Source organism: Pelecanus crispus, chromosome 10, assembly GCF_030463565.1.
Source record: "Pelecanus crispus isolate bPelCri1 chromosome 10, bPelCri1.pri, whole genome shotgun sequence".
In the NCBI taxonomy this organism is placed as follows: domain Eukaryota; kingdom Metazoa; phylum Chordata; class Aves; order Pelecaniformes; family Pelecanidae; genus Pelecanus; species Pelecanus crispus.
The window spans coordinates 24,467,665-24,756,022 of record NC_134652.1 but is presented as its reverse complement, the minus strand read 5'-3'; the positions used below and the strand labels follow the sequence as shown (position 1 = coordinate 24,756,022).

The 288,358-nt window shown below is 43.8% G+C and overlaps 1 protein-coding gene across 3 annotated transcripts; it reads left to right on the top strand.

The window, feature by feature from the left end:
* Positions 1-64,477: 64,477 nt before the first annotated feature.
* Positions 64,478-185,620, top strand: CAMK2G (calcium/calmodulin dependent protein kinase II gamma). Of its 3 annotated transcripts, XM_075717418.1 has the most exons (22): positions 64,478-64,542; positions 66,364-66,458; positions 118,396-118,455; positions 134,562-134,616; positions 135,188-135,253; positions 138,045-138,117; positions 141,227-141,329; positions 142,237-142,320; positions 143,190-143,284; positions 145,860-145,982; positions 148,301-148,384; positions 149,076-149,118; positions 158,537-158,577; positions 167,208-167,240; positions 171,151-171,213; positions 172,825-172,869; positions 173,534-173,582; positions 175,651-175,764; positions 180,269-180,344; positions 180,844-180,938; positions 182,060-182,305; positions 184,894-185,620. In XM_075717418.1, the coding sequence occupies exons 1-21, from the start codon at positions 64,478-64,480 to the stop codon at positions 182,290-182,292; spliced, it is 1,695 nt and encodes a 564-aa protein (XP_075573533.1). In that variant the 3' UTR covers positions 182,293-182,305; positions 184,894-185,620. The 3 variants fall into 3 exon arrangements, with proteins under 3 accessions (XP_075573533.1, XP_075573534.1, XP_075573535.1); XM_075717419.1 differs by lacking the exons at positions 167,208-167,240; positions 175,651-175,764 and having other exon boundaries at positions 171,145-171,213; XM_075717420.1 differs by lacking the exons at positions 167,208-167,240; positions 171,151-171,213; positions 175,651-175,764.
* The last annotated feature ends 102,738 nt before the right edge of the window (positions 185,621-288,358 follow it).

The window sequence follows — 288,358 nt, the reverse complement described above, 5'->3', positions numbered from 1 at the left end:
CTTGCTTCTTGGGATATGTCTACACAAGTTGCAGTGCCACTAGGTTGCCCTGTAGACAGATTCAAAAGTGTGAACCCCACACAAACCTCTGTTCCACCGGCATGCAAGTTACAGCCATTTCCAAGTTGCTTTTCTGTGAGCTGCACCACTGTCTCAAATCTGTAGAGCATGTCTTGTTGATCTCCAGTTCTCCAGCACATCTCTTATGCCAAGGCTCACAAACAGATCCTCTGAGGAGCACTATCCTGCTGTCTGCTAAGTGCCAACCCAGTGATGCACTGATCCAGCTTCCAGGCATAAAGGTAGCAGGGCAAGTTAAGTTCTCACCTAAAGCATGTGTGTTTCCTTGTCCTATATAATGTTTGTATCTCAGTCCTGAAATTAGTCAAGCTGTACGTGCTTCTGCCATTCTGTTTGCTGAGGTATATGTAACATACTGTGTTGGGGAAGTACGTCATAAAATTGCTTGTTGGCTTTATAGTGCAGGAAGCTCTTCATTAAATCAGTCACCTAGAAGAGGAAAAGCAAGGTAGTATGAATAAAGTAGCTGAGTGATGGAGGACTATGAATTAGTCATATTTACTGTAGGATGTGTTCCTAAGATAGGTGTCTGTGGGTGCTGTTCACTGTGAAATTTATGTGAAAGGTGTTGATGGCTTGTCCATTTTCCTCTTACCTCCTGTCTTATGGACAGCTGTCTGACCATGTTCAACTATTTTCCCCAACTATCTCATTGTGGGCAATCTTCCTGGACAGCCCAGAATATTCTCCCACAAAGATGCCCTTGTACTATCAGAGGTATGGCCAGCAAAGTCCATTAACCCAACTCCCCTTTCGTCAGCTCCCCCCATTTCTCATGGTTTTTGCTTCCCTCCTCTCCTCAGATTGTTTGCTATTTGAGGTAATCATGTAGTTGTTCATATAGATTGTTTTTCTGGTCAGCCTGCTGTGCAGAGCTGTGAATGTCGTGTTGTGTCACTCCACAAGGATGGCAAAAAGGAAGGGTATCCTTTATTTCTTCCCTAGCTCTATGTTAAATGCTGTTGATTTGGGTATGTATGTGAGCTACCAATTTATTCACAATAGAGACTGACTACAAGAGTGAGGGAATCACAACTTGCAAGCCTAGCGGGCACCTTTCAGCCTGTTTTTGTAAGGCCATGTTATCCTCTATCAGATTATGGAAGAATTGCCTATTTTTAAAAAAAAAAAAAAAAGCATGAAAGTTTGGAACAGTTAAGGTTTCCTGTGTGTCTTGGTTTCCATCCATATCTGAGCATTTCTATCTGATGAGAATTCTGTAGACAATAACCAGTGCAGTTCTGTAAAATAGGTATAGTGAGAACTCTTGCTGCTGTTTTGTAACTGCTGAAGTAGAGGTAGAGCTCAGAAATGACAGAAATGGATCACATTACCAGCTGGGCTGAAAATTCAGGAACACCAAAGTTTTTGCCGTAGTACCCACTCCCCAGATAGCATTTCAGTGAGAAACCAGTATTCACAGATGGACTGAAGAACTGTTGCATGTCCACAATCTTAAATTATTTAATAGGCTCAGCCAAAACTTGTGATTAAAAGTATATAAACCGCTTACCTTTTTAACTTTCAGGTGTTTCCAAAACAACACAACTAGTTACATTTGCAAGTTCCTGCTTGTCATTTCCCATGGACAAAGGCATAGCCCAGGGCTGTGCAATCTTGACAGTTGACAGTAATGTTGAAAAGATACTGTGGCATTACCAGATATTGTGCTTGTCACACTATGTTTTAAAAGTAAACTATTCAGGGCATTATAGGAAGAGAGCAGCATTGCATCGTTGTTACTAGTGTATGAATGTTACTTAAGTAATTTGAAAAGTTTCTAGAAAAATGGTAAACATCTTCCACTGTGATGAAGTAGCCCAGTATCAGACTGGTCATTAGACTGATCCTTTACAAACAGTGAGTCAAAATTTGTCCCTAGCTACACCCTCACAGTTCCACTGATGTCACAGTTTGTGACCTTTGAGCAGTTGTATTCATAGCTATCAATGATGCAATTAGGAAATGTAAAGATGGTGGTATTGTATGCTACCTCTACAGAATCATTAGCTGTAACAATAAGAGCGCTGATGGTAAGAATACAATTAGTAGGAGGAAGTAGCACTACCAGTCATAACCACCAAATTGTTTTCTGTGGTGCTTTTGGTCAATAGGAGCTCCGTTTATTTATTTTTTCCACCGTGAAAATGGCTCACTATTTTCAGCCCCTTGAGTTTAACTGGGAAGAAGATCATCCAAGTTTCACCCTGGTTTCCAGTCAACCCATTAAAAATTTCTACCAGTAAATATACAACTAAAAGTAATATTTTATTTGTTTTTCTCATTAAGCAAAAATTAAAGTATTTAAATGCTTCCTAGCTAGTAGGTCAGCTTTTATTTTTGCCCTTTTTAAGAACAAGAGACAAAATGAAACCCATGTCCATAAAACTGGCATACACAGTTTAAACTCAGGGAGAGACCACCTTGTTGCTTTTGCTGCTCCCAAGTATATGTGAGGGATGGAAGGAAAGCCAATGGCAGAGACTGGTATAGTTAAGGGGATGTATTCCCCTCGCTGCCAGCTGGAGCTGTCATCTCCCACACCCTGATCCTTCCCCTAGAGTCAACCACAGGAGCACATCTGATGACTTGCAGCTCTGGTCATTACTCATTTCCAGTTGTGCCCTAGCAATCACCTGCTCTGGGCAACTGCCGGCACTTCACCTGTACCAGAACTGACCCTACTCAGAAATGTGAGAAAAAGTCTCCATACAAAGTCCTAAAGTTCTCCTGAATAGTGTTAAAGTTAAATTTCTGTAACACACGGTCTAGACAAAAAAACCCGATAAACATACTACATTTGTGGGGGATACCAGCTGTAAATTGCATCTGGTATTCTGGGTAGACAATAGTATGAATAAGTGGTTTAGCTGCAGCAGGAGGCACCAAAAGTTTAAATTATATTGCTTATAGGTCAGTGCGAAAACAGGATGTAACTGTAAGTCTTGTGAGTTCCATTCCAGGGCTCTACTTACAGGTCTCTTCAATGAAATTACGTGAACACTGAAGTGCCCTGAGGGCAGTGTGTGTGACTGTGCATGATGTGTTTGGTTTCATTATTTCCATTTTTAATGGCTCCACAGTGATAAATCCCCTCAACTATTATTTCTGTCTTACAGAGAATATTAAGAAGCCTCCTATTCTAGAGACTACAGAGCAGTTTTGGAAAATTGATAAAGAACAACAAATCCCCTTGAAATTAAGGCCTTTTCAGATGCCCATATTTCTCTGACTTCCACAGCTGCCTTTTCTGGGAAACTTGGGGCTTATCACTTAAAGTAAATGATAAATATTTGTATTTTCCTGTTGTTGCATACTCCACATTCTTTCACGGCATTTAATGTGTTCCAGTTTGTAAATACAAGCTGTTACAGGAACCCTTAATACTTGCTAATTTGAACAGATTTGTTTTTTCATGAAGTTTGACATAAAGTGGCCTGTTGGTCAAAAGTATACAGTTCTCCCACAGCATTTGGGACATTGCATTTCCTCGCATGCCTGCTGTCTCTAATGGAGTTGAAGGAGTTCTGGGTCATTCATGGCAAATTAGATTAATTTGGGTGTGGAGTAATTTTTAAGATTACGTAAGGGACCTCAATATGCATGGTCTGTGTTTAGAATGAAAAAGCTAGCGAAACTCATGTGCCATGCTAACAAGTGATTCAAGCCCATAAAGTGTATGGAATTACCTTGAGTACATTACAAGTGCTGAATTTTTTTAAAATGTGGGTGCTTCAGTCCACCCCTTTTAAAGATTCTTGAGTTGGTACTTAAGTTTGACGAAATGTTGACCTAAGTATCTTAAGCTGACCACCCAAAACCATATTATAGCTTTTTTTTCCAGGTAGTTTTTGAAAGCTATTGCAATCTGTATGTATTTTCTGGTTTTGGTCCTCCAAAAGCCTACAGTAGAATAGGATTTTGTTGTTTTAAGCATTTTATAAATGCACAGAAAGTCATGCTTTCAAAAAAAATCACAATTCAACTAATACACCACTATGTGGTAGGACAGCAAATGAGAAACTGGCAATACTAGAAAGATTTCCCAAATAATTTCCATCAGCTGCAAAGTCAATTCCTATATATTTCTGTTCTCTTAAAATGAACATTGCTCGTAGACATCTGCCCACCTAATAGATTTCAGGAGATGTGTATCAGAATATTGACAAATTGAGATCTCCAGTCTTAAAGATGACATGTCTATCAGAAACAGTCTTTGCTATGGTATTGATATGGTGTTAATTTCTGTGGAGATTAGGGGTTTGCGTTTGATTGTCCAGTATATTAACTCAGTTCCTCTGTTTGAGGCATTAGAGTAAATCAGGAGATGTTTACTTTCCACTGATACATGGTACTGGTATTCTAGCTGGAATGTTTACTGGGTGCCAAAAATATATTTATATGCTAGTTGTTTGGAGAGCACAACATTTGAGAAACAAAACTTCAGGCTTTTTTAAAAAATATGTGCATACTTAGCAGTAGCAGTCCCATCTGCTGCTTCCCAGCTTCAGCACTATTATCTGCCATTGTCTGTCAATCCCTATAACTAATATCTCCACCAGATGAAAAGCTGGACTATTGTTCTTTGAACTAGGATCAGTCAGTACTGATAATTTTATATTTTTCCCTGTCAGATATTTTACAGATCCTATGTCTTTCAAGCAAAATGTTGTTCAATTTTAAGTTGAAGTATCCTAAAAAAAGAGCCCTGCTAGGGAAAACAGTTTCCTGTGTGGAAGGCAAAGTTCAGCAGTTGGTATAGGTGACAGTGTATCTCTCTGATCACTGTGACATGACAAATCCATAATTTTAACTATTTGGAATAAGGACTGCCACAGAATACAGATGTTGAGTAACCAAGGCCCATGTTTTAAGAAAATTACAAGTGTCTTCATTTTCTGGTTTATGACGGTAGATGTTGTGACTCAGTAGCAAAAAAAATAAAACTTTTGTTGAATTCCTGCCCCTGAGCTGGAAAGATTAGTAAAGAACTTCTTCCTGCACATAAATCCCTATCATTACACCCTTAAACCTTTACAAAGTTCATTGAACAAACGTGTCTCACTTGCCAAGTGTCCAAAGAGAATGGAAGTATTTCAACAATTCTTCTGCTATCAGTCACTCATTTTCATTTTTATATGCCTTGCAAGGGAAGGAGAAAAGGCCAAGGACCTGCTAGTCTTTCTCTTGCCCTCAAAGTGTAGATGACTGAAGACTGCATATTTAAGGCCTTAAGGGCATAGCTAGTTTGAGTACTAATAGGGACTATTAAATGAACTCCAAGATGCTTTGCTTCAAGAAGAAAAGATAATTTCCCAGGCACCTAACAAGGGTAATACAAGGATAATTAGGAGATATGAATGGAGCAGTTTTCCTCAGCTCTGTATGCACAGATGTCTTCAAAGTCAGTAGGGAGTAAGAGGGGCGTGTTGGAAGAAAGCAAATGTCATGTCCTACTGGGACAAGAGAACGTACAATGGAGATGCTAGTGCCTGCTAGAAAGAGTAAAGAGGGATGTTTGGGGCATGTTGGGAGGAGGAATAGTAGCTGAATTTTGATAAAACCAGCATCATTCTGAAGTCTGGATAAAGATTCAGACCTTTTGGACCATGAAAGTTAAGTATTAACTTTCAGAATCTTTAGGATTTTGTCAGAATGAAGCCAAACATAATTTGAAACCCATTAGCTTTCTTCACTGGTCAAAGTAGCGCTCACTCCCCTTCCACAACAAACTGCTTGCTGCTGGTACCACTCATTAAAGCCCATTTCCCTTTTCTTTCAGTGTTCTGCTGTCCATTATTCTGTGTATTTAATGTAAGCGAGTAATGTAGCTAAAATAAAATAAAATGGGAGTGGGTTTGAATTCCCATCTGTTCCTGTATTTTCTGCAGTAACTGCCACTTAGTGGGAGGGGAGCGGCAACATGAATATATACGGTGCACTGACACACACCACATGCATTGTCCTGCAGTGAAGTACTGCACTCACTCAAGTGGACAACTGCATTCACCCCTAGCAAGATGAAAAGAAGATACATTTCGTATCACCGTTTCCATTTCCTGACTTTTTTAGTCATTAAAAATCTGTAGAAATTCTGAATCAGACTTCCACTTCTCTGGAGGTGTTAATTTTAATGAGGAAGAGAAAATAATAGGATATTGTGTTTGCTGTTTGGTTGATAAAGATACCCCTTCTTCCAATGCTGATAAGCATTTCCTTCCTATGCTTAATATCCCTACCAGGTGAAACGCTGGACTAATGTTCTTTGAACCAGGATTGGTCAATGCTGATAATTCTATATTTCTCCCTGTCCGTTATTTCACAGATCCTACATATTTCACACAAAAGGCTGTTCAACATGTATGCAAATGATACAGTTAAAGTTAGAGGTTTGTAAGATAAAATTGTCACACTTCTTGCATTAATCCTTTATGCTTATTTCAAGTGAGCTCCTGAGTGAGCCGGAGTTCAATGAGATTTATCATACCATTTTCTCGTGTTCTTTAGAAAATTCCTGCCTCAAATTTTTATTTGGGATACTTTGCAGATTGAGCACATAGTAATTTTGTGAGAAACCCAAAATATATTAGTTTCCTTAACCCTCTTCCATTCTAGCATAGTAGTACCTGCACAAAGACTTTTACTAGTATAGAAATACCATAAAACATTCCTACACACTTGTCATTGGTAACACTTTCTAACGCAACCCGAAAATTTCTGTTCAGCTGAAATTTTACAAAGTTGAAATCTGTAAATCTTAGAGAGGTATTCCTAGGTTGCACATAATACTGATCCTCTTGCAACTCTCAGAGAGGAGTAATGAACAGGTGCTCTTAAACTAGTGTATTTCGTTAGCTTTTCTTCACCAAGAAGAAAAGCCTGCTGGTGGCTGATGGAGATCGGCTGTCTCCAAAGGGGAAAAGGATTCTCGCCCATGAGTTGGCAGGACTCATTGAGAGGGCTTTAAACTAGGTTTGAAGGGGGAAGGGGAAGGGGATATAAAAGGGCCCACTAGTGAGGAGCCCAGGGGTGGCATGGCAACATTGGGGGTGAAATCGATAGCCCAGCTCAAGTGCATCTACACCAATGCACATAGCATGGGCAACAAACAGGAGGAGCTGGAAGCCCTTGTGCAGCAGGATGGCTATGACATAGTCGCCATCACAGAAACGTGGTGGGACGACTCTCATGACTGGAGTGCTGCACTGGAGGGCTATCAGCTCTTCAGAAGGGATAGGCAGGGAAGGAGAGGCAGTGGGGTGGCTCTGTATGTTAGGGAGTGTTTTGACTGCATAGAGCTTGACAGTGGTGATGACAAGGTCGAGTGCTTATGGGTAAGGATGAGGGGGAAGGCCAGCAAGGCGGATGTCCTGTTGGGAGTCTGCTATAGACCACCCAACCAGGATGTAGAGGTAGATGAGGCATTCTATAAGCAGCTGGCAGAAGTCTCACAATCGCTAACCCTTGTTCTCGTGGAGGACTTCAACTTGCCGGACATCTGCTGGAAATACCATACAGCAGAGAGGCAGCAGTCTCAAAAGTTCCTAGAGCATGTGAGGGATAACTTTCTGACACAGCTGGTAAGCGAGCCTACCAGGGGAGGTGCCTCGCTTGACCTGCTGTTTACTAATAGAGAAGGGCTTGTGGGAAATGTTGAGGTCAGAGGCCGTCTCGGGCTTAGTGACCACGATATGATAAAGTTCTCGATTCTGGGTGATGCAAAGCGGAGGGGCAGCAAAACTGTTACAATGGACTTCCGGAGGGCAGACTTTGGCCTGTTCAGGACCCTGGTTGGGAAAGTCCCTTGGGAGGCAGTCCTGAAAGGCAAAGGGGTCCAGGAAGGCCGGGCCTTCTTCAAGAAGGAAGTCTTAAGGGCGCAGGAGCGGGCTGTCCCTGTGTGCCGTAAGACCAACCGTCGGGGAAAACAACCGGCCTGGCTGAATAGGGAGCTTTTGCGGGGACTCAGGCAAAAAAGGAGAGTCTACCACCTTTGGAAGAAGGGGTGGGCAACTCAGGAAGAGTACAGGCATCTCGTTAGGCCATGCAGGGAGGAAATTAGCAAAGCAAAAGCCCAGCTAGAACTCAATCTGGCCACTGTTGTAAAAGATAATAAAAAATGCTTTTATAAGTACATTAGCAATAAAAGGAGAGTCAAGGAGGATCTCCATCCTTTGCTGGATGTGGGGGGGAACATTGTCACTAAGGACAAGGAAAAGGCTGAGGTACTTAATGACTTCTTTGCCTCTGTCTTTAATAGCCAGACCGGTCATCCCCAGCGTACTCAGCCCCCTGAGGTGGAAGACAGGGATGGGGACCAGAATGGAGCCCTCATAGTCCAGCAGGAAGCAGTTAATGACCTGCTATGCCACCTGGATGCTCACAAGTCTGTGGGGCCAGATGGGATCCACCCGAGAGTACTGAGGGAGCTGGCAGAGGAGCTTGCCAAGCTACTTTCCATCATCTGTCAGCAGTCCTGGTTAACAGGGGAGGTCCCTGATGGCTGGAGGCTTGCCAATGTGACGCCCATCTACAAGAAAGGCTGGAAGGAGGACCCAGGGAACTACAGGCCTGTCAGCCCGACCTCGGTGCTGGGAAAGATTATGGAGCAGTTCATATTGAGTGTGCTCAACAGGCATGTGCAGCCCAACCAGGGGATCGGGCCCAGCCAGCATGGGTTTATGAAAGGCAGGTCCTGCTTGACCAACCTGATCTCCTTCTATGACCTGGTGACCCGCCTGGTAGATGATGGAAAGGCTGTGGATGTCATTTACCTGGACTTCAGCAAAGCCTTTGACACAGTGTCCCATAGCATTCTCCTTGGGAAGCTGGCAGCTCATGGCTTGGACGGGCATAGTCTTCGCTGGGTAAAAAACTGGCTGGATGGCCGAGCCCAGAGAGTAGTGGTGAACGGAGTTAAGTCCAGTTGGCGGCCGGTCATGAGTGGTGTTCCCCAGGGCTCTGTTTTGGGGCCAGCCTTGTTTAATATCTTTATCGATGATCTGGATGAGGGGATTGAGTGCACCCTCAGTAAGTTTGCAGACGACACCAAACTGGGTGGGAGTGTCGATCTGCTGGAGGGTAGAATGGCCCTGCAGAGGGACCTGGACAGGCTGGACCCATGGGCTGAGGCCAACTGTATGAGGTTTAACAATGCCAAGTGTTGGGTCCTGCACTTCGGGCACAACAACCCCATGCAGTGCTACAGGTTTGGGGAAGAGTGGCTGGAAAGCAGCCTGGCTGAAAAGGACCTGGGGGTGTTGGTAGACAGCTGGCTGAACATGAGCCAGCAGTGTGCCCAGGTGGCCAAGAAGGCCAACAGCATCCTGGCTTGTATGAGGAATAGTGTGGCCAGCAGGAGCAGGGAGGTGATTGTGCCCCTGTACTCGGCACTGGTGAGGCCGCACCTGGAATACTGTGTCCAGTTGTGGGCGCCTCAGTACAAGAAAGACATTGAGGTGCTGGAGTGTGTCCAGAGAAGGGCAACAAAGCTGGTGAAGGGTCTGGAGCACAGGCCTTATGAGGAGCGGCTGAGGGAACTGGGGTTGTTTAGTCTGGAGAAGAGGAGGCTGAGGGGAGACCTTATCGCTCCCTACAACTACCTGAAAGGAGGCTGTAGTGAGGTGGGTGTTGGTCTCTTCTCCCATGTAGTTAGCGACAGGACGAGAGGAAATGGGCTTAAGCTGCGCCAGGGGAGGTTTAGGTTGGAAATTAGGAAAAATTTCTTCACGGAAGGCGTAGTCAAGCATTGGAACAGGCTGTGCAGAGAGGTGGTAGAGTCACCATCCCTGGGAGTGTTCAAAAAACAGGTAGATGTGGCACTTTGGGACATGGTTTAGTCTAGTCTACCCTTGATTGTTTTAGTGTGGACTTGGTAATGTAGGTTAATGGTTGGACTGGATGATCCTAAAGGTCTTTTCCAACCTAAACGATTCTATGATTCTATGATTCTAAGAACACCACAGGGTTTATGTACGTTAAAACTCCTTGCTTTCTGAGGCTCATACATGCTAATTAAACTTACAATACTTATTGGACACCCCAGGAAGGGTCTTACTGACAGAGTTAAGCATCATGAATTCCTGTATTGCTTGGAGCTCTGTGTTCTGCCCATGTACCAGACCTGTCTCTTCTCTTTAACAATATTGAAAGCCTGTATGCTTTATTGTCCTTGTCAGGAGCTAACCTATAGGATTATTTTGTTGTTGCTGATGTGCACAAATAGATTCTGACACCGGCAGTCACGCAGCTGTGTGAGGTGTACCTACCCAAAAACTTTCAGGGGCAGATTTTTGTTCTTAAATACATACATTAAAATCTACATTTGAATTTATTATAAGCAAAAGATGTAGAATTAAGTTCTGAAGTTCAGTAATATGAATTGGGGGAAGAAGAAGAAAAGTATTTAGATGATGTCCTTGGATGACTTTCTTTTTATGTTTCATAGATGTTTAAGCGTATAGTGAGGGTCTGCTGTGCAGTATCTTTTAGTACCAGTGTTTGTATTGATGTCAAGAGATATGTAAATCAGATCTTAAAGTGCAACTATTTTACCAATAGACTTCATTACATGCCAGATCTGGATAAGAAAATTGGATATAATACCATGCAAGTACAGCTTAGTAAGCAACCTTCCCCATGTTTGTGGGCAGAGTGATGATTAAAATCATCAAGGTGTTAAGAGATGTGCCTCTTTTGATAGTACTGGTGCCAGAGTAAGTACTGACTGACTGACAGTTTTCTGTCCAATTATCACAGAATTCAAAATCCAAGTCTTACATGAGTGAAATATAACTGATTTAGTTGTACCAAACTCAGGATCTGAAGAATAAGGTTCGCCTTCATAGTACTTCTTGACATTTCAAATATATGGGAAATAGCACAGCTGTCCTGAAGCGTGTTAGTGTATCCCATTAGAAGGGTATACCATATTTCTTTTCTCAGGTGTCACCTTACCTGAACTTGAATCCAAAGAACAGTATAATCCAGAAGCTTGCAAGCCTATTAGTTGTCTCATTACCCATACGACTCATTCCTCAGATCCCACACAGAACTAAGCTTTGTTTGCATATTCAGTATTTTGATGGCAAGGAACAATTTTGAGACATATCTGTCCCTATGCAAGTTTGCTGATCGCCACAGCAGTGAAATGATTGCAATAGCATGAGCGAGAGGACTGCCTAAGATCAGTCAGGTTTTCAACATATTTTTCACGCCGCTTCCTTTATTTACCCTATTGTAAATAAGTTTACGCAATCATGACTTGACGCTAAGTCTTTCTTGCTTTACATAACTGTGGGTTGCGTTTCCAAACAAAGTAGGATGTGACTTAAGTAGCTTTTAAGACTGAATGTGACTGTCAACCTTGCAGGGTTATCTTTATTCATTTCCTCTGCATAAATACTGCATACCGTACATTGTAGTCTCTCTTCTGTTATTTGCAGTTTGTTAATGACTATTAACCACCAGCCAAATTGCACTTTGTCATTCCTTTGAATTTACACCTCAGATTTTGACTGATATAGCCACATTTCTTTATGAACTTTGTGATTTTGTTTCAGGTTTTTCCCATCTGGCCTGCCTTTTTTAGTAGCCCACTTCTATGGCGTTGAAGCCTGATTTACTGGACACCTGTGCTGTTTCAAAGAGGCATTGCATTGATATGACAGTGTGGTATTTGATCCTGTATCCATGCTTGCTCGATTTCAGTTAATTTAAATTCTTTTAAAAGGAGTTGGAGCAAAATACAGAAGTTTCAAAAACCATTTGCCCCATTCCATTCCAAATAATTATTTTGGCTACCTGGTGAGTTTTGAGAATCCACTAAAGCCGCACAGAAATCTTCGACAAATGAAATCAGTAAACTGGAATTTAGATTATGACAGGCATTAAGAGGGAAGATATCATTACAAATAATTCAGAAAATGGTTAACGTTGTAAAATCAAACAAAAGAATCATGTGCCACCTTAAGTTTATTGGAAAAGGCAAGCCCATGGCCGATTTGTTCAGCCTAGTGGATCACAAGGTGTTAGGAAATACATTTAGGAAATTTTGACAATTGCTGTGATTACAAACCAACTTTCTAGATCTTCTTTATTAATTTTGGAGAGAGACCTGTCTTGGACCTGCTTTCTCCTTCCAATATATATGAAAAATGAGATATCAAAAAGAGAGGTGCCTGATCAGACTAGTAGTTTGGAAAGATGTAGCACTGTTAGGAGGTAAGCAGCATCTGAAACTTCTGAATGAACTTTAATATGAAGTACAGGAATGTTAAAAACAATGCTGCTTCTCAATTAAAATTCCTGCTGCTGAAGAGATCAGAATTAGTAAGTATTGCTCTTGTGTTGAAAAATATTCCAAGGTTAACTCAGACTGTTATATACAGTATGATAAAGTTCTCGATTCTTGGCAATGTAAAGAGGAGGGGCAGCAAAACTGTTACAATGGACTTCCGGAGGGCAGACTTTGGCCTGTTCAGGACCCTGGTTGGGAAAGTCCCTTGGGAGGCAGTCCTGAAAGGCAAAGGGGTCCAGGAAGGCCGGGCCTTCTTCAAGAAGGAAGTCTTAAGGGCGCAGGAGCGGGCTGTCCCTGTGTGCCGTAAGACCAACCGTCGGGGAAAACAACCGGCCTGGCTGAATAGGGAGCTTTTGCGGGGACTCAGGCAAAAAAGGAGAGTCTACCACCTTTGGAAGAAGGGGTGGGCAACTCAGGAAGAGTACAGGCATCTCGTTAGGCCATGCAGGGAGGAAATTAGCAAAGCAAAAGCCCAGCTAGAACTCAATCTGGCCACTGTTGTAAAAGATAATAAAAAATGCTTTTATAAGTACATTAGCAATAAAAGGAGAGTCAAGGAGGATCTCCATCCTTTGCTGGATGTGGGGGGGAACATTGTCACTAAGGACAAGGAAAAGGCTGAGGTACTTAATGACTTCTTTGCCTCTGTCTTTAATAGCCAGACCGGTCATCCCCAGCGTACTCAGCCCCCTGAGGTGGAAGACAGGGATGGGGACCAGAATGGAGCCCTCATAGTCCAGCAGGAAGCAGTTAATGACCTGCTATGCCACCTGGATGCTCACAAGTCTGTGGGGCCAGATGGGATCCACCCGAGAGTACTGAGGGAGCTGGCAGAGGAGCTTGCCAAGCTACTTTCCATCATCTGTCAGCAGTCCTGGTTAACAGGGGAGGTCCCTGATGGCTGGAGGCTTGCCAATGTGACGCCCATCTACAAGAAAGGCTGGAAGGAGGACCCAGGGAACTACAGGCCTGTCAGCCCGACCTCGGTGCTGGGAAAGATTATGGAGCAGTTCATATTGAGTGTGCTCAACAGGCATGTGCAGCCCAACCAGGGGATCGGGCCCAGCCAGCATGGGTTTATGAAAGGCAGGTCCTGCTTGACCAACCTGATCTCCTTCTATGACCTGGTGACCCGCCTGGTAGATGATGGAAAGGCTGTGGATGTCATTTACCTGGACTTCAGCAAAGCCTTTGACACAGTGTCCCATAGCATTCTCCTTGGGAAGCTGGCAGCTCATGGCTTGGACGGGCATAGTCTTCGCTGGGTAAAAAACTGGCTGGATGGCCGAGCCCAGAGAGTAGTGGTGAACGGAGTTAAGTCCAGTTGGCGGCCGGTCACGAGTGGTGTTCCCCAGGGCTCTGTTTTGGGGCCAGCCTTGTTTAATATCTTTATCGATGATCTGGATAGGGCATTGAGTGCACCCTCAGTAAGTTTGCAGACGACACCAAACTGGGTGGGAGTGTCGATCTGCTGGAGGGTAGGATGGCCCTGCAGAGGGACCTGGACAGGCTGGACCGATGGGCTGAGGCCAACTGTATGAGGTTTAACAATGCCAAGTGTCAGGTCCTGCACTTCGGGCACAACAACCCCATGCAGTGCTACAGGTTTGGGGAAGAGTGGCTGGAAAGCAGCCTGGCTGAAAAGGACCTGGGGGTGTTGGTAGACAGCCGGCTGAACATGAGCCAGCAGTGTGCCCAGGTGGCCAAGAAGGCCAACAGCATCCTGGCTTGTATGAGGAATAGTGTGGCCAGCAGGAGCAGGGAGGTGATTGTGCCCCTGTACTCGGCACTGGTGAGGCCGCACCTGGAATACTGTGTCCAGTTGTGGGCGCCTCAGTACAAGAAAGACAATGAGGTGCTGGAGTGTGTCCAGAGAAGGGCAACAAAGCTGGTGAAGGGTCTGGAGCACAGGCCTTATGAGGAGCGGCTGAGGGAACTGGGGTTGTTTAGTCTGGAGAAGAGGAGGCTGAGGGGAGACCTTATCGCTCCCTACAACTACCTGAAAGGAGGTTGTAGTGAGGTGGGTGTTGGTCTCTTCTCCCAAGTAGTTAGTAATAGGACGAGAGGAAATGGGCTTAAGCTGCGCCAGGGGAGGTTTAGGTTGGAAATTAGGAAAAATTTCTTCACGGAAGGCGTAGTCAAGCATTGGAACAGGCTACCCAGAGAGGTGGTAGAGTCACCATCCCTGGAAGAGTTCAAAAAACAGGCAGACGTGGCACTTTTTGATATGGTTTAGTGGGCATGGTGGTGTTGGGTTGATGATTGGAACGATGATCTTAGAGATCCTTTCCAATCTTAATGATTCCTAGTTTTTACTTTCATTAAAAAATAATCCAGCCACCAAGCCAGGAAACATGAAATTACTACTCTCCCCTTAATTGGTTTAGTGGTGGACTTAGTAGTGTTAGGTTAAGGGTTGGACTGGATGATCTTAAAGGTCTTTTCCAACCTAAATGATTCTATGATTCTATACCAAAAACCCCTTTACCTTTATTCCCAACAATTATTTGAGACTGTAGCTAAAACAGAGGGAACACTGGAAGATGATGTTCTCAGAGGATGAAAGAATACAGGTTTTGCAAGGATAAATCTTGCTTCTCTTCTTTGAGAATTCTTTGAACCTGTCAGTAGAATGAGGAATGAATATGAGCCAGATGATGCGGTTTAATGTGTTAAAATTTTAATTTTAGTATCCTAAAGGACTTAAATAATCATGTGGTAAGAACCAAGAAATATTTGGAATGGAAAAAATGTATGGCCTTGTGGACCTTCCGTCTTTCTTCCCCCATACTGGCATGGTTACAGATATTGATGTGGAACTAAACCATGATTATACTAGTTTGTTCTGTCATGGAAATAGTCTTCCTCTCAGATTTGGCTTCAGCTGTTGTTTTTTCTGTTAATTGTTTGCGCAGTTCATGGCAAAGCTGCATACTTTAGGGACGTGTTCAGAGACTTAGCCTAACCCAGGAAAAAAAATAATTCTCCCGTAAATTATGAGTATATGGAGACAGCTGTCAAGCTGTTTCCTTTACTAGTTTTAAAAGCTCAGTAGTGATTATACAAGTCTTTCTCTTTTCTGTATTAAATATAGTGTGATAGTTTGAAGTATCTTGAGTGCAATTCTGGCATTGCTTAATGTAAACATGATTGTAACAATATGAATGCTAGAGAAAAATGTGTTGGAGAGGACAAATGGAGTTTGATGAATCAACATTGCAAATGCTGTAACACACAATTATTTGTGAGATTTTATTCAAATAATTTTCAGGTATTTGTGAAAATGTTATGATATGTTCATATGACCCAATGACTATATCTGAAGAAATCAGAACTGACTCATGACATATTTGCAAACCAAAAAAGACTCCAGTGTAAACGTTGCAACCAAACCTACAGTGCAGTCCCTCTTTTACTGGGCTATAATAGACTTCTTACTGTGTGCGAAAGCATGGGATTTTTGTGGTAGCCATTGTTACAGTTAATATTATAAACCACCTTGTAATGTCCTTTGTTCTCAGATATTGGTAACATACTGAAAAAAAGAGATGTTTCAGGCTAAGACTGTTCAGAAAGACTTTTGCATTGAAAGGGGCATTTGGGAGTATACTCTCAAAAGGTATGCTCTTAAAAGTCTGAGACAAATCTGTATTTTACTATTTGAACTTCTGTAAGGGCAAAGCAACTTTTCCTTGCCTTTGTCAAATGAACTTGGGTTAAAGTGAATCTCAAGAGCCACAAATGGCCTACTGGGCTGAAGCTGGCATGCTTACAAGTTGCCTGCCTTCAGCTTGTTTCAATCAGTTTAGCCAATGGATTCCTGTATTTCCTAAAATCTGTTCAGTTTTTGTCTAGATTGCCCAAGAGTCATTTTAAGGAGTTTCATAAAAGAAGAAGATAAAATCTCAAAGTCTGGCTTTTCTCCAGGATATAATGCAGATGTGCAGTAGGTTACTCGGGAATTTAAACAGTTCTCCATGAGTCAATGTCCCCAGTATTGTTCTTGGCGCTGTTTTCAGAACTGAGGTTGCTGGGTCTGTCCTCTGTAACCATCTCTGGTTTTCTGTGTTTTATTACTTTGGAGGCCTTGTTTAGAAAACCATTCCTGTTTGGCAGTTTGTCTAATAATGTCCTTACATTTAAGAACATAGCATATGCTTGACATTTCTTGTATGTTAACAAACTTTGATTGGTCTGAAGAGGCAAATAGGAAAGTTCACTCAGAGTATTTATTTCAGATGCAGAAAAGTGTGCAAAAGTTGTCATATTACCACACCAGTATTTCGTGCCTTACAACTGTGTTCATCAAATTGAATGAAGAATAACTGTCTTTTCAGAGAGATTTTTCTAGGCAGTAGAAGCTCTGTCCGCACTGGTGGTCTCTCTAGTCCAGCCAAGAACCCGAGAGCTCCATGGCTGCAGGATTACAGTCCATGTTCCCTATCAGAATTCAAATTCTGCTACTACTTGTAGTGCTTGCATTGTGTAAAGCTGGTTGCTTAGCAGGTAATGGTAATGTCTCTGTTTCCCTCTCTTCTGCAGCCTGCTCTTTGCAGGAGCATAATCGGTAAATGAGGTTCAATGCCTTGATCCCAGTATCCTGCACCCTGAGTCTGGATGAGATCTATATATACTTTATTTTTTCTTATTTTAAATCCTCAGTCAGCACAGAAATGCTCCCACAAGGATCTTCATTATAGTAATACTTGCAGCTGTGAAAATGGATCTTTAATTTCAGATGTTCTCATGGGCAAAATGTGTTTATTGAATCTAGCTACCTCTTACCTTATGCAAATCATTGAAGTTCTTTTAGCAATTATAGCAGCCATTTTTACTATATGAAAGAAAGTGAGGAGTGGTCCTTTTCCTGGTTTTCAGATCCTTTTGAGATTTTATGACTACTGGAAGCATCTTCCAAATAAACTCAAAATAAAGCACTGCTAAAGTATTGTTAATTTAAAAAGCTGTGTGTAATAGGAGTAGCTGATATGCATTCCAGCCAACATACTATCTAGCCCATTCCCTATTTTTTGATGTATTGGCAAGGAAAATACTGTTTTAAGTATATTGTGATGCATCTGTCTAGTGACTTTTCTTTGATAGTCATGGTTTTAACCTTGCAGTATTCCCAGGAAATAGGGACTGAGGCATAGGGAAATTGGATAAACCTGCAGTCATAGCAAATTAAAAAGATTAACTAATTCCTGGGTATCTGAAGGCAGTGTGTCTCACAGAGGCTTTGGGCTGTGTAATGGCTTATGTTAGGCAAGGAATTAGTTTCTGGAAGGAGTAATGTTTGTTAGAAAGATTTGCAGTTAGCATGTCAAACACTTCTCCATTTCCATAATAGGCATAAACCAGAGAAATTATTTTTTTTTGTTGGACAGAAGGAACTTGTGTCAAAGATTAAAGAGGAAGAGGATGATTTGCTTGAGGTTCTTTTTGAGGTTCTTTTTTCCCATGTTAGTATTTTTATGTTTCTGTATATCATAACAGGAATTGATAACATTCACATCCGCATGGTCTTGTGAGAAGGAAGTTGTCTGAGAGGCAGAGTTGTACATCACTTTTTCAGATTTGTTTTCTTTTATAGTCTTAAGCGCAGGAATGAGCCATCTACAGTACAATGTCCTGTGTTACTCTTTCTTTCATTAAATTATAAACCAAATCATATTCGAAGGAACCTTAGGTTTATCCCTCTGTCCAAAAGCAGGGTCACTCTTATCTGTGACATTGTTTCGCCTGCTTTAAAAAAACTATGATTTTTGATTTTATGAAAGAAGCTCTTAAAGTTAGCTGGTGAGGTTTTAAGTCCCATTCAGCAAAGATCTGAACACAAATGTGTCTCAGGAATTTATAACTGTTTAGATCTCTTCATAACTAATACTACCTCTGTGCGGCGGTTACATGACCCCTCAAGTTCCCTTTCATTTTCACATTTCTGGGATCATTTTAATCATCTAGGAAAATACAAGCACAGAAGTATGATAACTTCCCTAAGCTGAGACAGACTAGAAAGAGCCAAGAGAGATAACTGAAAAAAACAGACAGTGTATGCTCCTCATCAATTTATTCTAATGAAAACTCGGATTACAGTTTCTGCAGCTGAAATCCATTAGTTCTTGTCCTGTCTGCCATTTAAACATTTTATTTCTACACTTTTTATGTACTTTAAGAATGCTTAAGGCAACCCTTCTCCTGCCTTTTTCTGTGACTGATGTGGTCTGTCTGATCTCTGCTCACAGGCAGTGTTTCCTGAACCTCTGAATATATTAGTTGGTCTCCTTCTGTCTCTTACTGGCCCCTGTCCTTCTTGAGCACCTAGAACTGCACCCTGTGTTTCAGCTGAGGCTTTACAAGTGCCTCAGTGGATAGAAAAGTAGGATTATTTCATGTATTGTACAGGCCATACTCCAATGCAGACACTTCAGTACAATACCTGCATTTTTCACAGCAGCATGATGTTATTGACTCATCTTCAGCCTGTGAATGATTACAACCCTGAGACTGAATCCCACAGAACTGCAGCCACGATAGTAGTAGCCCAGCCAGTGCCATCTTCTCATTGAAGTTCATTTTCTTGTATTTGCCAAAAGAGATTTGTATCCTTTTTTTTTTTTAATTGTTTTTCTAGTTTTCCAAAATTGCCTGAAGTTCTAAACTGAACTTCACCAGTATTTGAGCCCTGCATGTTAAATAATGATAATCTCTATTCCGCCCTTCTTGCTGTTTTGAAAACATTGAACAGTCCCGGGTCAAGGACAAACTAGTTTGTAAAACCCCACCCAATGAAACCCTGACCCATATCAACTCTACGGGCAATTAAAACAAGAACCAAAAAACAGGTTTCTCTGGTTTGCTCTGGAGAACATTTAATGTTCCAGGATAAGAAATCTGCTACTTGTCTATCATGCAGGCCAGCCTGCAGAGGCTGTGCTACTGATGACTGAGAAAAGAAACACGAAGAGCTGCCTCCATGCCTGAGGTGGAATTCAGGTACAGCTCTGGGTTGTCACTGCTGCGATGGCTCTTCTCTTCATGATGGGCAGACTGAGTTATAAATGTTGACATAGAGGACTCATGTATTCTTTCACAGGTCTACAAGTACCACAAGGAATAGGTACTTTTCCAAGTACCTATGGTAGACAAAGGCAGCCTCATGTTCTCTATCCATAATCCCTATAAAAATGTGAGACTGTTTAGAATTACTGCCATAACTGTCCCACAGTTCATCTGATGTTCAGTAACACTGTTACCAGTCTTAAGACTTAACATATAGTGTATAAAAAGGAGGAGGAAGCTGGGAATTTCCCTGAGAGTTTTGGGACTGCATATCAACTTGCTCAGTCCTTAGTGCTGCCTGGGTACGTGGTGGGGAGAAGAGGTATTGCTTACAGCAGAGAATTTGAAGTCTCATGATCTGTGATCTCTCTTGGCCCTTTCTAGTCTGTCTCAGCTTAGGGAAGTTATCATACTTCTGTGCTTGTATTTTCCTAGATGATTAAAATGATCCCAGAAATGTGAAAATGAAAGGGAACTTGAGGGGTCATGTAACCGCCGCACAGAGGTAGTATTAGTTATGAAGAGATCTAAACAGTTATAAATTCCTGAGACACATTTGTGTTCAAATCTCTGCTGAATGGGACTTAAAACCTCACCAGCTAACTTTAAGAGCTTCTTTCATAGTATTGCAGTGTTTGTACTAACCCTCAGCTTCTGCATATTGTACTTACTTTTCCTACTCTAAAGATGGAGAAGAGTTCATCACTATTCTTTTGATAACATCCTTTCATACATGAGAAGCTTTTTAACTTTGTGTTTCCACATGGTCCTTCATAGTTGTCTCTTTTCCAGACTCTATCACCCCAATTTCTTCAACCTTTCCTTTTAGGGCGTGTTTTCTAGTTGATTTATCATGTTGCCCTTCTCTGGACTTTGTCCAGTTTGCCTACATCTTTATTTTGTTTGTCTTTAAAGCAATACCATACTCCTCTTCACCAGCACTCAGAAGCATTGATTTGAGATTTGCCTTTTTTGTAGCCATTGCATTATTGATCCCTATTCAGTGTGTGACATTTTGCCCAAATGCTTCGCTGCTCTTTTGCTAGTACGCAATTACTCTTCATTTTGAATTTGTGTGCTTTCATTCTTCCTTCTCAAGGGTGGTAGCTTGCGCTTCTCTTTCTTGAATTTCGTCTTATTGCATTCAAACTTTCTCTTATCCTAATCAAAATAATTTTGAAATTTTGTCCTGATCTGCAGAGTACTTGCAATTCCCCCCAGTTTTGCACTGTGACAGCTGTTGTAACTGTTCTCCAATATGTCATCCAAATTGTTAATGAAAACATTAGCTAGTACCAGGCCTGTGGGAACTGACTTAAATGGGTTCTCCATTTGCCAGCAAAACACAGATGACTACTGTATGTATGCTTTTTCATATAGTAGGGCTACCACATAGCAGTGTCCATCTAGACTGTATTTCACTAGTTTCCCTATGAGACTATCATATGGGATTGTGCTGGAAATAGATTATTCCCTCTCCTTTGAGAGGTCAGTAGGTCTCCTGCACCAAGAAGGAAGCATGGTTTGACAGGATTTATTCTTGACAAAGCTGTGTTGGCTCTTGTTAGCAGGCTTTAGGCTTATCTGGGAGCAGAATGGATTTCTGCAGTGAACCCAAATGAGATGTACTTAAGAGCAGATGCTACTCCAGTAGCACAGTGTGTTAGCTGAAGCCCCTTGTTGTGCAGTTTATAATCACGTGATGAGGGAGGTACTGCTAAATACCTCGCAGCCACACAGGATGAAACTGAAAATATATGGAGACTGAGAGATTATTAGGGGGAAACTGTCCTGTTTGCTTAGCCCGTTCCCATTCCTGTGAAGATGTAGATTCCTGTTGGAGAGGATAGTGGGGGATATAAATAGCCTGATCTTCACTCTCACAGGGGGAGACCCTTTTGCATTCCCCCCTCTCTGTTAAGATCATCTCATGCTAGAGCTCTGGGGAGCTGCAGGGTGGCACAGAGAGTTGCATTAACCAGCTCTGTGGAGCATGGTGGGATTGGGAGGGGAAGCAGTTGTGTGGGGCTATGGACAGGACTGGGGAAGATCCCCTGTGTATATAGTACAGGGACTGCAGGGGCAGGAGCACTGTAGAGCAGCAAAACAAAGTGAATGTTAATAATTTCTTCTTCATTTTTCATCTTTGATCTTCCAAAATTAAACATCTTCTTAAATTTGAGATTACCTTAAAATCAAGTCAGTATGGTATGAACGGACTGTGTAATTGAAATGCATATTGTCTTGGTTCAAGAAATCATGCCTTTTCAGGCCTGCCTATAAGTCAGATGTGTTGGAAATGAAAAATGTGGTTAAATGCATTTCTGAACCAGGGTTTATGCATTTAAAGTATTCTGAAAAGAAATCTGCAGTGTTTATACTTCGTCATGATACTGTGTGACCCTGGCAGTTTTAGGAATTTCTCCCCAAATTCTTGTTTATCACCTATTGACCGTGGTAGAGTAGAAACAATTTGGTTATTTTTAGCAGCTTGCCTACACAGCCATGCAAATCTAGAAGATAAGGTTGTAAAAACTCCTTAACATAAATACCACAGAGTCAGGCTGCTAATGCTGCAACAGATAGAGAAGTGCCAGCAATGTCACTGACATTAGGACAGCCAGACATTCAGAGTAGAAGTAATTTATTGTGTGAGTGGCTACAATGCCGTGATCAACATATGTAGTGCAGAGGGTTTGTATTTAGGGGAATTTTTGTTGCCTTCTTCCACATTTGCTCTAGCGGCCATGACAGCTAAGCAAAAACAGGAGGTGAGACCCAGCCAGCATGGGTTCGCCCAGCCAGCATGGGTTCATGAAAGGCAGGTCCTGCTTGACCAACCTGATCTCCTTTTACGACCTGGTGACCCACCTGGTAGATGATGGAAAGGCTGTGGATGTCATTTACCTGGACTTTAGCAAAGCTTTTGACACCGTCTCCCACAATATTTAGGACGAGAGGAAATGGGCTTAAGCTGTGCCAGGGGAGGTTTAGGTTGGAAATTAGGAAAAATTTCTTTACGTAAAGGGTGGTCATGCACTGGAACAGGCTGTGCAGAGAGGTGGTGGAGTCCCCATCCCTGGAAGTGTTCAAAAAACGGGTAGATGTGGCACTTTGGGACATGGTTTAGTCCAGTCTACCCTTGATTGGCTTAGAGCAGACTTGGTAGTGTAGGTTAATGGTTGGACTGGATGATCTTAAAGGTCTTTTCCAACCTAAACGATTCTATGATTCTATGATTCTATGAATATTCTCCTTGGGAAGCTGGCAGCTCATGGCTTGGATGGGCATAGTCTTCGCTGGGTAAAAAACTGGCTGGATGGCCGAGCCCAGAGAGTAGTTGTAAATGGAGTTAAGTCCAGTTGGCAGCCAGTCACGAGCGGTGTTCCCCAGGGCTCTGTTTTGGGGCCAGCCTTGTTTAATATCTTTATCGATGATCTGGATGAGGGGATTGAGTGCACCCTCAGTAAGTTTGCAGACGACACCAAACTGGGTGGGAGTGTTGATCTGCTGGAGGGTAGGATGGCCCTGCAGAGGGACCTGGACAGGCTGGACCGATGGGCTGAGGCCAACTGTATGAGGTTTAACAATGCCAAGTGTCGGGTCCTGCACTTCGGGCACAACAACCCCATGCAGTGCTACAGGCTTGGGGAAGAGTGGCTGGAAAGCAGCCTGGCTGAAAAGGACCTGGGGGTGTTGGTAGACAGCCGGCTGAACATGAGCCAGCAGTGTGCCCAGGTGGCCAAGAAGGCCAACAGCATCCTGGCTTGTATGAGGAATAGTGTGGCCAGCAGGAGCAGGGAGGTGATTGTGTCCCTGTACTCGGCACTGGTGAAGCCGCACCTGGAATACTGTGTCCAGTTGTGGGCGCCTCAGTACAAGAAAGACAATGAGGTGCTGGAGTGTGTCCAGAGAAGGGCAACAAAGCTGGTGAAGGGTCTGGAGCACAGGCCTTATGAGGAGCGGCTGAGGGAACTGGGGTTGTTTAGTCTGGAGAAGAGGAGGCTGAGGGGAGACCTTATCGCTCCCTACAACTACCTGAAAGGAGGTTGTAGTGAGGTGGGTGTTGGTCTCTTCTCCCAAGTAGTTAGTAATAGGATGAGAGGAAATGGGCTTAAGCTGCGCCAGGGGAGGTTTAGGTTGGAAATTAGGAAAAATTTCTTCACGGAAAGGGTGGTCAAGCATTGGAACAGGCTGCCCAGAGAGGTGGTGGAGTCACCATCCCTGGGAGTGTTCAAAAAACAGGTAGATGTGGCACTTTGGGACATGGTTTAGTCTAGTCTACCCTTGATTGTTTTAGTGTGGACTTGGTAATGTAGGTTAATGGTTGGACTGGATGATCCTAAAGGTCTTTTCCAACCTAAACAATTCTATGATTCTATAAAACAGCTGAATGAAGGATGGATAAGATTTTTTTTAAGTCTTATGTTCATGTCCATATTCAAGTTTTTTATTCATAGCTCCCATTCAAAAACCCACTTGTCGCTTTCCAGACATCCTTTCTTTCGAGAACAGACATTGGATCATCAGTGACTTATTTCCAAATATTGCCCCAACAGCTTTTCACAGTGGAAATTCTCTATTTCTTGTTATTACCATTGTGTGATTGATCTCCTCAGTCACAGGCTGTCACTTCTTTCCACATAAATGGGGAGGAAGAAGTCAAATCACTACACATTTGAACCCCCTCCCCATCCCCTGAGAACATTTTTTTACAGAAAGAGCTGGCAGCATTACAGAGTTTTTAGAATTTTCCCTTTCCATATGGCTTGCATCAGACCTTGGCCAAGATAACCCAGCCAATAAAAGCAAGCTATTGTAATAGAAGTGCAGCTGTCAGATGTAACATCAGGCCATGAGTGGCATTGTAGGTGGTGCTTCTAATTAATTGCTTTATTATTTCACCGTTAGTATAGAGCTTTGGGCTAAGGCTTAGGGAACACGCCCTTTAGGGACCATATCTTCTCCCATGTACAAGTCTGTTACATTTACCAAGAGAGCGTGCCAAATTTGCTTGACCTAAGTTTTGTCATCCAAACCATTGTCCAGGCACTGTTGGTCATGGGTTGTTCTGACATCAATGTGATACCGAGAAGAATCCACGTTCGCAGACATTGCAACAGACCTGGTGCATAGAAGTGTTAACGATGCAGTAGCCCCTTAGTAACAGTGTAGTAGAGGGGACACTAATAAAGAACCTGTTACTGGCTAATGCAGGCAAGCTCAATGTAGCTCCAAAGGAGCGTTGATATATATGTTGCATTTTAATGGTTTGGAGGGCTTTTTTATTTACCTTTCTGCGAGTGAATGTTACAATGATGGACATACCTTAGTTCTGGTTATTTGCAGTGGGAAGGAGATACAGTGCTCAAACAGAGATGAACCAGCATGGCAGAGTACTAGATTGAAGGGCTCTGAGATCTAAGAGGAAGTGTTCCTTCCTACGGGCTGCCAAAGCTGGTGCTCCAAGCAAAGCACGTGTCTCTTTCAGGGACAGTGTCCTGTTGTTAGTAAGTGGAAGTGGTCTGCAGGGGAAGTGATGTGTCTGTCACGAGTTTGAAAGTCCAAGGATTTGAGAGGCAGAGTTTGAGGACAGCAGTCAAGACTGCAGCTGGCAGATCAGAACTGTTCTGCAGAAGTTGGTTTCTAATCCACCGTGTTGCTCACAAACTGCCTTTTTTTGTTCTTTACCTTCTGAACATGTCACAGTTCTTACTTGCATGGGAAAGTCAGAGGTTCTGCTCCCAAGCCCAGTTACAAGGCACTACGCTCCTGGGAAAGGAGCTGACGCAATTAAATCAGTCACAATCAAGTCGTGTAAGTGACTCCTTTCTCCTGAGGCTGAATACATGGAATTTGAAGAATTCCCCAAATCAGCTGCCCCGCAATGTTGCACCCCCACCTCCACCCCAGCAGCACAGACCCAGGGAACACTAGAAGGGGGAAAAACAGATTTTAATTTCAGAAATTACGGAAGTTACAATAAAGAAAGCAAAAAAACCAAGAATTTTGAGTTCATGCCGGCTCAAAGTCTGGTTGTGTTTAATAAAACCATGGAAACATTTGAGCTGTTACGTAGACACCCTGTTGCAAAGTGGGCCCAAAGGAGTCTGTGTAGTAACTCAGTCTCCTTGCCTGGCTGGATGCTCCTATGAGCTAACTATGAGGGAGCAGCAAGCCACCCTCCGGTTTGTCGGTGTTGCCAAATTTCACAATTTCATGGCAAGACTTTGTGCAGTTGCTATATTACTTCAAGGTTCCTTGGTGTATTGGAGCAATGGAGAATGTCAGTTATATATTTTTACCTTCCTGATTATTGGAGAAAGGCTTGAAGCATGGATTCAGATAGGAAATCATAGGACCCACAAAATATTGTATTTTGAAAATGTCATTAATTTAAGCAAAATCTTTTTTTAAAGGATATGAGGTGAGAATTTGGGTCCCTGTCATCATTAGCAGTCTCCTGACTGATGCAGTGTATGATACACTATATTACAGCAGGGTAATGCCATGTCATGATAAAGTAGTGATGCAAACTTTTGCCAGCTGAAGATTGCACACTGGTGACCTGTCTTCCTCTCTTGGGCATTGGTCAGGAGAGCCAGAGAATGAGTTGACAGGGATGAATCCGCTTTTCTATGGATTTTGGTTGATTTTTTTGTAAATCCCATTTCAAATTCAAAACCACCAATATTCCTGTTAACATGTTTCCTGAAGTCCTGGCCTCTGCAGCAATGTTTCTGAAAAACAGGCATCCACCAAAGTGCTTATAGTCAACAGACACCACAGTGAGTCACCAGTATGATTCACTGACCTAGTTGTACTGCACGGGATTGTAAAAACGGGCCAGATTTTCCTCTGCCATAGGGAGAGGCATGCTGACTGTCAGCTTCACTACACCAAAATGAGGGACATGGCCCTGGATGGTGGGTCCTACTAGTAGGAACACACAGCCTGTCCTCAAAAGTTGCTCCGCAGGCTGAAGTTAAATGAGATGCCCTGTGAATGTAAAAGCAGAGACTGCCACCAGCAGCAACAGAATCTTTACAGTCCTGAGCATACTGACCAGTGCTGTGTCACCACCAACAGTAGCCAGTGTTATCCTTACATTTTCCAAGGTATGGACAGTTATGGACACAGCCAGATGGGGCTGTCAGGCAGGTTGTACAGTTGCAGTTCAATCTGCTAGTCATCTCTAGAGCTTTTCTTCGTGTTACAGTACAGTGACAGAGGGAGCGTCCTAGGCCAGCTATTTAAATGGCAGACCTAGCCAAGAAGATTCTTATCTAGGTCACTCTCCCCCTTACCTATCACTTTCTCTTGTAAATATTTCTAAAACAACAGCCAAACATTTTGTCAGTTGCAGACTTATGTTTGGAGTCAGTAGAAGTTTGATGTAAGCTAGGGGGTTGATATGAAGGGTTGGTTACATTCTGTTTACTCATATCCAAGCTCCACTAGGAATTGGATGACCCGTGTTTCACAAATACTGTGGAAAGACCACAGTATTCCAAACATTGCTCCATGCAACTGTGCAATGAAAAAAAGCAATGTGGAAACATATAGTGAAAATGTGTGCATTGAACAGGCAATGTAGCAGAAGCTGCACAGGACTTGGGTATGAGCGAGACCATGAAAAGAGATGAGGCTGGCCAGTAGAAGGCAGAGGCTCACAGAAGAGAAGAGACAGTGGAAAAACTGCAAAAACAGTCAAAGAGTGAACATTACAGTGTGGTGCCCATTCACAGAGCAGCTGCTTAGAGATTGACCACCAAATTGCTAGACAGTGAACTCAGTGACACAGATTGGAGCAACCAGATGTCATACTAATTAATTCCAACTGTACAGTAATTGAAAACATCATAGAGGCAGCAATTTCTTGTTGACAACATTAATATAACATCTTCTTTAGATGGAAAAGCCTCAGGTTTTATAGTTCTGGGTAATACAAAAAGATTAAATACTTCTAAAGAATAAGATTCTAGATTCTGAGACAGGTTTTGCTATGAGACAAGACCATAGTCTTTGCATATCTCAGAAGGGACTAGCTCAGCATCCATAATTCTAAAATATCCCTTTGTGTCCATGTATAAGGCAGGTCTTCTTCACAGGCATATACCTGTCCATTATGTACCAATAATTTCAAATCCTCTTTAATAAAATATTTTGAAATTTTATAAAGGAATTCCAAGAACTTTGCTGTGGGAATGCTCTGCTTCTTTTATATCAGTTCTAACTTTACTGCTTCATGTAATTATCCTTGAGGTGAATGATTCTTAGGCTGCTTTTTTCTTATTTAAAGGTAATATTTTGATATGCATCTTGGGGATTTAAATGCCCAAATTGCATTGAAATGCCTTAGGGCAGAGGACACAGTTCCTGTAAAAACTGTTCCCTTTATTAGTATCTCCTATGTTCATAAGATCCAAAATGTAGCTTCTTATCTGTATATTCCTATTCTATTTCTCATTTTATTTGGATGTAGCTTCTCATCTGTATACTCCTATTCTATTTCTCATTTTATTTGGATGTAGCTTCCCAAGTAGCTAGCGATAGGACAAGAGGAAATGGCCTCAAGCTGCGCCAGGGGAGGTTTAAATTAGATACTAGGGAAAATTTCTTCACGGAATGGGTAGTCAAGCATTGGAACAGGCTGCCCAGAGAGGTGGTGGAGTCACCATCCCTGGAAGAGTTCAAAAAATGGGTAGATGTGGCACTTTGTGACATAGTTTAGTGGGCATGGTGGTGTTGGGTTGATGATTGGAATGATGATCTTAGAGGTCCTTTCCAATCTTACTGATTCCTAGTTTTTACTTTCATTAAAAAATAATCCAGCCACCAAGCCAGGAAACATGAAATTACTACTCTCCCCTTAATTGGTTTAGTGGTGGACTTAGTAGTGTTAGGTTAAGGGTTGGACTGGATGATCTTAAAGGTCTTTTCCAGCCTAAACGATTCTGTGATCCTATGATTCTCATCTGTATATTTCTATCCTATTTCTCATTTTATTTGGAGGATTTTAAAAATGAGGAAGACAAAGTTTGTGCTTATTGATGTGCATAGCAGTGCACAAAGGGTGCTGGATCTTCCATTTTTTAGGATAAGAGCCTTTTGTAAAGTAATAAGACAGTCATTTGCATCTGATCTATAATTTTCAGCTCTTATAATTGAGTAGCAAATTACGGTTCCTCAGGATACCACCGGAATTTAATTAAGTGGAGCTACTTTGTTTGCACAGTGCAAATGAGAGCAGAATTTACCTGCAGTTGAGAGACAATTGAGAGATATTTTCTTCATCAGAAGAAGAGTACTGTCACTTCTAATATTCTGATATAGTTATTTGTAGATAGGTTAAGAAATTGTTCATTAAAGACTTAACATGTAACTGTTGTAATTCCACTCTTTTATCTTGTCTAGCAGTTTAAATGGAAATGTTATAACTTTGTTTTACAGTTCTTATGTTTGCCACAAGAAAGTGGGGAAATGAAACAGAAAATTAATTAAGGCATTACCTTTAATGGGGATTTGGGGAGTTTGGTTAATTGTTGGGTTTTTTCAGTACAATTGGTACTTGCTACCATGCAAAAAAAACCCCCAAAAACCCCGATAAAAAACCAAGCAACCCTCTAGCACTTAGGATCTTTCGTGTAATAACAAGCACATCTTCTACAGCTCAGCACTTGTAAGCAACCCTAGAATAGCAAACCTGTGCAAACAACTTGGATCTTCTGAGAAACTTTGAAGTAAAAAGCTATTTTGTGCAAAACTCAGCACTTTGTGACCATTCAGACAATGGCAAACCAATGTTCTCAGCTCAGCACTTGCCTGCTCTTCTGCAATAATAAGCCAGTGTGAATGTATGACGGAAGAAAACCACTCAGATAAAGATTTCATTTCCAAGTTCACAAGGAGTGAGTAATACCAGATTTTGTCATTTACAAATAAATACTCTTATATACAGAATAAAGTGCAAAAGGTTATACCTGGGCTTTTGGTATGCTGCAATGGTCGTAGTTAGTACGGGAAGATATGGTTTGGTTTTTTTTTTTTATTATTATTTCCTTGCCAGAATCCTGAGGCCACATTAAGCAAGGAAGGGCGAGGCAGGCTGGGATAACTGACAAACAGTGATTAAGGATTTGCGCCTTTTCACAACAACTTTGGGGGCATAATTCTGCTGTTCACTCAAATGCTTTCAGGGCACCTTTCTGGCTTTTAGCTGTATACTGCAGGAAACCATTTCAACTTGTGCCGCTTGTGTAGCAGTGTGACAGGGAGAGCTGGACCGGCTCAGGTCTACAGAGCTGTGTTCCATCCCCATCCTTTTCCTGGTCTGAAACATGACTCTCCTTTTGCCCTATTCTCTCTCCCTGTTTCTGACTCATTCCCTGTTTCTTTTTATATACAGAAAGGAATGATTCCAGTGCAGGAGAGGTCAGAGCTGCTTCTGCAACTTTGTGTTCCTCACAAAAAGGCAGTATCTAGATACCTCATTCACACAGCGCTATGCCGACTTGGGGGACCAAAGTATCTGGCTCACAGCAGATTGTTTTCCTACAATATTCAGCTCCTCTGTGTGTCTCATCTCCTCCTGGTGGCACTGGGGAGGGGAGGCTGTGCCTGGAGAGAGAACAGAGCAGCTGGATTGGCATCTGTCATGTGGCAACAAAAATAGCAAATCACCATCATGATTTCAGCCACAAAATGATTATATAACCCTGAGTTATACAAGGTTCAAGGATTTTTCCTCATGCTCATGAAAGTGACCTTTAATGACTGTTTTCTGGTCAATAAACACCAAACTTTCGGAAAAGGAAAGTCCAATTACGTACTGAATGTCCTCAGCTGTGACACAGAGCTGGGAATCTATCTAACAACTGGATTAATGATGAACCATCGCAGTCAGAACCTGTTTTACAAGCTGAAGTTAGCCTATGGAGTATTTGTCAGGGATTTAACCAGAAAAAGGCTGGAAATTTATCTGGAACACAAGCAGCCTTTGTTCAGCAAACAGCTGACATGTTCCTTCAGGCAAATTTTTCCTTTGGCTGGATTAGCTAAGGAAATAACTATGCAGAGTGCTTACTCCTGCATTTGCAAATCTGAATGAAATTTATTTCCTTTACAGGTGCACTGTATATATGAGTATGTCAAGGCAAGATCAAAGTCTCAGTCTTTGGGACTGTTTCGATTCAGAAAAGCTCGGGTCCTTTGAAACAGAGGGGAACTCTGGTTGAGTTACCAGCAGGACTACTGGTGGTCATCACCATCGGGTGGTTAAGAAACACTTTCGAAACCTCTGAAGTCCTGTTCATATTTTTGTGCCCTTTAGACAAGGAAACAAAATTTGAAATCAGGGACTCAGAGTATTTTATTTCTAAACTCCTGATGGAAGATGCTAGCAAGCTAGAGGGCACTTGGCTGTACCAATAACTCATGAATACACACCAGTTGTCCCATAACTGTAAGACTATGACCTGTGGAAAATACGGCTTTGGAGAGCCCTGTAATAGTGTAAGCTGTAAATTATGATTTAGAAATCCTTTAATAGTTCATCAGTTCAGACACACAGAACTCTGTGTTTGCAAGTGTCCGGTAGTGAGCTAGCTCCTATACAGTAAAGAGAAAAAAAACTATTTTCTCAGGAAAAATAATGTTATTCTCTCTGTATGCCTTTTAGGAATTTGCAAGAGAATGCTATCACCAGTAGAGCTGCCTCCCCTTTTCTAAAATACCTTAATATGTTGTTAACTCTACCTTAGACATCAGCTTTGTCCAAACGTGCCCAGTGGAGCCTTCGTTTAAGTAAGTCTTAAAGTGCAGTCTGCAAATATTTGGCAAATGGTTAGTACAGGTTTTTCTTTCTTGGCTAAAATCCATATTCTCCGTTGCCCCAAGTTGCTGTGTTAAGCTTTTAATGATTACCACTCTATTATAGAGACTTTTTCAGTGATGTAGCAACTGTATACTCTTTTTCTGAAAGTGTCCTGCATACTTGATTTTTTCGCACAGTAGTTCACAGACTCATTAATTCAATCCCACCTCCTTTGCCATTAGTAAATTTATACAGTTCCCATGTTACAGGTACAGACATTGGTGGGAGGGATGGCACTCCTCAAGGTTGCAGAGGAAATCAGTAGCAGAGCCTGAATGAACCCTTAGTTCTCTGGATGTCTGATCTTGCATTTCAGTCGAGAAGCCAGGACAGCATCTCAGAACACAAGGGGCAAAGGGCCACCTTCCCAGTAGCTGCTCTCACAAGTGCATGCTCCTGCACTAAACTCCTCTGGCATATGAAATAAAATGAAGAACCTGAGTGTCTCAGATGCCTTTGAGAATTGCAACCCAGAAGCCCATCCTTCATCGTAGGGCTGGTTTCTGGCAGCTGGCTAAAACCAGCACAAAACTACAGAAACCCATCCATTGTCTGTTGGTAGGAGAAACTATAGATATTTGGTGGGCTGAATTTTATAGCTAATCTGTGGCTTTGTAGACTCGTTCTGATTTTCTGATTTTTGCTAGTGAGTGAGGCATAGTAAGTTACAGATGGGACACACATTTTTCCCCTACTTTGGAAAAAAAAAAAAGTAGAAAAGTGAGCTTGAAAAGATTTGTTGTTACACTGTGTTATTGACTTAACAAGGCAGCGAAAAGCAGCAAGAACAAGGAGAAACAGAATCGTGCCCTAATCAGCCTGCATCGGCTGTCTTGGTAAGTCGCATGAGCTAGAGATTAATCTGGGATCTCCTGACTCCCCACCATGCAGGTGATTCTGTGACCACTACAGACCTGCCTGCGGCTGCTTTTGGACTTTGGCAACACCTGGTTGCTGTTCACAGGCCTGAGTGATGCTCCGACTTGCCTGGGCCTGTCTTGTTCTGCAACATGTAAGTTGCGCGTGTATTGTGCAGCGCATTGCCCCAGCTTACTTCCCCTGAATTCCCTTCCCCATTGCCTTCGGTGGCTCAGAGTGGCAGAGCTGAAGTCAATGAGACTGTCTAAGGAAGGAACTGGTCATGTCTGCCTTTCCTGTTGAGCTTTTTCCCTTTTACAGTTATACTAGACCTATTAACACTTTAGAGAAGGCTGCGGAGTCACTTGCTCTTACAGAGCCCTTGCGCACACTGCAATTGAGATGTTTCCCAACACCCTCGTCAGGCAGGCAGAACGATTGTGAAAACACGTCTGGGTCTTGCAAGGGGATTTTTGCCTGTTTGAGCATCACAAGTCAAAGTCCCCTTTAAGGTAGACAAGGAACGGTGATGCCAAATCTTTCAGAACCCATTTTGAAAGTTATGAGCAAACCAGGAAAGCAAATAATAAAATAATGAGCACGTGCTAAAGCAGACATGCCCTGCATCCAGGTGAGAGGAATTAACAATTAAATAGGCGGTGTGAACTTTGAGGAGGGATTCCTCAAAGGCTCTGGGTGGGGGCTGAAGAGGTTTGTGAGTCTGGAGACACCACCAGAGTGTGAGCAGAGGAGAGCGCAGATCGTCGTCTCTACTTGTGACTGGAGGGGCTGAGAGCTCTTTGGAAAGTGGGCTGTGATGAAAGAAGAGCTCAGTGATGCATACGTGAAACAGGACAGAAAGCTGCTCATGCTGGCTTTTGCAGAGCTCGGTTTGGATATAGACACACCAGGCAGCTCCCTAAGGAGTACATGGAGAGAAAGGGGTAGCAAGCAGGATTGATCCATCAAGGATGGAAATGGTCTTATACTCTATCTTGCTCCACATACACTTCACTATATTTCTCCAGTCTGCTGTACCCCATGTACCCTGCCTTTCATGAACTCCCACCTCCTTCTTGGTTGTGTGAAAGGATCACTCAAACAGGCAAGGTATGGCTGAAGGGAAAATGACAAATGAGCTGGGATCCACTTCCAGGAGAGAGGTAGTCCACCCTCCTGTATTTCTATGTCATATCTTACTGTTTTACACCTGCTCTTCATGGCTTTGTTTCCTAATGAATGTTAGCTCTTCCCCAGTTGCAGCTGCCTTTTAGCAGATCTCTCATAAATGCCCACGTTGCTCAGTCTATTTGGCCAAGCTGATCTTTGATCCTGGCAACATCCAAACTCTAGTGTCATGGAAGCCAGCACTTCCAAGATAAGTTACTCACTATCTTTACCTGTATCTCTGTGAAGGGAACTGAGATTACAGGTTTGTGGGAAGAGAAGGCAATGGTAACATAATGGAAACTAGAAAGAAATCCTACCTTCTGTCCTGATACATCTTGGCAACCTGTTGGGATTGTAGCTCTTCGTCCAGCTCTGGCTGTCTGTGGAAGGCACCCTAGCAATGAGAAGTTAATTCTGACTTTTAGGCTGTCCATCCTGTGTCCTGAGATCTAGATAAAGAAGGGGCCTTACAATTCACTTTCTCATTGCAGTGTGGAGTATTGCAGCTCTGTGTGAGAACATCTATTCCTTTCCTTTGATTATGGGAGGCTTATTGGCTGTCAGGTTGAGAAAAGCTCAAACAAACAGATGTGTTAAGGTAGATATGGTTGTCTCATCTAATACATAGCCTTTTCTGATCAGAAAAGATTATTGAGGACTAATCTGCTTGTTAGCATGTGAGACAGTAGAAGCTGTCTGGCTTGACTCATGGGTTTGACAGAGGAGTTAGTAAGTTGACCTGAGGACATCATGAGACTTGCAGTAGCTAAATATAAGGCAAGGCACTTGGTGTCACCCTGAGAAACAGAACTAATGGGTGGTGTGGTACAAAGATAGCAGAGCCTGCTGAGAAGAGGCAGACAGACTCTTGCACTGACTTCTTGCAAGGTGTCAAGGCAGTCAGTCTCACCCGCAGTTTTAGAGCTGTGGCTGGAACTAATATCCAGTATCTGTAGGATGTTGGGGAGCCAAGGAGGAATTATAAGAAGATACAAGAATGAATAGGACAAGGAATACAGATAGTTGAAAGCTGAGAGTTTCAAGGGATTCCAGAGTACTTAGGATTTTCCATCTTCAACCTGGGATGATTCTTACTTGAACTCAACACACATCAGAATAGCCAGAAAATAGACTTCTGCTGGTCTCCTTTTGGACTGTATATTGATTTGTCTAGCTAGCCCATAGTAACAAGGCTGTAATAGACATGGGCCCAGATGTTTTCTGATAATAAAACTGTAGCTTGCTAAAGCTTAAGGACAAAAGATGCTGGGTCTTCTCCAGGAAGAGAATGGTTGTGTCCTGCAAGAGAAGTGGCTTAAGGCAGCTGGAGAGAATTAGCCAGCCAGAGTATTTGCTATATAGAATAAGCCAGTCTCAGCACCAAATAGCAACCTCCAAAGCCGGTTACTGTATTAAGCTTCTGTTTGTCACAGGTGCAAGAGATGTGTTCCAATTTTAACCTGCCTCAGATCTGGCCTCCAGTTATGGATGTAGAGGAACTGTATTTTTGAACTTGACCCTACCCGTAGATAACTCTCTTTCACTGACTAGTTCAAGAATTTAACTAGTCTGGCTACCTCTGAAGGTCTTGCTGTGCATGTGTAACCTCTTGAAACTGACCTTTAATGTCTCTTCAAATTGATTCTCATCTATCAAATTGGGCTACTGCTGCTTCCTTTCACCCACTACTTTCTTTACTTTTTCTTTCTTATTTAGAACCTGAACTCTTTGGGGTTTATATAGTCGGCTAGAGCACAGCACTTCAGCTTCTCATAAGCACTTCCAAAGTTTAAGGGAAGAAACAGAAATGTGCAGCGACGCAAGCATGTGTGTGGGTACAATACCGTCATCGGTGAAAGCTCACCTGACAAGTCTTGCTCTTTCAGTGACCCCAGAAAAGGCATGACCATCACAGCTTGCAGGAGCGGCTGTCACCAAAAGAGAATAAGAATTAATTTGTGCCTGATATTTCTGGTGCCTGATCACTGAGCTGCATGAACAAGTCACACAGAAAGCAGCTTCCATAGTGGAAGATAAAGCATATTAATTTCCTAAATCTGAAAAGACAGGTTTTTTATTATCTTTTGGCCCAGACTTGAACTAGGGGAGATATCTTGAAATAGAAGCAAAAAATCTGAGTATCATGAGACATTTATTTTCAGCAAGCTACCAGAGCGTGGGGAGGCTCCCATGTTAGCAATCACATGAAAATGACAATATTCAATGGCAGCACCCACAGAATGTCCATCTCCCTGTAGAAACTGGTTTTGCTGCTACAAGCACATTCATGTTGAGATCATTGTGTACTCAACAGTTCTTGATTCTTTGTACTTAAAAAGGATATGCCGTATCTGTTTTGAAGGTGGATGGCAGAGAATATGAAGACTGACTTTCTATACAGGTAATTTAAAATAATATAGCACATTTATTTTAAACTGGAACACCAATAGTTTTTATATACACTGTCTTACACCAGAATCACTCTATCCACCCCTTCTGGAGTGAGAAGAAGCAATATTACAGACATAGAGAATAAAATGAAATTCTTCTGTATGACAGAAATATATATTTTAGAACAGCTGTTATTCAGGACTAGTATATCTATGGCCTTTTCTTTCAGACCTCTCCAGATCTAGTTGTTTGAATGACCGTCCCCAGGTCTTCTCTTTTTTCTGGGTACAACCCTGTTTCAAAGGTGTTTTCAGCCTATAGTTCGAGCTATCATTGTTCTTCCAGCTTCACTCTGCCTGACTACTTCCAAACAAGTTGTTTGGAAGGGAGCTGTGATTTTTTTATGGTACAAGGACCCAGAAAAACTTACTTGTTACTTATGCATCTAGAGGACAGAAGTCACAGAAGAAGGACAAAACAATAAAAGGCCAGCATGCAAATTATTCTGTTAAGTGCTTAGCATCTTCCTTTGCACTGAAGCAGGCCCCACTTGTCCAAGTGTCACTGCTCACGGGGAAGCAAAATCTCAGCTCTTGCCTCTCCTATTCTGGACAGATCTTCAAAAATTCCATTAACCACTGCATATCCCGTAGCACTGTTCCACTGGAGATGTGTGGGGCTTGATCAGAGGCCTTTGACACCTGTTTTGCTAGCAGTTATCTGAAATCTTTTTTCATGTGGGTATATGAAACTACCATCATTAGATTTAACTTGTAGCACTTTGCAAGCAATGCAGTAGCCATCAAACAGACAAGAGAGTCAGATAATGATCACTGATAGCACCCAGGTGCTTCACAGGGAAGCTGCTTCAAAGTTTATTATTATCTCTTGCATTACCTTTAAGGTTTTGCCTGGAAGCCAGTGCTGAAATCAGGCTTCCAACCTGCCAGGAAATTTACAGCTACTTGCTAAGTCACCCTCCCTGCCCTGAAGACTTTCTACTCTAAAAAGGCACTCTTTTCATTTTATAGACAGAAAGGTGATGCATAAACCCAGTCCAGAGTTAGATTTTGCAGCAGGCTGATGCTGACTTGCCTGTCTTGCAGAGCATCCGTGAGAGAATCAGAAATGTTTTCTGGGAATGCCATGGGTTTCAGCCCCATTGCCTTTCTTACCCAACTTCCTTTATAGGCCAGAAAGACATGGAGTAGTGAGTGACTGATTTTCAAGTCATCCTTGTCAGTGGGGGCATTTATGGTTACGAAAAACACACAAAATTGCAGATACAATGGACATGCAAAATCCCACCCAAAAAACCTTTTAGAAATTGGTGTCTCATTTCAGTTCCCATAAGATGAATATTCTACTAAACATCATGTTTTCAATGGAGATTAGATTGGGTTTTGCTCTGTGTTTTCTTTTTTCTTTTTTTTTTTTTTAAAATCTTCTATTGAGGAAAAAAACTCTCATGGAAAACCATACAGTTTATTTCATCTGTATGAAAAAGGGCAGGATGTTTTGCTGGTTAATTCATCATGTGTGAAAAATAAAATGTTGCTAAAACCTACATTGAACATACTTCCTTAAGAGAAACAGATTAAATTACATTAAGCCTCAAGGGGTTTTAGTCACTGTAGAAAAGTCAGTCTATAGTTTCTACTATACCAGCAGGTTGGAATGCCCATACTTGCCCAGAATATCGCTTCTCTATTATACTGCCTTGTGAGTTTTATTTAACATGCTAGTGTCTGATTACAGAATGTTTTTTTCTTTTTTCCTTTTTCCTTTTTTTTCTGTATGTGGAGGTTTTTTTGAAAACTCATCTAAAATCCTTTTAGACAATATTTTATCTTTCTGTCTACATATATCAAATCTTGACCAGAATTCCTTAAATCTTCTGAAATACTGTACATGAAGGGAGCAGATAGTGATGAACTGGAAAAATGCAGAGGATTGGTAACATCTCAAGTAGTTCTCATATCTTTATGTTGCTGGGACATAAAACATGAAATTGCATCTGAAGGTGACCTGTGTTTGTCACTCAAGTTGTTTAACATTTTTATCAGCTCTCTCTGATGCCTGTTTTACAGATACAGACCCCATCTTGCAGACAATGCATATGGGGCACTTGGTAAATGTACTTACTACTTAGAATAGAAAAATGGTGCTTGCCTCTGCAGACATTCATATGAGTCATCCCCATGATTTCAGTGCAGATTTTCATGAAGCGCCTGCATGACAAAAAGTTGGTGGAATCAGCCGTTAATTCCTGAATGTATTTTAAAATTTCTTTAGGATTTTCCAGGGTGAAAAAGGCTCTAAAAAAGACAGAAATACAAATAAGTTATCAGCAGTGAAATGTGGCAGTTGCAAGTTTTATTATTTGAGTGCTGACAGGTCATTTCCCCTTTGCCTCTTGCATAGGGTGTAATATTATCACCAGTCAGCACCAACCATTTGGCTTGTCAGCAGAAGGGCAGGGAAATCACACACCAGGCAGGGAAAGCTTCTTTGTGTCTTTCCCAGGGAAATCCATGACAGGAAACAAAGGAATAAATTACAAACCATGATCACATAAGATACAATCATCCACTCAGGACGTTCTCTTTTCACTGGGTGATGAGAACAAAAGGCTCAATGTTTAGCTGCTCTGATCTCAGGAGAGCCAAGGCAGTTCTCTAACCGAGCACCGGGGCTTTAATGGGGAATAAAAGCAAAGGCAGAGAATGCTTATGTTCCAAGGGGAGGATAAGTGGAGCAGGTTGGGGATGGACTACACCTCCAGCAGCTGTGAAACACTATTAAAGAATCCACCTTTGCAGATAAAAGTTTGGCTAGAAATCAGGCTTTTTTCTTGGTGTGTGTCGGTCTGACCTATGAAACCAGGTGCAGCACTTCAAATGCACAGATATGTCACTAGGCCTCAACAAAGCCCTTAATTATACAGTGATTAGGGAATTACTGCATTGCTAGGAGCATGAAGTGCTCAGTAACATCCCACAGCTGTCTGAAGAAACCTTTGCGCTGCTGCCAAATAGTTTGTGGGGACATGAAAACAAGCAGGGAATTCTTAGCAAAAAACTAGGCTGAACTGCTTTACTTATAAAGAGTGGCAATGTTTCTGGGCTCCAAATCTGGGCAGTCCTGCCCTGGTGCCCATGCCAGTAAGAGAGAAGGGCTCTTAAATCTTTTCTCTGTTCCACATTTTGAGGGGATGCAGATACCTCTTTGATCCCTGATTTATATTGGTGTGTCTTGGCCATTTGTAGTGTGTCTTGGCCATTTAACTCGTCTCCCTTTCAAATACCATTAGCATGCTTGAGTCCTTATGTAGACAGACGTCAACAGTTGGAATGTGGACTCCAGGGAAGTCATAAGTGTTCAGATGCAAGGGACATATCCTCATTGGATGTGATTTTAAAATTTTGTTCAAAGCATGGAACTAGTGGAGACAGAAACTTGTGATGCAGACAGCTATTTTGAAACATAACAGTTTGATTGTTTTTTTTTTAGTGGCAAGAAGCCTATGATTTCCAGCCCGGCCAGTGTAGAATGGGAAGATCCCACACCTATGGAAGGAAGGGATTTGTTTTCAGAGACAGTTGAAGAGTTCTGCTAGTTAACCTAAAAGAGTAACATCAAGCAAAGTAGGAAAATGTTATCATCTAGATCTGAACTGTTTGTTACTGTCTTGTTTTGTTGCTTTAGGTAAGTCAGAATTTTTCAGTTTCTCACTGTACGTATCCATTTAGTGGACTGTAAAGCTTACTTACCACCTAGACATGCTGTGAAGTTTGACCAATGACTACGTGAAGAGCATGCTGCTGTCCAAGATAGAAGATGTTTAGGTGTGCAAAGCCAAAGGTGTTTCTGACAGAGGAGAGTCTGAACATCCATGCTGCTAAGGCTTGGTTTTGTTCCCTTTGTAAATCTTTTTGACAAACACATGTGCAGATCTTCAGAGTCAGCCATTCTATGAAATAAATAAGAACTAAATTTAGCAATTAAGGGGCCAAATTTTGTGATGAAATAACCTGACGGTTGTGTCAACAGCACTGTCAATCACCAAGCATCAGCCCTGGGAAGGTCAGGTGGTGTTTCCTCAGGGGTCGTGCTGCACACAATAAAAAAATACAATAGAGATCTGCAGGGCAGAACTGTTTTAGCAAAGTAGTCTTTGATTATATGCCTCTATCCCATTTTGGCTCCGTACTGTCTTTTTCAGGGCTGCCACTCCTTGCTGACACATTGCCAGGTCACCTCCGCTTCCGTGCTTTTGCTCTTTTTCCCAGGCAGGCCACCCACCAGGCCTTTTTGGACAAGTGCAATTCAGAGAGTCTAAGGAGGTCTCGTCTGCAAACCAGAACTATTCTTCAGGCCAGATAGAAATCTACTAAAAGTGCTGGAAATGTTTAACTGCTTTAAGGGCCATCAATGCAAGTACTACACATATTCATATCCTTTCGTGGAACAATACATATGGCTGCTTGTGAGTCAGAATGAATTTTCTTGGCAACGAACAACATTCAGGAGGTGAATTTGCCAAACCCTAACTTTTGGTATTATTCAGTGTCCTTCCGTTTCTGGGGCATTTTAACTTCTGCAGCCATGAGGTATTTGGGTCAGGCAGCATTTTTATTAAACAGGAAGATGGCCTTTCCTCGTTCCCAGTGCATTTCCCGCTCAATTCTCTGGCACCACTCACAGAAATAATAGGTAAAGTGGCCATACCTGGCTTGCGTAGATTTCTGTTGTCCATGGCATAAGTACTGCTGGGGAAAAAGCACCTAAATGCAGGTGCATCTTTGGAAACGCACTCCCGACTTATCAAACATTGTTGCCTTCAGTTTGGTTCCTATCAAGTTTTTCCATGAGTTCTACAGAAAACAGTAGGAGTTGATCTCACCTTATAATGTGACTCTGAGCAGCTGCAGCTAAGTAATTGCCCTGGGAATGAATATCATGGTGCGTGTGTGGTTTTAGGAGGAAATGGTTCCATGTTTCCTTTCACATTGCTTTCCAACAGGATGATCTGACTTTCCTTCATTGTATTTATTGCTGATTAAAGGTTTCCTTTATAGGATGGCTTATCTCCTTCCTCCCTTAAGTAGTGTTTAACCTTCGAGGAGCTAGTTTGTTGCAGATGGGAAGACACAGATGTATTGCAAGTACATTCTTCTGTTTGGAGCTTCATGAATATAGAGTAGCAGTATATCATAATATGCTGGTAACGCGCCAGGTATATTTGGAGCTCCCAAACCAGAAGACCAGGTCTACTCCCACATTCTACTCTGCTGGGAAGAAAGTTGGTGGTGCATATAATTTGATCCAAATCTATTCCTGAAAACTGTTAATGGAATTGTAAGGAAATGGGACTCAGCCACATAAACACTCTTTGTGCTTTAGTGTGTCTGAAATTGAAATTTGGGCTTGAATATTATAGGGGAGGGATATCTCTAATGAGGAAAGCAACAAATGATTCTTTTTCTTCCGTGGAAACTGAGAATCTCTGGCTGCAGGCTAGCACCTTTGTACACAACTGTCAGTGTAAAGGTGAACATTTTTGACAGTGCTGATTTACATAGCATTCCAGTTTCATTACTGACAGTGGCTTGAATAAGTGACTCTAGAGAAACCACAATCTCTGTGCTCAACTGATCAGCTACTTACCATTTTATTTATTTATTTAACTAATGTATCCTTACACCTGTTCTCAGGCCTTGTATTTGTTTGTGGTGAGGGTTAGGATGTTCCTATAGAACTAAAGAAAGATTATGGGCTGCTGAAAAAGGAGTTGCATTCAGAAGCTACTGTAGTGTGATTAAGCAATTTTTCATTCCATATCAGCCTTTGAGAAGGAATGCCTACCTATTTGGCCAACCATCTGTGGATCATACTCCTAAAATGAGTGAGTCACTAAAATTCTTTAATGCGTAATGAATTGTGAGGGTATTTTTCAGTTCTTTTTTTCTTTTCCTAAGGCAGAAAGTGCCTTAGGACATGGGTATGCAAAGAGCATATTCACTGTGTTCAATCATTTTACAGTTATGGTGCTTTACTTTATTGTGGGATATCTGTATTGGAAAAGGTCAGTAAGCAGAGAGGTACAGTTAGTTTGGCTGAATGCTGAACCCGTTTAATGAAGCTGCTGCAGCTTGAAGTGTAAACAGATTCAGTCACTTTAAATCTGGTTTATGTGAAGTTAGCTTATACCTAAAAGTGACAATGTAACTTTAGACAAAACAGGGGGACATGGATCCTATGCATATACACACCGTGGACATTAAAAATTACCCTCCTCAGCTTCCTGCTTGAATCTACTCCTCAGTTACTTGGTGCCCGATAATTGGAAAAGCAGGGAAAATGCATACTCTCTAAGAAGCGTTGGAGGAAGGACCGTGTAAACAAAAAGCTACGAGACAGGTATTCTCATTCCTTTCCAAATTAATTAAGCAATGCTGTGCTTTCTGTTGTGCCTGTTTTCCTGCTCTCTCGTGTGTCAGTGTGGGGTTTTCCTTTTCTTCAGGCTAAGACAAGAATGAGGGAAAGCTGAGGACCTAATAAAAAAATTGCTTTTGATCAACTGGGAAATTCACAGATACCTAGATATCAATGATGCACCTACTCAACTTGCCTGGATAAGGAGTGGTCTAGTCTATTACAGAATCTGTTAAGACAGCTATATGTTTCATGTGCTTACAGGAGTGTCATCACAGATGAAAATATTTGATCTATCCAGTTTGGCATCCTGCCTTTTGACCTGGCTGGTAACTGAGAGTTAGGCGATCACCATGGTTTCCCATCTCTTCTCTCACCCTGAAAACATATATAAGCTGCTTTACTGTAGAAGCCAGTTTTACACCTTGGAGGGACCCTTGATTCATAAGTTGCAAAGCTAAGTTTTACTACCAGCTCTGCCACTGACTCACACATTGGCTGTAAGCACCTTCATTACTGTCAGGTTATTTAAAATGTCCAGCCCACTAATTTAAGGTTTGTCTGTCCTTATGATTCTTGCGATGTTTTGTAGAGACATTATTTATTTTCAGTGCCCACCAAATCTATTCAAATTAACTCCCTGAATCATCATCTTAAAACATGATCTTTTAAAGTAGATAACTGCAAATTCTGTTAATAGTCAGAAATGTTAGCAATGACTTCTCTGTCTGTCGGGCTCAACGAGGGTCAGTCTGTTGAGTTGAAGATCTCTTCCCCAGCTGAATAGTGTTCATGTGCCGTGTCATCTGCAGCTTCTCCTCTGTAAGAGGAGGATGAAGGCCTAATGTACAGCTGCAGGCTGGGAGGAGGCTTCCTTCCTTCCTTTGCACATAGCTGGTGAATCTGCTAACACTACATGCAGTGTTTACTTGGGCAAAAAGCTAAAAAATACAGAGACAAGACCAGAGGATCCAAGGAAACAAAAAAGTAGTAAGCAAGGGTATGTATAGGTGAGTTTGTAGGGAGTTGGGCGCCAAATGAGTGGAGGGTATATTACTGTTTGAAGAGATGTGAAGAATTATTTAGGTCACAAAGATGACCGTATGGAAAAGATGTACATGCTCCTTTGGCATTTACATGCCATTAGCTATTCTTGCAAGAAATGTCACTTACGGGAACCCCTGGAACAGACTGTACAGACAGTGGCTGCTGGTTGTGCATACGTTTAGGCTGGAAATTGAAAGGATTTCTCTGATGATTGTAGCTATTGCTCTGGATCGCCTTCCCAAATGATGAAAGAAGGCAAAAAGCCTGTCACTCTTTCACAAAGAAAATTGGTCATTTTAAGAAAGAAGATCTAATGAAGTGGCCTCCTTCAATAACCAGGGACAGGATCTGAGGCTCAGCACATCCCCTTAATCTGATATTCTTGATACTTGTTCTCCCGCAAATTACGGCATTCCTTTTCTAAGGATCCTTATATTGAGGTTCTTGTATGTTTGCTTTTGAGTGTCTGTGTTTGGATAATTTAATCTTTGTTTTCATCTCTGTCACTGGACTTCTTCAAGGAAACCAAAATATTTTGTCATAACGAAAACAGTGCTATTAGGCACAGGCTGAAGACATAATGGAAATACCCCATGCAGCGTAATCCAGTTTTAATCGATCACTTCATTCAGCTATGACTAGTTAGAAAAGACACTGGAAACAAAATGTTTGGCCTCAGAAACACCAAAATGTGTTATAAAAGTATAAATATAGAAAATTGGTAAATCAGAGTAAAACTAATACTATGGAAAATCTCAGCAATCAGTCATCATGCAATGGTTGAGATTATTTCATAGAATCATAGAATCGTTTAGGTTGGAAAAGACCTTTAAGATCATCCAGTCCAACCATTAACCTAACATTACCAAGTCCACACTAAAACAATCAAGGGTAGACTGGACTAAACCATGTCCCAAAGTGCCACATCTACCTGTTTTTTGAACACTTCCAGGGATGGGGACTCCACCACCTCTCTGGGCAGCCTGTTCCAATTCTTGACCACACTTTCCGTAAAGAAATTTTTCCTAATTTCCAACCTAAACCTCCCCCGGAGCAGCTTAAGCCCATTTCCTCTCATCCTATCGCTAACTACATGGGAGAAGAGACCAACACCCACCTCACTACAGCCTCCTTTCAGGTAGTTGTAGGGAGCGATAAGGTCTCCCCTCAGCCTCCTCTTCTCCAGGCTAAACAACCCCAGTTCCCTCAGCCGCTCCTCATAAGGCCTGTGCTCCAGACCCTTCACCAGCCTTGTTGCCCTTCTCTGGACACGCTCCAGCACCTCAATGTCTTTCTTGTATTGAGGGGCCCAAAACTGGACACAGTATTCCAGGTGCGGCCTCAGCAGTGCCGAGCACAGGGACACAATCACCTCCCTGCTCCTGCTGGCCACACTATTCCCGATACGAGCGTGATACAATTTCAGTGTATTACAGGTACGCACAGGCCTGAAATAACATATTTTTTGCTTTGGTTTGCACCATTAATATTGTAAAGTTTTGATTCTTAACTACTGTATTTACCCAAAAGGAAGACTAGCTTTTTTTAAAGTTAAACTACTTGGAAAAACAAAGCTTATTCTAGATTCCATCATTCTTCCTTTAGGTTAATACGGTAATTCATGTCTGTTTTTTAAAACAGAGCAACTATTCAAAAGCTTTCTTTTTTTATTCATATTACACAGGGTGTAGGCACAGCACAAAACTATCCTACCATTGTGCCTCTGCCTTTCTTTCAAAGTTATCATCTCTGTCCTATCCGGTCCTTAGTCTGCCCTGTGACAACCAGTGAGGTTATCTGCCAGTTGCACTGGGCAATTTTCTGGTATCTCTTAAATGCCTCAGCTATTAGATGTAGGAATGTAGTAACATTGGTTATAGATCAAAGCCCTGTTGTGCTAATTACTGCACAAACACAAGACAAACAGATGATCCAATGCCTTCCCTCAAAAAGTACAAGCTAAGTGAAGTAACATTTCTGTGTCTAAGTCTAAATGGTTAGCTGGTAGTAGATCTGTTTTGAATCTTATGTCTATGCAGTACAGTGACAATGAGTCTTCACTGAGCCAGTGAAGAGGATTTTCTGCCTGTCTTTTCTTCTTTAGCTAGTATATAATGCATTACCTACAACAGTGAGTTACAACTTAGCTTTCACTCCTGAGCGTGTTTAACTGAGGTTGGATGACACGAGGTGAATGCTGGCTGGTGTTTATTAGCATTGCTCCATCCGCCTTAGCAAAGGCAGGCCAATACAGCCCAGATGCCAGGGCGGTGTGTTTATTACCCTGAGCCCTACCAGGGTAATGGGCACGGCAGGTTTGTTTCAGACTGACTTGGACTGTCTCGGTGAGTCAGCGGTTGTACACACTACACCTCTACAGACCTCCGCAGCACGCCAGCTAGCGTGTACGTGTGCTGAAAGCACTCGGCAGTCTCCATTTTAGATTACAGGAAGTTTTGTTGTGTATTTCCCAGATATCGTTAGTTCATTTGTGAGGATCAGCTAGGCAGCTGCCTTGTAAGGGCAGAGTTTCTGGGGAAACTTTCCATCTAAACACAAATTTTTGGATCGATTCACAATAAAGTTTAAGCTAGGTCATCATAGGCATAGAAGCATGAAGGGGCTTCTGCTCACCCAAAGCAGTCAAATATATTTGTTTGTCCAAGATAAGAAATGATCAGGAAACCTCTTTCTTGCATCTCTGCTCCCTTTGTGAGATGGGAATAGGGCTGCTCCGAAGCCTGGGGTGCCAGGGAGCAGCAGGGGCAGGCGCTTGCCGGGGGAGGCGAGCTGGCAGCAGGGACTCACCCCAGGGCAGGCAGGGCTGTGCCTGCACCGCACCGGCTGGACCGCAGTCGGCCAGCATGGCGAGCAGGGCAGGCGCAGTGAGGGTGACCAGCCTCAGCCAAGCGCCCAGCTGCCAGGCGAGCCCGTGGCGGCATGGCTGAGGTCAGGCCAGGAGGTCAGCAGGGCAAGGAAGTCCAAGACCAGGGATGTGCCTACCCGCAACACAGCTTGGGCAAGGACTGAGGCTGAGGGTCTCAGCTTCAGCACCACTCCTGAGCAAAAGCAGGGCAGGTGCCAGCTTCCCAGTCTGCACCCAGATGACAGATGAGCACTATCAGCCCAGACCTGGACCACAGGCAGCTAAACCTTGGGGCAAGGGAGGTGCACGTGGGTAAGCGTAGTAGAACTCGCATAGTCCCGTGTTGCACAGGCACCTGGGACTGGGTGGTGAAGGTGGCCGGCACGGACTTGTCTCTGTTTTTTCAGACCTGCATCTAGTTGTTCATGCAAAGAAATCCAAAGCGCCTGTTTATTTGCAGACAATGTTGACGTCAGTAAGGCTATGGCTGTGGCTATAATTTCACCAAGGTATGTAACTACAAGCATTTGGGTTTTTTCAGTACCACCCATTTGTCAAATTAAAACAGTTCAAAAGCCAAAGTCTTCAGAAATGGTGAAATTAATGATTTGCTTATTCCTCATGTGTGAGGAAGACAGCAATTGACCATATCTAGTATTTACCTAGTATTATTCAGCCAAATTACAAGGAGAGATACCGTTACTATTTACCTAATCTAGAGGAGGAAAGCAGGTCTCAGAGAGATCAAACAAGAGGTGACCCAGCATGTGTGAGGTCAGTCTTCCAAGAATGACTATTTGGCACGTGAAAGCAGACGGATTTTTTTTTTTTCTTCCCCCCCACAGAGGTACTGAACATCCACAGCTTGCTTTGAAATTATTGGGAACCCAAACATTTCTGATAATCAGTCTGTATTTGTGACCCACTTGTACTTCTAAATAGGTATGTAACTTGTGGTGCAGCAGTTTGAGCTAAGCAACTTGTGTACAGAGAAGTCACACCTAGCTCTTATGGAGGAATAGAAACTGGGAGCCATGACTGAAAATCCTGTTTACATCCAGTTTTACTGTAAGGCATCCAGTTATCCGGGAGTGGCAGGATAAGAGCAGTAGCTTTGCTCCATTTCTCTATTTGAATCTGCCAGTTTCCACTAGTTGTCTTGCTGATGTTTTTTCTGATTTTAGTGCTAGGCTTGCTCACAGCTGAAAAAAAAAAAAAAAAAAAGCTGTCTGTGGGGGTCTGTGCAGTACAGCTTTGCTAAAGCAAAGCTTCCTCAACCTTCCGACATGTCATTCTCATTTGGCTCATCTCTTGATAGTGAGAAACACACTCCACATTTGGGGCTGAGGCTCCACACAAGCCCCAGGAAGAAGCCTACGCATTTGGATTCCAAGGGGCTGGATGAAGCCAATTGCACCATTTCCCATGGGTCAAGAGCGCCCAGCTGTAATCAGCAGCACCACTGTACCTCCAGCCCACTTCTAGGTGAGTCAAAAATCCCAGGATACCCATTGTCCAGCGGAAGGAAGCAATGAATTTCCTTCATATATCACCAGCTGGGACTGGGGTCTGAAACCTTTTGGGAACTGCTGCCAGATGGACGTTATCCTGGAACTGGAGAGTTCCCAAAGATTTGAGGAACCCCTCTGAGCCCTCAACCAAGGTGCACTGCTGGCTACCCATTTCTAACACAAGTACTAAGCCACTAATTCCCAAGACAGTTCTCAACTGGACCAAATAGCTTTTGCCAAATCTGCTGTTCGGTATTGCTTTTACTCACACTAAGGGTTAATGTAGTAGCTCCATAGGTCTGTATCTGTGGCTAGCTGCTTTTACTGTAGGATCTTATAAGAAAGGACATAGGCCTCTGTTGATGCAGCTCCAAGATAAACAGTTAATCAGGCTCACTTCTTTGGCTGGGTAGGGCATGCCTAAGATCCTTCCTTTCCCTCCCCACTCCCCAGGGTACTGGCAAAATTTTGCAGAGAAACCTGCAGGGCACAGTGTGAACTAGATCTGCTGCAGAACAGAGCTTATGAGTGCAGCTCGCCCGTCTTTTCCAAATATCACAGTTGTCTTTGCATTTTGAAAAGCGATTAAAATCAACAGCACGTAACATATTACAGCTGGAGTAAACATTTCCCTTGGCCGTGGCAAACAGCCCTGGGAACTGTAAACTGCAAACAACAGCCCCTCCTTCTGTTTGCAACTGGGATGCGCATTTAGGTTCAACACAGCAAAAGTGATTTTCTCCCAAGTTTTTATTTGTCCTTTGTAAGCCACCTGAGCAGCCACAACCTCCAGAGTATTGAATTTGGAAACGTTAAGTCCCCTGAGCAAACTGGGGCTTAGTATTCTGGAGTTTATGAAAAGCATGCCTCTAGTTAGAAATGAGTATTAATCATGGGTTGCTGAGAGGGATGCACGCCCTGCATAGCATTCATTTCTTGCTGGCTACAGGTTTGTCTGGTTCATCCCACACACTGATATTCATTAGCTAAATGAGTACACCCGTAGCAAGAACAGAAGGAATTTGCGGGGTTGTTAGTTGGCATAACTTCAGTGACTGTTAGCAAGTCATCATTCTTTATATACCAGTTGCCAATCATAGCCCTGTACGTGATTTATAGGAGAGATAAGTGCTATCATCATCTTGCAAATAAAGAGAGAGAAGCAAGAAGTGTAGGGCTCGTCTGAGGCCTCTGTGGAGCCAGCAACTGAAAATCTGATAGCTCCGGGCCCATATTTACCAATGTAGATTGTCTGATGGCGTTGGACTTACTGGCCACAAGTCTTGCAAGGTGCCTTAGTTCACAAACGGATGCTTTATTGTAAAATAACTTTTCAAGAATGATGAGCTCTCACAGCCTGTGTTACGTTTAAACTGGATGTTGCCACAGAAATGTGCCGTGTGCCATGTTTTATTATCCCTTTGCTCTTTGATCAATTCCTCCTTCTCGTTGAGTTTGCAATTAAGTGTCTTGCAGGAGATTCCCAATTTTGATTGGATTTGTTGATTACTTGCTGGGTCACTGCAGGAATCAGACTGGGAAGAACAGCGATTTGTCTGAGGGAGGCAAGCACCGCACCCCGCCGTTCCGTCCCGCGCCCCAGAGCGGTAGCAAGCCTCGTGCTGCCGGGAGGTGCCGAATTCTCACCGCTGCGCTACGGCCTGCGCCGGGGCTGAGCTGGGGCAGAGCCTGGATTTTAGATTTCCAGGAATCTCGAGCTGCCGTTAGGGCAGCAGAAAATCCAAACCGATGTAATTGACCAGCCGGGGTTAGCTCAGTCGGTTAGAGTGCGGTGCTAATTTGTACAGCCTGCATAAACCCGTTGATCTTATTTTAAATGTTTCTCGCGGTGTAAATTTTTGAACAAGTTGGAACAGGCTCCGGCCTTAGAATCTTTTGAGTAAAATCTCATAGACTGGTACGGACACAAAGCACAGCTCAACAAAACCTCTCTGCCCTCAGATTTTGAATGCCTCACCCAGAAACCCAGCCCCTGCCGCGGCTCTGGGCACCCCTGGGCGGCCCAGACCCCTGGGACCCCCCCCCCCCCCCCCAAACCCCGCCGGGGGCTCAGCGCCCTCCGCGCCGCCGGCGCGAGGCGCTGCCCGGCGCGAGGCGCTGCCCGGCGCGAGGCGCTGCCCGGCGCGAGGCGCTGCCCGGGCGCGCCCCCTGGCGGCCGGCGCGGCGCGGCCCGGCCCCACGCTCCCCCCCCCGCCGCCCCCGGCCCGCCGCGTTGTCCCGCTCTCTGGTACCGAGTGGGTTTGGCACCCGCGTCCGAGGGTTTCCGCCGCTCTTCCAGGCGCGTACGGGCTGTTGGGCTTCGCGGACTGCTCGCTGCCGCCTGCAGCTCGCGTACGGCAGGGAACCCCCCCGGGTCACTGCCCTTCACCGCCCCAGCAGCGCTGCTTGTGCCGGTAGCGAAGAGCGGCTCTGTGGGAGCACCGAGGCCTGCCTGCGGCCAAGTGTCTGCTGGGACCAGAATTCAACATTTTAAGCCCGTTAGGAAACGGCAAAGGGAATTGCATTACGGTAGATCCGTGTGTGTTCTGCAGAGAGGATGGTTGGAAAAGACTTTTAAGCTCTTTCAGGCTTCAGAGGAAAATAATATGTCAATAAATGTAAGCCAAGTGAGAAGATGGTGCGAAAAGCTGCTCTGAAGGTGGGAGCCAGTTTGATACCTTAGGATGGGTTCCCTTGGTTCTCCCAAGGGCTGCACATCTCTGCCGAGGGCTGTGATCAATCTGCGCAGGCCCAGCTGACGGCCGGAGGGAGCGTTCGGAGCCCCGCTCGGGATCACGGGATCGGACCCAGCTGCTTCGGGAAGTACCAGCTCGGTTCTGCCCAGTCCGTGCCGCCTCCGCGCCCCAAGGCGCAGGCTACGGGGCAGGAATGGCGGTGAGTGCTGCCCATGAGTCGGTGGAGCTCGGGGCAGACCCCTCGGGGAGGAGGGCGTTTCTGTAGGTGAGACTGGCCCCCACGCGCTCTTTGGGAGGCCAGGGTGGCAGCGGGGATGCGAGGAACCCTGCAGGGCCGTGTCACCCTGTTGTTCTAAGGCCTATTAGGCTGATACTCACCTGGCAAGTCGAAAGCTACCTGGCTTGGTGAATCCCAGGGGCAAATACCAAGACTAGCTTCTTAATGGAAAGTATATGTTTATGGCATTTATCACAGCTGCTTTCTCTTCTTTCTTCCCCCGAATCCCCTTGTAATTTTATATGCAAGTTTCACGCCACTTTTCATTTGTTTCCCTTCTAATCTGAAGAGTCCCAGTTTACTTAATCTTCTCTTTTAGAGCGGTGTTCCATCTATTTGGCTATCCTTGTTGCCCTTGCTACTTGTGAATAGTAATGGTCAGCTCACAGTCCGTCACACGAAGCCGGGATTTTTTTCCCCACAGGCATCACTTGACATTTATCCACAATAAATGTTAGCGCAGGCAAACGAGAAGCAGCGGAAAAAAGCAACAAGAGTGGAAAAGTGTGGGATGCTGCCTCCTGGGGGCAGTGTGCGCTTGTGTAATTACAGTAACCACCATAAGCTTTATTTCTCAAGTGCAAACTCTGTGTTTGTGTTGCTGGAATATATCCCCATTGGATCTGGTCTGGTTCTTTGCACCTCCCATACTTATTAACAGTGGGGCCATTACTTGAGGTAATTGAGTAAATGCTTTCCCCCACACACCTCCAGTTCCCAGAGTTTTGTCTCTTTTTTCTTTAGATCTCTTTGGAGTCTTTTTGTCCTTTTTGCTCAACACACAGGCATGTTGATTTTTCCCTTATTACCCTCTCCTAGTAGAGAGCTATTTGGAGGGACCCTACAGAGATACCCTTCGTGGAAGTTGGGCTTTCAGCAAAGGTTGTCCAGGCAAACTACTAAAACCAGCGGTTAGAGGTTCTCCTGCCTGTAGTGTGACACATGACAGAAGCAAGTGGCACCTTCAGCCTGGAAAACCTTAATTCACAGTAGAATTCTTCTGGCTGCTGAAAGATATGCTTTTGGGTCTTTGATTTCTCCTCTGCTACAGTGTGTATACAAACAGAGTATAGCATTATCATTTTCTGAAGAACACAAGAAATTAATAATTGAGATAGGTAGGTTGGTTGGTTTGTTGTAGTACATCCTCATGCTTAGAAACGTTTTGCAGCAGGAGCCTTCTGAGATGGACACAAAAGGAATGAGTACCTCATAGCTAGCCCAGCCTGATGTTAAACCTGCAGTAATTTTCAGGAAAAATTACATAATAGAATTATGATGGGATTGTGGGGTATGCTTCCACATTTTCTCTTGTGTTTTTCCTCCTCCTTTTAGAATGTAGTATTAAAGGGCTGTTTTAGATAGATTCTTAGAAATTAAATTTGAAAATATGTAATTTGCTATCTTGTATAAATCAGGTCTTTTCCTCAAATATATTCAGGGACAGCTGTCAATTCTCCTTTAAATAGTTAAAAAATACTGAGCGATAGAGATAATTGCATAAGTGCCAAAAATCTCTTTAAACCTAGTAAACTGAATCTAAATGATGGTTTCCGATTTCTCCATTGAGGTAAATGACACAGAAAAGGGAGAGATAAATTTCTTCTGAGTCCTTTCTCTAAACAGTTTTTTGCCTTGATTAGGAGTTCTTCCTATATAATGATGTCCAGGCATGACTTATTATTGCAACTCTCTTATTATCTCATTTTATTGTTGTACATCACTATGTAAATACTTGCTGACCTGTGCAAATAAGTAGCCCATCTCCAAAGAGCTCTGTTTACCTCCAAGAAGACACAATAACCGTTCAGTGGAGGAAATGATTGATGATGAGAAGGCAGGGTCACCTGCTTCAAGATCCCATTGTAAGGTTAGACTTTAACAAGGGCACACTGGCAAATGAGCACAGGGGGGTTTTACAGGCGCAGAGGACAACAAAAGCAGAAGTTGCAAGGTCAAGAGTAGGACACACAGCTGAAGCTGATTGAAAGGAATATAGCTTTGTAATGTGGGTAATTCATAACCCCTTAAACTGGAAGTTTTTTCTTAGCTAATTAAAAACCAGGATTAAATAGTCTAAAATGATTGTTGCGGATATGGTTTTAATCCTCAGGCAGTCTAGAGGTCTTGGCAGCTGGCGTCTTTACACCTGGGAGATATTTATGTGTTCGGTTACCCAGCCTTAGCCAGGGTTGCAGGTGAGTTACCTTTGCAGTGAGCGTTCACCGCCGCGTTCGCGCTCAGGTTTGGCAGTGGCTCCGCAGGGCGAGGGCAGCTGCTGCCGCTAGGTGCCTCTCGGTGATGCTTCCTTGAGGACATCTGAGCATCTCAAATATCTGACTGGTGATCAAAACTCTTCCACTGCAGCATGCAGCTCAGCTGAGGCTCTCCTCCTTTCTACTAACATTTTTTGACTGTTAAGGAAGCCATTTGAAGCCATTTGGTTTGGACTGTCTTTCATGGGTTTGTGTACTGTGATCTCCTGAAGACGTTCCCTTTTCACTGCCATCTGTAGGACTTGAGATCTTGCCATATTGATGCTTGTTTTATGAATGCTAAATTGCATTGGCAATGGATTGCTATTTCTCCCCCAGTGACCTCTTCTTTTTGAGTCAGTAGTAGCAGGACTGTTCCTGTGGTCACTGAAACTTTTTCTCTTCCTCACTTTCCACCCAGATGTCTCATGCCTGTTTTAACTGTATGTAGCTTGCATATTTTTTCTTGCTGCTTCTTAAATCTTTACTGCTACAAAACTTCCTGCATACGCTATGGGCTGGCCTTCATGGACTAAGTACTCAGCAGTGCTTCTCCTCCCTCTCACTTGTGCTGGATGGACTCACATAGGGATGGGTGCCCACAAGTATCATTCCCAAAGGGCACGTGCACTTCCAAGGCAGTGCTGAAAGCTAGGGCAAGTCCCAAATGTTGCTTGTCCTCTGCTCCTGTCCCTAAAACAGTTCCAGAAGCAACTCACGTGGACAGGGTTGCACACACATCCAGTGTGTGCAGGACATTGTTGACTGTTGGCCTGTGCTGGCATTCAGAGGAGTTATGCTGGAAACTTGAATTCCGGATGTCGTTGTTGCTGGGCCTTGCATTTGTACTGGCCTAAGGCTAGAGGAACCATGTGTTGTGTGCTTGAGTAAAACATTGTGCTGAAATGGTGGGATGGTAGACTTCTGGCAACCGGTAACCATTGAGAGTAACTATCCTTTTCATTTAATACAACACTTGCTATTGTACTGGCTCTAAATTTTGTAACTGACAAAATTTTAGCTGGGCGAAAGGCATTGCAAACACAAGAGGCCAGATTCCAGTCTCTGGCAATTAGATAAATTTCTGTGACGTTTGACCTGTTTGCAGGTGGACAAACAAGTATGTACAAATTAAGGTGTGCATGGTACCTGTAAGAAGGCTGCATCTCTAAATCAGCTGTGCGGGACTCATAGCTCAAAAGTGTGTCTATTACAACGTTTTATATACAGAAAAGAACAAACATTACTCATAGTAAAGCAGGTCTGTTGTCAGTGGTACTGGACAGTCACATGTGCCCCAAAAACTAGGCAGCTACCTTTGTGATCTCTTGGTAAGTATGCTTTAGAAAATGCTGAAGAGACTGTTTCAGTTACCAAGAAGTGCAGACCATCCCAAGAGAACAAGAGGATTATACCCTCTAGACAAAAGCATGAAGATACAGATTGAAATAAACAGGCAATATTTAGGTTTAGAGAGCATCTAAGTTGTTGACAAAAAAACACGGGCATGATATGGAGCTATCCTCAAAGCAACCTGTTGTACCAAGAGAAATGGTATCATATGGGAGCTCCAAAAGTTTTGTGTGTGCCTGTAAAACTTCTGATTTTCACCCTGTAATGATATTTCTAGTGACATGCAATACAAGCAAGTTTTTAACTCCTCTGTTCCCCCTGCTGAAGGGAAGTGTGAGCTAGGAATAGGATCTTCGAGTCTTCAGCTGGCATCATTCATTTTTCAAATAAATTAGCCCAGCTCCTGGGCCGACACCATCCCAGCCCTGGCTTGGGGGCCATCCAGTGGAGTCAGGGACAGTTTCACCTACCTCCATGCCTGCCTAGGAGCAGAGACAGATGCCAAAGCTGAGACAGATGTTAGTTTTGCAGATTTTATTTACAGCCAGCAGGTGTGATTTCCACGGGGAGCTTGCTCTTCCCTTGGGAATGACAGCCCAGTGCTACAGCTGCGTGGGAGCACAGAGTGCACGTCCTCCTCTTCTAAATGCACTCAGAGCCAAAAGATAAATGAAGTTTGGCCCATAATTGTAACCACAGCATTTATTTTCTCATATAAACATAAAATGCTTTGTCACTCTTTCTCTGACCCACCCACTAGTCTATCCTTCCTTGCTGTAGGGAGCTCACTTTAAGTTAGTTGTCTCTGGATCCTTGGCCTTTACATATTCTGACTTTTTTTGTCCTGGAATATGTATGTAAAAATGCCTTTCATCTATCCTTGCAGTTTATGGTATCTCTCTACTTTTGTTCCCATTTATGGGACTGTAGTACATGCATACACATAGGCTACACACCATCCAGTTGCAGGTACACACGCACACCTCAGCATGAGTCACCTTATCCACACCTTTGTGACTAGAAACACCGTTCCGCTTCGTGCATTCGCACGTACTTTGGTGATTTGCAAGTATTCAAGAAACAAACAGCCACAAGCTAGCATCTTATTCTGCTGCTGTGATGTATTTTTTGCTAGTACTTTTCAAATGTAACATAAGGACATTAAACATGGAAATAATACCTTCCTCTGCAGTACAGAAATTGCTTTAGATATTTTGATGACTTCTGAATGTGCAAATATTTCTGTTTCCGCACAGTCAGGTGTATTTGCCTCCTGCCCTTCAAAAGCAGGAAGTCTCTGTCACTGCAGACTCAGAGTGGTGGATTCTTAATGGGGATCCCAACCCAAACGGACAGATCTTGGGTGTAATCTTTTTAACCTGTCAAGAACCATCTTTTTTTCTTTTGCATTTTATTTTTATTAACAAGGAACAAAGTACACTCAGAAGGAGGCATAGAAAGCAGTAATGTTCACAGCCACTCCACAGAATATCGTTGCAGGAGCCTAACAAAGGTTTAGTGAGTTTTTAACTGTGAATGGCACTTCATGCTGAAGGCACGGTTTTGGGGAGCAATCTGGTGAGAGCTGCACATTGACTTCAGTGGCACCACTGCATTACCTTCACCCAAAATCAAGATCAATAGGAAGCGTCTGTATCTGTTCCTGTTGGAGAAGCAACCTGAATTCTGCCTTTCTGTGGCAGCTGCACTCTGTGAGGTCGTGAGAGAGTCACTGTCCCGCTCTCCGCCTCATTTCTCTCATTGTAAAACATGATTTACTTGACTTATTCCCACAGGTTTTGTGGCTGTTAATGGGGAGTGTAAATCACTGGTTTACTATTGCTCTGGCTGGGAAATCAGGCCCATCTTTCTCACTGCGTGTTCTCTGTTCATCACATGCAGGGAGAACTGAACGCAGGAGGAACTGGAGAGTCCAGCTACTGGGTGGAGGCTTTGCTGTGGTTCCCAAATACCCTCTTGCTGCGCTTGTTGGCTCAGGCTGTGTTTGTAAACACTCACAGGCCCTCTCCTTTGGATTGTTCTTTGGAGCCAGATTTTCTTTTGATGTTAAACAGGATGTGTGTGTTAATTAATTTATTTTACTCAGGGTAGGATATTGCTGCCAATGTTCTTTGAAGAGTCCTGTGAGCCATCTCTCCCCTCACATAAACATTCAGGCAATTTTGGTTAAGGTGTTTATTTTTTTTAACTATGCATAAATGTTAATCTGGCTGTTCTACAGCAGAGAGGTTTTACAGGCTCCTTTAAAAATGTCAAGGTCATGTTTAAACAGTTACTGTTTAAACTGAGGAGATGAAGCACTGGACTGAGAGGATTCGGAGGTGAAAAAATGAAAAACAGTATTTTCTGCTAACAGATGTTTTTTGAGAGTTTAGTGCTGGTGAAAATGATGGTGAAATACTTTGGAGACTGCTTCTGCATCTACTCCTTTGTACTTGTACCATGGACATTGTTAGTGAAAATACACCCTTCCTGCCTTAGTCCTAAATTGAAAGGACTTCTGGCTGGTGATGACAGGAAAGTGCAGGCTCTGTAAACGTTGACTTCCTGAGACCGCCGGGGCCAGTTCATGCCAATTTCAGCAGTGACATTTGTGATGTGGAGGTACTACTTCATGGTTCGTAATGGTCCAGGAGGCTGTGATGATTAAATGTTGCTCGTGAAGTCTCCCAGATTCAGAGTAATCTCTTGGGAGAAAAAGGATTGAGAATCCCAGCGCTGGATGATTCTGTCATTTTGCGTATTATAATGCTGCACTCCCACTTGGGTAAGGAGCACAGGGTGCTTCTTTTCAAAAGCCAAAACTTTCAAACTGCAAGTTTGACAAAAATAATCAAGCTTTGTGGAATGCTCTTAAGTTATATTTAAGTTGGAAGAAAGCAAAACCCTGTATTTTTTTTAATAACTTTCTTTTTTCGTGATAGCATTAAATAACTCCGGTCTTGGTTTGATGTTTAATTGGTAGGGTGTTACGATTTGAGAGCTGATGCAGTTCAAATTGATCAGTCTATCACATGCTACCAGATGTGCACAGTATTTTACCAAACAAGACCAGACAGATGCCTTGTTCTGAAGAGACTGCAGTTTGAGACTGATCTTTCAAGATACTGTACGATGGCAGATGCCCCAAGGGAATGGTTTGGTCTCTTTGTAATCTCACGTGTCTGCATACACTTCAGCATAGGCTTGGTGTCTAGCACTCTTACTCTAGGACAACAATCCACAGCCATTTAAATGAAGACCTGAGAACTTAATGGAAAAAGTTGAGTATCTCCCCAAGGACTGTGCCATAAATTCAACTGAGATGACAAGAGGAAGGAATTACAGGATGGATAGTGTGAGATAGATGAAGTTTATCTTTAATTTGAGTTGAACTCAATCAGAGCTAGTAATGGCCAAATGTTACGATGACTTTGGTGGTGAGAGTTAAACTGGAGATTTTCCCAGTGATGTGTGCTCCATTTTAAAAAGCGAGGAAACAAGATTTGTTGTAGCTGGCACTAAATGGAAGTCTTTTTTTTAGCAGTAGCAATAGATGGCAATGACTGATCCACAGAAACCAAACTGCTCATTTCTCATTCCTTTTGGTTATGGGTGACCCGCAGCAATGAGGGAGTTGCTTGTGCAGATTCTTCTCAACACTGTGAAAGACAGCATTCAGCTCATGAGGACTGTCCATCTGTCATCTTTTTTGCAGGATTAGCCTTCTAGCCTTCCCCTGGACAGAGACTTTATTTAAAAACTGAGGGAGACCCCACCCCAGGATCTGGCATTAGTTTTCAGTATTCATTCAATGATCAGTAATGTATAATACCATACAAAAATTTACGTTGGTGGAGATATGTGGCATATAAAGAGAAATCTGTGTTCATGCTTTACGTAACAGCCATTGAGCCACACAGTCTTGTTTAAACAAACAGTGTGAATCTTAAAATAGCCCCTGGACATTCCACCAAGACGGCCATATTTCAATGAATGTTCAAGGTGTTTCCCCAGTATCGTATACCTACACAGTAACCCTTCAGTGACAGCAGAGCCATCCAGAGACAGTAGTAAGCTACACTTGGTACTGGACACACAGATCTGTTCACTTGCTCTGGTGAAGCAGGAAAATCTGCTTCTTTGTTGTCCACCCACCAAGGAAGGCAATAGACATGAAACATTTTGAGGCTAAGCTCATTTGAGGGTGATTTTAACATACCAGTTACTGTTACTGGATAATTATTAGAGGAATTCATGGAACGTGACCTTGTTGCCATATAAATGGTGGGAAACCCTGCTCTTCACCTGGTTAAGAATTCACATTGGCCAGTTTCAAGAAGATAGGAATGAAAACTTGAAATTCTTTGAATGCAATATTTTTAATATTACTATAGATACAGAACTAGAGGAAATCGTTCTTACGGCTCAGAACATTTGTCTGATTTCCTTAATCCTCACTGGTGGTTTCTATAGAGTCCTATTGATACATTTCAAACAATAGTTTAGACATGATAAAAGCAATTTTGTGGAACTGATCAGTTAAGAGAGCAGCCAGTAGACACTGCAGCTCAGCATTCAGAAATTGTTTAGCGGTGTCTCTATAGCAAAGAGAGGAGGCTGGAAAGACTGCTCTTCTGGAGCTCACTCAGTTTCTAACCTAGAGCACAGGCTAGTATTGGATGGACTTGGTTTTTCATGAGACGAGAAACATAAAAACAGGCTGCTGCAGCACCTTCTGTATGGGTCTGTGGGGGAAGTACTCAGCTCTTCAAGACTGTCCATGTGTTCTCTTCCACCAGGCTTTGCCTATATCATGTGTCCTTGTGCAGGAACCCTGGATAGACTGTGAAATTGGTCAATAAACCTAGTATTGATCCTTCAGTAAAGGTAGGATAAGGCTCCAAAGAAAAGACTGTGCGGAGTGACCCTATGGCAGCTGAATGAGCTGAACGTGTACAGAATGCTTCCCTTGCCTAGCTGGGGACCTGACGTGTGCTTCTGAAACCCAAAGTCTCAAGCACTTCAAGCTGAGAGGAAAATACCTCATGTCTAGGTGGCTTGCAAAAGTCCCAGCGAAAGGCATGTGTCCCCACGAGCCACTGTGGGAGCTGGGGAACCAGGCAGGTGACCAGTGGGTACACAGGGCCTGTCTGGGGGCCCCCAGGCACTGAGCCCCTGCTAGACCACAGCCACCCCCTCCTTTGTCTGAACTCCCCTGGGGGCAGTGACCCGCAGCACTGAAGAGCAGAGATGTATAGAACAGGGCTGGCCGTTTGGACATACCTACTGACCCTGTCTCGTAACAGGAGAGAGCACTCGGTGACATTAAAATAGAACAAATTTGCTATGATATCAGGTTATATGTTTTATGAGCCATATAATTAACGTGTGACACTCAGTGCCATGGGATATTATTGACTTAAATAGCTTAGTAAGTATCAAAAAGGATTAGGCATCGACATGAAACCGAATAGCATATGCACTAACACAAGCTAGGATCAAAATTACCAGGGCTACCAATCCTTGTGCTTCAGGGCATATTTGGATCATCAGCTTGGGGTCAGGAGGAAAGCCACTCTCTAATAAAGTAGCATGCAGTATGCACGTGGGTTATAGTTATACAGATCTCTCTATTGGACTGTTTTGATTCCTTTCCCTTCTCTTTATCTGTCTTCTTTTCATCCCCTCCTGGTCCCCCTCCCTCACATTTATCATCTGGAATAGGTCACTACTGAAGACAAGACACGAAATCAGATGGATGGCTGAATGGTCCGTACTAATAGGGTAATTTAATGTTTGCTTCTCCCCAGAACTCTGATGTTTATTTCAAATACAAATTTTATATTCACTCGCTAAGAAGTTCCTCTCCTTCCAATCTTCATTCTGTGCATGCTACTTTTTATTTTTATCAGCTACACCTACAAATCCACTTAGACTCATCTGAATCATGATTTTTCAGAGGTAACAAATGAACCTTAATTTGGGAGAAGGAAGAGAACAACCAGGCACATATTAAAGGAACCTCATTTTTCTGGCAGATACTCAACAATTGCTTAAGACAAAAATTTTTTGAGAGAACTTGTATTGTGTAGCCAACATGAATAATCACTTATGAAAATAAGGGGAGGGGGTTGTGTACATGACAGTGAGTCTGTGGACAGTCATGATAAAATGATACTCGATTTAGGTAATTCTTTGCATTTTTCTTTGTAGAGTCTGAAGCAAAATAATTGTTAAGAAATTTAACACTTTCCTCATTTTAAGGTGATACGGTATTTCACACAATTCTAGGGGTCTGGATGTTTTGTTTTGTATTTTCTTTTGTTACTGTACTGAAGTAGTGCCAGGAAGCCGCACATAAGAGCAGGGTAGGTTGAATTTTATGTCCTGTAAATGTCTTGTGAGTAACTCCTACCCGGAGTTACTCACTCTAAATAGACAGACTGGAGAGACAGAGAACAGCAGAGAAGGAAAATTACTTGATTCTCCATGGGACCCCAAGTTAACAGCAGAAAACCAGAGAATGTCTATTTAAAAAATATGCCTACTCATTCCGTTTGTTGCTTATTTCTTTTTTGCTTCTTGTCTTCACCCTCCCAGACTGATTTCTAAGTCCACCCATTCTTACCCATCCCAGGTCCTTTATTTTTGCTAACGCCCTCTCTTCATGTCTGGCACTAGGCAGTGCTGCTCTGCTCGGCACGCTGATACATGCTGCCCTTTGGCTTATTCAACCTTGCTGGAAAGATACTACCGTGCAGCTTCTCCAGCATCCTTCTCATCCTTTTCCACAGTGGGTTGAATTCCAGTTAGTTTTTGTGAACTCATTTTGTAGTCCTTCACTCTGCTTCCCTAAAGACCAATGCTTTTGTGTTGTTGCCTTCCCACAGACATTCTTGAACATACCAAAGCTGACCTTCGGCTCCATGGACAGATGGGGCCTGATCCAAAGTCCATTAACATCAGAGGAAATGTCCATTTATGCCCATGGGCTTTGCATTAAATCTTTTGCATTTCACATACTTTCTTTAGTGCCTCTTACTCAGCTCCAGTTATTAAAATCAGATTAATCCCTGACAGATCCCTGACAGTTCAGTGTACGGTATAAGCCAACCTGTGCTACTTCAAAAGATAGAGACCAAACCTGCTACTCTGCTGATGTGAAATCTGCAGCTGGCTAATACTAAAAGCAAGGCATTACTTCCACATTTCATTCCTGCATAACTGAGGTCAGAATCTCTTACTGTTCGTTTGCTGAATCTCCCATTAATAGCGCACAGGCTCTCTCAAAACCATTTCTTACTGTTCAGATATCTTCTGGTCCCTACAACATTATTCTGCCGAGGCACCGCTCAAGATTCACCTCTGTTTGCAGTTTTACTCTTGGTCTAAGTAGACTGCTATGTCAGCCAGAACATCAATATTTCTTTCTGTTGACACAATACTCTCTTATCCATATTGCCACCCCTCCTCCTGCTTAATTTTGTCTACATTCCTTTTGAAAACTCTACTCCCATAATTTAGTCTCCCACTCAGTACTTGGTTTAATCAAGTCTGTCACTCAATTTATATCCCACTTCTTGGTTAACACAAGTTTCTCAGTTAGCAATCTGTTTCTATAACACTTTCTATGCATAACACATGGTTAGCTTTTCTTTCCACACTTGCTTCTCTGTTCCCTTTCTAATTTCCAGACCCCACTTTTCCTTGTAACACTTGAAGATGAGAAACTTCCTCTTCTGTCTCCCTGTTTTTATGTTCCTCATGTATTTTTATGAGACCACTGCAGTCAGGACTTCTTAAATATCACGGGGTGCTTTGTATAGGACACGGTCCAGTTAAAACAGTTTTCAATTGCAGAATCTCACTCAGTTTAATACATAGCTTTAGGTAAACCTCTCCTGTTGCTGTATTTCTTTGTACCGGCTTGTACCCCTTTCCATCTTCATCATCTTTCCTCGGTTTGTCAGAACACAGGACAAATGCGCAAAAGTTCCGATTCTCTCCCTCTGGCTGCTCACTGAGCACAGCATGGTAAAATCTGGTCTTAAGCATCCACCCTCAGTTTTTGCGTTGAGGAACAAAGAGCAGAACAGGGTCGTGTTCTGTACATTTTAACATAGGGGACTGGGTTGCATGTACCTTGACTGGATGGCCTAGTGCAGCCACAGCACAAACTTAACAGCTCACCTTTCTTGCACAAAGAACAAGTAATTTCATTTTGGATGGTGGAAGCGCACCGCAGGTTGTGAATTGGCAACATTGCCCACCACTGCATCTCAAATCTCCCACCTGAGTTTTGTGTTATCACCTGATTCCCCCGGTAGGGGACCATGGGTTGTCAGACTGCTTTCCTCCTCATCTGCAGCTCCTCTAGCTATTAGAGAAACTGGTGGGCCACTGAATGAGGCTGTTGGAACAGTTTTAGCTCAGCAGGAGGCAGATTCGCTGATTGGCACCTGTTGGATAGATCATTTGTTGGTTCTCTGAGTTATTCTGCTGGGTCAGCAGGTTTCCAGGTTTAAATGCTGGCATGGTGTAAGACGCAGAATGCTGCTGTTTCATAATCGCCTTCTAGAAGTATTGCTTTGTTGTAATGCTACTGTTATATTGTCCTACTTTTGCTATCTACTTTCTGCATAGGCTGGGCGAATTTTGCCCACTGCATTACTTAGGTGTAGACTTTGCAGCACGGGGCTGGCTGCATTTTACCTGGAGACGGGGAGCGGGAGGGATATGCTGGCGGCTGCTGTCACTGCTTCTCATCTGATTGAGTAACACGACGATTTCCTAGTCAGTCACAGAGCTGTAACGCGTGGTACTTATACAGTACTTTTCATTTTCAGATCAGTTTAATACCGCTCCTGGCTTACGGTACGCTCATCTGTCTCTCTGTATGTTCTCAAGAGTCGCACAGGAGAGGCCAGAGCAGTCCTTCCTCTGGCTGGATCAGTGACTGCCCTATATAAATCTGCATATTAAGCAGATTTGGCAATCGTTCAGAGACAGACTCACTCAAGCAAGAGGTGAAAATAAACTTGCTTGTAAAGGCACCGCAGACAGCACTCTGGCTTGGTATGCTGTCAGAGACGGGACAGAGGCTGGTTTGTTTTCTTTTGCAGCTGGAGGCTGATGATTCCTGTTTGTCTGCTGCGTCCGAGTCCCGTCGCCACAACCCCTGCGTGTGCGCGGGTGCCGGCTCTCATTCTTGAGCAGTCGCAAGAGATTTCGCGTGTTAGCACTTCACCTCTGCAGCAGACGGTTCATGGCCTCGGGGACTCCCACACGCACCCCCCCAAGGTCGGGCACCGCCTGACAGCGCTGCCCGCTCGGGAGCGCGCCGGGCCCAACTTTGGGGGGGGGGGGGGGGGGTCAGGAGGAGGACTCGGGGCTCCGCTTCCCCCTCTCGCGGGGGGCAACGCAGCGCGCCGGGTCCCCCGCGCTGGGCGGTGGCCTCACACCGCGGCCGGGAGCTGCCTCTTCCTCCCCGCGCCGCCTCCTCCTCCTCCTCCTCCGGCGGCGGCGGGAGCACGCACAGGGCGGCAGGGAGAGCGCGGAGCCGCTGCTGCCTGCGGGCCCGGGGCACGCAGGGCCCGGGTCGCCCGGCCCCGCTGACGTGCGCCCGGCGGCGGCCCCCCTTCCCCCCTCCCCTCCCGCTGCACGCAGGAAGTTTATCCGGCCGCGGCCCTCCCCGCCCCGGGCGCTGCGGCCCCGGCCCGGCGCCCCCCCCCCCCGCGGGGGGAAGTAAGAGAAACACCCCGCGGCGCGGCTGGCCGGGGGTCTGCCCGCGGCCCCGCAGCCTCCCAGCCGCTTGCGGAGCGGAGCGGGGCGGGGGGCCGAGCCCGCCGCAGTCTGCCCGCCCTCCGTGCGCGGGGGCGGGGGCGCCGACTGCAGTGCCCGCTCCGGCGGCCGCGGGCGGGGGGAGGCGGCCGCGCCCCGGCTGCAGCCCCCCGGGCGGGCGGGCGGCGGCGGCGCTGGCGCTGCGGGCGCCCCGGGAGCGCCCCCGGCGGCCACACCCCGCGGCGGGCCGGGGCCGGCGGAGGGGCGGAGGGAGGGGGCCGGCGCGGGGTGTCTCCGAGCCAGTTCTCGCGGTGCTGGCCAGGCTCAGCCTCCTTCCCCTCCCCGGCGAGCGGTGACTGTGCACGGCGGAGCGGGGAGCGCCGAGCCGGGCGCGGGGGGAGCCCGCGCCGCCCCGCCGAGCCCGGAGGGAGGCCGCCGAGCAGCGCGCCCGCCCGTCCCGGCCCGTCCCGGCCGCCCTGCCCCATGCCCCAGCGGCGCTGAGCCTCCCGCAGCCCGAACATGGCCACCACGGCAACGTGCACCCGCTTCACCGACGAGTACCAGCTCTACGAGGAGCTCGGCAAGTACGGAGCCCGCTGCGCGCCCCGCGCCGCGCCCCGCCGCCCGCCCCGGCCCCGGGACCCGGGACCCGCCGGGAGCCCCGTGCCGGCGCCGCGGCTCTGCCGGGAGCCGGAGGAGGATTAGCCGCCGCGCCGTAATCCTGCTCTCCGACCCCCCGTCCGCCCTAGCGGCATCGCCGCCGGAGGCAGAGCGGGTTCGGCGCCCCCGGGTCGTCCCCGCCGCTGGATGGGGTGGCCCCGCAGCCCGCCTCGGGCTGCGCGCTCCTGTTGCACCCCGGCACTTCCTCTCTTCCCCCCTTGCCCTTCTCAGGACCACGCTGCCGCCTTCGCCTCCCCGCACCGTCTCCCTGCTGCACGTTGCCGCTCCCTTCAAGTGTTTCTGCGCCGGGACACGGCGCTGTTACCGCCGCTCCGCGATGCCTCGGTCCGCACTTCCTTGTCCCTGTGAAAGGACCAGGTGCTGCTGCACCGCGATTCTCCCTCCTTCCCTCCGCACTTGCCTCTGCATTGGCAGACCTGCCCCTGCACCCTAGGACGGGGCTTTGCAGGGCGAGCCTGTGGGACAGGAAAGCAGCGTAGCAATGGCCAGGGTAGGATTATGGGGCCAGGGCTTTCCCGGGTGCTGCTGCTCTCCCCCTCCCTCCCTTCCTTCCTGCACCAACTGCTGGGCTCTGCTGCATCTCTTCTCTCCAGCCCCGTGTCCCCGTCCCTCCCCATGCTGCTGCAGCCGTGTGTCACCGAGCCCGGGCCCCAGTGCTGGTGCTCACCTTGCTGCTTATTGGTTTATATGTAGAGGTTGAGGAAGGGGAGAAAAAGGCAGGACTCTGCAGTATCGGGAGGATTCGCGCTATTTTAGGCGCTCCGTAGGGCTAACTGTCTTGTGGGGCCCTTGTGCAGCTTCCGTTCCCCTTTCTTACACTTCAAATACGTATATTTGTCCATAGACACGGGTTTGCGTTCCTGGTCTGAAGGACTTGGAATTTTCTGCCAGTTTTCTCTTATTTGTCCTTTTCCCCTTTTCAGATCTTTCATGTAAAGCCAGTTGTTATTCTTTTCCCACCCTGTTTTGTTGGGCTTTTCAGAAAAGAAGGGACTGCTTTCAAGCGCTCGTCTGTCTAGTCCTGTAGATTTTGAGTCCCTATCTTTTCACCTTGGTCTCTGTTGTATTATCTCTTTTTTTCCTCACAGAAATCCTTCTTCCCTCTCTCAGACCTCTTCTCCAAGTGGCTCTTTGGAATAGTTGTAATCATATCCATAGTTCCAGCTTGAGAAAATGTACAAAGCCTCGTAGCTTCCTACTCACTTCATTCATAGGTACATGCTTGTCCCCATTTTGCAGGTGGGCAGAGAGATGTAAGAGAACTAGTAACTTCTGCGAAGTGTTGCAGCGATTTTGTGACTGAGCTGGCACTGGAACGTGGGAGAAATGAGTCCTGGTTGTCTGATGTAACGGCTGGGGATACTGTCTTCGGGAGATGGACTTACCGGCTAGCGTTTGCAGCGTTGTTCTGGGCTGCTTGTCTGCCGTTCATCAGTCCCTTCGTGTCCTGTTTCTGTGCCCGTACGGTCTCTCTCTCCCTGCACAGTGTGCTGCTCTTACTGTGCTGCCTGTGAGGGGGCTTGAGGGGTCTTCAGGAGGCTTGAGTACCCTATAGACCAGGTTTTATTTGCTGATCAGACGGCATGCACTGTTCGTGTGTTGTTTCCGTCTTCTGTATGTCTTCTGCCCTGTCCTTAATCTGGTCCGCTGTGGGGATAGAAATTGCTGCTATTGTATTCTCATTTTCAGTTTCATAGCTCCTACCCTCTTTATTTTTCTTCTAGGGGAGCCTTCTCGGTGGTCCGCAGATGTGTAAAGAAAAGTTCATCACAGGAATATGCTGCAAAAATCATCAACACCAAAAAACTGTCAGCCAGAGGTTAGTGTCTCGATTTACCCTTCTTCCTCTTATTAATAGAAAATACTTCGCTGGAGTTGAAGCTGTAATAAGTTTAAGGGATCTGAAGTTGCTTGTCTCGGTCATTATTTCAGCGTTACAAAATAATTGAGTTGTGTGGCAAAGAGGAGATTGAAAGGAGGTAGGGTAGGATGATAGAAAAATTCCTGTATCTGGAAATGGATGCTTTGTGATGTTGTCTTTTTTTTCTTTTTGAGATCTTTCTTCTGCAGGCTGAGCTAGAGGTATGTTTATAGAAGATTTATCTACGTGTATGTGTACCGATCACTCATAATAAAGAGACGTGTTGCAGACTGATTTTGCTGAATGTCTTTTCTACCTAGGAGATCTGTCTTACTAGAATAGATGTGATTTTTTTTTTTTTTTTTTTTTTTTTTTTTAGGATAGATGCTATATGCCTTGCTTCTTTCATGCTGTAGTTAAACGTGGTGTGTTTGGAAACTTAACAAGTTTGCCTTCAAAGGCAGAAGTGGGTTGGATGGAGAAATCTTGCAAATTTGACCTCTCAACAAATTAGAACAAGTATTTTTTGCTTTTGTTAGTCCTGGAGACTTCCAAAACCTGAAACCAGACTGTAGTCTTATGAAAAGAGGAAAAAATCTCAACTCTTCCCCCAAGCTGTTGGTCTTCTGTTTTCCAGGGACGTATGTATGCACAAAGGGTAGCGTACCTTGTAGTATGTAGGGAATGTGTATCTTTAAAGTATGTAGTGTGTAGGGAATCCCTTACAGGGATTAAAGTTGCTTCACGGGTGGGGTCGATGAGGGGAAGAATGAGAGAAACTGAACTTCAGTAAAAGATTCTGAAAGCAGAGTGCAACAAGTTGACATGCCAGTGGCGACTGTTTCTAGAAGAGGTGAACAAGACAAGATCTAAGTCCTCAGAGGCCTTTCAGATTTGACAAAAGTAATGTATTAGGCCCTTGACTGTCTTGCTAGTTGAATAGATGGCTTAGCAGGGGGGTTGACTGAGAAATAAAAAAAAAAAAGCAGGAGGAGGAGGCAAGTGATCTTGATAAATGATTTATAAGTGAAGAATGTTTTGCCTAATCCCTATAAAAGAGAAAATTACAATATGTATTCTCCTTTTTGCGGGAATTCTAAATGTGATGATAAGAGCAGAAGACAGCTTGAACAATGGTGAAAAATTTCCATTTACTGTAGTTTGTACAGAGAAGTAGTGTCAGAAGTAGAGAATGCTGTGCCGTGAAAGCTGGGGTTTTTTGTGGTTTTTGTTTGGGTTTTTTTTTTTTTTTTTTTTGACTTGTGGAAGTAAGCATATGTGATGATGTGTTGTTTTGGTATTTAGCCTGAGTGAGGTTGTGTTGGGGATCAGCCAGTGGAGCCCTAGATTGTTTAGGAGGTGGCTGCAGATCCTGTGAGAATTGGTGTCCCCTCCACAGCTAGGTGATGGTCCCTGCTGATATAGGTGGGATATCCAATCTCTTGAATTCAAAATTAGTTCAAGTTAATATGGGAGAGGTTTGAAGGATGGCTTTGCTTTGCTGATGGCCATTAATGCTGTGTTTGCTCTGCAGAGTTGCCCATCCATCCTGTAGCAACAACTAAAGCTCAGGAGAGCCATCTTCTCAGATGCTAGTGGACACAAGCCTGATTAGATAGAGAAGGCAGAGGGTAGCTTGACAAACTAATCGCAAATGAGAAACCGTTTTCTTACAAAGGAGGTGGTATTGAAGTTAACTCTGGAGCTAAGAAAAATGGGGAAAACTGCAGGATGAATAGAGTTGAAACAAAATTCAGAAACACATTAGCAGAAGCCCAAAAGTAGCAGAAGAACAGACTGAGTCAGTTTTAAGTGTTTGGGCACCTAATGAGTTACAGAGGGAGCAATATGTAGATTCTAATTGTTTTTCGTATTAAGATGATGACAGTTTCATGACCCAGCAAGCAGGAGAAGTAAGGATGGGTGAATACAGGCCATGTTTTGATCTGCTACTTACTTTCTAGATTTCATACCTTCCTATAAATAAAATACATGGAGGATACTAGCCTGGTCCTCAGCTACATAACTCGAGGCAGCTGGCAATGATTTACTTACAAAGGTATTGGTTAGGTAGAAGGCAAGCGTGGGGAGAGCCAAGAAAGGAAATGGATGTTTCTGCTAGTACAGAAGAATATCAGAAACAAGGGACTGATCAGGTTTCGTTGAAGTCTTATCTGAGGACTAAAGAATCTGCATTTACAGTGAAAAGTGGATGGTGACTTCAGCTGAATATGTAGGTTCCTCGGTTATTTCAGCTGTGTTTGCTGATAGCTCAAGTGGTTAGTACAAAAAGTGACGGAATATTTTTATAGGAACTTAGTGATTTCACCTTGGGATAGGTCTTTAAAGCACTGAAGGAAAAATGCATGCTATTTAGACATTGCAGCTGTAAATCAGTGATTAGGGAAATTTGATTCAGCAACCTGAAAATGAAAGTCTCAGGGAAAGGCATTTTAGAAAGCTGTCTCCCACAGGAGGAGAATTACGGCGTTAATTCTGCAGTATCCTGGATATATGTTGCCTGATGATTTCTTTCCCTGAGCTGGCATTTCTCCCTGGGGAGGCCATGTCTCTGCCCAGCGATCCATACGCGTGGGGCTCTCCTGCGCACCCAACTGCGTGCCTGTGCGGGTTAAGCCACCCTCCTGACCTGCCTCCCATGTTGCTGGTGTTCTTCTAGGCTTGGTCACAGTGCCAGAATATTCCCTCGTGGGGACACCCTGCCCCTCTCCAATTTAAGCATAGCTACATTAAACTTTTTGTACCTTCTCTAGCAGAATTTGAACCTGTATAGATACCTGATGTAGTAACTGCTACTTCAAGAGCCAGTGTCTTGCTGCTGCTGAGAAGTGTGTCTAGCCCATTGCTGCTTCCCAGAAGTTTTGCCTGCTGTAGTGCTTCCCTTGATTATGTCCAGGGAAATGGTAACAAAGCCTTGCTTGCCTTCCACAGTACTTCGTTACCTTTATTTTTCAAGACTCTTGATGAAGAAATACTAGATAGCTGACTGGGAAGTGCTGAATAGCTTGCTGTATGTAGCTGAAAAGGAGGAAGAGGAACACTTCAGGGTGAATTGTATGCGTTTAAAGGGTTCTGTATTATTTGACATGTTTATCAAAGTGTTTTCTTAAAGCAGTAAAGAGTTGAAGAGGCATGGTGCTGTTACAGGGCTTCTCTGTGAAAGCAAGGAGGATGAATGTGGTGCTGGTCTTTGTGAAGGGCGGTCCTAACAACTTCAGTCTAGTAAGCTTCACACTGTAAAATACGAAGTTAGGTGTTGAGAGACGAGTCTCTGTTTCTCTATTGTCTGTGATTTTTGGATGCCTGTTCTCTGTCTTTTTTAATAAATCACGTCAGTAAGAGCTGGTATAGATTAAAATTCATATTTCAGCTTTAATGAAGTATTCACTATTATTCATACTGTGTTGATGCTTAAGACTGCCCAGCGAAGAGTATGCCAAGAACTTGAATGTTAAATAGGGGCTAAATGCTTGTGGAAAGGGAGGGGAAACAGACTTCATCTTAGTCAGCATTCGGCCGCATATAAGAGTGGTGGTTATTACACCTGGGGGAAATACAATGCTTCTGTCATCTGAAATTCCTATGGGATTGAACGCACAGGCTTTTACCAGAGCTACGGGCAGAGGGAAGTAATAACTGTAATTTTTTGGAAGCTGTCTTGTGGGTGTCACCAGAATACTTTTTGAACATGAAAATTCATGGCAAGTAGTGCTTCAGTTCCTGGGCAGCAGTGAAGTTCAAATAAAGTAAAATTGCTTGCAGTGATCAAAAGGATCAAGAGAGAAGCAGTAGCTTTAGTAGCAGTAGGGAAATATCCAGGATTTGACTCTCCAGCGTATACTTTGAGAGAGTCCTGCACTGGAGAGGTAGGCAGAGCTCTGTCCTGTGATAATTTTTAGGATGTTGTTTTTACTAGATAACATATAATGATCCTAGCACAGTGAGTAGGATTTTTGGCCCTTGTTTTTTAGGTGCGGGGGGGAGAAATCTCTGTGCATTACATCTGTTGTTAAATTTTGTTTGCTGCTGAAAATCTGTACCTTTCAACTCTTGCAAGTGACATCTCTTGATGGAAAAAATGAAAAGCAGGTGTCCTGGAAGTTAGACCGCTTCACTGCTTTCTCCTTACTGTGGCTTTGGTCTTGTGTAGGGAATAAAGAGGTGGATTCTCTCTGTACTCTCCGTCTTTCCAAATTTGTAAACCACATCAAAATTTGCAGTCTGCCCAGTTATATTCTTGTTGTTCCCATAGGGGATTATGTGGATTGTGGGAGGAGCAGGGAATTACTTCTGTGTATCAAACCCCATCAGGATAAAAGCTCTCTCTTTACACTTCTAACTCAATTTTGGTTTTTTTTTTTTTTTTTCATACACCTCTCTTGTCCCGGCTCTCAGTTCTGTAGCGGTTGCTAATTTGGGCTTTACAGTATGGAGGTGTCACTAGTAGTTTCCCTGGACGCTGAAACACTGAGCTTGAATGCTGCAGAGGAAGTTTAACAGCATCAGTCCCTAACCTCTACCTTGATCTGTTCTTGGCTGGTGTTCGAGTTAGGACTCTCTTGGACTGCTCTTGTGGCTGCCAGGTTTAAAGTCCCCTGTGGGCTACAGCACACCCGCTTGAATGAGATGCACGCAGCAGTGCTGCACTGCAGCCTGGCGAGTCGGCTCCGCGTGAAAGCGAGGGAAGCCCAGCACGCCGGTCACGGATGGCTGAAGCACGCATCCGAACTCGAGTAGAAATGTCCTGTAATAGGGGTCCTGTGCCTGTGTGCATAGGTTGGGGGCAAATGTCCTTTCTTGCAGAGGATGGCGAATCAAACCATGTCTGCTCAGCTGCACTTGCTGAGCAGCCAAATCAGGTCTGGTCATTTGGTGTGGGAGAGGAGCTGCCCTTCCTGCAGGACGGGCCCTAGGCTGAGCGTGGAGCGCTTCGCTGCGCCCCAGCTCCTCCTGCTCCCCCCCTCTGGCGCCGGCGGGGGGTCTAAGAGATGCTCTGATTAACGGGGGGCTCGACGATCTCCAAGGTCCTTTCCAACCTAAGCCGTTCTGTGACTCGATGATCAGCTGCAGCGACGGCTGGGGATTTTTGTGGAGGTCCTTGCGCACGTGGAGGGACGCGGGGAGCGGGGCAGGGCGCGGTGTGCGCGGCGGGGGGCGGCCCGAGGGGCTGCAGGGGAGGCGTGGGTGCGTGCGTGGGTAGCGAGGGGCCGAACCCTGCGCTTCGCACCGCAGCACACATGCGTGCGGCGGGGGGTGGCGGGGGGGCTGCTCTGCTGATGTCACAAACTGCAGCCCTCCGCCCGCAGCCTGCCTCCCCCCGCCGCCGCCGCCGCCTCCTCCTCCTCCTCGCCTCCGCCTGTAGCCCCGCTGAGGGGAAGAGGGGCTCAAGCGGTACATGTCACTAGGGGAGATCTCACTGGAAGAGGCGTCTGGAGAAGAGGAGGGCTGCGTGAAGGAGAGCCCTTGACCTTGCAGGTGGAGCGGCCGGGGCTGGGAGCTCGGCGGGGGTCAGCCCGCCTGGCTGCGGGCCCCCCGCCGCCAGTGCGGGCAGGAGAGCGCCCTGGCCCGAGAGCCGGCAGAGATTGGCAGCATGGCGAGCGGTGGAAGCCTGGCTTTTGCTGTGGCTCGCTACGGCCAGAAGCTGGCTTCCTCCCACTGTGGATGTCAGTGATGGCTGGGGTTACCCCAGGTTGCCTCTCTCGGTTTACACTGTATATTTTATAAAGGAGCTGGAACAGAGCAGACAGGATTTCAGCTCGTGTCTGCCTTCTCAGTGGTCACGTTGGGTATTAGATTTCCAGCATTAACAATGGGGGGGGGGGGGGGGGGCAGTGGGCACACAGATTGGGCAGAAGTTCCTACAGCCTCCGCGTGAGGTTAGAGAAAGGGGCTTGGCGACGGAGTTGGGCTGCTTCTTTTCCCAGTATAAACGGGATTTGCGTACAAGCAGAGATGTGATTAGAGTAACTCTCGCACATGTCCCAAAGGCCTTAGCTCTAGAGCATTTACCCTGATCAACAAGCCACGACTGAAACATTGCCAGGTGTCCCTTCAATGAAGAGCGGGATGTTGAGCACGCTGTAGATATTGGGGGCCAGGAGAGCTACTTGAATTTCTTGTAAGAAGGGTCCAGTGCAAAAGCTCTGGGGTTTATTTGTTGGTTTTGGGGTGTAGCATAGAAATTTCACTGCCTCCAAATTTAATCCTTCTCTGGACAGTGCCAAAGCTGTAACTGCCAGAGAGGGCTCATCTGTGGATCAGAAAGAAATTTCTGAAGAGTGCTTCCCCCTCCCTGCCCCCACATCCCCCCCCCCCCCCCAAAAAAAAAGGTGGGTTAACACCACTGTTTTAAGAGAGGACTATGACAATCTTTTTGTTCCCTTCCATGCCCTGGAAGTATTTTAGTTTTTCTGGCCCTGCAAATTGGGTGAAGACAATTTTTAAAGAGGAAGTGCACCAATATAAAAATCTCTCTCCACTGTGCCACCTATGAACACTGTCTATCTGCTTCACAACCCTGACAACCAGGGCATCACCCCTTTTTTCATTAATTCTGGCCTGTCACCTGTTGGTGTTTCAGGTGGTTTTTTTTTTTTTTTTTCTTTCCTCTGTTCTTGAAACCTCCTGATTTTCACCAAGATAATAGACTTTAAAAAAAAAATGTTAATTTGCCAGTGTTTGACTACAGAGCGAGCTATTGCTGTTGGCTGGGCTGGGCGGAGAGGGCAATATCAGCTGGCACCAGGATCACCAGCACAGGAAAGCAGCCTTGACTGTTGTAAAAAGAAATGTGGAGTATGTCACCTCGTTGTGTGTTTGCCTGCAACAGAAGTGATGTCAGTGCTCAGAGCAGTCATCTTGGGGGAAGCAGAGGTGCATTGGTTTCTGATGGGTGAATGTGTACTTAAAATTTTGAGGTGCTCACTGGATTATTTTTTTTAGTGTATAGAGGAAGTGTCAAGCTGTAACTTAAATAGCTGTAGTTCCTGCTGGCCCTTATGACAATAAGCTTAATGCTTCAAAATATGGGGTCTTGTGAGTTAGGCTGACCTCAGGTTTCTTTTTGTACCTTCTTAAATCTACTGTCTATTTAAATATCACTGTATACTTCTGAAGAAATGGTCCGGCAGTATCTTAGTGATTGGCTTTTTGAGCAATGAGGCTAGCCAAAGATCAGTGGGGCATGGATTTAGCTTTCTGGAGAAATTGAGTCTATAGTTGTAAGATTTTTGATTCCTCATAGCTTTTTCCACCTGTTACTCCCTGGCTCTCTTTCTTTCTGTTTTAATTTTGAATTTGTTTTGAATGTTCAGTTATCTCTCGTGGATCAGTTACTTTAACCAGTAATTGTATTAATCTATAAATCTTTGATTGAAAATATCCCCTTAGTAATGCTGCTTTACCCTCCTCCTTTCCTTCCAGCGAATATTGCAGAATTCCTGTTGCTCCCACCTGTTAGATGAACAGACTGGGGAAGATGGTGCTTGGTGCAAGCGGCTAATTCCTGACAACCCTGAGAATAATTCGGGAGTGCAAGGAGAGCTGGTTAATGTTGTATCTTGCCTTTTTATGGAGGGGTCAGGAAAGGAGGAGATAACTGTGGCTTTACTCCTGGTGTCGGGATCTGCCTCGCTCTGCTCCTGGCAGAGTCAGAAGGAGAATTCCCCGTCTCTGAGATGTGAGTTGAGTACGTGTGATGACCTTTCAGAGAATGCGTGTGTGCGTGTGCATATAGATGTGATACTGTACTCTCAGCACTTCTGCGTTATGTTCCTGAGGGCATGAGTTGCATAGCTGTCCAAGCGGTGACCCGCTGTCCTGCTGCTTTGGTCCAAAGTTCCCATCTTGAGTTAGCTGTCATCCAAGCACCCGCAGCTCTGGGCTGTCTTGTCTTTCCCGTGGCTGGAGTCTGCTTAGCAGTGACACTGGGACAAGTCCAGGTTAGTGTCCTGCTTCTGAGAAGGGTGCTAGCTAACCTCTTCCCTTTGCTAGAAGGCACAGGTGATTTGGCTGTTAAACACAAGACCCTTTTTCGCCAGGGCAGCAACGGTAGCGTCTCTCTTTGCAGTGCTGTTGTTAGTGTGATTCTGTCAGCGTCCCAAAAATTGAGCTGAGAGCTGTCTTGGAGAAAAAAGTAGGCATTGTGGGAATGAGGACATAGTTAATTTAAAAGGAAAACCAAACCCATGCAAACACGTCTATGGGGAAGGAAGGTGGCCTGGGAGTGGGCATAGCTCTTTGTAGGCCTACCGAGCCAAACACTAAACGGCAGAGAAGATGGGGAGCGACAGCAGAGCTGCTGGGTTATCTCCGAGGGCTGTTGCCATGATGACAGTGGCAAGCAGGGACTGAAAAATTTACCAGATGCGTGTGAGTCAAAGGATTAAACTTTCTCATAGGAGGGAAAGGAGGGGAGGAGGGCGGGTAATGATATATTAGCGAAGGACAGCATCCTAGTGAGAAATACCAGGCTGGCTCTCCTATAGCCACTGGGATGGCAGGGGGGAATGCAGACTGGCATTCCTCTTCCAGTCTAAACACTGGGCAACACTGCCCTGACAGATTCCCTCTTTGAAGAGGGAGTTGAGTGCACCCTGCTTTCACTGGGTAAATTGGCAGGTTTGCATTGTATTGGCGGGTGAAACATAAGAAGTGGGAAAAGATGGTATCTCTTCTTTTTTCAGCCTTTTTTTCTATTCCTTATACCCACAAATAACTGTAGTTCTGTACCTTGTGCTTAGAGCTTTTCTGCATCAGAGTTGGTGCAAATAATCTAGTTTCAGTGTTGTCTGCAAGTTTCAGACTATCAAACATGAAGCTAACCAGCCCGCAGTAGTGTTACTGGTAACGCAAGGCTGTTGTCATTGAAAATTTCTGATGCAAAACCATGTCAGCGCTATTAGGGCTAGGATAGGTCTTGCCCCTGCATACTGCTTTTGTCCCTGCTGGTTTCCATTTCCAGAGCTGGAGTGGTGTCCCTGCGTATCAGAGCTGATAGCATGGTGGAGAAGGCCGGGTGGTGGGCAGGTAGTGCGTGAGAGAGGCGAGGCTGGGGCAGTTTCCCCTCCACTGGAGTCTGAGGGAAGTCCTAGCACTACCCTGTGCTTCAGCCTCCTTTGTAGAGGTTGACCATTATAAGGACTGGTCCTAGAAGAATTAGTGATTTGTAGTTGGCTGGGGAGTGAGGAGCTGGTAAGGGGGTCTCTGCCCTCAGTGCCCAAAATCTCAGTGCCCCATAGCTCAAAAGGTTGGTACCACTTGGTTGTTTGAAGTACTACGAGTTATCGTGGTACCTTTTTGCAGGCTGCTTCAGGAAAGACTTAGCTGGTCATGCCCAGCAAACCTGTGAGCAGCAATCCACATGCTAGCATAAAACATTTGTCTGCAGACTTAGTGAGATAGAATTGTGGTAATTAAAACTAGTTTCTTCATAGAAGGGCTTCTTCAACTTAAAACATTTATTCATTAAATGAGACATTAATATTTATGGAAATTAATGGTATAGGTCTTTCCCACTAGTCCAAATCCCAGTGGGCTTTTCAAGCCCCTGTGAGGACAGGCCCTGAGTGAGAACAAGGATGTTAAGGCTCCAAAGCCAGCTCCTGAAAGCTTGTGGAAAGGATTCTTAACTTTCCCTTCCCTCACTTCCGCTCCTGTTTTAGGCTGAGTTAGCTGGTGTAGGCTGCAGCTTGTCTAGTGGAATAACTCAGTATTTGGATGTGCTTTATCTTCTGCTGTTACTGTGTCATCTCTGGTAGGTCAGTTAGTGTAGACTACGGTAAATGCTAGCCGTGAAGAGAGAGATGTCATTTCTTGATGTTGAAGATAACTCTCCTTTGAAGGAGGAGGTTTTCTCAATCCCAGAGGAGCAGTAGGAAAAGGAGAAGCAGAAGCAGTCTGACACGGCCTGCAGTCTGAGGTGAAAAAAGGAGGGAGAAGAGCTAGAAATCTTTAAACTTAAGTGCACCAGTTTTTTTCCTTCCTCCTGAGCCCTCTTCTTTTACAGGTGGGACAGAGCATAAGGTGACTCAAGAAAGTGAGTTTTACCACAACTTCTCTCGTGAAGGAGATGATTTCCTGAACCTGTTTCTTTGTTCCAAATCTGCTGTACGTTCTGCAGAGGGGTCTGCAGTTGTTGGTCTTGCTTCTGAGTGAGGGGTCTCCTTGTCTGTGCAGCAGAATATAGTCAGTGTGTAAAGTCTCCTGCAGCTCTGGAGATGTGCATGTTGATCCTGCTGCTGTGCTTGCTGCTAGAGACCTGATGTCATACACCTAACTTGAAACGTGACTTCAGAGGGGATAGTCCAGTGTTTTCTCTGGGACGCACTTACTAGATGCTCATTTCAAATAGCATGGGTGCCCTGGAAGCTTTTGCAGGGAAAACAGCTCGTTAAACCTTTTCTTGTATTGGTCTCCAGTGCCTGCCAAATATACTTAGCATTTCTACTGTAGTGGAGCAGCTGCCATTCTGAAAATGTCCATGTGTATCTTGGGGGGGTGTGTGTGTGATTCCCCCCCCCCCCCCCCACCCGCTTGTGTCAAAGCATGTAACATTTCATGGGTGGTGGGGCAAGAAATCACCTAGGGTGGCTGGAGGAAAAAATAGATGTGGAGGAAGGAAGTTGTCTTTAGTGTCCCCTGTAACCCACAGGGACTTGCTGGAAGGTTGTTCTTGGAGGCTAATAGAGAGTATAGCCTGGTGATGCCAAGCAGGAGTTCTTTCTGTTGTTTGCCCAAAGAGTTGGTATGCTGTTAAGTTTAATTTTGCCTGCCTCGGGGCCTCTCCATGTAAGCTTTGGGTATCAAATGTCCTCTGTTGAGGTTGTGTCGGAGAGATTAGACGAGTTGAAGCTGCGCAGCTTTATTTTGTAACTGGTGCCAGTGCAGAGACAAAGCTCAATCGTGGTGGATGTGCTTCTTCAGTGCAAGTTAAAGTAGTGATTCATAGCTCTTGTGTTACTTTAAATATTCCTGATTTTTGGACTGCAGCATTGAAAAGTGACTTCTAGCTCTGCCCATTTTTGTTTGACTTGTATGTCATCTGGCCTAGAATCTGCCAGCTCTGCAGATTAGGATATTGTGTTGCGTCTACTGCTTGTTACGAAGTTGCCCGGATTAAAATTTTCAGTGTTGCCTGATCGGTGCAGAGCAATGATCCACAGCCTTCTCTGTCTGAATTGCTCTTGCACTTAATAAGGATGATGTAGAGGAGTGAAGTGTTGGTCAGCTCGTCCTTTGTGTGGAAGCACTTCTACAGCAGCAGACTGGGAGTCGAGCTCTCATAATGCACTTGTTTGTCTTCTCCAGACAGCCAAGTTCAGCATCAGAGATGTGAAAAGAAAGGAACAAGGTAGTTTGCTTTTTTGATAACCATTATCAAATATTGCTGACATGTCCAGGTGACTCTGGCTGCAGCTAGCAGTTTATGTTGTTGCAGAGCTGGTTACCCAGCTTTAAGGAAGCGCATTATGCCATTAACCCTTTGTGGCAGCGTACACTTGGTTTTTGTCAGTAGTCCTGAAGCTGAGCTTAAAAAGCTTTCCCTCCCGCCACCTCACGAACAGTCAAGAAGTTTCTTGGCTTTCCTAGGCTTTTCAGCCTGCTCATCTCCCTGATGAAATATGAAATGTTAACTGCTGAAGTTTATTGTCATTTGAAAAACACAGCTAAAATTCCTTCCCTGTCTTGGAAACAAAACTCAGGTCTCACTGAAGCAGTTAGCTTATCTGAAGGGGTGTGGGGGGGCAGCTTGGGAACAAGGAAACATGCAGCTCAACTGAGCCAGAGGAATTTATGTTCTTCCTTCTGCATCTCTGAATTCCTGGATCCTGCATTGCAGTGACTTGGCACTGCTGAGACCTGCCTCCCTGCCACACTGTTACCTGGTCTGCTAACCAGCTGTAGTCTGGTGTGTTTATTTAGCTGGTTCATCCAAACCCACTGGCACCTGATGTGATCAGCTGATGGGGAGAAGAAAGGAACTCGTGTCCAGAAATGAGCTCACTTGGTGGGATTTCTCTGTTAAACTGTGCACTTCAGGACCCTCTGTGCGTAGTGGGATCGAGACAGAGTCACTGGAGTTCTTGCACAGGTCGAGGTTGCTGTGTGTGCGGTGGAGAGGTCGCCGGTATGGCTGCGTTGCTTTTGGAGCAGCTCTGTGCCCTACTGTCTCGCTTCCTGCATGTCCACTTTAAGAGGGTTCATCTGCAATGCAGCTGTTAGCGGGGAAGTTCTGTAAATCAAGAGGGAGTGAGTGCAGGCTAGCCCACTGGGTCCTCCCCACAGCACAGGGAGACTTGTTCAGAAACAGTTTTTGCAGGAGGAGGAGGAGGAGAAAGGGATGGCAGCACAGTGCTGATGCTAGGAGCCCCTCCTTTCTGTGCCTGTGTCTGCACCAGCTGCTCAGGAGCTGGAAAACGTGTGGAAAAGCACAACAGGCAGCAATCCTTGAACTGGAAAATCCTGTCATACTTTTCCCCTCCTCACTCTGCCACAGAGTCTAACCAGGTGTTTGCTTAGGGCCGATCCTGTCAGGATGTCTTTATTGCACACTCCCTTCTCACACAGGATGTCCTGTTACGATTCGGAGTTCGTGAGCTTCTGCACGCGACTCAGAAGCACACAGAGGCCTCACGAGTCACAAGTTCATTACCATGCCCTCCTCTGTTGCACAGGCTGTCAGAACGACGGCTTGCTGCTGCAAGAGGATGATGCTGGTGACCTGTGGGGATGCTGTGATGCCAGGGAGGAAGCCCACAGGTGGAGTCAGCTGGAGTGCTGTGGCCGTGCAGGTGTTGTACCTGGCAGGCTGGGGACTGCTGCTGAGTGACTTGGTACGAGGCGAGGAGGAGGAGAGGGGCTGTGTGCTGCGGTAGACCTGCTGCAAGTGGGGCAGATGTGCTGTCTGAGGGGGAACTCTGCAAGGGTTGCAGCCTCTCAAGCGCATGTCAGGGAGGCTGTCCAGGGAGCGTGTGGCTTTGAGCATGTGGCCGAGGAGTGGACGGCTTGCTGTTCTGCTCTTCCCCTGCCCCTCTGCTTCTCCAGTGTGCAGAAGCCCTTTGAAAGACTGCTGGGGTATCAGCCACGCCTGGGAGCACTTGTAGGATTCCCCAACCACAAGTTTCTGAGGATATTCTGGTGAAGTAAGTCCTCTGTGGCTTCTACGGTTAAGTAGCTGGGGAGTGTAATGCCTTCCCACAGGGATCTGCAAGGATACCTGGAAATCCATGGGCCGGAGCTGGAGAGGATCCCATAGGACCTTCCTTAAAGGTGGCTGCAGCTGGGGAGAGTGCACGCTCCTTTTCACTCTCATGCTTAGTAGGCAAGGCTCCCTCCTTCACTGCATTTAAAAGTATTCTGGGCAGCCTTGGTTCTGGGTTTCTGCTTCAGTTTCTTTATTTCCACTTGGGAAAGCGTCTCCTGTTGACAGTCATTGGTGATGCAGGAGAAATTGGTGTATGATTCACCACCTGCTTTTCCTCCTCTGTTTCCTCTCTGCCTCTCCTGTTTGCCTGGGCATTCGTTGTCCCTCTCGTAATAACCAAATTGTGCTAGCCGTGCATAAGCAATGTTCCCTCCCCTTTTGCCGGGGGACTGGCTGACTTGTTGTAAGAAGTTATTTTTAGGGTTTGCTTCCTGGGATATTCTACCCGTGGCCTGTTATGGTGATGAAAATGTCACTGAGATGCAGAAAGGACTCCCAACTCATTGCCAGCATGCCTGATCTTTCTGTTGTAAGGGTGTTCATGGGGGACACGAGTCCCTTACCACTGCATCACCTGTGATTAGGGAGGCAGCCACAATGACTGTGCAGCGTGACTCCCTGTGAAAAGCACACTGAGCTTCCAGGGTGATAGATTACGTTGCAACTGAATTGGCCCAGGGAGAAAAATTAAGAGAAAGGAAAGGAAAAAAAAAAAAAACAGACACCTTTCTTTGCTTGCACTGGAGTTTGTTTCTGCCCTTTTTCTTTTTTGTATGTAGGGATGTCAGTGCTGCAGAGCTGTGTGTCAGTGTACAGGACTGTCCCTAACAGGCAATTTGCTCCTTGTACTGGGTGTATTAGGTTGCACTGGGTTGCTGCCAAATGCCTGGTCTAGACTAGAGGAAAAGGTGTGTGCTTATTCTTTTTAAACACCTCTCCCACCCCAGATCTGCGGCTTGCGACACCTGAAAAAGTTGATCTTTATGGCAGCTATAGCTAGCAAAACGTGAATGTAATATGGGCAAACTGCAGAGGCCAGCTGAACGAGGCCGTGGGTTGACAATATGCAGTCTCTGGTGGCAGTGTTGGTTTAAGGAGCACCTGCCTCTTTCTCTGGAGATGTCTGTTCCCTTCTCTATATTGCAGCAGGTCTCTTTCCTTTTCTGTCTCATCCCTTGGATCAGGAAACCAAGCTCAGAAGAACCCTTCAGTAAGGAATTACTAAAGTGATGGGGATGGGAAGGCATTTGATTTCCAGATGGGTTTCTCTGAGAGGCCATGGAAGTGGCTGCTTGGTTGTAGCTCTGGAAACCAGGATCTCCTGCAGCTGAGACTGAGAAATGCGCGTGGAGTGGTGTGTTAGTGCACCAGACCGGCGGCGTGGAGATCACTCTTGCGTGCCTCAATTGTATTCCTGGAAGAGGGCATGGGGAGCAGAGACACCTGAGTGGCTTTGGATCGAGGTAGTGGGGAATATTAACTTGGTTTTCAGGCCTGATGCTGTTGGGACCGGGAAGCTGGGTGGCTGCGGTGCACGGGTGGTGGCAGCTGTCTCGAGGGGGTGGGCGCTGTGCCCATGCAGTGAGCCTTGCCAGCTGCCCGAAGGGGAGCCTGGTTACAGAAGGATTGGGAGACACTCCGCCCTGACTAGATGGCATCTTCAAAGTTATCAGTGCTTAGAAACAGTTTTGTGTATGTTTTTAAGTAATCTTTACATTTAAAGTTGCTTTAGTGAGCAGTAGTTTTTCCTCTTAAAATATCTTCTCGCTGTCTCGCTTCTATGCGATACCTAGAAGCGCCTGAGCACTTTGCTTCCACAGGATCAAGTTTTTGGACTCTTCAGGAGCTGGAGGCAGTCACGCTGTCTCTCCTGCCTCCCCCCGGCCTCGTGTTCCTAACTGCTGTGTGGACTTACTGATACACAGAGCGTTTTGCCCTTTCATATAGAAATGTTTCAGTGGCTCTGCTATAGGTGATATCTGGTGTGGCGCATATGGGCATTTTAAGTCTTCTCACGCTGAAACTTCTTGGTAGCCTGCTCTGTATTTACAGCTTGCTCTGCTTAATTTAAAGTGATCCTGGTATTGCTAGGGGAACTTAGTCTTAAAATAGATGGTTTGGCTTTTTTTTTTTTAATTATTCTAATCCTCTGAGATTTAGTGTTTCTTCTTGTCAGAAGAGCGTATTTCAACAGAGGTATTACCTCCTTTTGGAGAGGAGTCATTCAGCACTTGGGTGCGGAATGATTCATCTGTGCCCTCAAGAAGATTTTTCATTTAGTTTACTCCTGTCATTCATGTCCCTCAAATGCCAAACCAAGGGAGCACTTCCAGCATCCTTCCCTCTCTCAGCTGGTTGGAATAGCTAAAAAATAAGCAACGAATATAGGCTTGCTGTTGCATGGACACAGGCCCCCCCCAGTGTGTCTCGTACAGTGAAAAATGACATTCTGCTCAATACTAGTGTTAGGAGCATGCAGAAATTCTGTGGTTTTGTTTCCCTCCTGAGCTTCCATCATTTGGGTTCAAACATCGATTTCCTTGGTTCATTCAAAAGAAATCCAACTGTTTGATGACCAGTGGCTGCATTATCGTATAGCATTTTATTCAAGGGCCACATTGGACAGATGTTGTTGGAAAACTGGGGGCTGGGTGCAGTAGGGCTGGAGGCCTGGACAGCCCTGGCAGTGGCGGCTGAATTGAAGAGTGTCAGGGTTGTATGAGAAGGAGCCTGTGTAGCCCCCCTGCACAGGAGAGCCTTACGGTTTCTGTTCATATGTTGGTAAAGGTGGAGTCAATGCCAGGAACTTCGTCTTCCAAGTAGGGTTTTTCCCAAGTGTTTTTTTAGGGATTTGCTCTGTCCTATGGAAAGGGATGGGCGTTTAGTCTTGTTCTCCAGGAGTTTGATTTCCACCACCCCTTGTCCTCCCAAAATTTGTTTTCCCCTACCTGAAAGAAGGGCCTTCCACTGCGCTGTGCTCCTCTGTGCCACCAGAGAAGTGTTCCTGCAGCCTTTTTTTAAGCCATGTACCCTCAGTCTTGCTTTGCTGTTCTCCCCCATCAACTACATAATGCGTCAATAGCTTTCATTAAGCATCCTTTATCCTCCCAGTACCACTGCTGGCCAGGGAAGTATTAGCCCTGTTTTATGCTTGGAAATACTGAGAGAGGTGCAAATTTTAAAGTGCTTTCCAGAATACTTGGCAGTAAGCCATGATGAGTTAGGAAAAGAGTCCAAGTCATATTCTTTGCTGTAACAGTGATAAGAAGAGTGTAGGTAGAAAAAAAAACTGTGGGCATTTGGCAGGAAAATAACGTGGGCTAAAGCATGCAGTATTAAGAGGAGTTGTAGTCTAGTTTGCTGGTTATAGGAATAAGATTTTGGCGTGTTCCTTGTACTACTTTTCCCTTTGATTTGCTTATTGTTTATGGAATATGGCTCTGAAATACGTTATGTCGGGCATGCCTTTGGACTCTACCTTTCTGTTATTTTTCTGGGTGATAAGAGACAGTTTGAAAAATAGAGGTAATTGCTGTGGATACAGAAAGCTCTTATACAGATGACAATAAACAGCGCGTGATTTTTTTGTGTGTTTGTGAAGACTAATCAGAAAAAGTAAAGGAGATCACTTAGATATAAAATTGTTTCCCTGTATCAGTCATAACTACAGGAATGGGGACAGCAACATCTGCAATGGATTGCTTTCTGAAGTGAGTAAAAGTAAGGTGGCAAAAATGAAAACTTACATCTCTAAGATCAGCAACCATACCCAAGAGTGAAAATAAGAGCAATCTTACGAGAAAAATTTAGGTAAATTCTAAAATTGGCTGCATTTCAGGATCCGAGTGAGTCAGTTGTGAAAATTTAGGTTATGAGATGCTGTCAGGAAACCATTCCTGCTCCCCACTCACGGTCTCTCTGGCTAACTAATCAGTCTGTTTGTGCAAAGGTTTCCTACCTCCTGGAGAATTTGTAAACATTCACGTTAATGTATGGTTGAGGCATTTGAAGTCTTTCCAAAGGAAACAGCTGCAGATGCACAAAGGTATACTGCTGCAAGCCCTCTTCATCATATGATAATGTCAAACTAATATGAAGTCTTCAAGAGTAGAACATCCTTTGCCACCCAGGGAGGAATAAAATCTTGGATGTGTTTAAGAAGATTACTGTTAGCTTGTCAGAAGGAATAATGAGAAGTTATGGGACAGAGCTGAAGACCTGTCATTAACTGAAAGCTGGTTCAGGGGAGGGAGTAAAAAATGGCAGGGAATGACCAGAAAGCTATTCCGCACTTAACAGCGTGTATGCTGGGGATACTGCTGTCATTTCAAATAGCGTGATTCAGGTTTTGTTTAGAAGGCGGGTAGAAACCATGCTGTGGAGGTGTTGGAAGGAGTATCCATATGAGGGGGGGAGAGGAGGGAAGAGGAAAGTACTAGGGAGAGGTAGAATGTGATTAAGGTTAATTAAAGTGTGCTGTGAAAACTAGTTAGATGTTCTTGTGTGCCCTTTCTGTAGTAAGAGACAAATGTGGTTATGCAACGAATTGAAAATTTATCGTTTCAATAATTCATTTCAAATTTGCTGCCTTGAGACAAATATCATAGATTGGAAAAAAAGATGAGAAACGTGTGTGTAATTAAAGTCGGCATATTTGGAGAGGAATTTTTTTTTTTTTAGAAAGTAAAGGGCTTACAGACTTATTTCTTCCGGTTATTTGTGTTTGGCACAGAGAGATTAATCCCTTCTCTTCTTTGTACAGGGTGACTGGGACACTCCTGAAACATAGATCCGTGTCTGTTTTTTTTTTTTTTTTTTTGACAGTTGTTTTCGCCATAACTTCAGAGAAGTATACAAGCTTCCCTTTGGCGTCACACCTTTTCCTAGCACCACAGCAGGAGAATGGAAGATGGGGAAAGGGTAGAGGTTTGACTCCAGCATTGGGAGCAATCCATCCTATAGCTTGATTTAAAAAAAAAAAAAAAAAAAAAACGCAAAAAAACCCCACACCACCCACACAACCGAACTAACAAAAAACCAAAAAAGGCTATCCAGCCACTGTCCTTTTTCAGTCTGTCTTTTCTGCCATCTGGCTGTCCTAATGTTCCAGCATGTTGGAAGTTGAATTGTTGCTATTCTACCTGAATTAGCAGGTTTCAGCCAGCATTGGTTACAGAATGTGAGACAAAATGAATGAGTGGTCTGGCAATGAGTGTATATTAAATTTAGGAGCTGACAGTACTGCCCATCATGGCTTGACTTTCTCTGCTTTTGGAAATTGTGTTTGTCTTTGCACTTGAATTTTCTTTTCTTAATCTTTAGCATGTTAGAATAATGTGTAATGCTGCTGAGGACTAACGCTGGTGCATGGACCTATGCTAGCACTATTGCACATAACTTTTTGGCCTCCAGGTTGCAAAGAATTTTTCTGCTAGTTTGTTGAGGTTTTTTTGGTGGAGGGCAGGGGAGAAGACAGCAAAGGGAAAGCCTCAAGAACCAGTAAGGTAGCATCTCATGATGCTGTTTTTAGAAGTTCTGTGTGGTGCACGTCTACATAAAAGACACTTTTAGCATTTGTTTTTTACCTCCTACAAAAAGGAATGTTAATACTGTGAAGGAGGATGTGAAGCACAGTCCTCCCAGGCTCAGTCCTGTGAACTGCCTGGATGTGGCATGTGGTTGGAAATAACTTTTTACATTGGAGCTATAAGCATTGTTCTGCTTCTCTCTGTGGATGATATGCTGGTTGCCTCCAAAGAAACAGGGTGTCTATTCATGACTAGAAATTCAGGTTGATTTAAGCAATATTTGAATCGCAGGCATGAAGAGTGTGATGTCAAACCTCTGTGGAAAATGATATTACCAGTTACTAGCCAATTCAATGCACAAGTCATAGGGCTATCAACTGTATTACTAACTAAAGCCCTGGTGATTCTGCAGGTTTTGCGGAGCACTGAAACACTGCAACAAATTGGGTGGGTACTTCTCTGACCCTTGAGAGTGGGTTTTAACTATTGCCTGGGCTGACTCTTCTAGCAAGAAGCATGCCAGCTTCCCCTGTGCTCAGCAGCTCTGTAGCTTCATAAAAGTGAAATTCTTGTACAGCCTTCTCTTTTAGGCTTCCAAGAACACACATTGTTTCAGACTTTGAGCTGAAGTGAGAGTTCACTATCCAGAGTCTGGCTGTTTGAGGGGAAAAAAAAAATATAGATTTGTTCCTTTAAGTTGCATATGTGCCTGAAATTTAAGGATGTGGTCGCGTATCTTTATAAATCCATGATGTGATCGCTAACCCTAAAAAGCTCTGAAAATTTTTCTTAAGTAAAAAAGACGAGGTGTGGGTGGTTTGGTGTTTTTCTTTTTTCTTCCCTCCACATTGTTGTGTTTTAAAATGAAGTATTCTTCATTTTTAAGTCATGAGGTATACCTTAATTGCAGACTGGAGATCTTTAAAGCCATCCTTCTCTTACCTGTCAATTCATTTGGAATAACTGGGAACCCAAAAGGAACAGCAAAAAGTACTTGGTTTTGAATTATCTGTTTATGGAAAGGCAAACTGTTTCCTTCCCTCCTGCCCTTGCCACAATAAGGGCATTGCTTTTGTGCAATGTAAACTGCATTTAGTAATGGTCTTGTTCTTAAGAGCTTCTAGTTAATGAGACCTATTAACAATAATGAAAAATGGCATCCTTAAAGTGCAGACCTAGTCAGAAAAATGATTCTCCAAGAATGACTGGATGGCTGCGTACTCTTTCTTGGCTTATTTAATTTAGGGGGTGGGGGAGGAGCACAGTCTTGGCTCTGAAACTAATTATTCTCCTGCAAACGTGCCCATGATCTGCAGTTCCCGCTGGGGATTTGCAGGGCTGGGGCTTGTAGAGCTAAAGAGCTTCCCAGACTGAGCCTAGCAGAGACTGGCATAGGCTTGACTTTGCTTTCCCAAGCCTCAGCGGGAGTAGCGGTAGTAAAACCCAGCTTTTTGTTTGCTGGAGTGAACACATCTGAGTCAGCAACGTGGAGCAGTTGCATGGAGTAGGAAAGTGATGTTTTTACACAATTATTCATCTGGCTATGTTTGTGTTTTAGTGTGTTGCCACCTCCGCATCATGTGCTGTTTTAGTTGGGAAGGATATGCATTGCTTTTCAATATGGGAATAATTCTGCTTAAGGAAAGGGGAGGAGTGGCAACGACTATATTGGATTTGAAATACAAAACAAACCCCATGTTCCTGCTTAGGAGCTGACACGAGAAGACCGCATGGATGATGTCTGTTCATATGAATAAATGGTAAGGCATTACAGGGAAAGTCTAGAGAAGTGGAAGCTCCCTTTATCTCTGCCTTAGTGTCTTCCCACTCGGTACTGTACCCACATGTCCATTTTAATAATTTCCATGACAGCCTGTCATGCCACTCTGCAGGCTTGGAATAGCTTCCCCTAATATGGGACCAGCTTGTCCATCCTCATTGAAAAGGATTTCTCTGGTTGTTCTCTTACTCCTCTGTCGTGCTGAGTTCTTCTTAAGAATTATGACTTTCTGTGGCTATAAGTGTTCTGTATATTGGGGAGAACTTCCATGCTGTGGGACAAAGAGGGCAGGTTTTAGGACAGGGGAGATTTTCACATAAAGGGGATGTTTCTTCTCCCATTTTGAGGGCAGCACTGACTGCTAGAGACAGCAGGACTTGATTTCTTGGTTCTATACCCTGGCTGCCAACTCGAGCTAATGGTACCAGACCCTTTAGGGTTTTAATTGGACTTCATCTTCTAATAAGGCACCCTCCTATCAACTGCCATCTGTGGCAGGATCATATGCTTGAAGCTTAGTGGTCCTGGATGGATAGCTAGTGGCTAGCTCAGTGGCAATTCCTCTGTCTCTTCTTCTGGTGCTGAGCAGAAGGGTGGCAGTGGCTGCTCTCAAAGGAACCGTTTCTGTGCTATAATGAAAGCATTTCAAACCACCTTGCCCTTGTGCTAGCAGTTCCATCTTCCATGTGGAGGTAGAGGGCTTTGGTGGGGTTCATGTAGTTTTTCAGGATGTGTTATGTACTTACACAGCTGCCCTTCGTGGAAGAGGGGGGGTTGGAGTGTTTGCCACTGAGCGCTCAAACCCTACCACAGGGACTGTTGAGCCATCTGTGGGAGAGACTCAACTGCTTGAAAAGAAAACAGACTTCTGAAGCTGTTTACATACAGAAATGGGAAACTGGTGGGTGCCTAGAGTGTGCAGGAGCATTGGCTAGCAGCTTCAGTTAAAATGGAGCTGAGAAAGGTGCCATGCGGCGAGCTGCTGCATCCCCGGTGGAGCTGCGAGCTTGTTGAACAGGAAGCGGGCTAGTGCGTGGAGGAGGAAGTGGCTAGCAGCGTGACGGGGAGCAGACCACTAATGGGGCTGTCCAGAGTGCTGCTGTGTAGGTGAGAGGAGAAATTAGCACTTGGTGCAAAACGTTTTGTGGCCTGACAGACAAAAACACTCAACACTGCCAGGTTTGCATGCATGCGGTTTGGCCAGATTTTCTTTTCCAGGTCTTGCTCTCCTGTTGTTCGTTGCCACAAGGCCAAGATTTGTGAGTTTGCCCCAGAATTGCAAGGATATGCCTGTGCTCTGTTTTCTTAGACTGTTGTGTTTGAAAAGATTGGGATTTCTTTACTGAAAAATCAAAACTGAGAAGTTTCCCCTAGGCTTTAATATGTTCTAATATGGTGTTAACAAAGGGAGGGGGGAAAAGCGATCGCAAAGCTGAACACCATGATGTGAGCCTGTGCTAAAACTTGGACCTTATAATTGCCACTTGCTCTCCTTAGCTTGTCTGTTTTAGAGATGGAAGCACTGAGCACCCATGCTTCTGCTGGGCGTAATTTATCTTGGCATGCCAAGTATTGCTGAAAATCAAATTTTTGGGTATTGCTTGGAATCGGACATTTAATCACGTGTTCTGTAATCGCATCTATAATGTGGCATCACTACCAATTTGCAGAGACAATATGAATTCTGCTATTTTTTAAACTTCCAGGTATTTTGTAAAACATTTTTTTTTGGAACATAAGTGTTAAGTATTGGGGCTTTTTTAAAATGTGTTATGCCTCCTGGGTCTAGGTAAGTATTTTTCCTCTGTCTCTTCATTGGCTTGGTCATTCAGTGCTGCAGCCCAGAGTTTTATTACTCACGCTACTGGGTTAACTGTTGGCTGGTAGAGGAGGAAAGCTTTTACATCTATGAATCCTTCACTAATAGGTAATGTCTTTTGCAGTAGCTGCCACTTCATCTCCTTCTCCTCTCTTCCTATGGCTTTTGAAAAGTGTGCAGAAGAGCATGGGGAGGACAAGACAGAGTTTGTCATAACCTGCCAGCTCTTTCAAGATGTCTGGAACATCTTTTGACTAGAGCGGATCAGTATAAATGGCTGGGTGCCACTTCAAGATGCATTTCAAGTTTGGATATCAGAGCCTAGTTTGTACGTAGCTGGTGTTGAAGAGGAGGTGCCATTTATGGGACAAAGAAATGCCCTTTATTAGAAGTGCCTATAGCAAATGGGTATCTGTAAGGCCATATTGCTCTTTTCCTTAAAAAGAGGGTAAAAGATGGTGAGCTATCTGTTGTCTGATCTTGCCTTACTCATAGCTTGTGTGGTGATAAGCAAGTCATTGCATTTAGGTGTTTGTTCAGTTTTGGTATTAAATTCAGACAGAAAACCCAATACCCCTCTTCTTCCTCCCCGCCCCCCTTGTCTGTCTCCATTCTTTCAGGACAAGCTGAAGTCTAATCAAAGCAAATCCAGTTGTTGTGCAGGCAGCATCTGTGGACAAGCAGAGAGTCATATTGGGCCTCAACCTTTTAAAATGCAGACTACTTTGAGTCTCAAATCGTGTTTCTGCAAAATGGTATATTCTCCTTTTATTGCTGGTGCTATTAGGCTAAATTAATTGCTGTTTAAAGCACCTGAAAATCCAGTGCTATAGGGTGTCATAGGAAATGCTGGGTGTTCTTTTTGCAGCCAGTATGAACAATCTAGGTATGTATTTTATTTGAAGGGCATTTCAAATTGTTCTTCTTGATGCTTAGTCATGACCTGTCTATATGTTAATGTGTATTTTCAACATGATAAATGGAGACTTTAACAATTTATGTGCTGAGCAGAAAGATCTTTCCTATAACGTACATGTGAAATACTTGCTAAGAAGCTGTCATGTTTTAAGTCACTCCAGCCTCTACTGAGGTAGATGATTAGAGATGGTCTAATGATTCCCTCGGAGCTTTACTAGGCCAAATCTTATGAACTAAACCAGAAGCAAATATTTTATCTTTGTAATAAGATTTCATATTCTGAAGGATCTCAAAGTACATCCCAAGCTGACTGTGCTAATGTGACCACTGAATTGCAGTCATGGGCTGGGGAATCGCAGAACAAGGCTGTATCTCAAATTAGAGCTGAACCCGAATGATCCTATTGAGTAACTCAGACATGATGAAGACAGTTAACATGTTGGGAATATGATGCTTCGGCATAAAATCAGAAGAAATAATAAAACTGTCTCTTATGCGGGGGTGGTTGTTGCTCTTTTAAAGGTGTGAGGAACAAAGGGAAGCAGCCAGGTTTAACTTGTAGCGATGAACACAAGAAGATGCAAAATAAATATCTGTGGTCTATACTGTATTTCTGCCCAAATATGATTCATTGTTTCTCTTGTCCAAATTATATTCCTGGGAGCATCTGATCACCACAGAGCCTACAAACTGACACTTGAAGATGCATCTTGGTATCATGAAGGCAACCAGAAGTCCCTAAGGACAGCCTCTTGTCAGAATAGCTGCCTTGGATGGGGCAAAATGTTTTTAAACTTGGCAGGCAGCAGAGAATACTGGAGAAGGACCTTAGAGCTGCAGACTCTGGTTTTCTGAGATATGCTGCCCTCTTCTTCCTCTGACTTTCAAGAACGAGCTGTTCCAGGTCCTTTTACATGGGGAACCTGCTTGTTTGAAAAATGAAACAAACTCCTCAAAATCTTCTCTTTTCCTGGTAATCTGGGTGTTTTCCCTCTCTGGATTGAATGCTTGTCTTGTCTTCCCTGTGCTGCTGATCAGAGAGGCCAAGCTGGGTTTATCTTAGCCCCCGAAGTGCAGGCTGCCATCGGCGTGAGGCTGGCGCAGCACTTCCTGCCGGCCCCGGCTCTTGGTGGTGTCGCCTGGCTCTTCCTTCTGAAACTCCTTCCTCCCATACCTGCCATGGCAAGTTGGTAACTGCTTTCCCCAGGCCTGTCTTCACTTTCTTTCTCTGGTGCCATCGTTGTGATTTTTCTCTTGGAGTGTGGAGTTATGTATAGGCTGTAATAAATAAAAGTTTCTCCCGTAAGCAATCAGTGATGTGCTTTTCTAGATATATTGCTGTCTAAGTTATTTTCCCCTTAAAGCTTCCATTTGTTTTAGTCACTAAGTCAAGTGTCCTATCATTCGAATACTTGAATGGTTCTTGATGTGTGGTCTCCGTTCTGTCCTTGTAGGGCAAACTGGGAGCTTTAACAGTCTCCAGTTTTAACTTCACATCATGTATATCCTTCAGTGCTCTGGGCTGCCGGTTTCCTGACCAGCTAGAGCTAGAGAGAGGATTGCTCTGTACGCTCGTAGACACAGGAGGAGATGGTGCTCACTGCAAGTTCTCCAGTGTATTGAAGGGATGGGAGCTACGTGTAGATTTGGGAGTCGATACACTCTGGTTCTGGCTGTCCCTGTTAAAAAGCAGTAGACAACCTGACATGTATCAGACACTGTCTGTTGTTCTCCTTGGCGAGGTCCTTGGTTCTGACTGTAAGCAGCCAACTGCATAATTGCTTCTTGGGAAATCAGCATGTTTCACTAGCTGCTGAACATCCCATCTCTAAAGCAGTGCTGTCTCAATAGCAATGTCATATTTGCCTTGCTATAATCCAGATCTCACACAATATCCTGGTATTGCATGACTGGGGTTTTTCTTCTTTCTTTAGGCAGAAGATCCTCAGCAAGTCCTGGCTGTACTGCTGACTCCTTGTGATTTTCAAATAAATTGCTTTATTCTCTCTACTTTTTTTAATCTGCAAAACTGGATATTTTTCTTCAATATGTGATATGGGGATGGTAAAGATTGATCTGCATTCTGTACTTATAAAAATGATGACCTCTTACATGAATGCCAGGAGTTATAAAGGGAGAATATTGGGGGAGCTCTGATGGAACAGCTGTGTCTCATGATGGATCGGAAATTAGGGGCAGACTAATTCAGTCAGAAGACTAGAACATCATACAGTCTGACATAAAGCACTTGTGGGCACTAATTCTTGGAGTATCGTAGCAAAGGATAGTAGAATTGTACCCCATAGCTTCATGAGCAGTCGCAGCCAGTGTGAGCTGTGTGCTGTTGCTGAGAGAGGCAGCCTTTCTTCCAACCGTTTGTTCCCTCCTTGCACCAGCACAAATTCTTTATATAGTTACATGGTGAATCAGGTTAATGATGGATCAGTTCAGCTATCCAGTTCAGTGAGCTGCTGCACAAATGGTTGCACCAGCATCAGAAGCAAAGAGGATGCAGGGCCATTAGGAGACAGGCAGGGGAAGGATGGGACTGCAGTGAGTGCCAGTGTGAAAACAAAGGGACCTCCTGTACCTGCTGTTGGACAAATCTGCACCACACGCAGTGCTGGGAGAGTGATCTCTTTCTTTCTGGAGATACTCAAGAAAATTTGGCTTTATCTTACCTGTAGCTTTTTGGGGAAAAAGGTGAGGGGAATCAGTGCTATGGTGGGACCTTTTAGTTTAGTTTAGTGGGACCCAAATCCTCAATTCCAGTAGCTTAGCTAAGGAATTGGAGATGCCACTGCATGTCTGTACAGCTGAATTGCTAAAATACTATCTGAAGGGTAGACGGGCTTTTTGGAGGGAGCAGGAAGTTCTTCAGTCTAAATGGCATTTTGCTGTGGTGCCAGCTTTGCTGGTGTGCGCTTGCCCTTGCTGTAGGAACTCTTCTAATGCAACGGGAAGGAATTGCTATGCCTGTGAAATGTGTTTACTGGTAGACATGATCCAGACAGAAATGAAGACCAGCAGTGGCTAGCATTGCCTCTGGCATGGAATGTTAATGTTCTGAAAGTGTGGACTTGATCTGATGACATTGTTTGCCCCCTCTCATACAAGCCTTAGTTCCACTTTCTGAGGCACAGGTACTGAATGCAAAATTTGGGTCTGAGACTTCTCTGATTATCTATTTAAAGCCACTGCACAGTTGAAAACAATGTCACACAGTCTTAAGGTTGCTTGAATGAAGAGATCTCTATGTTGCGTCTCCCTCGTCTCTTTGGGAAGTAATTTCCTACGATTCAAGGAGTGGGAGCAGGTTTCTCTGATCCCTCACAGTGTCATTGCCCACACGGTGAGTCACTGGTAATGCGCGAGTTCTTATTTTTAGTCCTATTGCTGCCATCGGGCTGAAACCATTGGCTGGTAAGAGACTTAAGCGAGGAGATAAACACGTTAATCTCCCTAGGCCTTCCCTCTCAGCTGCTGCCTCTGTGCCTCTCAAGATGTAGCTTTTCCTGGACTGTCAGACAGAACGACGTCCCATCTGCACCCTGGTGGGATGTCATTCAAACCTTTTCACTATTAAGCGCTGGAGCTGAGAGGAATGCCCTCCATACATGTTGGTTTGCATGCACAGGTGGGGCAGTGTGCTTTGTCTGCGATGGAGGCGAGCTGGGCAGGCTGTTACTTTCCACCCTGGCACCTTTGCCATCAGGGCTTTTCAGTCTGTTCTTTTCTCAGGTCCTATCACCACACTGCCTTTCCCTCGGTTCCCTCAGGAAGAGTCCTGAAACAAACTAACAGGATTATTTTGTATAAGCTTTCTGTAGCAACTGAGAAAGCCTGTCCCCTTTGGTGAGCTTTTAAAGTATCCTGCTGAATGCTTGAGTGAGGTCGCTGGTCTCTCTCTCGGTTATATTGGAGGACTCTATTAACAGTTTGTGCATTCATTCTTAGGCTTCCTTTTTTACTGGCTTTCCTGACATGGCAAGGTAGTGAATATGGGAGTACTGGGGAGTGCTTCTTTGACCAGTGGTGGGCTTGGTGGCAGTGCAGACTGAATAGTGTGTTTTCTTCTGCCCTTTCCTTCTCATGCCCTCTTTCCCAGCTACCTCTGATCCTGCAGAATGAACTAGTTTGCAGATCCTAGGGTTCCAGCTCTGTTTTCTGTGCTTCTTCTGTTAGCATTTGCGTCTCCAGCTTCAGGGAGTCTTTTGCACAGATTTACACCATGTTAATTTTAAGGGAAGAAAGGAGTGTGTTCAGCTTACTTTTGTTAACAGGGTAGATTATTTTTTTAAATTATGTATTTTGAGGGTTTTGCTTGTGGAAGAGAAATGACGGAAAGGCAATCAACTGGTGGGGACTTGCTCCTCTTCCAGCAACGGTACACCTGAACCCTCGTGGACGACATTGTTCCAGAAGCCCCAAAACACACATCCAAAGCTGGTAGTAGCGTGTGATTATGGCTGATCTGCTTCTCGGTTTCCTTGGCTCAGTGGCCTCAGGTAGCCAGCCATAGCTTGTAATTCAAGTAAGGCTCAGACTCGGGAGCTCCTGGCAGTGCTGGTGATACAACAAACGCATGCTTAACTCGGATGGAGTTCAGTCCTGTTGATCGTGGCTCAGTTAGTGTCATTCTTCTGACCTTCCCAGTCCAAAGCCTTTTTCAGTTCCATGCCCTCATTTTTGTTCCCACGCATGTGTCTTTAAGGGTGGCCCAACCTTTACAAAATTCAGAAACAGATTTTTGAAAACGTCTTTTCTTTCTGATACCTGCCATTTGGAGGAGAAAGGATGAAGTCCTGGTGTTTGAGGCCTCCTGTTTTTTCTTAGCAATCTCTTCTCTGGTACAATTTGAAAGCACTTGTGACTGTCAGATCTGGGAGAACATTAACTCAACCTAGGGATGGCATGCTCAGGTGGAGAGTTGAGGCATAAGTTGAACAAAGTAACTACCAGTATTGTCCCATCTGCTGGGTGATGTGATGAAAAAAGGCAGCTGAAAAGGGGTGATCACAGTTTTGAATGTGGAGGTAGTGCTGCCAGCATGCTGAGGTGGGGGACCAACCCTGTGGGAACAAGTTAGTCCTGTGTGTGATGGAGCTTACCTGGATCTTCTCTGGAGGCTCTAAAACTTAAGCAAAGCTGGCTCCTGTTTGTTTCCTCCCTTGTAGTGCTAGTTTTGAAATGCAGAGCTAGTGTGGGAGAGCAGGGCACCTGTGGATGCCAGTAGCTTGTGCTCAGAGACCACTGTAATGGGAACCACTGTGTGCGTAGCTGTAAATCTCTGCACCCATTGTGCTGGAGATTGGTACTTGATGCTGCTTGCTCGTTGCACTGAAAATGGAATTGGCTGTGGGCAGTGGAGTTGTGAGATATGAGGTGTAATCACTTCACCCACATGTGCTGTGAGTTCCTGGAGATGCTTGTCATGTGTCTCTCCCTTTTGATATATCTTTCTATTATTATTTTATTATTGTTGTTGTTGTTATTATCATTATTACTGTAGAACTTGTCTCTGGATGTGTTCACTGTTTGAGTGGGAAAATGTGCAGGACTGGACAAACAAAGCGTAATTAGGAATCTCTCACTGTATGTATGTACTTTTTTCCCCCTCTTTCTCTCCATTCCTCTTATCCCACTTCTCCTAGTCTATATACAAGTACTGAGTATCTGAAGCTGATGAAGAGAGCTTGGTATCTCTGCTGGCAGTGTAGCAAAAGGTGTGATTGCAGCATGAAGGGCATACTTCACTAACTTTATTCTCAGTAGTGTAGAGATAATAGCATTGAAGTCACAGTGATGTGGATTGCAGCGTGGGCTAGCAACTTAGGCACATATGTAGGTCCCCAGCAGGCCTGTACAATTTGTGTTGAAGTCCATGAATTCTGCTATTACTACTCCTACTAGTGAGTATAGTGCTACCGTGGATATGTCTATTCATGCTGCAATTAAACCTTTGATTGCAGAGTAGACATCTCCATGAAGCTTTGAGGCTCTTTTGCAAGGACAGAAGGTGCCCAGCAGGAATAGTATCAGAAGCTGGGTGCCTGTCTCCTGCTTGTGAGCGCAAGCTCCAGAGGAAATTGTTATGCAGTTTACTTATCACTTCAATTTTACTCCAGCTCTCAGTTTGCTGCTGCACTTTTAAAGTGAAGGTCTTGGCTTCCCAGAGAACAGCTGCTTATGGTATCCCCTTGCACAGGGTCTTGTTCACTAAAGCCCAGCCTCCTGGAACTTTTCCAGCCCCTAACCCTATGGAGAAAAAAACCTGTGTGACCACTTGAATCCTTATAGGCAACAGCTTGTCTCCAGTGCTGGATGCGTCATCATCAGATCCTAGGGAAGGGAGATTTCTTAGTCAAGGTGAGGAGGCAGGTGGATGGAAGATGCTGGTGAGAGCCACCCATCTGTCCCTTCAGGTTAGAGAGGCAAAGAGAGGGCAGTGGAAAGCCTGGGGTTTTGATAGCCTACGTCTGTGCTAACTGTGGTGTGTTAGGGATGCTGGTGTGTTTAATGCCTCACAGGCCAAGAAAGTTAATACTGTGGCTGTGGTGGGCGTGCATGGGCAATTGCTGTGACTTTCATGGCTTCTGAAAAGTGAAAAAGGGATCTGAAACTAGGAAAGTGACCAAAAGCATGTGTACGGCAGCATTCTTTGCTTTGCTTCTTCACACACCTCTCCTGCCAAAGGAATGGAAATGCAGCTGTGGCAGATGTCTTCCTAACCACAGTTACACACCCTGGAAAACTCTGGGAGCTGTTAGCTATGTTGGTTTGTAAGTCCCAGCAGCTGAGTTGTGGTTTGTCTGAGGGATTTTGGTTTGAAGAGGCCTTGAATTTTTGTTTGTTTGTTTTTACCCCCAAAGCTCCAGAGATAATTGTTCTTGGGAAGGTGACTATATGCTGCCCTGTGGATGTGTCAGCCCTGCGGGTCCCCAGGGCAGATGCCTGGAGTGCTGCAGAAAATAGAGGAGAACTGTGGGGACAGCAGGACTGAGCCCAAGACCACCTTTGATCTGATTCTTGGAATCAAAATAACAGATACCTGCTGCTTCCCTGTGTGTTTTGGGTGATAGTGGACAGGTGTTGACAGCTGCGTTTTGCTGGTGCTTGGGTCTTGACACAAGGCTCACCAACGATGCTGGCTGTGATCATTGCAGTGATGGCCATGCAGAAGTTATCCTTTCATTCCTGCCAGAGACCTTTCCCTGCCACCTGGTCCTGTGTCTGCTATACGCTTCCTCCAGTTTGCTGAGCAAGTTTGAGTCCTTCCTCCTGTTTACCTGGAACCTCCCCAGCTGTAGATCTATCAAGCTGTTGTTCTGAATCATAGGGGTGTTTGTTCCCTTGCTGTGGACATCACCATGGATTTATTCTAGGCTGCCCTTAGCATCTCTTCTCAGGCTCTCTGAAGCTGGGTGTTGGACAGTGAAGGTAGTTTATCCTCGCTGGATGGGATGCAGCTTTCCTGTGTTCATAGTGTGGTCAAATGATGACTGTGAAAATCCTTGCCCACCTGTTCTACAGGGCTTGTGCAGCCTCTCTTTCTGGATTAGACAGAGACTTTCACCCAGCAGTAGAAAACAGCTTACATGCAAAATGATGGCTCAGCCACCTTCTGTGGTTCCTTTGCAGTAGCCTCAGGTCCATTTGAACTGCTGCTTCTGTGGGATGCTAGAATGAAATCCTGACCCTTGTGGTGCAGTTCCCTCTCCCTCTTATTCTTCCCCAGGTGCGCATCCACAGATGCTCTAGACTCTCCCCGCTGTGGACCTGCTCTCTGAGCATTCAATTTTCCAGTGTTCCTGCTGCCCCCCCAGTCAGATACAACTCTGGGTGTGCTGCCTGTGTTGTCCTTCTCCTTTTCAGCTGTGGCTTACAACTAGCGTCTTGTGCTCTGGGCCTTGCTTCCCACTCGTGCAGCGAGGGTGGTGGTTCCCGTATCTGCTCCTGTGAAGCTGTGTAGCGGGAGATGAGAATTACCACCCAGCTTCTGAATGAGACTGCAGCCAGAAGGGAGTTAGCCTCTGACGTATGGATGATGGGACGGTGAACGCACAGCATCACTGATGGCACATGGGTATAGGTTAAGAAGGTCAGGATAGCAAAGCAACATCTGCGTAATCCCTTTGCTATTTTGTGTGAAGATGAATGAGTGGCTGGGCAGGGGGAGGAGGCAGCAAAATCACTGTTAGCAGGGCAGACGTGAGTACGGTTACAGGTTTGATTTTGTTGGGTTTTTTTTAACAGGAATGAATAGATTTGTAGGACAGTAGCAGTAAAACATGCACTGAGCCAGCAGCCGTCTTCTCAGGGGTTTGAGAACTTCCCAGAATTTCTCAGACGAACTAGAGGCAGATTCCCCGCAGTTCAGAAGCTCTCGAAGAGTTGATAACAACTCAGCATTTGAAGGGACAGAATATTCTGTGACAAGTCTTGCATTCCCCAGCCTGTGTGACCCTCCAGTTCCCTAGCATGTGAACCTCTCTGCAGGTGCTGGTTGAAACACAGCCACTGCCTTTTCTCGGTGCTCCCTCCATACCGAGGGGCAGGTAGGTCCTGCTTGCCACAGCCATTCCCGATGGCTGCAGGCAGCACATAAGGAGCAGATGCGTGGGAAGAGATAATTCCTGTCTGACCGCTGGGGATGAGGTGCGCTAGGAGAGCTGGGGCGCACGCAGAAGCTGTGCAGAAGTACGTTGTCGTCCAGACACTTCAAACTGCCCTGGCTAGGGTAGAGTCTCTGTGTATTTTAGGCTTTCTGCAGCATGCTGCGACTTTAGGGAGGAAAAGAGGAGTGGCTGTCTTTGCCATACCTCTGAATTGCTTGCCTTGCACTCTTATCTTTCTTTGTGGATGAGCTTTCATGTGAGCAGTGACAGCTACTAGAGAAGCTGCAGCCTCAGTATTTTCCTCTGTCTTCCTCCCACCAGAGCTGGAGGTGCTGTTTTGATGTGTATTTAATAGACCCCAAGCCCTGAGAGGCGGTGTAGGCCAATACTAATCGGAAGGATCTGTTTTCCACCTGCATCTTCCTAGTCGGTGTCTGTCAGAGAGCAGAAGGCAGTGCCTGGGTGGAGGGATGTGGGGACCTCGTGCTGTCCTGAGCGCTTTCTGGAATGAAGTGTGCAGCGGCTGCACTTTTGGGCATGGAGGCCTTGCCTCTTGTGGAAGCTGGGAAGACAGAGCCCTACTCTGCTCCCTCTGGAACAAAACCAGTGGATGACTAATGCACTCTTTGTAAATACAACTTATCCTATCAGTGACTAATGAAGGCTTTTTTTTTTCCCCCCTTCCCCTCCTGTCTCACTAAAATAAAAGCAGTTGCTCAGAGCAAGGCTGCTGATGGGATCTCTTTCCTCTTGTTTTATTTCACTCTTATCAGTGGTGTAACAGGGGGTGCAGGGTTTTAACAAAAGTCAGCTTATTGCCCCTTTTCCTTATGTGAAACTTAATTCCAGATGGTAATTTGCGTTTTCATTTTTGTTAGGGTCACAGCACGCTCCTAAAGCAATCTTCTGTTCCATATGCTGATCTTTGCTTCTCATACTGGAACCTGTGTCATGGCCACAATGCAGGAGAATTAAACCTTGCTTTAACTTTTTTTGATAAAACCTTTGACAGCGTGCCGTTAGTCCTGTACATTTGGACTGTCCTCAGATGTTTGCTCTTTATTGTGCATCTGGCCCTTGCAAAGGGGCATCCCATTTTTCTCTTGGCACTCTACCAACAGCTTCCAGCCTGCAGATTAGGAAGCTTGGGGGCTTGCTCTTGGAGAAAGCTTCTTGTTCTAGTGCCGTGCTGTCTGGCCCTCTCAGATACACACAGTATGCTAACAAGCCACCCAAAAGAACCAGAAACAATATTCACCAAGATGTGTATGGAGACACTACGTACTGCTTGTAAGTTTGGTCAGTTTGGTTTGCACCTCAAATATTTTGCTATTTTCAAGGCAGCAAGGACAGAAAACGGTGTCTTAGTGCCATCAAATGCTGTCCTGCCAGCTCTGCCTTGTGAACCTCCTGGAGGGAGCAAAGGAGAGCAGTACTCGGTGAGACCATGTGTCCTCTTCGGAGGATGCCATCAAGTGCATCTTCCTCCTTCCCTCTCTGTGCAAACCAGCCTGTGTTGCATTCATCTGGCATTTCTGTGGCTGCTAGAGCAGTAGTTTACATGTCACTGCGACGTTACAAAAGAATTTTCAAGGAATCGTCCTTTTTACTTTTTTCAAATTTTGGTTTTTTTTAGTCCTTTGTCTGGCAGGAGGGTGCCTCGTTTTCTCTCTCTTTTGCTCTCTCTTTTGCTCTGCAGCTCCCATCCTGCCCTTCCCCCCCAGCCAGATCAGGACCTGTCCTCTTCCGTCGCTCTCCCTGCCTGTCCTGGTATGACACCAGGTCTTCACTGCAGCCTTTCCCCACCCCCTCTTTATACCCAGCTTATAGCTGGCCTTAGTTGCTACTGCTGTGGCAGGGCGGCTGCTTGCTTTTGCCTGCACTTGCACTCACAGGTCTCCTGGGTGCTTGCAGAAGTGGAGATAGCCAAGTGCCATGTGTCTGCCTGACTTCCGCAGGCCATCAGCAGTGACCCCCAGCTGTCTTTCAGGTACTTTCTGAATCAACGTTTATGTGAAGTTACTTGCTGACTTTACTGTGAAGAGCCAAAGTATGCATTTTTTTCTATAGGCCTTTTCAGTTTCTTGTTTGTGTTTCAAAAAGAAAAATTGTTTTATTCAAAAGCACAAATCTATTAGTTAAAATGTGAAGTAAGGAAGAAGTCCACAAGCATGGTGAGATGGGAGGAGTGTAAGAGGGAAACTTGGACTTCAAAAGCAAGAAATCTGTGCTGGAATCGGACATTAAATCAAACCGGTCACTAAAAGGAAACATATTTGCTGTTTAAAACCTGGCATAATTGCTGGTAGCAGAACAGCATCAAGCTGTTCCTCCTAAAAATGTTTCTTTCCCTGAAGAACATAGACCCTTGCTCTGTTCTGCACAGGCTCAACAATCCTAGTGATTTTCTCCTCCCAGAGACCTTTTATCTCTGAGTTCTTGGGCTCTCTGACAGCTCGGTGAGGAATCTCTTGCCCCGGGTCTCAGAGTTTGGCTAAAGAAATGGGACTCTCAAATATGATAAAGGGTGATCGATCGCACAAGCAGGACCTGAGCCAGTTGATATAAATCTGCCTCTAGCGCAGATGTATAAACACTGTGGCACATGACGTATGTTCTGTGCTCAGGAGCCAGATGCTCAGGGAAGTTAAGCAGAGATTACACTAGAGTGGTATTGGATGGACCAAGTCGACTGATAGGAAATAAAGAAGTCTTCCCAGGTATCCAAGTCCCCTGGCTGATTTGTCCATCGCTGTGTTTCTGCATGATATTTTGGAGCATAGTAGAATGGGAAGCTGCTTTCCTCTGGCTCTCCACAGTTTGTTTAGACCCTGGACCACTTTCTTTTACAGCAGGGATTTGCTGTGTTTTAGGATACCTTTCCTAGAGGTGGGTGGGAGACAGGCCTTTTTAAGGTGGGACATCTTTGCATTTTCAGGAGACTTTAGAGGCCACACGAAGATACCACATCTTGGGTTGGCCGGATTTTTGGCACGTGGACATTGGGTAGGCAGCGCTTCATGTCTTGACCACTCTGTTTCATTCATTCTCTTGCTCTGTTTCTCAGTGTGAGCTGTGTTGGCCTGAAGGCTGCAGAAGTGATCATCTCTTTCCTCTTCACTTGTTGGTATTGCAGTAAATAAGTTCAGATACCCTTGTTTTGGCTGCAGTTTCCTTTGGGAAACCTGGCATCAAAGAATTCAAGCAGTCCTGCCTGTCTAGGGGGCTGTAGAAAGACTGCATGAGTAGTTTAAACTGTTGACCTTTCCTTGATATTTAGTTGTATCAGTGACCCTTTACAAAGCTATAGCATGTACATATACTTGGTAGGATTTGCTGTTACCATACTCTTGGTTGAGACAGGTGCCCTATGCAGCATCTTACTTTCTGCCTTGTGCTGCTCTGTCTTCTGTGCATATTGATAGAATCATAGAATTGTTTAGGTTGGAAAAGACCTTTACGATCATAAAGTCCAACCATTAACCTAACATTACCAAGTCCACCACTAAACTGTATCTCTAAGCACCACATCTACGTGTCTTTTAAATATCTCCAGGGATGGGGACTCAACCAGTTCCCTGGGCAGCCTGTTCCAATGCTTGACAACCCTTTTGGTGAAGAAATTTTTCCTAATATTCAATCTAAACCTCCCCTGGTGCAACTTGAGGCCATTTCCTCTTGTCATACCACTTGTTACTTGGGAGAAGAGACCGACACTCACCTCACTGCAACCTCCTTTCAGGTAGTTGTAGAGAGCAATGAGGTCTCCCCTCAGCTTCCTTTTCTCCAGGCTGAACAACCCTAGCTCCCTCAGCCGCTCCTCATAAGGCCTGTGCTCCAGACCCTTCACCAGCTTTGTTGCCCTTCTTTGGACACGCTCCAGCACCTCAATGTCTTTCTTGTAGTGAGGGGCCCAAAACTGAACACAGTATTTGAGGTATTCCTTGCTTTTAACCATGTGTGACAACACTGATCATTCCATCTCATGTCTTAAAAGTTACAGACGAGGAAGCTTTGCAGGTGCATCTTAAATGATGGGTGTTGTAGGGAGTGGGAAAACCACCGTAAGGTACGTCTTCAGGCCAGAGGAGCAGATGGATTAGGCAAAGGAGAAGCTGTTCTTTTATTTCTTTGCATTCGCTGAACTACTTACAATAACGGTTTGGAGGAGAAGCCAGTGCTATCTCAGGCAACTGTAACTGTGAGAACAACCATGTTTTACCCAGGGTCCTGTGTGTTTTGTCATTTCACAATCAAGAGTTGTGGGGGAAGTTTTCAGAGCTGTGTGATGTAGGAGATGAAATTTACAAATTGCAAAATTTAACATCATTAGCCTGAAAGTTAGAGTTTGTGGCCTGACCCTTTCTTCTTGGTGTATCAGCTAGCCAGCTTCTGTTTCTGAAATCCTCAGCATCCAGTGTGTATGCTAGCATTGCAGATGCAGAAAATGGAGACGCGCTCTGTTTCTTCAAGGTTCTTTTCCTTTTCTCTCACCATTCCTTCTGGTGTGTTTGTATGCTTATGAAACTTGGGGGAAAGAAATCTGTCACATACTCAATGGCTGAGGATAGTTAAAACTTTAATAGTTCTCCCATAGGGATTGCATTAGGCACTACAGAACTTACTTAAAACCTGCCATTCTTAAAACACTGAATGACTTTACTGCAGGATTTGCAGCTGTGGTGCCTCAGTATTACAGCACTTGAGGCTTTCTCTTGTGTTGTAGACATCTTACTAGCTGTAGTGTCTGTTTTAAACTAGTTCCTTTTCCTTCATGCATCTGTAGAGGAGACGTTACACACATGATTTAGACTTGATATGACTTGCTCTTAATTCTGATGCGTTTTGTGCTTTGGGTGGTTAGCAGGCTTACTGCTGCCTTCTTCCAGAACTTCATTCAGCACTGAGGTAAGGCAGTCCTGATGTGATCCATCAGAACTTGTTGCTCGGGACGGTACGAGTGAGCAGCCAGCACTGTAAACAAATTAATGCCAGTGCAGGGATGAGGAGCAACTTTCTACACAGTGTCTTCATCGCTATTTTTATTTTATTATCTATTGGCTTTCACATTTTTTTTCAGTCTTTTCCTCGGCTAAAAGGGGGAGCTTTCTATTGCATCCTTACCTGCCTGAGATCCCACCCCTTGAAGGGAGACTTCTGAAAGCAGGAGCAAGGACAAGAAGAGACGTAAAAGTCTATCGGAGCTGTACGGGAACCTCAGAGACCTAATGGCCGTTGCGACTACCTCTCCTGCTTGCACACTTGCGCAGAGATTGTGGTGTTCAGTGTGGGCTCTGTGCCTGCCAGGAGATGAGCAGCAGGGATGCTGTGGGCTTAAGAGTCGGTCTGCAGCACCCATCATGGACTGGCAGCAGCATTTATCTAGGCCAGCAGGGATGCAGGGAGCGAGTGACTCACTCAAGGATTCATGCGCGCTCTCCCCCTCTCCTCCCCCCGTCGCAGCTGTGGCTTGGTCATCAGCCATTTGGGAACTAGCAGCTTTATTTGGTTGCTGTTTGCAGTGGGCAGTTTCTGTTAAGGTTGTTAATTTTATCAACTGCCTTGGAAGCTCAACTGACTTCAGAGAGGACTCAAAATTGCCTTTTCTGCCTCTCTTCTCCTTCCCTGCTCACAAGGCTGTCACCCAAACAGCTGATCTGGCACTGGACTGAGCTGAGGAGGTGAGAACAAGCAGATGGGCTGGAGGCAGAAACTTCCTAAGCTGATCAGCCAACAGCATGGTCGCTGTTTTGGATGGTGGCTGATGCTGTTAGGCTGAATGCCCTCTCCAGGCGCCACCTTGGCTGTGGTGACTTGGAGGGTCTGGTGGCTTTGCTCCAGCTGAACAGAGAAATGTGTTTCACGGAGTGGTGGAAGACTGAATGTGGGGACAGTGTGAAGTACAGGAAGTTCTTTATATAATTGTAAAATGGAAGACTGATTAATTGGTGATCACAACAGTTGGTAAATTTGTCAGAGGTTACCAGGCTTACTTTCTGTTCAGCTGTGAGTGGCACGGTCAGTAATGCTTCAGGCTGCTGCTGAGGGCTATGGCCTGTGAAGAGCGGCCTGCCCTGGGCATCCACCGTGCTGTCCTCTGCTCCCTTTCGCTAGGGCCAACAAGTCTCATCTCTGAGCTGGGTTTTTCTTCTCACGTGATACCATCTTCCTTGCGCTGCTCTTTTTGGTGGGTGCTTTGTCCTTCCCATGCTCCATACTTTTTCTTGTGGCTTTGACTTCCCTCTGGACACTTCTTCAGTCATTTTTGTCTCCTGTCTGTGTTCCTGGCTACAAGCGCTGTTAATGTTTTTCTTTTAGAAGCACATTTTATGCTTGCATTTACTAGGGCCTGGAGGACATGTTTTCTAGACCTTCCTGCCCACTGGCTGCTGTTGCTTCAGACCCTGGCTGTGTTGGATATAAGCAGCTTGGGAGACTGCTGTCCCTAAGCCCTGAACAGTGCCGCCTGCCCTGCCACTGCCCCCCTCCCCTGCTGGGGAACGGGAACTGGGAACCTCTTTTTGCTGCAGAGACCAGTCCTACAGCACAGATAATTTTTTTTGGGGGGGGGGAGCGGTGGTGAAGGGCTGTACTTCGTTTTCCCATGTTCCTCAGCTTTCAGGCGAGCTGTGTGAGCTATGTATTTCTATGCTGGGGCTGCAGCAATATCTTCACAATATACTGTATTAAGACATCTGTAGTTGTCTTCTGCCTGCTGTGCTGAAGGACTGCAGTATTTGCACACACTGCTTGGCAGAAGAACTGAAGAAGAGGAGAGAGGCTGAGGAAGGGACAGGGATCAATTTTGCTAGCATTAACCTTGGAATGGAGATAGCAGTTTTGGTGGTAGGATGAGCAAGGTCCCAAGTCTCAACTGGCTGGACCAGCTGTCCAGGTAGAGATGGCAAAAAAGGAAGCATAAGGAGACGACTTTTTTTTTTTTTTTTTTTTTTTACCAAGATATCTGCTGGGAATGGTGGCTGTTGGGGAGCCTCTTTTAGCAGGGGGTGCTGCAGTCTGGATCCCACCTTTGTGCTCTGTGGAGCTTGTCTGGGACTGCAGAGGCTTCTCAGGTGCTGGCCATAGGAGACCATGCTCCGCTGTCTTTTTTTGGTTTGAAATTCAACTTGTGTGGGTCAAATTAATGTTCGTAGGGCAGAAGTGCTCCTTTTAGGTCAGAGCTGAGGCTGTCTGGTGGATAGCGTGGGAGAAGCTTTCTCTGCCACTATTCCTCATTTGTGTGTTCTGTAGAAAAAGGATGGTTTAATATTAAGACATGCTGGCTCGATTCCTTAACCACCACCACCCCATTAAAACCCAATCTCAACAGAGAAAGTTGCTTTGTAGATAATCAGTGTTAGTGCTTTAATAACTGTTTCACTGCATTTTCTTTCTCTTTCTGACACACCTCCCTTTCCCCTCTCATTTTTTTGCCTGGGATAGGCAGCAATTTACAGATCTGCATGCTTTGAGATAACATGAGAGCTACAGTTTCAACCCTTCATCCTCAGTCTTTGTTTTGTCAATCAGTATATGGGGTGGACTTAATCAGTGAGGATTGCTGTTCCCGGTATGTTGTCTGTTAATCAGTGAATCTGGCCATCTCTTGAGATTCGGTAAGTGTCTGTCATCTTGATATGGTGCTGTGGAATTCGGTGCCAAAATGCACCACATAATTTAAATCCAAACAATAGCAAAAGGGGTGTGTGTGTGTGTGTGTGTGTGTGAAGCTGTAGATGGCCTTAAAATTAGTATTACGGTAATGTAGCAGCATTAAATGCCCCCAGGCAAACAAGATCTAAACTGATCTAGCCAGGAGCATGAAACATTCATCGAAACAAGAAAGAAACTTAGCCGGAGAATAAATCAGAACTGTAGCATAACAGCTGCTTTTTTGGAGAAGATGCAAGTCAAGTGCCTCTTTCCCTGGAAATCTGAAAGCGGGCATGGTGATGGGGCAGGGCAACTACTTTCAAGCTGTTGTGCTCACCAGACAGGCCAGATCTGGAGCTTCTACGTGAAGAAAGCTGTTTTCAGGCTGTGCTCTTGTCAAGCACAACGCAGGCTTTGTTGGGTGGCAGTTCCACCCAAACAGGCTAAATGTTGTTTTTTAAAATTTTTTAATTTTTTTTTTCCACTTCTGAACACTGGACCTTACAAGAAAAATCCATTACGTCCTAGTATGGCGTTGAGGTAGGATTTCATGCTTCCCAGAGTGAGATATGATGGGGTATCACAGCAGTGCTAATGCTGCCCCTATCAGTTCTTGCTTTGAGAGACTACTCAAAATCCATTAGATTTGAACTGCATTGTTTCTGTCTTCATTTCTGGTTCTGCAGAAGATGAAAAACGTGCTAGTGAGAGGCTCAAATGCCAAAGATCTGAGTTTGTTCACGGATTTGTCACTGACCTGGTCTCTGGTTTCAGTACCTCTGCTTTTCTCCTCCATCTCTTTAAAGATAGGGAAAAAAACCTTGCGCTTCAGGGGTTTTCAGGCTGCATAATAAATGTTTGTTACACACCTAGAGATTCTCCAGCAAAAGATGCTATGGAAGTAGTTGTTATTCTAGGGGGATTTTTTGCTTTTTTTCCTAACATCATTTTTTTCCCCCATTTAAGTATGTCTTCTAGAAATTTGCCAGAATTTCTATTTTTTCCAAAATATCTGCTTGTGGTCTGTAGGTCTAGGGACAATTAGAGAGCTCTGCAAAGGGCACCTAAGAAAAACATTATTGCAGAGCTGTGTGTAAGCTAAGAGACACCGCTGTGCATATTGTCCTGCCCATCTCATTGCAGAAAGTGTGTAGAACCCCGCTAAAATTTAGACTGTATTTTTATTTCAAAAAATCACTTTTCCCTTCTTAATCTCTGTGAAAGCATGTTGGGATGCTGTTTATTTAAACAGACATTCTACAGCCAGTCTCTTAGATCTGAAACACTACCCCCCACCCCCACCACATCCCCCCAGCTTTCTAACCAAAAAAATGTAGTTGTCTGTGTGTGGAAGTTAGCATTGTAACTGCAGCCTCCTGCCTCTTAATCCCCTAACCCACAACTTCTACCTTTCTGTGTGCGGGAGACCACAGCATGCTGTCTGTCCCACTGCCCCAGCCCTCGTGCTCGGGCGTGCGGCTGGACTCTCGAGTTGCCCTGTCAGGACACCAGACATCGTTTGCACTCCAGCATTTCTTGGGGCTCTGACACTTCCAGTAGGGTAGGAGGAACCACCCCAGCACCTGTGGAGCAGCACAGCGTGCTCCTCCCCTCTGCCCTACCCTTTAATACTGTATTTTAACATTTTTCCTGCCACCAGTTTTCCACAACCCTTCGCTGTTGCATAGGAAAGATGAGCTCCTTGCACGTAAGCCTGCAGATGATCAGCTGGGGTGCGAAGCTGGTGTCTCACCTCTTCTCTCACTTCAAGGTTGGCTGCAGTCACATGAGATGCCGGACTCTCCTGTCGTGCCTTTGCTCTGCGTCTCTGCTGTGAGAGCATCTGCGGGGGGAAGGGGTTGGTGGTGAAGGAGGGGTGTGTGGGGAGATTCTGCTCTTGGTCTCAGTGAAGTTGCTGGTAAGCTGGTCACATGAAACAAAAAATACATCAGCTCCCCTCCCCCATGCACTGGAGTGTTTCTTGGCTCTGCACCCAAACTAGCAGCTGAGCACGTGATTTACTTGTAAAATGCAGTTTAAAAAAAAAATGGTGCCATTGCAGATGGGAACCCAGGGATGGGAGGGCTGGAGTGGGCTGCCCTGTGTGCAGGCAGGGGCTGCTGGGGAAGGGAGGGGGTACGTCTCCCTGCTGAGTTGCAGGAAGCTGGGGGGACGTGGTGCTGTGGGTCACAGGCTTGGGGGAACGCGTGCTGCAGGATGTGGGGCCGCAGAGGAAAGTGCGAGCTGCAGGAGGCAAAATGGAGGGGAACACGCTGAACCGCAGCCCTACCGGGGGAAGGAGGTGGGGGGTGCTGCACGTGGGGCAGGGGGAAGGAAGGGGGAGGGCTCTGGTGCAGGGGTGGGGTGCAGGTGGTATGGGGGGCTGTGTTTTGAGAGCTAGGCTAGACAAGTACTCTGAACTGAAGGTCTTGTTACAGGGTATGAGGTCTGAAGTGACCATGACAGAAGGTTGTACTAATTTTTGTTCTGTTTGGTGCAATAAGGGGGAAGTTACTTGACCATTCAAAGCCGTGGAGCTCAGCATCTTCTGGTTTGAAAACTCCATTCCTTTTGCTGGTTGTGTCTCTATCCCACAGTTCTTCCTTTCTGAGGGATGTAGGCTCCCTTAAGCTTTTGAAATTACACTAACCCAATATGCCCAAGGAGAGCTAAAATACGCCATTACGCTCATCACAAACCTGGTGGGGACCTTCAAGCAAATGCCCGCCACGCTGGACAGCACGGCAGTTGCACCATTCTTAGGGGGAGTAGAATTACACCACACTTTTTCCTGTGTCAGGACCGTGGCGGGTGCAGTTAACGCCTCCTGGCCACAGCAGATAAAACGAGATAAAATAATTCCTGCCCTTTTCTGTGCTTATATCTGCCTGTCAGTGTTAGTGGTTGGTGATCTCCATTGCTTCAGGTCAGGTGGAAAGTGGCTGTGTTATTGCTGCAGTCAACTGGAGGATGTATTGCTTCAGAGGGGAGCTACAGTGGGCTGCTGCAGGAATGCTTCCCAGTACCTCCCACTGCAGTGCCGACCCTCCTTGTGTTTCATCCCACCCTGAGCAAGGCAGAAGTCTTGTAGAAGAAAGAAATGGCACTCTTTGCAGTAGCCAATGGAGCAGGTGGAGTTGGTGAATTGGTGGGTAGTTTTAATGGTCAGTTGGTAGAATTCTTGGTTATTGCAGCAGTCTGTAGGTACCAACTGCTGTGGTTATAGATGTTAACCTAGCACACAGTTTGGAAGGTAGCCTCAGTGGTGAAATGTTTCCTTCCCACCTGTACACCACCGAACCTGGAAGGGATGTTCCCTCTATGACTTGCCCCCATTGCGGTGTCATGAAATAAGCTGATGGCTAGCAGGAGAAAAGAGGGAATGAAATTCAGATCAGAGGCTCTTGGAAATTCTTCACTGGTTTTTAGTAACTAAAGTAACTAGTTGATGGGAGAAGCAAACGCAAAATAAAGCAGAGTTGGCACAAGCCTTGTGTATCCCACTGGTAACACGGGAAGGGTGACCAGGGAGATGGAGACATGTATCTTGTCAGCAAGAGGAACTGGCATGCCCTGAGAGATGTGGACCAGAAGCAGGGCTTGTATGTGAGGGATGGCATGTGTGCCATCTCAGAGCTTACTGAAGACTTTGACTGGGGCCTGAGCAGTGCTTTGGCCTGTTCGCTGTTCTGTAAGCAGGTATCCTCCACCCTCCTAATGCAGTCATGGTGCTGGCTCATTTTTCAGTAGCTGCGCTGACACTGAGACTTCAGGCTGAATCCACTGGGCTCTACTTGGCCCGTTGCTTTTGGCTGAATGAGACTGGGAACAGCTTTCGAAACAGCCTGAAGAGCAGGGGCTCTGGGCACCTGTGGCTTGTGGGGAAGGATGGGTCAGGTGGGGAGGGGGCAGCGGATGCTGCGGAGGGATGTCTCATCAAGGGGTTTACAAAATCCTGCTCCAAGTGCTGTAGCAAACTTGGAAGGAGGTCCCTTGCCCAGATTCTGAGCTGGTCTCGAATGTGAAGCGGAGGATTATGCCCATAGTGGATGGCTGGGGTGCTTTCTCCTTCCCTTTCTATATACTGGTGCATGCACACGCATTCAGAATTCATGTTGCTTTGTAGTGCTAGCTTTGGTCAAACTGGGATCTGCTGTAGGCAAGAACCTAAGCTGAATGGTGGGAGTTCTCTCTGAGAGAGAGAGAAAACACCCAATCCGGCTTTATCTGTGCCTTTGCAGGCAAGTAATGGCATGTCAGGCTTGAGCAGGCTTAACCCCCATGTGTTCACATTGTTAATTGTGACTGAGATGACTCTCACCTATAGCTCTGAGCCTGCGAGGATTCAGTAATTTGACCTCTTCGACTCTTGAAGTTCCTGGAAAGTTGCTGGTGTCTTGTGAGAGCCCAAGCTCCCCCCTTCCTCTTAACGTGCCCATCAGGTTGCTTTTCTTTTGCTTTATAATGTGTACAATAGGTAATAGTCAAGGTATGCATTCCTGCTGAAAGAAGAGGACAAGAATTCTCCTTCCCTTACCAGGTCCACCTGCTGGATAACCCAAAGAAAAACATTAGACAAGTTGTTTGCTAATAAACTGAAAAATATGCATATGAAAAGGCAGCTCTGAATGACACTGAGCGTAGAAACTGCAATGGCAAAGGTGCACACCATGACTTTTTTTAAATGATCCATCTCTTTTAGGTATTTTTAGTACCTTCTTTCCTTTTTCCACTGTTGTACACGTGTTTGTATCTGCCTTCAGTTAGATTATCTTTGCAAAGTAAGTACAAGGTAATGAAATACCGGAAAAGAGAATAGATTTCCCTGGCCCAGTCTTCGGGGTGCTCGTTGGAGATACAAATATAATGACTTAAACCATCTTGACTTATACTCTGTGGTGTTGATAGTCTAATTTCAGCATTACTTAAACAAAAAAGTGGAAACTCTGTTCTAATTTTATGTAGTTGGTTCCTTTTTTGTTTGTTTGTTTTTTCCAGTACAGTAATACCAAGGTGTTCATAGATACTAGCGTGTGGAAACACAGATTGTTACTGTGTGAGCTTTTTGGCTGTCTTTAAGATCCATGTGTGTATGTACTTTTAGGGGTAGTATTACACTTTTACGCGTGGAGCTGTTTGTTTCTGGGAGGTTGGGAGAGCGTGGGAAAAGGCTGTTACAAGGTAATAATATTAGTGGTTTTGCTAGAGGAAGAGCTTTGTCAGAAAGTACGTCTGCTGGCATTTCTTGAAAGAAGTCTTGTATTTGTTTATTGTGCCCTATTGGCACTTGAACCTCCTCCTTTGTCAGTAGCTGAAGGCAAGTGATGAGGATTTGACCACCGTCTTGTTTCTTTAGCTTTCACTGGGTGAGAAAAGTGGAGCTTCACCATTTCATCTTCACTTGCTCGCTCCAGCCGTGTCTTCCCCTTGGTGACTTTACGACTCTTGCACAGTTACTGCAGCAGAGATGCTGGTGGTGGTGGTCGGGGATGGATGCTCCTTTGCCCTCACGCTTGGGACATCTTGCTACTGGGGTCATTCTGTACAGGGAGGCTGGAAAACAGACTTTGGCTTTCAGAAATGTCGCCTGCAATGGGGGTAGTATGCTGTTACGGAGTCATTAATTTTGGCTGGTCTTTGAAATGGCAGTGTAGAAACACTGAAATGGAAATGTCAAAGTCCTGAGCTGCAAATAGCTGGAGGGAGGGAGGGAGGGAGAGCGTTTGGGAAGTGTTTTTACATGCTTAGTTTCTTTATATTTTTCTTTAGGCATCTGCTGCTAGCTTTTGTCAGAAAGGACATACAGAATCTACAGGGGCCTCTGGTCATTCTTAAGGCCTAGGATGATTTTTTGTTTCTACTAACTTCTGCAGAAGGGGAAATGGTGGTGATCTGAGACTTGCTGGTATTCGTGTTTAAAGTGGTGGTGTGACATGGCATACTGTCCTGTGCTACCCTGTTGCAAATGCTGAGATCTCAGCTGTTCTGTAGCACAGGCTTGTTAGAAAAATAAGCGAATATGGGGGAAAGTCTGTGGCTTGAAGTGCAAGATGAGGGAGCTAGCTCTCTTTTACTGGGAATGTCTCAGAGAGGAAGTTTAAATTTAAACAAGCAAAGAAAAGCATGAAGGAACCTAAAGGCTCAGACTAGTCTCACACTACAAAATATATTTGATGCAAATTCAATTTCTGTCTTGAAGCAACCTAAATGATATCTTAGCAGCTGGCACCAATTGACTATCTCCCGGAATTGGCATGATGACAGCAATCAAACTGAATTTATTGCTTTGGGTTTGATTCCTCTTCCGGACTCTTCCCATTCTCAGAAATGTAATCTAGAATGTGTTCCCACAGGAATGACAGCTTCAAGCCTCCTTTAACAGCAACGATAGAGCATGGTCCTAGTGCAGGATGAAGACAGGTGGACTGTAGTATTGAGCAGCCGGGTTGCATGTTCCAGTTGAGAGCAGGAAGACTATGAACTGGTAAAGGGAGGAGCAAAGGTTCTTTTCTTCATGATGCAGTTTCTCATCAGAGATGATTCACAGCTAAGTGTTAGTTTTGTTGTTCCTTCTTTTTACTGCATTTAGGAAAGGAATCTGCCTTCCCATTGGGTTGGCTGAACTTTTTGGCTGCTAAAAGTCATCCCCATGTCCCCCCCTGCCCCTTTTTTTCCTTAAGGCAGGTGTACTAAGTAGCGAGCGAGCTTTAGCCACACGACCTCAGTATAGCTGCAGTTTGGTAGAGCCAGCCAGTAAATAAGGCAGTGGGTGTGTTCCTTTGCATGTGGAACCGTTTTGAAATGGTGCTGTGTTTCTAATACTTGTTGAAGAAAGTATGGTAGAATTAACTTTTGCCACCTCGCTTTCTGGTAGGTGTGAAATTAATCACTTTCACTGATAAATCTTGGTTTGATGTATTTCAATAGCTGTTTTGTCCACTCTTTCAATTAGTTTTTAATGCTGTCTTCTGCTTGCCAGGAGAAGGAACTACCTGAAATAGGTGTGGTTTTGCTGAACTTTGTTCCTAGAGCAATAAATGTTAGTGTTCCCTGGGCAGGTGGAGGGCATGGGGCGCAAAGGGCACGTCTCTTTCAACCTCCCCGGTCACTGGTCCTTTGAGGAGCTTGTGGCAAGACTCTGGCTGGAAGGCATGTTTGTGTGGCAGCTGCCTGCAGCTGAAACAAAACCCCTCTCCGTATCTCTTGGGAGCGGGAGTCAGTCAGGGCATCGTAGCTATGTCCGAAGCCATGAGGGTTTCGTGCTGCGCTGCCTGTGCAGGGTGGCAGTGCCGGCACCTGACACCTAACCATCTTCTCCAGCTCCATGGCTCAAGTTTGGCCCTCAGTCCGCTTGCTTGGGACTGATCTCCTTTTTGGGTTTGTTGCAGGTGTCTTCTCCAGACTCTGCCTTTTGCAGGCGTACCTCAGCTCCACGCAGACAGGTCTCCCTGTGCTTGCCTGGCAGCCCCTTCTCCTTGGCACAGCTTCCTAACAGGCTGATAGGCACAGTGACCTTTTTCTTCATCTTTTGTTGTTGTTGTTATGTAAATGTTCTCACTTGACAGCTCTAGGCTACTGGGATTTGTAGATGTCCTGTGCCCTGTCTTCGTGTCTGAAAATGTTCTCCTTCAGGCCTCGGGTACCCTTGGAGGAGAAAGACCTGGTGAGGAAAAACCTCCCGTGAAGCAGCTGTGCATGTAGTGGCTAGAGTAGAAAACCGGGAAGTGATTCCCTGGAGAAGAATGGAGCCCAAAAGTTGTGTCTCATGTTATTCATCCATCTCTGCCACCGCATCTCTGGGGTAACAGACTGAAGTGGTGAGACAATGAAAGGATTTTCTTACCAAAGAGTAAGAAATGCACATCAATATAAAACTAGTCATATGCCCCACCCTGCTAGAGATTGCCAGCTTTTCGTGAAGTAAAGCTGTCTGCATTTTGTGTTTTTTTTTTTTTTTCTGTTGGGTCCACCTTTCTTTTACATCACGTTATCCTGTTTGTCTGCTGAAGTTCGATGCATTTGGGTCATACAGGCCGAACTATCATGGTTTTGGTCTGCTGTCTTCTGTACTCAGGCAGGGTTGTTTTTGTTTTAACCTGCTCAGTTAAAGATTCTTACAGCTGTGATGTTATTAACTGTGCATGGCCACTTCTGTCCATCCACTGTGCACGAGCAGTCCTGTCCCAGTGAATGGACTGCATGTTCGTATAAAATTAAGCAGTTTAATTTTTGCAGGTCCTTAACTCTCACAAATGATGCTAACACAATCATTCTTGTTTTCTATTAAAGTGAATCCCTAGACAAATCAAAACCCAACCCAAAGAAATCCCAGTTCTCTGAACAGACAGTTTCTTATCGGGTATATTCTGAAGAAACCTGTTGTTAACGTTACTGGAATGACACTTAGCACAGTATTTGCAGAGCAATAATGTTAAAGGTACGTGGGTTAAATGTAGTCTCGCATGCTGAACCAAGATGCAGAAATCATATCATATAAAGGACTAATAAAGAGAAATAGATATTCACACCTTAGTTTGTGTGTCAACCATGAGAAAGTTTTCTCCTGCTGTTTTTAAGCACCATCTCCTTAAGCATTTACGTTTTAATTTTTTCTACGGAAGAGCTATGTAGATTGTGCTTTTCTGTCCATGTAGATACTCATTGCTTCAGACTGTAGACAGAAGAATTGTCCAAATAGCAAGGTTCTCTTTTTTTGGCTGGAAAACAGTAAATGAATATTAGATGAGTGTCTGTAATATCCTGTACTTAAGTTTTAAGCATCAGCTATTGTTCAGGGCTAGGCAGCTCTGTAACATAGCAGAAAAAGAGCTTAATGAAACCCAATATTTGGAAGCAGGAGGTAGATGAATTCAGACTTGGAACAGCGGTGCTAAATTTTAACAGGAAGGATAACTAACATTTGGAGTAACTTCTGTGGGTGTATGACTTTATTTATCGCTTGAAGTCTTGAATGTGAACCCTTATGTTTTCTAAAGGATATACTGTGTTTTAGGCAAGTTATGGAGATTGCTGGTTGAATTTCATAGTTTGTGGAAGATGGGAAATAGGCCTAGTGTCCCAGGCCTGGGATCCTGTAAGGCAGGTCAGATGTGTTGCTGTGTTTCCATTAGCTCTGAGGTGTGCTTCCAGTGTGCTTTAAGAATAAACACCTTCACTCCACAAGTGGCTTGCAGAAATAAGTTTGATCTTTTGGGCAGAGGGAGGAGAAATTATTTGCTTTGCAAGCTCTTGGTAATGCAAGGATCTGAACCCCTGTCGTCTTTTCATCATTATTCTAATACTTTGCATTTTTAAGGTTTGGTGGGACCCTATATAAGAGGTGTATTGAAGCCCGGCCTTTGACTGCTCTGCTGGACTCACAGAATTTTGTTTTTTCTGTATCCTACTGGGAATAACCGTTGTTAGACCAGAGAAGGGTAGAAAAATTGCAGCTCTGTGTTTATTCCTTATGCATTTAGGTACTGGGTTGTACCCCACAAGTACCAAGTCAGCTCTGCCACTGATCCCTGGAACGAGAGTCAAATGCCTACTCTGTGCCAAAGACCACCAGGCGATAAAGAAAGATTTAAAAAGGGGCTCTTTTGGGGGATGGGGGGGTCACAGACTCTTTTCAGGTCACAGGCTGGGCTGTGTTCTGGTGCCGCCTGCAACAAGATGGGTGATCCTGCAGGAACGGGATCCGTGATCTTCCTGGACCTGCAGCAGGAAACCCACCCAGCCTGACCCTCCGCTGCCCTCAGTTGTGGCGGCTGGCTGCTGCGGGCTGGTGCTCCCAGGGCTGGAGCATGCTTTCTCTCTGCGAGTTGTGCTTGAGTTTGCCTGTTTTGTTGCCCTGGAGACAGAAGAGTGTGGTATGCTTTCCCCCTGACCAGAAATAGTTTCCTGTACCTTGTGACCGGAGCGCTGTACTCCTTCTCTGGTCTCCGGCCAGGCTGTGTGGTGCTGGAGGGATGGGGTGTGGGGTGATGACCTCTTGTCACAAGTTCTGGTGTGGCTGCTGCCCATGATCGCTAGCTGCCCTGCCCGCTCCCCTCCCTCTGCACGATGGTGTAGGATTTCAGGGGAGCAATTGCTCTTGATTTACATCTCCCATGGCATTTTGATGGTTATGTCATTTTGTTTGAGCTTTGCTCCTGTCAGCTGTCTGTCCTGGCTGTCAGGACTCGGTGGCTGAGTAGCACGTGGTGAGCTCTTACCTCTTCTTCCCCCTTTGCTCAGCTGTTTTTGCTGTCTGCTTCCCTGTGTCCTTGGACTTGGGAACAGATTCTCAGCAAGTGTAACTGCGCACGAGGGCAATGTGATCCGGGTAGATGAAGGATCCCCTTCTGTAGGAGTTCCAAGTAGAGCTGGGAGGGTAAGCAGGGAATTTGCAAGACCTAGGCGTGCAGCAGGCTATGGATAGTTTATCTTAAACTGTTGTCGTGCTGTGAGAATCTGGCCCGAGTGCAGAGTATGCAACACAGTCTGTTACCTTGCAACTGTGTTTTGCAAAACTTTTTGTGAGAGATGCTGCTAAAAGGGAAGCCAAGGCACCCCCACCCCTCCCCAGCAATGCAGGTGAGAAAGCGCTTGCACTGCACCAAGGCCTCGGGAGCGTGGAAGCTCTCCAGGCTTTCTTGCTGCCTGCTACTTTATTGGAGAGTGGTTCTGGCATAGAACTGTAAAACAGATGCAACAGCAACAGTAATTTCCAGGATTTGAGAAGGAAGGAGAGATGAAAGGAGTAATTTACCTTCCCCCATCCCTGAACAGTAGCAGATGAGGATGTAAGCACATCTCAGCCCTATAAAATATTAATTGGGACATTTTCTACAGTTCAGCAGTGGGAAAGAAGACAGAAATCCTGCAATGCCCTGAGCTGCTTTTCCCAGCCTGGGAGAGAAAAGTGTTCTGAGCTGAGATCTGGCTCGGTGTCCGTCTTCTGCTCATGGGGAAGAGAACAGTTGCCCAAAGCCTTCCTTTACAAAGGCAAGGGAAGACCATGCAGAGACCATGGAGCTGTACAGGCTGTTTTCAGGCAGAGCAATGCCGTGTGGCTTTGTTGAGGTGGGTCTCTAGCGGGTTTCCTAGAAATTGGAGAATGCTGCATTCCTACGAGTGATCTGCTGAGTAGCCCAACCAGCCAAGGGTCCTGCTTACTCCTGCAGAGAAGACTTGTGTGTCACAGGGGATGCAGAGAAGGTCTGTTTTCAGGCCTGTGTGCTGAAGATCTACTACAGAAGAAATGTCAAGAGCAAGCAGGGACTGCTGCTTCCCCTTGCTATGTTCTTTTGATGGCTGGACTGGGGAGGAAGGGCAGTCCTTGCTTCTTGCCTCTTTGTAGGCATCCGCGTCCCCAAAAGTCTAGAGTGTGGCAGTTGCCAGCACTGCCTAAAAGATTTGTTTCCCTCAGATCGTTTCAGTGAATCTGTGCTTGTCCAGTGTGAGCATTTCACTTGGGAGCATGGGGGCTTTGCAGTCAAAGTTCAGGACTCAGTCATTGCTGTAGTGAAAAATCTCCTGTCTGAGCATCAGTGGCTAAAAGGCCCCCTGCTTCTTGGCTGAGATGGGCAGTTGCCCTAGCTCCCTCTCCTTTCCTTGTGCTCACACATTACGTTTCTAGGGAGGAGAAACCATTTTTTACTCTCCTTGATATTTTTTTCTTTAATCCAGATGACAGTCGTGCTCGAACTGATGTTTCCTTTGGGCTGAAATAAACGTACTTAGCATTTGGGCAAAACTTCTTGCCTGGCGATCTCGAAGTGCTTGATCAGCATTTCACCAGCAAGTCCATCCGTGGGTGATGAAGTATGGTTACCTTTACGGTTCAGTGGAGCTGGCAGAGTTCCCTACTTCATGTGATAACTGTGCACTAGCAGGAGATCTGTATTTCTTCCTCCTACTCTGCCCTTCTCCCCCAGGGTTTCTCTGGAGTGGAGGCAGGTCCTTTTCCCATTTCATGTTGGCTATTTCTTCAGAGACTTCTCCTCTTCCTTCTCTCCAGCCTTGGAGAAGGAGGTAAGTCTCAGAAGAGATGCCACTGGAAGTGGCTTTGCATATCTGTGAGGCTGACAGAAGAGCAGTGTCTTTGACTCTGCTGCTACTTGCTTTGAATCCAAGGAGGGAATATCAGTTTAGTGCTAGCTCTGTAGCGGGAGCAGAGGTCCTCCTGCAGCCTTGGCTGCATAGCCATTGCCTGAAACAGCTGTGAGGTTTTGGGAGACAGTTGTGTTCCAGCAACTCCCAGCCCTCTGGATGCCTGCTGGGTCACCATGTTCCTTTCTCCGTTGAATATGAATAAGAGCTTAGTTCGGAGTTTTGCTGCTTAACACCTTGTTTCTTATTCTCTTTCAGATCACCAGAAACTGGAACGTGAAGCTCGAATCTGCCGACTTCTAAAGCATCCAAATATTGGTAAACCTCCTTGGGCTCAGAGGGATGGGGGTGAGAGAGGAGTAACGTGTTTCATCTAGCATGCTGTAAGAGAGCAGATGTATTCTGAACATTCACAACAACTCATCAAACTTGCCTGTTGAAATTATTGCAGTTTCTCTCTTTGACAAATTCTGCGTATGATCCTGTCCCATTCCTTAGCGTCCTGGCCCAGACATTCACCAAAGTGTGCTGTGTTCCCACCCGCTCGCCCATGCAGAGCTGTCCCTGCTCCTTGGGTGATGCACGGCTCTTGTCTCCTCATCTGACATTCTGCAATAAGAGTGAGCTGTTGTGTTTGTTTTCCCCACACCTGTCTTCTGTTTCTTCTTCTTGGCGCTTTTTGATGTATCTGTTTAAATGCTGTATTCAGTGACATGCCCAAAGTTAAAGGAGGGTGGGCTAATATGTCAGCTCCTCTCATTACAGTAGCCACTTAGTCTGAAAACAAGAGACCAAAAACTAATTGCCCATTTTGGCAGTGGTCAAAAAAAAAAAAAAAAAAGGAGTAACGGAGTAAAGGGAATACTTTGTCTAGAAATACAGGAAGAGGCAAAATAAGGCACAACTTCAAAGCAAAACTACATTATTTACTGAACTGTAGAGAGAGGGCATGGATTTTTATCTAGTTCCAAAGCACCACAGAAGTTTGTCTCAAGTTTTCTTTTACAGAAATTTCACATTGCTGGAAGTTGCTTTGAGCAAAAAATTTGGACCATTAATAATCCCCTTTTTTGGATCTTTAAATAAATAAAGCCATTAGGATCCTAGCTAAGGTCTAATTTGAGTTAATTTATTTAAGAAATACCAAACTACCACCTTCAATCAAACTACTGTTAAATATCCCTGCCTGGGAAACCTGTGATGCATTTCATTGTCGTTCTTTTGCATCACCCTATCTGTCAGTATAGATAACATGTTAAGGGCATCTGTCTGGTCTGCTGACTTTCAGCTTTGTAATCATTTCATAGAATTGTTTAGGCTGGAAAAGACCTTTAAGATCATCCAGTCCAACCATTAACCTAACACTACCAAGTCCACCACTAAACCAGTTAAGGGTAGAGTAGTAATTTCATGTTTCCAGGCTTGGTGGCTGGATTATTTTTTAATGAAAGTAAAAACTAGGAATCATTAAGATTGGAAAGGATCTCCAAGATCACCAGTCCAACCATCAACCCAACACCACCATGCCCACTAAACCATGTCCCAAAGTGCCACGCCTACCCGTTTTTTGAACTCTTCCAGGGATGGTGACTCCACCACCTCTCTGGGTAGCCTGTTCCAATGCTTGACTACGCCTTCCGTGAAGAAATTTTCCCTAGTATCCAATCTAAACCTCCCCTGACTCAGCTTGAGGTTTAGATTTTTTTTTTAGACTCATTTGCTCCTATCCTCTGAAGACCTGGGAGAGGAAAGGTGCCTTACAGCACACCCCATGGACTAGCATCTGTAGCCTATTCCATATGTGATGAAGAAGCAATTTTCACAAGCTTGGGACCTCACAAAATGCGAAGCACCTTAGTAGCAGCTTTTCAGCAGAAAGAGCTTTGTTGCCTCTGAGTGTAGTTGTGGAGGTATGAGCAGTGACCACCTTCTACAGTAACTTGCACTGATGAATATATTGGCCGCTAAATTTACTGCTTGGCAATATTCAGAATGACTAAAACTCGTATTAACTAGTTGGTGAGCTTCATTTGCCCCATAAGACTTGTTGCACTTAGTTTAGTAGGTGATGTAACTTTTTATTTTGGCCTTAACTTCACTTTAATCATCTCGCCTTTTTATCATTTGTTACATCTTTTCTTGCCAGGCCTCTCTCAGAGTAAATCTCATACACAAGAGGAAAACCACTTTTATAAATAAACCGCACCAAAACCAGAAACATATCACATTCCTGGTTCAATTCTGCAGCTTGTTCCTCATCTGTAATGAGTGGCAATGCTTGTCTCCTGTTGTATTGTGGTTTGGAAAAGACAGTTTGGGGGAATGTCAGTGGTTCTTGCATTTTCTACAGAGCATTTCTTGTCTTCCTAGAAAGAACATTTTTCCTTTTAAGATAAAGAGACTAGTCATTCTAAACTCAATGGGTGGTCACAAATAGCAATAAAGGAGTTAAGTTTTATGCCGGCAACACAGAATCAAAGTGTGTTGAATAAGATCTCGGGAAGTCATATGGTCCATTCAGCAGACCTGTGAAAACTTTTTGTACCTGGCTGGTTCCAGGCATGTTTGTTCTTAAAAACCTTTAATGCTTCCACAGCCCCTAGTGGCAATCTTTCAAATGTTTAATTTTTTCTGTCAGACATTAGAAAAAACATACTTTGTTGCTATCTTAGCTTGTTGTTTCTAGTTCTATCAGGAGTATATGTAGAAAGTAGTTTTTCTTTCTTGTAACAATCTTTTACATATTTGAAGGCTGTTATCATGTCTCTTTTTAGTCCTCTTTTTCTTCAGACTAAACAAACCCAGTTCTTTCAATCTTTTCTCATACATCATATTTTCTAGACCTCCAGTCTTCCCCCCCGCCGCCTTTCCTGGACTCTCTCCAGTTGCTTCATATCTTTCTAGAAATGTGATGCCCAAAACTGGACATACGATTCTAAGTAAGGCCATGTCAGTGCTGACTAGAGGGGGAAGAATTGCTTTACCTGTCCTACCAAAGATACTCTTGTTTTGTACATCAGCCTGTGAAACTCGCCATTTAAATATACTGTTGATGCATATTTGTTTTCTGACACATTATTATTCTGATGCTCCAGACTACTTTCTGCGGAACTTCTGGCAAGTAAATAATTTTTCCTTCTTGTATAGATGAGGATTCCTATCAAAGCCTACATTACATTTGTCTTCATTAAAACAAATAGGAAGAAATCCACCCTGTGCGTTCCCCCACAGATTTGTCAAGACCATTTTGATTTATCTTCTGATGCTATAATAGGGTTGCAACTCCCCCCACAGTAACATGATCTTTAATAACAATGCCATATATTGCATCATGTAGATAATTAATAACACTCTTGAATACTGTTGGGCTCTGGACAAGCTCAGATACATTGTTTCAGTTTGACAGTGATCAGTTTTGTGTATGTTTTTTCAATGAGTTGTATACACCATTGTAAGCTAGTTCTGAATACACATTTTTTCTAAATTGCTTATGGAGATAGCACATAAGATGCTGTCAGAAGCCTTGCTGAAGTCCAGATGCTACATGCATTGCTGCTTCCATATTCCTTGGACTTGTTGCATTGTCATAGAATGGAAACATGTTGTTCTGACATAGTGGTAGGTTTTTTCCTTGAAATGTATATTAGCAGTTAGTAATCACCTAGTTACTGCCATTCTGTGTTGTAAACTTTTCTGGATGAATACTTGGTGTGTTGCCTCAGCGTGAGCCATGATAGTAACACTGCACCAATCCTGAAGAATTCTGCAGATTTTGCGCTTGCTTTAATTTCCCCATTAAGTTTTCTTGTTACTGTTTTTGTTGCAAACTGCATTGTAGCGTGTCCTGCTCTTCTACAGTGACCTGAGCCTCTAGTGAGTCTGGGCAGAGGATTGAAAGTTAGGACTCGGCGAGGTGGGCTGCTTTTCTCTCCTGCCTGTACACAGGATGTAAAGCAAACCTATTGCTGAATTTGTGTTTCTTACCCATTTGCTGCAAGACAGTTGATTCTGCTATGGAGATTCTGGACTGCAACACACTGACCATAACACTGCTACTCCAATAAAACAGAGGTTACTCTAGGTACAAAGTAGTGGTGATACTTCCATTTGCTGTTGCTCTTTGTGAAATGACCGCTTTCTGAGCTATCCTAACATGCCTTCATTGAATCGCAGCCCTAATTATAGGCTATTGCTCTGTAACTACGTGTTTTGCTTGTCTTTAGATGCACATTATGGCTAAGATAATCACAGTGGAGTAATCCTTCTAAGAGCTTAGTGTTGCAGTAAGGTTTTTTTGTCTGGACAGAAGAAAGTTGACTTGAGGCAATTTTCTGATTTCCGACTCATGGTATGTACCATGTTCTCATTGCGAACCATCCATTTGAATGTGCCATTATAGCTAATCACCTTGGACTTTAGTTCAGTAGAGCAAGGACTTCTTTCCCTAACTTTCAACTTGCTTTTTTTTCCTCCTGACTACTTTCTAGAGTATTTTGCATTCTGGTCCAGAGAAACCATTTGCCAGCCACGCCTACCAAAGACAGCAAAATTGGATGGAGATCAATGAGTGATCTGTTCACTCTGTCCTCTTTTAAAGGAAAAAAAAAAAAGATGCACCCATTACTGAGGATATGGGAGTGTTAGAGAGGCAATATCATTAAAACCCCACTGTCCATAAGCAGATAAAATGCCTGTGGAAGTTGTCAAGAGTCACAGCTCTATGGGGAATTCCACTTCTTGAACAACTTAGTGTTCCAGTGATTCGCTTATCTATAAATCTTGTGGGCATTTAGCATGGATGTATTTGGGAACACGTAGAAGAGAATGATAACGACTCTCTTCTCCCTTGGTCCCTGCTTTGCAGGAAAGAGGCAGGTTTCTGCAAGCATGCTCATAGCCCTGACCCTTCATTTGCAGATGCTTTCCTGATTTTGCCACTGAAGCTTTTGCAATGGCTACAATAAAATAAATTTCACCATTGCCTTCTGTTTGTTGTAGAGCTAAACTTAAAATATGTTGAATATCGATTCTTGCTTACTGGAACATCTCTTTTGGTCTTCTACGTAATTTTAAACTCAATTTCAGTCAGTGATTTTTAAGTCCTGTAATTAATTCACTACATAGGGATTCTCTTGTGGAAAATTCAGTTTTTTCCCATGCTTTCTGCTACCCATCAAATACTAGAGCAGTGGCAGAGTTGGGAACCCCAGTATCTTCCTGCAGGCTTGTTCAGTGCAGATGTGAAGTTCAGCACAGTGCTGAACACGACCTTTCCTGTCTTAGGACTCCCAAAGCAATAACGATGCAAAATCTGATAAAAATCCTCATTCATAGTTTCGAAAACTCTTCTGTAGCATTCCTGCATTCTTCTACAAGAGTAGGACTGTGGCTTGTTCAGTGCACCATGAAGTCTGCTCTGTGCATGGATTTTGGCCACCGTGTTGTTAGGCGTTGCCCTTCTAAATTTTCTTTGTTACGCCAGTCTAAATATGTGCCTCCTCTTCAGATCTGTCACCAGATGATCTGTACTCTTTCTCAGATATTTTTAACCCAACTGTACAGAAGTAGTTCTTAAATATTGTTCATGCATAGTTCAAACTAAGCACTTCTGGCCGGTTATTGTGTCCCAGCTCATGGCAGCCTTTTCTGTGAAGAACTGCATGCACTTAAGTCTAGAATAATAAAAATACATATTTTCCCAGTTCATGGCAGCCTTTGCTGTGAAGAACTGTATGCACTCAGGTCTAGAATAATAAAAATACCTATTTTAAGAGAGGCTGGTAGTAGCCCAAGAGCCAGAGCCAAATTCTGTTTCTGATTTCTGCCTTCATAGCCTTTGCTGAACTGCTTCAGAGTTAATTTCTTTGAGAGAATTTATAGCAGTAGTGAAATGCTGTCCTCAGCATCTGTTAGAATTATTGCTTTTTCAGGTTTTTCCTACCTCTGACTTTTTCTCCAAAATATACTTGCACTTGAATTCTTCTTATTTTAACTTCTATCTGTTGGCCTCTCTCAACATAAACCACAATTTTGGACGCATCCTTATCTAAAATGGTGAGAAAATGGTATAGAAATCTCCTGTGAATTAGAAGAATTTCTTTTGACCCAGTTCAGTTTTATTTCCTTTGACAAGTGGTCTGTCCTCCTACTAACTCTTGTCTGGTGGGAGTGATTTTGATGGATGTGTATAAGAAAAGGCCTCCAGTTTGTGTACCCTTGAATGACGGTTATGGTCAAGGTATGAATTGCTGCGAAGACCAAGAAGTATGCTCTGCTTCTGTGTGCAGCCCAGCTGGAGAATCCCACAATGCTCATAACTAACCTGGGCGGGAAACAGGGTGCGTTGATCATGTCTGCAGGCCTAATACTTGTTTTGTTGTCTTAGTGGTATCAGCTACAACTTAAGGTTCACTCAGTCCTCATTTTGAGATACTACTCTTGATAAGCAGGCCCTCACTTTTTCCTCCCTGCTGCCACTTGGAATGTTTTCCTATCACCTTTTCCTTAACAAGAGACTTGAATTGCTTCCTTAGTGAAGAAGAAAAAACCGTAGGCTGTGTTTTGCTGTAAACAGCAGATTTCCTTGTTTTCATTTGGCTGCAGAAATCCAGATTGCCTTTGCAATTGGGACAGAAAGGATGTTATGTGCAAAGAATAGTTAAAATGCTGGGGATTCTCCAGTGGTTTGGTCACGCTTGCTGCGCTATGGAAGCTCAGTGATTTCCAAGTGGGATGCTCCTGCGCCCGGCCCGCTCTTTAAAGCTGCTGCCCTGTGATTTCTGTTGCTGGGTGACTGCTCCTTTTCTTGGGTGAAACTGGTGCAGAGGGGATGGTGTGGGGCAGCTGGGGGATGGGGGGAGAAGAGACCTTGTAGGAAGAGTTTATGCTTTATGGCTTTCTCAGTTACTGAGCAGCTTTTCCTTGGAAGTGTCATGGGGCTGTCTGAGAAGACAGCAAGTTGCTGTGCTTCCTAAGAGGTCAAACAATGATGTTCTTGGCCTTATGCCTTTAACCTGCTCTCCTCTTCCTCCCCCACCCCACCAAATAAAAGAAAAAAAAAAAAAACCAAACCAGAAAAGAACCCCAACCACCAAACATGCAGGAAAAAAACAAACAGAATATCAGCTAGAGTGCATTCCTGCTGGAAAGTTTGAGCCTTTGACCTGCAAATTACCATTTATTATTTCCAGTCCCTGAACTGTTAAGGATTTAGATGAGTGTCCATGCATGTCTGGCTGAGAGAAGGCTCCCCAAAACCCCAGGGAGTCCAGCTTTTTATTTCTCATTCTGATTCTCCCAGCTACTTTTTTCACTAACTATTGTTTATTTACCTCTTCTTGTTTTCTCTTTTTTCTGCCTCCTCTTCCTATAGCTTTTCCTGTAGTTTTAAGAAAAACGTTTCTCCATAATCCCCTGTAATTTGGGAATGGAGTAAGAATTGCATTTTCTTCCTTGCCAGGGGATATATTTATTCTGTATGTCTTTGTGGTCTGTACTAGAGAGGTATTCGGATTCCATTACTCATCTGTTTAGTGGGGAGACTTATCTGTATGCAAGCAATCCCTTAAAAAAAAAAGCAGGATGATAGCCAGACTCAGTGTACTCAAACACAAAGGTACTGCAAAAGTCAGAGGGGAAAAAAGCCCTACTTCCCCCACCCCCCCCCAGTTAGAATAGCATTGAGGAAATGGCAGGAGCCTCCTTTGGGGTTCCCCCTGCCTGAGCACCGAACAGAAGAGAAAGACAGCTGAGCTCTGATCAAATTGTGCAAGCGATAACCTGCCTTTTGAACAGAGCTTGCCTCTGTGGCAAGGTTTCATGACCGTCCTGGGCAATGCACAAAAGGAATTGTGAAAATCAGGTTAATACAGCAAGGCTGGGGGGGTATTGAGCAGAACGCTTGCCTGCATAGGCAGGAGCGCTGCTTTGCAGCACCAAAGGCTGATTTCCTCCCTGATGGCAGAAATGTGTGTTGCAAAGTTGTGGAGCTTGTATGAGAGACCTCAAATTTGTCACGGCCTCTATCTTTATTTTATTAATTCTAATAGTCTTCTCTCTGTGTATTTTCTTTGAGATGCCAATAAAATTGGCTTGTTATTATTTTGGGGATGTTTAGAAAAAGCTCTTGTATAATACTAGTGCTTATCAAAAGTTCTTTGTTTACCTGGTATGTGGATAATCGGAAACTATTAATAACAATTCTGCATGGTCGTGATTGCACAGTTATCGGGAGAGTAGGAAGTATTCCTGCTAATGCACTTTTGGCTCATGTAATGTTTAAGTAGGGCATACTAAATGTTATGTATCATGTGCTGAACTTCAGCCTTTCAATACAGACGTTGCAAAATAAAGGAAAAATAACATTTAGTTGGCACTGAAATGTTTTTAAAAAAATACTTTGTTTTCTTTTTTTACTTTTGCTTTTTACCTCTGCAGAAGGACCAGCTTCTTAACACAAAAGATACTGTTCTCCCTACAACTTCTTTCTAGGCTGTGAATTTCTGAGCATAAGGGAATTTCCCCTGACTTGGCACCATGTATGGCAGAAAGGGCACTGCTTTAACCTAATTTTTTAGGGCCGGAGTGTTAAAAAGGTTACAGCGAGAACAATGGTGGGGGGGGAAAAACCCACCTCTGTGTGCGTGTGTGCTTTTTCATACTCCCTTAGGACTGTTCCTTGTCTGTCTTTGCAGAGCTTGCAGCAGCTTGGTTCTGCCTGAACCGGAGCAGCGTTAACAAGCCCTTCTTCTCTTCCATTTTCCAAAGCTTTAAAACTGCAATTGGTGTGAAATGCTGTGGGCTTGGGGAGTTTACAGCAAGCTGGTATATATCCAGCACACTGTAACCTCTCTGTGTCAGGTTTGGCGGGAGGAGGAGGGAGAGTCCACCTTCCTAAGGGACTGGCTAACAGCAGCATGCTGTGTCCTGTTAGCTAACTGTCCCGCTGCTGTTAGTTACTGCTCTAACAAAGCTGGGCAGTAGCTGCTGGAACAGATGATTTCTAGAGGATTATTTGCATTACACAATTTAATGCTTTTTAATAGCAAATTTTTAATTAAAAGGAGAGGCCTTTTGGAAGCAGCCTGAGCAGCTGCAGCTGAATTCTGCGTGTTTAATGTAATTAGAGAAACAGCTGGGGTGGGAGCAGAGCACCCAGCTCACAGGCAGTCACAGGTTGGTGGTGGCTCCTCACGGGACAGGCATCCTGAGTGGCGAGAACTGCGCGGGAAGTGTCCTGGTGCTCAGCCAGCCTCGGAGGTGGTGGGACAATTCCCATCTTAGCTGCCCAGGCTGGTGAGCAGCTGGGGAAGTGGCGAGTGGGTGGTAGCCATCTGTGTCAGTTCACTTGTCACTTGTGCTGCCACGGACAATAGAGCTCAGTTTGCAGTCAGTCGGGCCATGTGTATTTGTATCTATAGTTTCAGCATCTCCTGACATGTTGGAGAATATCTTTGGAAGAGGGCATCAGGCAGGTTTTAGCCTCTGATTTTATTCTGGTTCTCCTGGCATGCACTGTCTCTTGAAATATGCCCCTTGTGGTATCTCTTACCTCCTTCCTTTCTCTATGATACAGGCAAACGTCTGATGTCTGGTTGGAAACTGCTGAGAAGTGAAGCTGCGGCTGTTTCTAACGAGTGTCTGACCTTTAAATAACACTGTTCAGTCCAGAAGATCCCAGAGCACTTTTGAGTTTGCACTACTAAGGCTGTGTGAAAGAGTTACTGCGTTGCAATTACCGTGACCCAGGAGACAACCAGAAATCTCTGTTGCCTTGTATCAGCTCTGCTGCAGGTACTGCAACACAGGCAACTTAATTTGAGAGCCCCGAATATTATATAACCACAGCACGTGGTGTGTGTTGGTGCAGAGGTAGCTGGCTAATAGTGTCCTTTACGTTCCCATAATATGGAAATGCTTTCACTTAGGAACACCAGTGAACCTAGATTTGGCAGACAAGATTACCCTACTCTGTAGCTTGACCACTGTCCCTAAAGGCAGGCACGGACCGTTGGTATGTAGGAGCAAGCATATTTCAGCACATGTTACCTTTTCATAAGCAGAGATGAGTATTTGCAAAGTAAAGATACTGGGAATTGTCCCGTGAAATTCTTCTTCTGCTTGCATACTTACCTTTTCCTGTGACTTTGTTGACTACTTTGCTTGCAGAGATTTACATGCAGCAGGTTGCCAGAAACCATCCTGTGTTACAAGAGCCTGCCTGCCACAGCTGTGGGCTGAGACCCCAGGCAGGCCTGCTCCACTGTTTGCTGTGGACATGGGATACATGGGTACACTCATCCTGGGTCTTATGTGGCAGGCATAAATGCTCCTGGCCTGTTATACTTGACATAAGAGTAAAAAGATGATAATATTCAGCACACCGGGCAGAGTGAAGGGAAGATGTGGGTTAAATCTAGGCTAGGCATAATCTGTGTTTGTGACCCCAATATCAATTGCCCTTTTACATGTGACCCTTCAAAAGTGAGATGCCGGTTGCTTTTCAGTGTCTTTTTATGTTCCTATAGTTCGGGTGGACTTTTATAAAAATGTAAAGCTCTTTTCTGACTTCTTCCTGATTCACTTCAACTTTTGCATTCACAGAGTCTTGCTTTGCGTGACTCAGCAGCAATTTGCATCGGTTGGTAGGCTGGTACAGTTTGTTATGAGGGAGATTTTCCTCTTACGTTTAGTTGTTTCGCATCATACTCAGGCATCAGAGAGCTGTGGCTGCCTGTACAGGGTCCCTTTATTCAGGCAGGGAGTGCAAACCACATGGCATGACTGTTACTATATTGTTGTTTCTCACTAAAATGCTTAATTTTCTGTAGTTAATATCATAGCTTATTATTTCTTTCTAAAATAAAAACTGTACATGCATGAGGATTTTGAAACACTTTGAAGTATCAGCTTGGAGTTTTATTCTTGAGGCAAGATTTCCAGTGAGACTACTTCACAGCAAGCAGTGAAAAGTAATCTTTGCAGCAGATGTTCTTAGAAAGTGCTTGAACTCCTAACTACCCAGCTGCTGTTAGGTTCAGTAACCGCATCACGTCCCCTTGAGCCACTCACTGTGGTATCAGGGTCTTTGCAAATGCTCTGGATTGCATTAGGGCCTCAGACCCGACACACACACCCATGCAAGACAGAAAATAATTTCCGTAACTTGCATCAGGCAGTGTTGAAGATCTGAGTTTTTGGGGAAAGGGAGTGGTTTGGTCTCACCATTTTTCTGTTGTTAATTGTTTTTCCAAAAGGCCAGCTTTGTGGGAGATGCTTCCCGTACAGGTAAGACCAGTTTACATAGGATGAGGCTGGAGAGGAGACTGAGGAAAGAAGAGGATGCTTAAACAAGTTAGCAAGGTTGTGCCTTCTGTGTAGTAGTGCATCGCGGATCTTTAACTGTGCAGAGTTACAGGTGTGCATTTAAAACTGGAGAGACAGTTTTAGGTAGCAGTCTCTCATTACCCTCGGTGGAGTACCACTACAGTACCAGATTCAGGACTGTATGTGAAGGAAGTTAGGCTTTTTTGGTGTCCTGCTGAAAACATTGTTTCATCAAGATGCTGTACTGAAACCACTGTTTATCTCTCTCAGAATCTATGTGCTTCTTGGAGATATCGTCCAAGTGGTGATGCACGCTTTGTGCTGGTATTGTTGCAGAAGATGTTTTTACGTAACAGTCTGTGACTGATTCTGCTCCTTTGGATAGCATTTGTTCTGGCGTTGCTTACTAGCACGGTGGTTTTTTATTTATTATTTCTGAAGTTATCTGTAAGACTTGACAGTCTTACAAAATCAGATGTGCTTGTGAACTCTACGAGCCCTCTGTTCTTTGTGTGGATGGGACCTTTTCCTGTACTCTGACTAAAACCTTGGGTGAAGTCTTTCGCCATATCCTGTAACTGATTTAGTGCCTCCTTGTCCGACTTGCTTCTGTTTTCTTTCTTACTCCCCTCTCCTCATCTGTTCTTGCAAACCATTGTAGTAAGTGCTCTTCCATCCATCAGAAACCTTTGACATGGGAACAGTCATCAGGTGACCCTGGCTGTGTGTGGTGTTGGCAGGGCCTGATTTCCTACATATGTAAGAATCCCTGTGTTAAGAGTGGCTAGGAAGGAAATACGGTTTGAATGGCTGCTTCTGAGCGACAGAATCGGTTAATAGAAATCATCTACCTCATCTTCTGGTGAATAGAGTGAGATCAGGTTCCTTGGCAAGTACTGGACTCTTTTGTAGTTTGGTCATCTTTTGGAAGACCCTGTGTTGCTGTTGTGCAACTTCCCTGTTGCTGTGACTTGAGACTCCTTCTGTGATGTGTGCGTTTGTCTAGCCTGCTGCACTAGACATAGACGTCACTGCTCCCCTGACGAGAGAAAGAAAAAAAAAAAGGGGGGGGGGGGTCTGTAATATTTTTGAAGAAAAGGTTAACTGGATGAATACTTTCATTTTTAATTCTCCATTGTTCTTATCATGGGTAGTCAATTTTGGGGAATCCTTTACCCTCCAACATCTATATGTGATTGTATTTTTCACCCTCTTGTGTCAACAGGTTACAGAGGTATGAGCAGCCTACATGGCCTCTGCTCATCTGCTTGGTTGAAGCTGAACTTGTGGTAGCAATGGACATGTTAGATGTGTTAGATGGTGTGTCAGGACCAGCAGCCTGTGGAACAAATGAGATGGGGAAAATGTCTGAAAGAGAGGACAGCCTCAGAGGACTCGGGTTCCTGTTACCCACTCTTGGAACTGGCCATTCGGGAACTTGTGTCCTGCCTTCAGGTGGAGGGCGCTCTCATGGGATGTCTTTAAAGCAAAGAGAGCTCTATACTGTCTGGAAGGTGGAGGTATCAGATGGTATCTGATGTTCATGTGCCTTTATGATGAACGTTAACACAATGTGGTTCATATTTATGAACCAAAGCAGAGAGGAGGCCGGGAAACTTTTGAAATGTTTTTATTCTTGACATGAGCTAAAGGTGGTGGTGTTACTTCTGAATACACGCGATTTCATGGGCTGGCTGAATCGTTTTGGAAAAGGCAGATCATGTTTTTAAGCTGACAGTCCCTGGTAGTCAGCACTGTATTAGAAAGCAGAGCATTTTAACTTGTGTGTCAGCAGAGTGAACCATGGCATCAGAGCTGCCAAATGCAGTACCCTTGCTGGTCAGGAAGGCTCTTTTGGCTCTGCGGGAGGGTAGGTAAGTTAGGGTGAAAGTGCGCTGGGTGCTCTTGCTGTTCTGCTACTGGGTATTGCTTTTGTTTCTTCCTGTCAGCATTGGGATGAAGTTAGATGTGGGCTGGAATTGAAAGTCACAAGAGTTTTGCTATCTTCAGACTTTTCATAATCCTTTTTGACTCCCCTCATTGCTGCCCCCCTCCACACTTTAAGCCTAATGTTTTGAACTGTTGCTAATTATTCCTGTGCAGGGTGGTGGAGCCCACTGTCATCTTTCCTATAGCTTTTCTGGGTTTTGCTGTTCTACCGTTAGTCCCTGAGCTTTGTTACCTCAGCAGATTAAATCCTGGGCAGATTTTGTTCCAGCATCGCTCTGGGCTGTCATGAGGAAGCAGCTCCCCTGTTAAGTTAATGACCTGCGTCCTGCCTCCAAGGCCTTCTTTTGCTGTGCAGCCCTAGGGTGATGTACAGCGTCAGTATTTATGAACTGTCTCTGTCCTCCTGTCATGGTTCCTCACCTAAGGACGCAAATAGTGTTTTACTGTCCTTGAAGGCACTTTCTGCTGCCTCTGCCGGTCTCTGCCAGCTGAATTGCTACTTCCTTCCCTTTTCATAATGTATCTGACAAAATTCCTTTCCTCCGGACAAAGAAATAGCACCAATCAGCTCATTTATGTTTTATTTTCTGATGTAATTTGCTGCCCACATCTTTGCGTCAAAGTTTATCGTTTGCTATTTCTCACTTCTACCTGCAGATGTGTTTGCTGTTCCCTTTTCGTGGCCACTGCTCTCACCCTGCTGGTGGCTGTGCTCCTCCTCTGTCAGGATTTCATTCGTTCTACTCTCCTCTCTGCTTGGTGTTTCTTGCAGCGCTTCGATGACCTTTCAGGTGTCAGAGGAAGGAGAACACTTTTTCGTGCACACCAAGCACCACCAGACATGACCTTATTAGCACATTCAGCTTTCCTTGAAGTTTCTCCATCTGTTCCCCCTTCACAAGGTCCCTTTACAGACTTTTGCTCAAGTCCTGGGCCTCAGCTCTTGTTCGTGTGCCTGTCCCCTGCATTCACCTCAAATAGTCTTACGCAGTGGAGTGAAAACTGCCTTGCACTAGGAATCCAAGTGTCTGTTTAAGCCACTTCCTATCTTGTTTCCAGTCTTGAATGGAAATCTTTTCTCCTAGGAAATATCCTTCTCCTTGCTTGCGTTTTTGTAATGCCGCCTCTGCTTGTTTCTGCCAAGTGCTCAGGAGGCAAGTTTCCTTGTAAACACAAAGTCGTATTGCATTGAACTTATTACAAAGCCAACTAAAACTGCTTATTTGAAAAGAATTTTTTTTTTTTTTTTTCAGCAAATGATTTGAGGAACGTAGTTCTTAAAGATGATGTGTCTCTGTTTTCATACTGTAGGGACAGCATGTTGTACCTGAAACACCTGCTGTACTGGTACTCTAACTGTACTTGCTTGTTTGCAGCATTATGCCGTGTTGAGTGCTCTTCCCAAAGCCCTGTGGTTAGATGCAATAGAAATGCTAAGGAAAGGAAATTGGTTGAGGGACCAGCCCAGAGAGCTTGTAAATAAAGGCAGGAAAAATATAGGAAAGTACAGGCAGAAAGAATAAGGAAAGAATGAAATCCTTTTAGGAAAGGTACTGGCAGTGGTCTCTGCAGATCTGTGCTACTCTCAATTTTGAGTTTGAGTGTGTTTGCGTGCATGTGGAAGAATGCCTTAGCGAAGGAGAGTTGCAAGGAGGATTAGAGGAGAGCATTGAGAACATTTGCAAAAGCTGTTCCATATGAGGTAGGAGCATGTGCCAAGTGCTAGTTTGAAATATTCCCAAGACGGTGATGGTAGTTGATGTCATGTGCCAATAAGAGGTGCAAACTGACCTCTTGATACTGGCAGAGAGAAAATCATGATGTTGGAAAAAGTCAAAAACAGGTCAACTGCATTTTATGTGGAAGAGGGTGGAAGACAGGGAAGGTAGGCAAAGGTACCATTGAAATGACAGAGCAGGATAACAAGCTTTTTCTTGCAGGGATGAGAATGGTAATGTTACTTCGGTCAATACTCAATTACATGGTGTTGCAGTGACTGAGACCCAGTCTAGTCTCAGCTAGTTGCTTTAGTTGGGTGAATCAATAGGGAAGGACTGTAGACGGTCACGTGAAGAAGACGGCTTGTCCTAGTCAGGGTGTGAAGGTTTAGGAATTGAGTCAAATAGGATTATTAGCTTGTGACTCTGGCAGGGGAAATAGTGAAGTTTTCCAGCAGGGGAGAAAAGCAAAAAGTAGGGGGTAGGTAGCAATATGAAATAAAGAGCTGAGTTTCTCCTCTTGGGATAGAATTAGTGCCTAGGTATCGAAAAATCATCAAAGAAACTGAGATTTTGATTCAGACAGGAGGAAATGTCACTGTGCTGGCCTCACTGATACAACAGTTATCGCTCACGTGTAACATGGGGGACGGAGTACAGAGCCCCAGAGACTCCAGAATACCAGGGGATAGTGGCCCATCAAGGGGACAGCCCCAGTCCTGCAGAGGACAAGGAAAGGAAAAAGATGACAGTTATTTTAGGCAATAGGAGCAGAACTAGGGTAGGTAGGTAAGGAAGCTGAAGGAGGAAATTTTGAGAAGGGGAATGTGATCAGATATGTCAGTGGTAACAAAGATGTCAGGAAAAACGAGACAAGAAAGTGGCTCTGAATTTTGGGTAAGGATTTGGGGTGTAAGAATGAAAAGAGGAAAAGGAAGTAAAGGGAGGGAACTTCATGGAGGTTTACAGTTGAAAGGCAGAAGGGACATCAATGGCACTGACCTGCAGGTGGGGTCGGAAGTAAATTTTTGGGTTGGGGGCTTGTTTGGAGAGTCTGAAAAGAGTTTGTTTTGGGAAATAAGAATGGGTGGGGAGAGATCGCAAAACGTGAGCATGGAGGAAAGAGTAGGCAGATGTGAAAGGAGGGTGTACTGAAGCGTTAGAGAAGAACAACGAACAGGAGGTCAAAAGATATTTAGAGTTTGTTTTGACGCTGGGGAGGGGTGGGTGTATGTGAAGGACACCCATCTGTTCCTTTGAGATAACGGAAGGAAATAGGTCACTAAGTGAGCACACAAAGTGAAGGGCATGGGGAATTAATAGACTGATCGGGTTGAGGGAGAACTTGGCTGTGTGTATGTGTTTGATTTGTGAAGTGTCATATTTGCTACATGCTCTGTAAATCTCCATTTCTTGATTATGTTTTTGCAGTGCGTCTCCATGACAGTATTTCAGAAGAAGGTTTCCATTACCTCGTCTTTGATCTGTGAGTGTCTTTCTTTGGCTTTGATGCTTCGCCAGTGATACAGGCACGTGGATGGTTGACTAAGAGTGGAATAAAAAGCACCTGCATTAATATAATTCTTCCTTTCTCTTTTGAGACCTGTAGATACCTCTGGCCTATTTCACAAAAATCCATTGACTGTGTGGTAGGGGATGAACCAGGAAGGCTCCTGGCAGCAGGTGTAAGCGTGGGATGGCAAAGGACAGCTATCCTGTATAGGGGGGAGGTTTGACTTTTGTCTCTGCGGCAGCCTGGAGGGGGTCAGAGGAGGGATGTTCTGCCCAAGCTTCGCATCCACTGAGCTCTGTAGAGCAGCATGGGCAATCTGTGCCCAGTGTGTCAACAGTGTCCTGTACACTGCTGGTGAAGTGGCAGTCCAAGGGGTCAGTCACATGGATGCACCAGTGCTGGAGCTCTGCCCTGGCTCCCCTGTGCTGCAGGGCCCCACACAGGCTGCAGGAAAGAGCCCAGATGGGCAGCCACCTACATCCCATGCAGCCTTGAGCTGGACGTGCACAGACTCTGTAACCTCCCTTGTTTTTTTGCACTTCAGGGTTACTGGTGGGGAGCTCTTTGAGGATATTGTTGCCAGAGAATACTACAGTGAAGCAGATGCCAGGTAAGACTGTTTCCAGACCCTTCTGTGTATGTGCCACATGTGTTGGCAAGTGGAATGGGTTTCCTGACTGCTGCTCTGTGCACAGCTTTGTTCTGACATTCTTACTCCCCATCTGGAAAAAACAATTCCTCTTTCCGCTATTAGCATGAACTATTGTCACTGGTCAGCCTGACTCACCGCAGCTCTAGCCCTTGCCGCTTGCAGACGCTGTCTGGTGGGTGGTGACAGGGTGTCCTTAGTGAGCAAACGTAGGGGAGAGCTGTCCTGTGTCTGTAAGAGCACGGACTGCTGGGCATCGCCTTCTCCTAGTAGGGGTTCCAGTGATGTGCCATCGCTCTTGGGCAGACCCATTCAATGTGCCTGTGTCTAGGTAATGGTTTACGGGGCAGGGAGGAGAGGGGGCTTTGAAGACCGCGTTTCTGTGGAAGTCCTCTCTGACTCTGAGCTGGGTGGCGCAGTGAGAAAAGGCACAATATGTGAGAGCAACCTTTGTATCTTAATATTAAAAAGATTTAAAGTTATGCCTTTTTCTGAGTGTGTCCCCTCTCCCCCATGCGTGAGATTCCTGAAATGGCCTGTGCTTGTCCCTTTGTGGTTTATGCAGGGTGGGTGTTTTGTGCAGCAGTAGCTGAGGGTGGTCTCTGACCCGTCCGTCTGCTGGAGATGCAGCATTTGGAATCAAAGCTGGGATTAGGCAGCTCCTGTTCTGCTTTATCAGGGCCTGGGAGTGGCCTGATGGTGACATTTCACCCCTGCTTATTCTGCACCCGTGTTCTTATCCCTTATCCTGACCCTTGCTGGAGCAGGAATTAGGGGAGCTGTGAGAGGAGAGGGGTAAGAAGGGAGCAGTGGGTGCTGCCGCAGGGTGAGCTTGGTAGGCAGTACTGTGAGGAAGATTGTACTGAGCTCAGGGAAGGCAAGAGTATGACCTGGTGTGTTAGTTTAGGTACTGTTGTGGAGTCAGTGGGTGCTTATTTGCTTTCCCTGTGGTACGCTTACAGCTTCTGTCTTCTGGGCATTGCACAATGCTTTCAAATGAGGCATTGCACCGCGCGCTCCGCTGCGAGCTGTCTGCTGATGGGGAAGGCCAGTGGGCTCATCATCTCTGATGATGCTCCTGGCAGAGAGGTCTGAGAGCCCTGTAGATGTTTTCAGTGGGATGTACCGACGTTGCAGGCACAGTATTTTGGGCAGATACACAGTCACTCAAGCTGTTCTGCTTGAAGTTGGGAAGTTTTGAGGTTCTCGATGATAATCCTTCCCCCTGTCCCTCTTGCCAGTGCCTGTTCCCTGAAATGGTCAAGAGCTGGCACTGACCAGCATTGCTTAGGAGAATTATGGCAGGGTTCGGGGAAAAGGAGAACTGTCTGTTGCTCTGTGAGCCTTCCCTGGGGTGCTCAGCCCTCTGACTGTCAGCCGGCCAGGTCTCGCAGTGCCCACAAGATGACAGAGTGAAACTCCTCCCTTTCTCTCCCCATGCCGAGCTGAATTCCAGAGCAGGCTGGGAGAACGCGGGAGCGAGGTCCGTGCCAATCCGCTGCGCTTGGCTCGCCTGGGACACCTCACACTTTTGCCATTTTTGGCCAGAAAATCTCTCTTGCTCAGACTCGGCTCTGTTCTAATTATACATTTTTGTTTTGGGAGCGGGGAGATATTCATGGACTCCGACCCTGAGGATTGTACTGCCAGCTCTGGAGCGGCGGGGGTAACAAACACACAGTGCTTTACCTCCTCTCCTCTTCCTCCCCTCACCCTCTTCCCATCTTTTCTAGTAGCCAATTTCCCTTCCCTCAAATATTTCACTCATTTCAAATTCGTTCCCCCAAGATTTGTAGAATTCAGTGAGCGGACTGACTGATCCTGCAGTGAGGACACAGACCCAGCTGAGTTGCCCACATCTGGGTGCTTGCTGCCCAGCCATAGTTGTCAAAATCCCTACTCCGTTCCACATTCATCCTTGGGAGCTGAGTGAATCTTTAGCAGAAGAAATGTTTTCAACCAGAAATCTCACCCACGGGTGTGTTGTGCTGCCCTTATGCAACAGGTGTAAATAACATCTTGCTTTTGCCTCTGTGATTACAGCGGTGAGAGTGGCAGAGACATGGTTTTCTGTGAGCTGGGGGAGTGCAGCACACTGCACTTAACAGGGAATGAGTCTGCTTTTCAGATCACTAACCCCTTAAGTGGGATCTGTACTTAAAAGGCACCCAGCAAGCGGGTGTGTGCATGCATTGTGTATGTGAAGTGCTTGAGATGCTGCTCTGAAAGCTTTGCAAACTGGCAGGCACCCAGGAGTCGTCATGCTGAATTTGTTGGGGGAGGCTGCTGCTCTCTAAAAGTTTATGCTTTGCTCAGGACTAGCCCAGCTGAATGTTTCCTGGAGCGACTGGGCCTTGCTTGCCCAATCCTGGCTGCCGTTTGCAGATACTCGGGGGCCTCGGTTCTCCTGTGTGGGGTGGGCACTGCTGGCTGAGGGAACAAGAGAGATGCTTAGTGTGATGGGGAGAAAAGGCAGGAGCTGGTGGGAGGTAGGAGAGAGGCTTTGTGGTCCTGCTATAGATAGGATGTTTAGCATCCTGTTGCTGAGGGGGTTGGGGGTGTCCAGCGGTACTGACTACTGACAGTACTGAGCTGTGGCATCCAGTGGGCATGATGAAGGGATTCAGCCTGGGGTCTTGAACTCTCCCTGGTAGAAATATAAAAGTTAGGGAAATAGTCCTGGGGTGAGATGAGATGCCAAGTGTATGTGTGCGTGTGCATAACTCTGTGTGTCTCTCCCTTTATCTTGCAGCCACTGTATTCATCAGATACTGGAGAGTGTGAATCACATTCACCAGCATGATATCGTGCACAGGGACTTGAAGGTAATATTTCCTCCGTGCCACAGAGGCTGAGGAGAGCAGCCAGGGGATCATTTGAAGAGGCAAGACAGGAGTACTGTGTTGCCAGCTGGCAGGGTTTTTTTTTTTTTTTTTTTTTGCTTGAATTGGACTCAGGGGTTCCTGAAGCACAAATTTGTTCCTTCAGAGTTTTCTAGAGGGTGTGCTGAACTCCCAAGGAAGTTTTCAGTCTTTGTGAACCTTGCCAGCTCTCAGCCTCTCTGAGGCAGCTCCAGGATGGACTGGTTGTGAACCTTGGAGTGCAGCAGGCTTTCAGAGAAACTTGGGTAGGATTCATTATAATGAAGGACACTTTCTAGTCTGCCATTGAAGAGATCTCTAGAGACCTGGGGCAATCTCTGTTCAATCTGCCAGGATGAGTTTGTCTGCACAGAGCATGTATATTTTTATTCTGCACTATTGCTAAACACATGCCATTGGGCTAGAGCAGAGATGCACAACAAGAATTTGTCCTGTCGTGTCTTTCTTCTCTCATCAGTAGAAGCACTTTTAATCTAAACACAAAACTGCTGGCTAGTTAAACACTGGGTGAATCAACCGTTTGCCACATTATAACACATTTATAGGCCCAGAGGCCCTGCAGTGTAGTTACTTAAACTCCCTTCCCACACGGTGCCAGCTGTACTGGGAGCTAGGCAGGCTCCAGAATGAAGAGGTTTGTGCAGGAAGGTCTGCTGCCCTGCAGCCCTCTCTGTCTAAAGTGGGAATGGTGATGGCCACCAGTGGTCCAGTTAAATTAATGCAGGATGACACCTGCTACTAGTGTTGGGTTTGGTTTGTTACACAATGCATAAGGTGAAAAGTATAAAAATATTTTGCAGAGAGCAAGGTAAAAGCATGTTGCAAGTTCAGTGGCAGTGTTTCCCTGGTGTTTCGATCTAGTGGACAGCTGTTAACCCTTAGTGTTTCTGGCAAACTCCCATGCAACACTTTTGGCCTTCTGATTCAGAGCACTGTGAAAAAATGCAAGTGATCTACTGTGGAATGGTTGCTCTGGACTACAGCTGACACCTGCTATTGAGAAAGCAGCCTCCAAGAGGCGCTACTGCCCAAAATTAGGGCCTCTCTGAAAATCAGTAATGTTTTCCAGTACAGGATGGTTTAAGTTTTCCTTCGCATCCTGTGTTCAGATACAATCTGTTTTGCTTCCCAAGTTTGGTTTGTGTGAAAGTTGTGAACTTGCTTAGAACTTACCAGCTGCTAGACACTCCCCACCATAGTTAATGCGTTTCTTCTGTTGCTTGCTCTGATTCACTGAAACAATCCAGCTATTCCTTTCAGCAATAAAAGATACTGTGCTCTTTATTTAATATTTAGCTCCTTGCCAAAAGCTTGGCCTTCAGGATCAGTGCGTAATAACTGCAGAGCTTGCTTTAAGTGAAGTTTTGTCTTTTGCACCTCCCTCTCAAAAGCCTGTCTTTTGGCTGACATGCTCCTAAAGAGCTTCAAATGTTGAGCTGCCCATGGGGACTGTAAGAAATTAGGGAATGCATTCACATCCTTACCAAAAAGTATGTGAAACCTGAGACAACCCATATGTTGGCAAACATACACATGGATAAGCACCATTAGCCTTAAGGTGATTGTAGCTGTATTTTAGAAGCAAATAGTGCTTAGCTAGCAGAAGCCTGGCCTAAATTTCACTGTTTCTTAGTCAAGCCAAGTCCAGGTGTGAACTGAAGTTGGGAGGGATTTTCAGAAGACTTCTCTGGTCTTCTGCTTTAGGGATTTGTTTACACTGGTGAATTTTCATCAGTGTAGCTTGATTAACACAATCTTTTCCACTTCCCATATAGTGAAAAGCCAGTGGCATCCAAATGTATTGAGACCCAGTTCCCCTTCCTTCCATGCTGCTTATGGGAGGGGCTGTGATGGGCAAGGCTGTTCTCCCTCCGTTCAAAGCAGAAGCAAGGCACATGCCCAGTACTTTAAGGCAGATGAATGAGCAAGGCATCTTGTTCCTGTCAGGCAGAACAGGGATAGAGGGTTGCTGTGGGTTGAAACTGGTGAGTAGGCTGCAAAAAAGATTTGTGAAACTGAGACAAGCTCCTGTTTCTGGATTTCCAGGTTTCCATCCCATTTAGTTAAAAACTCAAGTTGATATGAATTGCATAAATGATCAGAAGGGGGTAGGATGAGAAATCACGTTTGTCCTGCCTGTGTACAAGTTGGATTTCCTGCAGAGCTGTAATAGCCATCACCTTAAAGGCTTTGGGGTTTCAAAGGGTCCCAGGTAACTAGCTGTTCTGGTGCTTCAGAGGAAGCTGCTGACTCTCAGTACAGTTTTTTGGAGTTGCATTAAGCCCTCTGCTGAAGTCCTCTGCTGGAACACAACAGAATTATGATGGGAGTGAGATTCATGTGAGGTGGAAATGTGAGGGGCAAAAGTCTGACTCCCTTTCCTGGCACAGGGGGGAAGTGGTATGGCTGCTTGTCATATAGGTAATAGCGGCAGTAGCAAGACAGCATATTTTACGCTGCTGTAAATATGTAGCATGAAAACAGCTTACAAGAATACTCACTGCTGTGCTGCTTATGCCAATTTGAGGCTGAGGCTTTTTTCCGTAAGGGATAAAAGCTACTGCCTCTCCAGATGATGCCTTTCCACATTATGGTGCTGTATTTGGCAGCCCTTATTAGCATCATATTTACTTTTCCAGTGCCCTGGGGACTGTGTAATGTTCATGGGGAGAAACATCACTGCAGATTGCATCTACTGCATCTTCCCCCTCCCTTTTTCTTCCCCCCAATTAGTCTCTGCAGGGATGACAGAAACAAATTTTGGGTTCTGTGCTGCAGGAACTGTACTGCCAGTGCCCTCTGGTGTCAGCCTGTAACGTATGGGCTGGGTTGGGAGAGGCTCTGGCTCCCACAGGATTTGTGTTAGACTTGAGGATTTTCTGCCACTCTAGGTCACAGCCATTTATTGCTGTTGCTCTGCCTTCACCTAAACAGCTTTAGTACATGCCTGCTAAATTCAGATTCAATTTAATGATGCGAATACTGAGGTAGGAGGCTTTAACGAGGATGTCAGTCTTTCATTCTTACCCCTTTTTTTCTTTCTTCTCCCCAGCCTGAGAATTTACTACTGGCAAGTAAATGTAAGGGTGCTGCTGTCAAACTGGCTGACTTCGGACTGGCTATAGAAGTCCAGGGAGAACAGCAGGCCTGGTTTGGTAAGAGTGTTTGAGATTTCCCACTTTTGCTCCCCCCTTTCCTGGTGGCTGGTTGAGTTGCACCCTCCCCGAGTACTTTCTTTCAGCTCTTCCAGCACACTTATGTGTATTTGGTATTGCTGCTTCCTTTGCAAGCGTCTCAGCATTGGGTCCTTGGGCACGAGCCTAGGTGCAACAGAGGAAAGAATATGATAAATAAAGACAGAAAAAATGGCTACGTATTTCTCTGTTTTTCGTCTTGGTTTACAGTAGATGCTAGTGTCAGAGATGAATGCAGCTGCTAAGTTTAGACCCTGATCTGAACTTTCCTACTGCTTAGGAGTGTAGACATCTGGAATTTTGTTCGGTCATTTTACAGAAATGCATTTGACCTGGCCTTCCTCAGGCACATTTGGGTCTGGCCTTATCTTTGTTTAGCTAAAACATAATTAGAAATGAGACCTTCTCAGGCTAAACATCAGCTCTGAGACTCTGCAGTGCTGGAGAGATTCTGAAGAGATGGCCACTTCTCCTGGTCTTCCCACCCCACTTGGCAATCAGATGTGTCCCATCTGTGTCTTGTGTTTTCAAACTCCAAGCCATTATATGTAACTATGATTTAAGGCCTAGCATACGAGTTTCTGCCCAGCTGGTTGACACGGTCCATCTTTCTTTTCTGTTTTTCCTGCAATACATAGACACTCGATCCCACCTGATTTTTTTTTTTTTTTTTTTTATTCCCCACCACTGCCCCGCCTTTTTCCCCCTCTTTCTGGTCATTTACCAAGAGGTAGCTCTAGGAAATATGAGATGAAGCATGGGAAATGGGTTTTGGAATTTCTTGGTTACCACTAGTGGATTTTGTGATGTGGCAAGATCTCTTCTACTTGGGTACTGTAAGTACTTCATGTCATCTATTTCCTGGCAGGGTTTGCTGGCACTCCAGGCTACCTCTCCCCCGAAGTCTTAAGGAAAGATCCTTATGGAAAACCAGTGGATATATGGGCATGTGGTAAGATTCTGTCAAAGCCTTTTATGCTTAAACACCACCATTTCTTGTAGAAGAGCAATTCCTTATAACCTATTGCTGGGAGGGTGTGCAGTGCTCCTTCTTATTGGGTGGAGAGATGAAGGCACACTTGAGGATAAGCACCTTGTGTAGATGGAGTTAATATTGGAGCCTGAACTCATTTGATTCTGGCTTCTAATCCTTTCCTCAGGCCATCTGTCAGATGTTTGAGACTCAAGAGATAGGACCTGTCTATGCTTTGCAGAGTCAGTTGTTTAGATAACTGTAGCAATTTCCTATTCCACGATGTAGAATATGAAATACTGAAGAGACCTGATTTTTTTAAAAGGAAAAAATGAAGTGTAAATGTATCTGGGACCAGAAAGTTTAAAGATATGTGATATCAGTGTTGCCTGACATGGGCTAAATGGTTCTCTGCAGGCCAGGAGTGTTAGTTTTGTCTGGTATTTTTGTCCCAAGACCATGCACAGTAAGCATCTAAGAACCTAGTCTTTCCTAAAAAGTCTCTTGCTGCCCAGCAACCCCAGGGGATGTGGCTTCATTTTATTCTGAGAGCAGCTGGGAGTTGTGGCTCACCAGCCATGATAGCCAGAGGAGGGTAGAAGGACATCATGCACCTTGTTCTAGCTCCTGGCAGCTGGTGTTAAGAGCTGAACATGAAATGTCAGGATGAGGTTCAGCAGAGGAGAGGTTTGTACTGTCTTTTTCTATCTTGGAAGGCTAAGTATGATGGCAAATGAAGATATAGAGCGATCATTGCCTTGGGGACTGTCAAGAGGGAAGGAAGAGGGGCTGAAGGAATAATTGGCATATTAGCCTAACCATAGTGTATCTGTGTCTCTCCCTCCCAGGAGTGATTCTGTACATATTACTAGTGGGGTACCCTCCCTTTTGGGATGAAGATCAGCACAAACTCTATCAGCAGATCAAAGCCGGAGCCTATGACGTAAGGGCACTTTCTTGCTGAGTACCTGCATGGGTGTAGAAGCCATCCAAAACATGGCACTATCTTACTTGGTGTCCAGCAGCAGGCCCCAAGCTACTGTGCAAAGTGATGTTTGGCGTGTTCATACACCTCGTTGTCTTCACTGCCTGGGATGCAGTCCTGTTTGGGGCTACTGAAGGGATATGTGGAAAACATCGCAGTGGGCACCAAGACGTTGCTGGTCATTAGGGAAATACAGAGCTGGAAATGCAGATGATGGGAAATGGTGTCTTCTAGTGCATTTACCACAAGGTGCTGCAGATGTAGCCAATGCTAACTCTTTCGGGGGAGCAGAGGAAAGGTAGAATGAAGGAGCCTGTCTTTATCAAGACCTAACTAGAAGTATGGGGAGCTGTTCTGTAGAATAATAGCTTAAAGTATGGCCTCTGGTCTCCTCAGTGCCGTAGTGGAATTTCTTCCAGCCATGGAAAGTGTGGAGCCCAGTGAGAAGGCTGAATGGTAGGGGCCTTTGAGGGGTGGCTTTGTGGTGGGGATCAGCGTGGTGGGTTGGAGGCTCTGGTAAAAAGCCAAGCAGTTCATGGAACAGTTCGCAGAATGTTGCAAAACTGAGGTGTAAAAAGCTGTCTGAAAGAGAGGAATAGCAAGGAGGTTAGTACTGGGGAGCAAAGGTGGTGTAAAATGCGGTTTGGGTACCACAGCTTGAATGTTTGACATAATTATTCCATGTACGGAGAGGCTCAAAATCATAGCTCAAAGCCTATGGGCATGAGTATCAAGAGGAAGTGGGGGAGTTCATTTTGTAGGCCGTCTTGTGGTTTGTATTTTTAAAAAAAAAAAAAAAAAAGGTGAGGGTTCTGCTGGACCCCAGTTATCTCCCAGCTTCTGTGCCTGAAACCATAAGGTCTGCCTAACCCCGTGTCCTGGCTCAGTGGCTTCCTGAGTGAAAGGAAAGTGATGTCTCTGTACTTGCTAGCCTTAAATGGACTTGTGTTCTTCTCTTGCCTTCCTGCCCCTATTGTTTCTGTCTTGCTTGTTCTCACTTGAAGTGTTTTTGCACCAATTATATCGATGGGGATTTTCAAAGCACTTCAGGGGTTAAACATCTAACTCTTTCTGTAAGTCATGAGGAGTGAAGTGTCTGATGCCTCCTATCTACCTGCTGGTTTTGAATCCTTATCTATCCTGAACAAGTTCAGTAGATTCTTCCCCTGTTTTTTTGTCTGGTAGAAAACAGCTCCCGTTTTACTGGCGTACCTGCCTCTGGTGTCCTTACCCCAGCACCGAGTATCCACTGGACTGGTCTGTTGTTACCTGTTGACCATAGAGGAAGCGACAACTGTGAATTGGACTTTGTGCTGTTGGGTAGGGGGTTTGCAAGGCATTACCGTGAATACTTCAGAGTTTGGGTGGGGGGAAAGTGTCCTGGCTAAAAGCTCAGTATCATAATTTTTGAGTAGTCTCTTGCAACGTTTGCAGAACGAATTGTATAATGCCTTGCTGATGCCTGAGAGTGCAGAAATAAGATTATATGCAAATCAAATATGGTGGGTGTATTTTTATGACCCAACTGAGCACAGCACAAAATGCAGGAGAAAAGAGGTGGGATCAACTTTTTCTAAATGTTGTAGTGCTGTAAGGAAACATTCTCAGGATAGATCAATCTCCTCACCGCTTAAAGACAGGGGACTTTTATCCCGACAGCACATTTATCTGTGTTCTCAAGTTCGCCTGTGTATGTACAGTAGATTCATAGGAGTGAGACATACTGCATTTAATATCAGCATGCTGTCATCTATACCACATGCAAGCATCTGGAGGATGGCATAAATATCTCATCTTTAACATTACTGGAATTATAGGAGGGAGCAGTTACCTCTCATGGGTGTTCAGCAACTGAAATACTTGAGATTCTTTTCTTTGTTTCTATGCCTCTCTATTCCCATCCACTATTACATCTCTCTTGCTCCCCAAGTAACGATTTCTGGATTCGTAGATGCTTGCTAACAAGCTGCTGGTGGGTTGCTACACCTAAGTGACGGGTATTGTTCCAGGATATTGTGCTTTATGGTGGGGAAAGTATACTTGACGGGATGTTCTCTGTTAGTGTTTTTTCATGAGGTTTTGCTGTAGTTAAGTGTTTGTGATTTTGCATAAGCTGCTAGAGCTTTTTAGCATGCTGGAGAAAGAGCAAGGTGGGGTAAAAAAGATAGTGCTTGTGTTTTTCATGTCAGAACTCAGTTAAAAAGATCTGTGACTTTACTTTTTTGACTGTTGAGTGTAAAAGAAATTCAAAGGTCTGAGTGATTCCTAAAAGGCTTTTAAACTGTTAAACTGTCTTCCTGCCTGTGTCTGGTGAATGGTACAGGTGTGTCCTGCTTTCTGGTACCATTCATTTGCTGGATTCTGTACGATTTTCGTTCAGTGTGGATTTTCACAAAAATTGATGTTTTTTACAAATATGTTAGCCCTGGTATCAAGAGGGCAAAAGCTGGAATTCAGCTGTGTAAGAGGGAGAATCTCTTCTGCTAGTAGAAGATATTTTCAGTTCATCATCTGTTCCTTCTTCCTCTTTCAGTTCCCATCACCTGAGTGGGACACTGTGACTCCTGAAGCAAAGAATTTGATCAACCAGATGCTGACGATAAACCCAGCAAAGCGCATCACAGCTGACCAGGCTCTCAAACATCCATGGGTCTGCGTAAGTGTTTTCTTCTATTACAGATTGATTTGTGGTTTACCCTGAACTGACATGTCAAGAAGACTTAGCTGCAGAGGAGCCCAGAATATTTTAAATATTTCAAAATGTTATTTTTTTGGAGGCTGACCTTCAACAAGCCAACTTTGTCATGCTGTGGTGCTTTTATTGGCACTGTAGGAAAAATAAATCCCTTATTCTTTCAGAGGTTTTGTGAATGTCCATAGTTTCTGGTTTTCCCCACATCTTCTCTTGCAATCCATATAATCCTAAAATGTCTGATGGAGTTTGGCATCAGACAAAATATTGTAGGATTATTTTGTTGTTCATCTCTATTTCAGTTTATTGTGTTGCATCTTTGCAATGTTGGAACATTTCTGCTCTCTGTAGCTTAGCTGGCTGTAAACCTGAAATCAGCGAAAAATCTTTTGGTGTTCTGTGTATGTAGTTTCTGCCTTGCCAGACCCCACGCATGAGTATTTTTTTGTCTTTTGCAAAGTTGGCAAGGAAATCCCAGAGTGCAGCTGGGAGTGGGCGTAGGGGAGGGCAGCAGTGGTGCAATTCTATCTCTGCAGGATGAAATGGTTCCACCTAAGTCTAACCAGATGCTCTTGTAATACCATAGCATACTTCTGCTTTCTAGGATGTGTCTAGTGTGGTCCTTCACTCATTTTTTGTTGAGAAACTGTGGTGTTTTTTTCCTTCCGTCACAAAACAACAAACTAGCAATTCAAACTTATGTGAACATCTGTGTAACAGGAGTGTAGTGTGGGCTGTAAAGTGATGCTAGTTTCTTGGAAGTCAAAACTTCATACTAGCTGAGACTTTGCATCTCTTTTTTTTTTTTTTTTCCCTTCTCCTTGCGTGCTTGTAATCAATAGCAGTTCCTGTACATTTAACTTTTGTCCCAGTGCCTGTAACCAAAGCTATATGTATTACGATAGCTCACTCCCTGTGGCAACACAATATAGAATGGTTCAAAGAGGCTTTCCTTCTCTGAGTTATGGGGAGTTTGATTTAACTTCACAGCCATTTCAGCCTCTCACCCAAACTGCCTCCTGTTGAGTCTGTTGTTTCCATTTGCTCTGCAGTCTCTGTGTGTGCAACATACGCTTTCTTTCTGGAGATGTATTGCTCCTCTGAAGTACACGTGGTAGGAAATCTTAAGTTTATCTGAGACACTGAGTTTCTTAGCATCACTGAACTTCTGAAGTATGTGTCCTGACTCTTTTAAGCCCACATTGAACAACTGGACATCACTGTCACTCCTAAGGAGGCTGAATGAACAATGACAATCAAAGTTGTTAGAGAGAACATTTAGCTACATTCTCCCTCTACACTGCCGTGTGTACTGCAGCAGGTGACTAGCTTTGCTGACACAACCAAAGCAGTGACTTCCCATGAAACTAGCTGAAACGAGCATGGTTTACACTTCTTTTGGGTATTGCAGAATTTTTTCCAAGCAGGAAAAAGGTAGTGGAGGGTTTGTACACACCGATCTGCCAAGTTAGTCATTCACCCACTGTCCTTGTAAAGGGAATGCAGGCTTGTGGCTCTATGCAAGAGCAACAACTGCTTTGGCATTAGTCTCTGGTTTCCTCATGCGCTCTAAATGCCCGGCAGCATCAGTCTCTGGTTTCCTCATGTGCTCTCACCAATGGGCAGCACTTCTGGGAAGTTCTCTTTTTGCAGCCGATGGGATCCCAGTCTACTGTGGGTGACAGGTGGGCATCGCTGACTTAGAGGTTATGCTCAGATTTTTGCATTGGTACAGTAGAGCTTTATGATCTTTCCTCTTACACACTGAAAATCTATGTCTGCAAAACTGATGCAAAGATGCCGAGGCCTCTGCTAGTCAAGTACTTACATTCAGGGAGTTGCCACATCCAAGAAGGCTACTGTTCACTAGTATTCACTTACTGCTTGGAATTTTCCTTTAGAGCTGTAACTAATGCAACCCAGATCTTTTCTGTAGTGCCTCTAACTCAGTCCCCCATGGGTATGCTTCTTCATTTGACTTTGTCTTCTTACTGTCTTGATCCATTTGTGTGCCTGAGAGACAGGGAGCATTGATTCTCACCTGCACCTCAGTCACAGAGTTCCTTGGGCGCAGCCCTGTAATAGCCAACCTTGACTTAATATGTCTTGCTTTATTGGGAAGTTCTTAAGTTATGAACTGGTTGCAGTGTTTTGCAGCCATGCAGTGGTGAGAGTCTTGGCAATGTCAGCTTGCATGTCATGGTTGTGCGCAAGTGGAGAGAACGCCACTGGCTGATTTGGTTAGGGTATGTTCTTGATCTTTTGCTGTTCCTGTTTTTCAGCAACGATCCACTGTTGCTTCGATGATGCACAGGCAGGAGACTGTGGAATGCTTGAGAAAGTTCAATGCTAGAAGGAAGCTAAAGGTAAGTATATATTCGTTTGCCTGAAGTTTATTTTTAATCCTCTGAATTTGAGGTTAATGCCTTCCTAGCGACCTTTTTTTTTTTTAAAAAAAAAAAAAAATTATTTTATTATGATTAGCTCACTGATGTTAGCAAAGTACCTTTTATGGTCCTCCAGTACAGGGTACTAAAGAAGTGTATTGAGGAGCTGGGTAGTTTCTTTCTCCAAAGCTGTAAGTTTCCCATGCCTCTTCTGCTACGTAATCACCCCTTCTACTTCCTGCAAGAGAGTTGAAGTAGAGCAACCGGTTCTTAAATTCTGGGGCTTTTAGTTCTGATCGCTCTCTGCCTCCCAGTAATAGTGTATCAGTTGCCTGTAGCTAGGGCAAAGCCTCTGGCCTGTGCAGGTAGCAGCCATCTGCTCTTTGAAAGTTAGGAAGCAACTATGTGTCTCAACGTAACTCGTAGTGCTATTGCAGATTTCCTAGGCTATCCTGCCTTTAGCTGCCGCTCTAGAAAGGCAGGACTCCGAGTGGTCCTGTGTCAGGTCCAACAGTCACATCTGAGAATCCTGGATGCACTAGGACTTTACAGGGTAGCACTGGGATACCTCTGCTTTGGCACGTGATGCGCTGTGTTCTCCATGGGTCAGCCCAGCCCCTTTCTGAAGTGAGTGACGCTGTTTGTTATCCCTGCTTTCTCTTCCCCACAGGGTGCAATCCTCACGACAATGCTTGTGTCTCGGAATTTTTCAGGTAAGTTCTCACTGTTTCCATCCCTTCCTTGCTTTTGTTTTGTGTGAGTGAGTTGGGATATTTTAACCATTTGGGGTTGAGTAGGTGGGTAGGAAACATACTCATAATTCATCGTGGTGTAATGGTGGTTGCTTTGTCTTGGCTGGTGACCAGTGTGAAATAGGAAGTGATTTGTCTTGGGGGGAGCACATGGCACTGTAGCCTGGTACGAAACAGAAGTAGTCAGTTTGCCACAATCCTCTCATGGTATTTTGTTATCTGATTATTTTTGGGAAATTCTAGCTGGCATTTGTTAGCTTCCCCGTCTGACACCAGGAGTCAAGAACTCTTATTAGGTAGCAGTGATTCCTTTAGACCTGAGGCAGGGACACAGAGCAAGTAATAATATTGGTAGGAATAGAGACAGGAGCTATTTGGGTATTATATTACTTTGACTCATCAAAAATGGGTCTGAAGCATATAGCTATTAGAGTTTTCCTTCTTGGAGTCTCAGAATTGGTTTTCATCCTTTTAAGCTTAATAACTGGTAGTCTGGCTTCCACCCAACTGCATTACGTAGTGCACTTACTGAAAATGCAAAGCTCGACATGCAAATCAGTGCTTTTTGGAAGATGATTGTCTTAGCTCAGCACATCTAGGTGATGCAGTCTTATCTGTCTTCATTTCCATTTGGGTGGAAAACCTCTATTTGCAAGTGCTTTTGGTTTATGGGATTGTTTGCTTTCTTTGCCCTCTTTGCCATTTTTTTTTCCTCTTCTAGAAAGGGCAATCATTGGATGCATGAGTCAGAGTTTTATTGCCTGACTACAGTTACTTTCAAGTGAAGGTTTGACCTATGGATTATAAGTGATGATGGATGAAATGGAAGTGTATTAATTTCATCTGGCCATTTACTAATGGTGGATACCAATACTTCTATTCTGGGTGATGTTATAATAAACTTCTAAACAAAATGAAAACCTCTGTGAAATTATCATCCCAGCATTCAAAGTACACATTCACGCATACATTCTTTTGTGAAATCAAGGCTGCATTTTTAACCTCCTGTATGGTGATTTAAAAAAAACCTTCAAGCGTGTGAAATCAAGCTACAATTAAGGGACAACCTTCAGCAACTTCAGAATGTTTTTCCTTGGTTCTTGCTTTTAGGTGAACCTGTGCCAATATGCTGGAACTAATTGTGGGTGCAGCAATTTCTCTTTACTGCATTTGTGATAGTTTGGCCTTAAAGGGACAGAATAATTTTCTCCATTCACCTGTCCCAGGATTGTGCTATTACAGGACTTAAAAATTATACATTGTTTTCTGAGAGTGATTTGGAAATAACTGAGGAGCTGTGGCACAACAACAGGGCTTCCGCAGGACTGTATGAAACTTAATGTTTTCTTGGGCTTTCTGCTGATGTGAATGTTTTTTTTATCTATTCACACAGGTAATTTTTATTTCACCTAATTGATCATTCTGAAATAGTCAGGGTTTTTTTTTTTTTTTAACCAGCAGTTTTAGATTAATTTTTAATCTGCAAATGTTGTCACTTCTAATGAAGCTGCAGAAGTGCTTGGGTAAGAAAATCTCCTGTGGCCCAGATTTTGAGTACATGAAATGCCTGAGAGAAGGGTTCTCCTTAATGGTGTGTAACCTGTATGTCCACTTATCCCCTGAGCTAGTATCGAGGAGGAAGAGGCTTGCTCTGCTCATTCTTCTCTGTCTCAAGGGCTGAAGCTGCTGGATCTGCTTCAGTTAACAGCTGAAGAAAAGGAAATCCTAGGTGGCCTGTAGTGAGCACAGGGTTCTCAGTATCACTGTGTTCTGCTTTGACTATAAGCTGTAATCCCAGGTAATGAGACACTCTGAAAAACTGTCCAGAAAGAAATGTTGTGAATTTAGATGCAAAACATTTATAGCCTCTGCAAATAGTAGCTATTCCTAATATTTTGATGTGTTTTGAAAGTAGGGAGATCAGCTATTCTTGTTTTCTTTGCAGGACTGTGTGTAATATGAGCTTGACTTTTTTTATGACTGTTACTTTTTAATTTACTTGGCTTTTTTAATTGCTGCAGTTGAAATCCATAAATCTGCTGGAATTGAAGAATAAGCCATGGTAACTGAAAGTAAAAAGTTAGAGAGTCCATGTGGGAACTTTGGGTAGAGCTCAGACTTTTCCTATCATGACAGGTCATCTAACTGTGCTTGAAAAGTTCTGAAATAGTACTTGTTTCTTTCCCTAAAGACCTTAAGGGGTTTTTATTTTCTCTAATTGGGTGACGCTGTTTTGTGGGCCTCTAAAAGCCCCATTCCCAGAAGGCAGGGAACTAGATTTATGAAGAGGGAAGCTTCTTCCTGTCTGGGGATGAGGTCTGCTAAAAGCTTCTTCACAGATGTTTTGAACCAAGAGGAAAACGAAGGCTCACGTGACCCTGGTGTCAATTAATTAGGCGTGATAGTACTATCTGCAGGAAATATGAGAAGATTTCTTTATTCCTGTTGTCATTACTATCTCCTCTGTCACACATTTTGTAATGTGGAGTTCCTTCATCTGGCAGTGTGGTTTTAGCTTGTGACAAATTGTACGCTTAGAGTCTGTAGCAGTACTCCTTCTCTTTTTTCCCCATCAAAAAATCTTACTTTGTAAAAAGAAAAAAAAAAGTTCCTGTTCTTTTGTGAGTAATCTGTTGCTTGCTAGGTGCCTTTTGCCCCAGGTCTGTTCCTAAAGATAAAGGAATGTGTTCTGCCTCCTTTCCCCAGTAATGTTATATTCAACAATTTAATATTGGCTGTTTGTGGTTCTTTTTAAAAGATTCTATCTCAGGTCATCTGTAGGCTATTTGTTAAAAGCAGATACAGTTGCGCTCCTTTCAGTATGTCAGGAAATTGAGACCTGTTTATAGTAAGGGGTTTGCAGCTTCTGTCCACAGTCTGGTAGGTATTCACTTAGCTGCAGGAGAGAACATTGCAATCTAAACTTCGCTGTGGGATCTTTAGAGTCACACCAGGGTCTACACAGGATGATTTGGGTGCTCACTTGTGGCTTTTGATGTTCAGATGATCCAAGCAAACACTGAATCTGATCTGCATTCATTTATAGAATACAGAAGTACAGTCAGGTAAATCAATTGATTAGATCATATGCAAGAAACTCCTAAATCACCTTCTGAGAAGTAAATGTAAATTTATTACTAGGAAAAAATTGGCAACGTTTTCAGAGATTCTTCATAGCTGCAGTATTTAAAGGTATCTGGACTCATTTATGTAGATAAAAGTCTGTAAGTAAGCCTGCTGTAAACTGAGTGAAAGCATGGACAGAATTGGTTTTCATCACAGAAACAGCCATCTTCACAAAGTGCTGAGAAGTGGCTTTTCTCCATGAGTTAATTTTTATGCAAGACGTACAAGTGGACTACATGAAATTCTTAGCACCATTTTCCTAACTGGATTGCAAGTGTGAATTTGGCGAGTTGTTTTTCAACAAGCTTTCACACTCTATGAGACACTTCTCTCAAGTTGTTCAGCACAAGTCCTGTGTGCTGCCCTGTGTTCAAAAAATATCCTAATGCAGACATTGCAGGTAATTAAGCCTTATGCCTGAAACCTCTGTCTTTAACTGAAGCTGAGCTTTTTTTCTTGGGAATTGTCACTGCTTGCTCAAGTCAGTTCTGTGAGGGAGCTATTATGGCAGGTTGTGACAATAGCAGGAATTCATTACATGTCTCTACAGATCCTTATTAACTCTCCGATGTGAAGTCTGGGGTTTAACTAGATAGGTGAGGTTGCGGGAGGCTGGAGGCAGATCCAGGGAGCAAACTGCTTTCTGACTAAGTAAAGGGCTGAATATGCCTGTGCATGTTTGGTGTAACCTGTACAGAGACTTTTCTTCAGCTGACTAAAGAGCAAGAAGGAGGAAATAATACAAATACTGAAGTGGTACTGAAATATTTCACTGTCCTCTTATACCTGCCTTCCAGAAGTACTTGTGAAATTGAATTTTTGCGATTTTGTGTATATGCATATATATATTTATACTCGGACTGGAATTTGGGTTCCTTCCTTTAACCGAAGTAAAGTTAAAATTGTGCGAGTAATATATTTGAAGTTTCTGCTGTGTTGTATTAGTTATGTAGATATCCATTCAGGACGAGAAATTTGTATCACCTGACTTATGTGAACACTAACCTCCTGGTATGAATTCAAAGGGTGAAAATATGGAGGGGAAATTTTATCAAGATGTTTCCAGAGAGCTTTGAGTAGATGCGTATGAGATCACTGGGAACCACATTTCCCAAGCAGAAGATGAGGTCACATTTAATGAAAAACTAGGTTGTTTTTAAGTGATTTCTCTGTATATACTAAGTTGCTTAAGAAACAGTCAGGGGGTTCAGAGAATGGTGCTCAACTACTACAGTGTGGACCTGCTGAAGTAGTGTACTTCAGTAAGTAAACTTCCATTTTGCAGCTTTCCCGAATCACATGGATTTCATTGCTGCATTTAAATGTTTATCACTATGGCCTGAAAGTCTAATTTATTATCAAAAGCGGATTGAAGTTACTATAATTCCCTTTACTTTTATCTTCCTCTCCCTAAAGTTCAGGAGAACTCTGTGAATGTCTTTTCTTGTGGTGTTTGCCCTTCACCTCTTAATTTCTTGATTTGTCAGGAAGTGGAGTTTTTGTAATACTGCAAGTGAGGTGCTGTCGTATTTTTATCAACTCTTGAATTTGGGACAGCCTGGGGCATTCGGGCTCAAAAGTCTAGGACGGTGTTCAGACTGTTTTGACCCTTTAAGGTTCTGCTCCTGTTTGTGTGTGTACATATGCCTACCTGGAAAGAGAGGGTCTTTCAGTTTGTGAAATTTCAGCATTGGGGGGAAGGTGTTTGAAAACATTAATTGAAACGTCACAAACTATCAGGCTGGCTCCTGGTTTTTGGCTTTTTGTGCATAGTCTTGCTGGAGAATGTTTTGGTTTTTGGAGGCTGGCAGAGGTGGAAAAAAGCACAAGGAAATGGCTCCTACACAATTTCTCCATTATTCACTAGTGGGAGAACAGGGAGCTCTGTGCCTCATGCCGAGAGCGTGCCACTGGGTTGTGTATTTCAGGCTTTCTTTTTAATGAATGCTTCCTCTTTTAATCTTTCTCTGAAAACCATTGGGGCATGTCTGGGAGATGGGTGTGCATCTTCAAACATGATCTACCTTTGAGATTTCCCCAAAGCACTGGAAGTATGTACACAGTGTTAGGCATTGGCTGTGCCTGATGAGATGAATTGGATAGGAGAGGTGTCTGCTATGTCCTATGGGTCCAGATCACATAAAGGCTTGCATTGCCTAATGGTTTGGGGTTTTTACCTGCCTTTGCACCTGGTTCTATCCTCCTCTCTCTGCTTGTTTTAAAAAGAGTGCTTTCAAGTGTCTGACTGCTTTTCATGACCCTTTGTGTATCCTGTAGCAGTTCTTTGAACAGAATCACTCCAGTCTTGGTGAGGAATAGAAACCCTCATGGAAGGCTTTTCATTGACGGGGGAAATGTTGCTGCTTGTCTATTGTTCAGGGACATTTCTAGAACAGTGGTGTTGTTTAGGGGGCAGAGGGAGTTAATAGCAAAGCAGGATTGAAAAAAAAACAAAAAAACCTTTTCAGCAAGAGAAAGAGTCCATGTTGTAAATTCTGCCAGACAGTTATCCCATGCAAATAGGTTGTCTTTGTCTTGGTCTCTCTAAGTGCATAGCGTTCCTGTGCAATTGCTATTGCAGCAAGTTCCCATAGCAAGTCACTGGAGAATCTAAGAGAAAGGGGACTGCTGAGACAGAAACCAAAGTGAGGGTAGAGAACAAAAGACAACTCCCCTCTCTCTTGTGAAATCACTCTGCTGTGCTTAAACGGCCACTGCTAGGGTGACTTGTGCCTAAATAGCCATCGTGGCAGAGAGTTAAGCATCAGTTTTTGCTCTGTCTTGTCCTTAATAAATAGATGTTCTTGAAGTTACACTGCATTCATGGGCATTGTTTGTAATGGTAGACAGAGGTGCCTCTTCATGGCCGTATGCTGACTCTCAGTTGGTTGGCAGTAAGTTCCAGAAGTGACATCAAGTTGAGAATTAGTTAATCTGACTTTCTTTGAACTGAGAATATGAGGATTACAAGCTGCATCTCTGTGTCACTGGGAATTCTGTGTTGGTATGATGCGATTTTTATTTTAATAATCAAGTCTCAGCAAAGTCCAAAATTCTTCATGGTCTAAGTGCTTGTATTTAGAAGCTGGGTTGTCTGTTAGACTACCGTCATGAGTTAGTCAGGCTTAATAAAACCAACCTCAGTGTTATTCCTGCATCCCAAAAAATAGTCTCTGGAAGCTTAACCAAGATGAGAAATGTAGCTGAGATTTGACAGCTGGGGACAGGGCAAACTCAGAGCAGGCTGGGCGAAGGGCTGCTCTCTCTGGAAGGAGAAGTGGGGCTGGCAGCCGGGGAGGCACTATCCATGGCTGTGTTTGGAGTGGGTATTTCAGTCCCTCTTGGAAATTCCCTCCTCCACCGCCGCCCTTGGCTCTGGTACATCCAGAGTGTCTAGGGTTTATTGCTGATGAGTTCAGCATTAGGGATTTGTGTTTCTGCCAGGAGCGTGGTCCAGAGCCCAGGCTGTTTCCTGTGGACGCCAAAACTGAGAAATGTGGGAAGAGGGAGGGGTATATGGGGTGTGTGCAGGAGAGGCCTTTTGTGCTTCTCTTTGGAGATTAACTGGAGGGTGTCCTGTTAAACCAGGGATAGAACTGTGCTTTTAAGCTGCTGGATTAGCAGTGTGTGCCTTTGTATGGCTTCATTATAGAGGAACTGTTAACTCCACTGAGAAGAGGGAATTTAATCCCTTTAATGTTTAGAGGAAGTGGGAAGGATGGTGAAAATAAATATTAGTGTCTCATGCCTGGAAAACTGCAGAGCATGGGTACAAGCCCATTTCCTGAACAGTAAAGAATCTACCTTCACTTGTCCTTGGATTTGCCCCCTCCTGTTGTCTCTTTGCTAAGCTGCATGTTGGGTGGTGCTGCCTGTCTTCTAAAATGACTCTTGTTACAGGAAGTCTTGGCTGTTGCTTGCTGCAGAAATTCCACTTGCATCCCCTTTAATTTTTGTCTCGTAACATGTACAGGTCGACCCGTGGGTAAATCTGTGTGCCTCCCTTTTGTTTGAGGTGTCTGCAGCCGTCCGTGCATGCGAACGCATTTCATGGGCTGTCCGGTTGTCCTTACAAACCACAGTATGATTCATGAACTAAATACACCGCAGAGCGAGTTTCCTTCTGCAGTGCTGACAGGCCTGTGGGAGAACAGTGTGTGCTGTGCGGAGGTGCAAGCAGGGGAGGGGGCTAGGCGGGCAGGCTGGGCTGGCGAGCAGGGAGCAGCATTACAGGGCGCTGGGCCACACAGAAGGGCTCTCAGCTGAATTTGCTTTAAAGCCATAGAACGTGATTTTAGCTGTCTTTTGTCCACAAAGACAAACACGTGCTGCTGGGGAAACTGCAGAAAGTGTGAAAAAGGTTGCTTCCCAGTTTGTGTACAGGTCATTCTCAGGACATATGGTGGTGCTCTTTCCCTTCTCTGATGTTTTTTTTCCCTTCAGGGATGTCCAGTTTTTGTTATTTGTTATGTTGCAGAATCCTTTACTCCTTCTGAAGTGGTGTAAGGCCATAACAGTTTCTTGTTTTCAACAGTTGTTGTGAGATGCCTTCGTGTATGTGTGGTATAAACGGTGGACCCCTTTTGACCCCACGGTCACCTTGGTTCTCCTTCTCGCTTGCGTGTGGAATCAAGCTGCTCTCTTTCATCATACCTTGACGGTGGCAAGAACTTACCTGTTAGGTTCAGTTTTGCAATGCTTTAGTATGTGTACACTCGGTAAAGAAACTGTTGCAGGGCAGGTGAGTGGCTTGGGAGAATTTGTCTGCCCACCTTTATGTGTGCACATTGCAGCACTGTGTTTCGACACATCACATTCTGGAAACCTCTGCACGAGGTTCTTCCAATGTTCTTTGGTGGCTTATGAGAGCAGGAATGAAGACAAATTCCTGATCTAGCTTTATATTTGCATTAGGGAGTAGAATTAGGAAGACCAATTCAGAAATTGTAATAAACTTACAGAGGATGCCACCTCTGTATTGTGAGGAGACATTGTAGTCATTTGCACCAGCTCAGCTGATATTGTCTAGTTAATCCGTATCTGTAGGGTCATGTGGTAGGGAAGACAGGGTGGAAAATGCTTGTGACATAAAACTTGAACAGTTGCTTGGATACTGCAGAAACATTTTTGCCTAACGTTGCTGCTTCTAGAGAGAGACTGAACGCTCTGTGCGCAGGTTGGTCAGTGTGTCTTCAGGAGTGAAGTATTTCAACAGCCATGCGAGCGCTGTCTTAGGACTTGCCTTTTCCCTAGGCCTTATCTTTGCGGCAGCTATAATCTACGTCAAGTACCCAGACCCGTACGCTTCCCAGCAGCTGCTGAGGAGAGGCCTATCGGTGTGTTGGTCCAGTAGGTCTCTGGCGTGCTGTTCGCAGAAGCTGAAACAACTGAATACATTCTTCATGAGCAAGCAAGCTGTGTTTTAGATCTGTTGAGGTTGTATGTGGGGTCTTACTGTTGACAGTCGTTGTCAACATACCACTTTCCTGTAATAGATGGGGCAGCTCCTTTGTCAGTTCCAAGTGTGCCTTCTGCCAGGCATTTGTTGTGGGCTCCCTGTGTGTGCTTATCACGCTCTCGCTTTCATTGCTAGTGCCAGTTGTTCGGGTTGAGCACAGCAGAGCATCTTTATCTTCCAGTGAAGAAATTCAGCCTAGTTCCTATCTCTTTACTCATTCTCTTTTTTTTTTTTGTTTTTTAAAGTTATCAGACGCTGCCTTTTGCACTTCTCCAGTCTCTTCCTTTCAGCTATCCAGATGTTTCCCCAGAGTAACTGTGAATAGCAGTAATTAGGAGGCCTCTGTCTTATCAGTGCTCCCTTTATAAGCAAAATCTGTTACGTGAATGGCTGCACTTGAGGGTAAAGTCTGTATCCTGTTGCAAAGATCTGGCAGATTTCTTTAGCTTTTACCCTTGTAACTGCTGGCACTTCTGGATGGGGTCACTGTGTGAGTGGAGGATTGAAATAGAGGAGCTCTAAAGTCTCATTTCAGACTTGTTCTCCCTGAGATGGTGAAAGTGGGAACATTTTTGCCTAATTAGGTGAACAATAGATAGGATGGGTGACCCTCTGCTATCAGGATGGATTTGATGAGTGACTTGGCTTTGTTTTCCAGGTCTCTTGCTGTTAGGGAGGAATCAGCAGGATGGTTGTCCTTCTTGAAGTCTGGTGCAGTTTTGAGAGAAGTGGGGGGAGAGAGGGAGAATAGTCTTGAAACCAAAATCTGATCTACTTGCCTGCTTCTCTCCACAGCTGCCAAAAGCCTGCTGAACAAGAAATCAGATGGAGTGAAGGTAAGTTCTTGCTTTCCCATTTCACTGTCTCTCCCACTACCTGAACAGAAGGCAGACGCTTTCTCTGGTGCCCACCCCCTTCCAGGGTAAAACCACAGCCCTGCCTTGTGGCTGGGATTGTTGTGTTCAGCGTATCATCATGGTGCCCCCAGTGCATGTAACATTCCTTACATGCACCTTACACATCACACAACTAGCTAAGTGCACTATTGTACCACCAAGATTTCTTTTTCCCCTTTCTCTGAAGTGTGGAGAACTGGTCAATGCAGTGTATTAGAAAGACCAAGGACTTGCTCAAGTGTGACACATGCCCCTGACTAGTCTGTTCTGTTCAGTGCATAATGCTTCTGGGTAGTGAAATTGCACAGAGCAATTGTCAGTGACTGATGATACCCAGCAGACCCCATGGAAATTTGTTTGTCTCCCCCCTTGAACAGATGCTGAGGGTTGAGCTGGGAAGAGGGGTGGGGAAGGAGGAGCCTCCAGATGTTCATGTTTGGATGGAATGGAAACTGGGTCTTGTGTTAGAGTTCAGTCCACGTGCCTGAGGGCCGGGCACTCTTCTGTTCCCTTCTGAGGGGAATTATTTTTTCCCCATTTCAGTTTCACTCTTTGTGTGCATGGTCATCCTTTACTTCTGGAGGTCGAACGGGCCATTCCCAAGGCTGCATGTTGTTGCAGGCAGTAGCTCTTTACCATCTGGTACTGGAGTAGAGACAGTTATGGGCTAAGAGCACTGTCTTCCCCTAACTGTTCCAAAGGATAACTGTCTTCCACACGGAAGGGTAGAGCTTGGTTTATTTGCTTGCATTTCCATTTGAAGTCCAAACCTTTCTCCACAGCTGTTAGGCAGAATAGTTCATCTTCTGGTTTTGCACTGTGGACAGTCTTCATTCTCCCCATGCTGGGGGCTGACATGCACACTGCAGGACCAGTAGGTTTGTTCTGTCCTGCTTCTTAGCCCTTTTCCATTTTAATAAAGCTTTGTTTCTAGAGGGCTCACAATACAAGCAGACTGTTGGAAAAAGAGGTGTTTTCAGAGGAGTTGTGTTTATTTTGGGGACTGCTCTACTAAAACCTGCATTCTTGCAGTCCTGCTGTGTTCTTCCCTAATGACACCCAAGTCTTCAGGATTTTTTGACCAAAATGCTGCGTGGAACTGCTGTTCTTGCCCTAGGATATTTATCTTTGAAATGTGCCTGTAAGAGTGAGCTTATGTGCCTTTGCACGTGCCTGCCTCTTGTACAGACATGCATTGAATGCTAATACGGCAAGTGTGTTTGAGTTGTCGCATCAGTTGATATGGAAAACATTACAGTAAAATCCCAGTGGAATAAGAATGGATGATCCCAAATGTTGTGAACTGAGAACCAGCAGATATATGCTTCAAAATCCCAACATGGCAGGGGAGAAGCAACTGGAAAAGCAGCAGATAACAACACATCTACATAGTTTTTTGTCACTTGCCTAGAAAAAAAAGTCTTTCATCTCAGGATTCTTGATTTCCAACAGGCTCTTGGGCAGTGTTACAACTTAGGTCAAAATCTTGCAGAAACGGATGGATGATGTGCACACGGGTTTTGAGGCACAGCTTCCTGGTTAGTTACAAGGAGACCTATGTGTTAGAGACTTCGAGCTCCATAGAAAGCTTGTGGTGTTTGGTTCATTGAGAACGCTGTGTCTTCCTCTGTGAAAAGAGTAAAGCTGGATTTGCTTTCTAGCATTTGAAGTATTCTTCAACTCTTCACAGTATATGTTGTTCCTGATATACATATAATTGAATACTTGTGATAAAGTGGAAGGTAGATTAGAGAGCATTGCGTTCTCTGGACATGGTGAATGGGGTTGCCCTCTGGGAACCTCTTCTCTACTTCTACGTGACACTGGAGACCTGCGATCAAGAGTCTGCATGCAACTTCCTTGCTCCTAAGCATTAGAGCAGTCTTGCGCTGCAGTATGAACCTGGGTGGTGTCCATGAGGGGCATCGCATGCTTTCAACCTGGGCTGAGAGCCCTCAGAAGAGTTGTTTAAGCCTCCCATTTTCCCCAAACAGCATCTATCTTCAGGTGTGGCTTTTCAATCCTCATTTCTGTAAGCTTTAAAATTCAGAAAGAAATTATATATTTCTTAAAACTGGTGTTTTGAGTAACCCTCTTGCTCAATAAGGCAGACTTTTAAAAGTACAGGTCGCTTCCCGCAGTGCTAAGTTTGGACAAGGTAGAGAGCAGGTAGTGGTCTGTGTGTGTTTGTAGTATGTCCTTAGCCCTTCTGATTTAGAATTTCTGTGGCTACATGCTTATGTCCTTCCTTGCACCTACTGTCTACATGTATGGTGCTGCTTCCCTTTACTCATCCCATGGAAATGTAGCCTTTTACTGCTTCCATTTGTTTATTGGAGCAGTGCTGGCACACTTGGCTGCTGTGCAGCAGTCTGTGTGCTGCTCGCTGTCTGGTTGGTGGCCTCGCTGTTGTGACCAGCCTGTTTTTCATGCATTGCTCCTTATGTAGAAAACTTGTAATTTTAGCCCCACTGATTTTCTCATCCTAGATAGTTCTGATGAACAACTTGTGCCAGGGACTGGTGGAATTAAGAGCATCTGGTCTTGCATTACTTGTAGCAAACTATGATTTTCTGCCCATTGCAGCAGTGCAGAGCACAGATACCGTAACTTGAACACCAGACAGATTTTCAGCTTTGTGGTATCCTTTTCACTTCCACTTCCTATATAATAATTTTTATTTTTAACTGTATTTTTAACTGTAGTCTGCTGCTGACCACACACCATGTGGTTAGGCTGTCTCTTGTGTTCCCTCCAGATATGGAGACTCCTGGTTTGTTTGATGGTTGGGGTTTTTTGTTTGTTTTGTTTGTTTGTTTCTTAAAACCTTCTTGGAAATTAATTCCTTAATTTGAGAGAAAATATGTTTCAGTTTCTTCACTGGCTTTCTCTAGTCCATGGTGACTGTGCTCCATGAGAGTGTTGCCACAGATATCCACACATCAGATGAGAATGGAAAGAGTAGTTCTTCCGCAAACTGATGATTACAGTAGTGTAAAAATTAATGGCCTTAAGCTCATTGAGGAAAAAAAAACATGACCAGTTTGTCTTAATTTACTTTCTATTCAAGGTAACTTTCCCATCCTTTTGGTGGTATTCAGAGATATCCTGCATTATTTGACAAATACAGTAGGAATTTCTGTTACATAGTATTAGGCAAGTTTGAGAGGCGCCTATATGTCTTATGCTTTATTCCCAAGAACTCCATGAAAATGTGTGTTGGTGAATATCTGATGCAAGATGCAGCATGTTGTTGCTGATTTAGCATAAATGAGAGAGGAATGATATATTAGTCATATGTGGTTATATGAGCATCTAGTGTGAGTTGTGTTAGGCTGATATGTAAGAAAAAGCCCACAGTTTTTGTTTCTATAGGAATTGGCTTTAATCCTTTGCTGAAGCAAGCCTAACACACTAAAGCAATGGGGATGCATGCATTTTACTTGCATCAGACCATTTTGGAAGTGGGGGGGGGGGGGGGGGGGGGGGCGGGCGAAGCTTAAATCAGGAGGGGAGGATTGGAAGGAAACATGAGGGTTTTTATTCCAATATAGGTTTGTCCACACTGGAGTTATTTTGATAAATGTCCATGATATGACCCTCTCCTCTAGCAAATTCCATTCCAAAATCTATTTGAAGCATTTCTGGTTTTCATTTTGCACTGCTGCTTCTATTCCAAGTACTAATTCTGCTAATTGGTAGATATTTCATCAGCTTGGCACTTGAGAACTTTTCCATTATCTTAAATAATGAATGATTTAAACTGCCTTGAATCGTAAATTGTCCCTGCTCACCAAACCTTTGGTAGTGCTGCACTCACTTTCTTCAGGCAGAATTTGGATCCAGGCTGATGGAGTAGCAACAAGGAAGGCCCAGGTTTTATCCCCAAGGAACATGATGGTTTTCTGCTTTCAAATCCAGAAAGTGAGGCTAGAAGATACTGGGTGACGAATTGCAGAGCCACGTAACATACCACATATCTTGTGGCCACCACTGTAGGTCCCAGGTATTTTTTTTTTTTAAGATTCTAAATTTATGAGCAACGTTGTGCAGCTGCCATTTTAAAATTTACTTTAGATAGTTTCATGTCATATCGACTTGCTTTCTTCCCCCTTTCTGCCCGTAATCTGGAATTGCCATCCACTGCAAGGTGAGGGAGGGGTTAAGGAATGGGCTGGGGCAGACACCTGGGTGAGGACTAAGGCCACTTTATGCTGAATGTCCTTTCTCTGACCTTGCCAGGGTCTGGTCTCCCTGTAGTTAGTGTTACAGACCTACCCTTGGGTTTTGGGGTTTTCTTGGTTTTTTTTTTTGTTGTTGCTGGGCAGCACTTCAAACTGTGTGTTCCCTTTTTTCCAAAAGGGGAATTTCCCTTCCTACTGGTGTGAGAGGATGCATGTGTTTCCAGTTCTAGCAGGGCCTGTCAGATTCTTCTTTATAATCAGAATTTGTTAATGCGCAAAGTGCTATTTATAGTTAAGTATGTAACTGTAAGTATTTTAAAATTAGTTCTTCTCTAAGCTCTTTGTTATTCTTTTTTTTTTTTTTTCTGAGCACTTCAGTTTGTGATTAGGGGATACAAAATTACAATGTTTTTTAGGCCCAGTGTAACATTGTATATAAATAGTAACTTGTGGAGAACTTATGGGATGCAGGAGATTTTAGCAACATTCACTTGCAATGCTCTGCAATATTTGTTAATTTTCTACCTTGTCTCTCTGCTGCATGCACACTGTTTTCTTTCCCAGTAAAGCTGAATAGCATAGCTGAAAGGAGAACTCAGCTGAAAGAGTAAAGATCCAGATTTTTGGTGTGACAAGGTTAATGTTGTAAAACCTGCCCTTCATCTTACGTAACTGCAAACAGGCACCAAATACCATTTGTTCTGCTGTTTGTAAGGAATATTGCGGTAAGTGTACATTTTATGCCTGGTGGGTACCAGCTTTCCCTGCCCTTTGCCCAGTAAAGAGTGTGTAGGAAGGCAGGATGCTCTGTAAGCTGGCATGGCTGCTGTGAAAGCAGTTAGTGAAAGCATGTCTTAGAGAAAGCACAGTAGCAAAGTGAACCAACGGGGAATCCTCAGAAAATCTGCAAGGGTCTGGAAATTTAAAAGGATCAAGTAACATCCATGCAGTGACCAACAGGAGTTAATGCTCCTATTTCTGTATCTGGACTATTTATGATCTTAAAGCCATACTGTTTAAAGATTGTTACGGTGAAGCTAAATGAGGAGAACCCAAGTTCACCTGAACAGCACGGTTTTATGCTGAACTGTTTTATGCAAGATGCTTGTGGAGCACTTAGATCTGTTCAAGTGCTGACATCCAGTAACACATTCTACCCACCTTTGATGGATTCACTTTTTTCACGGCATTGTTGTAATGCCTAGAAACTCCAACTGAGATCAAGGGTCCAGTGTGCTTAGCACTGTAGCGATGCCTAAGCAGAAAATCCCTGCCTCTTAGCTTACAATTTAAATAGACAAGCTGACAAAGGGCAACAGAGAAGATGGACTGACAAAGATGAAATTATTTGCTCAGCATCACACAAAAGGACTAAAGCAGAAGTAGAAATAGGACCTCAAATCTGCTAGTTCAGGCTGCCTCTCACTGGTCTGCTTTAAGTTCAATATTTTTTTTCCTGCCTTACGTCCTGAAATGACTATACTCTCTATAAGAATATGAGTTGCAGCAAGCGTGATATTTTAACATACTGATACTGTCAGTATCAAACTGGGGGAAGAACTGCATGTGGAAGACAGAAATGCAAAAAGCTGTTGTAAAAAGATATCCATGTTAAGTGCCCAGAACTGCAAATGGGACCTTGCCTGGAATCACTGTACTCCCTATAGCATCTTCTGGTTTGTGTTGTATTTTCTGTAGGTGCTTGGAATGATTTACACTTGCCATTTCTAGTATTGCTGCAATGCTGAAGGGACAGTGATTCTTCAGGTTGCCTTCTGTCACCTGCTGACTTCTGTTTATTGTTACCTAAAGCAAGAGTCTTCCTTAAGTTTTGTTGTAGAGAATCTGCTCCTCTTTTGAGAAGAATACCTGAATTTCACACAAATACAGAAATAGAACCTTAAATTCATCCCTGGGTTTGAAAGGAAAATGTTGTCTGTACTGCTTTGGGAGATTTTTGTTGCTTAGATGTAGGGAAATCCTTAAAGTAATCAGTGTGGTACTTTACCATAGGCTATCCCTCTGCCTTTAACAATTTTTTGCATTCCCTGGCATGTCTCTGCACTGCTTAGAAATACTTGGAGATGTAGCTGTGTTATGGAAGGGAAAGACAACTCTGTCTGTAACTAAACTTCTGTTATCTTATTTAGTTTGCTAAGTTGCAGTCACATTACAAGAGGATCAAAAAGTTTTGCTCACCCAGGTAGTCACCTTGGGAGGGTGATGTAGATGGCTCTGATGCAGCTGTTAGAGGGGATTGGGAGACAGGTCTGGTTTTAGTAATTTCCTTGTGTATGTTTTGACTTAAGTTTTGATGCTTAGCACTTACTACTGGTGCCTCATGTTGGCGTTATCCAACCTGTCTTGAGTTGTAATAGTACTTTCATGCTCTGGTCTTAACAGACCTCACTCCCTACCCTTTTCATACTGCCTAGCTAGCTTTTCTCCCCCCTGTTATTATAGTAGCCGGTAATAATGTGCTTTCTGGGATTTCTACAATACATCGTGTCATGTTAATAGACCAGTACTGTTTTAAATGTAGATTGTACTCTAATTAAATTCTGATCTGTAGAGGCTTCTGTTTCCTCCTGTGTCAGTGTTACTTGTGCCTCTAATATAGGAGGGTGATTGTTTTCTATATGGCTTGGTTGACTCTCCTTTCATATTGAACCTTTTCCTTGTCTCTTAACACTTTCTGCCCCTTTTTTTGTTTCTGTAACTCATTGGAAATCTATATACACTTCAAATGAGACTGTCTTCCTTAGAGAGAGGTTTTCCTGCAGTATCAATATAGCCTCTGTTTGTCTGCTGCAACTTATAGCATACATTAAAAATAGAAACTGAAGTTTTGGAGCAGTTTCTCAGCTGCTGTGAATTTCCACTTCTCCCAGTTAAAAATTCCTTGTTGTGACTGGGTACAAGGATTCCTCTGGGTTGGTGGTGGTCTAAGCATTTCATTCATGCACTGGTAGTACATCCTATTTCAGCTCTAGCTTGAGGAAAAGCCTGTGGAGAAGCTAAATTGTACTAAAAGAAGATGAGAGGCATCACAAGTTTGTAAAACAGGTAATGGCAAGCTTTGTGTTATGCTTACATGAAATGGAAGATTGGTGAGCCAAATGCTGAACTGATCAGTGTTCAGAGTCTGTCCGTACTGGAATTAAAGATCAGATGAGGCAGAAGCTTTGCTAGTTTGAGTCTGTTCGTGCAGTGGCTGTGTGATTCTGGGCTGTATGGTGTGATTAGGAATATGGCTCTGGGTATGAGGTGAACACAGGCACTTCTGCTCTCAAAGACGTGCCAGTCTGTAATGTGTGCTTGAGCTCTGATGTGAGGATAGCAGGGACGAAGACAGTATTCAAGGTGAAAGCTGTGAAGGCTCAGTAAGTGTGTGAAATGGGGAGGCACAACTCCACAGCCTGTAGTGAGTGGAAAGGCTGGTCCAGAGGTGGGCTGTGGTAGCATGCAGGAGTCCAGAGCTACGTAGGTGAGCCCCATGACATTGTGGGTTTTGGCTGGGACATGCTGTCCTACAGTACTGCATAAGCTCGACTCGGTAGTACCTCCACATGAGTAGTAAGCAGCAGAGAAGTAGTCTAGACAGTACCAAAGGAGAAGGGCAGATGGAAAATGTATGTGGAGACAGCAGGAGAAAGGGGTAGCATTGTAATGCTGAAAGACCTGCCAGGCTCTGCTTGGATAGGATGACAGTAAGAGTGTGGTGAAAGAGCAGAAAAATGCATGCTGAGCCTAGCTCACTGGGGAGTGCAGTTCAGTGTGAAGTTGTCTGAAGATGACTGAAGATACCTTTGAACAAGAGTAGAGTCCAAGAAGGCTGGATAGTGTTTTGAGCAGTGCTCCCTGTTTGTTTTTCTCCCAGTATCTGAGAGCGCAAGGTGTTCTTGCTGTTGAGTGCCTCTTTGACTTCTTTGCGTTTCCTCTATGTCTGAACATGGGTGCACCTTGCCTTTCAAATCAGCCCCAATTTCTGTGTGAGGGAGCTTTTCTTCTCCCCATGCTATGCACGGAAGAAGGTGGGAGAGCACATAGAGGCACCCCCTTGCATCCCACATCTTGTCCATATGTACTCCTCCCTCTTCTCTCCTTATATCAGTGTGTTGGCACCTATGCTCTGACCTCAATGTTTGAGTGGATGGGGGTCTTCAACCTTGCTCTTTCCCCTGGTGTGTAGTCGTGTTCTTTAATGGTGACCTCTCTGCGCCTTCTCGCGAGTCCGTGCATTTCTGCTGCTGCTTATACCTGCCCCTAGGGGAGCATTATTGGCAGGGGGGCCCTTGCTGGCACACTAATGTGTGAATAGTTTCTGTGCTTTTCTTCTCATCTCCTCTCTTCCCTTCTCTTTCCCTCTCTCAATGGTGTGTCCAGAAAAGGAAGTCGAGCTCCAGTGTGCATTTGATGGTGAGCACCTCCCGTAAGCTGCCTGCGATTCGTGCGTCCGCCATTCTCATGCCATGCACGCTCGGCTTGTGCTCATCACCCTACATAGCATGTCTGTGCAGGGGGGCGGTGGCGGGGGGGATCATTGTGCACTGAAAGGTCCATGTCCTCACTAAAAGGGCCCTGTGACCGTCTGGCCTCCGGCCAGTTGTACACTTCCCATTTTGTGCAGAAAATCAACTGCTGGCAATGCAGTTTGATCTTGCCTGCTCTGAGTGTGAAACGAAAAAAGGCAGTGGTTCTCCTGGGCTCAGCAGAGCAGGTGCGTGCCTTGCCTGGACATGGGGCTTTGTCATTCTGTTGCAGAGGTGCCAAAAAGAGGAGCAGGTGCTTTGCCTGGTGTTGGTGCCGTCATCCTTGGTGGGAGCCCTGCAGTGTAGAACAAACTGGGAGTCGCTCCAAATGTGGCAGAGACTGATGGGGCTCCACTGTTCAGATGAAATGTGTGGGCACAGCACCGCCGGGCAGCTCAGAGCTGCCGGTCACTTCTTTTTTTAGCATACTTACTGAAAAGGTTTGTCAGAGCCTTTATAATCCAAAACTTCCTTTTGTCCTGATCTCGTTTATGTGTCCCAGCATGACCAAATACCCAGTAACTGCCTCCCCTGTCCTGTTCATTTCCTTTTTTCATCCATCCAGATGTTTGACATCCATAGAATTTGTCAGAAAAGTAGTCAAATCCACTCTCAAGGGAGCAAAAGGAAAATTGGCCAGTGCCATATTGTAAGGAGTCATACACAGACCATTAGATGATGCCTTCGTCTCTGATACTGAGGTATGAACAATAACTAAAGTATAAAAATTAGTTATTGCATTATCTCCTTTACACAGGAGAAGGACAGAAAATATTTCTCCCCTATTGCAGGTAGGAACAGGAATGTGATAGTACTGAGAAAGCAGAATAATTTGTTTCTATGTTACTATCTGGAAGATATTTCTCCTTTTCCTCCTTCAATGACAGCTTAAAACTATGTAAACACAAAAAAGTAATCCCAAAGTAGTGCTTGGAAAATCTGATGCAAGGGACTGACTTTTCACCAGCCCTGCCTTTATGAAACTCCAGGGCAGGAGTTTGTTGTGCCTTTCTTGCCCTTCCTTTCTGCCCACTGCCAGCAATACTTAAATTCCCTCTGCATGTTGTTTTAAAGCAGCTGGGATATGTAAACTGTGTTAAGTGTCGGCCTCAGAAAACATGGAAGCAGCGAAGGTGGCTAAATAACCAGAGACGGCCCATGTGTTGGTACTTATTTTCTTTTAGTTGGCTAGAAATACGTGTCCCTAGCGATATGATCACTGGTCTGTTTTCTTTCTCTTTGCACCCTCTGTGTTGTTTGTGCCTGTCTGTCTGTCTCTTGTCTAGCTCAGGAAGCGCTGCCAACTGCTGTGCCAAAACTAATTGTGTTACACAGATCTTAAGAAGGGCCTGGCACCTTTTTAGGTGAATTGGCCTCTTTTTAACTTGATGTGTACCGCTGTGAATTACCCAGGATCGTAGCCTGCCCAGTGACTGTGATGTTGGCTGGCAGAAGGAGGGGTAAGAGTTGGCTGTGGTACCTGGGGCTCTGGGAAGGGCAGGCCAGTCTTTTCCAGGGAAGGGCAGTTGGTTAGGTGGCCATAAGACATGAGTGCGTGTAAGAAGCTCCGTATGTGAGATACTTCTGTCTGAGAAAGAGCTGTGAAAACTGCTTAGGCTAAGTCTTCTGCCTCTTATTTCCTTGGGACTCTGTCCTGGAGCAAAATGCTAAGTGATTCTGGACTAGCAAAGATGATACTTGGTCTTCGTCAGCCCACTGGATGGGGAAGAGTATGATGGATGAACTGGGTGTTAGTGCAGCCAGGAGGGTAGGCTATGTGCTTTGGGTGGGCGTGGGTGACATCCCACACCTAACAAGCTACTGTCAGCTTTTTTTCAGAACGCTGGCTTACTGGATGGTTTGGGGGTTTTCTTCCCATTTGGCCTCAGTTATAAAGCCTTCCAAAAAATCAGAAGTATTTTTGTATAGCTTCTTTCATGCTAACTTTATCTTCTTATCCCAGTGGACTAAGAAAAATGGGCTGTGCTCCTCTCACTGGAAGAGGTTTGGAAGATAGATCTCTGCATTAGGATCGCAGTTTCTGAAGAAATACAGGAACCTCAGTGCTGTGTGGAGGGGTGGACGCAGGCATTGCCAGAAGTTTGGTTGGTTTTATGCCACAAAATAGCTTGGGATTCATTTTTTCAGGTTGATCTGCTCCTTTCTTACATCCACAGTGGCTGTCATCTCTTCTGCCATCAGGCTGGAAATACATGCAGGAAGCAAAGCTCTTGGAAAGGCAAAGTCTTAAGACAATGCAGGGATATATAGGAAGAGGCAGTAAACAGTAATTTGTGAAGTGTTTCTCCTTGCTTAGCTTGGGGGATGAGTGTGTCATGCTCTTTTTCCCCCCGTGGGCTTTTAAAGAATGCACTCTTGCCTCTCTCTCCTACTTCCTCCCCTCTCCACCTGCCCCATCTTCCTCTTCTGTTTCTCCTCTCTCCCTCTCCAAAAGGGATAGCTAAGCCAAGGCATGCTGCTTGTGAAGAAAAACTGAAGTATTAGTAGGTGTGTGTGTGAAGTCTCAACCTCATAGGATCTGTCTCTGGTTGACGTAATTAAACCTTTGGCAGATGTTTTTCAGCTCAGCGTTTGACTTCTGCATTCTTTGTAGCGGTTACTGGGTGATGAGGGCCTGGTGTTTTGCAGTATGAGTCTGCACTCCCCAGGAACAGTGGCATGGAGGGCAGCTGCAATGAAGTCACGTGGCTGTGAGCTGCCATCCAGTACCCCTCGTCTGTAAACCAAGGAGTCCGAGTGAAGCTCCTGCAGTGCTGATTTTGACATTGCTGCTGGTGTCTGGCAGCAAGAGAGCTATATACCTGGTGTGGGCGTTACACGGCAGTGTAACTGGGGGCCTAATTCTCCAACAACTGACTGGATTTGTGGGCTAGGAACTATATACTAGTGGACACAGGTTTGTCTTCCTACGAACATAGACTTTGCTCATTCCTGACATAACTGACATAACATGACTCAATGGGATGTTTCTTTGCAGCAAGCTGGTGACTGTCTCACTGTTGTGCTATGTGAACGCAGGAAATGGAGATTTTATTCTTCTACCACAGCTACGAGAGAGACTGAAGAGGGGAAAGATGAAAAACTACTGGGCACCATCCAGAGGACTTGCTACTTGGGGAACTACGTGGCCTTTTCCTTGCATCCCACCCTCATTCCTTTCCATATTTTGGTCCTAAAGTCTCTTTATTCAGGTCACAGCGGGGACACAGCACACCATACCTTACCTCTTCTCGACCTTTGCTAGGGCTGACCACGCTTTTTGTTGCATCAGTAGATTTCCTGGGACCCTCAGCATCATCACACATCTAGGACCGTTTCTGCACACTTTGGGACTCCTCAGACACGACTCCCATTTGTCCCCTGTTTGAGACTGCACCGTGACTACTGTGTGTCTCTCGCTTCTGTAGTCTCTTTCTCTTGGGACTGCTGCCATCTCTCATTCTTCTTCACCAAATACTTTTGTTGGTGCTCATTGCAGGATTCTCCCCATCCCTTTGGGCTGCTGCCTTTTTCCCTTCTGTTTTCCTTCCTTATAGCTCTAGCAGTCCATGCGCATTTGGGTTTTGGTACATCCTTACAATATCTTGCTTCTGAGGGAAGGATGATGTCCATCGACCTGGGCAGCACTCCTTCTTCCTCCCTCTTCTTGGTGATCGAGCCTGTGGGGAGGGGAGGGTCTGAGGAGATGGTTGGGATTGGAGCAAAACTGTCATTTTCTTGCTGCCTCTGCTGCCCAGCAGGGGAACTAAAACCATGTTTTTCTGTCTCAGCCACAGAGCAACAACAAAACCAGTATAGTAAGCACTGCAAAAGAAACACCCCCAGTGCAGACGTCCATGGTATCTTCCCCAACCGCTATTTTTTCTCCTGTTTGGTTTAATTTTGATTCTGTCCTCTCCCCTTCTCTCCTTCCCCCCCATCCCGAGTGCTGCTTGTGCTGCTCTGTTTCAGCTTGTGTTTTGGCTTTGTTCTGTCTGTGTCCCTGTGCTGCTGTGGGGCCTGATCACAGCCTCACAGGCTTCGGGGTGGGGGTGCTGAGCAGAGCTGTGGTTGGATGTGGGGATCGCAGCTTGCCTGGACTTCCCCTTGTGCCATCCCTGTATAGTTCTGTGTGTCCCGTTAACTGTTCCTGCTGGCTTTGGGGAGGCTGGTTTGGAAGAAGAGAGTGGCAAGCTCCATCCACTCTCCAACACCCAGGAAATGGAGGATGGACTTCAGGACACCACAGAAGAAAGGGCAGGCAAAGGGGTTTTAGAGGAATCCTTTGATGGCCCATTTGGCCTGCTTGGTTGTCCGGTTGATCCTCTGCAGCTTGCTGACTTGCTGGGCTAGCATTTTCTGTTTGGGCTGTGTGCAGCGGGCTTCATAGGGTGCCCTGTGCCTAGTACGTTTAACGGCACAGCTTGGTGTGGTCTGCCTCAGTGTGCTTGGAAGATCAGGCGGCAGCGCAGTGGGTGACAGAGGCGGATGGGTGAGTGTATATCACTGCACCATCACAGGCCCCGGTGCCCTCCCTGAGCCACCCTGCAAGAGCGACAGCAGCGGGAGGAGATGGTGCAGGAACCCGAAGTCTTGTCCCGGTAATGAAGGGATGAGCGCAGGAGCTAGTTAGCACCCGTAGGCCTGGTAGCTGCTCTTTGTTGTGTGTCTCTGGAGAGTTGGATTTGGCATTTTTGGGGGGGGTGGGAGGGTGGGATTTGATGTTTTTGTTGTTTGCTGTAGGGCAAAGGGTTTTGGGGACACTTCATAATTTCCTGCTTTCCCTTCACTGGCTTTGTTCATTATGGTTTTGGTACTGAGGGAGCCTTTCTAAATTATTAATTATTGTTGTTACTATCGAAATTGGATCTCATTTTAGAGACTTCTAGAAAAACGTGCCTTTTTTCACAGCCCAGTTCCCTAAGCATCTCCTCTTTGAGAGGCATTGAGGTGGTCTGGCTTACCCCCTTCTTATGGAAATTATGAATGTCCCTTTTTTAGGGTAAAATACCTGGCAAACTTTCAAAAAAAAATGGGAGACAAAGGCCCCAGCCCAGTATTACCCTTTCCTCCCCCTCTTCCCTCTTCTGAAGCTTTTACCAGTGAGGATGCTGCTGAGGGGCCATTACTTCATGAATGGCTGCAGAGGGTGCAGCCTCGCTGCTCAGTTGCCATCTGGCATTTGTGCCAGCCTGGTTCACTGGAGGCAAGTTGGGAATCGGGGGCAATTGCAGGGAAGCTGGGGGCTTTGTCTCCTTGCAACTGTAGCTTTTAGTGCAGCCTCTCTTTTCAGGAAACCTTCTGTGCAGGAAGTGTGTGCGCGCGCACGCAAGCACACGTGTGCTGTTTGGAGTTTGTGGTTTGGTTTTGGTTTTTTTCAATGTCAGTCACCTTTTCTCCACTTGCTGGGGAGTGAAAAATGGGAGAATTCTTTGGAACTGGAGTTTAATGATTCTTCCATCCTTTCCTAGGAGCCTCAAACTACTGTTGTCCATAATGCTACAGATGGCATAAAGGTAAGGGATTGGGAGTGTTGCCAGAGAAACCTCCACTTCTCTCTTGTCGTTCTTGTCTTCGTGTGTCTTAGGTTTCTACCTTTCCAACATCTGGATTGTAGCATGCTCCTGAATACTGCTGGCAGTAGACTGGGAGGGTTGTGTTGTATGGCTGTGGATCTCTGGAAGAGGCTGAGTAGGGACAACTGTTCAAGTATTATGATCTCTTTCCTACTGCGGTGTGTGGTCACCACTCTCTTTCGTATGTGGGGTGGAAGAGAAGATACAGGCACTTACACACTTTTTTTTTTTTTCTTCTGGAAGTGGAGACCTGTTCCTCTGAGAAAGCCTAGGAGCCCTTCTTTAGCTTCTTGTGGCTGTTCTTCTTCCAAACAGAAGCAACTCCCATTTGATCTCATTTGACAGAGTTTGGTAACTTCTGTCCATGTAAAAGTTCTGGGTGGATGGCTTGAACGGCTTAAACACATAAAAGCTGAGCAGAGGTGCTGTTAAGTTTTGCTTAATATTTGGCCTGCTTCCATCCAAGTCTTCCTTGTGTCATCCTGTCCCTGCCATCCCTGCCAATGTTTTTGTGGTTTTCCCCATCTTCCTTCACAAACAAATCAAGCTATTTACTTATGCTCCTGACTGCTGATGCCTGGTAATGCTCTGTTCTGCCATGCAGGGTTCCACAGAGAGCTGTAACACCACGACCGAAGATGAGGATCTGAAAGGTAGGTGTTTTGTCTGTAATTTCTAATACAGTTAAGTGCAGGCGGGGGATCCTGGAGATTCAATCATTGCCTTGAACTAGCTTCCCAGATTTCTGTGTCTGCCTCGGTTCATAAATTCACCATGATGCTGTCATTCCTGTCACAGTGGGACCATGCGCTGGGGAACCTGCTGACTTGGCCTCTGTGGTATATAAGCAGTTTGCCCTGAGCTAATTTGTTTTTGCCTCAGAGTTGAAATTTTTTTTCTTGCAAATATCATAATCTGTTCATCTCCAGTCCATTTCTAGGCTTGGAAACTCCCTACCAGTCCCTTGAGGTTTGGAGTCTGGTTGTGTTTTCATGTAGGTTACAGGGAGTTTAAACCTCTCTGTTACTGCTGAGTCTCCCTTCTCACCCCTTTCTGGGCATCTCTTTAGTGACATTCACACACTTCCCCATTTATTTTTTTTCTCTTTGGCTCTATTTTTGTTTCTAAGATGAAGATCATTCTCAGCCTGTCGTCTCTGAATGGAAATGATTTTTTCATGTCCTTGACTGAGATATCAGTAGAGGGAGAGGCTGAGGAGAGACTTCACACCTTTCAGTGACCGTATCATAAATATTCTGTGCTTGTAAAACTCTTTAGCTGAAGGAGCTCTGAGCTGCTCATGTTGTTTGAGCAGCTGTCCTTTTCCTGACCTCCCTAAAGAAGGACAAGCAGACATTTTCCTGAATGAGCAGGTTCAGGATGGGTGAATGCAGTTTGCATTCTAAGGCGAATGTGTTAATAGTTTGCATTTTGAGGTAGAGGTATTCTCATTCTCCCGGTAGTCAATCCGAGTTACATACCTAGGGAAAAATCAATGCTGACTCTGTGGTGTAGCAGCAATGTCACCTCTGCCAGCTGGGCTAGTTCCTGATGCTTTTCCTGTGGCTTATCATGAGCTGCTGGCTCCTCTTCTGAGGAGTCACAGGGAGCAGAAACGCATGCCAGTGAGTGAATGAGCTCTGCAATACAGATTGTTTCAGATAAGACGTGACCTCATTACAGGACAGTGTTCTAGCTCCCACCTCTTTGCCAAAGAGTAATCCGTGGTTTAAGAACCTAGCTTTAAGGGAAGGGAACTGGATGGTTTTGGTAGCATGGTAATGAGGTTGATTTGTCTAATCTCCACTGGATATCCGTCCAGAACAGGTACTTGTCCAGAATCCTGTCTCCTTTGGCAGCTTTTGTTCAGGAGAGGTCCTAGACTTGAGCCAGTTGAGCCAGCGGGTCCTGTTAAGTCAGGAATACGAATGCTATGAGGAGAGGAAGGCTAGGACTGGAACAGAAGGTGGGGGGGAAGGAGGGCAGCTGGCCAGGGCTAAATCTATGAAGAATTGTATAGGGCTACATTGCTGCAGATCAAAACTGAGGGGTTTGAGGTTGTGGGTTTTGTTTTTTTTTTTGGCAGAGGTTAGAATATTTTGTTACGATTCTAATAGAAGGGAGCATTTGAATGGTGGTTGGGTGGGAAGGAGCTTGCACAGTAATGGTTTGTGCTATCTCCAGCTCTGGTCATTTTAGTGCTTCAGTTTTAAGTGTAGCAGTGTTCACCAGTGTTCCTTTTCAACTCCTGCCCCTCCATGTTTTAAGCTAAGCAGGCACTCAAGCAAAACTAAATAGACCAAAAGGTTTGGGGACGTTGGAGTTCTCAGCATTCTGCGTAGCCACGACTGGGAAAAGGGAAGTGCTTGTGCAATTCCTCTGCCAACTTTTTATTTTCAGTGGACAACAGGTTACACAGATCTGTTCTGCTGTGGTGTAGGAGACATTGTCTTGATCCATCCGTGACAGTTGCCTCAGGGATATGTTGTTTCCACTGTGGTGGGACTAAAGGCAGTGCCCCCCGCCTCTGTGTCATTCTAAATTGCACAGCAAGTCCATGTTGTAGAGCTGTCTACTTGGCTTTGCCCTGGAGGATACTCCTGCATGTTTTGTGCCCAGCATTGTGGTTTCTTTAATGTTCTCCTGTTTCCTTTCTCTTTTTTTATTTACTGAACTTGCGTGTTTTGTTTGTGTTTGTGTTTTAATTCCCTGCCATGCTAGCTCCCCCTCTCTCCACCGGGGACGGCAGCTCAGTGCTTGAAGGACGGAGGCACAGTGAGAGCAAAACACAGACTGAGTCCATGCAGTCCCAGCTTTCTCTCTGTTTCTCAGCCAGTAAGTCCAGGGGTGCAGTGCTTCACAGCATCTTTTTCCCACCCCTCCCTCCACCTTTCCCATTTCTCCTTCCCCAAGATTTTTCCTTTCCTCAACTTCCTTCCAGAATGTTGATTTTTCATTTCCAGTACTCCAGAACAAAAAGAAATCATCTCCCTTCCTGCAAAATACCCTCCTTTGCACACTGAAAATTTCCAAACCTTTCCTCCCTTTTTGGAAAAAAACCCCAGAACCTCATTCTAGCTAATTGCATTCCCTTGCTTTCATCTGGGTGAGACGTGGAGTTCTCTGCAGAGACGCTGCCTTTCGGGGTTTCCTCGGGCAAGTCACTGCATCTCTTAGTTTTCCTTGTGGTAAATGGGGTCAGTGGTGCAGGTCTGCTTATGGAGGGGCTGCGTGAGGCTGAATTCAGTCTTGCTGGTCAAGAACTTCTGAGCACCCCAGACATGGATGGTGCTCGGGAAGTACAAAAGGAACGAAAACCAGGTTTTTACAGACTGCTTCAAGGATGCTTTGGAAGGGAGGCTGTGGCTGCTGGAAGACCCCTCAGCATTTCTGAATCCGTTGTCAGGTGCTCTGAGTGAAAATCCTTGGGTAGTGTTGGCTCTGAGGGGCATCTCTCTGTTGTGAGCTTTACCTTGCATGTCTGTCTTGCTAGCTCAGCGAGCTGGTACCGTGGTCTGCCAGTTACGGTACCATCTGCCTGATCTCTCCTGAACTGACTGCCTCCGTAGAGGAGCCTGTGGCTGAAAAACTCTGACAATGGATATGAAAAAAGCGAGTAGGTTGGAGAATATCTAGGTGGGTTTCCCAGCCTTTCCCCTGCACAGACATACCATACTAGCTGCCTGATGGTTTAAAGCTATAATGGAAGGATCCTTAATGTGAGTTGGGAACGCCTGGAGTATTTGATTCTGTTGAGGTCAGCCTGGGAAGGAAGGAACAGGCATGCCCTCTTCTTGTCTCCTCCTGTCTTCCTTCCCTGGTTTCCTGCACACAGCACCAGTATCTCATACGATGCAGCAGTCGGAGCCTCTCTGTTGCTTATTTTTGAAGTAGCTCTAAGTATGTCAAACTGCTGGTTCAGGAGGTGCAGTAGGAAAGGTGTTTTGCCCAGCCAGAACGGAAGGGAAATGATCTCTTCTGAAGTCCTTTTTGCTGTGAACTGTCCATCACTGCTTGCTTAACTCCTTCCTCTTGCTCATAGCAAGACCCTGCCTGGTACACTGAGGAGAGCCAAATCCCTTCTCTGCCAAGCGGGATAGCGTTCTCCTACCCTGTGCCCCTCAGAGTTGAGATTTGCAGTGATTTGGATGCCCTACTTTCTTTCCCTTTCATTCGCATCTCATACTTGCCCTCGCGCTGCTCTGTCACGACCCTGACCAGCGTTTTAGGTCACCGTCAAACCACCTCCAGCAGCATTAGTGCGGTTCCTGCTGTGCTCTGAGGGGTCTTCTGCACCGGTGCCAGGGTGGTCCCCTCTGAGCCGCGTCCAGCCCGGCTGACGTGTGCGTGACAGCGGCAGGGGAGCGGGTAGAGGTTGCTGGGACGTGGATGTCTTCGTGTGCTGACCGGGGTTGGGGCTGTGTGTGTCTGTACTTCTTTGTTGGTTTTTATTTTGCTTTCTGGTTTCTGTTTGTTTATTATTTTAATGCTTACATTTGTTTTGCAGCTACACAGTCTTGTGAAGAGAAGCTTCTTGCCTGGGACAGCCCAGGGCAGACATTGGAGTTAGAGCGCGCTCGGTCGGAGCCTTTGCTAACTCCAGTAGTTCCCTTTGTACTTAACCGCGCACCGTGTAAGTTAGCAGCCGGGCAGCAGTAGCGGAGTAGTGCGACTAGCGCTAGTCACCCTAGACGCGCAGCTCCCCGCCGCCTTCTCTCCACCTCCGAGCCCCTCCCGCCGCCTCCGTCCGGAGCGCCCGGGAGCTCGCCGCCGCCGCCAGCTGGTCCCGGCGGCCGCAGGGCCGCGGGCAGCCAGGCGCAGGCACGGCGGGGCCGGCGGCTCCCGCCCGGGGCGGCTCCCGGGGCGGCTGCAGGGAGCGGCGGCGGCCGCCGGGGGGCGCCGCGGGGCCGGCGGGCGGGCGGGGCCGTGGGAGGCGGGGGCGGCCCGGGGCTGCCCCACACCGCCGGCTCCCCGCGGCCGGCGGGGAGAGCCCGCCGTGAGCTCTGCCCGCCGTGAGCTGAGCCCGCCGCGCAGCCTGAGCTCCGCCGAAGGCGCTGCCGTGGCCGCCGCCGCGCCCGCGGTGTGCCCACCTGCGGTCTCCCGCCGGCGGTGCCGCTGCAGCGGTGCTGGCAGGCGGCTGCAGCGGGGCCGCCTCTTCGGTTACTCAAAAAAAGACAGCAGGGTAGCCGTGAGTTGCACTTTTATACCTGTGCTGGTGTGTGCTTGCCTCCCGTTTGTGCCCCTCTTGCGGTGGAAGTCGGGAGGCCCCGTGGATTCATCAGGAGCGGCAGGCACAAATGCCTTCCCCCGTGACATCCCGAGGCTCTCTGTCCTTCAGAGGGCATGGATCATGTCCTTCACAGGACAAAATGGATCACCTCCTGTGTGCTGGTTGTGGCTTGGGACATGTAGTAAAAGCCAGAAGACGAGCACAGTCTGATGGAGTGGACTGGTGTTGAAAGGTAGGGTTGATGCTGCCGCATAGTGACCCTTGGGAAAGGGGTGCAGCTCTCCTTGGGATGGGTCAGCGCAGGGTGGCTGTGGTCTGCAGATTGCCTCGCTCATCCCAAATAGAGCCTTTCCCATGAACTCCATCTTCCAGACATTGCACGCATTTGTGTGTGCTATGCGTGGGAGGGAGGTCCTATAAGTAGCCTTGCTTCATGCGGAAGCAATTCCAGATGACTTGCTTGTAAAGACATTTTTCACAATATACATAGCCCACTCTGTCTTTTTGATTCATTCCCTGTATACATCTTTTCCACATTTTGTGGAAAAGATGTATACAGCCTGAGTGGCAAAACCAGCTCCCTTAATATTATAAGCCAGTTGTCCCCTGTCTGAGATGTTTCTGTGGCTGGCCAGGTAGTATAATTCTCTTAATTGATTTCCATAGTTGCTGCAGACATCTTTCATACCCAGTGAGATTATCATTGTGTTGCTCTTCAGCTGCACTTATCAATGGTGGGATGAGATGCACACGTGGATGGAAGTTTACAGGGGAGGGCAGTTCAGACTAGCATCTCCTGGCATTTAGGGTGGCATTCAGCTTCCCTGACTTGGACATCTGAAGATGGTAGGTTGGATTTAAACACCATCCCCCTAATGATAGGCATCCAAGATGCCTGAGGGGAGACTTCCAGAAGCACCTGCTTCCTTCGGGCCTAAAGGAGGCACAGTCAGGTGACTGGTTCCATTTCAGACACCTACATTTTAGATGTCTAAGGGCACATAAATTCCACTTCTGATGGCAGGAATTGTAAATTATTTGGTAATATTGAAGATAATGCTAGAGCACCTCCTAAATGCTTGTACAATGTGCAGGATATTCTACCTACAGGGGAAGTGTGGAGAAGGCTGAAGAGATGTGAGGGTGTGCATACAGGCTTATGCATATAGATGGTGCACGTAAAGTCATAGAACTAGAATTGTGTTAGTTAACAGAGCCGACCCAAACCTTGCGAGCATTTAGGACTCTTGAAATCAGCATGGGAGATGGAACACCTCAGAGAGGATGTGACCTGGGCAATCAGCTGTGGGAAACCAAGAAAAGAGAGCGCAGAGGTGCTGGCCAGAGAGGGGCCAAATAACAGCAGCCAGGTAGCCCCTCTCTTCATTTGTCTTGAAGTCCAGTGTGCTGGGTTGGGCTAGTGTCAATGCTGTCAGAGTGCTAAAAAGAATTGTGCCATAGGGATTGGCGGAAGCTAGCTGCCTGAGGAACGGAGTGTGTACTAGTATATATAGCTAGGACCTGTTCATCCAACCCATCCATCCTGCTGCGGTTGTCTTTCTAGCTTGCGGAAGTCATCCCTACATGTCCCAGTTGCTTGTTTGCAGCATTCGTAATAGCTGAGATATTGGTGATGGTGATAGGCAAGTTGCTGGGAGACTGTTTCTAATTGGCTTGATCTGTGTGCTGGCAGCCATTTGTATATGACTACTGTGGTGAAGGGTTTCCACATCTTAAACTGCCAGACAAGTGCTTCACGTTGGCAGATTTACTGACATTCATTGGTGAGACTCCCCAGAAGCACCTCAGGCTGTCATTCAGGAGACACCTCTGGTGCCTTAGACCTTTCTAGAAGAAAAAAAATTGAATATGACATCTTTATTTCCTTTCTCCCTGCATTATGGGATCACCATTCCCCTTTCATACCACTGCCCCCCTATTCTCATGTGGATGGCTGTCATTACTGCATATCTCCAGAATGCAGGGAGCAGCATCCTATGAGATCTAGACTAACGGTGCTCTGCAAGTTGCTTGTAGGAAGCACCCGTAGCCCCATATTCCCACTGAAGTCTTATGCACTGTTAAATTGCTTTTTCTTCTTGTTCACAGTGCGTAAGCAAGAGATCATTAAGATAACAGAGCAGCTGATAGAAGCCATCAACAATGGAGACTTTGAGGCTTATACGTAAGTATGGATGTTTTCTGACAGGCTGTTTATCAGTTTGTGTGCAAGTGATGTTCTGGCTCCTGGGTATGAGGAGTTGTCATGCAGTCAGGGATGGTAAAAAGTTTTATGCTTTTTAGCCTCCATCAATTAGGAGTAGGGATACGGTAGAGCTCTCTAAATGAACATCAAGTAGAAGTCAGTTATCAAACAGTAACAGGAGCAACAAAAGGAAAATGCCCTGGCCTTGTAAGAAAAGTAGCGGGGAGGGCAGTGTGATGGGCAGAAAGAGAATAAAAGAAGAGCCAGGAACCTACAGGCTTGTTTTATGTGAAACGCCAACTAGCACCAACTCTGTGTTGTTGCAGTAGGACCGAGTCCTCCAGGAACTTAGCCCTTGGAGTAGGGAAATAGTTAGGTTGGCACAGGGTGTGAGTCAAATGCCACACCAGCGTTTCATTGTGTAAATAGCCCTTGGGCTCAAAGGCAGATTGTAAGCCTGTGGTGCTTCTCTTTGCAGAAAAATCTGTGATCCTGGCTTGACCTCATTTGAACCTGAAGCACTGGGGAACCTGGTTGAAGGAATGGATTTCCATAAGTTTTACTTTGAGAACTGTGAGTGGGTAGATTTGGTAACATGAACAGCTTTCTCTCTAATCTTCCTTTATGCCATATTTTGGGGGGGAAAACTGTCGTTGTTTTTACTGGTTATCAGAACCAGGAAGAACTTGATTGTGCATGGGTTATGATGCATTCATAAGAGCCAGCATGCTTTCTCTCAAAAGCCTTTTTCAGCAACAATTTCAATTTGAAACCCCAGATACCTTCATCGTAGGCATACAGTTTGCCTGGTGCAAATATTTTGTAAGCATGGGCTGCAGGAGCTTTAAAAGTTTGAGGTACCGGATTTCCTGCTGATATGGCAATGGAAAAAATGAGCATATTTTGATGGAAACAACATGTATGTTTGGGGTAGACATACTGAATGGTCAGACCTAAAGACAGTCATGCACATCAGTCATGCCTTTGCTTTGAGTTTTCCCTGGACAGTTTCAAAATTCTTAACACCTAATTGAACCCGTTATGTGGATAAAAGGGTCACCTTGTCAGCCTGGGGCAGGAAAAAGAGTTGGGAGAAATGCTATCATTTATACTAGTGAATTTGACTCCCTTCCTGGATGTCTCCACAGGATGAGATAATTGCAATTTAAATCTTGAGCTGTAGAATTTGTTGTATTTTGGGGGTTAGGTCCAGGTCCTTAGTATAGGCAATTCCGAGTGCTCCAAGTATGCAGAGACTTCGTCTCTCTCAAAAGTCTGTTCTGGAGTGGTTTTTGCACTTCTCTGAGGCTTGTTCATATTTAATGCAGGCCTAGCTTAAAGATCTCCTGATTATTGACTCCTTTGCAACGATATTCTGTAATTAAAAGATCTTTTTCCCGTAACTGAAGAAACAGCAGCACTGATGTTGAAAAAGTGGCGAGTATGCTTTGCAGAGGAAGTGGGAGCAAAGGGGCCGGGGGATTCTAGCAATGATAAGCGTGCAGTTCCTAAGGAGAAGAACAGGTGATGGGGGAAAGAATTGCTCTGATTTTGCGTGGAAAATTGCAGGAACAATTTTTATTGTGTCCCAGAATCCAGTGGAAGGTGAGTAGAATACGAAAGAGGTTGGAGGATATGGGGGCTGTTCCTTCGTACTAGTAAAATGAAGCTGATGGTTTTGCATGTTCTGCCAGTATTGTCGAAGAACAGCAAGCCAATACACACCACCATCCTGAACCCCCACGTCCATGTCATTGGTGAAGATGCTGCCTGCATCGCATACATCCGCCTGACACAGTACATCGATGGCCAAGGCCGGCCCCGCACCACGCAGTCTGAAGAGACCCGCGTCTGGCACCGCCGAGATGGCAAGTGGCTGAATGTCCACTACCACTGCTCTGGAGCTCCTGCAGCACCTCTCCAGTGAAGATCAAATACGGGTATGGACTGTCGGGGAAGGAGTATATCATACATGCAGTTAAGGCTGCTGTTTGTGGGAATTCAGTATTCAAGGCTGTTTAGCTGGCTGTAAGAGAACCATTTTTAGCTGTGGGTAGGCTAAAAGCTTCTGCTGATCAGTTGGTGTTCCTTTCTCTAAGCCCTGCCCTCTGGACTCAGTAGGATTATCTGCCACTCCTGACAAACTGGAGTCATGTGCCAGACGGTTGTTCCTGAGCATAGCTACCCTTGTAGCAGCAGTGCTTCCTCCCAGGTACTCAGCTCTGTGCTCGGACAGAGCAGAGGGGAAGAGTAGCTCATGCTGTGCACAGGTTTGCTGTTTCCCAGCTGTCAGGGATCTACCTGTACATGCTGGTGATTTCAGAGGACTTTTTTGATGAGAATGTCATATTCTAGACAGAATATTGTAAAATCTATATGGAACAATTTCAATGCCATAAGCGTAAAGATTTATTCATATAAATTTTACTACTGGTTTTCTGATTAGCAGAAGCTATTTACTGTACAATGTTAAGAAAACTCAGAGGGAAAAATAAATCTAAACAAAGAATACTCTTAGAGGATTTAAAATATCCCCCAATTAGCTTGCCAGAATTCAGCACTGGAGGAAACTTTGATTATAAAATTTGACATGAAGAAACTATTGTTGCTTGCTCCTGAAGGACAGCAGATCCATTTACTTCTGCAGCATTTAGGCATTCTTGTTTATTGCCTTACTGTTTCTTTTAGATGTAAAAATTCTTTCTGCCTCCTTTCATTTTATGCTGAAGTATGTCACATTCATTTTAAAGATCTAAGTTTTCTAATCTTAGGACCTTTTTACTAAATATTTTCTATTTAAGAGCAAACACAAAAACCATCTACACCTGGGAGATAAGCTTTTTTTTTTTTTAATGTGGTCATCTGAGGATGAACCACTCAAATATAGTTACTACTTGAGTCCTAGTCTTGTCTACTACTTGGGACTAAGCCCAAAGTAGTTTTCATTCTTAGGTGTTGTGAGGGATTCAACCCTACTGAAGGCAATGGAAAGGAATGTGAACTATCACAAGCAAACTGCAGAGGTCACAGATGGAATTTGAAAAGCAAAAGCCGGTTGGGGGCACCAGAAACAGGGAAGCTTTCAAGAGAGCCGGACAATCAGCTAAATTTCCAGGTAGTAAGGCAGTGAGAAGGAAAAAGCCTTTGCAGGGAAACAAAAAATAACTTACTTCAATCAGTTTTCATCACAGAGATGTTAGGGAGACTTCTGTCCTGGATTTAGTCCAAAAAAAGATGCAGAAGAAATCATTAAATTAAAGATTGGTAAGGCTCAGTGGCTATGCCTAGGAGTTCTGAGGAAGCTTAGGAATGCAGAGTCTTAGCTGCTACAGAAGAGGCATGTTTCCTTGACTTGGCTGCTGAAATGTTGCACCTCCTCCAAAAATATGTGCTGGAGGGTTTCTGAAAACTGGAGGGCAGAAGCCATTTCCAAACCACAAAATGTTGGTTAAAACAATATTTTAAAAAACCTATAAACTAAATGAAGTTGAAATATTTGCATGCATTTCTGGGTTCTGAAGGAGGTGTAATCACGTGCACTTATGAGTGGGGTCAGTGTGGGCAGCCCCCATCTGAACACATTGCATCATTTTGGAGCAGCACTGGCCCGTGTACAGCAAAGGGTAAGGGTGAAGAAGGAATGAGGTGAATAAGAATGCTTAAATAGAACTCAGTGGTTTGTTCTCACCTGGAAGGCAGAGTTCAGTTTGGGGTAATTCATCGTAAAAGGGAACTGCAGCCATAAAAGAAGCTTGAGGTTAATCAGAGGTCTTCCATGTGAGGAGAGAGTAGGAACCAAGAAGGCAGAAGACTAGTAAGAGAGTTTGCAACAAAGATTTGCAAACTAAGAAATGGTAGAAAGAAGATTTTGACTACACTTTCATGGCAGGACAATGCTAAACAAACATGAAAAAAACCCAAACTTAAAACTGATCAAAATAAATCTGGTAGCTTGACACAAGAAGATTAGCAAGGAGGAGCCTTTGCTAAAAGCAGTCACTAGGGCTACAACTTTGCAAAACTGCAGAAAAGCTCATACATTTGTTTAATTATTAAGAACATTCAGAGACAAAATTACTAAAGAAAAAAGAAACAAACAAACAAAAAAAAAGAATGATCCTTCAGTTCAAGGCAAAAGCTAATGGGAAGTAAGGCAGAAACTGTTCCTTAGGACCAGAGCTTTTGATCACCCCTTGGGAAACTTCTTCAACTTCTGGGACATGTCACCATTAGATAGTGGTCCCAGGTCTGCTCCAATCAAGCAAGTAATTCATTTTAGCAAGTAGTTCGTTTTCATTGGCACACTCAGCCACCTGGAAGGGAAAGCGTGTGCCTCTTGTCTTCAGGGCTCTCCCCACGAGCCCCAGTCTGTGTTGTGTTAGGAAGGGTTTCTGCCTGCACCAAATAATTAGCCTGTAGAAAACGTGTTTTATTAATTGTGTATAGCTAATGTTTGGCTTTATTTCCTTCCATCTTCCATCCGGTTCTCTCTCCTTTCTGGGTGGACACTACCTCTTCCTGACTGCAGCAACTTGTGGAGATACTCAGCTGGAGGGCAATATCTTCTTAGCAAGCAGCTCTGGAGTGCCTGAGTGACAGCAACGGTCATGTCTGTTTTGACGTTAAAAAAAAAAAAAAATACAATTTACAAACAGGCAGCAGCCAAATGCACGAAACCCTGCATGCATCTGATGCTCCAGGCGCTGCCTTTCTGTTGTTTTCCATGGATCCATCGTGTCTGTTTCTGCTGTACGAAGGTGTTTTTAAATCAAAAAAAAGAAAAAAAAAAAAAAGACATGTTGTTTGTATAAAATAATAAAAAACAGGAGTAATGCTAAATAAATGACAGATTATCCAACATGCCCCCTCCCCCAGGGCTAAGAAAATGGCAGCAGCTGGAACATCTTTCAGGAATGAAGTGAGGGGGGAAGCAAAAGTGAAGGAGAGCGAAAGAGAGAGGGAGAGCAAAAAAGGAGGCGGCTTGAGCAGCGGATGGCTGAACTGTGCTCCGCAAAGCCATGGTGGAAGCTAACATCGCATTCAGGCTGTGCTGCGACTTCAATCGGTGCGAGGTGGCGAGGAGACCCCAGAGGAGCCAGTGTGAAGACTGGGGTTCAAGAGAGAGGAGGCGTTTCTCTTCCTGTTGCCTGGCAGACTGACTTCAGCCTGAGTTTCTTCTTCGATTTCTGCACAGCAAGAACGCTATGGAAAGCTGTTTGCTCGGCTGCTGGATCCCAAAACAGACTTTTTTTTTTTTTTTTAAAGAAAAAAAAACCAAAATGGGATGTTGACTTAAAACTAAAGGTGGAAGTAGGGATTAAAAAATGGGTTTAAGTGAGTATAACTTAAATAGAAGCTTGCTCTTCAGAGATACTGATTTTAGAAACAGCCACTACCTGGCCAAACATGGAGGTTTGAAGCCAGATTATTTAATTTAACAAAACAAAACAAAAAAAGCATTGCATTAAGAGCAGAGATGAAGAGGGTAACATGTATGGGATTTTCTTTTTTTTTTTTTTTTTCTTTCTAGTAGCGTAGTTGGGATCCACAGTGCTGCAGAACACGTGTTCCTTTAGGAAGCAGACAAAAAACTTAGTGTTATGTTCTTCATGAAGACTTGCACATACACTCCTATACGAGGCATAAATAGCGTGTGTTTTTTATACTGAAATATATGCACCCATAGAATTAAAGGGGTTACCTGGCCTCCTGTTTGATTCGTTTGGTCTCCGAGTAAAATAGCAATGGGAGCCAGCAGCCCCAGCCAGGTGCTTCTCCCCACCACTAACCCATCCGATGTTTGTAGGTGTCATGTTTCCTAGTGTTTATTTGGGTAATTTTTCTATTTTTTACAGTGATGTTGTAACACAGAAGACTATCAGAATAGAACCTCAAAACCCGTAGCCAAAGGACTCCAGGCCACCTCCCTGTGTTGCCTCTGGGCATTAGAGGATACCTCATGAAGCAGAGGGGAAAGGGAATTAGCACATGTGATCTGATGTTTGTCCTTTGGGCCAATTCATCATCCTTTTTCTTTGCTGCAAAAGGAGTCCATTTCCTTTATTCATTGGGTGGGGAACGTAGAAGTGTTTTGTTGACCTTACCAAGGAGGGAGCCTAGCCCCAAGAAGAACATGGCCTTTCTGGCAGACCCGATAGGATTTGTCTTGACCAAGGGAAGGCATCACTTGGAGAAATTGGGATGGGCTTTCACCTGAATTTCTGTCTACCCCTAATCATCTTTCGGACCTTTTGAGGGAGTTAAAGTTATTGCATTGACAGCATACTAAGTGTGAGGCAACCTTTTTACAGACTTACAGAAGAGAAGGAAGCCAATTTGGAATTTTAATCCTTATTTAACAGAATGCAGAAAATAAAAGCTGTTGCACAAAGTGGAGCTATCACTTCGCAACAGACAGCTCTCTGCTCCCTTTGTTAGGGAGGTGCTACCCCACGCTAGGATTAGATCAGCTAACCCCTGATGAAGGAAAAGACCATCTACACTTCCCAGGTTTGTCTGAGCAAATACCCTTTTCTTCCTCCCTCCACCACCCCAGGGAGGAGTGTGGGGACTGAACCCATGGGGGGCAAACACTAGATTTTATTATTTTGAAACATTTTTAAGACAGCACTAAGCCAGTGAGTGAAGTGGAAAAGTGAAAAGCCTTGATATTTTATTCAGATTTTTTTTAAAAACCACAAAGAGAGAGCAAACAGGAGATTACAATTATGCCATTTAAAAAAGATAAATACAAAACATTATGCATGCCTTCTTTAGGTCTGATCTTCCTTGTCTCTTTACCTGATGATTATTAAGAAAACCCTCTGTATTAAGTATCTGCATCCTTCAGAGAAAATTTAAAAAGAACAGAACTGTTGGGTTTTTTGGTTTTGCACAGTCTTGGAGACAAACTCTCTTTTGGGTTTTTTTGTTTGTTTTGTTTCCTTTTAAGTTAATGAGAACCTTAGCTTGGTATGGCCATTATCAAACACAGCTGTACACCTTTAGCATTCTTAATGTTCTCTTATGGGGCTAATATAAGCATCTATATAATATATATTATAAATATCACATTTTAAACAGGAAATGGAAGGCATTTGATGCAGAATTTTTGCATGATATAGAAATAATTAAAGTTAGCTAGTGTTTGTTTGTTTGGTCTGAATGTTGGTAGAACCTTCATAGCTTTGTTACAATGAAACCTTGAACTGAAGATATTTAATAAAATAACATTTAAACAGTGTGAAGTTTGGAGTGTCACGTTTTTCTCTTAAACCATGGGACAATGTGGAATTGGCGCTTCTGGGATAAGAATCGGTCCGCAAAGCTTTTTTTTGTGCGTGTGTCAGTAAATCATGTGATTTAAAAACGTCATGTTTAAAAAGGAAAAAAGGTAAGTGGTACCATACTTAAAGCAAAAAAATGCTAGCGTTAATAAAGGGACAACAGAAACTGTTATGAACTTTATGGCGTTTCCCTGACAGGCCATGGGACTGTAGGGGAATGTTACTTGTGTTCCTGATAGCTAACCCTTGGCAAGCCTGTACGGTTACTTCCTTTCTGGGTCTTTGTTTTCCTTCACCAATATTTCGGCCTCTGTGGGAGCAGCCATCTTGCCGTCAGGTTTGCCGATGCAAACACGCCGCACTCAAGGCGGGAGGTGGCTCTGTGCGAGCTAGCGTAGTTTGTGTCCTAGATGGGCTGCTCCTGGGGAGGCACGGAGCAGCCACTCACCTGTCCAAGTTGGCCTGCTCTAGCAGCGTAAGCCTGATTTCCTAACAGAGGGCCGAAGTTAGTTGGATTTAGCCTGTTTAGGTCCTATGCTGCCTCGTTATTAGCATTTGGGCAGGCTTCCACTGAGGCCTTGGCTCGCCGCTTTGGCATTTTTCTTCCATCTCCCGCCTCGCCCTGTTCCTGCCGCTCTCTCCAGGGCAGGCGCGCAGGGTGGGGGGCCCGGGCCTGCGGCTCCGGCCTTCCCCAGAGACCCCCACCCCGCTGGGTGCCCGGGCGCTTTTCGGAGCCTGCTGCTGCCCGCGGCCTTGCGGCAGCTGAGGTGCGTGGGGCCTGGCACGGTTACCGCTGTGACTGCACTGGGGATGCCCATCTCATTTTGGTACTGGCTGCAGCGAAGCCCGAGGGCCAGGCTGGCATCTGTGCCCCCCCCCCCCCAGCTCCTCTCAGGTGCATCTGGGAGCCTGCGGACGGGAGGGGTGGCTTTGCCTCAGCGCAGAAGGAGAGGTCGGTGTGCTTAATCCCCTTAACTGCAGCAATTACCTAGTAAATAGGTGTCACTTGCTGCTGCTTAAAGAGCTGATTGCTTTTGCTGCCTGATGAAACAGGAAGAAAATTGTCCTTAGTGTTTAAAGGGAGAAGGTAAGAGTTTTACAGCCCACTTCACCGGCACTGCCATTACAGTAGCCAAGAGAGGTTCTGCTGTCATTTCTGACATCCAAGGCAGCGTCGCTCATCAGGTGAGGTCTCTCCTGAAGCAGCTAATTGTATCTTAATGATCTTTAAAGAACTGTTGTGGTATGATCCAATATGCACTAGGAAGATACCCATAAAGTTAGTGATGATTTCCCATGTTCTAAGTATCTCTTTTAACCAGGACAAGAGTCATTTTAACGCTTACTGAGCTTATGCCAAGAATATTTATGTAGCATATATATGGGGCTTTTCAGAGGGTTCCTGTGTATGTGTGTGATTTAAGAACATTTTAAAAAGGTGATGGTGTTCCATTTAAGCTGAACTGTGTATGTTTTTACCACTTGCAAGTGCTCTATTAGTCAGTCTTGGGCAGCGGCACTGACAAAAATGTGCCCGTGGGATAGAATCTGCTCCAGAAAGGGTTCCTGTCTTATGTTTTCCTATGTTTTAGCTGACAGCAGGGATTGGAAATGGTACTTATCTGCAGTGTTGCAGCTCCAGTATTGAGCTATCAAGCAGAGATATTCTCAGAAACTTACTTTCTAGTATGCCATGTCTGGTTAAAATCTGCTCATCACATTGGATGGTGTTTTGCCATCTTCCTATGTTAAGAGAAGTATCTGAGCATGGTTTTCGAAGGTCCCTCCCTCTGTCCCAATATATGCACATGCATGCTTGTACACATAGGTTGATTACTTTTGGGGAGACCTATGATCGATGGTAGCTTTTATTTGTGCCCAGATCAGATTTCTCTTTAAACTAAGATTGGTCTGCTCTCGCTTGCTGGGCTAGTGGCACAAAGTCTGGCAGGATGCTTTTATGCCATAGTATGTATGAGAGGTGGGGAGAAGCACGAGCAGAATTAGACCTCAAGTGTCGATATCCTTTCCATTTTATTACGAAATCTGTTACCTTTTACTTATGTGTAACTGTTAATGTAGACAAATGGACAGAGCGTTTGACTAGCAATCAGGAGATTTGCGATCTGTGTCTGGTCTTGCTATGGCTCTGCGGGGTGACTGCAGCCAAGCCGCTTGTGTGCTCTGTGCTTCAGCTTCCCCATTTGTCCATGCAGATAATGACTGACCTCTGTGGAAACTGCTGGAAGAGACTGATGAACAGTGATGCAGAGCAGCTGGGTGGTATTGCTGCTACACATCACAGATGGCTTTTTTTTTTTTTTTTCCTGAGAATTTGAAAGGTTTGGGACTGCAGACTAATGCACCTGGAATGTTTGTTTATTTGGGTTTGGTATCAATTTATTTTAGAGTTGGGACAGGTGGTCCTTGGGGGCACTTAAAGTAGCTTGAGTGCAGGGTTATGAATTTTTCCCTTGAGATCCTTAGCGCCTGAGAACTCCTCACCTGCAGGAATGCCCTGCCTGCCAGTAAGGAATAGGAATTAACCAGTTGGTGTGTAGTATTATGAAGAATGGTAAGCAAGCAATTTCTTTTATACTTAACAATTATTAGAAAACAAAAATGCATAGCCTCGTGGTTTTTAAGACAACCTGGCCACAGTGAAAGGATGCAAATAATTAAGTCAATAAAATCACAGTCTGAAAGTTCCTTATGCCACAGTGGGGTCCTCTAAAGCACAGGTGGATGGGGAGAGAGGGAAAGGTTGTTGTCCCTAATCTGTGACAATTTACATAATTTTACTATAATTACCTATGAATGGATGCACAGGATGACATTTATTCACAGCAAACCTTTTTGTTAATGCATCCTACAACTGCAGAGTTGGGATTTGGCCAGTTCTTGTTGGGATGAAATACTGTTTCATCATGATTTATTTCTCCTTCTTGTTTCTGTGGAAAAGCGTAGCGTTCATACCAGCAGAGGATAGCCTGCAAAAATGGCATCAGGGCTGTGCTTCAGAGGCCTTGGTTACCTTGGAACATCCTACAGGTTGTATCAGTAGTTATAGTAGTGCTACTGCTGTGTGGTTGTTCCTGTTCCAAAAAGCAATTATTTATTTGCTACTACACGTTTAGAAGTTCAAAATAAACTGGAAAAAGTCCTTGCACAAGAAGGACATGTTCTACTCATGTGTCGCTTGAAACTCATTGCTTTGGATTTACCATATTTTTCTTGTATAAAAAAAAGCCCAAACTTCGAGGTAGATTGTCTTAATTATTTTTCAGAATTGTAAACAGATTTTAACCTTGTTCATTCCAAAACAGTATTAATGCTGAAAATATTTTAAATATCATAAGCCAGCAAATTGTGAACATCTTCCATCTTTTACAATCTAATCAGTTCAGGTAGATGTGGCACTTTGGGACATGGTTTAGTCTAGTCTACCCTTAATTGGTTTAGTGGTGGACTTGGTAATGTTAGGTTAATGGTTGGACTGGATGATCTTAAAGGTCTTTTCCAACCTAAACTATTCTATGATTCTAAGTAAAAAATCTTCCATACATATTAGAAATAATTCATTGAGCTTCCACATAAATGGTTAACACATTCAATCTTTTATACAGTATTATTCTTTGATCTTCTCTTTTGAAAGAAATGGGCTTCCTGACCCATTAAGACTTCAATAGAAGTGGGCAAATAGAAATACTCATTATAACTCACTTTTTTTCACTGAATATCCAGGGAAGGAGTGTGTGTGTGTTTATGTCACCTTAAGAAGGAGAAAAAGTTGCTTCAGAGAAGTGCAGTGTTAGCAGGGATAGCATGTACTAAGTGAGCTCTGCACAGAGCAATAGGATAGCCTGGAAGGTGGAAAGGGAGTAACAAAGCCAACCACTCGGTGTGGTTTGGAGTGTGAGGAGGCTGGTGTGGGGAAGAGAGCGGAGATGCAAGATGGATTTAAGGGTGTCTTGCAAGTGAGCAGAGGAAGCTACATATAAGGTAGCTAGAAAGACAAAGATGACGGAGGGATTGAGAGTTCTGATGTGGTGAAAGGAGAAGGAAGGCGGGTGAATTCTGCTCTGGTGGTTTGAGGAGGGAGGAGGAGTTTGGAGAGATGGGGCATATTTGGGGTGGTTTCTTCCACTGCAGTTTTAAATGGAATTTTAAGCCAGTATTGTTGCACCTGTATAGTGTACTATAGTGTACAACATACACTCCTGTCAATGATTCCCCTCCCTCAGTGCAACTGAGATTGGTTGGTCTGGGGGAGAACTACCAAAAAAACCCTATTTTTATACCGGAATATCAACCTGTGGTTTGAAACGGTAAATCCAGTTTCACAGAATGTAGTACTGGATCATAAATGCTACAGGCACATGACACACGGTGCTGAACTGCCGCAGATTCCCTCTGTTGGCTCAGATTTACTCAGCTGTTTTGGAAAGTGCAAGGTCTGTGGTAGATCGGGTATCACCTGCTGCTGCCACGCTAGCTGCTTCGGGATGGCTGCAGGCAGTGGGACGGTATTTAATCTGATGTAAGCACTGTGGTACGTGTTTGGGTTAATTCAACAGAAATGCAATCATGTGTTCACATATGTGCTGCTGGTTATTTTGGCAGTGTGCGGTCCCGGTTTGATGGGACCGCGGCCTGGGTGCAGGTGGTGGGAGCCGCTGCCTCGTCAGCCTTTGCTGAGGTGGGGCTGCTGTCGGCCAGGAGCAGAACAGGCTTTGGAACCGCGCTACGGTAGGATTGCTCGTAGGTTTGCCTGCCTTACTTTGGTTGATTCACCTGCCAACTCAGGCTTAAGAGGCTTGCAGAAGCACGGTCAGTGCTTCAGGTACAACCTGATTAGCTGAAGATGAAAAGCCCTGTATAAACGTGTCCGAAAGCAGTGACTTTCAAGCTTTTTCAATAGAGGAGCAGGTCCCTGCGCAACAAATGTACATCTTGTGTTGCTTTTTTGAGGGTTTCTTGGGAGTGATCCACAGGGCCCTGGCAGTTCTCGGTCTGAGGAATGGGAAGCAGTGCTTTGCCAGGATGAGGCCTCCTTCCCCGAGCACCTGTGTTCCCCTTGCTTGCTCCTCGCCCGCCGCCAGCCAGTTCTGCTGCTTTTGGCTGCTCCAGGTCCTACTCGTGCTAAGGTAATTTTCACTCCTCCGCAGCACGGTGGGTGCTTTCTGCACAGCAGATTCAAAAGCAGGACCGTGGTGACAGCGTTCCCAAACTGCTCCGTCCTCTGCTGAGAGTAAATGTTCCTGTGATGTGGCTCCACATCCCATTCTGGCTTCCTACTACAATTTTCTGTGTCTTTCTAAGTAGGAAATTGCACCGTGCCTCTGTGTTTTTCTCGGGAGGGTGCTGTTACAGCGGTGTCAATCCCTACCTACTGCTTTTCTGTCCATCCCACGCCTTCCGCGCCGCCGGGAGCCCTGTAATCCAGGGCTGCGGCGGTGCCGCCGTCCCTGCTCTCCTCCCGCAGCCCCGCCGCCGCGCCTGCCGTCCCTCCCTGCTGCAGAACCGCAGCGAGCGGCCGCGCTTGCGGGCGGGGTGGGGTGGGGGGGGGGGGTGTGTGTGGCAAACCCGCCGCAACGTGTTTCGGTAAGGGCGTGCGGCGGCGCGGCTCCCCTGGACAGGAGCAGCCCGGCCCGAAGCCGACCCCTCCCGCCTGCTCCCCCCAAAACCACCGACCACCGGCCCCCGGCGCCGCTGCTCCCCGCGGGGTCCCGCTCCCGCCGCACCGGGGGGACCCGGCCCGGCCCGGCGGCGGCGGCCCCCGGCGCGAGGCGGCCGGAGGGCGGGGCCTGGCGCCCCTCCCCCGCGCGGAAGATGGCGGCCGAGCGGAGCGGCGGCGGCGGCGGCTCCCCCAGCGGCCGGAGGGACGCCCAGCGGCCGGGAGCCGGCGGGCCGCGGCCGGCCTGAGAGCTCCCCGCGGCGCCGGGGGACGCCCGCCCGCTCGCCCGCCCTCCGGGAGCCGTGCCCTGCCCACGCCAGCCCGCCCGGCGGGGCCCTCCCTGCGGCAGGTGAGGTGGAGGCGGAGGGCGGCGGGGCGGCGGCGGCCCGGCCCGGCTCGGGGGGCGGCGGGGGCGGGCGAGCGGCGCTGGCGGGGCCGGGGGAAGTTGTGTGGCGGCCGGGGAGCGGCGGCCCCGGGCGGGGGGGACGGACGGGGGTGACACTGCGAGGGGCGGCGCGGCGCCGCGCCGGGCCGCGGGAGGAGGGCGGCTGCGGCCGCCGCCGGGGGCCGAGCTGGGGCAGGCGGCGGGGGGGGCGCTGGCCCCCGCCTGAGGCGCAGCGCCCCCCGCCCGCCCCGCAGCCACCTGTGCGGCGGGGGCCCGGCCTCGCCGGAACCGACCCCGGCGGGCACCCGGGCCCCGCCACGCCGGCCCCGTCTCCCGGCGGCGGCCAGGGCCGGCGGTTGCACAGCCCTGCCCGGCTGCTCTTCGCGGGCGCCGAGCCGCCGACACGCGGTCCGGAGCAGCGGCTCCCTCCCCGCGCAGCTGCGCCGGCCGCCGGCCCCCCGAGCCCCCGCTGCCCTGGCCGCCGCCGGGGCACGCGGTCCCGCGCCGGGGCTGCGCTCCGGCCTGGCTCCGGCTTTGTTTACCGCGCGGCGTCGCGACCGGCCGGGGTGCTCGGCGCGGCGTCGCGACCGGCCGGGGTGCTCGGCGCGGCGTCGACCGCCGCCGAACGAGGCAGCGCGCAGCGGGGCAAAGGATGCTGGCGTCCCCGCCGCACGGCCGCAGCGGGAGTGCCGGTGCGACGCGGGCTTCTGTTCGGGGGCTGCGTTCAACGGAGGCCAGCAGCGGGTCCGGCTGTGGGGGCGTGGAGGCGCAACGAAAATGATGTTACTGAAGAGCTGATGGAACGTGGGGAATCGTTCCTATAGTATTTCCCATCCTTCAGTCGTTAAAACATATTTGCAGTGGTAAAGTGATAAATAAAGCACGAGACACCGCTGTTTGCTTATGCAAGAGTGAATAAACTCTGTGTTGCCCGAATTAGAAGCGGGCGAATGTCATATATCTGAATTTAACCACAAGTTACGCTACTCCACACTGGGATTCTTTGTGACTAATCTTGCCAAAGAAGCATTCAGAGTTGTTAATTGTACGTGCGTTTCTCATTAGCAAATGTGACCTTGCCCTTTGTGGCAAAGAGGTAAACTAGAAACTTCTGATGAATTCTTCAGGTTATGCGCAGTCAATTGTCTGCGATACTGGGCTGGGAGGTTTTGGGTGATGGAAGAATCTAGGTATCGCCAGTACGGTGGGACACTTTGCGTACAAAACCATCTGAGAGCCAGAAATAATTACAAGCTCAGCCCCAAGAGTGTATCGGGCTGGGTGCCCGCCCATGCTCATGTGAGCTGGCTATGCACCCGCACCAGTAAGCGGTCCCGGAGCCGAGCCCTGTAGGACTGCTGCGCAGAGACACCGGAGGCACTCCATCTGCGATGGGCTTGGGTGGTGTTTCTGCACTGGGCTTCTCAGTGCAGCTGTTTTCATGGCACTGAGATTCCTGATCCAACTCCTGGTAGATTGGACCTAGAAAGACTTTTTAGTTTGTAGTTCACACCGCACAAAAGCGATTGTGCTGTGTTAAGAGCTAGGCTGGTTCCAAAAGCAGCCGGACTCCGCTAGACCAGATCTGAGCCAGTGGAAAAACTCTGTGCTCAAATCTGGCAACACGCATAAAATGTTCTAAAACTTTTCCACTGTCAGCAACTGTGAACAAGTACATATCTTTTAGGGTTATTGTCTTGTACGCTTGCTGCTTTCGTATTAAAATCTTCCTTATTCCAAATTCCTCTTTTTCTTTCTTCCCTTTCTCTAAGTCCACAATACTATTTTCCTTGCTGCTGCTTCTTGAACGTGGTTTCCCAACGTGTCTTTTCTTCCTCTGTTTCAATGTTTTTTTCAGCCCTTGTAAAACTGCTTTTTTGTATATATATATATATGATTTTCAACTGGGAAGTACTGGAAACTTCAACAAGTGGTGAAAATGAGCTGCAGAGCAAGGACACAGAGCAGAAGTTGTGGTACATCTGTCTGTCCATGTCAAATTTTTCACTCTAGTTGCAGAAATGACTTTTGCTCTTGGGTACAAGTTCTCAAACCTGGTGTCAGAGTGGAGAGCAGGGGCCAATCCGGCCCTCCAGTATTGCTGACCGTGGGGAGAGAGGAGTTCTGGGGCATCTGGCATCAAAATGGGATTGTGATACAGAAAAATGGAGAAGCGCTGTTTTAAGGTATGGAATAATACCTGCGAGTGTTTATCAGGACATGAGCGTGTGCACTGGCAAGCTGCGTGTTTTTCAGCAGTATCTAGTAGTGAAGCAATGGTGCTATCTGCTGCGTGGTTTTTCTGTAAGACATGTTTTACTGTTGTGATGCCTAACGTTCGGTCTGATCTGCATCAGAATTCGCGTAGGTGACCTGGTAGAAAAGCCTGAGACTAGTTTTATATTAGCATTTATAATTTTATGATTTCTTAAAAAAAAAAAAAAAAAGAAGCGGGGGAGATACACAAATACAGATGAGGCCTTGATGTGTCCTGAACCACAGCATATCTCCATCACTGAGCCTTGTTTCAGGGGTTGAAATACCTATCTCGGATCTCTGTGCGGTCTATCTGGAATATGCAGTGATTCTCTGAGCAGGGCTGCATAGATAAGATAATCTGTTTCAGTTTAATTGGCAGAGTTGTTTACACATGATCTCTCGCTCATTTTCCTCTTTTAAAGGAATGGGTATCCATCCCTGATTACAGCTCAGGTTAAAATCCCTCAGCACTTGTAGCAAATCTCTTTTAATTGGTCTCATTTAGCTCTCATAAGGTTGTGTTTTAATTCTCTCTCTTCCGAATCCTTTTCCCTAGTCTGTAATGTAATTTATTACACGATATTTTATAGACAAGGGAACAGCCTCTGGCTGTCAGCAACCTTTGCAGTGTATCAGATTTCCAGCTCAACAGGCAGCTGCAATGGAGTTTGTGGGTGTAAGGCAGCAGTGCTGCAGCAGCAGCAGCACGCAAGCAGTCTGTGGTGGTGGCGCTGGGCACGAGTGCCGGGTCTGTCCTGGATTCTGGAAATAATTGGGGTGAATGCTCCCGTTTGCTGTCTCTGTTTTTCTAGCGTTCTTGTAGCCGTTGCTGATGCAAGGGTCTTTGAGTTCAATTTTTCCCTTTCTAGCTGTCTTTCCAGTCTTTGCGATTGAATGCAAATACATCTAAGTTGCTTGTTGTTGTCTGATGACAGGCTTTGAGCAGCACAGTACTGGTAGAAGGCTAATGCTGGGAGCATATTTTTAGAAGGCCCAGAGCAACATTAGCTGTCTTTGTAAAATTCACTGTGACTTCCCTGAGTGCAGTTGCTTTGGTTAATTGAATGTAATGCAGAGAGGTGAAGCTTTGTGTTTCATTATGCCTGCACTGAGGCGCTTTGCCTCTGGCCTGTGACAGCACAATCTGCAGGCACGGCACGCTGGTGCAGCTTACGCCTGATCTCCAGGTGCTCTGACATCAGCTCTGGAAGTCTCAAAGGCTGGGGTTTGGGGGTTTTTTTTGAGCTGTGCCCCCTGCCCTTACACTGGCGGTTTTCCCACTATCGCAAAATCCGAAGGGAGTATGTGCCTCTGCTTCAGCTGCTGGAGTTGAGAACCCCAGCTGTGTGGTGCAGCAGCGAAGGTACAGGCAGACTTTCTGCTTTGCTGATCCTGCTCCAGAGGCAGGAATCTCCAGCAGAGCTGTGGAGCACAGTTATATCTTAAATCGCCACTGAAAGATTTATTGGAGCACATACATCAGAGCCCTAACTGTTCTTTCTGCGTAGCGATATTCGAAGGTCTCGGGCCTCTGGCAATTGCTGTTTGGGGACTGTTTTTCAATATAGACCCATATCCAGAAAGGAAATTATATAGATCACTAGATTCAATCCATATGTGCCCTATTAAAAACACAGTAGAAGTTTCTAGATGTGAATGATGAATTAATCTTCTGCACCAGGAAGATATCCTCCATCACATTCTTGCCTGCTCTGATATTTTTAATAAGCTAAGTGATCTAGCAGCGAATGTGAGGGGGTTGATAAGATTGTAAAATGCAGTTTGGACTTTCTCAAAATATTTGTGGCTTGTGCTGGGCAATGTCACAAGATCTGTTTTCACAGAACTGGGAATTGGTGTTTGCTTGTTTTCCAAAGCTGCCCAAACTCTCCAAACAAGGAGAGGGATCATCACAGTCTATCTCTGTATATAGGCTCAGCCTGCTTTTGAATTTGTTGAGTAAAATGAATAATGCAAAATAAGTAAGGACAGCTTCACGCAGCACTTGCTTACGTACTGACAACACCAAGAAGATGTTCAGAAATACCTGTCTCTCCCAAGTGTGTTTGTAGCTGTGTGTAACTGAAGCTGTTCTTCCTGCTGAGGTTGCAGGCATTGAGTATCAACAGTGTTTGCAGCTGCTCTCAGGCTGAAATGTTAACACCTTAACTTAGCCTAAATACTGCACACTTTCTTTCCATGAAGTGAATTTAATATTTGTCATTAAATACAAATTATGAAATTAAGCATTAAAGCTAACAGCTATTAGATACCAATGTTCATGGGTTTTTTTTCCAGACTCAAAGGAGGGTGAAAAGGAGAGACATGTTTTTTCCTCTGCTCAGTGTACAGGGCTTGTGCAGATCCTAATGCTGGTCTCTGTGCTCTGCGTGTGTGTATCACGCCGTAGTTACCATCTTCAGCACTTTGAGACATGTTTTGAGTATGGGGTGGAATGAGGGAATGTGATCTAGGGTTTTGGTGGGATCTGAATACAGCTGTACTGCACTAGTCTGATCTGTTTTCTCCCTGCACTGCAGTGCATTATCCTGAATTCTTTTCTTTCCCCTTTGGAAGTGTCTGCATTAGTGGAAAAGATTGGCTTGGGCATTCCCTGTAAAGCAAGAGACAGCTGAGTCTGCCTCCTCCTCTCCTACCTTCCCGTCCCAGTACTGGAGCTCATGTGAGGAGACAAGGGCTCGCAGGTAGCTCCTCAGGGAGGAGGGGTTTCCACAACGGGAGAGAGAGTAGGACATGAAACTGCATGTGTTAAATGACCTGCCAACAAGTCGTAGCCCCCTCCAGGGCTAGGGATCACTGCTTTTATTTATTGAGGTATGTTTTTCCTCCGTATTCAGCAGTTCCCTTGGGAGCTGGGTTGGCATAGCTGATGCAAAAAGGAAGAAGGAAAGAGGGACAGCAAAATGACAATTTTATCCCTTCTTAATCTCTTTTTGCAGTTCTGGTCTGCCATCTGGTCAGTCTCTTTGAAAGCATACAACCCCAGCACCCTGCCGTTTCTCCTCTGTTTGTTTCTCCAGTCTCCTACATCCTTCATTTCTGCATCAGAAACTTTCCAAGAATATGGCGCTCCTCTGAGTGGTTCACGTTGAGAGGCTTCCGTGTCAGGACCGTTAGCTTATGTGACGGAGCAACTTGTTTTTCTTTGATCATGTTTAGTCTTACGGTTCCAGATGATTCCATTAGCCTAATATTTTACTGGTCTTTCAGCTTGCCTCTAATTAATGCTAATTTGCTTGGCAGTACTTCTGAAGTAAAACCAGAGCTTGCATGTGGATTTTTAGGGCTCTTCAACAGATCTTAACTCTTAAATTTTCAATCACTTTGGTATGAATTCCTCAAAGGAAACAGTGAGATGACAGGCCTTAGCTGTGATAGACTCCAAGTAGTAGAAATCAATTTAGAAAAGAAGGGAAACTTGAGATTTACTTCAGAAAGGTTAGAAGAACCCCAGAACATTTTATAAATGTCTATTTTTGTTTTAAGAGGCTCTTACTGAACGGCTTTGCATTAGCTCTCTAGCACTATCTGGTACTTTTAAAGTGCATGGGAAATTTCATGTCAGAAAGGACTTTTAAAACAGTCAGGTCTGCATCTCTTGGATGATGAGAGTCGGACTCATCTGACTGCGCATGAAGATCTACAACTGAAGTGTCCACATCCGGGCTAGGCACTGCAAGTTCCCTTTATATTAAAGGTATGTTAGGGTGCAATTCATTTCACCCTGAAGCAGATGTCCACGTTTGGTGAGGTGAATCACATTCTGGAAGTTCTTTTTTTGTTTTACCACTGAATATAATGAAAACTGAGGATGTTAGTCCAGATGTAGAAAATGTCAGCAGGACAGGTGTCTGAGCAGAAGGTAAGTTGAACACTTCCCAGAGTGACACGAACTTGCTCCTAATCCTGGACTGCTTTCAGTGTAGCATTTTTAATACCTTCGCAGATAATCGATTTACATAAATTTGTCTCTTTTGATCTTAACTACGTTTCCCATCTTTAGAGCACTTTTTCTCTAGGCAGATTCATTTCAGCATTGAAGCCTGCCATAAATTGCTAGTCTCCATGTCTGATTATTGTCCAGAACACCTCTGAAACATCAAGCTTCCCCCTGCCCCCCCATTTCAGTTACAAGGAATGTATTTCAATTTAATACCTGTAATTTCATTATTTTTATTAATTTTTAATTAAATGTTCTGGATTCAGTCAGTGATACTTCAGCTCAAACTGCACGTCCTTTACTTGCGGCTGAGTCATAATCATCTTTCTCATAAGCACAGATCTGTCACTGTCTCCTGATTTAGTTTTGTCTGCAGGCTTTCATCCATATCCTTCCTTTATGTTCCTGTTTCAGATCTGGCCACTTGTATCAAAGCACGATGTGAATAAGCCTACTTCCCCGAGTCAAGGCTGCCATGAAAATGTGCTGTTATCATGTGTTAGTGTCTATAGTTTAGTATCGTGTAACCGTGCATGGAATAGGGTATGTTTCCATGGCCCAAGTCCACATAAACATACAAACACAGAGCTTTCTGCAGGAAAACTTGCTTTGCCTCAAACAAAATATTGATGTTTGCCTTTCCCAGCATTACTTTTAAATACAAATTCCTCACTAACCACACGTAGACGGTACAGTGCCTGTGGTAGCAGGCAGAGCTCGGAAGTCCCGTTTGGTCTTGCGTTGCGTATGCAGGCAGGTTAAGAACAAGCTAGCGTTCAGGGTTGTCATAATTGCAGTTGGTGTTGATTAATGTTTAATGTTTCTCTGAGGTTGTTATAGTTAATTCTTTTGCATGTTGTAGAGCTATTGTATAATTATCTTATTTATATGTCAGTCCTATCTTTTTCCCATTGGTAAATGAAAACAGGGTGAAGATGCGCTTTGAACATACTACTCTTGGTTTGCATTTAAGCTGATGCTGACTTTCCACTGAGGAAAGCGATCCAGTCCTATACTCACCCTTCTCAATATTGGCACAACCACTCAGCAAGCAGGATCAGGAAACTGATGTGGAAATTAAACAGAACAAACCAAACCTCCTTTTTGCTATGTTATCATTCTCCAGGAGAGAAGTTGTTACTTTTCAGTTGATCAGTAAGAAACCCAGTCAGGCTCAAATGCTTTTGTATTGGCACACCACAGAGTGCTTTGGGGATAGGATGAGTTGATGAGGTGCCAGGACTGCTCTCTCTGGAGAAGAAGTGTGACCACCTAAACACATGCCAGATGATCACCTTAAAAGTACAATTTCACATGGTGTAAGCTGAAGAGGAATCTTATGCTACTTCTCTTTGCGTCAGTCCTGCAAAATTTTTAAATGTCAAATTTATCTAGGTTAGACTTAACTAGCAGTGGTCATGACAAACTGCAAAAGGATACTGGAAACAGGCATCATGGCAAGAGCTGAGCTGCGTGCCCAGCAGACTGAGAGCCAGTAACTGCAGCCATTCATTGCTGCCTGTTCTTTTCCACTTTTAATTGGACACTGGATTTTTATATCGGTGGTTTCCTCTGAGGGGAAAGATTGAAGAAATCATAGCAATAGTTGTTGCTAAAGGAGATGCATGCAGGGGAAGAGGAAAGCAGTTGCTTTGACCAAGGTGCAGACCAGACCTGGGGTCACAGATTCTGCACTGTATTTTTTTGCGTCCTACTGCAGGACCTGCCAGCTTCTCTGATGAGCAGTGCTGCCTTATCTGTATGTTCCTGTGCAGTTTACAGAAAGACATGACACATTATGTCAGAAAACTAGTTATGTTTCTATAGAATGGTTCTTGGTTTGGTTTTTTTCCCATACCTTGTTAAAAAAAAAAAAAAAAAAGAGATGTTTCTGTGTTTTCCTCGACATCTTTTCCTAGCACCCTGCCACTGACAGTCTGACCCATGATACTGTTCTGGACAGATCTTTGGGGACTGAAACTGTTGTGAGTGCTCAGGCCCCCTCCCCTTCCTGCAATTATATCTTCCTGAAATGCATCCTGTGCAAGGGTGAAGATCAGCGAGAGGCAATGCTGAAAGACAAAGCAGTGGAAATTGATACAGTGTCTGCACTGGAAGCAAGGCTGTTCTTGAGGGATATGTCTATAAACTGTTTGGTCTTAGAGTCTACATCGAGTAGTTTTGAAAATGAGCAAACTTTTAAAAATAAATACAGACAAACACTTCTTCATACAGGTGTAGGGTGTAAACCACAAATGCAAGTTTCTTTTTTTCCCCCTGTGATTAGGCTTCACCTGGAGTAAGCATTAGGTAGGGATGCAGAGGTTGTTGGTCTTCATGGGCTAGTGATTTAGAAACCTCAGGCTTGTTGTACCAGGATGGGACCGATGGCACCAAACTGGAAAACAAGTGTTGAGAGCTCTACAGGTTTTGTCCTGTCTTCACAACCCTTTGGCACTGGTGTTACACAGCCTCTGCTACCGGCTCTCTGTTGGGTTATCTGCAAGTTTCCCAGGGCTGTATGGAGTTGCGTCTTCCTTTGCAGTCATGACCTTTTACCATAGCTGTCTGCCAGTGTAGCTATGAAACTGCTGACAAAGCTGGGGAAGTGGTTGCAAGGCTTGTGAGCACACATGCCAGGACTTCCGTGATGGCCAGAATAAGATGAGGGAACTCTCGGCCAAACTAAATGGGAATGACCTTGTATGCACAGACATTAGGATATAATCTAACACACTCTAACACTCAAACCTTAAATTTAGATTTCCTATAATGAATTAGCCTTAGGTAATATTTTTTAGGAAAATCTTGCCATCTAGCTTGATTCTACCTGTCTTGAAGGAGAAGCAGAAAGAAATGTTGTGTTTCATGTAAAGTTATGGGAACAGACTGGCTGCTGCAGTGAAATCCATGCTGTGAATCTGAGGAGACTTCTCATCCCTTCCTTCCGCCTGTAAGGCTGGCCTCGCTGAGACTACAGAAATAAGAGATTAGTGGGGAATATGAGAACAAAGTGCAAATGACTTCTGACTAGTACTGATCTGAATCTAGCTTTGAGTTGGTAATACTGGTGTGAAAGACTCTTTGTCCTATCACTGTCACCCAAGAGCATCTTAAACAGGGATTAGGAAATGCCACATCAAAAATTTGTAGAAATGTTTGTAATTTTTATTGGTTTTGGAAATGGCAAATTCTGGGAAACAGTACATGAGAGCAACGAGTGGAGTAGTTCTTCCCCTGTCGCAGTTGCTCGGATATGGTGTCTCTCTTCTGGGGAGCAAGTCGTACAGTGCGGTTTTTTTGGCTTGGCAAACTTCCTGCACAAGGTCAGCATTGCCATTACACTGGTAGCGCAGCATCATCATGCTTTAAATGTACTAGCTGCAGAGGTTATGAATGACTACTGATTTTTTTTGAATGCTGCAATATTTAAGTATTCAGCTTGAGGCATTTTATTAAAGGGGCCTCATTACCAGAGCAAGTGCCAAGTGCTTTAAAAATTCTGTGCCTATTTAATGTAGCTTGTATTGGGCATAACTAATCACTGCTAAGGCTTAAAACCTTTGCTGTATAGTGCATCTGGGAGCAGGTAGCTATGAGACTGGGCAGAGGAATCCCCTTTCTCTTCCCTCTTCAGTAAAAGCTCTTTCTCGACACAAAGGTCCAATTGCGGCTTTTACTGGTATAGTGCGCAGAGCATAGCAATATGTGGGCAGCAAACTAATGCGAAGTGCTCTCCTATCTAGTGTTTCATTGTTCTTTCTGCCTGAGGCTTTGCAACCTTGGTCTTTTTTAGTTAAAATCTTTAAACAATGGATTATCTGTTTTCACAGGCTTTAGAGGATTTGAAATAGCAGTCACCCTTAGGCATTTGGCTCAAGATTACAGCAATAAATACATTCATCAGAGCCCCCTGGCCCTTCCAAGAGCCAGGCAGTCATAAGATTACCTCTACCATATTCTTCTGCTTCTAACTCCAGTGAAGTGTGTCAACCTCTTAACCATTCAAGGTAAGCCCTGTTCTTTCTGACCATTTGCACTCAGATGGTTTGTGAGAAAGGGAGGATGTGTGTGATGAGGTTGAGAGCACCTACAATAGGGGACCTTCATTCTTGCTGGGATGTTGGCTTTTACTACATTACCAATCTGGATTTTCCAGGAGATCAGAAACCTGTTTTGAAAGCCAGCATTGCTTTTTATCCCCCCCGAAGCCCAGCAGTCTGAAAATTTCATATGGCTTTGAAGTTTTCAAATTGGAATGTAAGTTTAATCAATATTGACGTTTCTGATCTTTGTGTGCCAGCTGCTATTTTTCTGAAAGATGGTGCTGGGACTGGAAGGCCCCATACCGGGGATTACGAACAAGTTGCCACTCAGTTATGATATCTGACGTGGCAATTTCTGTAAGAGCACTTCCTGATTGCGCTGTTTAAACAGTGAATGTAATGTTTTTCTTCTGTTACTGTGAGATCTAAAGTAGTTTACAGATACCGGACATTCTGCTGTGTTGCTTTGGAGAAAGATGTCAGCTGTTAGGAGGAGACCCAAAAGTCAGTTCCAGTAAAAAGCTACATTTTCTAAAGCAGTTTATTTCTGGTTAGAAGAGCTGTTCATCGTATGACTTTGCATGGGCTGTGCTTTGCACAATGGGACTTACTTTCTTCTAAAGAGCAGCTTTATCTCAGGAAAGTTCATTCCATAGAGAGATCTCTGATGTCCATACATCTGAGGTCCTGTGAAGATTTCCACCCCAACAGATTCTATTGATTTTCAGCAAGTGCTGTTTCCCGGCTTTCTGAGTTGTTCTTACCACGCCACATCATGCTGCTCATCACAATGAAATAGTATGTGCTGGTTGGCCACTGGCTTTATCAAAAGACCCTCCCAACACAGGTACACAAATGGGAAAAGGAGCAAATTCGATTCTTTTTGGAAGGTTTTTGTACTTTGCTTCATTTGTTTTTTTTCTTCCTTCCACTTAGTAAGTAATGATAAACATTTGCTAAACCACACTGTATGTTTTCAAAGTATATAATACACATTACTTTTGCTTTGGAAAACTTTGAGCTTACTTTTCAGCAAAAGATACAAATATTCAAAGCATTTGTAAATAGAGCTGAGTCAGCTTCAGCACTTTGCCACATAAATTTTCATCAGAAGATGGTGGAAGCATGGAGTCTTTTTTTGGGCTAGTACTTACAATGATTGCAGCATTTTCTACTTTTCTACTGCAGTTTTAGTCTTTACCACCACACCTCAATTCCCCTTCCAGGGGAAAAGTAGTCTTGCTTGTTGGTTGTTTTTGGTTTTTTTTTTAAGTAGGTGAATAAGAATTATGAGAATTGGTAACTTAACGGGTTTGTGTCAGCACTCTAGAGATGGATATTGAGGCTGGTGTCTTTTTCACTAATGTGGGTAGGTGGGACAGGGAAATGAGTGTGAACTGTCGTGAGCATGAATATCTGTTACTGTGTTTTTGACTATCAAAAAGAATACACGTGTATATACAAAATAGATATAATATGTGGTTATTGATATTGCATTACAGCCAGAATACTCTTTATGTTCCCACGAGAATTAGCTGAGAGATACAATGTCAAGGGAATATTCTATGATTCTATAAATGAATGTACCTTAAGCATGCTTAAGACTTCGTAGGGCTGGTTAGAAATTCTGAAGATGCCTCCCCAACTGAGCATGCATGAGCCTGGGGCTGACCCTGGTTTCTCCCCTGAATTGCAGGTCCCTCCCCATCAGCACTGGAGTTGCACCAGAGCTGAGAGCTGTGCTGTAGCCTGGACTCCGCAGTCTCTGTATAGAGGGGATAGGAAGGAGCTCCTGTACTGGGGCATCGGGGAATTGTGAGCTGGAGCAGGCCAGCATACAGACTGATCCTTAAAGGAGATGGAAGCTGAAACTGTAAGTTGTGGGAAATGAAGACTATGACTGTTGAAAAAAGATGTCTGATTCTAGGAAATGTATGGGGTTCATAGAAATGGTGGACATGCTGGGGTGCTAGTAGGTTTGTGGGTGCTAATGAAATGGAAAATACTGCATCGGGAGGGTACTGCATCTGTCAGCTTGTGTTGCCAAAGGGAAAATGTTAGACGGGGAACTGACAGGTGACCAGCAAGGAGGGGCAAGTATAGCACGAGGAACACATGGTTAGATTATAACAGGTTAGGTAGGAGAGATGGGCTTTGGAGGAGAAAAGAAGATGAAATAGCTAAGATGCAGATAGCAATAAGTAGATACAAGGGTTTGTAGCACCTTCTTGTGCCTTGGTTGGAATCCAGGTCTCTGGATCTGAAGACCTGGCTGTCAAAGAATACCTAAAACCTTCTGGCAATGCTGCTTCTATTTTATATTTCTTCCACACTGAGAACAACCACCTATAGTTGCTATAACTTAAGGTTAGCTCAAGGTGCCCCTGTGGCAGATCCGGTGATAGCTCTGCCCATGTGATATCAGTGGGATGATTATGTAGTGGAATTCATCATTTAGGATTTTGTTTTAACATGGAAACTGGAGACAGGAGGAGAGATACACACGGAGGCATGCATATGGATGTACACTACCACATTCAGATACTCTGAAGGTTGTGAGGACAAACACTCATAAGATAGCACATACCAGAATTAATTTTACTCATGCAACCTTAATGCACCCCCCTTAAATAAAACAATTTCTGACTTACATGGATCATGAAAATAGAGGGGAAAAATTTAATTTTCCCAAATGCATTCTTTTAATTCTACCATCTATACATGTTTTATTGTAATTACTATGAGGAAGAAAGCATGCTACAGATAGAAGGTTTTTTTGTATCTGTTGGTATTAATTGAACTTTTGGAACCCAACAGTGTGAGTTAAGCAAGCATTGTTTTATGTATTAATTCTTCTCACTGGTGTTACAGAGTGGTATGTACAATTTGCAGCCTTGAAGTACTAGATCTTGAGAGCTGAACTTGCTGTGTTCACTAGGACTTTTTTCCCTGTCTTTGGGGAATAATGACTTGCAAACAAAGTCATACCTTGAATTACTTCCTGTATTTTGTCCTTTGGTCTTCTCTTCTGTGACAATAGCATTAGTGTTCTGGCCTACGATACGATAGTGAAGCTTTGCTAGCATACAGGGAAAAAAACCCATAAATCTAAGCACTTTTAGGGAAAAAGGAAGTGGAGAGGTTGAGGGTGGGAGGTCCTGTGAAACAGCTTAATATAGAGCTTATGAGTCAGTAATTTCCTTCCCTTTTGCAGTCATCTTGTCCAGATGGGATATTTTCTTTTTCCTTATCAAGCCAGCCTCTTTTTCTACCCGGTTTCTTTAGGGAAAAAACTGCCAGAATAGTATGCAGTGGCACAGGTGTTTTTCAGGCCATGAAACTTAGAGCAAGGAAATGGGCTGGAATCCGCTGTGGAGCAGCAGATCCCACAGACAGTAGGAGAAGTGATGATCAGATCCCTCTCCTAATCCATCTACTGCATGTCCTAGCAACCCAGATCACTGACTACCTTGATTTTGTCTTGCCTGTAAAGAAGTGTGCAGCTTCAGAATATATTCTAACGTAATAGCTAACATGCAAAGTCTTTAGACAAAGCAAGTTATTGTGAGTGATTGTGAGGAAATCCTTTTAGACTCAAGACTGAAGCAATAGTTGGGAGAGGTATGGCTCCCTTTTCATCTCAGTGGCATATTACCACAGAGTCGTTTCAGTAGCTACACTTCTTCAGGTTTCCTTTTGAGGGGGGAAAAAAAATACCACTTTTTGTTACTGTTTTCTGCATCAAGAATTCCATGTTATTTTTTCCAGGAGGATTGCTCCTTTTGTAGTTTATATCTGTAGGGATTTGAATTTGGGGGCTCTTAGTGGAGTTGCTGTGTTTTCTGTAGACTTGACTATCTTTTGTTACATTAGTCCTGTTTGTGTTGCACTTGGTGATGTAGCTGAGCAGTCCTGAGATCTGGTACTTCATTCTCAAGCAGTCCTGAACAAAAATCTCTGTGTGATCAGTGGTTTATCAGGCACTATAATTAAAGCAGACCCATTTTTCAATATTACCTAGTTCAAATCCATGTCTTCACACTGAAGAGACTGATGACATTAACAGTCAGTTGATGTCTGTGTTAAAACAAAACAAAACAAAAAAATGCTTCACCTCTGCTCTGTTACAAGGCCACCTTATTGTAATACTGCTGCTGGCAACCTGCGTGCAAACTTTGAGGCGTCTGCCTCTTTTGTAACTTTGTGGAAATTTGTTAGTTCTCAGAGTTGTGATTGGTATTAAATGATATTTTTAGTTATTTAGCCCTAGGAAATTTCCACTACAGAAGGGAAGAAGCAGTCCTTGCATGCAGAAGCTTACTACTTGGAATAGTAAGCGTCCAGATTTAATGAGAAGTATGGGATGCAGCAAACATGGGTGTTACTGTGCTGACCCGTGGCTTGTGGGGTCTCTTCATTTCTGAGGGCTGCACGGGGCTGGTTGTGAGCCACCTGCCCTTTATGGGGGGAAGGAGGGCTGGTGGTGGGAGTGGGCATCAGATCTTCCGGAGCAAAAAGTCGGGTAGGAGACGGCCACAGGCTTCGCTGATGGATTTAAAAAAAACAAACAGGAAGCGAGTCATGTTCTTCTACCTCTGTCAGCAACACCCACAGGAAAAAGTCACTGGATACATGTTTTCCATATTAAAGAACAAACTTACTGTGCAAGGTGTTGAGGCTTGGAAGAGAAACTTAGGCAGAAGAGGGAAAATCAATGTGGAGAAGTCCTTTTTTAAATGTTTTTAAAAGGAACTTAAAGGAGATCTTGATTTGAAATCGACCTTTTCATTTTGTGCCCGACATCGAATTCAGCTGTTCTGAAGCTCTAGGTAGTTTGTGCTAGAAGTTATGTTTTGGGATCAAATGGAAAAGGGTATTTACTTGAGGCCTTTTTGTAAAGTGCTCTTGCCTTTTATCTCATCTGCATAACATGCGTTGGTGGAAGGTGCCTGCTGTGTCTGCTGTTCCCCCCCACCCCTTGACTCCTTAATTAGCAAGTAAGTAGTTATTTGTCAGTACTATTTCAGGGAAAGGTAAAAACAGGTGAATTGAGTAGAACACAGATTACTCTTTGGAGAGAGTTAAACTGAATTCTCAGTGATGAAAGGAGAGAAGCAGGAAAACAGTAGCTTATACACAGGGCAGGTCTTTGTCCTGTCTTAGTGTTTGTGGGTAGATCATGTACTATTATTTTGGTTTTTCACATGACCTGCTAAAATGATGGTTTTCCAAGTAGGTGTCACTGGATTGTGTTGCAGATTCACTGGAAGCGTGTGTACAGTGGAAGGGGTAGCAGTAGCTGCAGTACCTCTGCTGCTTCGGAAAGGGAATAGAGTCAAGCAAGTGGGACCGTCTTCACTTACAGCCTGCGTTAACAGGGAAGAACTCAGCAAATATCCATCATATTTAACTTCTTAGCATTAGATAAACATGACAAAACTAATGAAAAATGCTGTTTCACTGATGTTTTGGTATATGACCAGTTTGAATGTCTCTGGCTTATCCAGGTTGAGCATTCTTTGTCATAACCCCTCTCTAAAGTGCCAAAAGACCTTTTTTCATATGTCCTAAAAACACAATGTCATTGATACTTGGTCATTGCCAGCATCAGATGACTCAAAGCCATTGCATAAGCTTCTGTCATTTCAGAATTAGTGGTGATCTCATCGTTAGGCCTATCAGAGACATCCTTTAATTTAATATTTTAAAAACTGTTGAATCATCTGGAATTTTTCTTCTAATAAATGGAGACATTATTTGACCTAAAGTGAAGCTCTGATGGTTAACAACAGGGAGATAATACCAGATCTCCTTAACAGTATTTAGGTATCCATCCATGTTTTCTAGTTGTCAATACAAGAAAAACTGAAATCAAGTAAGAGTACCTCTGAAGATGGATAGCAAGATATTTTATCTATTTCAGGGCCACCTGTAATTGCAAGAGATGAATTACTGGCTATGCGAGGCTTCTTAATTGGGGAGAGGCTTACACACTTCCTATTGAGGTTTTCAGATGATGGAGGGGAAGCTAGCCAGCACACTGCCAGGGGTTTGGCTCCAGCTTCTTTCAGTAGTTCTGGCCAGATCAGGACAGAAGATCTACTTCATGGCAGTGAAAAGTACAAGGAAATGTCTTACTCGGCCCACTCTTAACAATTTGGGGTGGATGAAGAGGATAAATTACTGTCTCAGAATCTCTGAGTGGGTTGTTCAGTGTATTTCTTCCTTTCTGTCAGTTAGCTAAGTAACCTCTTCCAGTAATTTTTAGGTATCGTTTGGCTGGTTTTTATATATGCCACTTTCTTAATTCTGTAAAACAGCATCATGAAGGCACTGACTGCTGCAAACCTCACATCCTGCAGGTAGGAATTATGTCTGATGGCAAGTTCAGATGAACAATACTCCAGTGAATAACTAATTCGTACAGCAGTTACGCTTGTTCCCACCATCAAGGGAGGAGTGTCTCTTTCTAGTATACTACAGTTGTGCTAATGTTCTCGGAAAACCCAGCAGCCCTTTAAAAACTGCATTTACCATCATTCTTCACAGTTACAGTACTGCTGGTAATTTCATGATGGGACTTTAGTCCTGTTGTTCATAGGCCCGGGTGTTGAGCTGTGAGGGAGGTGCTCTGAGCTCTGCTCTTTAAGCCCTAGTGCAGGGGCACAGAAAGGGTAGTACTTCTCCTAAGAAACATCATCTCAGATGTGGAAGGTGCAGCGTATGTGTAGTTGGTAGCTTTCGTACCGACTACACCATCTCTACGAATTATGGTCATTGCCGATTACTTTCCATTTATGAAATAGTTTCTCTGTAAAAGAGATCTTGACGATTTCTTGTTTTGAGTAGTGGTTTAGGAATAGATAGCTTGCCATCATCAGAAAGGGAGACTGTCAATGATACTGGAAAGTAACAAGTTCAGTTCTGGCCAAAAGAAAAATATTTCATTCAGTGCACAAATTAGTCTGTGGAACTGGTTGCTGCAATACATCACTGAGGCTAAAACTTTGTGGGGTCAAAAGTAATCTGATACTTATGTGTCAGGAGAGTAATAATTGTTGTATATATAGACAAATTCTGCAAATCAAAACAAACGTTTAAGGCCTTTTGGAAGGGACAGACAGCTTCCTTGAGCTTAAGGTATCCCTAAGTGTAAAGGATAGTAAGAAGGGCTACTTTTCCTGATGATTGTTTTCCAAATTTGTCTTCAAAGCTTTCTTCTGCTAGTCTTTGAAATATCTGGAACTGGACAGTACAGATGGTAGGATACTGATGGGAATGAGTTTTAGACCAGATTCAGAATGACATTTTTATGTCCCGTATAATTTTGAAGTGTTTTAAATAACTGTGATTCTTACCAGACCACAAAACAATTATGAATATCCCACTAAAAACAAGGTGTTATATTCAGATTATTATACTGGTGATAAAATATTAGGTAGAAACGTATTCTGCAATGCAGGCAGGCAGACTATTTAAAATAAATGCAGGCTTTTGACAAGATTGAGGAGTAATGTAGATTTTTTTTTTTTTTTTTTTTTGAGGTATCTTCAAGAACTGTAACAGAGAGTAGACCTAGTTGTTATTTGGATGGATCAGGCAGACAGGGGCACATCTTTAACCTGTTCTTAAATCATGTTCGATTTAAAGAAAGTCCAGCGTTATCTCATTTTGGACTGAAGTCTGTCTGCTGTTGTGTTTGTCTAAACCTTTCTCCTTGTTGAGAAACTGAAGAGAGGTTAGAGGCCTCTGCCAGTGCCAGTGCTCAACCCTTGCTCCACAGGAGCGTGACTTCTAAGTGGGCTGCTCTGCTTCTGTGCTGCTGATACAGGTTGGATACGGGTGGATTGAGAGGTGCTCTGGCAGCCTGTTGATTTTGCTTTGTCATTTACACATAAAAAGGACGTGTGTTACCCAGTCCTACTCTCCACACCTGAAGTGGTGGGCCACGCTGGTACAAAGCAGCCCTGATTTGGTTTGTTGTTTGTAGCTTTGATGCTCCCTTGAGGCATCAGGGCACAGCCGGGACTCGGCAGGGCTACCTGCACCTTTTCTGGCCAGATTGCTTCTGAATAAGAGTGCAATGCCACAGGATAGAATGAGAGAAATTGAGTTGGTGGCTTATGGTCACAAACATTTTCAAAACAGTTGCTACCTCTCCTAGATGAGGTTTCTCTTTGGATTTTGTGCAAAGAGGTAATATTTAGGTCCTTATTGTTTCTGTTAGTCCCAGTTTTTTAAAAATTCGTTTGCTTCATGTATTCGGAATCTACAGTTCATGAGCAAAAAGACGCATCAACAAATGTGTGCAGTTGATGGACAAAATACTGACACTGGATTAGGGAGTTATTGTTCGCTGTCCATTCAACCATCAAACACCAGTAAATTAAGTAATGATATCAGTGTATTGCTGTGATAACCTGTTATCTTTTGATTGTATGAAAACAGGGGAAGACTTATCAGCAATAGAAGATCTGAAAAGAAACTGTTTAAAACAATCCAAGCATCATAACTTTGGGCATCTTTTTGCATTTATGCATTTGGCTTATGCATTTTCAACTATGCGCTGGAGTTTCTTTGGTCTGAGCTCCACACCCTTTTTTACTGCAGTGTCAGATACTGGCCTCTGAGAGAGGCATGACTGACCTGATGCGGTATCACAGTTCATAAATACCTCTAGAAAATTAGGGTGTACTCCCAGTTACGGCTGAGCTCTGTGTGTGTTGGAATTGCATTGGTGGACCAGGACTGGCACGCTAGGGGATGCTGCTGCCAGGAGCTGAGGTGCGTTGGGAGTGGTTCATGATCTCAGGATTGGAATAGTAGAGGAGGGAATAGGGAAGAATAAAAAGAGAGGAGTGCATTTTAGCCGGTGCCTTCTATTTTCTTGTTTTCCTCATTAGCAAATTCACTCAGTGTGTGTTAATTAGTTTAGATTTTTTTGCTACCTCCTTGACTTGTATTATCTCAAAGTCCCAGTGATATGACATGAGACATGTTAGATAAAGTTTTTTGCATGCAGGCCAATGGAAGAATACACTGCAAACAGAGAGAAGGGAAGCCTTTTCATAAAAGTGTCCGAATAGAATACATTTAGATGCCAAAGGCACCTTTGTGTAACAGCTGTTACTTAAGAAATGGTGATTTATTTTCTAATGTACTGGAGAGAAATTAATGTTATTGAAAAGTTACTTTTTCTGTATAGATATGTAATATTCTTACATCTGTCCTCTTTTAGCATATGGTCGTTGTGCACAGTGCTTTATTGCCATCTATCTCCTTGTCCCACCATTTTCCTTCATATCCTGTCCTTTGTCCTCAATGCTGAAATTAAAATTTATTTAATACTGCTAAAGCTAGGGATTCTGGTTTTGGTATATTAGAAAATAACTTTGTGGTTGGAATTGCTGTCATCCAAGCTGAAATTTTGTCTTCTTTCCTGCAACTTCTTATGTGCTACAGTTGAAAGGACATTGGCCATGTATTACTGCATATGTGGCTGGAAAGGATATGTGGAAGTGAGATGCAGAAGCTAGTATTTTCTTTCCCTGTGTTTTTTAAGACAGAAACTAAATATAGTGAGTGTTAAACAGATGGCTATATTGTTGCATAATAAATATTTGAAGAAAATTAAATTATGTCCTGCCTGTTTGCTGACGACAGTTCCAGCCCCCATAGTAACAGCAGTAATAATAGGAGGATTTACAGTGTATTTATTTTTTAATTCTCAAAGTGAGGTACCTAAGAAGGTCGTGTAAGGAGATTTTTTTTTTTTTTTTTTTTTTTAACATGGGAAAGATCAAGTGATGGGCTTGAGGTCATCCAGCACATCAGTGAGTCTCTTGAAGGAGCATGCAGGTCCCCCTGACTTCCAGACAATACGTTTCCATTTTAAACGATGCTGACTTGCAAATACTTACTCGAGCATTTCCTTCAGAACTTCAATGTTTGATTTTTTTTTTTCCTTAATTCCAACCTAATTGTTCGTAAATGTTAACTTGCCAAGAGGAGATAATAAAACCAGACTTGCATTCCTGTCCAGTGTACTTGAGCAACAGGCTTGCTATGAAAACCTACACTGAAGGCCCTCCTGAGAGTTTTGTTGTGAAGAGGAGAAGGTGGTGGATGCCAGAGAGATGATGAAGACTTAGCCGAAATGAGAGGTTTTATTTATACAGCTGAACTTCATCTTGTGATATTAATAGTGTACAGGCATTTCTTTTGGATAGAGGGGATGGATTCTGTTTTTAGCTGAGGTCAGCGCGCTACTCTTCCTGGCATGAGCCAGAAAATCTCATTGCCATTTAGCTGTTCGCATACATTACCTTGTCTTTACTGGGAGGACTCTTTTATTTTCTTCTGTAAATCATTCTTATGTTGCTAGATTGAAAGCTGTGTGAGAGAGATACAGGATGAGAGCAAGAACTGTAATATCTCACTCAAAGGTGAGAAGGTTGAACAGCAGATCAGATCCACAGCAGCAGAAAAGTTAATCTGGCCCATGGTCTACCCCCTCTTCTCAGGACTCTGCAGAAGTGCTAGAGAGCAAGTTGAGTTTATGAATTGTCTCAATTACCCATTTCCTGCCAATTTTACTGATATTTTTCTGTCCTCTGACTGGAAGTAATTGTATTATATAATAGAAGTGGAGTAAGCGCTTATCATGTGATAATTTGTGTGATGGGAGTAATTTGCTGCTGTATTGCAGCACAGCATATAATCTGGAGTGTAAGTGGGATTTTTTTTTTTTCCCCCACTTGGTGGGAAGAGAATAAGGCCTGGGACTCTTCACTGCCTCCATAAAAAATTGTCATCTGCCCCAGCTTAAAGATATATTAATAGCATCCTGATCTCTTACATGCATGGTTGGTCCTGTTGCCTGGATACAAACATAAAGTGATTAGAAAGCTATCATTAATATAAAATGAACAAAATAGGTCATAAAAGTACCCAGTTAGATGTTTTTCCTGTGTGCCTACCGTGCATGTTGGTACTTGGCTCTTTTGCTTGCTTGTTGTAGATTGTGCTTTGCTGTAATGCTGCGTTAGGCTTTTCACTAAACTGCAAGTACAACCTCTGTGATATTTTCTGCCAGCTCTCTCTGTGGTTTCTTCCCTGTTCTTTGAAATAAACCCATATCAGTTTTTCTCACATCATTTGTACCCTTCTGTAATCTGTTACCTTTTGTGTGTCTTTGATCAAACGCTGTCTTGTCTTAACTTCTTTCAGTACACAATTGTATTTTTAGTTTCAGTGTGCTGCGTTACTCTTCTTGGTAAATATATGCACTGTGTCGCATAAAGGAGTGTTAAACATCGCTACAAAAGCCCCTTGTTTTTTAACATCTCCCTAGGGTCTTGTAATGGATTTGTTAGGGCTCTGGGGAGATGTCCCTCTCTAACCTAGTTTCTGGTTCAGCTGTCCTCTTTTTCATCGTTTCCCGCAGCGTTTCTGATTTTCTTTGTGAAAATACATGCTCGCTTCTGATGCCACTCTTACCTCTTTTTGCATGCTTTCTTCAAGTGTAGATGAAAATGTCTGTGACAGGTTTGGTACTGTTTCTTCAGTTCATCCTCTATTTCTTAAAGTCTGTTCGCATATAGAAGCGCTGTACTTAAGGTGCGATTTTTCTCTTTCCAGCTGTTCTAGTAGCACTCTCTGATACTTTTGGTTTCAGGGTGAAGTAACTAAAGCAATTTTTTAGTTCTCATGACAACAACTGACTGCTAGAGTTGGACTGCAGTGACCGAGTTCTTAGTTTCCTTCAGTTGTGAAATAAATTGTTCGCTTAACCCCTGACTGTGTAGGCCTTTGGTATGAACTGGCAGAGGAGGAGGAGGAGGAATGAAAACAGTGATGCTGGCTTCCTAAATTTGGGATGGTAAAGAATGAAAGTGTTTCTTGCTTTCTCTTGGAGAATTGTTACATGTTGTTTAGCCACCAGTATAACTGTGAATGAGTGTTAGGTGCAGGCATCTTACATCTGTGTTATTTGGTGATTAGCGAAAGGAATGCAGGAGGATTGTTTTCGTGGTTAATATGCTGTAACTGGGATTAGCAAATTTGACCTGGGTCCCTCGCTCTGCTTTTCATGTGAACTTTGGTAGTTTACTTCATTGCTGCCTCAGTTCTGTTTTTGTCAAATTGGGATAATACTTTTGTTCTAATACTGTCTCTGTGCTATCTCTGTTTCTTTTGCAAAGTATGTGGGACAGGGACTGTGTTTCGTTAGGCATACAGAAATCTGATTATGTATACAGATACAGTTGTGTGCTGGCGTATGTGTTGGGATAGATAAATATAATATATAGCAATCCTAATCTTGGCTGAAGCCTTTCGGTGTGTGCTGTAATGTAAATAGCAATGAGAATATAGTTGAAACAAATGATATGATGCTTTCTCAACAATTTGGTCACAAAATACAGCTTCCTGGTTTTAGCTGTAGGTGATGTTTTTAGGTCTTGCCATATATACTGTATGGTAGCTTTCAGAACTCATACATCCATGCACAAATACATAAAAGAAAAATTTCTAGCCGTCATTTCATGACTTTATTTCTTTGATATCATGATTCATTTTATTATAAAACCCAGTCTCCTTTTTGGCTTACTTTGCATCATAAAATGCACTTATGAGAAATAAAAAAAGGAGAAGATGAGAATGTCATATCCAGTCAGAGAAATGATACGTGTAATAAGGTGTTCTGTTTTCAGTAGTGCCTGATGATGAGTTGTTTTGGAGGAAGTGATAAAATCTCCCTGATGGACAATTATGTAATTATGAGTGAGAGTTTCAGAAATGTTTAAGAGATTTAAGCACACACATGATCTTGCTGAAAGGCAAGGAGGTTAAAAAAGCCCCAAACTGTATAAATACCTTTGTGTTTGTAGAAACTAAAGATGTTTCTATTGTCATATTTATTGCTAGCTTTTACTAAAATACTGCTCTTGATAATGGGTTACGTGGGTATGCATGGCTTCTTCTCCCTTAATTCCTCCCTTCCATTTAAATAACTTCTAATTTTACTGTGTCTTTTGTTATTGCTTAAGGTAAACATCTTGTTTAGGTAAGATTTATCAGCTGCACAAGCATTGAACAGTGAAGGCTAGCTAAGTAGTAGGCTTGTGGAAAAGAAGCAGGTGTTGTAGTGGATCATACCTGGTACATGAGTCAACAATGCAAATAATGTACATGAAGGAGCCCAGCATCTGAGACACGTAGTCTTTCTCTCTGCTGTGCACTGGAACGATAGACTGCTGCAGCTGGTTTTGCACACCATCCTTGAGGAAAGATGAGGACCAACTGGAAGCAGCTTGGGAGAAAGCAACAACAATGAAAATGTGACCTACAGGGAAAGAATGAAACAATCAGGACTGTTCAGGCTGGAGAAGTTAGAATAATTTAAAAATTTTAAAGCATGCTGCAAAGAGAAAAAGAACAATTTCTCCTTCATGCTCAGGGTAAGACCAGAAGTAAAGGGCTTAAATTGCAGAATTAGAGTAGACGTCAGGAAAAACTTTGCAACAGTACAAGCAGTTAAGCAGTAGACTGGATTGCCTAGGGACCTTCTGGATGCTCCGTCCTGGAAGATGTTAGCAGAGAGAACAGGCAAATGTATCGGCAATGCTTTAGATATCACTGATCCCACCTGAAAGACTTTCCTTCCAAGCCTGTTGTCTGTGATTTCAAGGGTACCAAAATTGTTTCTGTATAGTTTCCCTTCAGTTTTAAGCATATGTGCCCTGATAATTTTCATTGCATTTTTTGAGGATTTTTCTTTCTGCTAAATACAGTTTCAGTCAAGGTGAACTTAGACACATTAACGGTGAAGATATGTGTTAGGAAAGTGTAGGTTAAAGAATGTTAATATATATAATGTCAATACTGTTTTTTTCTAAATGTCTTGTTTACTTTTTTTACCGTGCTGATCAAATTACTGTTTTCACTGACATACAACATAAATTCTTACAGAGTAACTACAGGTAATTTATAGCTCATAATTAAAGACCTCCCTCTCTTTTTCTGTTTTTTAATTTCTTTCTCATTTTCTTTGGTGCTGTGGCCCCAAACTGCCCAACAGTGCGCTCTCTCTTAGAATTTCCTAAACTAATCCACATTATTCTGTGTATTCAGCCAACCTTACTGAAAGTTGTGTCCAGTTGAAATTTTATTTCGGTTTTTGCTTTCTTTTGCAACTATTTAATAACAACCTGAAAGAAAATAGATGCTAATCTTTGAGAGCTCCACAAATACCCTTTTTCCATGCTCAAAACTGATCAGGGATTCTTGTTTCTTTTTGCCAGTTTCCCGCTTGTGACAGTACTTTGTTCTTCTTGCCTGCACAGTGACTTGAGTAGCCCTTTGTGAAGGACTTGACCGAATCTTTTGAGAAAGTTCCAATAAACAATGTGTTCTTGTATTCTTTTACTCCATCGGGGTTTTTTTCTAATCCTTGAAAGAATTCAGCTCCTTAACAGATCTACCTTGTGTTCAGTTCATCTTGTCCCCTCAACTATGCAGAAATCTGCAGTGTTCACATGCTCAGAAGGATCCTCCTTCCGTCTGTTCTTGAGAAGTCTTCATGTTTTTGCAGACTTCCCAATTTACAGGATTTCAGGTTTACTTCCCTCTGCTGAGGTGGTGCTTATGACTAGGAATACAGGACCAGTATCCTGTGGACGTTTTTCAGTGGCGTTAAGTTCTCACACAGTCCCACTCTTCTCCAGTCCCTGCATAATCTGGTGCATAGTGCCATTACAAGTATTTGTGCAGATGCACTAAATCTAAAATTGAAAAATACCTGGCTCGCCACAGCGTATGCCGGCACAGGGCAGGGGTGGCACGACAAAGGCAGTGTGCAGCTGGTTAATGTGTGGCAAAGGGAGGGGAAGGAAGGGAGATACCTGCCTTTTTCTGACAGTGCTGTTGGCTTAACTGTGTATCGTACCTGGCTTAAGATATGTCGGATTGTCTGTTTTAGTCTTTTCCTTTTGCGTTAGGTAATTTAGGCTGGGAATAGGAAATTCTCAACAGGAAGTTGCAGAAATGTAACACAGTAGTGCTGAACAACATCATGTTTCGCCATGTGGAGACCTTGTCTCATTGCATCTTACTGAGAAATGTATGTTTTTAACACCTTTATTACAGGCTGGGGTTTTTTTAAACTTTCAAGATGCTGAATGTTGGAGGTGAATCAGATGTAGATGAAGACACTAACAGAGAAGAACTAGAGATAACAGAAATAATGACAGAGTATCAGAATTAGGTATTTCCTATTTGTGGGGATGCACTGGAGAGAATGCAGTGAAAGAAAGTTTAACCTGAAATGTGTTTCTGTGTGCGCCAGGGGAAGAGTGAAACGGGAAAAGCACTGGCGTTTTTCAGAGCATCAGAAGCCTTTGGGATGAGTAGCTGCACAGCAGATAAATCAGTTTGCAGATGCATCATGGCAGCAAAAAACCAAATTAATACGGTTTTGGGTTATTACAGAGAAGTTCCTTCTTGAACAACTATGAGAGTTAACTTGCCAAGTGTGCAGGCCCAAACATCTTGTTTCTAGACAGATGTAAACCAACTGACGAGAGCTGAGGGATGAATGACAAATGAGTACAGACCAAGGGACCAACAGGCAAACATGCCTACCTTGGCTATGTGATAACTGGAAGTGTAGCTGAGAGATGTGATAAGAGTCTACAAATATTTGAGAGGCACATACGTGAAAGATAGAAACTAATTAATTTAGTAAGGTGAGAAGGGGCATAACTAGAAACAAGGGAATGAGATTATGAAATATATTACAGTATGGAATAGTCTGCCCAAAGGAAAGGTTGGAAGAACAAATATATAATATATGGCTGGTAGAAAGATTCAGGAAATAATCTAACGTTGAAGAGTCAGCTTTCTGATGAAAATAGATTGAATAATTTAGTAAGTCTCTTTTACGCATTTAATTTATGTTTGCTTTTGAGGTGTTAAGGCAAGTTGGCAGCCTCTCTTAACTCTTTAATTTTGCCTCCCTAATGCTTCCTGCCGATTCAAGTCTACGTTATTGCGTACCCATCTTAGATGCTGTCTTTCTTTAGAAAAATGTTTAAAAAAGGAACAGTTGGGCAAATGGTGTAAAAAGATATAAGAGGAGAAGAAAGGTGAATAAGCTTTGGGAATGACTTTCAAGAGCATTGCCTTGCTACATTCTGCCTAAAAGCTGCAGCTGCAAATAAATGGGAGCAAATTAATACCACATACAGAGGTTTAGTTGCACTGGTTTATTCCTGTTTGCATCTAGGTGAATGATGGTGAGGGAGCTCCCAGACTGTGAGTTACTATTTGTGTTACGTGTGGCCAACCTGCAATTGATGGGATGGTAAGAACAGGAGCAAAACCTTTTCAGCTTAGAGGAAGGCAGCAGAGCATTTTTCCTTAGTGAAACAAAGTGCATCTTAAATTGAAGCCAGAAAGTCAGTTTGACTGCATCTGAGAGGATGGAGAGCAGCCCTAAGCCTCTCCGTTTGGCTTGTGCGATACGGTAAATAGTAAAAGGTGTTCAGGGTCACCGCTACTCTTGGTGGCTTCTTGTCTGAAGAGATGCCAGGAGCCTGCTAGGCTCTGGTCTGGCAAAGGAAGACGACGAGGAGTTGCACGCAGTCGCTGGCTTGTGAGAAGAAGGACGTGGCTATGCTTTGCATTTGCTGGCTGACTCCTGTTGGCTGGAAGGCAGCCTCGGGATTAAATTAAGGGGATTACTTAAAGAATTTGGAAAGTGTACCAGTTTGGGGGTTTTCCTTTGTAAAACAAAAAACCCCTAAACCTTAATTTTCAAACAGCACTAAGAGAAAGCGAGTTTATGACGCTACATTGCATTTCTGTACGTGGTCTCTACATGCAGTCTGTACAAGGATTTAAGCTGCTGTCTGAGCTCTGGTATCAAGGACTTCATCTGAGGGTGTGTTTTAACCTCTTCATTGTGAAGAAAGGTCTGTCGTGAAATTTAAAGCCAAGTTCTTGGTGCTGTGATGGAAGTTGCAACTCTGAGTGGGGACTGTCAGCTCTTCAAATAAGCCAGGAGGTTCTTAGCATATTCTTCCCCTTCCTGCTTTTCCTTGTGTATAATTGGGCATCAGTTTCAGTGATTAGGAAATACTGTCTTCACTTTCACTTGCCATGTTTTCAAGGCGGCACAATAGTTGAATAATTCGTGTTTAGAACAAAGTGGTGGTTTGCTCAGCCCATGTGCAATGATCTTCATACGTGTATAAAATAAAGTACTCTCTGATCTTTTTTTCCTGTGTATCTCTAACCCAGACCCATTTTGCTCTCCCCCCCGCCCCCGAGCTGGAGGGTGTGCTTGTGAGCCAGGCCTTGTTGGCTTTCCTTCTGTGTGCTGGCTTCTGAACAAAGGTGCTGCCGAAAAGGTGCGTACTTAACTTCCATCCTCTTTGATGCAGATTTACGTTCAGAGGAAGTGATTAAATTTAGACTTGCCGAACCTGTCATCTTAAACCGTACCTAGGTTTACAATGGAGAAAATCTAATCTACCAGCTCATAAAATAGTGAGCGTTGGCCATCAAAGCACTGTTAAATTCTGGTTTAGTGTAAATTGTGTGGCGTTCTGTAGCACTGCAGACCAGAGAAGCAGAAAGGTAGGCATGTTTCATCTCTTGAACAGATCTGAATTTAGAGCTAGAGAAATCTCTGAGACCCTGAAAATAAACAGTAATAAAAATATGATTCCCACCCTATGACCGGCATGGGAAGGGTTGGCTGAGAGGAGTGCTTGACTACCTGTTTCCTACATAGTTCTGTGAATTCTTCATCAAATCTAATGCCTGTCACATCAGCTGTCTTCTGAAAGTAGCTGAGGTACCTGAGCATTAACTGAAAGAAAAAGAAAACAGGTTTTTATCAAATCGAGAAGGCTATTTATGAGATGGGGGATAAGTTTAATGCTATTGCTCTGCTGTGAGTACTTAGTAGGAATTTCTTGAAACCTTTCCCTTCAGTCAGTGAAATGCTGAGTGTGCCAGGCATGCAAAGGTGCAGTGGCAGGGAGGGTGTCATTTTACAAGTGTTTCCAATTGGCAGTGAATAGAGTAAAACAACAGAGGATTAGCACAGAAGGGAACTTTTAAAAACATCTAGAGCACTTTATGGTTGAGAAATAACGTTTGTGTTTTATCTGCACGAAAACAAAACTTTGTTTATAGGAGAGTACTAGTACTTTAAGGAAGGGTAGATGAAAGTAAATATGTGATACTGTAAAGTCTATATTGGTCTGTTTTCCATGAGACTGCATTAACCATTAGAAATGGGGATGTCGTGCATAAGGTTTGAAGATGGGTCTTCAGGAGCATCCGTAAAACTTCATGCTGTCAGATGTTATATGTGTATTTGGTCTTCTGCAGACATCTTCCTTATACATGTTGTGCATTTAAAAATACTGGTGTTATCTACCTCTACCTGTAAAATTACTCTGCATTACAGTCATTAGCTTAATATTTTAGGAACCAAAGAAGGTCATGGGTAAAACATTCTAGAAACTTCCAACTAGTAGCCTAAAAAGGCTTTTTATATACAAGAAAGCACGTAAAGTAACTATCTTGACTTTATGAAGAAAAATATCTTGGAATGTTCAAGATTAAAAGCAAATATTGTATATTCCATTAGAAAGCTGGACTTTTATACTTGGTAAAACTTGAACATACTGAGATACGTAGGTTTAAATTTTGTTAGTTACTGTTATTGTTTGCTTAATTTTTCCTGTAGTAAAGTTTTTAATAGATATCACTGCATCATATTAAGAGAAATGTGATTATTATCTGTCTATTTAGTATTTATTAATTACCTAAAAAATAATGATTTAAGTATTGCCTTGTCTTGTAAGAAGCTGTTAAACACTTTTTAGGAGAGATATGGGTGTTTGTTAAAAGGAAAGAGGTTGGAAGAGCTCCTGTTCTGTAATTTCAATTTGGATTGTTTTTTTTTTTTTTTTTAATTCACTTGTTTTAAAAATCAGAGTGTTTTCACGATACACTTTGCTAGTGGTCTGATCTGGAGCCTCTTCATCTTGTCTCAGAAGATTTGTCTATTGATGTCAGAAGTCCGTATTAATGTGCCACTGTTGTATCATAATCGTGTTTCCAACCTTATAGGAATATTTCATGGAGTTTAGGGTCTAAAAGGTGTTACACTTTTTTATTTCCTCTTGGTTTGGTTTTTTGTTTGTTTGGGTTTTGGGTTATTTTTAGACTTTGGTCATTTCAAAGATGCCTACTAAATTTCAGGGTATATCTTTTGAAATCATGAAAAGCAAAGCAAGATTCTTTTCCTGGTTTTGTGTATAGATAAGTATGCCTGGTAGAGCAAGATCTTATTCTGTGATTCTCTTGCTCTGTGACATCTATGAGAAAAACCTTTTTGACTAAGGACACTTACAATCTCTTAACAGAAGGACTCTAAAATAAGTAGTCTACTGCATACAGCTCAAAAACTAGTTCTGTATGTTAGAAGTGTGTCCCTGACTGACATTTGGCACAACAGTAGGAATTGAATTAGAGTTTCCAGTTGTGTTTGGCATGTTTCTTCTGTCGGGAAGTGGTGAGGAGCAATCATGAGGAATACAATATGCAGAAGGATTTGCAAGCAAGCAAGGAGCAAGCTTAATAGCAAGAGGTGGCAGGTAAATGTAAGGATCTGGCCTGGAAGAAGTTACAGTTATGAAGTTGTAATTTTATTAAATAATCATAAAGAATAATTCTCTGTACCTGGGGGGGTTGTAGAGAGTAATAATTTCCATTAAGGTTTAGTTCAGCAATTACCATGGTACTCTTGAGGCTAAGCGTCTTTGGTCTTTTTACCGTTAGCAGCTAAGTCATGTGAGACTCAGTGGTACAACTGAGTTGGAAATAGCATTTTGGTTTTTTTTTCTCTAAAACTTGCTGTTGTAGACAAGGCCCTAACAGCAAGCAAAGCTTCTGTTGAAAAGTGTTAGGGCGGTTGCTGAGGATACTTGTGTTTTTGTGGTTGTCCTCTAGAAGGCATGGATTCCTGAAAAAGAAAGAAACAAAAAGCCCAAATCCCTCAAACTCCCTTGACTTTATTTCCAAATGTGATACTTTTATAAAAGATGGAGTTTTCGGGATCTGAATCAAGTTGCTTCTTTCCTCTTGTCATTTCTCTCACCCTTTTAAATGAGTTACTGTATGCGTTCCGTCATACCCGTGTAATTGGCTGAGCTGTAGACCTGCAGTAACTTCAGGCAGCTAACAGAAGTGGTATATAATGCACAAGTCAGATTTATTAATCAGACAGCATGATGAGACCAGAGATACAAAATATTTCTTCATTTGGATTCTGTTGGATTTAGCAATGTAATTTTAGGTATCGAAAGAAGCTGGTTGCCCATCCCTGATGTTCTGTGGTATCCGTTTCTTTGTGCTCTGATTCATGATGGAGGAAGGCTTGAACACCTTTGAATACATGTGGAATCTGTAGAGGGATCTTTGGGAGTCCTTACATTAACATACTGCATGCTACTCTTCGCTTTCCATACCCAGAGAACTGTTTTGGAGGTGATTGTAAGCACGTAAGTTTACTGCAGGAAAACCTTCTAAGCCCCCTTTTCAGATCCTCGCTCAAACCAGAAATTGTGGACCTCTCTGTTAGAAACACTGGATCTGAACATGAAGTGCTCTTCTGCTGAGGAGCTCTGGGCACGTGGGGCTGTATTAGCAGCAGCTGCCTGAAGCAGGCTCTTCCTGCTGAGAGATTTTTTTCAAGCAGGCTGGCATCTCCCTCTCCAGTAAGTAATAGCGTCCTTGTGATTCCTTTCAGATGCGCTGGCTTTTGTGGACTAGAGTATACGGGGCGGGGTGGCTATTGCATTGAACTTGGTGTCTCTCCCAAGCTGGCAGGATTGTTCCCAGCTGTCAGTGACTCACAGTAGCCGAGTTGCTGTCTCAGAGGTCAAGTTAATGGAATTTGCAGTTCAGTTTCCCTTGAATTGTCTGGCAGAGATGAAATTTCCCATGAACTAGGAAGAGCAGGAGAGATTCCACAAAGTAGAAGCTTTGAATGTGTGTTGGGTCTGAAAAATTGCTGACAAGTGCGGTCCTTCCTCAGTCCTTCATGGGGATAGCTCCTTGCCAACAATCATGCTTCCAGGTGTTTCATTCTGTTCTGTCTAACTTCTTATGCTGTGCTTATTGCTGAACATCTCCAGTGTCCAGAACTGCATTAAAAATGTGATAAATGTGTGTCACATGATTGTCATCTTATTCTTTCTCTACGTGGATGGCAAACTTCATTTGGATTTAGAGGTTCTGTTCTCTCAGCAGGTTAGCTACTTTGCTTATGCCAAAGAAAAGGGGCACAAATGTCATCAATGCAATTAATTCATAGAATTAATGTATTTACTGAGCAATAAATTACATTTTTTCCTGTCTTTTTTGCTACTTGTGCATTTTTACCAAACAGGTTGTCTTTGCCCCTTATATTAATGGGAAGGGATATTTGAAATAGCTGGGGTATACCATGTAGAATGGGGACCTAGGTTTACATGTTGATTTTGACTGTTGTTCTGGTAGTGTGTGATTCCTCTGGAGAGCCTGCTGGGCTCCAGTATTGCTGCGTTTGGATGTAGGCAGTGGTAAGTGCTGGCTCCCAAACAGCACGGAAAATCAGCAGGATGCTTTGGATTTCGTTTATTTTCTTTGAAGACAACTGTTATGTGACTGAGAATCGCTGTCATTTTCCAAAATAAATAAATCTTCTGAAGCTTATTTGCCTTGTTGGTGTTCTGTTTTAGAGGATCGAAGTATCTGGAGCAAGTTCAGTCTGCTGCAGGCATAGTCGGTACTGACTATCCCACATTTGTGGCTCAGTTATACAGCATGCAGTGCCTTGTTCCCTCCTTTCTGTGGTTTGTACCTGTGAACCTTGGGTATGTGTATGAAAAGTATCTTCTAGTTCAGAGCACTGTTTGAAAATACATGAAAGGCAAAGAAAATAGCAAGTGTTTGCTACTCAGTGTTGTGGCTTTTCCATTGTCATCTACTAAAACAAAACTCCAGGAACCCAGACTAAGATGATGATATTTCATTCACTGATCAGATAAGCAAGGAGGGAAGAGGTAATGGACACAATTTTATTTCCTGGATATAGTAAGCAAGAACAGCCTGAGAAGATTAAATGCGTATGTGTTTCAGACTCCAGGTACATTTTTCCATTAAACAAGATTAGCTGCTTCTCTTCACTTCTACATTTGCTTCCTTTGTATGCCCTTTTATAAGCAAGACCTGTAAAAATTTTCTGTCTTCTTCAGTGGAATTGCACATGATGGAACTCCTTTTTTTCCATACTAGTACTGGTTTGCCACATTGATAACTGCTCATGAAGCTTCTCAGTTCTCTGATATCGATCTCTTACCTTACAAAGATCCAGATATGCTTGGTTTTTTCAGCTTTTAATGCCTGTTGGCCAACTTGGGGGATTTCAAGTATGTTTGATTAAATGCGCAAATACTGTGTTAGATGATTAACTGTGGCTATACTTCTAGTCACCCTAAGAAAACGATATTTCTGACTACTTATGTACGTGATGCATCAGGCTTCAGGGACTTCTTTCCTGCACTGAGTATTTCTGCTGAGATAGCTGATAAAATTAACCTTGTCCGCAGTTACCCAGGTCTTCCTTCCATAAATTGGAGAAGTTTAGTATTCCATTTTTTCTAAGATCCCTCTTGCTAAGAGGATCGTTGGAAGTTATATCCAAGTAATGAGGTTCAAAGTAATCAATCTCAGGGCTATAGGGGATGATAATAATAGTGACATAATGACCCTTTCAGGGTCCTTTTCTCCATTGATACAAAGTACTCATTTCAGTGTCCGGTAAAATCAATTTTTGTTTTTCATATGTCCACCATCACAAGAAAATTTTTTCACTTGAAACAGTTCTCCTACCTTGCGCTTTGTTTTCTGAAGATGCGTGGAGGGTGGGAGAGTTTCACTGTGTCGATTGCTGAAGACTTGTTTGCATGAATGCATTGAGAAAAGGTGAAATTAACTTTTTAAAGGTAGGAAGTTAGTATGTAGTAAACACAAGTACCTCAAATCATGGTATGGACTTACTCAGAAATAAGTTAACCTGAGTTTGCTGTTCCTTTAGCTTCCTTTCCAAATTCCCAAAGAATAAAAGCTCCTCCGTGTATGTCAAGGAGGTTTGCTAATGATCTCCCCTATTGATCTCAGTGGCGTAATTGATCCAGGAGGAGTCGTACCGTAAATGCAAAAGTTTGTAGTGCTTATCACTTAGATTTTCCCAGCTTGGTGTTGTAGCACTGACTTTGGTGATTGTTCGGAGTCCTAAGAGCAGTCTTTATTAGAGGTCGCCTTGTAATTAGCATCAACCTGATCAGAGTAGCCTAATTATGGTCTCAGAACTGTACTATAGTCTCTTGAAATGCACAGTAGATGAGAATACTGAAAATACTGCATAGATACCATATTGTTAGCTGGACTTCAAAGTGCAGTGTTTTGTAGTCCCTCTAAAGGGCAGGAAAGGATTCAAGAGAAAGAGAAGGGGTAGAGAGGTACATACACAAATGAGAAGTAGGACAGTGCCATATAAATACAATTCTAAGTTTAAAAATTTGGAACTTTTTTAAAGATACGACAAATCCGAAGTAATATATTTTGGAAGCAGTGAATACTTCAGCACAGGTAATTTAAAACCTCCTTTTTTACATTTCTTTATCTATGCAAGAACAAAGAGTTATTCAGAATTGCTAAGCGGAAGCATCCTAAACTGCTAACAGGAGGTACTTTTTATTATGCTCAAATTTATCCATGGAGCTCATGGCCACACTTGTTATTAATTCTGAGGTGTAAACGGGAATCAGTGGGACTGGGCGTGCATGACTGATGGAAAAGAGGACAAAAAAGAGCCAGATAGAAGAGGATATAAACTCATACGATACTATGTGTGAGTCAGTTTCTAAAGACTGATTATTTCCATTAATTTTTTAATTTAGGATTTCTTGAAACTTTTCAGGAGGGGTGGAATGGCTTATTTCAACTTGTCCAATATTTGAGCAAGATAATCTTGAGCTCTGAATTATCTTCTGTACTATCATACAGTTTCCTGATATTGTGAACTAACATCATCATGAACTACCAGGGAAGCAGTGTATCAAAATTTACTCTCTGTTTCTGGAAGATGCTTTTTGTGGAAGGGGAGCTCCCACAGAAGACTCATGAATTCCACTTACCTTGTCCTCTGTTCTACCTTTCCTCTCAGTTCTGTAATTTATAACTTCTGTTGTTCTTCCTTACCCTGTTGATAGTGCAGGATTCCAAATCCTTCAGTTGTTCTCTCCTTGCAGCTCCTGTCTGGATTCATCCCAGCTGACTCCTGCAGTCTAATAGAGGGAGTCTAGGACAAAGCATGTAATCTCATATTTTGGAAACTGGGAATCAAAACCATATGTTTCAAGTGAGGAAGGGAGTATCTCCATCTTTGAGTACCTGAACTGCTGCCAAAGTGGCTGGTCCTGTGGCAAAAGAGTATCTCCATCTTCGAGTACTTGAACTGCTGCCAAAGTGGGCGGTCCTGTGGCAAAAAGTGAATAATCTGGTAAATTTTCGAGTGTCATTAAGATATCCAGTCAACAAAAATGTTTTTAAGCCAAGAATACTGTAGACTATTTCTTTTACTGAGTCACTTGGGAGAATCTGAATGTTAGGGAACTTGCTCTCTGTGCGTGTATCATTGAAGGCAGTGGATGTGCAGGAGTCCTTCAGCCAAGTCCTAAAGGCAGCTAGCAGTCTTCAGAGTCACCTGTCCAGCACTGACTAGTTGGCAAACTGTCTCCCCTACCTGAAATGGCACCTGGAGCTTACCATTTGCCATGTAATTATTAAGTAAACGGTACGTTTATTCTTTTACCTCCACAACACTTTAAAAGTGCATGATGGCTGCATATCTATTCCTTTCTTCTCCTAGTGTTCTGTGGCTCTAATTTCTGTTTGAGTTGTTTTCTTGCTCTTTATTTTCTTAAGCTGAAATGCTGTGTCTTGGCATAAGAAGGAGGTCCCTCTTGCTTTTGCTGTCTGTATTGTAACTTCAGTAGCTGAATTTGAGGTAGAACAGCGGCTTACTTTCTAAGCCAGTATAGGTAAGGAAAAGCAGCAACAGGAGGCGGGTAGGTGTATCACAGTAATGTAGTGAGGGGAGAGGAAGAGAGAGCAATGGGATGATGAAAGGCAAAACATTCCCTGAAATGAGCTTCTAAAAACACATGGAGAGAATGTGAGTGTGGTGGGGAGGGAGTTGTCTCAAAAAGCTGTGCTTGTTCCCTGGAGGCTCCCGTGTGCTATAATTGAGTCAACATGTCAAAGTGAAGTATGTGGCGAGCTTTGGGAGTGGGGAAAACTGCTGCTTCTGCACATACAGGGCTTGGACAAACCTCGTCTTACAGCGATAATAAGCACTCTGCTTTTGCATTGCTGAAGCCACAACACGACAGAATAGCTGTCCAACCAAACTCTATAGCTGATGTTTCTCTAAGAATTGCTTTAAATCTTTGTTTGGTTGGGAAGCTAAGAATAATTGGCTTTGACTTTGTTTCTGGTGCAGATGTGATTGAAGATGATGAACAGAGGAGAAGATGACCGAATGTGCTGTTGAGATAAAGGCAATGCAAGCTGCAAGGGCCTTCCTTACTTTATTTCTAAATCTCAAAGAAACAAATGCCTGTATGTCTTACAATATTTCTTATGTTGGTGTAATGTTTTGGGCTTATACTGACTTTTCTTTACTGTCTGATTTTTGTGTTTTGAATGGATGGAAAAAGGATGATTCTAACACTTTGTCCCGGTGGATCGTTGCAGCCTTTGGCTGTGTGACTTCATGCATGATGCTGCACTGGCAGCTCTCTCCTTGGCCATAGCTTGCTGCAGCATTGCCCTAGGAATTCATATGAACTTGAAAATCCTTTAAAGCCAACGTTTCCATGCTAACAAGCTAATTTTCTCTTGATTGTTTTTTATGTACTTTACCTTTGGCGCTTTCGTATTTTATAAATCATGCCTGCTGACATATTTGATGTTCTGATTGTTTCCATAGTGACAGCAATGGCAGAAACCTGCAAAAGGAGGGTGACAGTATTGTATTTTCAAGATTAGCTGTTTTACAGAGGAATGGTTTGAGGGGGTGGGAATACAGCAGATTCTTCCGAGCAGTCACAGAATATTTAGGAGTACTTACTTGGAGGTCAGAGAGAAAAGGCAGCAGGACAGAAGGATTGGTTTGGTATTTTGGCATTTGTTTGTGTGGGGAAGCAGTGAACACAAGGTCAGCTTAGAAAACATGAGATGTTTTCAGCAACATGTCTCCTTTCTTGCTGCTCCAAAAGATGATGAAATTTTGAAATGCAGAAAATGGCGATGTACAAATTCTCTACAGAAGAGGTGGAAGTTAACATGCCTGTGAGACAATGTGTAACATACTTCTGTTTCATAATTTCTCCCTCCCAAATTCATCACCTAAGTGCGGGAAGCTTTTAGCATTAGAAATCAGACACTTACAAAGCCATTAGTGAGAGCTTCATCCTCCTTTTTTTTTTTTCCTCTGGTAAAATCAGCTGTCTGATTTTATTTTCTGGGAAGCAAGGCTTTCTCCTCTTTCATTACACATCTTATTACCTGTGTTTGTCAGTAAGATACCTTGAGAGAATGCAGGTGTTTCATTAGAGTCCATGCTGCAGCAGAGGGGGTTGTTTGAAAGCATTTTGTAGGAGAGACAAGCCTCCCTAATGTGTCCTTTTGTAGTAGGTGTTGATGCTTTTGTCTGTGGCACGGTCACTTGAAGTGGTTGCCTGAATTATAACGTATGCCCACCTTTCTCATATCAGCACAGACAAGTGGGAGGAGATAATGAGAGAGATGCTTGTAAAAGATGTTAAATATTTTCTTTCAGAGACTAGCTCTTTGAAGCATTTGGTAGCATTCAGAGTGTGCTTTCCCTCCCCACCACTGTCACAGTGCCTAGGATCTGCAGTCAGGTTTGGGACCTTGAGCCCAGGTCGTTCTGTCTAGGAAGAGTAAGTCAGCCTGCGCTGCCCATCTCCAAGTGGCAGGCACATCTCTGGCCCTGGGGAAATCAAGCAGGCTGGTAGTAAGACACAGGTGCTACACTCCAATTTAACACATTGTTAAATTCAGATCTCTTATGCCTTCCAGCCAATATATGGCATCATACTGTAAACTGAATTCGTGGTACATCTTATTACACTGGGGAAGAGAAGCTGGCAGCTGGGAACTTGTGTTGCCTTGAAAGTTGCAGAAGTTACTTATTTGTCTGTGCCTGAGGCCTCTTAGGTCACATCTGCTTTGGTACCTCAGCTGGTTCTTCCATTATTTTGGTATCTGGGGAGTGGGGGTGTGTAAAAATATGTAATTTATAGTTCTTCTTTGTATTTTTCTGCAACATTTTGGTCAGCTGGCATGTAGAAAAGTGTTCTGATTCTGGTTTTCCCTTCACCCCGCTGAAGGGGAAGTTTCTCCGTTTTGTACCAGCTGAAATCATTGTGTGTAGAACTGGGAAGTGGTTTAGAAATTGTGGGAGCAGTTGGTTGTAGCAGAAGGGCTGAAGTAAATTGTGCCATTTGTTCTAAATACTGTCCTTGTATTTGCAGAATGATGCAGAATTAAATCAGTTTCTTCTTAAGAGACAGGTTCATTTATAGATAGTTAAGCTGTTGAGATGCTGATTTAGTGGGAAAATAAGAAGATTGGTTAGGGTGCGTTCTCTCCACTCTCCCCCACCCCCCCCAAAAAAATCCCCAAACCTAGTGGTTTTGCATTATTTACACTGATAGGCCTTTAAGGCATAGCTTAGCGTTCTGTCTTAAGTAATATCCTGTGTCCCAAGCGTATGTTGGGCATCACTTGTATTTCAGTAGCATTATGAAATGTAGACAGGAATAGACATTTAGACATGGCTCTGTCATATGAAACCTGTATCTAATTTCTTCATCTGTAAAACTCACATCTTAACAATTTGCAGCCTTTTGTGATCCCCCTTAGAATGGAGGGGTAGTGTTTTTTCTTTTTTGCACTGTTAGTGAGAGCAGCTAGTGCCGATTCATTTGCATTGACCCCCCTGCTACTTGTTAAAAGATAGCTTTATTTGCAGAGGTGTCACGGTGTACTTAATTTAGCTTACAGAATCTTTGTAGCTGTTTTAATCTTATATGAAGTAGGTAAAACCCAAGATGAAATTTGGAACAACAACAAAAAGACCCCAACTATTCATATGTAAATTTACCCATTAAAGCTGTAGACTATGTAGATTTGGATAGTGTTACGTTCATTTCTTGAAGTAGAACTTTCCCTTAAATCTTGGAAAAACATCTGCAAAGAAGAAAGCATTTCTTATATGTCTTTTACTCCTGGTTCAAATTACAGGCAGCTGTTTGATTTATACTCAGTGAAAACAGCTAATTGTGCCCTTGTAAACGTTTTCAGTTTAGAGGAACATGTATTTATTTGCATGAAAATGTTTGCATGTGAAATACTGAAAACCTTTACTGCAGATACAACATTTCAGAGCTCAAAACATATATGCCTCTAATGCTCTTCTAAAAGCTCTTCCTTCACTGGTTGATAGCTTTCACCTCTCCATGTGTCATTAACATTTAGTGCTATTGCAAGTTCTTGGATAACAGATTGAGGTGACTTTGTGTATGTTGTTTTACATAGCTTTGGCCAAACAAATTGTTAGGACTCTTATAGTCATTTGCTCTCGTCTCTTATGAAACATGAAACTCTTATGATGCAAAGGATTTTGCATTTATTCTTTTTGTTTCTAAAGCAGCGGAAAGATTGTTGAACAGATGATGTTGAATATGAGTTCCTATTTTATGAAAAGTTTTTAAAACGCTCTGACTAATTAAAAGAAGAAGAAAAAGGATTTAACCTAAAGTACGCTAAAATTTCAATCCCATCAGATTCAGAAGATCTTTACCCCTGCGGGCATGGTCTGAATAAATAATGCTGATCCTTTTGAAGAGATTTTTATTAAACTCTTCAATTTTGTGGCGCAGTTGATGTTAGGAAGCTATGGAGTTAGTATTATTTTGCTTATTAGAGAAATGTTTTGATAAAATTGTATGCATGAAGTCCATCCCTCCCCTTTTGAGGGGGGTGTCTGCAGTGGGAAATGACTGGTAATTCAGTGGTACAGTGTGTTCTTTTACTGATGACACGCATGTTGTGTCATCAGGTCAACTCAGTCTGTGTGCTCTCTGTCCATATTCATTCCTACCTTGAAATGTCTTGTATTGAGAATAGCTCAGAGATATTTCAGCCATGGTTGTCAATTTAAATCAAGATGCTTTGGTTTTCCAGAATGCTGTCCTTGGAATTTTTTGAGGTCTGGACTTGGAAGATTTTTGTGTGCTTTCTAATCGTGTTTTTTAGCCTCTTTTATTCCCAGAAACCATTTTAATGTATGCTTTGAAAGATTAACGTGTAGTATTTTTACTGTTTTGTCCTCTGAATCTTTATCATTGAGTATCTGTCTTTTTTGCTTGTTCTTTCTCACTTCTGCATTTCAGCCAGGTAAAATATGAGTTTTATTCCATGATGCTCATAAGTGTAAATTTGTAATTCTTTTGCCATGTTTATTAGAAATTGTCTTTTGTTTAGCTGGGATGAAATTGGGAATGTCAAATCAAAAAATAAATGTTCCTTTCCCACTGCAGATGAACTTTTGACTTTGACAGGATCTGCAAATCTGTTAAGCTAACAACTACATAAATTATTTCTGTGATGGTGAGTGATTTCTTACCTGAAATCAAAACGTGTTCACTCCTCAGATGGTGATGATAGGTTAATGTGTTGTTTAATCCCAGAATTAAAAATTCCTTTAAAAAAAAAAAAAATCTGAATTGTAGCTTCAGAGGTGTAGAAGCCTGAGATGTTGCCTTTTTTTGCCCATGCTGTGCTATTCAATGGGGTGGCTGTTGGGCTGGGTAGAGATTGCTGGACTTGAGTCTTTTGAAAACCCTGTCAAATTGATAAATGCCCTCTTTTCCTTCTCTGGTGTCATTATGCTGGGGCTGAAGGGTTCTGGTTTATATGAAATAAGAGGGCACTGAGGACCAGAAAAGCATCTTGGTGAACAGTGACTCGTGGCTGCCCTGCCAGTCCCTCTACTGTTCTGGCTTTTACCCAGGGGTTTTTGCTGTTGTGTTAATTTATGGCATAGTATCAGTCTCTGTGAGTACCTGTGGATATGGAGTATTTGACTGACTGAGCTTCCCTCAAGGTTGTGAGCAGGAACGGGAGAGTGGGAGAGTATTTGGTCTCCATTGTTTCCACGTGTCAGGCGAGTCAGTCTGGGGCTGGGGTATCTCTGTTGTATTAAAACACCTTTCAAAACATCTCTTGGACACTCTAAATTCTGGCTCAGTCTTGGCCGTGTTGGTTGGTGGATGGATACTTACCTCAAAACTTGGCATATTTGCTAAGTTTTAATGTATTTATTTTCTTTTTTAACGTAGAACAGGATTGCTCATTTCCCTATTTTAATGTGGTACTTCCGGGAATAGCTGTAGTAAAGCATTCTACTGCTAAATAATAGCACTGTTACAGCATAGTCACTTCACATGTTAATTTTCTTGGTAGGCATGACAGGGTTTTCAGACCAGGCATCTACTTGGAAAAAGTTAATTTAGTTCTGGGTTCACAGCTGTGGCAGCAGAAGATCTGTGCAGTACAGGATGCTATGACATGCTATTGCCAATGCTGTCCCACTAGTGAGATTCACCACTGGTTCACATCTCTGTAAGCTGCCAGCGGAGATGGTAGCTTTTGTAACGCGAGAGCTGTGTGGAGACCACCAAACTCAATCGGAACCAAAGTCAGCTTCATTCTCAGCCAGCGTGAAGCTAGTGTGAAGCTATTGCTGTATTCTAGCTTTTATTACTGCATGACAGGCGCACGTGCTGGGCAGACTTTTGAATGTTGGCTGTGCTGCCCTGTTTATTCTTCTGTTTTGGGAAGCTAGGTAAGACCTTGATTCTGTGTGGGCATGCTTCTTTCCTTGCTTAAATACCTCTTGGTAGGGTGCCTTTGAAATGCTAGCTTTAGCTGATTCATAGTAGATTCGTTTCCAGCCGGTAAGGCTCTCTGCTCTTGCAATGCTTTGTGGCACATTTCTGAATATTGGTAACGTTCTCAGTGTCTTCTCCCTTGCCTAAAGCATGCTGCTAGAATTGATTTGGGAAAGCTCTCCATTTCAATGGGTATAGAATCATAGAATGGTTTGGGTTGGAAGCAACCTTTAAGATCATCTAGTTGCAACACCCCTGCTGCAGGCAGGGACACCTTCCACTAGACCAGGTTGCTCAAAGCCCCATCCAACCTGGCCTTGAACACTTCCAGGGATGGGACATCCAGAACTTCTCTGGGCAGCCAGTGCCTCACCACCCTCATAGTGAAGAATTTCTTCCTTGTATCTCATCTAAATCTACCGTCTTTCAGTTTAAAGCCATTACCCCTTGTCCTATCACTCCATGCCCTTGTAAAAAGTCCCTCTCCAGCTTTCTTGTAGGCCCCCTTCAGGTACTGGCAGGCTGCTAGAAGGTCTCCGCGGAGCCTTCTCTTGTCCAGGCTGAACAACCCCAGCGCTCTCATCCTGTCTTCATAGGAGAGGTGCTCCAGCCCTCTGATCATCTTCATGGCCCTCCTCTGGACCCGCTCCAACAGGTCCGTGTCCTTCTTATGTTGGGGGCCCCAGAGCTGAAGGCAGTACTCCAGGTGGGGCCTCGCAAGAGTGGAGTAGAGGGGGAGAATCGCCTCCCTTGACCTGCTGGCCACGCTTCTTTTGATGCAGCCCAGGATACAGTTGGCTTTCTGGGCTGCAAGCGCCCATTGCCAGGTCATGTTGAGTTCTCATCAATCAGCACCCCCAAGTCCTTGTCTGCAGAGCTGCTCTCAATCCGTTCTCCACCCAGCCTGTATTTGTGCTTGGGATTGCCCCGGTCCATGTGCAGGACCTTGCATGTCCCCCATGAGGACCAGGGCTTGTGAATGTGAGGCTGCTCCTATCTGTCTATACAGGGCCTCATCCACTTGGTCTTCCTGGTCGGGTGGCCTGTAGCAGACCCCCACTAAAATGGCACCTGTCCCTGCCCTCCCTTTAATCCTGACCCATAAGCTCTCGGTTGGCTCCTCATCCATCCCCAGGTGGAGCTCTGTGCACTCCAGCTGGTCATTGGCACAGAGGGCACCACCCGCTCCTCATCTCCCCTGCCTGTCTTTCCTAAAGAGCCTGTATCTTCCATTCCAGCACTCCAGTCATAGGAGCCATCCCACCACATCTCCATGATGCCAAATAAGATCATGGCCCTGCAGGTGTGCGCATGTCTTTAACTCTTCTTGTTTATTCCCCATGCTACGTGCATTTGCATTAGAGGCATTTATAGAGGTATAGTTTTCGGATCACAGGAAGACAAGTGGATGATGTTAGTAGATGGCAAGTCTTTGAAGTATGTTAGAATCAACTTCAGAGAGAAGGAAAATCCCTGAGCTACAGATAAACAACAATGCTTTCAAACCTTCAAGAGGATCAAGGTGAAACTCAGCGAACAGCAAGTGCAGAGAAGATGATCCTGCTTTGCGATAGTGGCAAAAATACCTTCTTTCCTTCTTGTGCTCCTGTAACAAAGCAAAATAACAAAGTACTCTGAGATTGTTCTATGAAAGGAACATAAAAAGCTTTTTATGTTAAATATCTTCATCTTAAGAGATGTGGGTAGAATATGTTTTAAAAGGGATGGAAATATTTCCTTGGAATTCTGAAATATCTTCAAAAGTAAGTGAAAAGAACTGAATTTGTCTGATTGTGCAGATGCATTTAACAGCATTTATTTGTTTATTTAGACTTGTAGGAGGTTGACATCTTCCAGTTGGTATGTGTCACTCCGAGTTTAGTTGGCTTTGGCTGGGAGAGAGAGAATGGAACAGTCTTATTTCTCTTTTTCTTGTTAAATTATTCAGGAAAGAAGGAAAGTACTTCTAAACCATGCACCTGAAGTACATTTCAAAAGGTAAATATGCCCCCCTTTACGTAAGGAAAAGGCTGACTTGGGAAGATAAGTGGGAGAGCAATAGAAAGTGGCCGTGGAAGTGAGGGGACTGTGGGATTGTTCCCTCCAAGGTTGCCTTTTGGTTTTTCCAAGATTCAGAGTCTTGGAAGACAAAGAAGAAAACAAACTACATTATTTCAAAGGAGGAAAGTATTTTTCAAAAGCAAGAATATGTTCACATGGCTTTGAAATGGTTGTTGGTGGATAAAGGCTGAAGTTCAGTGGACAGGGGTGTGTACTAACATGCCTTATGGGTTGCAGTGTCATGAATGGTAAATAAAGACTTAGGTAAGAAACTGAAAGCCAAATGTCCAAAATTCAAATGGGGACAAAGAAGAAAAATTGATAGTTTTAAAAAAACTGTGATTTTTCAACATAGTTGCTGATACGTGAGGACTACTGGGAGAACTGAAAACAACTCGGCAGGTCACCTTTAACAAAAAGCGCACTGTATAGATAAAGGTATAAAAAAAGCACCACACAACAGCATCTCCCATATGCAATAGAAAAGTGGGAACAAACTCGAAATTGAGAGCTGGTGGGTTTGGGTGGGGGAGGGAGATTTAAATGTGTCCTTCAGGACAGAATCTGTGTAAAGAATTGAGAAAGAAGTAAGATGGCAGCAGCAGCAGCCAGGATTTGCAGAGCTTTTCAGTCCTTTGTTTGTTATCTTGCATAAGTGCTTTAGCCAGAGACTCTTTCAGTAGCTGCATGGGGCCAGCTTGGAACACAAACGTGCATGAATCCAAATGTAATTTCCCTGTTGTGCACATTCTGGCTGTGACAGCTCAAGTTATGAATGTAAAATAGCAGAAAAAAAAAGTTCAGAAGATGGCCAGGCCTGAAATGCTAATAAGAACTGACTTACCCAGAGCTCCCATGAGCTCAGCAAAGGTGCTGCCCACATTTTAAGTCTAGCTGCTTCCATGCTTCATTTTGGTGTGCCTTGGAAAAGAAGAAATACCCTCTTTCTCTGCATGTCTGAGTGATTCAGCAGAAGAGAAGTAACAAACTTTCACTACCATGTGAGATGCAAAGCAGGCAAAGGGGGCGATACTAATTCTCTGCTCCAGTTTGTGGTCGGTGCTGGCACAGAGACTGAGTCGGCATCAGCGGCTTCGATCTGTAGGCGTTGAAGTACTGTAATCTGCAGCTTTCCCTAATTCCCAGTGTTCAAGAGGCATTTGTCTTTCCTCTGGGGAGGTCTGGTGCGGAATAAGGGCTTTCCTCCCCCCACATCAGCACGCTGCTCACAGAAAGGGCACCTCATCATGGCTGTGGGACAGCTTGTCTCGGAGACTGTGCAGGCAAGGAAAGGGCTTTTCCCTCCTCTACATGCAACTTGCACAGCAAAGAGAAGTTGCAAAGTTTACAACTTTCCGTGCTTCTTCAACATCAGATTTTCCTGGGTCTGTCCTCTCTCTCTCTCTCTCTTTTTCCAACCTCCTTCCATCTCTTGTTACCATGGAGAATGAAATGCCAGTTCCATTCAAGTTGTCGGCTGAATAGGTTTTGAGGTTGATGGATGGTGAGAATCTCTTATCCCTCCTTCTCCAAACACCGCCCCTGCCTGGTTCTTGACATTTCACTTGCCAGAGACTGGCAGTCAGCAGGAGGGAGCTGAAAAGGAGGCTGGCAGTGTCCTGCTGAGATGCTCTTTCAGTTCCGTGGATGAAATCAGCAGCCGTGAGAAGGTCTTAAGGACTTCGGTGCAGAGCCTTGTCCTCAAGCTGGCTGAGGCATGAATGCTCATTTGAGTGCATGCTCCCGCTTCCCCAAAGCACCAGGGAAAGAAAGATTCATGTACGAGACTTCCTCCTGCTTATGACTGTGTTTCAAGGGGTGATGTAACCTCTGCAATGTAAAGGGAAAGGTAAGGAATGAATGAATACAATGCATGCTCTGGCATAACCTGTTCCTCTCGTATATACTTCTTTTAGCCTTCATGTTAGCGCCACGTCACACAAGAACTGGAATCTCTTTGCTGCAGTCTGACTTGCCTGGTTTCCTGGCTGCGATGCTGAAGTTAGCAGGCGAGTCTGTGTTTAGTGGGATTCTAACAGGCCCCGTATGCACTGGTTGCCTACGTGCAGTATTGCTAGCGCAGTGCCAAAACAGCCATCTGAAGAAGGTACCTTTTAATAACAAATATGTGGAATTGCAGATCTTGACAGGCCCAGGGTTGAAATGTGATGCTGGGGATACTGCTGAAGTGCATGAAAAGGAACTATAAAGCAGAAAAATCAAAGTGATAACACTGTAAAATTACACAGAAAATATTTCTTTGTTGTGATTTATTACTTTTCATGCAAGATAACTATGGTTTTAGAGGGGATCAGGAGAATTTTCAGCTTATGCTGAAAGGCTTAAGCTTGTCATTTTTACTGGAAGAGTTGTTTTGACTGATGACCACTTAATAGAGTTTGGGAGAAGTGAATACCTGGCACTGTTTGATAGGTGTGTGGATTTTGCTTTTGGAAGTAATGGTTAGTAAATTTTGTGACTTTAGAATTGAAATTCAGACATTTTTTCCAACTTGAAGCATTCCGCGGACATAGACTTGTCGGGAGAGGGAAAGTATTTTTGTGAGCTTTCTGCTAAAACCCTCTGTGTCAGGACCGTACCAGCATAGGAATTAATACTGGTGGTATACTTTAGCGGGTGGCATTTCCATTTGTTTAAGGTCCTATGTGGAAATTTGTTCTGGGTGCTTTTGAAAAGCTGTGCTTGAGAAGTGATTGTGAACTCTTTCTTTCAGTACGTCTTTTCAGAGCATTGCACTGATAAATATTTCCACACCTTCTGTATGTTCCTAAACTTGCTAAACAAATACATGTTTCAGCACCACCACCAACAGTTTTTGCATCTGTCTTAGCTCCTCAAGAGTTCACTTTCCATTTGATGCTTTATGTCCTGTTTGTTGTTGGATTGTTGTCTCCCTGCTGGAGTTTTCCTATTGTGTGGTTGCTTTTCCTGTTGTGCAAGCCACTTCCAAACTGCTAATATGTTAGCTGTTTGGCCACTGGTGTGTTAGAAGGGAATTTTTTAATTCCTGTATCAGAAAGGCATGTGTGTATGTCAATACTTTCAAAATAAAAATAGATGCAGGTATATGAAATATGTAGGAATATACCATCCCATTCTTTAATTAGTTTATTGTAAAGATTGTAGTAGTATTTCTGTCCCCAAAGCTAGGGATTCCGTAGAGGGATGCACACACAGTGGACCCGATTACCTGTGACTTTTAGTCGTATGAGATAATATGCAGGACTCTGATTTCCTGGTTTGAACCTGGTTGGCTGGGGTACTGCAAAAAATGCAGATTTTTCAAAAATACACCACTGAAGCAGCTTCTTTTTACCATAAATATATCAGCTATGTCAGATGGGGTTGAGAGAAAGTGATACACGGGGAAGTCCATTGGGACACAGGATGATACGTAGTTTGGGATTAGCTTCCTAATAGGCACTTAGCTTCATGTTACCATTTGTAAGGGATAGGGGAAAGGGTGACCATCTGTTTTAACATGGTGATTTTGAGGGAGCTGAAACAGCATCAGCATCAAGACTTGCACGCGTATTTCCATTTAACCTGCTGGATTTTTTTGGATTTAGGTACTACCTTCTCTATGAAAAAAATATACTGCTACCTGCTTGGGTTTGAATGAGATCAAATCCCCGATCTTTCTCTCCCACTCTGTTTGTGAGGATTGTTATGCTAATAATTTTAGAGGTTGTCAAAAGTTCAAAAGTTTTTCTGGGTATTTCTGACAGGTTTCAACTTCTGGAAAAAGATCTCCCAGTTTTTGACATGGATATACTTAGATTCACTTTGCCCCCACACCCCGATTGACCTTTACTTGATTGGGGGGGGTTTATTTATTTTTATGTTTTCCCTAATGAGGATTGGACTGACTTAACAACCACAACAATAAATTTTATTATTAGGACACATCTGGTAGCTTCTCTGCTTCATTCCATCTGGTCTTTGGTTAAATTATTCTTGGAAAATTTTTTAATGTCCCACTCATTTTAGATTCAGAGTTGCAAAATACTGGTTTTGTAACTGCTCCTCTGTAAACTGTCACTCAGACGTTGTACGGGTTCCAAGATTTTAATGAATATACTGTGGTCGGTACTGTTAACCACCAAAGGTGACTTTTTTTCTTTAATATACCTAGAAATACCAACTGGCTTCAGAAATTGGTGCTTAGGTGGTGGCTGCTATAATCCAATGATTGTTCCTGATACATACTGTTCTCTTACAGTGTTTTTTCTGCTCTTCTGAAGTTTGACTGCTGCTGACATGCTTTATGAGTATACTACAGTCTAGATTTTTCTGGAGAGGCAAAATGCCATTAATTCCCCAGCTATGGAAATCCTGAAGATTTTATCCTTTGCCTTAGGTTTTGATTATGGAGTCTAGTTCTCATATTTGTTCTTTCTTTCTTAAATTCACTCTTTCTGAATTCTGCAATAGCCCAACACACCTGAGACCTATCCTTTATATTGTACAAAATATAAACACTAAAAGCAAAATGCAAACACCCAAATGTTATGTGATGTAATGTCAACTTCAACTATTTATTCAAATCCAAGCTTTCTGAATCTGTGGTCTTTCTGAATTATCTTCCCTAAGCCTCAAAAATCAGTTGGATTTGGAAATGCAGCAAAATGAAGGAATTCCAGAGTGGCAGTGTTGCCCTCTGCCATCAAACTCAGTCATTTCCCATCAGTGAATTTGTTCAGTCTTCTACAGCCTCTGTTGCAATAAAGCATCACAGATCCTGAGGCATGTGTCGCATAGCACAGGAGACCTTGGATGAAGGCAGTCTGTTGTGTCCATGTGTCTGGAATCTTTGAGCCTAGGAATTAATGTTACACATAAATGGTAATTTTGGACAAAAAAAAGGCAGCATGAGGAACATCAGCAGATAGCGATACTGTATCCAGCAACTAGAGGGGCTGAAGAACACCTTACTGACATGCCTGCTGCGGCATACAGGAATGGAATAATTCTCTATTGCTGATTAAGCCCATGCAACAGATTGCTAGCTGACTTCTTGTTTAGTATGTTTAAATGACATCTCGGTTAATGCTGCACCTAGTTTGAAGAGGAATAAAATAAATTTGTCAAACGTGTTATTCTGACTTTCTTGTTATCTGTCATTATATCATCTTTGACAAAGAGTGCTCAATCATGTAGAGAAGTTAGTAATTCTGCATTAAAATTTTGATCTAATGAATTGTTGCACTAAAACTAGGAAGATTTGCTGGATAATTTGACTGTTCTTCATTTGGTTATTATTTGTAATCCCTGGTTTTTGTCTTTTATTCCTGTTTCACTCTAGTTGTCCCTTAGTGGAAATTAGGCTATCTAAATTATTTTCCATGTTTTCCCAGCATTATCCGAGTCTTTTAGCTTGTCTGCCCGTTTCCTTCTACTGCTTACCTCTGCCATAAATGTGTGGGTTCCTCCCTGCAGTCTTTCCCTGCTGTACTTTTCTTCTGCTACCATAATTTTTCATTCCTCCTTTCTCATCTGAACAGTAGCCAGAGAGTGTCATTTTCTTATCTCGCCCTAAAGCCTTCTGGCTGCTGTTCACGTACAGGCAGCTGGAGGAAGATCCAGCTCTAAATCTCCTCCTGTTTGCTAGATGTTTTACTTCACCGTTTCCGTTCAGAGCTTTCCCAGGCGGCGCAGCATGGAACTGAGCTCGTTTGCTTCAGCTCCGCTCCTGTCCCTGCTGCCTGGTGCCCCAGTCAGTGCGGACGGGCAAAGCTTGTTCACTGCAGCTGAGGAAAAAGCCCCAAGCAGAGCAGCAGGCTGAAGCTGTCTGTCCACGGCTTTATGAAGACAGCTCTCCACTGATTTGTACTTTGCAAGTTACCTCTGTAACCTTAAAGTCTGGAAAATGAATTTTAGTTTAGCTTTTGCCAAGGCTTCCTACCAGCTCTGGTCAAGTGACTTTTTAAGCCCTTTTATTATAGGCTGGTCTATATGCAAAGAATGAGCATCATGCTCTCCAGTTGCTCATTCTCTTATCTCAAGTGTCATTTACTGGAATTCCTCTACCTTTTGCCTCCTGTAAAATGTAAACTGAATTACAGGCATATAATTAAGTCAACATATTAAGTGTGTGAGGAATGAGAGGCTGTGGGGATTTTCATGGCCATATCCACAGTCAGAATATTAACATCTATGATACCGGGTATCTAAGCTATTTTCTAGTGTATTGAGAGCACTGGTTGTGTAAAAACAATTTCCAGCTGAGACAAAATGTGTTTCTGTGCTAGGTCAGCACAACAGGCAATCATTTCCCCTCACCTGGCAGAGCTGCAGCTCCATAAACCGTGTCGCTGCTAGTTAAAAGACTCAGATGTGCAGTATTACTGCTCATCGGGGATGGGAAGATTTGAATAATTGCTAAATACTTGTGAAGGTTTGACTGGGAAAAAAGTGACAATTTGAGGTACTCTACATCTGCTTTTGCCTGTAATCCCTGTCCAAGTCACTGTTGCATCTGGCATACTTTATACTTAAAATTACCTTGGTCAGTGTCTGAGACTCATTTTCTGCCTGATTTTTTGTGCCTAAATGTCGTGCACATAGTATTGGTGCTTGCATTATCTATAGATGTAGAGCATTGAATTCTCAGAGCTGAGACTATTTATTTTGTTTATTTTACATTATGCATAGCAACTGAAGTTCCTGTTGTCTTGCCATAACCCAAATTTGGAACATAAAATCAAAATGAAAACTGCAAAACAAAAAGTAGCACAGGAGGCATGACAAGAAGTAGGATTAATCTCTTTAATGTAAATACTATTCCCTCTAACCTTGGATTTCTGAATAGGTGTTTGATGTCAGTTTACCATAAAGACTGGGAATAGCAGACTAGTGTGGGATGGAGTAAAATTTGGGAGCAACATGAGGAATGCCCCTTATAATTGGATGGATTTGTGTAGTGTATGCCTCAAGGCCAGCTGCTGGCTATTTCTGATTTGTCCCTGTGAAATCCTCTCCTTCAGTCTTGTTACACAGCTGTAGCGCTTGGTACCAACACATCCCTCCCCACCCAGTCTGGTTATCTTTTGTTAGCTCTGTATTGCTCTTCCACAGCTGTGATACTGGATTTTTATTCTCTCAGTAGAGCAAAAAGATAGGAGAGAAGCAGGGGAAGTGATATCTGAAAGTGGTATTTGCTCCTGTCTTAAATGAAAGTTAACACTTTTTGCAGCAGAGACACTGTAGAAGAGACAGGAGGGCACACTAGGGAGAGCTTTTGAAAATGCTGCTTGCATTTCACTCTTCAGGGTTTTGACTCCTAGAACATATTCAAAGTTTGTTACCATTTCACAGTTCAAAAGTCTAGATGGAAATAACCAGTATCTCAGTTGCATGGTGACTCTTGAGATTTAGGACTAGACACACACACACAAGAAAAATATGGTCTAATGACAAGGACATTCTCTAGCCAGCCTCTATATCCCCTGCATTCCCCTCTAGTCTGTATAATAAAGATACTGTTTTGTGAAAGGTGGTTTCAGACTATGCTCCTGGAAAGGTTGGTGGTGTTCTCATCTGCCACAGTTGTGGCGTTACTGTCTTGCTTCAGTTCCTGCAATCAGGCAGCTGTAGGGTGCGTTTGATCAGCTCATAAATCTGACTGACTGATAACAGGTTTTTTGGTGGATTAGTTATTTCGATCAGTGTGCTATGAATAGCCAGGGATGTGGGTCCACCTTTTTTGCTGGTAGCCGCTGACGTTGGTTTATGCTCCCTGTGGAACTGTACCCTGAAGCTATTAACCCTCCTCTGTAATATGCTTTTGGATAACCAACTGAGCAATATTCTGTTGCAGGTGAGTACAGGACAAGCTGCAGTTTCTTCTCCTATAAACAGTATCTCATGGCAGTATAACAACTGTGTGTTGTGTGAGTTGGCAATGTCCTTTTCAGACTCAGTTGGGCTGAGTATCATCTGCAGGAGTAACATCAGCTCTGGGCCAAGCTAGCGTGGCCGTAGGTAGAAACACACTTCTGTTCCATCCTCCTCTGTCATCTTCTCTCATATTTGTTCTCTCTTTGGGCCTAACCCCATACACCAGTTACCTCTTCCTTATTTCCTGGGACCTTAAACTTGTGTTGCCATCTGTGTTTTGCAACCCCACAAATCGGGCATTGCATGAGGTTAATCACAAACACTAAGCCTGTGCTCCCATACATCATCCTGCGATGCCTCTGCTCCGGAGCAGTGCTGAGCAGCAGAAGCTGCCTGTACACAAAACAGCGTGTTGGCGACCTCAGTCAAAAGACATTAACTGGCTTGGCAGAGGAGCTGGCCCTACTGTTCAGATGAGACCCAACAAGATGCCTTCAGGAGTTGTCATCATGTACTAATTTGGAAATTGTTTTTAAGATTTTCTGCTTTGGCAGTTGATCTTCAGAGACAGTATGGATCTTTTATTACCTTAATCCAAATGTACTTTTTCTTGATTTATGGGGAAGGGATTTATACAGTAATGGAGGTGGCTTCTAGTCCCACCTTCCCATTTCCATATTTTATCTAACAGTTGCTTCAGTTGTACATGGGTTTGTTCCTCTGGATCATAGATATAAACAGGTGCCAGTAGCATGAGGCCTTATCAGCTGTGAGCAGCTGTACTTGCCTTTTCATTTTAAATCTAGGCACCGAAAGTGCAGATAAACAAGAAAAACTTGGTTTTCTGGAAGGTAGAACTTTTTAATTCTTTGGAATTTGTTGAAAGCTGTTGCCTCTGCTTAAAGTAAACTAGCATTAGCCTTTTTGGGTGTGTATGCATGGACAGTCATGCTTAACTAAGCATATTACTTGCATATATTGGACAGCCTAGAGAGTAAAGTCTGATTTCCTTGAGAGTATCATCTTTATATTCTTTGCAGAATACCTGAGGATGCTGGGAAGTGAAGAGGAATACACATGGTCAGGATTTCAAACACTGTATGGGGGATGTTGCAAATAGCCTTTGTAAGCATGATAGGTTAATTTTTCACCTCTGAATTACTGGGCAGGCACTAAAATTGGCCTTTCTTCTGTTTAATTTCTACAGCTAATGTTTTGTTTTCCATGGGTACATTATTCAGGTAACAAGTTATCCATACAGAAACTCTAGGCTCAGACCTGGAAGGAGTCCATAAGTTTTTGCCTGGCTCAGACCCTGAGGTAATTCCCCTGCTAAGCCTTTGCCAGCTTATTCAGAAGCACTGCTGATGCCTCTGCTTTGTGTTCCCAGAACATGGAACACTGGGAAGGCAGCTTTGGAGGAGCATTCAGGAGCCAGCTGGGCTCCACAACTTGCAGGTTTGGGCTGAAGCTCTGGCTCTGCAAGACTTAGAGCCATGGAGCTGGTGGCAGCAGCAGTTCCAGGACGGATAACTGCTGAGAGTACCATATTATATGTACTGGGATCCCTTCTGCTTTGAGAGATTTGTCAGATGAGGTTTCTTACGGGGTTGCCTCTGTAACCCAGCTAAGAGTCTTCCCAGAATCTGGAGCGCTGCAAAGCACGGTGCAAGGACACTGGGCTTTTGCCTCTGTGCAGCAGGGTTTGTGTGCTTGGGGTCTTCCCGTTCACTGGCAATTCCCATCTCCCACTATCCTGGACAGTGGAAAGCTGACTTTGTTAATGCTTGGTTGAAGGCTGTATCAAGTGGTGTCTGACCAAGCTAGAAATAAAGTGTTTAGTTTAGATGTTTTCTCCTGGGATGCTCGATGTTCAGAACATGTATGGAAAAGATTGAGAGGGCAGATAATCCTGTACCTGACTCTGCTGCTAAATCCATCTCCCCTTGAATAATGGCTTTCTTCCTAAAACAAACATACACAGTTTGAGGTATCTTTTATCTCTATAGTATGAATGGCAAAGGAGCTTTTTTATTTTCTGGTTCCAGGAAAGCCTGTAGCTTTGTGTGGTTTGCATGCACTAAGAAGTTGTATAGCAGAGGTATTTTATGGAAAAAAAAAAAGCAGCAAATTTTCTTCCAGTAAAAAGGGTGAGGTTTTTCCCCCTTACATATTATGTTGTCAAATTGTGAAAAGGTGTCCAAAAGGAGGTGTGCATGAATACACTGTTTACTATAATGTAACTTCCCACAGGAAGAAATGCTAATATTTACTTGCGTTTGCTCCCAAGGGGGAGAAAAGCATTGTTCTGTTCTTGGGCTGTGGTAGTCTACAGGGAAGAAATCAACCCAGTTTGTTAGTTGTAAAATCTGTTGCCATCTTACATTGGAAGTTTTTGTTTCCTGGATCTGGTTTTGCAACATTTGTTGTGCTGGGTCTTCAGTAGTGTCGCGTTGCATTTTGCAAGACATCTTTGCTCACCTAGGAGAGCACCTCACTGTGCACTGGTTTTCTTCTTTCAGCTGGAATCCCGTGGTCTTCCTAGTCCTTGGTTTAGCCTTTCTGCTTAACAGGTACAATAATGTGTAACAGACTGAGCAGTGGCACATGGCTGAGCCTCCCCTTTCCTTCAGGAGTTTGTGACCAGAGGATAGTCAAAGTAACACTTGATAATTCTTATTAACCCAGGAAGAAGGAGGAAAACAAAAAAATCTGGCTGAAAAAGATAAGACCAGTATACTAACTTACAGTTCTTCTTTAATCTTTTTATTTTATTTGCAGCTTTGGGTAATTTCTAGTCAGTTCAGTTATTCCTGTTCCTGGCTGAAGGAATCACTAAGAGCAGCGCTACTTTACCTTAATTTCCTGAGCTGAAAACTGCAGTAGTTCAGGTACTGAAGTGAATGAGACACCCTGGCTGGAGAATGTTTGCAGTTTGGAAAATATTACTGTGTTACACTGTCAGGTACACATATTTATACAAAACTTCTTCTCTCTCCCCAGGTTCATGCTGTTTTCACTCAGTCTGCATCTGGTACAACACAGCTCCTTCTTAGACTGCACATACACTTCTTGAGGTAAGGAAGAATTGATATAAAGGATAATTTTGGCCTGGGTAGCATGGTAGATGGAGACACTGGGAGAGCATTCATATTTTGTGGGTCTTTGGTTCAGTATGTTGATGAAAATCATAATAAATATTTGGTGACCTGGGACATTAATCTATATCTACATTATCATGATTTAATAGTTTATGCTTTCTTGATTGCATTACTTATGAAATGCCATAAAGTACAAGTAATCAACTGAAGATGAGTAGTGACTCTTCAGGTTTTCAGGCCTATATACTCCTTGAGGTGACTTTTTTTCCCCCTTGGTATTGGCACTGAGTTATAAAAGCGTTAGAATCTGTGCTGGGTATCTAGTCTATAGCGCTGTATAATAGTACTGTAGTGACGGACATGAACATTTATGTGTATTTACAGATGGAAAGACAGATAAAGAATGAACTTTAAGAGTTGACTTGCCTGGCTTTAGGACTAAATCTTCTGGGTAGGAAAGGATGTAAAGTCCTCGTGTATGGTGTAACTATTAGTATATTAGGTCTAAGGTAATTCTAGGTTACTTTTTCTAGCTTTTCTGTTTTGTCCAATATGCTCTTCAAAGATCAACTTTTTGTACCACAATTATGCAAGGAGTGGGGATATGAAGATGAAGCAGTAACCTTCTCCAGAGTGCACCAGTAGTTATTTTTGGCACTAGCTTGCTGTACTTTCAAAAGCAGAAATGTTCATTTTGCTTCAAGTGACTTTATCCTCCAGAGCTTGATGGGATGATTGTGCACAAGATAGGGAGCTGTCACAAGGTCTGTCCTGTGGGTTGCTTTGATGTTAGGAGCTGGAACCAACTCTAGAGTGTCAGAACAATAGATTTAATTTCTCATCATCATCTTCTGGGAACAGGGGTAAAAAGAGATTATGACTTGTTGTCTCCCAAGTATTCCCTCAAACATGCATCCCTGCTAGCTCCTTATCAGCTGCTGTGCTGGGCGCTCTCTGGCACCGGAAAGCACGCGTCTTCCAGCCCTTTGGGAAGTGCCTGTTTCATGTTTCTGTGTGCCTCTCCAGTTAATAAAGTTGCTTTGAAAGGGGGAATTTAGAACGTAAGAATGGTCACGCTTCTGGGTTTTGTTTATGCGCAGCTCTCTCTGTTTAATGTGTCTACCCGTTTCTGGGCTGGGGCTAGTCACTGAAATGTGGTCCTTGTAACACGGGAGCGTTGCATCACCTGGGACAGGTATTGCAGAGCTCACTGTGATTCAGCTGATACGGTTTTAAGCAGGACAAGGGTATCTATGTTAAATTTCAAAGTTTTATGTTAAACCTGATGTCACTTTTCAGCAGGGATAGACTCTTTAATCTTCTTGTTATCATGCTCTAGGGGAGTTACAGGGACAGTAACATCTGTGCTTGCTGTATAAGGCTGACTGCTGTTTCAGGAGCCAGCTTGTGCTTCTATCCAGTGTTTCTTAATAGCACAGAGAGTGCAGGCCCTGCATCTTCGTGCAGGAGGCTTTACAGGATGGCTTTAGCTACTGGCATTGCAACATGTGGGCCTTGGGGCTCCATCACTTCCCACTGACTTGTGAATACTTCTGAGATCCAGAGCACTCCTGAAAATTTAGGAGACATGTTGGTTGCAAGTGAGGGAAAGTCCGTAGTCAGCCAAACCCTAAGCTTGGTAGGTGGGTATAGATGACTAGGGAGGTTGAATCATGGCTTTAGTGAATGGGTATGGAATGGATATTCTGCTTCTGAGAGTATCTTGGAGATCCTCCAGCCTCACCCTTCCCACAGAATTGCCACGTTGAGAGGAAGGTGGTATGACTTCCCTTTACTATCTCCCTCTTTGTTTCTATATTCCTTCCTTTCTTTTTGTTTATAATTGTTCTTTAACGAAATAACATAAAACGCCCTTACAGATTTTCATAATTTTAACAAATAAAAGCGAGGTGCATAGGAGCCTCATTCATCACCTTTTGTCACCAGACTTGATTTGACATCTGAGACTACAGAGAAACTTTGGCAAGTGCAATGATTTCCCGTGTGGGGGTAATAAGAGAGAAAAAAGCTGTCAGTTGAAAACAGCAGGAGCTGCATTAGCAAATATAAATTAAACAGATGGCTAAGATACTGCAGCTGTCGCATAGAAGCTCCAGGAAGATCTTTAGCTTAGAGCTGCAGGAGGCTATTTTAAAAGGAAAGATGAAAACAACAACAAAGCAAACTTTAGCATGACGAAAGAGACAATAGAGCCATTCAGATGATGATATGAAACTTACCCAGCACTGATTTTTTTTTTTCTTCACCTTTTCAAATCTTAGGACTCTCAAATTAATTTAGGATCAGGTATAATAAGATCACATTACAGATTTTCATATTGTGGGTTTGTCTGCTGGTTTAGAGGTACTCTTCTGTACTTCTCTGTGAGACACTGGCTCTGACACATGCTCTGGCAAGTAGGGAGAAGTGTGACACACATAGCGCAGTTTTGATCTTCAACTGGTTGTTTTACAGCTGTTTCAAGAAAAACTTCTTAGGAAAGAATTGTTTATAAATAAAATGTTTGTGGAAAAGCAGTGTTAAATGTGTTATTTCGGTAGAGAAGGCACCTGCATTTAAAGTGTCTTGCAAGTTTGGTCTTACAGTAACGTTTTGCAGACTCATTTTCAGCTGAAAACTGACTGCTCTTTTACTTGGTGAAAGAAGTGATAAAACTGCATCCAAGTATGTTCTTTATGTTAAAATACAGACATATGTTAAAATGAGGACAAATTGGAATTTCAGTGCTGTTTCTCGGAGGCCAAAAGGCAATTAATTTTCTAAACGTTGTGTCCATTATATATTTTTCCTCAATTGGGACTGATTGTTTGTCATAGACACCTTGTGTGTAAGCAGAGACTGTTATGCTGCCTTTATAGTTAGGTGAAGATGTGAATTATGAAATAGGTGCAGCTGCATTTGAAGCCTGTGTTTTACATTCAAAGAAATAGTGTGCATAAATGGGTTCCTAGACAGGCTGATTGATTTCCCAGAGTTCTGCTTTGTCTGTGTGCTTTTTTTACTAAAAAGTTTTTCATATAGTTATGGTTGACTTTTTAAATGATACTTAATATGCAAGAAATTCTGGATTTTGATTGTACTACAGCCCTTTGTGCAAAATTAGTGTATCTTCAATTCTGCATATTTTTTCCAAATTGTGTTGTTCCTTTACAATAAATATCTTTAGGTACAGTTAGACCTAATTCTAAACTTCACCTATGCAGATGATTTGAGAACTACAAAACTTACATATCAAAATATTAAGTCTTTTGTTCCTCTGTATTTATCCTTCTTCCTATTATCCCCATAAAAAATGAGCCCTACCATGCTCTGAAAGTCAGGGAACCTCCATTGTCTTAGAACTAGGAAGTTCATCATTGAGATGTAAATGCTCTTTACTGGCTAAATCTTTAACCTGTTGTAGACTTTTTCCTCATCTTAGTGGTTCAGGACACAAATCATGAAGGGCATCAAAGGTCAGAAGCAACAGCTTGAGCTTATTTGTGTGAGCTTGCTGAGAACATGTAGCTTCAGTCTTCCCATACCGCTCAGGGTGCTTCAGCTGTGTCTGAGTACAAGTGAGCTCCTCATCATTTAACTGTGCATTTCTTTCGTGGTTGGGGCGTCGTGCTTCAGTATGGAACAGAAAAGCTCATCATGCTGAGTAACTGTAGTTTCCACCCTTTAAATTTCATTTCTACCCCTGCAGGAACTTTGGAGCAGTTATAAATTCCAGAAAACTAAGAGGAAAAAAGCCTCAGCCTGAGTGTATGCCTTTTCTTTCATTTTTGCTTAAGAGAAAAACAGTTGGCCTTGAAGTGTACTTGAACTTGAAAATTATAAATGTGGGATATCTTTGTCAGTGACGGAGGGATGTTTCAGAGTAGGTGACCTTCCACGGGGAAGCCTGGCCTCAGCCTCCACATATTTGCTCCTAGACTTCTGCTCCAAACGCTTTAGCTAAACTTCACTGCCATGACGTGCTCAGCAAGGCAGCAGTTTTGTGTAGGCAGGACTCATGGTGTGCAGGAAGATTATGCACTGAACCCTGCAAATTCCCTGTGAGCTCTCTTCCTGGGAAGAAACCAAGGGATCAGTCAGCGTCATCAGTCTAAAGGGAGATGACAGTTAAGAAGGAATGGGAAGGAGCTAGAACAGGGGGGTGGAATGGAAAGAAAGAGGGGCAAGATAGCCTTACCTTTAAAGGTGGTTAACCTTAAATTTTCCTGCTGAGTATCCCAAAGGCAAGAATGAACTTTTCCAGCTAGACGTGTAGTTATTGTCTAATCGCCATATTCTGTCCTTGATCTTCATGCAAACCTTCTGCTGATACCAGTGGAGGATGCTACGGAGGGTGGAGGGGTTCCATGGTTGCTACACTGTGGGTGCGGCACAGTGCCATCTGGCCTATGGCACAGAGCTAGTGGGGAAAATGTCTTTATGTTTTGAAAGAAGGCTGTGACATAAATTTTCATGTCATATGAAGTGTTAATATCTAACTCTCATTGATTAGGAACAGCTGCCTACATGCAAAATGTATGCTAGTGGAAAAAGGAAACATAATCCAGCTTTTTTTAATGCTGTCATGACAAGAAAGTGCTTCTTAACTGGAAGCAAGAAAGCCCAGTCTTTTGGTACCATAGCTTTGGTCTATAGCTTAGCCAGTCTGCAAAAAGACTTCATGTGTTTTGGCTCTCATTTGAACCTTGTTCTTTTTAAGCCTAGTCCAGAACTGTCAAGCCTGTTTTTAGGTCACTGCTGTTCTTCATGCTATATAGACAGGTACATCAGTGACTGAGAGAACATGTAGCAGTTATAAATTACTGCTTATTATTATGCTTATCATTTCAGAGGTCACAAAAATAATTCTTAGGTGCATCAGGTTGTCCTGGTATGTGGGCTGTGTATTCTACAGTGCTATGTCAGTAAATAATAGGTTACTGATTAATTTACAGCAGCTAGTCTTTTTCTAATTTGTCTCAATAGCAGAGAAGATTGAGTTTTCTGTTTAGTTTTGCTTTAAAGTAGATTTAGCTTTACTTTTCAGGGGAAAGCAATTGAATACACCTGCTTAAATTTTGGTAATGAAACAATCTTTCATACGGAAAACAAATTTTCCATATTGTTAAATATCATACTTCCCTTAACTATGGCAATTCCTGTCTTTGGATTTTGAGCTCCATTCCAGATTCAAGCATGTCTGATCCAAATCAGTTTGTGGAAAAATGTTTAGCCAATTTGTAACGCACCACAAATTTGAAACATGGCTCTGCCAAAGTGTTATGCTGTTGGTGCGTAGCTTTGGTGCTGTGGGTGTTAGAAAATTGTGCTCTACTGCAGATGGATATGGAGAGACACCCTTCCAAAATGCAGGTATCTATTGGAGAAAAGCCTTCCAGAGATGTGAGACAGATGAGTTTCCTTTCCCTGTGTAAGCAAGCCCTGAGGTGGTAAAATTTGCCACATACTTCTAGCAAGAAGTGGCAATGTCGAGAGGCAAAATGTAAATGCACTACTGCTGGTAGCTGTAGGCTACCACCCTAAGCAGCTCAGAATAAGGCTAAACATGACTAGAAAAAAATCACAAGTAATCATTTGGGAACCTGGTATTATGGCACCTCTCCACCTTTGTTAGGAAACAAATAACAATTGGATATTTTATGTTGTTTTAAACTTGAGTGAGAAAACTGGGGTCTTGAATAGCAAATAATAATAATAGCACAGTTAAAAATGACTGTCACATGAACTAGTTTCTTGTACCACAGTCTCTGTTCTTTACAGTTGTGTAAGTAGCTTCTAGGCATTCATTCTAGTGCTGTTAATATTTTGTTCTTTTCTATTTGGCAGAATATATCTGACCAAGGGTTTATCTTATTTGTCTTTATTCCTTTAGCTCATTGCTTCTTAAAGGGGGGGGCAGAAACCCCAACAAGTATTTTGTATAAATAGTAAAGTCAAATGCATTTGTTGCTAAAGGGATCTCTTTACAGAGGGCTCTGTTGCTTCTACCTCATTCAAGTGAATAAATTAATGCAGAGGCTTGGTATTGTGAAAGCAGTAAATACACATCCATCATTTGCAGTCTCCAAAATATGTTGGTCAGAGCAACCCTTCAGGGTTTTGCCAGCATAACCCTGTTTTGTTATGATTCTGCAGAAATCACCTTTAGTTGACATACAGTATTCTTTGCTAGATTCAGTTAGATACCCCCAAAAATGTGCTTCTGCCAGTATAGCTTGTTTTTTCAGGGAACTGGTATTAGCTGTTCTGGCAAAATAACTTTTTTGCCTGTGTAAACCACATCTCGACTAGGCAGATTTGCTAGTATAGCTATTTTAGCAAAGCCTTTCTACTGTAGAAAAGACCTTATTGATAATACTCTGAGGTTCCCACAGTAGATGAAAGGCACAATACAAAGGGCTTTACAAACATGAATTAAGCTTCACAACACCCCTGTAAAATAAATCATTCTTCTAGCTTGCCAATGTCTAGTTTCTTTTAATATGAGATGTTTTGTGGGGATGAGAAGGAAGGGCTAGAAGATTCAGAACTGGGGGAATTAATGTCTGGTAGCATTGTAGCATTGATAAACTAAACAAATTTCTAACCTGGTGGAATCCCCTGCCACCTCTGTCTGATGTTTAAAATGTCCTAGCAAAACCAGTGGTTTAGAGTATCAAATAGCTATTGGTTGCTGGTTTCACCTCATCTTTGATAGTACAAGGAATTCTAACGTTGACACTTGGCAATTCCTTTATTCCTGAAAACCTGGATCTGGCTTTTGTGTATGTGGTGTTCTGATTAATGCTGGTTTTAACTACAGTGTTCTCTCTGACTGATTTGTGTTAGACTCTTGCAGTCTCATACTGTTTATGTAGTTCAGGATATGAACAGCTTACACAGTTAAGGGATCTCAAAGGGAATGGAGAGAGGAACTAAACTATAGATTTATGCACAAGAATGATTTCAAAGTCAAGTCACTCAAAAGTTAGAGTAGTCTGGTATTGAGTTTGCCCATGTGGTCTTAATTCAGACATTTTTGTGTGTTAATTATCATGTGGTCTTTAATTACATTACCACATTCTATTTATTCTTTTTCATCTCTTAGGGAACAAGGAGCAGAAGAACTCTGCTAGGATGTAGGTTAATTTTCTTCTTTACCATTCACCAGCATTGCTTTTGAATTCAGCCTGTAAACTTCTGGGGCATGCCCAGGCCACAGTCCTCTGTTCAATGCCATGTCCTGGACTCTGTATTAATACATCTATCAAGAATTTAAGCAAGCTGTGCAATTTATCCTCTTCCCAGTTCAAGGCCTTCATGTGATGGTAATTGTTTTCACAAACAAGACCTTTCCTCACCCACCCAGTGTAGTGAGGGACTCACTTTTGAAAAGCTGTCCCAGATCCCCTGACATCCAGGAGATGGTGGAAACATCTGGGCTGACTTTGTTGCCCATCCTAACCCTTACTGTGTGCTAGGGGAAGTTCTAGTAACTGTTGAGCGGTGTACTTGATCCTCGGAGAGCTACTTGGTCTGATAGGAGTATATTTGTGCTCTGTTTCCACAGGAACAGCACGCTTTCTTTTTTTTTTTTCCCCCCCTCTCAAGGTGGCTGTTGCTTTGAGAATTAGACCTGTGGAAAAGCTTGGCCTTCTTGTCCCCTATTGAGATTGCAGCTTGCACAGGTCAAGAGTGGAAGGAGTAGGATGGGGAGAATGTGACTCTTGGCAGAGCCAGTGTGATTATGAAGTGACAGTGGAAGGAACGAGTCCTACTTAATTGTGGGGTTTAGTGTTAATAAAATGATTGTGTTGAAAGTCATGGCTCTTTCTAAGCTCTGCAAATAAAACGCCTGGGACTGGGACATTGGCAATGATCATTTTAGCCCTTTGCATGTTCTCTTATAATCAGGTAGGACCCATGCCCACTTCATGCGTTTATGCACAGTATGAAACCAGGTGTATATTCTTCTGTTCACCTGCTCATAGAGACTTTTTATGTGCATGTCACATTAAGAAACCTATTCTTCTGTCACAGCATTCATCCTAGCATTGTGGGGAAGGGAAGTGTTATGTTTAATCACTCCACTGAAATAGGAAGTAAATGTTAAGCCACCTCCTGGGCACGGTACCTCCTGTAGATAGCAAGACACTTCCCTTCAAACTGAAGTACACGTGCCAGTCTCAACGTATGCTGCCTGGAGGACTAAGAAGCTTTCGACTTTTGAAATATTACCATAGGTCAGTCCCTTCTTGTTATCATTTAAAGCTGGGTGAGAACAGAAGCATATGGTTTGATACTGATATCTTGCTGGGGTTTGCTTTTTTCATCTGTAGTTAAGAAACTCTCTTCTTGTGTGGATGCCTAATGCAAGCCGAAATACAATTGCTTCATTTTTTTTCAACTTTTATTTTGCCTCTTCCACAGTGTCCTGGTCCCAAGAACTAAACTGTCATCTTTTCCTGCAGAGTATATAATTTGTGGTACTGAGCTGTTCCCTGTGATTGTTTTTTTTGTCTCCTTTACTCCCTTTCTTTGGAATTGCATGTTCCAGGGAACGTTGTAGTAAGTGCTGTTCTGCTCTTAACACACTAACTGAGTATGTCATGGAATAATTTAAAATTGTATTTAATTTAAAATTCAGACAAGTCAATTATATTATTAATATTGGATTCAGCAATCTCCATTCCTTTAAGAGTGAATATCTAAAGTGGTATCTGTCACTATGTTATGCTTTTGCTGCAAAGGCTTCTGCTTGATGTCAGTGTGGTGGCTCTTCACCATCAGTATTTTGATTCCTAGTAGTTTTGATTCAGGATGCCAGAAGTTTTATATTTCTCTCTGACAAATAGTAAGTGGATGTGTTGACTGGCAAAATCAATGGCTAATGGATGAAACCCCGTAATCTGGGGTTATCATGGAAAGGCATGTTGCTTATAGCCATATTTACAGTGGTAAGGCCAGAAATTCACTGATGCTTATCCATATGAAATGTAAAAAGCTGTTCAGGATTACGCATCCAAGTCAGAAATGTTATATATATATATATGAAAGCCAGAAATTAATTAAAATACCTTTTATTACTTTCTAATTGTAAGCACATCGGGATGTACTTTTCTTGTTAAAGATTTTTTAGTTCAAAGACGAAGAGCATTCCAGTACTGAACCTTTTTCAAATTGAAAATGAAGTTTATGATTTCAGGCATTGCATTGCTTGACTTCAACTTTTTCTGGTTGTATCTGGCTCTTTTTGACTGCACATTGAAGAAACTGTACATTTTAGGTTACTTAAGAACTTGTTTATTGAAAGACCAGAGTGTAAAATTCCATGTCTGTTTAACATTCAGTAATTTACCATTAAGCTACTTGACACAAGTTAAAATTTATGTTAATACTGTCTTGATTAAACAGCACTCGTTATCACTCACTGTGATTTGGCCAAATCTGTTTGCTAGCAGATGTCTCAATAAAGGAGCCATCCTACTGTAGCATGTCCAAATTAAGTTGAGTGTATTGCAGTAATGTTTTGCACTTAAATAGTAGCATCCTTCGTTTCAGAGCACTTCACACAATCATATATGATACTGGGAAAACATAGTAGGTAGTATAATGACCAAAGCAAATTTACACATTTGAAAGAGCTACAGGACATTTTATAACTTCAACAGATGTCTTGTATTACAATTATTAGTGTTTAGTACAATATAGTTATCCAGTCGTTTCTAACACAGAACTCAGTTTATATAGCTTGCAGAAGAAGGTTTGAGTTAACCTTCCAAAAGGTTGGAACAGATGTCTCTATAGATATGAAATATTTCAAACCACAGCTTCAAACTACTTTTAAGTAATCCTTTCCAGCCAGTCTTAGAATCCTTAGTGCTCTTCAAGCCTCTCCTCTTTCATTTTCTTTTAATATTGTTTTATCACCACAGAAGATACTTCTGATTTCCCATCTTTCCCTTCAATTGTTCTTTGGTGCCTACTTCCACCATCACTTAAAACTCCTGTTGTGTGGGCTTTGCCAAACTAACTGAAAACTGAAGTGCAGAGAACGGTTTTTTTCCGTATGCAGAGTTAGCTTCATAGCCATGGGTTAAGACATTCCTCCTTAAGTCCTCACAGTTTGTTTTTATGTATTTTGTTACTTTGGTTTATGTATGCAGGGAAAGCTGGTACAAATCATAATTGTGCTTATGCAAATCTAAGGATTTTCTGCATTCAAATTGTTTGCCTGTAATGTGCTTTTCCAGCTCCCATTTTCCAGCTCCCATTTTCCAGCTTCTCCAGCATTCAGAAATTGTATTATAGTTGTAATGTAGTGCAAAGCAGATACCTGACACATGACACCAAACAAGTCCCTGCCTATTTTTTTTCTGTTTAAGAATTGGACTAACCATGTTTTGCATTTACTTAATGGTTATATTTATCGACTGTATTTTACAGATAGCATAACTGAGAGCAGACACTGAAGGCAATTTGCCTAAGATCCCAGTATTTCCTGTAATTCTGGTTGTGTTTTCCTGATTTGATTTGGAATGATTCAATTAAGAACTACATGTAATTTCATAGATGTGTGATGTATCAAGTTTGTGGCTCATCAGATAACATTCAGACTCACCATTTCCCTCTGTGCATGCACCTGGCTGGGTTGTCTTGTAACCGCAACTCATTTTATTGCCAAATTTTCCCAAGCTTAATATGACAAGGGCCATCTAGTAAGGTTGATGTCTATGTTATGTTACAGGGTGAATAGTTCAGTTGGGCTTCAGCCATCCTTGAAAGCAAAAAGTACTTTTTCAAAATACTGAAATTATTTCTTGCATTTGTTACGTCTTTATATAACTCAAAGGCAGTTGAAGCAATTTTACTTCAACCAAGGATGCAATATTTCAGTGCTGAAGGCAAAAGTTAAAGAAGCTGAGAAGCAATTGACAGCAGGCTGAGAGGGTGGAGGAGCAAGTTGTCCCCAGGAGGCTGTGGGGGCCACTCCCCTTCTGGCCCCCCTTTGACTCCTAAGTCCCTGCAGTCTGTTGGCTGCATTGCTGGTGGGGAGGTGCTAGATTTGAGAGCTTTGAGTTTGATTTAGTGCTGGTACTGTAACATTTAAAGGAAATGAAAGATACAGGGAGTGAGAACTGGTGAGAGATCCAGTGAAGGCTTTCTGAGGTATTAATGGTCCTCGAAGTGGAGTCCTCTTGCATTATTCATGCCCTTTGAGCTTTTAGCCAAGCTGAGCACTCTGCACTCAAGTGTGATAGTAGAAGGTAAAAGGAAATTAACCCTGTAGAGATATATTGAAAGTTTCTTGCCAAAGTAATGATTTTGACAGCGTATTGAGGGGATAGAAGCATGTCTGACAGAGGGGAAAACAGATTTCAACTCTGAAGTGACCTAAGAAAGTGCCCAAGAGTACTCTGCAGCAAAGCAATAGAAAAACCACTTGAACCTATATGCAAGTCTTGGGGTCCCTTCCTGCCTTATCCTTTGTCATCGAAGTATGTCTTCCAAGTTTCAAAAGAAGATATGTCTTACAGCTGCAAGATGATGCTATGGAAAGCTTTGCTGTAGAAGGCTTCGGCATGTTAGAACTGACTATAGTAGCCAAGACTTCTCAATGATTTGTAGATCAGGTCCCAGAAATCTGTACCTTAATTCCAGCTTGAGTCTGTAGATGTTATACTGTGTTTGTGATTGTTGCTTTGAAGATGTTTACCTTTCCTTAGGTAAACTCCTTATATGTAGGGTTCTTCTTTTCTTCCTCTCCCTCTTACCATTTTTAATTTATCCCATCGTTACGTACAGTAGGATTGTGTGCTCAAGGGAGCTTTTAGGAAGGGTTCAGAAGCAGGAGGCTTTTAATACAATGGATCTATATTGGTAATTGATCTGGGATATTTGTGTTGGAGTGGTTTCTCAATCCAGCTTTTACACCCTGTCTATCCCCCAGCTCCTCTGAGGTTTCACAGCGAGTATCCAGAATGTAAAACAGATCATTACATTCTAGTGGAGAATGACCTCACTCAGAGGCTAAGAGTTACTTTGGGAAGGGAGTGGAGAAAGTGACTGTAAATAGAAGTCCTTTGCTGGTGCATGAGCTTAAGGATGTCTAAACTTCGATTTACCGTAGGTACCTTTTGTAAATAGGACTAAAATATATTACTTTGGAGGCAGGGACTGTAACTTGTGGTGGAAAAATGCAATACATGTGCCAAGTACTGGTTAACTTGTGAGCACAGAACACAGATTTCCCCATGTGCTCACAGACTCTTTATATCCATATTCCTCCTTTTTCTTTCCCACTTAACAGAAAATCATGTTCAAGGGTAATATTTTTAAAAGCAAATTATTACTTAGAAGCGCAAGGTCTATGGCTTTTAGGTAAAAGACAATTCTGAAAATTTTATCCTGGAAAGTATATGTCTTCTATGTTGGAGGCAGTTGTTTTGGTTTTGTTGGAGCCAAGGATTTGATGCATTTGCCAGTTGACATAAGCCTTAAGAATAATTTGATTAAAAGATTGTGCCTTGGAGTCCAGCAGTCTGGAATAAAGGGTCTCAGTGAACAGCGTGTCTGTCCATGCTCTGGTTTTCAGAAGAGACTAAAAGTGTTTGGGCTACAGTAATAAGGACCAGGAGGAAAATGGCACATAAAACACAGTGATTAGTACTAATCTGGGTATCATAACTGCACCCAGGACCCTTAAGAGACAGAAAGGAGAAGGGTTTTAAAAAAAAAAAAAAAATCATTCTTGTGAAGACTTGTGAAGATTGTTCCTTTGGGATTGCGCTCTTGGTTGTACAGCCTCTTAGCTGCATCTTAAATGAGCTGTTGCAGTTTTACCCTTTGGACATTTTTCAGGCTACTAAACATTTCTTTTGCTGGCAGATATCAGCAGTAGATACTACTGAACGCTCTTGGGATCCAAACATTACTAATGGCAGCCTTTGAGTGATGACTGAGAAACTGTGTTGAAAGTTTTGCCTTACTTTTACAGTTTGCTAAGCATTTGATAGTTAAGCAGTTAAACTCTTTTTGACATTGGTTCAACCACAGCATTTCCTGATAACCACTGTTGATGGCAGATAATTTTCTTGATGTGGTGTTTTTGCTTCAGTGTCAATCAAGACATATGATCAGTAACAAATGCAGTGAAAAAGATGCTGGAAGTTCCAGAAAGTCTCTGTTGAAGGGCTTTAGCAGTCCAGGTTTTTTCACCACTTGCCTGTCATCTTATGAGATGGAGCCTTTTACAATAGCTCTGGTTTTGGTTAATTTTGTGAACAATTGCAAAAATTCCTGTATTGTTTTGTCCTTCTATAGGTAGTACTTGCAGATTATTTATATGCTGCTTATTTAAAGAAATCCCTGTTACAGCCTCTAGAGCAAGGAATCATCACTCCTCTCTGTCAGAAGAAGTGTGACAGGAAAGTCCTGCTCTGGAGGATGGGTAAGCTTAGCCTGGGAAATAAGGGGGAGGAAATGCAGAGACTGGGTTTCGCATAAAGCATGCTGGCTCCGTTTGAGTATTCAGCATGCCTGCTATGCTTAATAATGTTGGTATTTAAATAGTTTTAAGCAGGCTTTGAAGTCAGAGCCATGTTGAGTTAAGGTAGAGGTCAGTGTGTTGTAACTGTTGGCTGAACATTGATAACAGCTTTGTGTACTTTTACATTTTTAAGCTGTTTGACAAAGAAAGAAAATTTAGGAGTATGATTTTTAATCGAAAATTTAATAATTATGGCAGTTTTATGTGTCAAACCCAAACAAATCGCAGAAGGCTGGGGTTTTTTTGCATCCATAGTACTTTTCTTCATGGCCTAACTGAACATGTGAAATTAAACTCTTGGGCCCGGATTTTTCCTCCGACATGCAGAGAAGAGTGTATTTATGGTTTTAAATTTTGAACCATGCTTGTCAAGTATTTTAAAGCAAGGAAATCCCAGGCAAGAGGGAAGTGGGCATGTCCCGTTCCGATTGGCGTACAGGCGTAATGGCTGTGCCTGGGAAACTAGGCGGGAGCAGCACTTCACGCTGCTACCCCTCCGGGCACTGGCAGCAGTGAAGGAGGAAATTTTAAAGAGGAGTATCGGTGTAGACAAGCCCAGCGCTGCTTATGTGGAAGGAATTGGTCCAGAAGATTTTATCTTCTGTTTAGGTTCGCTGTTCATTTCACACCTCCTCACTATTCTCCTTCGTTCTAACTTCCAGGACTGCCTTCTCTTGAAGGTGAGGCTCCCCTTCCCTGATCTTTGGTTGAAGAGGGTGTGAGAGACAATAGCAGAGCATTGAAGAAGGCCATGCAGTTGTATTGCCTGTATTGTCAAGAGTGTTTTAGAACACTTGGGATGGTGATTGCTGGAGGCACAATGCTGCTTCAGGCCTTTTAAGACATAGTTGAGTGGAGATTGCACTGGTGTAAAGAGGCCAGTATGGGTTCAAAGAGCAATTACAGGAGAGCACTCCAGTGCAGCTGAAGTGGGAAGAAAGTATTTTTTCCCCCACTGTTTGACAGGAATATGTTTACATAAGTATTAGGGAAACTGCTCACAAATATCTGTAATTTTGTGTATATTCCCATGGGGAAAAACACTTTCAGAGATCTGTAATTCTGTGTATATTCCCGTGGGGACAGTAGAATGTGTGAATGTAAACCACCCTTGATACCACATCTTCGGCACATCATCTTGTCTGTTCCTTCAGATGTGCACAGCCCTTCCTTTCTGCTGGTTGCAGAAACCGGCTAAGCATCAGACCAGTGCCCGGAGAAGCTTCATTTGGGACCCCCACCTGTGCACTGTTTCCCCAAGGGCCCAGGGACTGCCTTCAAGCTCAGGCCTGGGCCTTAAGTCCTGGCCTGACTTGAGTGGTAGGTGTGCCTGTCTCCTTCTCCGTCTTCAGCCTTGTTTCCTGGATGGACCATGAACCTGTGTTGTAGATAGTGTGTCTTCTGTCTTGTCCTGTCCCTGATTCCATCTCCTTTTGCTCCTAACTGGACCCCTGGATGGCCCTTGGACCTGTTTCGTCACTCTCCTTGCTTGGGACTGTCAATGGACCTTGTCACCAGCACACAGCTCTGCCTGCTATGTTCAGATATGGTGGGACTGCACCCCGTAAGTGCACTGGGGTCTCCTGTTCTTCCGCTCTTGGAGCAGCCAGCCCTTGATGCACCCTGAGACCAGAAGACATTGTACCAACTGAGCCATTTCTGGTGAGAAAGTAGCCAGAAGAGGTGGAAAAAACTACCTGCAAGATCACTGTCTCCTTTTGAAGCTGTGAAACAGCTGTAAGGGTGAAAACATGAGAGCACAGGGTTAGTGTGTTTCTTTTCTTGCTGGTGGTATTTTAGGTTTTTTGTTGTTTCTTAAAGCTATTGCTGCCTGACACCAGCCACCCACGGTACTGGTAAACAACACATGGCACATAGCAAAAAATTCTCTTTTCTGTCTCCCCATACTTGCCGCAGGACCAACAATGGGAGGTGGTGGTGACACCATTGGTGGCAGTCACTATCTCTGTCACTGATACGAGTTCTTGGAATAAAAGGGATCCTAAAGTGAAGGGATCTGCTTATATAGCAGCAAGCACAAGATCTTGTCAAAAAAAAAAAAAAAGTAATACATCTTCCTTTCTGTGGCAGTATAAAGCTTCTTTTATCTCAGGTCAATGATAACAGCTCCCATCCTGTACTTCATAAATTGTCAAAGTATCATCCTCCCATTCTGCCCCTTGTATTTAGGAAGGTCTCTAGAAATGTTCAAAATACCTACAAAAAACCCCTTGATTTAAAAGAAGTTAGACCGGTGTTGTTGATTACTGTTGTCATACCTTCTGTTGCAGCTTTGGCTATACATCTTTCTGTTGTCTCTTTTCTTAAGTTTAAACTATAAGCTCCTATTTGTTATGTGTTTGTGTGGCACGCTTCATAAGACTTTTTATCACTGTAGCTACAGTGATCTAATTTACAACATGTTTTTCCTGCAGAAGAAACTGCTACTGGTATGTCTTCTCCCTTGCCCACAGTGGGTCAGAGCATCTGTCCATCAAGATTCAAAGTCCTTCCCTTATCAACAGTATCTCTCATTGCTTCAGGAAAATAAAATCAGTAGAAGATTATTACATTACACTTTTCCTAGATGTTTATTGTGTTGTGCCTTGAAACAGGAGTGTTTCTGTGCTTTGTGATTGATGTTTATTGTTATTAATTCAAATATGCTTATTATAAATATTAATGTTTCATAATTTTCTTATCATCAGTGTTTATGCCATAGTAAGCACTACTGGATAATTGTGTATGATGTGAAACTATATAATGTCAAATTACCCAAATTTTTGCCCCTGAGTTTCAATGTGTATTCCCTTGTTCTTTTACTAGGAAACCAAATTAATAGTTCTTAATCTGTACAGTCTCTCAACTGTTTTGGATTTTTTCATGTGCCTCTTAAACCTCCTGCCGGATTTAAAAAAAAAAAAAAAAGGGAAACAAATGGACTTCATATGTTTTTCTTTATGTTATTTTTTTCAATTAGCAATTTCAATCCAGTACTTCAATGTTTTTCTGTTGTTTTAGGATAGTGGTGAGAACTGAACAGTGTTTCACAGTGGAAAGCCCATGTTAGTTCTTGTACTACTCACCTTTTATTCCTTATACATCTTAATATAACTTAATTTGCATTTTTACTGCATTTTTTACTGTCACTACATATTGAGCACACAGTGTGCCTTCATGAAAGTGTCTGGTTTTTCCCTTTTTTTGAGTTAGTAATTTATTTCTGACCGTGTTTAAAAAAAAGTATGAGTTGTAATTTTCACTGTTTAGTACTTTGCTTTTATTAGCCTTAAATATAATGTATCATCATGTTTTTTCTTCTTAATTCAGTTCTTCTGAGGAGAATACATGTGTATGAAATTACTGTTTGTATTAAAATTTGTATTGCCCAAGTGCATAGAGTCCTCATCACAGATCAGGTGCCAGCTGTTTTGGGTGCTCTGTGAATGCAGCATGAAAAACAAATCCTTCATTTCAACTCATTTGCAAGCTACAGAAGTCAGGTTTATTAATCAAAAACTCCCTGTGCCACCATTTCTACTTCTTTTAGCGTACAGCGTTTGCTACTTCAAATCTTTAAAATCTTTTCCTGCTGTTACATTTGATTAGTTCAAATAGGTATATTTGCTGTTTGCCAGTGTTATGATTTTATCAGATTTTATTGACAGCTTGCTTTACGTCAGTGTTACGTGCCATTTTTCCTGAATTTGTGTTCTGCATTTGGTACCATGATTTGTATAATATGGAAGTTGTTTCCATACGAATTGGATTACGTTTTTCTCTTAATAGAGAATGTTTTTATTAGACTCTATGTAATCCTCTGCATATGACAAATCTTTTCCTACCTCATTAATGTGCTGTACTCTGGTTTACAGACCACTGTGATCACAGCCTAGTGACTTCTGTCATTCTACTGCATTTCAGTTTTGCTTGTATGTCGTTCTCTTCTTACACAGCAGAGTAATTTTCTCTCTCTTTTATACCATTCTTCATCCTACATCAGTCTCTTGAGCCCCAGATGTTACTGGTCTAAGATGGGACAGAAATTAACCCTGAACTCAGAAGACCCCGAACACTCTGTTTTACCTCTTTTATAGACTACGGTGTATGAATGCCTCTCACAGGGGGAACATTTTGAAAGGGGCCAGGGCTGTATCACAGCATTGTCATTTCCACATTCCTCTACTGTGAGGGATACCTGGAGTAACCATGGGCTGCACAGGTAGATAAACCAGTTCTCCAGATTCTCCATCTGTGTTCTCCCTGACCCTTTTCCTTTACCCCCTACCTTGTGGGCACTATTCAGTGCTGTTCTGTCCGTAGCCAGCCTACACCAATAGCTGGCCTGCACCAGTTATGTGCTCGGGGCTTATCATCCTCTTGTCAGCAATTGCACATAATTTCCATACCACAGCTTCAAAATCTGTCCCTGTCTTCAGAGCTCCAGACAGGCCTTGCTTTCTCACGTTGCCCTGGTTATAGAGCCACAAAGGGTACTGGTGAATGGGGGAAAGGAGGATCTGCTGGCAGGGGATGGGCGAGAGAAAAATCCTGGGTGGAGTCCTGTCCTAGTAAACTGCATTTCCACTGCTACCAGTGTCTTCAGTTGTCAGAAATGACGTGCTGTGTGATGGGGGATTTCCGTAGGGAGGAGATGTAGGATGGTTCCTACAGCAGCTAGGTGTATGTTCCTACAGCAGCTAGATGTATGATGCAATATGTGGAGACTTTACGTTAATGGCACTGGGTGCCCCTAGGCCTTGTTTGTCAGCATAGCTGTGAGCACGGGTTCTCCGCTGTCCTCTTTAGTTCATCTGTCTCAGGGAGCTGTTGCCTACATCTCTCAACCTCAGTGGGGTCAGGGAAAGTCTGGGCAATCAAGACGATGTAACTTGTATTTTTATTTATGCGGGGGCTGGGGAAAGGGCCTGCCCAGTTTGTAAGAACTTCATTGTGATGGATTAAGTTTCCTCTTGAATGATTGCATATGGTACATCCAAATGAGAGATTGTAAAGCAGGCCGGCAGCCCGAGCAAAGCAATTAAAAGGCCCTGTGTGGGCAGGGAGTCGGCAAGCGGGCCACGCTCCCTTGGCGCGGCCTCCTCCAGCACGTTGGGCATCGGAGGCTCCTTGTGCCCGCGTTTCCTGCCAGAGTGAGCCCTCCCTCCTCCTGAGTGCTCCAGTAGGTCGCTAATGAACCTCAGCGGGAAAAGACAAAATGCCGTTCATGAATAGCTGTACAGTCCCCCTTCTCCCACCCACCCTGCTCTCCGTCCTGGGAATGTGCTGCCCACACAGTGACCAGAGAGGAATCTGGAGGCATTTGCAAGATAATGCCATATCAAATGTTCTATTCTCACACCCTCTTCTTGTATTTTCAAAACTGTTTACATATTTCCTTTCAGTTTGCATGAAGAAGCACATCACTCCGAGACTAAAAAGGGGGAAGTGCATTTGCAAATGTGCAAAGCCACATAACTGTAATAAATTGCTTTAATTATGTATGGTGTGTTTAGTTTCTGGAAGCCTATTGTGTATTGCTCCAACAAGTGGCCTTTCCTGTTTGCTTGTCGCTGTTTACCGGGCTGGCCATCCTCCCAAAGTAATCCTCATCCAAATTCTCCACTTGACAGAAGCTCACCGAGAGCCTTTTTGATCCTCAAATGCTCAGCGCCATCTTAGATGTTGCTCTGGCAGACAGCAAAAGGTAGAGACTAGGTTTTCTCCCTAGGAATTTGGTGTCTTACCATATTTTTAAATATTATGTTTTTTATCTGGTTTATGATGTTTTTAGAAAGAGATAAAGTTACAGCTCAAGGCAGAGTTGTCTCGCTTGTGAATACAGTTTCAGCCAACTATTAAGCACAGGTGGAGGTCATTTATATCATCCTCCTCAGGCCGTCACAGCTCCTGGGTGCTTGAGCAGCGCGGTTGCATGTTTTTCTGTAGTTACTGTTTTTCCCGGTAAGTGCTATGTTCCTTCTATTTTCCTTTCCTTTAGTGTTTGGGAGGATTGGGAAGGTGCGCTATCAAAGTGCTTTGGCTTCTTTATTTTTGGATGACAAAAGCTACAGAAGCATAATTACGTTATTTTTACTGCTGGCTAAATAATATTTCTCACTCTCTCTTCTTGTCCACCATTGCCTGTATTTGGCCTATTCATTTTTGTTTCAGTCTAGAAATGAACATGCTTTTTTTAACTCTTTAACCTTTTGAAAGGTAGAAAGTTTTGGAGTTACTAAGCTTAAGTTACTCCCTATGACAATCAGAAGAGCTTTAAGGTGTTAGGCAGTATGAGAAAAGGTCTTTCTTTGAAGACTTTCAACTTGAAGTTGAAAAGGAGGTTGCAAAGATTAAAGGGAAGTTTTTCTACTTTCTGGTTGCGGTTTCCCTATCTGCGGTGGGGAAAAGCTGTTCAGTACTGTTGGGATTAAATACAGGGAAGAACTGACAATAAAATTTTCTCTTCTTCTGGAAATAAATTATTTTTCAGAAAGTTCAGAGTCAATTTGGGGAGCTGGAACAACCCTTCACATTATGGTGGTCTGTCTGTGCCCGTCATACCTCTAGCCTTCTCTGAGGAGCTCCAGCAAAGCCAGCTAAAGTGATCCCAAGTGTCTAGAAATAACCTTTGTGCAGCCCTTCCCACAGCTGGGAAACTGATAGCATTCATTTATTCCTCTGCTCATTAACTGTCTGTGTGCAAAAGGCAGATTTATTCCTCTGTTCATTAACTGTCTGTGAGCAAAAGGGGAGATACTTGCTCTTCCTTCCTGAAACTTTCTCTCTAGAAGTTGCTATGCTCTCAGGATACGATGACCGTATTAATGAATTCATCAATCACAATAATCTGATTAAATTGATGGGAGAGAGGGAGCCAGCAGATGAAACAAACACATTATGTTAAGATATATGAGATACCCAATTAGTGACTGACTCAGCATTTAAATGGCAGTGTTGCACAAGAGATTTACTGGTAACCGACATAATAAATCATACTATATGGTTTTTCATCTAAGAAAAAGGCTCATGTAACGTTACAGGGACCTGTAAATAAAACAGTGGCAAAGTTATTACACATAAGAAATATGAGGTATATCTTACTTTTTTTTTTTAATATGCATATATATGTGTAGGTGCATTTTGCATAGTAATGGACTAGGATATGGGCAGTACTACAGAGAGATTAGCATGGATTTTAAGCCTTATACAGGCACTTTGGCCAGGACCTGGTGAATGTGTTTTCAGGCATATAGGAAACTGAGACTTGAGTAGGAAGGGAGTTGCTTCATGTCTCTGAGGTTTCGGGGGCAATCCCCTAGAGTACAGAGATAATGGAAGGGAAGCTTTCTGTCAGGGAGCATATGTTTTTGTGACGATTACACTGTGTATAGATTAGGACTTCTGGGAGGGAGGGAATGGGAAGATGTGCTTGGAACACAGGACCATCTGCCAGCACCTTGGCATAGTCATTTCATTAATGAGAAGCTTATTAGCTTGAGTCCAGCTGAGATAGACAAGAAACGCAGCAAAAGGGACAGAAAACTCTTATCCAGCCACCATTGAAACAGCAAAGAGAAGGCTCTGATAACCTGTAAAATCTGATTTATTTTTTTTTTTTTTTTCCCCTTAAGAATATTCTTGTTCTGCTTGGTAAGAAGGTATCAGTCATCTTGTTGCTGAAAAAATGTTTTCCTTGATCTTGTGATGCAGTATGGGACGTCCTTCGGTAGGGGAAATACATAACTGAGAGTGAGCTGGAATTGACAAGAAGGTGCTAGAGAAAAAAGGTAAGAACAGTGATTTTTAGCAGGAAATTGGTTTTGCATCAAATGACTGCCTTTTCCCTTTGGTAAACACTTGAAGGTGCCCTGTGTTGAATGTTGGTTATTTAATATTTGCTGTGACAAAGGGTGACACCTGGAAGACACAACTTTAAGAGCACCACAGGCCCAGCCAGCAACCTTTATGAGAGCTCTCTGTGCCAGCAACCTCAAGAGAGCAGGCAGTCTGGCCTGTGCTCCGTGTGAGGCAAAAAGATCAGGGGGGTGCTCTGGGCAGGCAGAAAATAGTGCTCCAGAGGCAAAAAGTCAAAAAGGCAGTGGTTAGGAACCTGTGAACTCTGTTCCTGCAACCTCACACTCCCAATTCTGCTGCTGACATGATGAGTGTCTAAGCTTGTGCTCTGTTCCTCAGTTTTGCTGTCCTGTAAATCAGAAAAAATTATACTTAGCCTGTTTTAAGGAGAGCTTTGCTATTATTCTGTTGACATGAGGCTTAAATGCTACTACATTTATTTAAACAGCTCTGTTTTTCTTTTGACAGTTGAGTCAGACTTGCATCTGGGTAAGGGTGAGAGGCAGAGCCTTTGCCTGGAGAAAATGGAAGTTAGAAGTACAAAGTGGTATGAGAGTTGGTATTTGGGAAATTATTTCCCTTTTGTCTGGTTTTATACTGTTCAGGTTAGACTGGTAGTTAAGCTGAAGGGAAGGAATAAGAAAAAAGCGTTTCCCATGAAAAGCCCTATAATCTGCAACTGCCTAGGTCCACAGGAGCGTGGATGTGTTGAGGACACCGTACGAGGGTTATGCAGTTCACCGGCAAGATGGTCTGGTAAATAAGGCTGGACAAGGGCAATTTCTGTTTGCACTGCTAGGATAAAAAAGGCAGTTGCCCATGATATTTCTGCTGATTTATGAGGTAACCCCGATGGGGCATTGTCTCCGACTTTGTCTATTGTAAATCTGTTGAAACAAAAGGAACATGCATTTTCAAAAAATTAGTAGAAAAATATAGCTTAGGAGTGTCAAAACACCTAAGCAGAGTGAGCCTTAACTGAAAGGGGTTTGGTTAGTCATCCACTTTGCAAATTCTCTTTTTGTACTGAGGAAGGGAGAAGATTAGCAAGATGAAAATCTGTGTTATTACAGTGATAAGAATGGGTTATGGTTGCGTCCCAAAGGAGAAGTTTTTTAGTAGTATTAAAAAAACCCAACCCTTTGCTGTGATCCACATGTAATGCTTAGACAGTTCCATGCCAAAAAAATAATTATAATACTGTACAGCATGGTGTTTACATACGTAAATGTATGTACAAATACTGGCACAACATAAATTTAAATCTTGACCCTGTGCTTGTTGAATTCAGTGGAAAAACTTCTGATGGTTGTGACAAGCGTTAGATTGGATTCTCATACTGACATGTAAATGTGGTCTGAAACTCAAAACTGAAGCTTCTACTTTTGCATAATTTTTTTCTACCTGCCTTAAAATGGAGCAGTCGATTGAAAGTCTAAAAAAACATTTGTCCTGCACACCAGACCCTGCTGTGTTTTCATATACTGAAACACCGTTTGATAGTATCCTACAGTGATAATATGCAGTTGCCATGTTGCATGCTTTTTAAACAGACAGTTCATGTATTTTCTCTCTCAAGTAGTGGAAGAATATTGTTGGTCTCACAAGGGCATGGTAGGTCAGGGTTTTGGCTCAGTCTACAAGTCTAAAAGGCTTTGCACTTAGTGAAGCCATAAAGAAACCTCCAGCTGGCTGGATGCCTCTCTTAAAAACACAAGTGTGGCCTTATTCCGAAATGATGCTCAGGCAAAGTTGTGTATGCTTCAATCTCTTGGGATGAGAGAGGAGTGGGAGGGGGGCCTTCACTGATGTTCCACTGAAACCAGGGAAGTCAGATGTTTGTGTGAAAACACAGGGAATTTAGTCACTGGTTGACTCAGAATCACTGTGAAAGGGTAGAGTGAGACGGAGGAAGAGAAAGAAAGAAGGCAGCAGAGAACTTTTAACTTGAGGTCCGAAAAGAGATTGAGAAGGGAAGTAGAAATTTTCATTTCATTGCAAGCACAAAAGCTCCCTTAGCTGTTTGTGCGAACTATGAAATTGTGGAGCTCCGTGCAGCGTTTTCCTTCCAGCAGCAGAGCACAGAGCTGAGTGCCTGCATTGGGAGTGTTACGTACAGCTTTGCTTTAGTGCCTTTCTGGGTCAATGACTCTCAAACAATGCTGCACGGAGCTGCTTTAGTTGCGCTTCCATGAGTCAATCTGTAAGTACTGACACTTCTCCCTGATCATAACCCAGTGTCCTAGAGAATCTGCAGACTTTTTTGACTACTAATCTCAAAGCATTTATGGTGTTCCTTGAACTCAGGTTGGTTGATCATGTGTACCTTTTTTCAGATGCCATTCTTTCTGACAATTCAACCACAGTCAGATTGTTGACTTCAAAAGACCAAGTGAAAGGATGTGGCCAAGTCCTTGCACCTGTAGCATTGAAAGAATTGATTCTTCTCTCCTCACATTGTTCTGGCACTACTCTCTCAGTAGCCGCATTCTGTAGCATTGTCTCATGGAAAATAAGGAGAAAGAGAACTACTGGTTCGTTCAAAGATTTTTTCCAGGCATAATGAACAATAGGATCAAGCAGCTGCATGATTCATATTCTTTTAAAATGGATTTGTGTACCATGTTGTTTTTACCTCTGCTTCCCAGAAAATATAAAGGAAGAGGGATGGTAGGCAGAGTTAAAATAGTGTATTTAAATATTCTTCCAAACAAGGTCATATGATAGTAGAGACTTCTGTGGATGGGTCAGGTATCTATTTCCATTTGTGGGAAGGTTTGGTGACGATTTGAGCATTTATCTAGCCAACCTTGGTGGCGATTGGGAGCCCCCAGGGAGGAGGGAGCAGTCTGTTCGACATTTGTGCATTCCTCACCAGCTGACTGCACCTGCAGCCTTTGCCATTAGAGGCCGGGTATAGAGGCATTTTGGAAAGCAGCAGCAGAGAGGGGCAGAGCTTGAGAAAACTGTGTGGAAAGAGAAAGCAAGCTATCGTATCTCAAAGCGTGGGAAAGATCCTGAAGATACATGTCTGTTTCTGAGCATTGGCTAAGCATGTAAAAGGTAATTGAGTAAGAAGTTTTCATTTCTTCTTTCCCCTCATCCCCCTGAAAGCATGAATTATTTTTACCTGTTTTCTCTGTTTCCATGTATGCAAATTTCCTTCCTCTCCCCTACTGAAAAAGGCAAAATGCACCTAATTAAACAGGTGCGGATACAGCCAGCCTGCTAACAAGTCTTATCCTTACACAATTTGGTGTCTTCCAGATTTGGATTTCATTGAGCTTTGTGCATTTGTATCCAGGAAGAAGCCCTATATCTGTAATTTTTATTTGGTTTACTGGGTGGAGTATCTCTTCTCATTATGTATCTTTTCTGTACAGCCAGCTGTGCTATGGCCACTTACTGGGCATCTTGGAAGTTACTACTATGAACCTCAAAATGTATACAAGGAAGCTGGTTAAACAGCACATTAGAACTGAATTATGGGCAAAACTTCATTTTCTTTACTGCAGTGTGTCTTCACAGTCATATCAAACGTGTTTTATACCTTTTATCTGGGTATAGATTATTGGCTTTATTGGTTTTCCCCTTTATAAAAAATGAACAATGTTAATTTTAGTTTTAATTAGTTCCTTGGTGGGAGTGAATCGTAACTTGGAATTGCCGATTCATAACATTGTAGGCACAATGGTTAAGTGAGGAGCTGTTTATACTTTGTTTTTTCCCCCCACATCATCTTAGATATTGGAGGAGTCTCCTCTGCAATATAGAGTGCGCTTCGCTTTATGATAAAAGACAGAGATAAAAGTAAGCATAAGGAGCCTGAAGAGGCAATACTGTCCAGATCAAATATTGACAATGATAAATGAAAAATGTAGAGAAGGAATTACATGGACTTAAAGTCAGCAGGCTTCTGACATAATTTGCTTTATTTAACGGAGGAATAAAATGAGAGAAATCGATGACCCTCTTCCTCTTGAAATTCTCCATGGTAGCTGTCAACTTCACTGTAAATTGGGGGTCATCATTTAGACACAAAGCCTTACATAGCTTTCTGTTGACGTGAAGCTCATTCCTGTGGGAAACAGGTGTTTGGGCTTCTAGGTGTTTTCAGGCTGTCTGTCTGGAAACCTAACTCATGATTGCCTTTTGTGGTGGGCTGACCCTGGCTGGATGCCAGGTGCCCACCGAAGCCGCTCTATCACTCCCGTCCTCAGCTGGACAGGGGAGAGAAAATACAATGAAAGGCTTGTGGGTCGAGATGAGGACAGGGAGATCACTCACCAATTACTGTCACGGTCAAAACAGACTCGACTTGGGGAAACTGGTTTGATTTATTGCTAATCAAATCAGAGTAGGGTAATGAGAAATAAAAACCAAATCTTAAAACACCTTCCTCACACCCCTCCCTTCTTTTTGGGCTCAGCTTCACTCCCAATTTGTCTACCTCCTCCCCCCAAGCAGCGCAGGGGGATGGGGAATGGGGGTTGCGGTCAGTTCATCACACATTCTCTCTGCGGCTCCTTCCTCCTCAGGGGAGGACTCCTCACACTCTTCCCCTGCTCCACCATGGGGTCCCTCCCATGGGAGGCAGCCCTCCATGAACTTCTCCAACGTGGGTCCTTCCCACGGGCTGCAGTTCTTCATGAACTGCTCCAGCGTGGGTCCCTTCCATGGGGTGCAGTCCTTCGGGAGCAGACTGCTCCAGCGTGGGTCCCCCCGTGGGGTTACGAGTCCTGCCAGCAAACCTGCTCTAGCATGGGCTCCTCTCTCCGTGGGTCCACAGGTCCTGCCAGGAGCCTGCTCCAGCGCGGGCCTCCTTCAGGCACATCCACCTGCTGTGGCGTGGGGTCCTCGCCGGGCTGCAGGTGGATATCTGCTCCACCATGACCTCCATGGGCTGCAGGGGCACAGCCTGCCTCACCATGGTCTTCATCAGGGGCTGCAGGGGAATCTCTGGAGCACCTCCTCCCCCTCCTTCGCTGACCTTGGCATCTGCAGGGCTGCTTCTCTCACATATTCTCAATCCTCTCTCTGGCTGCAGTTCCACAGGTTTTTTTTTTTTCCTCCCCCTTCTTAAATATGTTATCACAGAGGTGCTACCACCATCGCTGAGGGGCTCAGCCTTGGCCAGCAGTGGGTCTGTCTTGGAGCCGGCTGGCATCGGCTGTGTCAGACACAGGGGAAGCTTCTAGCAGCTTCTCACAGAAGCCACCCCTGTAGCCCCCCTGCTACCAAAACCTTGCCATGCAAATCCAATACATCTTTCATTAATCTGGTTATTTGTTCACTATTTTTTTAAATGCTATTTTTCTTAAGATAATGATGGCGTTATGACTGGTATAGGGGAGATAAGGCATTGCTTTGTTTGCGTGAGCCATGGTTTATTAGGACCAGGGAAAGACTAGTACCAAACTACGTGTCTTTAGTTCTTTTGGGTACTCTTAATTTTGAATGCTTTGGGGAGGAGTAGCCTAAACAAGCCATGAGCAGAATTGTTTAAATGATCTGAATGGGGTGAAAGGTTTAAATACAGTGCTCTGCTACTTTAACCCAGTAATTCAGAGAATGCTCAGTGCTACCTACTTAATTACAGCATTGCTGTCAGGAGGTGGTGGCTCTGTGGCAGGATGGGAGCTGACAGTCTTTAAAGATATATCTGTCTAATACATAAATCATAATTTTTCCTTATTCAAGACTATTCTTTGCTCATTGAGGAACAGTCCAAAACAAGGGGGGGCAGAGAGAATTGTAGCAATGGAAGTTTATCAGCTGAGGAAGCTGTTTCCTTTCTACCTGCATGATGAGAGCAGAAAGAGAACAAGGAGAGATCTTTTCCTAATATTTTAGTTGTAGTCATTCCCCCCTTTTTTTTAATTTTTTTTACAAATTTCTTCTCACAAAGATGGCATGATTTTATCTGCTAGGCTGCAGCATTGGCAAGAATGTTGTTACTGTATCTTTTTCCCCACTGGCCTTGATTGCGGTTGGCTTGCTTTTTTGCTTGTTGGGAGACATACAGCTAGCTGATAGCAGGAGAGAAAAGGACAGAGGCAAAGACAGATAGCATTATGGTTTTAACACTTCACTGCTTGCATTGGCCTTTCTGAAAATTGGACTGCTGGAGCAGTCAGGGTCACGGGCATTTCAGAGCAGCATGGTTGCAAGCAAGCACAGCCATGCTGATGGCAGACGGGGCATGGGCCACATGCCTTCCATGCCATGAACAGGCTTGTAGGGAGGAACCCTTTCCTTTGTTGTGTGCAGACAAAGTGATGCCACACAAGGACACGCAAGATCTGAAGTAGGGCATTGGCTGAATGATGGACTATGCTAAGCCATTTGCTTTACATTATCAAAATGATGCTTCTCCTTCCTCAGATGGCTCTGCCTTTTTCTTCTGTTGTGAAAGTTTCTCTGGTTGAAATCAACCCAGCATACAAGAGGGAGGGGAGGAATTAATTTAAGAGATCACTTCTAGAACTTTGAAAATGAGACTGCTTTCTCTTATCAGAAATATGAATTCACTTAGGAGCTTCACTGGGTCTCAGAATCCATTTCCCTTCTCAGACCAGTTCTGCTGGAAGCACATGAATGAGCCATAAAGAAACTATATGCATTAAGGTAATCTGTTCTGATGGCAAATGTCCTTGATTAACTATTTCAAGTATATCCTTGCTGCCTGGTTCCCATTTCTTTCAATTCCTTGGAGATCCTGACAGGGAATGCAGTTTTTTCCATGGTGCTTCTTTCTTGAGCATTTGCAGTTTCTGACAGTAACTTTTTCTGATAATTGTTCCTTGATTCCGCTCTTTGCAACAGAGCTCTATGCCTTTTCTCTCCCCCTTCTCTATGTACAGTTCCCCCTTTTTCCCTATTTAATTGCTGTAGTCCATCCATCCTTCCTCTCTGTAACCACTAAAAGTCACCCTTGTGTTTGTGTTGTCTTTGTGCAGCTTTGAACTGTAAAGCTACACAACTCTTTCAGTGATGCTATAAAGTACTTGTTATCCAGGAAGACGTGCAAACCTCAGGTGCCCGTGGTTTTTATTCTCTTATTCTCTATTTTATTCTTTTACAGAAATTAACTAAAAATTTCCGCCATTTACTAAGCAGGGCTTTCTGCTCTCTGTTCATGTCCCTCTAAATCTTTTAATATTTTGACTGTATCAAGCTACCTTCTATGTTTTTCCAGTGTATGCTTTATTATTATATATTTTCACTCTGCTTCTGATTTGGGATTTTTGTTTTTTTTTTAAACTAAGGACTGCCGTGTGTCTTTGGTGTAATTACTACAGAGACATACAGAGTAGAACTGTTGTCCATCTAGTGTGACTTGGATTGTTTGCCCAGACGGAGGATAAGATCTTAATGGGAAAATAGTTCTACTTGGTTGGGCTCCTGTGTGAATACTGTTCTTCTGACTAAGTGGACCCTGTTGTATTTGATTAGTGTAAATATTAAGCTTTTTATGCTTAGGAAAACTAAGCACTCTTCTCATTTTCCTGAAAGCTATTTTATCTTTTAATGGTGAAGGAGACCACACACATTCTCTCACATGTGTCCTGGGCATTCCAGACAGTATCTGTTACACTCAGGATTGGCCTTTTTTCTGGAGTAAGAAGTAAAGTGAAACTTCCAATGTGGCTGGTGTTTAAAGAAATAAAACTGTCAGGAATATAAGCATCGTTGCTTGTTGAGTGTCCGTACAGCACACACCCTGACTAATGGGAGCTCCTGCAGGAGCCTGCATGGCTGGAGCACAAGCTCCTGAGCTTTCCCACTCTACTGTTAATGGCTGGTAAATTTTAAACTAAATACAAACATGGGAAAAGATATGATGCTCCTAGAGTTAATGACAGCTTTCCAAAATCGCTTAGTTGTGTGCTAGGCAGAGGTTCATTTCCATTAGTAAATGCTTTGATGCCTTGAGGTGAAATGTGGTGTTGCCTCCTCTGTTAAGCATTTTGGAGGTCGTGTTTAGCAGCTGTAGATAACGGTGGTAACGTGCACTTTGTGCTGAGGGCTTTCCAAACATACAAATCTGTTTGCTTCACACGGACAGCACAGGCAGATGAGTATGTATGGAGAAGGGAAACGGGAAATTGTTACTCAAGATTTTTGCCACCTCACTTGGCTTTCTGTGGAGATGACAGCAGTGTCATCCCTTTACTGTTGCTTTAAACCACTCCTTTAGTTTAAGGTTCTTTAAAATAAACCTTGCGGTGAAATTGGATTTGGCCAATTCCAGTCATATTCTAGTGATGGAAAAATCTATCTGCTTGATAATATCACTTTGTTCTTTGTCTTTCATCACTGGCTACTTACCAATTATTGTGTTCAGTTTAAATTCCTTGTTACCCCATTCAACTGGTGTTAAATTCTGCCTGCGCTCTTACCCTGTCCTGCTGTGTTTCTACTTCTATCGGTTGTGCGTGCCTTAGTGGAAAACTGTGGGACTGCAAAGAGCGGGAGTCTTTTTACCTCATTGATATAACTGTTTCTGAGCTGCTGCATTTTTAAAAGCTGAAGAGAAAATTATTTGCAACTTGTGTTCCCCTTTGAGTGTCTCCCCTGCATTTGTGATCTGTTGATCCTTTTGGTTTTTTCCAAGTCTGCTGTATTCTGGAAAGTAAAACCAACTAGACCAGACTGATGCTCCATCTTGGTCTGAGTAGCCACTTTGGTAATAGTTTGCATCAGGAAATGCAAGATACTTTGCAGTGAAACGTCAGGGGACAGCCAACCCCTGTGGGAAACTTACATTAAACACCATTAGTTGGATGTTGGTGGATCTGCTTGTGTGGGTCTTAACAGCTACCATGGGGGTAGTGGATATGTGAGAGTCTTATCCACTGCCATCGTATAAATTCTGCTAATAATTAACCTCCTAATTTGATTGTTTTTCTCAGTGAGTTTCACTGGATTGTCAACAGTTCTGTGAAAAACATTTCTTCAGTTGTCTATTCCTTTTACAGTGACATCAAACATTCACCCCTTTTTGTAGTTTAGTTGTTTTGCTGTTGCATCTGGCTGTTTTGATGTTCATCCTGGTGTGTTGGGATCTGTGGAGGCCAAGCGTGCGGGGCTTCTCATTCTGTCTTCTCAAACCCGTTCAGTGAAGAAACATAGGAATTATGGATCAAAATAAAAGAGGAAAGTTGTGTACTGAGGAAGGGTAGGTGCTTTTTTTTCTCTAAACTGATCTTTATCTAACCAGGAAAAGGGAAAAGAGAAAATTTTGCTCTTGTAAATTTGCGAGGAAGGCAGGGAGCTGGGCGCACTTGGTTGTGTTTACAGGCGGTGCAAGTGTGGTTCTTACTTGTTTGCTAATTGGCTGTAGAGGTATTAAAGATTATTGGAAACTCAAAGGTCAGAGTTTTTGCTGAATCAAGGTGTGTGTGAGCTGGAAAGCTACAAGAGAGTACTTGTGTATCTGAGACACAGCTGATGTGGAAGAGCAGCCTTTAGAGGCTGTCTGACAGGTATAGTAAAATTAGCCTTTTAGCCCCAACCCTGTTCTAATCTGTGCCCTCCCTTGGGATTTCAGTGACTCCACTGAGACGCTCTCACTGGCAAGCTGTTCTTTGTGTTTGTACACACACAGAAGTTTTCTGAGCTTCACTTAGCTTCACAAAGTGCTTTCATCTGTGTGATCACTAGCCAGGTAGAGGGGTGGAGAAAGGGTGTAACTCTGTTCCTCGGTGGTTTGTTTTTGTTTCACAGTATACCTAATGATCCTGACTCTTTTAAAGGTTTTGGCAATAGACTACACAGACTTTGTCGCACCACTGAAGTTTTACTGAACTGATTTAGCTGTGGCCAAGACTAAAGAAGGTAGCGTCTTATAGTTTGCTTTGTTGGCTGTTTCAAAGACAACAATATTAATGAACAGATGTGAGAAATCCCATTAGGACTATGCTGGCATGTCCAGTTCTCTCGGCTCATACCACATTTGCTTGTTCTGTGAATTCTGGTTCTTCTTTGTGGCTTACCTCTAAATCCAGGTTTGCTGGTTGGTTCCCTCCCCGCCCCCTGCACTTGTCATTTCTCATCTTGCCCCACTCTTTCTCACTCTTGCACAATTGAGCCTGCTGCAGTGCAACCCTACGTCATCATCTAGTCGGTGCCAACAAGGCTGTTGTCATGGCCTCATTCTGTCTTCATTCCATGGTTAGGGTAATGTAATCATTACCTTGGTTCTGGAGAGCGAAGGTGCTCCTGCTAAGTAAATGTTTACGAGCACTGATGGAGGCTAACATTAGGAGAGAGAGAGAAGCACTGTTTAAAGTCTTCTTTTTTATCTATTTTAAAACAGAACATTGTTCCTGAGAGAAGCAGCTGATGAGTATTTTTCCTTCACCAGACTGTGATCAGAGGTAAGTGCAGAATCTTCTGCATTTTTATGGGCTGACATCTCCAGATTTGGTAAGCTTACTTAAGTCCTTTTGAGTGGTCTCGTGTCAAAATAAGAGGCAGGGAATCAGGTAGGAGGAGGAGGCTAGACTTGTATGCTGCAGTGTGAAGTTGCACTCCTCCTTCCCCCCCCTTAGAATGATTTGCAGAGGAAACAAATCATGTGTCTTGTCTTCAGTTGCACAGTTGTCAGCATGAAGTGGCAGATGAGTTAATTTGGATCAGAAAGGAATTTCTGTGGCAGTTCCTGAGTGAGATAGGACCCAGTGGTTGCTTATTGCTAAGTATTACTTTATTTAAATGGAGTTACTACTTCCATACCTTGCGGGCAAAATTTGGGGCAATGTTGTTCAGTATCCATTAACTCTGCCTTTGAAAAGGAATGGGAAGGATGTGGGCTAAAAAGCTTTTAAAGTTTCAGATTTTGCATTTCACAGAATCTCTGACCCATGCATAACAGCTGTAAGATCCCTTTGGGAATTACTATATTGATGTTGCTCCTAGCATACTGGAACTGCATTCATGACTTATACCCACAGGAAATATCATAAATGTAATTAAAAATAGAAATATTGGATTGGTCTAAATTCTGTGCTGAAGGAAAGGAGTCCTACTTTTTTTCCCTCAGTTCTGTCTGGATGAATAGTGAGGGAAGGTAATTCTTGTGGAGCTTATTTAGGACATATGTTTGAATACCGCACTCTAACGTAGCGAAAAAGTACTGGTCCTGTCGAGGTGCCTGATGGACAATTTGCAGAGATTCAGGCTCCTGTGACATTTATGGATTTCAGGTGCTGCAATACTTGCAAAAAGACCAATCCGGTTTTAAGAGTGGAAGTTCCTACAGTCAGTGCAGTAGAAGAGGGATGATGTGGTCAAGTTTTGCCTCTATTGAAAGGTTCCTAGATTCTTTGCTTGGAAAGAACAGACGTGATTTGGTTTTGTGTGTGTGCTGGACAAGTCTGGTTGAAATACTTTTCATGCCTGAAGAGCGTTCTCAGTTATACAGGTATCTCAGATTGTTTTATAGGAGCAGACCGTTACAATTTCAGCTGTGCAGAAAATCAGAGGGCAAAAAAGGGAGGATGGAACAGTGGATTCCTTATGCAAGTAGCCTGGGTTTATAAGAAGGAAATTGCGGGAGCTAGTACTTAATGCTGAGTTCCAGTGTACAGAAACTCTGGTAGTAAAGAAAGGTGGGCATGCTAAAACAAGGACTTCAGATCTTTGAGCCCTGCACATGCTACAGCTCTGAACTTCCTCTCTCTGTCAGCCGAAGCAGAACTGAACTTTAACCCTAATTTTCCTGGGAAGCCGTAGACAAGTTTGATACTGTTGGCCAAATGAAAGATTTCTTCCAGGGCCAGTCTCCATGCAGCTCTCACTTTCTTTCAGCAGCCCCTTCCCAGCCCCACTCACAGTGCAGCTCTATGCTTTCTCTTCCTCTCAACCCTAACCCTGAGTTTTCTGGAGACGCATAGACAAGGGTCCTCAGGCATTGGTCGGGTAAAAGGATTTTGGAGGGTTGGAAAAGAGGTAGGGCCTACATAGTTGGTGTGCCCCTGTTTTCCTGGTTCATTCTTCCAGTGTGATTCAAATAGTAAATCTTGTCTCCTGTAAACTTTTTGTTGTCAATTTTGCAGGTGTGGTTTGCAGAGACTAGTAAAGGAGCAAAAATAACTTGAAACATGTGATAAAGGTTTTTGTACTTGCAATACATTGCTGGGAGGAGTAAAGTGGTAATAGAAGCCAGGGCTATTTTTGCAAAGTCAAGAGTAGAAACAGAATAAATTAAACAAAAATTTATGATGGAGTAGAATGAGTGTAATGACATTAGCATTCTGTCGAGCTTGAATAGTTGTGTAATTCCAGAGACACTTGGCGTAATATTCACATGAGAAATTGATAAATATTTATAATAAATGAGAGAGTGAAAATATTAATGGAATGCTTCATATATTCTACTAATGTCAGCGTATATGTGACATCATGGCTAGAACAGCAAAGGGAGAAGAATGTTTGATTTCAGGTACAGCCACAGTAAATTGCTGCTGCACCTTTGATTTCATTGACACAAAGGCTAGGAAATGGGGAAAGACGGCAAAAATGCAGAAATGATAGCAGGTGGAAAGGGGACCATGCAGTGGAATATACAGCCAGGTAGGCCATGCAGAACCCATTTCACTATACATGAAAGTAGAGTTATTGGGAACTGTAAGTTACTGTTACTAATTTAAAAGTGGACTTTGGGCTTTTCTTGTGCTAACCCATGATTAGTTCGTCCTTAGCAATACCTACTTATTGGTTAATAGTGTTGTAATGTTTCCTGCAATGAGATGCCTGTGCCAATAATATCCCACCGTTAAATTACAGAGAGAGCAAGCCACAAAATGCCTGCGCCTTACTTTTCAAGAAACCTTTATTTTCCTAAAAGCCTTTATTTTCCTGTGAGACATCTCAACTCTATTCAGTCATAGCAGAAGTAGAAGGGAAAAATAACTCATTTTCTCTTCCATTATATTTTATCTTTTTCTGGTTCCTAACTGTGTCTATTTTGTTCTGTCAGTTGGTTCTAATAAGGACTTGTCTACCAGGTATTTCTTTGCAGTCACCAGTTCTTATCTCCTTGTCTGGAGCTGGTTATAGTAACCAGTTCCTCTGAAACTTGTGGAACTGATCTGATCATATCAGTGAGGTCCTGTCACTGAAACATCTCCAGAAGTATGCTGCTTTACTTAGATGATGTGTCTTCATGACATCATGCCACATTTATGCAACAGAGATGAATTCTAGTGCTTGGGCAGGATTTGGTCTTAAACGTTTTAATTAGTTTATTGGACTGAAGTTCAAGAGAACTGGCAAGTTAGTGGTGGATTTTTGCCAGTTACTATTTACATCATTTTTAAGATTTGGCTGTTGCTGAAGATGAGCCTGTTGAGTATTAAAGAGGAATACAAAAATGAAATAACTGTCTCAAATTGTAGGCACTACTAAGTGTAAAGACTATGTAAGGCTAGCAACCTGCATAGCAACACCTACTAACCTCATTATTCTTTCCTCCATATAAGCTTACTTTATCCCCAAATGGGCTTTGGAGATCTTATGTGAGATAAGAAATGTGAGCACAGCTGAACAGAGACAAAAAATTAATTACAAACCAGAAAGGCATGACTTAGGGTGCTCTACCAGGGGCACATTCCTCTCTTCTGAATGTATCATCTATTTGTCAATTGAATGGCTTAACTTTGGCTCTTTTCACCCTTCTCACCATGCATTTTAAATGAATGTAATCTTATGGTTGTGGAATGCTGTGTTCGATACATCGAGCTTTTTTCCTGTTTTAACGTGGGAGAGGAAAAGTAACACATTACCATTAAGTTTTCTCCTATAAATGCAAACACATGTTCTTCCTTTCACCTTCTTCCACCGAATGATTCATGTGCTTATATATTACAAAACTCTATTAGTCTCTCAGATTATATTTTCTGTATCTGGCATTAAAGCTGTTGATCCATTACTGGGCTAAGGCCCTCACCAAACTGCCAAGATCTGTCCTAAGGCCATGCTTAAAGGCTTGGAAATCAACTTAGGTTGTGATTATGGGCAACTTGGAGGGCTTCCCAGAAAGGACCTGTCCAGTCACCAGTTACAAGAGATGAATATTGTTTCCATTGATTTTTAAATCTTTTCCTGCAACCACTATGCACCAGCCTCTTGTCAGGGCACAGCAAGGGCTGGGAGCTGAGGCAAGCCAGAAGGCAAGGGTGACTGCAGTGTAGGCAGTGCCCTCACCAGTGGGACGTAGTCCCACAGGGTCTGAGCATGGCAGGCCGAGCCGGGTGCTGGTAACAGGGTCTGTTGACAGTCCCAGGCGAGATGGAGCGATGGGGCTCTATCCAGGAGTTTAAAAGACAGGGCTGCAGACAAAGCTACAGCATGGGTTCAAAGTCCACCCAGGAGACAGGACCAAAGACAGGACTGGGTACAAGCTACAGCGTATATATGAGGGGTCTTTCCAGGAGACAAGCTACCTACAGCCTAAGTCAATCCAGGAGACAGGGCCAGAGGCGGGGCTGCAGACAGGTACACCTACGGCAAAGTTCACGCAAAGAGCAAGCGCCCAGGCCCGAGCTTAAATGGGGATGCTGGGCCATAGGCAGAGGGGGTGCGTGGAGGTCCCACGTAAGACTGGTCTGTGCTGTTCAGGGCTGATGGTGCCCTCAGGGTCCTGACACCTCCAGACCCTTAGTGGGACAGATGAAATTGCTTGCTTTGTATGCTGTCATTTCTCACAAGTTTTAATGATATAACTGGTACCTATAACAGAGCCCCTTTGTTTCACTGAAGAGGAAGAAGAGGGTTTTCCCTCATAGGCTTATTCTGGCCCCAGAAATTCTTGTCATCCCTCGGATAAGCACTTCATTCCAAACAGGGTGGATGATGGCTCACTTGTCTCCTGATGTAAGAGACAGAGGTATGTTTTCAGGAATACAAACCTTTTATGGTTTTTTGTTTGTGGGTTTTTTTCCCCCTTGATCCCAAAGTCAACTGCATCTAGACCTTCTCAAGAACCACTCTTGTTTTCTATTTCAGTGGCAGACCGAAAAAAAGGATAATATGACATAGCTGTCTTCACTTGAATTTCAGGTAGGGTAGATTTCACCAGTGACAACATAAACATTCAAAGCAGCTAGAAATTTACTAAAATCTGCATAAATAAAATGAGCTTATTGGAGTTGAACAGATTGTACCTACACAAGTCTGCAGGGTCCATCTCCTTTCTCAACCCTCATCCCTGCCTCAATTCTGGCAGTGTTCACATGGCTTGTTATGCCAGTAAGCTGTTGCTGGGTTTAATCGTAGCCCTCCTTGTGCCGTGGAGTGGATCTCTGTTAACCTCAGTTAAAGGGGAAATTCAGGACAGGAAGCTGTTAACAAACAGATATTGGCTCGGTTAAATGCATCCTTAAGTCTTCTCCTATCCCTTCTGTGGCTGCTGATCTTTGGCTCCAGCAAGACTTTCAAGATTTATGGGACTGGCTACAGCATATCCTGTGTGTTGTCTCTACCTGTAAAATGTGGTAAAGCAGAGTGAATCAGTGAAATGGTGGGCAGAGCCCTGGGGGACAGGATCTGTGCACAGAGGAGACCGGTGTTTGTGTGAGACTGAAGAACTGAGTGAAGAGTTCTTGTCTGGCACGTTACTGTAAACCGCACTGCATTTGTTACGTGTTTCTGTCTGGAGGTTAAGAATTGTTCAGGGATAGCACTATCAACGCTATCATGCCGTGGTGGCTTACAAGTAAGACTTGATCAAGAGAATTTTTCAAAGAATGTAAACTAAAAAACCAGATGTCTTGCTATGTCTGGGTAGTTCCAGAACCATTTAGGCCCTGTCCATTTCTCAAGTGCAATCAGTGTAAATAGTGTCGTAAACCTGAGGTATTTTGAAAAATGTGTAACAGAAAAGTGTACGTCCTTCTGACATGGCAGGGCCTGAAAGATGTGTTTTGCCTAGCCATTTAAAGTCATTGTAAAGGCCCAAGTAAACACCTTGTAGTGTGGCCCAGTAAGTGAGAGACATCACAGAGGATTATGGAGGGTTTTTTGGGGGTATGAAGCCAGGATTTCAATATAGGCCTGTTAGCATATTTGCTTGGACAGTGGGATTTGCTCGTTTTTTATTTAACTTTTCAAGATTGTGTTATTTACAAACTAAGGCTACTTATTTCAGACATATTTACATTGATGCCATGTACCCCTTTAAGCTATTGATACAAAGCACAGCAAGAGGTTTGGGTCTAACCAACGTCCTGGAAATTATGCCGTTACACAGTATGACCTTGATAAGAAGGAAATACTGCAAATACTGTTAATATTTTTGTAACAACTACCATTCTTACTTTAGGTATAGAGACTCTAAAATGCCCCTGTCTTTCTCCGAGTAGTTGGTTCTGGTTTTCAGATGGGTTTTGCAGATTATGAATATTAGAAGTAGAGGAAAGATACAGGCTGGTCCAGAAATGCTGCAGCGGGCACGTGATTTCAGCCAGTGACAGGAGAGAGACGTTTATCTGAATCATGACTAGACATTTTGAGTTTGCTTTCGTTTTCCTGGGCATTACCCTAACAAAAGTTGCTTTAAAAATCTGTTTTAGTTCACGGATCTACAAAAGTTGTCTAATAAAGATATTGACACCTCTACAGTGAATTAAAGCTACTGATGATTGGCTTGATTTTCTTGGTAACCTTTCCTTGGACCCCTCAGAAATAGTCTGCTGATCCTGGTGGAAAACCTCTGCTCTGGTGTTGTATAATTCTGCAGCTGTGCCTCTGCTCTCACTGTGGTGATTAAAATAGGCTGAGTAGTGAATACAGAGATCACATAATGGTGTCAGAAGGGCCTTATTGTATATCATAGCCAGCGCAGGGAATGTTACAGAGACACCTGCGTGGTTATCCCAGTCTTCATGACAGGGGAAGCTGTCTGGGAAGGGGAGGCTGTATTTGCAATGTGCAGCAGTAGAGGCTGTCTCTTAACTGGTAGCAACACCCAGCATTTCCCCCATGATTTCCAGGGCTCTTTGGAGACGGTCACCACAAAGTGATATTGAGGAGAACTACAGCTTCCATCATGCCAGGGTAGTTAGGACTGACTGTTTAGGAAAATATCACTGAAATCTCACTGTAACTACCTGCTAGCATGAGGACATAGTTGATGTACTTGCCTCTAAGTGATGCTTAGCAGCACTTGAGCTAAATTTTTCTCCCCGTGCCATTGATCTGCAGGACAGTGTGGAATAGTTCTGAGGGGGATGGGGGGTGGGAGAGTGCAGGAGGTTTGAGTAGGGAGGATGGAGGAGAGGAAGTCTAGCCTTTGATAGAGATGCTGAAGTTTTGGCTCTAGGCAGCGAGCAAAAGTTAATTGTCTTCATATACATGGTGCAGCAGTAATTCTTCTCTCTAACATTTTCTAAATTAATAAATTTGAAAAGACTACCAGCAAGTGTCCAATAAACCTGAATCTCTATAAAACACTGGAAACTGGAGAAAAATGTATTAAGTGTATGGTGAAAACGCATTATGAGAATCTTGGTTATTCTAAAAATCAGTCCTTTGCTATGTGGAGTCAGAATTTTCTGTCATCTTTGTGATTAGTGGAGTATCAAGAGATTTCCAACATCTGCTTTTTGCATACTGCAGCTGGAATGGAGAGGGTTTGTTTACTGGCATAGATGGGAGCTGGAAGCTAAAAATTTAAATGGTTTTAGGTTATGTGTAAGTGAAAATTTTTGTCAGCATCATTCATCTGCAGTTCACAAAAAGGCTTGCAAACTTGCAGTGCTGCATTGTAGCATGACATATATGTGAGAAGATTTTTTTTAAACGAGGCAGAATAGAGAGTTGTCTCTTCTGTAAGATGTGAAAACCACATTTTTTAAAGGTACTCAACATCCATTTAACTTTTGTTGATTGATTAGGACAGCAGCACTAGTTTCATGTGTGTAATCCTTATTCCTCAGCACCTTGGCTTTTATTCATTACTTAGCAATAAATACCTTAATGTCTGTGTGCTTTTCTTTCTGCAATATTTCAGTGCTTTTTTCAGTTTTCATATTAAATAAATTGCTATGTTTTTGTAATGTATCTTCCAGGATTAAACAACTCTGAGTAAATCATTGTGCCGTTATAGGGCAGAAAGAATACATGATAGTATGCTCATTCTGAATTAGTTTTATTGTTCATTCAAAAGGAAATTCATCTACTCATAATAAACAATTTAAAAAATTTTCTGTCTTAGCTTCCGGGGCTTGCTTGTGTCCTGTTGGAGTAATGAGACAGTAGAAAATACCTTTGAGTCAGACCTTACTTGCAGCTACCTGGTCAATTTAACTGAGAAGCTAGGCATTCTGCAAAAGCAGGTTAAGTCATAGTTGGTAACCCCAAGAGTCTGATAATTGACCCTTGTTTCTGATTTTAGTTTTTAGCTTGTTATGGTCAGGATAAAATTGTAAGGAGGGGCCTTGTTCGCTTTATAACAGAGATAGCACCTGAATCACTGAGATTCAGACCCCTTTCAGAGTGTTCTCTAATACCCTGTAACATTCCATTGCATTAAGTTTTTGCTGTCTTATTACAGAAGTGTTTGCTGTGTGCTGTCAGCGCCTGTTAAAATAACTCCTGTAGAGATGTGTGCTAGTGTGTCATCCTGTCTGAAAACCCTCTTCTCCCAAACCCTGATTGGGAAAGGATACAACTTTGAGCATACCTAGGGCTTTTCATCTTCAGAGAGAAGCAGAGTATGCTGCTGTGGTCAGAAGCACCTCCTTTCCTGCCTGCCTCTCTGCTCCTCTAGGACACCGTTTTCTAATACATTTTAAAGCCCTCTTGTGCCAGTATTTTAGGGGTATAAAGGGAGT

Excerpts from the sequence above, each read along its gene's own strand:
- CAMK2G (XM_075717418.1), top strand. The coding sequence starts at position 64,478 with ATGGCCACCACGGCAACGTGCACCCGCTTCACCGACGAGTACCAGCTC. Across the intron at positions 142,321-143,189 it reads AGTGGATATATGGGCATGTG|GAGTGATTCTGTACATATTA; the intron begins GTAAGATTCTGT and ends TCTCCCTCCCAG. Across the intron at positions 143,285-145,859 it reads TCAAAGCCGGAGCCTATGAC|TTCCCATCACCTGAGTGGGA; the intron begins GTAAGGGCACTT and ends TTCCTCTTTCAG.